This window comes from Nannobrachium achirus, assembly GCF_963921795.1.
Source record: "Nannobrachium achirus genome assembly, chromosome: 24".
NCBI classification, from domain to species: Eukaryota; Metazoa; Chordata; class Actinopteri; order Myctophiformes; family Myctophidae; genus Nannobrachium; species Nannobrachium achirus.
Window position 1 is genome coordinate 41,475,070 of NC_137831.1, and position 209,255 is coordinate 41,684,324.

Genomic DNA, 209,255 nt, shown 5'->3' on the forward strand with positions numbered 1-209,255 from the left:
TTTTGTCTATCTACGCACAATTAAGTAGTAAGTATTATTACTTGTGTTATGATGAGATAGCGGTGAGACACTTGTCTCATAGCATGACTGTTATGGACACTTTATTTGGTTAGGGTCACTTTTCTTGTTTGGCTCTGAAACTAGTTCTGTACTGAAACTAAATGCCACCAACCTGGTTGTGTGGCAATATCAGGCGACATAATTTCCTTCTTGAGATAATAAAGGTAATCTATCTATGCGTCTATCTATCCATCCATCCATTATTATTATTATGGGGGTGGGTCATGTTGGCTGTTATGTGATCGGCATGTCCTGAGGCGGTGCTGTGTGTATATATAGTGTATAAACAGACACACAGGCACGCATATTTTCATATTTCACCATTACGCAAAACCGTTTTCCATATTTATCCCACAACGGCAGGCTCAGCAATGAGGAGCTCTCCAAGACTGGTGGTGCTGGTTCTCCTACTTCTGCAGACTGGAGGAGCTGTGGGGTTTCTTATTTGGGGTAAAGACAGGACACACCAGAACATCACTGAGACGGCTCTCCTAGATGTCACTCTAAAGGTGTGCCAAGAGCTTGGCCTGGCAGCAGGTGGGCCCCCGGTAAGGATGCATCTATGACTTTCTTCTGGCAGGGGTGTCGCACCAAATTCTGTGCCCTGGGTACAAGGATTCACTGCGGGCCCCCCATGAATGTTCTTCATAGGGGGAGAGGGTTTAACCCATTTAGACTGGGAATGCATTATGCATTATTAGTATTATGCAATATTTTGTGCTTTAACTATTGAAAAATAGCAGATATACAAGCTCACAGTCACAGCGCCTCACTCTGTGTTGTGCTGCGAGCTTGCAGATCTGCTATTTTTGAAAAATCGAATCGAATATTTCAAATCCTTCTAAGGTTTTTTGAAAAAAAAAAAAAATATGTTTCTATGTCAGTGTTGCTCCCCAAAATGATATGTATTTGGCCAGGGACCCCCCAGAAGCAACATTTTAGTTACAAAAATACATAATATTCAAAGATTTGCACACATTTTCATGACTTTTCAAAAATAGCAGATCTACAAGCTTGCAGCGCTGTGAACTATCTATCTGCTATTTTTCAATAGCTAAAGCATAAAATAATTAAAGACCCCTCCACCTTGGGCCCTAGTAAATCAGTCCCACTCCCCCCCCCTCTCCCCTCCCCCTTTGTGACATCCCTGCTTGTGGTAATGCGTTCATATCGGCACTTGAATAGTTTTTCCAATACAATAAGTGTGTATGTGTGTGTGTGTGTGTGTGTGTGTGTGTGTGTGTGTGTGTGTGTGTGTGTGTGCGTGCGTGCGTGCGTGCGTGCGTGCGTGCGTGCGTGCGTGCGTGCGTGCGTGCGTGCGTGCGTGCTGTGGCCACAACAGCCTTTCAAGCCTTTGACAGCTGAAGATGTCTATAAGGCCTGTTGCCCAGGCAGCCCAGCGAAGAAGTCATCGAAGACCTTCCGCAAAGTCATTAAATTAATTAAGTGGCGAAACTGGAAAGTGGACCTTCCAATATTTGGACACTTTTTCGACGCAAGATATCATTTTGATAATGAGCTGTTCATTGACGGGAGAAAAATCATCACAGATGGTCTGTCAGCGGTCAAAGCCAACATCAAGAGGAGGAAGTTTGAAGTGGCCAGGGAGAGGCTGGGGTTAATCTTACACCCCTTACAGGTCTGTCTCATATCGCTGCTATCAGTGGTAGAAGAAATACTCAAATGTAGACATTTAGGCCTACTTGTGTAAATGTTTAAAAGGCTTTTGACTATAGCAGTACAAGCTCACATAATGTTTCTTGTCATAAGTACAACATTTGCCTCTGAGATGTAAAAGTAAAATAGGCCTATCCACCTGTTTCCATGAGAATTTACTGTAGCATTATCTGCGGTACACTCCCGGTTAACAGCAGACATACCGGTACAAGCTCATGTCGCGTCGCAGATGCAACCGTTGTGAGCTTGCATGTAGATCACACTCAGCTGCGGCGCCGGAAGCTGCCGCACACCTTCTGCGCAATGCACGATGGGAAGTTGAAAAGTTGTGGATAAACAATTGGAAATACTTCAGTAAAGTACAAATACCCCAAAATAGTGCTTAACTAGAGTACTTAAAGGAGTAGTTCTCCACTTTTCAACCTGATAAAATATCAACATTTTTTCCTACTCAGTCCAAGTCTCCTAGGAGAGCTGTGGGAAGTTCAGAATCCATCGTCTTGTGACATCATCATTTAAAAAAAATTATATATATTTATCAATATTTTTTTTAAATATTTAGATTTTTATTATCGCGAGAACAATGGCTTCCACTTTAAAATTGCAACTTTTCAGGAATAGAAAGCCTGCAGTTTCTATAATCTGGATTGGCAATCGATGATGTCACAAGATGATGGGTTTCTGACCTGCCCACTGCCCTCCTCTGAAAAAAAAGATGAAAAAAAATAAATAAATGAAAAAAAGCTATTTTTGAGTGAGGACCAATTATATGAACATAGGTTGAAAAGTGGTGGAGTGTCCCTTTAAGTATTTAATTACTTTACACTGGTTGCTGTTTAAAACTATTTTATTACTAATAATGTTTTTTTTTTTTTTTTAAATAGAGATCTGCTATTTTCACTATTTGTGCGGCACTCTTGATGAAGTAGGGCGTTTGTTTATGAAAATATATAAAACGACCAATGGAGTGTAAAAAATGGTCTATTTTTTTCACCAAATTTTGCGTAGGGCAACGTGTGCACGGCATTTATCAATGCTTCCTAAACAGACACACCTGGCGTACATTTGATCCCAGCGCTGATAAATGCGCAGGCTGAAATTTAAATAACACACCCTTAATTATTCTCGAAACGCCCCCATTTTACGACCAGAACAACCCGAATACGACCTAACAACCAAAGAAAAGCCATGTCCGCGTCCCACACAGACCACGCACACATGCACGCACGCACGCACGTACACACCTACACACGCAACTAGGCTACTTGGAACAGCAGCATTTTGGTTTACACAGCAGTCTTTGACAGTGGAAACGTGGGATTAACCAACGTTACGGTACAATCTTTGACAAGGAGGCTATAGCAGCGCAGCCGACATGAATGACACAAGTCACTGGTCACTGCCATGAATACTTTTGGATATTAATTTAAACCATTGCCTACCCGCGCCGTGCGTGCGCAGACAGAGCGCGTTCATTTGGTTACAAGCAATCATATTCCCCATGGCCATGATCTCAAGGCTCGCCACGTCAGGTTTCATCATTAACTCCAGCATAGTGTACAGTATCTACTGTATAAATTGAGAGACCCCACGGTTACGTTTTGGATATTAATTTAACCCAATTTCGGTGACGAGCGCAATGCACTTTTGAGCTGAACTAGCGATCATGTACCGTTCCTGCGCGGGCTGGTCTTCTCCCAGGTGGGCCGTGGACCCCCAAATAAATCATCCGCAGCGTGCGTGCGAGGGGCTGGGCACAGCCAGGTTTGGAGCTTCGGGTTTTATCCATATTTAAAAGGACTCGCGTCACTGTATAAATTGGAGGCTCACGCCTCACGGTAGATCACAGCGGCGCCGCGCTGGTCCCGAAAATGCTCTCGCATGCGTTCGTAGGCTATAATGTGCTTGAAAGCACTTAACAGTAGATCGCTTCCATGTTGCTAGATTTTGATTGCTTGTCATTGTAACTTCGGCGTGCATGTCCATGATGTAGCTGGCTATAATATACTTTTATAAAATGTTATATTTTCACAGGATTATTTATTATTGTGTTGGATATACATTTTCGAGTGGATACATGTGTCCATTGCCTGTCAAATAGTTACACAATGCTGCTCCGCACGTCTACAATGGAACAAAGTGGTGTAGGATGATTCCTACACCACCTCAGGACCTGACGTGAGATTTGATCCTACCCTACGCCAACGTCAAAGTCAAGTTGAAATGATAAATGTCGAGACTTCCCTAAATTTCGGTGTACACCCAAATTTTGATCTGCACCACGTTGATAAATGAGGGCCGATATGTGTATACTGTATACAATGATTTTATGTTATTTTATCTGTTGGTGTAATAATCATGTTTGACTCTGTTAATCTGAAGGACTTCTACAGCCACTCCAACTGGGTGGAGCTGGGCGAAATAGTCCCCAACAACAACCTAATCAAAGCTGGTGCCAAAATTGGCAACATTGCAGGTACCAGTATCATTAATTTTAGTTAACCTCACGTCACCAGACGTAAGCCTGGTGAACGTGATCCGGATTAGAACAACAACTCCGGTTCCCCACATAATGCAAATCAATAATTTATTCTCACTAGTCACACTGAGTTAGAATATTGATGAACATACCTAACGATTATTATACCAAAAGAAACAAAACGATTACACCAATTTAAACCAATTTTAAACTATATGTAGGGGAATCATTTTGTGGTTCCTGCCGCCTGATGACTCCCAAGATGACATTGATCCTAGGAATGCATTAGGGAAGAAGGGATAGTATTACAACAAACAACAATATATACAAAGACAGAACTGGGGTGTAACAACTTGACTTTCTATTCTGACAAGTTCTCGCTTGTAATGTTGCACCTTGTAGAACAATAGGCCTATGTGTTCACACATAATGATGGTCAACCAGCCTGATGGTGTTGTACTAGCTTTATTGAGTATTGGATTTTATAAATCAGCATTATTAATAGTTATGATCGAGTGCTTACAATTATACTGTGTTATTTGGGCTTCATAGAAAGCATTACCCAGGAAACAGTATTGTCTGTCTGTCTGTCTGTCTGTCTGTCTGTCTGTCTGTCTGTCTGTCTGTCTGTCTTGAACGGAAAACATCCGATACTTTTGTCATTTGTGCTAAATAATTTGTAAAGTATAATTTGTAAAGTATAATTTTCTACTTTTCTACAGACAAGGGACAAGCAACCTGCCGGGACTGTGTCAGTAAGGGTTGGTTCAGGGGCTGGGACTGTAGAACTGTGAACAATATTTTACCAGGCATCATAAAGAATAAAGTACTGACATCAGGATACTTTGACGTTGTGCCCCTCTTCTCAAGCAAACCAAAAGGTAAAGATACTCAAATACACCTGTATTTGAGGGCATTTTAAAGGGAAATTCCGATCTAGCCGTCTTACCATGTTAATCTGATGTTAATTAACACATCGGGTGCCCACGAGGTGTCTACACGCAAATCTCTTTGATGTCTCTGGATGCCTTGCCCCAGTGCCCACGACGTGTTTGACGCGTTTTACAATACTGTAGTTACTGTACATTGCTGCTACCGCAATGAAGGCTCTACCACGGTGATCAAACGCCAACAATATGGGAAAAACACTACATTTCCCAAAATGCAGCGCGGTACATGTGACCAGGATGTGCAGTCTCCAACACAAGCTTCTGTTCCTATCCTGCACGCATCCTATCGTCCTCCCCTCGCAGTCTCGCACGACCCGTATGTATCTGGATACTAGTATTTTGGTATTTTCCCAGTAACGGAGTCTCGGCGGAGATACACGTAACATGGCGGATTCTTCTCATTAGTCTAGCTTTTTCAATCACCATGTTCAATGCGCGGTCCTTTCTACCTACCGTGACACAAACGCTGTGGCCCAGGTTTGATAAAAAGATGTCCTGACTGAAAGAAAACTTTATCGTAAAAATAAACCGGACATCCGTGGATTACATTTACTCGTATCATGGATACTATTTTCCCAGTGACGCTGCGGAGGACCGGAGGTAACGTAACATGGCGGATTCCTCTCCTGGTCTAGCTTTTTCAGTCACCATGTTCAAAACGCGACCCTTTCTACCGCCCGTGATACACACGCTGTGGCCCAAGATTGGTAAAAAGCTGTCCTGACTGAAAGAAAAGATCATCGTGAAAATAAAATGGACATACTTGGATTACATTTACTCAACGAACGTATTACGGATACTTTTCCCACGACGCGAAGGTACGTAAATGACGTGTTGCCATGGGCACCAGCAACACACACACGTCATACATCCGGGCACTCAGTGTGTTAAGACAGAAGGTACTTTTTTATTAATTTTTTCATCTCGAGTCCTCTGCAGCTCGACCGCATGGGCGGTGGGATTTTACGCTAAATTGCTTATTTATATCATTCGACAATTCCTTGTTCTTGTTTACATCTGTCCTTCATAATGGCGGGTTGTGTCCACGGAGTGCTGTTAATAATCGACTGTGGTAAAGAGGCGAACTGCCTTTAAATCCCACCCCCTCCGGTCAAAGCTAACTCGATTTATGGATGGAATTAATGGATGGAATATCATCAGATTACCATGAGAAAAGCATGTCATAATTTGTCACTTTCTCAACTGTGAACAGGAAAATGCAGCCATGGAGGACTCTTAGACAGGACAAGTTCTATAAAGCCAAAAGGTGGGATCAACAAGGACTCATTGGGCTCCAGCCATGGTCATCTCCATCTTCAAGCAGCAGATCTGGCGCGAGATGCTTCCAAAGAGCTACTGGAGGACGTCCGAGCAGCAGCCGGGGACTGCGTCTTCCTACAGTAAAGAATTTAATAATACACATAATGTAAGGCTTTTGTGAACACCCTGAACTGTTTTTAATTAGCTTGATTCAGTATTTAGATATTTGATGTTATCAGGCCCCCTCCCCATACACACCCATTGTAACTTTGAAACTCCATTTTAACCACGATAGATTCATTAAAAACACCCATTATCTGGTGACTCATAATACCCTCCTAATATGTGAGCTGGCCGTGTTTTGTATGGGGAGGGGGCCTGGAGGAGGAGGACCTGATAACATTTACATCAAATATCTAAATACTGAATCAAGCAAATTAAAAACTGTTCAGGGTGTTCATAAAAGCCTGATTACACGATACAATGACCAAAAGTTTTTTTGTTTTAAATGCCAAGGACCCTCAACCCTCAATACAGTCAACTTGACGGTTGGCTCTGTACTTGGTCTGCTCTTTTACGGCTCTACCACAACTCTCAGAAAATAGCATATCTATTAGAGCTTGTAGATCTGTTATTCCCCATCACACAAAGATTTGGCGGCCCCTCCCTGTAGTTACTCTGCGGACCCCCCCCCCCCAGAATAAACATGCATGGGGTTGAAGTGAAAAATTTAAATTGAGGCAGTGAAGACAGTGCTGTCCCTTAAAATTGCCCGGGTTGGTCCCTGCTGTGACACAACGTACATCCTAATTCTTTTTAGGGTAAAAGGTAAAACTGTCTTCTAAGGTAAAACTGTCTTCTAAGGTAAAACTGTCTTCTAAATCCTATGGGTTTCTGAAAAACTTATGTTTCTATATCAGTGGAGCTCAAACTTTTTCATGTCAAGGACCCCCAGAATGTATGTAATTTGATGATGTATTTGACTATATATTTTGATGACTGCGCATCAAAATATTTTGTTTCCGGGGACCCCGAGAAAGAAAGATTTGAGTTACTAATGTTTGCTTTAAAAATATATATTCAAAGATTTGCACAAAATGTCATGATATCAAAAAAATAGCAGAACTACAAGCTCATTGCTACATGCGCATGGCTGCTGAGGTCGAGTCATCACTGTGATGTCAGAACAGGTCAGCTATATCCATATGGAGTCTGTGAGGTCAGATGTAGAGATATTGACCAGCTCCATATATGGAGATCTAGGTGATCTCCCTGAATATCCACGTATGGGGGTCTGTGACATGAGGTCAGTGTTGTGATCTTCATGTATGGAGATCAAGGTGATGATAGTCACTGTCAGCAGTCTTGATTTGCAAATGAATTCTGTCTTGGCCAAATATGGGCTTAATATTGATGACATCAGGGATCTCCATATATAATTGCCAGAACAGGCTGTCTTGGTCATTGAGTCAACAATGTGATGTCACAGGATGTAGGTCATAGTAAACTGTGACTTACGGTCGCTATGAACTTGTATATCTGCTATTTTTGAACTCGTATATCTGCTAAAGTATAAAATAATGGTAGTAGTGGTTAAAATCTAAGGTGACACAGATGTTTTCCAGGTCTGAATGGGTTAAGCCCTAGTTGGAGCTGTACAGTATACATTGTCTATCTTTGTGGTTGAGAATCCAAGGATTGATTGTGCTGATGAATTCATACAACAGCCTTTCTATGGAATAGTTCAGCTAAAAATAAATGAATTCAGTTTTCTCCAAAACAACTCAAGTCAATGGAGACCAGTTCTTTGGAGTTCCAAAAAGGGTTTGTCTTCAGACTGGAATTATGTTGCACAAGCTCTATGCAGTCATTTTACGATACTTTCACTGTATGATACATTTATGAAAGTCTGAGAGTGGATCACCACCAATTTATGTAGTACCGTGAAATTAGTCTGTGACAGTTTACTCTTAATTCCAGTGTGAATGTTGTTCTGTGCTAAACTATATACTGTGTGTGTTTGTGTGTGTGTGTGTGTGTGTGTGTGTGTGTGTGTGTGTGTGTGTGTGTGTGTGTGTGTGTGTGTGTGTGTGTGTGTGTGTGTGTGTGTGTGTGTGTGTTATATATATATATATGTCACGGTTTGTTAGAGAAACAGGACGGTCGAGAAACGGAGCACTCGTGGTGCCGCACGGGGCGGAGCAAGCGCTCGCCATAACAACGTCCTGTCGTCCTCCAGGCGGAGCCGCTCGATTGTCCACGACATTGCAAGCGGCGCGAAGGCCAGCGGACCTTGGTCCTGCTCTTCGCCCCCGAGCGCCGCAGGCGCGAGTGGCCGCGAAGAGCGGGCCAGGGCCGCACGGCCGGCGGAGCGCCGCGCGAGTTACGAAGCCGTGGTGAATGCAATCGTTATTAGGGATGTTCCTAGCGACTAATTTCACTGACGTGTACACGACAATTTTGTAACCGAATATTCGGTTAAACGAAAATGAATTGATGAATTTATTTATTGACATTAACACGCAAAAAATAGCCAAAATTTTGCACATTTCAATCTATTAGGCTAAACCTCATTTGAACAAGATATCAAGAGTGAGTAAAAGGATTGAGCTAGGGTTCAGGGCTGGTGAGGGTTTCAATACTGCCATGGGGCTTCGGCTAGAAAGCCATTGAAGAGAATGGTGTCCATTTAGTTATGGTTTTTATTTCTACACAGAAAAGATAAATACAATAATTACATTAACAACATACTTTCAATAATATAATTCATCATCATTAATAAACATCATAATCCATCATCATCAGAAAACTAAGGTATTCAACAACATACAACATTTCAGCAGTGAATACATTTAACAAAGATAAGAATGGGTACTTCTCTAGGTCATTGTGCAAATTACTGAATTCCCATTCTCTACAGTTCAACTCCAAGGCACAGGTGAAGATCACATTTACAAGTAACCATAAAACATACAATCAGAAGCAAACTCACTCAATTACGCATAACATTGTATGGTGCAGGTCCAGGCCAGGGCTCAAGGAAGGTGTTTGTCTCTATACTGCTGCTGAACTAAATGAGGAACTCAGGCATTTTATAGCCAGCAGGTAATTACTGAAATGAGTTCAGGTGTGAGTGAGTGGGAGCAGGTGAGGTGGGTGGAGCCGAGTCAGTGATGTGGCCAGAGGGAGGGACTGTCCAGTGTGAACCTTTTATACAGCCGCCCCAAATCTGCAAGATTTAAAACTAAAAAGGTCACACTGGTCATATGGCCGCCCCATGAGGAACAGATGGGTACTGGGGGGGGCTCAGGTGGCGGTTTGGCTGGAGGTGGGGGTCTGGAGGCTGGAGGCGACGGAGGAGGGGAAAGCTTAGCGGCTGGAGGTGACCTGGCTGCAGGATGGGGAGGAGACCTTACTGCAGGAAGAGGAGCCCTGGGTGCTAGCGGCGAGGAAGCAGCAGGAGGAGCCCGGGGCGCCGGGGACGAGGAAGCAGCAGGCTTGGGCGCCGGAGCCTGAGGAGGAGGCAGAGTCTTGGGCGCAGGAGCCTGAGGAGGAGGCGGAGTCTTGGGCGCAGGAGCCTGAGGCGGAGGCGGAGTCTTGGGAGCAGGAGCCTGAGGCGGAGGCGGAGTCTTGGGCGCAGGAGCCTGAGGAGGAGGCGGAGTCTTGGGCGCAGGAGCCTGAGGAGGAGGCGGAGTCTTGGGCGCAGGAGCCTGAGGCGGAGTCTTGGGAGCAGGAGCCTGAGGCGGAGGCGGAGTCTTGGGCGCAGGAGCCTGAGGAGGAGGCGGAGTCTTGGGCGCAGGAGCCTGAGGAGGAGGCGGAGTCTTGGGCGCAGGAGCCTGAGGAGGAGGCGGAGTCTTGGGCGCAGGAGCCTGAAGGGGAGGCGGAGTCTTGGGCACAGGAGCCTGAGGAGGAGGCGGAGTCTTGGACACAGGAGCCTGAGGAGGAGGCGGAGTCTTGGGCACAGGAGCCTGACGAGGAGGCGGAGTCTTGGGCACAGGAGCCTGACGAGGAGGCGGAGTCTTGGGCACAGGAGCCTGACGAGGAGGCGGAGTCTTGGGCAGAGGAGCCTGACGAGGAGGCGGAGTCTTGGGCACAGGAGCCTGAGGAGGAGGCGGAGTCTTGGGCACAGGAGCCTGACGAGGAGGCGGAGTCTTGGGCACAGGAGCCTGACGAGGAGGCGGAGTCTTGGGCACAGGAGCCTGTCGAGGAGGCGGAGTCTTGGGCACAGGAGCCTGACGAGGAGGCGGAGTCTTGGGCACAGGAGTCTGTCGAGGAGGCGGAGTGGCACTGGGCGCTGGATGCAAGGAGGCTGGAGGGGCAGGACGCTTGGCTGCAGGAGGAGGAGGAGACTTTACAGAAGAGGCCTTTGGAGGCCTGGACTGCTGGGAGGAGAATAGGTGCTGCATGTCGCTGTAGCTCTGCAGCATTCTGTCGTAGTTCTCCAGCACCCTTTTGTTGTTCTCCTGCATCCTTTTGTTGTTCTCTAGGAGAGCCCACCAGATGTCTTGCTCTTCCGCCATGACAATGTTAGACTTCTCGGCGTCGAAGGACCATGAATAAAAGGATTGAGCTAGGGTTCAGGGCTAGTGAGGGTTTCAATACTGCCATGGGGCTTCGGCTAGAAAGCCATTGAAGAGAATGGTGTCCATTTAGTTATGGTTTTTATTTCTACACAGAAAAGATAAATACAATAATTACATTAACAACATACTTTCAATAATATAATTCATCATCATTAATAAACATCATAATCCATCATCATCAGAAAACTAAGGTATTCAACAACATACAACATTTCAGCAGTGAATACATTTAACAAAGATAAGAATGGGTACTTCTCTAGGTCATTGTGCAAATTACTGAATTCCCATTCTCTACAGTTCAACTCCAAGGCACAGGTGAAGATCACATTTACAAGTAACCATAAAACATACAATCAGAAGCAAACTCACTCAATTACGCATAACATTGTATGGTGCAGGTCCAGGCCAGGGCTCAAGGAAGGTGTTTGTCTCTATACTGCTGCTGAACTAAATGAGGAACTCAGGCATTTTATAGCCAGCAGGTAATTACTGAAATGAGTTCAGGTGTGAGTGAGTGGGAGCAGGTGAGGTGGGTGGAGCCGAGTCAGTGATGTGGCCAGAGGGAGGGACTGTCCAGTGTGAACCTTTTATACAAAGAGTATATGAAAGCCTTTTAATAATGTTTATACTATTGGAATCTGCTCCAAAATAATTTATTACATCACCAGTGGCAGTGAGTGAGAGACGTAACACTATTTAAGTAGGTCAATTACCAATTAACAGCGCAGCGCACCGCACCGCAGCTGGACTGACTGGCCTCGTCGGGTGAAGCGACCAGTTCATCTCTGTTACGTTAAACCATTATTTATGGCATTCGCAGACTACTTTCTCCATGTTCTCACCTCAAAATGGATTATTCTTCAGATGAGCGGATCACACTGATGCAGCAGGCAATAGCCTACTGGAGCCGAGGTAACGAGCCGAGGTTATAACGAGTGATTCACATCCAGTCGCCTTGGATTTGATTTCTCCATCACAGCACTCAGACAAACTTTACAACGTAGCAAGTTTTAACAGTAATGAATGATGAATGATGCTGCAGCTGCTCAATCATTCAATGTAGGCCTACTCATGTTTAAGCAGCAGAAAGACAGACAGACAGACAGACAGACAGACAGTCAGCTGCTGCTGCCGCTGAATGCTGCTCTCAGCGCGGTGCACCCGCTTGGGTCATCGTGACCACTTATACCAGTGTGACAGTCAAGCTCCGCAAATCACCCATGGTAATTCTTAAGTTGCTTATTTTACTTATTAAAGCAAACTTTTATTATAAAGAAATGACATTAATATGGGTGCAAGATGCACATTTTGAATAAAGTTCATATCTCAGCAATTAAAAATATATTTAATAGATTAAACGAATTTTATTTACAAACCGAATAGTGGGATCAGCCCCGTGTACACGGATAATCGAATAATCGCGCACATCCCTAATCGTTATATTTATGCCCAGGCCGTAAGGCCTGGGCAAGCCCACGATAAACGCCCTGTCCAAGTGACTACAATGGAGCTAATGGCTAAGCTAGGCTAGGCTAGGCTAGGCTAGGCTAGGCTAGTAAATAAAGAAAGAGAGTCGCAAACGAGTGACGTCAGCGCCTTCACTATTGAATGGCTGCGTCGCCATCTGGTGGTGATTAGTGTGTGGTGAACGACAAAACAAGCGCTCTTACTCTTACCGTCCTGAGTTACCCAAACATACTGTAACATATATATATATACTGTATATATATATATATATATATTCCATCAACAGTATTCGATTGTCCTCACAATATACCTCTTCATGCCTCAAAAGCTTAAACAACTTGAATAAAAATGCTCCAACTCTGAACTTTAGGCTTTTGGCTTCAGTTGAGGACAACGGATCTAAATGTCTTCAAAGATCACATTGATGGACTGAAACCACAAGAAGACTACAACCGTAATGGTACAGATTGTCCTTTACCTGCAATGAGTCTCTCAGCGCTTCAGGTAGAGTGGTGTGGATTGCTTCACTGTTTGCACTGCAGCTTTTATCTGTGGTGGCAAAAGTGCTCACATTTTACACTTAAGTAAAGGTATCAATACTGCAATGTAGAGATACTCTGTTACAAGTAAAAGTCCAGAATTCAAAATGTACTTGAAGCACCAAAGTAAAAGTACAAAATGTTTGAAAATAGCATAGCTTGTAGATCGGCTATTTTCAAATAGCCTAGATAAATAATAGGGTTAAAGGGGTTAATGTAGGTTTTATAATATCATAAAGTATGTATGTATATAGTATACTGTATACATACCAGTAAGACTCCCTAATCGGGAGATAAGTGACCGTCACGTCACATACACAAACTTTAGAAGGCAATGGTAGCCAATCAGGAGGGAATATGGGAAATGGGACAGATCCATGTTGATGACATGACTCTAGACATACTGTGTACCGCTTGCTCCTTACTGTACCCTCTATTCTCCATTCTGTTCATCTGTGCACAGCTGGCTTTAACCGAGGCCCCTCCAGATTCTGAGATCTTCCTCTTCACTGATGCCCCTGCTAAGGACAGCCAGCTGAACAGCACTGTGACCGCCTTGATTGAGCACACCAAGACAGTGGTGTGTGTGTGTGTGTGTGTGTGTGTGTGTGTGTGTGTGTGTGTGTGTGTGTGTGTGTGTGTGTGTGTGTGTGTGTGTGTGTGTGTGTGTGTGCCATAGATAGATAGGCCTACAGCATATATTATTGTCATTGGTTTGGTTTGTGCCTCCCTCCCCATCTTTAAGTAGGTATTGTCTTATTTGTAAACATCTGAAGGAATTCAGTCAGCTTTATTTCGGTCATGATCCACGTATAAATGACAATGACATTTCATACAATAAAAATAAAAACAATTCAGCTAGACCGAAAAGGTGGAGGTCAAATTATCTTCAACTCCTCTATCGTAGTTACTTGACTATGGGACAGTTAATCCTCTCCCTGCACAGAATTTAAATCCAACTTCTAGTTCTGCCTGATAAATCAGGATAAAAATTAAACGTGTCCTACTACTATACTAAAAGAGAGCCTATCATGACTTTAAGTTGATTCTTAATCTAGTGCATGAATAATTGTGTGCAGGTGAACTTCATGCTAACCGGCGATTTCGGGCTCGATTGTCAGGATGACAACGACACAGCTCCAACACAGGCTCCAACACAGTCTTCAACACAGGCTCCAACACACTTCAACATTTCAATACAGGCTCCAACACAGTCTTCAACACAGGCTCCAACACAGTCTTCAACACAGGCTCCAACACAGGCTCCAGAAACAGGTGCTCAGATCTACAGAGACCTGGCCCAGGCATCTGGGGGACTCGCTGTTGAAGTCACCAAGAGCGATCTGCCAGAGGCCACCAGCATCATTACGGAGTCCTCTGCTTCCTCTCTGGTACTGTATAATATAACTATCTATACATTAGCCTTGTGGGTGTGGTGTGTCTGTGCCCCTAGCCAATCACAGGCTACATGCCGTGTATGACCGTAGCCAATCAGATAGCCCCATATAGAACCTCACCCGTCGCTGCCTATTGTGCTCTGAGATGAGGTCCTATAAAGGTATGCCTGGGCTGGGGTAGAACACCTCCACGTCTAGTGAGAAAACACTTTTCCCGAAATTGTATCCAAAAAGTAAAGGTAGTTCCACGCTCCCAGACTATGGTTTCCTATCCCAGGGTACATAAAACATGAACCAGGGCATGAAACAACCGCTTAAATTGTTAGTTTTGTAATGTGTTCCCTTTCAACCGGAACTCCCCCGGCAGCAGATGCCAGTACTGTAGTCTCACGTAGGGAGCATTTGCAAATTGCGTTAGGCAACATTCTGGCCACGCGAGACTACGCCGGGGCTTTTCATCATTCATTAAAGGAGAAAATATTTTAAAAAAAGAATTAAGCTTCATTTGTGTTTCTTTTCAAAAATGACCACAAATAGCGTAAAATAATGATAAAATAATCATTTTGGCCGTTGTCTGGCTGACTTTGTTTACATCCCTCTTCTATTCTTTTATATGGATTCCATATCCGCATAATTACCACAGATAAATCAACACTTACAGAAATATAGGTTTTAAAAATCACGCATGGGATTAAAAAACCTCAACCATCAGCCCGAATAAATTGCTCTACAATGCTGTTTTGACCACACAATGAGCTTCAGTCATTTGGGTGTGAGTATCAAAACAGTTACCTCTCACTGCCACTTAGGGTCACCAATGTGGCTTTTAGTACTAGGAATAGATTAATCATTTTTGTTTTTATACCAACTGTACATAGGTGACCCTTCTGCAAGCTGCTAGAACCCCAGCAGGAAGGCCAGATGTTTTCACCTTCTCGGTAGATGAATCAGTTACAAACCTAAAAAATCATGTTCACAGGACGCTCCGCGGGTTTCACTCTCATAAACCCATCAGGTAAAAACACACTTGAAAATGTGATGACAGGTGGTTAGAATGTGAATGTGTAAGGAGGACTTGTATGATGATCGAGTCCTTGTAAGCTTCAGATCAGCGTGCAAGTGGTTCCAGGCTGCAGGGGTGGCACACATGAAGGCCAGTTCATCGTGAGAGCTTTAGGAACAATAACATCTGTGAAGGAAGTAACCCACTGAGCCATAGTCGCCTATTGGATGTACGTCTAAAACTGGGTTATAACCTAAAAATGGTTCTATAGAGACACTTAATTATGCTGCCATAGTTTTGCCATAAAGGTATATTAACTGCCAAGGCTTTTTCCTATTTAATTTACCAGATCGTTGGTGGCGTTGTGCATGCGGATGTTCCCGGCGTCCATAGAAAACAGGTTGATTTGACCAATGGGTGATATGGGAAAAGAAGCCGAGATATATCCATGTTCCTGCAGCCAGGATGAATACAATTCAATGGGCGCCGGATTACCATTTAACCAGTTAACACGTCTCTGAATGTGATAACGGGCCGTGGCACTCCACTGGGTGGAATCGTTAACACGTGTGTGGAAACAGCTAATCAATGTCTTTTCTAAGTTAGCTGTCTAAAAAATCATTCAAAACATAGCACTTGGTTTTTGCCTAGCCGTTTAGACTTAATAGCCCGGTAAGTGCTCAGTGGGAACACTACACGACTATTATATTGTGGTGAAAAGGGTCCGTTCTTTTTCATTGGTTTCTGATGTGTGTGTGTGTGTTCACAGGAGTGTCTCAGACCAGTGCTGACCGGACAGGACCGCTGGGTTCCATCCAGACTGTAGGAAACCTCAGAACCATGCGGATAAACAAGCACGTGGGATCATGGGAAATACGAATGGTCAACACATACAAATGGTCCACAGAGCCCTACACTCTGAAGGTCATAGGTGACGTGCATAGGCTTTGCCTTTTATATTTTAGCCGGGGAGCCAGAGGCCCAAAAGCTCAAAGAATAGGGTTTTACCTGTGACGTCATGACATACTTTTTATTTTAGTTTTTTCTATTCATTTGGTCATCAAGGTACACAGAATGAGAGGCCTGCTCTGCCGGAAACTCTGCAAAAAAAAAGTTATGGCCATTTGCATATTCACTCCATCGACTTCAATATACAGGAAAGAAACACACCAAAAATTGATTCTGAATCCATTGCAAGCATTTATTTTGCAGGAAAAACATTCCTTGGGCTAGCAAACATACCAAAATAACGGTGAAAAGTGATGACTCATCACTTTTCACAGGTTTGAGAGGCTGAAATCTAGCCCAAGGAATGTTTTTCATGGAAAACAAATGCTTGCAATGGATTCAGAATCATGAAGAACCCTTAGTTTGACCCCTCAAATGCTACTTTTTTTGGTGTGTTTTTTTCCAGTATAGTGAAGTCAATGGGAAACTTTTTTTCGCAGTGTTTCCGGCAGAGCAGGCCTCTCATTCTGTGTACCTTATTGACCAAATTAATAGGAAAAACTAAAATTTGCAGTATGTCATGACATCACAGGTCTTCTCTCATTTTGGCACAGTGGCTCCCCGGCTATTTGGTCATCTTGGGGGCGGGCGGGAGTGGCTCAGGGGTAGAGTGGCTGGTAGGGAGGCCGGATGGGAACCGCTGCCCAGACAGTTCGATCCGGGGATCCACCTAGAGTTAGTGTAGAAGAGTCCTTGAGCAAGAAGACTCTGAACCCCTACAATTGCTCCCGATGAGCAGGTTGGTGCCTTGCATGGTTTGGGTGGGTATAACCACACGAGGCGAGGGTGTTAATCAGTTGCTGAAGCGAGTGACTATAAATGTGAAAATGCATTGATGTGAGTGAGAGCGTTAGAGCCTGACTGAGTGACTGACTTTATTACTTTAATAGTTAGATATTAAAAATTAAATTGTGCAGTATGTAATATACTATTTCACTGGCCAATATCTCTTGAATAAATATACATTTAAAAAAATGTAAATGTGTAAATGTAAAAATGTATCAATAAAAATCAATATCAGTCAGTGAAATTATACTATGCAAAACACATCGCATGGATGTTTGCAGGCAGATCTTCTCAAAGGGTTTTTCTACGCAACATTAAAATGAGCATCCATGCTGTATCAGTGTTCTCAAAAGTGTGAAAAGCCTCCCAACACACCGTCTCTATATATGTCTAATGTCTAATTGTCACGAGCAGGTGAGGTGGGTGGAGCCGAGTCAGTGATGTGGCCAGAGGGAGGGACTGTCCAGTGTGAACCTTTTATACAAAGAGTATATGAAAGCCTTTTAATAATGTTTATACTATTGGAATCTGCTCCAAAATAATTTATTACATCACCAGTGGCAGTGAGTGAGAGACGTAACACTATTTAAGTAGGTCAATTACCAATTAACAGCGCAGCGCACCGCACCCCAGCTGGACTGACTGGCCTCGTCGGGTGAAGCGACCAGTTCATCTCTGTTACGTTAAACCATTATTTATGGCATTCGCAGACTACTTTCTCCATGTTCTCACCTCAAAATGGATTATTCTTCAGATGAGCGGATCACACTGATGCAGCAGGCAATAGCCTACTGGAGCCGAGGTAACGAGCCGAGGTTATAACGAGTGATTCACATCCAGTCGCCTTGGATTTGATTTCTCCATCACAGCACTCAGACAAACTTTACAACGTAGCAAGTTTTAACAGTAATGAATGATGAATGATGCTGCAGCTGCTCAATCATTCAATGTAGGCCTACTCATGTTTAAGCAGCAGAAAGACAGACAGACAGACAGACAGACAGACAGTCAGCTGCTGCTGCCGCTGAATGCTGCTCTCAGCGCGGTGCACCCGCTTGGGTCATCGTGACCACTTATACCAGTGTGACAGTCAAGCTCCGCAAATCACCCATGGTAATTCTTAAGTTGCTTATTTTACTTATTAAAGCAAACTTTTATTATAAAGAAATGACATTAATATGGGTGCAAGATGCACATTTTGAATAAAGTTCATATCTCAGCAATTAAAAATATATTTAATAGATTAAACGAATTTTATTTACAAACCGAATAGTGGGATCAGCCCCGTGTACACGGATAATCGAATAATCGCGCACATCCCTAATCGTTATATTTATGCCCAGGCCGTAAGGCCTGGGCAAGCCCACGATAAACGCCCTGTCCAAGTGACTACAATGGAGCTAATGGCTAAGCTAGGCTAGGCTAGGCTAGGCTAGGCTAGGCTAGTAAATAAAGAAAGAGAGTCGCAAACGAGTGACGTCAGCGCCTTCACTATTGAATGGCTGCGTCGCCATCTGGTGGTGATTAGTGTGTGGTGAACGACAAAACAAGCGCTCTTACTCTTACCGTCCTGAGTTACCCAAACATACTGTAACATATATATATATACTGTATATATATATATATATATATTCCATCAACAGTATTCGATTGTCCTCACAATATACCTCTTCATGCCTCAAAAGCTTAAACAACTTGAATAAAAATGCTCCAACTCTGAACTTTAGGCTTTTGGCTTCAGTTGAGGACAACGGATCTAAATGTCTTCAAAGATCACATTGATGGACTGAAACCACAAGAAGACTACAACCGTAATGGTACAGATTGTCCTTTACCTGCAATGAGTCTCTCAGCGCTTCAGGTAGAGTGGTGTGGATTGCTTCACTGTTTGCACTGCAGCTTTTATCTGTGGTGGCAAAAGTGCTCACATTTTACACTTAAGTAAAGGTATCAATACTGCAATGTAGAGATACTCTGTTACAAGTAAAAGTCCAGAATTCAAAATGTACTTGAAGCACCAAAGTAAAAGTACAAAATGTTTGAAAATAGCATAGCTTGTAGATCGGCTATTTTCAAATAGCCTAGATAAATAATAGGGTTAAAGGGGTTAATGTAGGTTTTATAATATCATAAAGTATGTATGTATATAGTATACTGTATACATACCAGTAAGACTCCCTAATCGGGAGATAAGTGACCGTCACGTCACATACACAAACTTTAGAAGGCAATGGTAGCCAATCAGGAGGGAATATGGGAAATGGGACAGATCCATGTTGATGACATGACTCTAGACATACTGTGTACCGCTTGCTCCTTACTGTACCCTCTATTCTCCATTCTGTTCATCTGTGCACAGCTGGCTTTAACCGAGGCCCCTCCAGATTCTGAGATCTTCCTCTTCACTGATGCCCCTGCTAAGGACAGCCAGCTGAACAGCACTGTGACCGCCTTGATTGAGCACACCAAGACAGTGGTGTGTGTGTGTGTGTGTGTGTGTGTGTGTGTGTGTGTGTGTGTGTGTGTGTGTGTGTGTGTGTGTGTGTGTGTGTGTGTGTGTGTGTGTGTGTGTGTGTGTGTGCCATAGATAGATAGGCCTACAGCATATATTATTGTCATTGGTTTGGTTTGTGCCTCCCTCCCCATCTTTAAGTAGGTATTGTCTTATTTGTAAACATCTGAAGGAATTCGGTCAGCTTTATTTCGGTCATGATCCACGTATAAATGACAATGACATTTCATACAATAAAAATAAAAACAATTCAGCTAGACCGAAAAGGTGGAGGTCAAATTATCTTCAACTCCTCTATCGTAGTTACTTGACTATGGGACAGTTAATCCTCTCCCTGCACAGAATTTAAATCCAACTTCTAGTTCTGCCTGATAAATCAGGATAAAAATTAAACGTGTCCTACTACTATACTAAAAGAGAGCCTATCATGACTTTAAGTTGATTCTTAATCTAGTGCATGAATAATTGTGTGCAGGTGAACTTCATGCTAACCGGCGATTTCGGGCTCGATTGTCAGGATGACAACGACACAGCTCCAACACAGGCTCCAACACAGTCTTCAACACAGGCTCCAACACACTTCAACATTTCAATACAGGCTCCAACACAGTCTTCAACACAGGCTCCAACACAGTCTTCAACACAGGCTCCAACACAGGCTCCAGAAACAGGTGCTCAGATCTACAGAGACCTGGCCCAGGCATCTGGGGGACTCGCTGTTGAAGTCACCAAGAGCGATCTGCCAGAGGCCACCAGCATCATTACGGAGTCCTCTGCTTCCTCTCTGGTACTGTATAATATAACTATCTATACATTAGCCTTGTGGGTGTGGTGTGTCTGTGCCCCTAGCCAATCACAGGCTACATGCCGTGTATGACCGTAGCCAATCAGATAGCCCCATATAGAACCTCACCCGTCGCTGCCTATTGTGCTCTGAGATGAGGTCCTATAAAGGTATGCCTGGGCTGGGGTAGAACACCTCCACGTCTAGTGAGAAAACACTTTTCCCGAAATTGTATCCAAAAAGTAAAGGTAGTTCCACGCTCCCAGACTATGGTTTCCTATCCCAGGGTACATAAAACATGAACCAGGGCATGAAACAACCGCTTAAATTGTTAGTTTTGTAATGTGTTCCCTTTCAACCGGAACTCCCCCGGCAGCAGATGCCAGTACTGTAGTCTCACGTAGGGAGCATTTGCAAATTGCGTTAGGCAACATTCTGGCCACGCGAGACTACGCCGGGGCTTTTCATCATTCATTAAAGGAGAAAATATTTTAAAAAAAGAATTAAGCTTCATTTGTGTTTCTTTTCAAAAATGACCACAAATAGCGTAAAATAATGATAAAATAATCATTTTGGCCGTTGTCTGGCTGACTTTGTTTACATCCCTCTTCTATTCTTTTATATGGATTCCATATCCGCATAATTACCACAGATAAATCAACACTTACAGAAATATAGGTTTTAAAAATCACGCATGGGATTAAAAAACCTCAACCATCAGCCCGAATAAATTGCTCTACAATGCTGTTTTGACCACACAATGAGCTTCAGTCATTTGGGTGTGAGTATCAAAACAGTTACCTCTCACTGCCACTTAGGGTCACCAATGTGGCTTTTAGTACTAGGAATAGATTAATCATTTTTGTTTTTATACCAACTGTACATAGGTGACCCTTCTGCAAGCTGCTAGAACCCCAGCAGGAAGGCCAGATGTTTTCACCTTCTCGGTAGATGAATCAGTTACAAACCTAAAAAATCATGTTCACAGGACGCTCCGCGGGTTTCACTCTCATAAACCCATCAGGTAAAAACACACTTGAAAATGTGATGACAGGTGGTTAGAATGTGAATGTGTAAGGAGGACTTGTATGATGATCGAGTCCTTGTAAGCTTCAGATCAGCGTGCAAGTGGTTCCAGGCTGCAGGGGTGGCACACATGAAGGCCAGTTCATCGTGAGAGCTTTAGGAACAATAACATCTGTGAAGGAAGTAACCCACTGAGCCATAGTCGCCTATTGGATGTACGTCTAAAACTGGGTTATAACCTAAAAATGGTTCTATAGAGACACTTAATTATGCTGCCATAGTTTTGCCATAAAGGTATATTAACTGCCAAGGCTTTTTCCTATTTAATTTACCAGATCGTTGGTGGCGTTGTGCATGCGGATGTTCCCGGCGTCCATAGAAAACAGGTTGATTTGACCAATGGGTGATATGGGAAAAGAAGCCGAGATATATCCATGTTCCTGCAGCCAGGATGAATACAATTCAATGGGCGCCGGATTACCATTTAACCAGTTAACACGTCTCTGAATGTGATAACGGGCCGTGGCACTCCACTGGGTGGAATCGTTAACACGTGTGTGGAAACAGCTAATCAATGTCTTTTCTAAGTTAGCTGTCTAAAAAATCATTCAAAACATAGCACTTGGTTTTTGCCTAGCCGTTTAGACTTAATAGCCCGGTAAGTGCTCAGTGGGAACACTACACGACTATTATATTGTGGTGAAAAGGGTCCGTTCTTTTTCATTGGTTTCTGATGTGTGTGTGTGTGTTCACAGGAGTGTCTCAGACCAGTGCTGACCGGACAGGACCGCTGGGTTCCATCCAGACTGTAGGAAACCTCAGAACCATGCGGATAAACAAGCACGTGGGATCATGGGAAATACGAATGGTCAACACATACAAATGGTCCACAGAGCCCTACACTCTGAAGGTCATAGGTGACGTGCATAGGCTTTGCCTTTTATATTTTAGCCGGGGAGCCAGAGGCCCAAAAGCTCAAAGAATAGGGTTTTACCTGTGACGTCATGACATACTTTTTATTTTAGTTTTTTCTATTCATTTGGTCATCAAGGTACACAGAATGAGAGGCCTGCTCTGCCGGAAACTCTGCAAAAAAAAAGTTATGGCCATTTGCATATTCACTCCATCGACTTCAATATACAGGAAAGAAACACACCAAAAATTGATTCTGAATCCATTGCAAGCATTTATTTTGCAGGAAAAACATTCCTTGGGCTAGCAAACATACCAAAATAACGGTGAAAAGTGATGACTCATCACTTTTCACAGGTTTGAGAGGCTGAAATCTAGCCCAAGGAATGTTTTTCATGGAAAACAAATGCTTGCAATGGATTCAGAATCATGAAGAACCCTTAGTTTGACCCCTCAAATGCTACTTTTTTTGGTGTGTTTTTTTCCAGTATAGTGAAGTCAATGGGAAACTTTTTTTCGCAGTGTTTCCGGCAGAGCAGGCCTCTCATTCTGTGTACCTTATTGACCAAATTAATAGGAAAAACTAAAATTTGCAGTATGTCATGACATCACAGGTCTTCTCTCATTTTGGCACAGTGGCTCCCCGGCTATTTGGTCATCTTGGGGGCGGGCGGGAGTGGCTCAGGGGTAGAGTGGCTGGTAGGGAGGCCGGATGGGAACCGCTGCCCAGACAGTTCGATCCGGGGATCCACCTAGAGTTAGTGTAGAAGAGTCCTTGAGCAAGAAGACTCTGAACCCCTACAATTGCTCCCGATGAGCAGGTTGGTGCCTTGCATGGTTTGGGTGGGTATAACCACACGAGGCGAGGGTGTTAATCAGTTGCTGAAGCGAGTGACTATAAATGTGAAAATGCATTGATGTGAGTGAGAGCGTTAGAGCCTGACTGAGTGACTGACTTTATTACTTTAATAGTTAGATATTAAAAATTAAATTGTGCAGTATGTAATATACTATTTCACTGGCCAATATCTCTTGAATAAATATACATTTAAAAAAATGTAAATGTGTAAATGTAAAAATGTATCAATAAAAATCAATATCAGTCAGTGAAATTATACTATGCAAAACACATCGCATGGATGTTTGCAGGCAGATCTTCTCAAAGGGTTTTTCTACGCAACATTAAAATGAGCATCCATGCTGTATCAGTGTTCTCAAAAGTGTGAAAAGCCTCCCAACACACCGTCTCTATATATGTCTAATGTCTAATTGTCACGAGCAGGTGAGGTGGGTGGAGCCGAGTCAGTGATGTGGCCAGAGGGAGGGACTGTCCAGTGTGAACCTTTTATACAAAGAGTATATGAAAGCCTTTTAATAATGTTTATACTATTGGAATCTGCTCCAAAATAATTTATTACATCACCAGTGGCAGTGAGTGAGAGACGTAACACTATTTAAGTAGGTCAATTACCAATTAACAGCGCAGCGCACCGCACCCCAGCTGGACTGACTGGCCTCGTCGGGTGAAGCGACCAGTTCATCTCTGTTACGTTAAACCATTATTTATGGCATTCGCAGACTACTTTCTCCATGTTCTCACCTCAAAATGGATTATTCTTCAGATGAGCGGATCACACTGATGCAGCAGGCAATAGCCTACTGGAGCCGAGGTAACGAGCCGAGGTTATAACGAGTGATTCACATCCAGTCGCCTTGGATTTGATTTCTCCATCACAGCACTCAGACAAACTTTACAACGTAGCAAGTTTTAACAGTAATGAATGATGAATGATGCTGCAGCTGCTCAATCATTCAATGTAGGCCTACTCATGTTTAAGCAGCAGAAAGACAGACAGACAGACAGACAGACAGACAGTCAGCTGCTGCTGCCGCTGAATGCTGCTCTCAGCGCGGTGCACCCGCTTGGGTCATCGTGACCACTTATACCAGTGTGACAGTCAAGCTCCGCAAATCACCCATGGTAATTCTTAAGTTGCTTATTTTACTTATTAAAGCAAACTTTTATTATAAAGAAATGACATTAATATGGGTGCAAGATGCACATTTTGAATAAAGTTCATATCTCAGCAATTAAAAATATATTTAATAGATTAAACGAATTTTATTTACAAACCGAATAGTGGGATCAGCCCCGTGTACACGGATAATCGAATAATCGCGCACATCCCTAATCGTTATATTTATGCCCAGGCCGTAAGGCCTGGGCAAGCCCACGATAAACGCCCTGTCCAAGTGACTACAATGGAGCTAATGGCTAAGCTAGGCTAGGCTAGGCTAGGCTAGGCTAGGCTAGTAAATAAAGAAAGAGAGTCGCAAACGAGTGACGTCAGCGCCTTCACTATTGAATGGCTGCGTCGCCATCTGGTGGTGATTAGTGTGTGGTGAACGACAAAACAAGCGCTCTTACTCTTACCGTCCTGAGTTACCCAAACATACTGTAACATATATATATATACTGTATATATATATATATATATATTCCATCAACAGTATTCGATTGTCCTCACAATATACCTCTTCATGCCTCAAAAGCTTAAACAACTTGAATAAAAATGCTCCAACTCTGAACTTTAGGCTTTTGGCTTCAGTTGAGGACAACGGATCTAAATGTCTTCAAAGATCACATTGATGGACTGAAACCACAAGAAGACTACAACCGTAATGGTACAGATTGTCCTTTACCTGCAATGAGTCTCTCAGCGCTTCAGGTAGAGTGGTGTGGATTGCTTCACTGTTTGCACTGCAGCTTTTATCTGTGGTGGCAAAAGTGCTCACATTTTACACTTAAGTAAAGGTATCAATACTGCAATGTAGAGATACTCTGTTACAAGTAAAAGTCCAGAATTCAAAATGTACTTGAAGCACCAAAGTAAAAGTACAAAATGTTTGAAAATAGCATAGCTTGTAGATCGGCTATTTTCAAATAGCCTAGATAAATAATAGGGTTAAAGGGGTTAATGTAGGTTTTATAATATCATAAAGTATGTATGTATATAGTATACTGTATACATACCAGTAAGACTCCCTAATCGGGAGATAAGTGACCGTCACGTCACATACACAAACTTTAGAAGGCAATGGTAGCCAATCAGGAGGGAATATGGGAAATGGGACAGATCCATGTTGATGACATGACTCTAGACATACTGTGTACCGCTTGCTCCTTACTGTACCCTCTATTCTCCATTCTGTTCATCTGTGCACAGCTGGCTTTAACCGAGGCCCCTCCAGATTCTGAGATCTTCCTCTTCACTGATGCCCCTGCTAAGGACAGCCAGCTGAACAGCACTGTGACCGCCTTGATTGAGCACACCAAGACAGTGGTGTGTGTGTGTGTGTGTGTGTGTGTGTGTGTGTGTGTGTGTGTGTGTGTGTGTGTGTGTGTGTGTGTGTGTGTGTGTGTGTGTGTGTGTGTGTGTGTGCCATAGATAGATAGGCCTACAGCATATATTATTGTCATTGGTTTGGTTTGTGCCTCCCTCCCCATCTTTAAGTAGGTATTGTCTTATTTGTAAACATCTGAAGGAATTCGGTCAGCTTTATTTCGGTCATGATCCACGTATAAATGACAATGACATTTCATACAATAAAAATAAAAACAATTCAGCTAGACCGAAAAGGTGGAGGTCAAATTATCTTCAACTCCTCTATCGTAGTTACTTGACTATGGGACAGTTAATCCTCTCCCTGCACAGAATTTAAATCCAACTTCTAGTTCTGCCTGATAAATCAGGATAAAAATTAAACGTGTCCTACTACTATACTAAAAGAGAGCCTATCATGACTTTAAGTTGATTCTTAATCTAGTGCATGAATAATTGTGTGCAGGTGAACTTCATGCTAACCGGCGATTTCGGGCTCGATTGTCAGGATGACAACGACACAGCTCCAACACAGGCTCCAACACAGTCTTCAACACAGGCTCCAACACACTTCAACATTTCAATACAGGCTCCAACACAGTCTTCAACACAGGCTCCAACACAGTCTTCAACACAGGCTCCAACACAGGCTCCAGAAACAGGTGCTCAGATCTACAGAGACCTGGCCCAGGCATCTGGGGGACTCGCTGTTGAAGTCACCAAGAGCGATCTGCCAGAGGCCACCAGCATCATTACGGAGTCCTCTGCTTCCTCTCTGGTACTGTATAATATAACTATCTATACATTAGCCTTGTGGGTGTGGTGTGTCTGTGCCCCTAGCCAATCACAGGCTACATGCCGTGTATGACCGTAGCCAATCAGATAGCCCCATATAGAACCTCACCCGTCGCTGCCTATTGTGCTCTGAGATGAGGTCCTATAAAGGTATGCCTGGGCTGGGGTAGAACACCTCCACGTCTAGTGAGAAAACACTTTTCCCGAAATTGTATCCAAAAAGTAAAGGTAGTTCCACGCTCCCAGACTATGGTTTCCTATCCCAGGGTACATAAAACATGAACCAGGGCATGAAACAACCGCTTAAATTGTTAGTTTTGTAATGTGTTCCCTTTCAACCGGAACTCCCCCGGCAGCAGATGCCAGTACTGTAGTCTCACGTAGGGAGCATTTGCAAATTGCGTTAGGCAACATTCTGGCCACGCGAGACTACGCCGGGGCTTTTCATCATTCATTAAAGGAGAAAATATTTTAAAAAAAGAATTAAGCTTCATTTGTGTTTCTTTTCAAAAATGACCACAAATAGCGTAAAATAATGATAAAATAATCATTTTGGCCGTTGTCTGGCTGACTTTGTTTACATCCCTCTTCTATTCTTTTATATGGATTCCATATCCGCATAATTACCACAGATAAATCAACACTTACAGAAATATAGGTTTTAAAAATCACGCATGGGATTAAAAAACCTCAACCATCAGCCCGAATAAATTGCTCTACAATGCTGTTTTGACCACACAATGAGCTTCAGTCATTTGGGTGTGAGTATCAAAACAGTTACCTCTCACTGCCACTTAGGGTCACCAATGTGGCTTTTAGTACTAGGAATAGATTAATCATTTTTGTTTTTATACCAACTGTACATAGGTGACCCTTCTGCAAGCTGCTAGAACCCCAGCAGGAAGGCCAGATGTTTTCACCTTCTCGGTAGATGAATCAGTTACAAACCTAAAAAATCATGTTCACAGGACGCTCCGCGGGTTTCACTCTCATAAACCCATCAGGTAAAAACACACTTGAAAATGTGATGACAGGTGGTTAGAATGTGAATGTGTAAGGAGGACTTGTATGATGATCGAGTCCTTGTAAGCTTCAGATCAGCGTGCAAGTGGTTCCAGGCTGCAGGGGTGGCACACATGAAGGCCAGTTCATCGTGAGAGCTTTAGGAACAATAACATCTGTGAAGGAAGTAACCCACTGAGCCATAGTCGCCTATTGGATGTACGTCTAAAACTGGGTTATAACCTAAAAATGGTTCTATAGAGACACTTAATTATGCTGCCATAGTTTTGCCATAAAGGTATATTAACTGCCAAGGCTTTTTCCTATTTAATTTACCAGATCGTTGGTGGCGTTGTGCATGCGGATGTTCCCGGCGTCCATAGAAAACAGGTTGATTTGACCAATGGGTGATATGGGAAAAGAAGCCGAGATATATCCATGTTCCTGCAGCCAGGATGAATACAATTCAATGGGCGCCGGATTACCATTTAACCAGTTAACACGTCTCTGAATGTGATAACGGGCCGTGGCACTCCACTGGGTGGAATCGTTAACACGTGTGTGGAAACAGCTAATCAATGTCTTTTCTAAGTTAGCTGTCTAAAAAATCATTCAAAACATAGCACTTGGTTTTTGCCTAGCCGTTTAGACTTAATAGCCCGGTAAGTGCTCAGTGGGAACACTACACGACTATTATATTGTGGTGAAAAGGGTCCGTTCTTTTTCATTGGTTTCTGATGTGTGTGTGTGTGTTCACAGGAGTGTCTCAGACCAGTGCTGACCGGACAGGACCGCTGGGTTCCATCCAGACTGTAGGAAACCTCAGAACCATGCGGATAAACAAGCACGTGGGATCATGGGAAATACGAATGGTCAACACATACAAATGGTCCACAGAGCCCTACACTCTGAAGGTCATAGGTGACGTGCATAGGCTTTGCCTTTTATATTTTAGCCGGGGAGCCAGAGGCCCAAAAGCTCAAAGAATAGGGTTTTACCTGTGACGTCATGACATACTTTTTATTTTAGTTTTTTCTATTCATTTGGTCATCAAGGTACACAGAATGAGAGGCCTGCTCTGCCGGAAACTCTGCAAAAAAAAAGTTATGGCCATTTGCATATTCACTCCATCGACTTCAATATACAGGAAAGAAACACACCAAAAATTGATTCTGAATCCATTGCAAGCATTTATTTTGCAGGAAAAACATTCCTTGGGCTAGCAAACATACCAAAATAACGGTGAAAAGTGATGACTCATCACTTTTCACAGGTTTGAGAGGCTGAAATCTAGCCCAAGGAATGTTTTTCATGGAAAACAAATGCTTGCAATGGATTCAGAATCATGAAGAACCCTTAGTTTGACCCCTCAAATGCTACTTTTTTTGGTGTGTTTTTTTCCAGTATAGTGAAGTCAATGGGAAACTTTTTTTCGCAGTGTTTCCGGCAGAGCAGGCCTCTCATTCTGTGTACCTTATTGACCAAATTAATAGGAAAAACTAAAATTTGCAGTATGTCATGACATCACAGGTCTTCTCTCATTTTGGCACAGTGGCTCCCCGGCTATTTGGTCATCTTGGGGGCGGGCGGGAGTGGCTCAGGGGTAGAGTGGCTGGTAGGGAGGCCGGATGGGAACCGCTGCCCAGACAGTTCGATCCGGGGATCCACCTAGAGTTAGTGTAGAAGAGTCCTTGAGCAAGAAGACTCTGAACCCCTACAATTGCTCCCGATGAGCAGGTTGGTGCCTTGCATGGTTTGGGTGGGTATAACCACACGAGGCGAGGGTGTTAATCAGTTGCTGAAGCGAGTGACTATAAATGTGAAAATGCATTGATGTGAGTGAGAGCGTTAGAGCCTGACTGAGTGACTGACTTTATTACTTTAATAGTTAGATATTAAAAATTAAATTGTGCAGTATGTAATATACTATTTCACTGGCCAATATCTCTTGAATAAATATACATTTAAAAAAATGTAAATGTGTAGAAGAGTCCTTGAGCAAGAAGACTCTGAACCCCTACAATTGCTCCCGATGAGCAGGTTGGTGCCTTGCATGGTTTGGGTGGGTATAACCACACGAGGCGAGGGTGTTAATCAGTTGCTGAAGCGAGTGACTATAAATGTGAAAATGCATTGATGTGAGTGAGAGCGTTAGAGCCTGACTGAGTGACTGACTTTATTACTTTAATAGTTAGATATTAAAAATTAAATTGTGCAGTATGTAATATACTATTTCACTGGCCAATATCTCTTGAATAAATATACATTTAAAAAAATGTAAATGTGTAAATGTAAAAATGTATCAATAAAAATCAATATCAGTCAGTGAAATTATACTATGCAAAACACATCGCATGGATGTTTGCAGGCAGATCTTCTCAAAGGGTTTTTCTACGCAACATTAAAATGAGCATCCATGCTGTATCAGTGTTCTCAAAAGTGTGAAAAGCCTCCCAACACACCGTCTCTATATATGTCTAATGTCTAATTGTCACAATGCACCTATCAGAAATAAGTGTTTAATGTTTTCATGTATAACCTTTTTATTTATTTTCAGGTCAGAGTGACATTGACTTCCTGTTTGACTTTGTGCAATTCATCCAGAGCCCGTTCCAGTTATATGAAGTTCTAGAGACCCGACCCAGAGCTGGTAAAATGCTTTGTTTATCATAAAAATAAAAATAAAAATACACTTTTTTTCCTCCAAAAAGAGAAAGCTGAGCTGGAATAAAAAGATAGTTTTACTTTATTTTATTTTGTTGGTTTTTGGTGTCAGCTTTTAAAAACTGAATATCACATAACTTGTCTGTCTGTCTGTCTGTCTGTCTGTCTGTCTGTCTGTCTGTCTGTCTGTCTGTCTGTCCGTCGATTTACTCCCAAATTACATCTCACAAAGGACTGTCTAGACTCTAGATTGCCATGGATTTTGCTATAAATCTGACACCCTATCGATTTTGATGACTCCGTGGCCTTTCCTTTAGCACCACCAATAGGCACACACATTTCATAATGTGGATTGCAATGGGGTGGATTTTTCTCACCCTTATAAAAGGTACTGGATGATACTGTAGCTTATCCATATTTATTTAATTTGCCATCGAAGGTGTTAATGGCTCATTGTTGGTGTCGGTCACGGGGAGTGACTCTGCGGCGGTTACGGAGGTGTCTCTGGTGGAGACTTCGGGGGCAGGAGAGGTTAGCGGCAGCGTGACGTTACTGGAGGACGGAGACTACTTGGTCCAGGTGGACAGGGTCCCGTCAGCGGAGTTCGTGGTGCGTGTGAAGGGGAGGCTGGGCAGCAGCAACCAGTCCAGACAGACCAGAGCGTTGGCCGCTGACTTCCAGAGACAGTCTGCCACCACCCTAAAGGCTTCCAGCCTGGCTGTCAGGGTGAGTAAACTGCGTTTTACGTCAATGAGGGATACTGACATGCTACTGACCAATGGTCAGGGACATGCTGGCCATTGGGAAAAGCGGGACAACTCCCTAACGGCCGGTTCATTCCCGGCCGGTCCAGGCCGGGAATGAACATTATCTTATTGGAAAAGAATTTGCTTCAGTTTAAACACATGGTCAACATAAATCTGCAGCATCACCACCTGCACACAAGCATGACCTGCTTCACCACTTAGAGGTATGGTAAGGGACAAGTCGATTTTTAAAGAAGGGCTGGAACCTAAAGAGGTGGTGCCATAGCTTTGTACTTTTTTCCGTTTTGTATGTGTCTATGGAGTTAACATTACTCTAAAAGACCACCAGGTGTGGTTATAATGTGCAAATTTGTCTTCCCTGTGTATTTTTGGTTACTTCCAGAAAGCCTCTGAGTCAAAAGGCCCAACTGAGCATACACCTACTAGTACTGTAACACTGTGGGTGTGGCTAACCTTAGCTGGGTCACAACCCACCATGACAACCAGGCATACTTAATAAACTGGTGGATGTGGCCACATAAAAACATAATTTTAACACTCTCTGTACAGTTTTTTGGAAGAAATCTTCCTCCTAGTATAATCATAATACCTGATCATCATGTTTTAGGGGGGACTCTACCTTACACTACCTTTAACATTCACAAACTGCACACATAATAACGTGAGCTAACTGTGGATAGCTAAAGATTGGTCAGGGAGGCCACACATTTTAAAAGTGCTTGATCACATCACACATTAATTGTTTTTCATAATTCCTCCACACATTTAGGCTGATTCAGATGGCATCATAGAGCCAGGAACTCTGTTCCCGGTCCCTTTCACAGTGGCGACTAGCGGCGCAGGGGGAAACGTCACCATCCGAGCCACCAATGACCGTGGGTTTGACTCCAGCTCACCAACCAGCCTCCTCCTTACAGACGGAGGCAGTGCCAACGGTACAGTGACCCTCATGGTCCCTCTTTCTACACCGTCTGGAAGTGACGTCACCTTAACCATCGAGGCCGAGGCTCCGGGGGGCGCAGATACCAACTACGCTGTGCTGCGTTTTTCCATCATTAACACGGTACGTCTCCCGAAGAGTGGCATTGCAGTAGTTATAAACTATCTCCCTGTGCCGTGCTGTGACCTGTTATTTTTGAAAAATCGTGAAAAAAGACTTGACCCGATTCTATATTGTGTGCCAGCGGTGACGCAATTGTAGTCCTTAGCGGCCATTTCTTGGGTCAAAACACAGGTGTTTCAATTGTTTGATTGCATTGATAGAACTAATGCTATAGTCTAATCAGAACACCTGTGTAAGGCTGTGTTGACCCAAGAAATGGCCGCTCTTAGAACTACATTTGGCACACCCTATAAATGTCTTTTGAAAAACACGTTTCCATGTCAGTGGTTCTCACATGTCAAGGACCCCTAGACTTATATACTTATCATGGAATCTGCTAGCTTAGCATAGTGCTAATTTGCACAGCTGATTTGTTTACATTTTGATTTTGCACGGAAGCACGGTTAGATATAGCTATTTCGACCAATCAGATTTCTTCTACTACCTGTTGTATAATCTGCCGATGGAGCACTAGACTAGAACAACTGACTGATGGTTTCATGCTTCCTTCTCCTCATACCGTAGGTGACAGATTTCACTGGGCCAGTGTGTCAGCTGGCCACCCTGCAGTCTGAATGTTCCGGGTCAAACTGCAGCGCGTCTGAGTGGCGCCTCTCTGCCAGCGTCAGCGACGGCCCTCAGGGCACAGGCGTGGAGCGCGTCGGCCTGAAGCGGGGCGACGGAACCTTGAACGCCAGCGTGGCGTTGAGCACGGAAAACCAGAACGTGACGCTGGTTTCCTACAGCGCCTCCTGCTGTTCACCCGAAGTAGAGCTGCAGGTTGTGGATGGAGTGGGCAACGTGGGCTCCTGTTTTTACACTGCCAGGAGAACGGCCACCACCGAAGCCCCCACTACAACCACCACAACCAAAGCCCCCACTACCACCAAAGCCCCCACTACAACCACCGAAGGCCGTTGTAATGGAGGTCATGAGAGTCATTGCCCTATTAAGGTGAACCTAGGAGCGCTGAGATGCTGTAATGGAGACTATCGGGTTGGCCGGTACTGAGCAAGGTGGTAGTGAGGCTCGGAGGTGGTGGTGGGGTGTGGTGGCAGAAATGTATAGATTGCCAATATAGAGCATCGCAGCGGAAGTGGTTTACTGGTGCCACTTAAAAATCGACATTCATTTTCCCCATAGACTTTTACAAAAATATTTATAACAATTATGTTAAGCCTAGAACCAAGCCATCCAGGATGGCAGTGAAGAACATTTTGAAAATCGCTAAACAAAGGGTAGTTATTAAGTGTAGTATATCAAATAATTTTATATTAAAATATATGTTCACATAGGATCAAAGGTTTTATGGTCATGATTCACTGCCATTGGTTCTAGGCTTAACATAATTGTTATAAATATTTTTGTAAAAGTCTATGGGGAAAATGAATGATGATTTTTAAGTGGCACCACGCACCAGTAAACCACTTCTGCTGCGATGCTCTATATGTATTGTGTGCTGGTTGGCCTTCCATTCAAACTCATTAGCTGTGTTTACATGGATGGACACCTTAATTCCAATCTGATTAAAATAAACCCGATTGAAGGTTTTGAATATAGTGTTTATATGTGCATGTGGTGAGATCAATCCAATCTGGTGTTTGATCGGCTTGTAAAAAGGTCTAGACCACCCCTCTGCACCAGATTAGAATTTAAATCGTGTTAGGCTTAATCAGGTTTATTTAGGTGTATACTGTACAAGCGATAGGCTTATGGGCTCCAATGAGGGCTGCTGGATTCTGCTGGGGAAACTGATAACTGAGAAACTAATAGACCCAATAGACAGTCATTTGGGATCAATATAAGTAGGAAAATGAGCCTTGATGTTATTTAGGGCGGAGTTGTCCTTTAAGTCCGGAGTTGTTACTTTTCACCTCTGAGGTTTGTTCACAGTGACTCCACTACAAGTATTAGAAAACTTTAGCTACTAGTTAATTTGTAAGTATTTATTTGATGAAGTCTGAATCCTTTTGAATCACTACAACTATTTTTGGGTAAAAAAAAGAAAAGAAATTAACACAGAGAAGACTTCAGATTTGAGTAAAATGTAAATTGAATCTGACCTTAATGAATCCTATTCAACTGCCTACTTGGAACTTCAACCAGCCATCAAATTCATCATAAATTCAGGTATTTGGCAGGATTTTAGGTATGCACTGTGGCAGCATTTCGTAAACCACAAATCCAGCGAGTACAGTATGGACCTGTGCTGGCAGACATTTCTTTCCTTCCATTCAAACTCATTGAGTGGTTTGTCAACTAGCTTTCACAGTACATTTGAATGTTTAATTAATTTAAACTCAACTACAGCTGTCAAACAGCCGATGAGTTGTCTCCCCCACAATTACTCTGTTAGCGAATCTGCACTTCTGTATCTATTTGTATGTTGGTCTTATCTTTAGTACATATCAAGAAATGTCTGAGAATGGGGAGAGGAGGCTTGTGCCCCGAGAGGGCGGATAATCTGTAATGCTGGTACTCTGCTCAATTTTGATCTTTAAATAAAACTTTGTCAATCCTTCATCCTTGTGGAACATCATTTTTTTTGGGTTATGGAAATAATTAATGTACGTACTGCAGGGGTCTTCAACAGGGGGTCCAGGAGTTACTACAGGGGGTCCTCCAAAAATGAGTGATAGAACCCTTTCCCCCCTTCTTTATATTCATTCACTGCCAGAGTAAATACATAAATAATCCAGCTCCTGCCAGCAAAATCAGCGTCTTCCTTATAGTCCAGGGGAGTTTTTTCCGCAAAAGATATCTAAAAAATTACTTTTTATATAAAAGTTGATAAAAGTTGATCGGCAGGGAACCCCCTTATTTAAATTGTTGATCAGGCAGTTGACCAGCAGGGACTGTGTTAACCGCTTGAACTCTAGTGTCCATATTCTATAGAGAACTTGAGAAATAAATGTGACGTAAACGCAGACACGTAAATGCAGACACACAGCCTCTAACCACTAGTAAAACCCTAAAGGGCGAGGTCATCTGGCCAGTGATGTATATCGGACCAGTTACCCATATATGGAGATCCATGTACTGCACATCCCTTTTTTGCCCATACATGGAGATCCCTGCAGAACCAGCCGTACAGATATGGGCTATCTTCCTCTTTATATGGACATTCCCATATGAAGTCCTGTTCTTCTTCTTCTTTCGTGTATCATCGACCTTGATGATTGGTTGACAACATTTTATTTCACAAGATCTCTTGTTACTTAGGGGATCTCTTGTTACTTAGGGGACATCAAGGATCTCCATATATGGGCATAAAAGGGATTCTGTTCCCATATGAAGTCCTGTTAGCTATGGGCTTAATATTGATGACATCAGGGATCTTCATATATGGGCATAAAAGGGATTTGGACTTGGACTTGGATACAGTACTACTCCGTCGCACTCACAAGGACTTACCTAAGAACAAACCTTGATGCCAAACGAGTGCCAAACGGGGAGGCATTTGTATAGTCTTAGTATGACTTGGCCAGAGACTGAACCCTGACACCTGCAGTCTCAGTCTAATCTAATCACAAGCCACAAGGCCACTGTGCTGGGATTCATAGGACACTGCAAATACAGTAGGCTACACATGATCATATTGTTCCCTTAATTATTACTCGGGATCAGGGCAGGAATTTCAGGGAGGCCAAGAAGGCCATGGCTGTCATTGCACCTCACTTTGGCCTTGTGCCCCTCCAAAAAATGGCATGCCCTGAGGCAACAGTGGCCTTATTGTCTGTACCACTTTCTCCTCAGTCTCTTTCTTGTCATGTAGACGCCAGCGTCTTTTGTCTACATTTTTAAAACCAATCCAGTATCTTTGCTTGGTGCAGGGCTGAGCATGGATCAAATTGTAAATAGCATCATTTATTTATTTCACAGCAGATAGTCTACATATAAAATGTAAAATCATCCTTATTGGATACTTCTTTCAATGGACCAAAATCTTGTTTCATTTGTTGGCTTTCCTGCCCTGGCATTTGGCCTTTGTTCCCTCAAAAAATGGACAACACCAAAGTTCAAGTGGCCTTGCCCTAAAAGGATGAAATTCCAGGCCTGCTCGGGATACACCCAATAAGATTCAATGAAACCTCTCCTCTATTGGGGTGAAACTAAATTTAGCACTTAGCTGTTCTTCCTGGTACTGAAAGTAATGCTGCCAGAGCAGACATGCAGTCTGCATCATGGCTAATAAACTGTAATGTAATGGGTGGGGTATTTTGCGGAAAGTCACTGAGTCACATACTGTATGTGCCTCTAGGCGGTCTGGTATAATGTCTGGAAAGTCGAATAAGACAGGTATTATCTGCCCATAACTCAACTATCTTTATTTTAGTAAGCAATCGCAATGATATATCTGGCAATGATATATCTGGCAATGATATATCTGGCACATTTACAACATACAATGTTAATGTTAATAAATACATAAATACATTTTGGTGTGTTAAAATGCTAGTGTACTATACTGTATGCTGGATTGGACAAATTAATGATAATTAAATTCAGTATCTACTAGATCATCAAGCCATAACTCTTATTCAGTATTTCTAACTTTTTCTAATCATGTAGCCTACTAGCCTGGCTCCAGCACATGAATCATGAGTGAAGCGAAATGAAACTTCAGGCTTTGATTGATTGAAGACTTTATTAGAAGTTTGCATAGAAAAAAGGTACAGTTTCATGACGGTACAGTTCACTGGTTCAAGGTCAACTAAAAGGAGATCCTAGGAAAGCACTTGGCTTATTTACACAGGAAACCTAGTTGACCTAAGTAACCTACTTGTAAATACATAAGTCTGTAGGATCTGTAGGAGGTCTTGCCCAGACTTATGTTGTCCACTAGAGGGCGTCCAAGGCCCAGTGTAGGTTTGTTCACTTGTTGTCTGCTCACTTTCATTTACTGTAAATCATTGTATTAACATAGGCCTACTGGACAAATGAACCAAAATCTTGGTTTAAAGAAATCCTATGATATGACAGTTAAACCAGGTAATTAGAGGGAACTTGTATAGTTCCTTGCCTGTATTTCAATCCTTCCTTCCTCTTCGCAGGCAGGCACACAGTGTCCTATGAGTGGGGCCTGTGATGCAAGCTTGGCTTTGAAGTTGGATCGAGTTGGATGCATCATGCATGCAAGCTAGGCTTCTGTGCGGGAGATAGATAGGCCTATTGCCTTGGCAATAGGCCTTGTCAAGTTGCGAGGATGAGCAGCGGAGAGGACAAGTTTGAATAGTAAGTAAGGAAATGATAAGGTAACTTTTTAGCATTTTAACTTTTGAGCAGACGCCACGATGAAAACACATTTGAAAAAAGACCAATGCGTTTATGGCTAGGTAAAAGTGGACGTATATTATAATGTCTGTATGTTTTCAGGCCAAGGACCCCTTAGTTTAGAGAGAGAGAGAGAGAGAGAGAGAGAGAGAGAGAGAGAGAGAGAGAGAGAGAGAGAGAGAGAGAGAGAGAGAGAGAGAGAGAGAGAGAGAGAGAGAGAGAGATGAAGCAGGGACCCCCACAACTTTTTCATATGGTTTCATTGTTTGACAGGCTGCACAATCAGTGTATTTTGGATTCATGTCAATTTGTGTTTTCAGATAGCCTACGTAGCCTATTTAAAGACCCAGTGAAATGAAAAATACGTTTTTCACACTTTTAGAGCTTATCCGTGGTAATCATATGGGCATTCCCAACACTAGATCTAGATGCCAAATAAATAGAAAATAAATCATTTTTGTGTATTTTTATATCTAAGGTCCCTAAATAGGCCATTCTTAATCATTTCCTGTGAACAGAAACGTGCTGTGTGATTACATAGACAGGTCCGCTTGCATACAAATTAACCTTTGATTACATTCACCTGTTTGTTTCCCATTGCTGGCATTCCTCCAAACACAGCTGTTTATAATTATAGAGCTACTCTGTTTACTCATTCAAGATGATGTCCAAACTATATTACTCACTGTAAACTTGATGAGCACAATAAAATATGTATCTGTAAACATTATAGGTTAGAATAATAAGCAACTTGGTAACACACATTCTGTACAAGAGGCAGTCTGCCTGGTAGTGTTTCTCTGCCTTGCTACTGAAGGCTACAAACAAAACATTAAGCATCACATGACTTAGATTTTATATCCCTTCACCCTCTGATTGGTTCAGAAACACACAGGCTTACTTTTCAGACTGAAACTTCAAAATAAAATACCCCAAATAGCCATTTCACTTGAACCGTCAATACACTTGACATTCTGTTTCCCCTCTACAACAAACCTCTTTGCCGAAAATAGCAGATCTACAAGCTCACAACTATTGCACTTCGAGGCGTTGTGAGGTTGTAGATCTGCTATTTTTGGCTAAAGTTCTCAGAATATGGACTTTGGCATATCACTTAGGCATTGCCACATACTGTAGGCATGGATGCCTGTATTTTTTGAAAGATTCTGAAAATTTGAATTTTGTGAATATTTCAAATCCTTCTAAGGTTTTTTCATGTGAAGTACCCCCAAAATGATATATATGTGGCCACGGAGCCCCATCTCAAAATATTTAGTTCCAGGGACCCTCCAGAAGCAAACTTTTAGTTACAAATTAGGGCTGGGATGCGATTACAATTTTTAATCGAATTAATTACAGGCTCTGTGATTAATTAATCGCAATTAATCGCACATCGATATTTGACCTGAGAAGCATTTTTTTCAAGTAAAACACATTTTGTTTTTACGAGTGATTCAACGAGTGAGTTTTTTAAATGTAAATTTCGCATCCACTGGGCCAAGCAAAGCGCTCTGATCGGCTACTTCTCCCTTTGCGTTTGTTGTCTCTTCTTGGTTGGTGCATCGCTATGATCTGTATGCCTGAAACTGAAGGTTCTGTGGTGCAAAAACTAAGTGCGATTAAAATGGGTTAATTTTTTTAATCGCGTTAATTTTCTGTAATTAATTAATCGCAATTAATCAGTTAAAGTCCCAGCTTTATTACAAATGTTCGCAAAACTTTGCATAAAAAGTACACATATTTAAAGATTTGCACACAGTTTCACGGCTTTTCAAAAAATAGCAGATCTACAAGCTCGCAGCGCGGCACTCGGTGAGCTTGTATATCTGCTGTTTTTCAATATAATTAAGGCCCCTCCACCTTGTGCCCTAGTAACTCAGTCCCCCCCCCCCCCCCCCCCCCCTCCTTGTGACGCCCCTGTAGCTGCCTACACTGTGTGACGTAGCTGTTGTTGCATTTGTGTTTGCGTGAATCACTCGGCCTATCTGCATTCTTGGGCATCCTTTTTATAGCATCTCCCTCTCTATTGAACACACACACACACACACACACACACACACACACACACACACACACACACACACACACACACACACACACACACACACACGCTCTCTATCTCTTCCCTCACACAGTTAGACAGCCACACACCACACTGATTCTTTTTTTTGTGTTAGATAACATTATCTTAAACGGATGGACTGCATGTGCTAGTTTGAGTGCCTATATGTATCCTTGCGTGTGTGTGTGTGTGTGTGTGTGTGTGTGTGTGTGTGTGTGTGTGTGTGTGTGTGTGTGTGTGTGTGTGTGTGTGTGTGTGTGTGTGTGTGTGTGTGTGTGTGTGTGTGTGTGTGTGTGTGTGTGTGTGTGTGTGTGTGTGTTTGTGGGGCAGCACAGGCAAATGGCAGCCCGAGAAATGTGACCTATCCAGCATGCAGCTGTTAGCCCATGGCTGGGGGGGGTGAGGGGTGCCAATCTCACCGGGGGCATTCATTGAGGGTTGAACAAGCGAAAGAGGTGACTAAACTCAGAACACAAACTAAGAAGTAAAATAATAATACTCATGCATGTTATAGAATATGAATAGTAGCCTATTTTAATTGTTTTTGCTTTAATCTTTGTGCCCCCTTCTCCCCCCTCTTCTCTCTCTCTCTCTCTCTCTCTCTCTCTCTCTCTCTCTCTCTCTCTCTCTCCCTTCCCCCCCCCCTCCCCCTCTCTGACCTGTCTTCAGCAGGACCCCCAGAGCGTTTGAAGGGGGCCGAGGGTGGAGGTTGTTAATTCAACCATGATCCTGGCTGGACTTACACCTACGGCCTGAGTTGCAGGCAGTCGGTAATTGATTTGAGATGAAATACTTGGCTTTGTGGATCTCATTACCTTGACGGGGGGACTTTACGAGGATGTCATACGGAATGCCGTTCAGCCTTCAAGAAGAGAGTGACGTAAGTTTGCCTAATATGTATATCGTCTTTGTCGGGTGGAAACCTTGTATGTCCAAAACCGTTTGTTTTGTATTTATCATTTTTTAAATGATTTAAACTAGTGAAAACAGCCGATCTACAAGCACACAACGCCTCGTGGTGCGAGGCGTTGTGCGCTTGTAGACCTGCTGTTTTCACCACTTTTGTGCGACGGCCTTGTATGATGAAGCAGGGCTTTGCTTTGCGAAAGAACATAATCATTTGAAACTTGGAGATACAAGGTTTCCACCCGACAATGACGATATGCATTTCTTTTTCTTCTTTTTTCAGTGAAAGTACTTAGTCAGCACTTTGAGAATTACTGGGTGTCTTTGAAGAGAAAACTTAAAGTACAGGAAACTGGTGAAACCTTTGAACATGTAACTTGAAAGCTGGCTAAATTTACAGTAGCTGGAATGAAATGGAAACCTATTATTTAAAGTACTTTACATGTGGACAGTAAATACATAATTGTGTAGGTTATAATAACAATAGATATACTTGAATTGTGCTAATAAAATGTTGTTATAATTAGTGCTTAACTTCTTAAACCCTGGCAAAGTTTGAATAGTGTGCTGGGGTCCAATAATAGCAGTTAGGTTCAGGGAGGGTTGTCTGGAATGCAATGTGAAATATGTGACTCGGTTGAAACCGAGGACCTGCCATGTCACTTTATCATCCTAAATGAAACGGAGTAAGTGATCTTTGAAGCTATACTGAACAATGTAAACACTATCTAACAGGGGTCTTCAACGTTTTCAGGCCAAGGACCCCTTAGTTGAGAGACAGATGAAGCAGGGACCCCCACAACCTGTTCATAGATTCCATATAGTTTCATTGTTTGTTCGCAATCATCAGTGCATTTTGGATTCATGTCAATTTGTGTTTTCAGATATTTAACCACTTGAACCGTCAATGCTTAAAACACTTGACCTTTCACTATGCACTTAGTCTGCTCTTTTTCCCCTCTACACCAAAGCTCTTTGCCAAAAATAGCCGATCTACAAGCTCACAACGCCTCGCAGCGCGAGGCGTTGGCGTTGTGAGCTTGTAGATCTGCTATTTTTGGATAAAGTTCTCTGAATATGTACGCTCAAGTGGTTAATATAAAAAAGGAGAGAAAAAAGTTTCTATCACACAAAGAGTCTGAGGCCCCCCTGTAGTAACTCTTAGGACCCCCTGTTGAAGACCCTTGTCCTAAATGAAACTGAGTAAATGATCTTTAAAGGTATACTGAACAATGTAAACGCTATATAACGACGCAAATAATGTATGTTTTTCAGATGCTACTTCTCGTCGCAAAACGGAGTAGCGCACGCTTCAACACCCAAAAGCCATGAAGGATTTCAAACAGGCCGTCAAATAACTGCAGCTCTTCCCCCGGAGGCGGGCGGCCATTTCCAGACTCCTTTACTAGAAGATATGTCAAAAACGTCAAGTTAAGACCCAACGTCCAAACGTAACAAATCATGGCGGAAACCAAAGCAACCAGCCAACCCAACGTCCGCTCTAAGAGGGCCAAAGTCATGCAGGACCAAGCGGCTCCGGTCACCGAACCGACCGCTCCGGTGTTCGTCCGTAAACTCCGCAAGGCGGCAGTGGGCACCGGCTGCGACATCCGCCTGAGGGTGTCGGTGGCCGGCTGTCCCAAACCCGCGCTGGCCTGGTACCATAACGACGAGCCGCTGCCTCCGTCGGAGGCCCAGGACTCGGGGGGCCTATGGATACGCGACTGTCACATGTGCGACGCGGGCCTCTACACCTGCGTGGCGATCAACGACCTGGGAGAGGCCAGGACCAGCGCGCTCCTGGCCATCATGGACCTCGGCGACGGTAAGCTAAGTCTAACTAAATTGAAAGCCCTGTTTACGCGACGGTCTCCAGAGAAAATGGCGAAAACGGAGGAAACTAGGGGTCACCGATACGTCCGTACACGGACAAATGTGTCCGTGGTAAGGACTTTGTCTATGGCACATTAGGAGTCCACTTGTACTTGTACTGTTCTCAAATTATTTTCATTTCAAGGACCCCCATAACTCTGAGAGTGTTCAGATGTATTTGAACACTCTCAGGGGCCTTTTCCATCAGCAAAGAACCGGTTCCAGAACCAGTGCCGGTCCAGCTTTCTTGGAACCTTGGTTTGTTCTTGCGAACCGGCTTGCATTTCCACCAGATTGAACCATGATTGAACCAGAGGAACCAAGGATTTTGTGGTTCTCGTTCGGAAGCAACTTTTTTTTTGAAAGAACCAGAACCCATTCTTTCCCGGTGGAAAAGGCCCCACAGAGTTATAGACCTATCATTCAGGGCTAGCTCTTTATGTGGTTGTTCAAGTGCAGCTAAACTTGGCATGTTAGTAAACGTGCCACAATTAACAATAATGCATTGCACCTGTGCAGCTGACCTGCAGAACCTGGATACCATTTTGTCAAGATGGGGAGAATACAAGTGCAGAATATAATTATAATACTTTGTTAAAGTGACCATTTTGTAAAATGTTTAATTTGTAGCTATTTTACTGTAATTTAACAACATAATAACCAGCACAGATAGACAAAGAGACATTCATGGATTTATATTTAAAAGTAACTGTTATTTTCCCCCAGGGTATGGCCGCTGCATACCCCTGCCATACCCAATCGCCGCACCTGATACTGAAGCTTCATGGCAGAGAACATTGAGTGTAGCAACATTCTCAAAGAAGTGTTTATTTTTTTATTGACACGTCACCCACTTCCACTGTGCTTCGTCCAACAAAATCTACTTCCACCATGGCCCGCGGTGTTTGAACACTTTCCCCTCATGTCTGTGAAGGAGGGATTGGACACAGTTAACTTGTAGATCAGGGGTCTTCGTCAGGGGGTCCGGGACCCCTAGGGGGTCCTCAGAGTTACTACAGGGTGTCCTCCAAATCTTTGAGTGATAGAAGCTTTTTTTCTCTTCTTTTATATTAACAACTTGAACCCATAATCTGATAACTTTAGGCAAAAATAGCAGATCTACAAGCTCATCTTGTAGATCTGCTATTTTTTGGCAAAGAGGTTTGGTATAGAGGGGGAAAAAGAGCAGACTAAGCACAGAGTGAAAGATCAAGTTTATTAAGTATTGATGGTTCAAGTGGTGACATATCTGATAACACAAACTGACATGAATCCAAAATACACTGATGATTGACTGTGCTGTCAAACGATGAATCTATATGGACTCTGGGGGTCCCTGCTTCATCCCTCTCTCAGCTAAGGGGTCCTTGGCCTGAAAACGTTGAAGACCCCTCTTCTAGATGTAAACAGAGAGACAGAAGTTAGGTGTTAGGTTAAGTTAAGATGTGGCTGGCGTGAGAGTGAGCACTGTCGTCTGTCATTGCTTTCTATTAGCTGCACAGCTGAACCCACTTTCACCTCTCCAACCCCCATGGTCGAATGTTGTTGTTGTTGTGTGTGTCCGTTTGAAGAAAGCTGTTTTGGCCAACACCTGGTAAGATCAGGGTATCCGTTTTCCTGTAAGACATCAGTGTAACCGCAGAAGCCTCCATATTCTGACTGCAGAAATCGACACCGTCTTCATTCAAGAATTATAGATCAGAAAATAATTAGGAAAGGCATACCGGCATTCATAGACGCAAATTGTTAGTAGTGGAGTTCTTGGGCCAATTATACTCCAGTTTGCAGTCATAACGATTGGAAACGTTTAAGGTGCCCTGAATACACAGCTACAGTTTGTTGCTGTTTGAAAGTCGCATTTTGGCTATAGCTGAGCAAACTCGTAAGCTGAGAAGTAAGTACGTTTTTTTTTGTTTAAAGGTAAAAGCACTATATTCCAAGCATTATTGCTATTATATCGTCATTGTCCAAAACCGTTGGTTTCGCATTTATCATTTTAGAAATGATTTTAACTAGTGAAAACAGCCGACCTACAAGCACACAACGCCTCGCGGTGCGAGGCGTTGTGTGCTTGTAGATCTGCTGTTTTCACTACTTTTGTGCGACAGCCTTGTGCGATGAAGCAGGGCTTTACTTTGCGAAAGAACGTACACATTTGAAACTTGGAGATACGAGGTTTCCACCCGACAACGACGATATGTTTCTGCAGTAACAGGAGTCTCTCCGTCTCTCCAGCTCTTTGATAAACACGTAGGTTTGCAAAGTCTCAGCCAATCATGAGAGAGTACCCATTCATCAGCTTAATTTGTATAACTAGCCCTTACCCGTTCAAAGATATGAGCTCCGAAATGATGTGCAGTGTGTGGGTTATGGGATGTGCACTGTGCACACAGTATATGAGGGATGGAAAGTAACTTTAACTGGTGCTTGCATGATAATATGTAGGAGCATCAATGTAAGAAATACCCGTTTCAGAGATACTGTGTACCGATCTGCATGATTTTTGGACAAAATCTGTATTGATTGATTGATTGAAGGCTTTATTAGAAGTTTGCATAGGAAAATGTACAGATTCATGACGGTACAGTTCACTGGTACAAGGTCTACTAAAAGGAGATCCATGAAAAGACTAAGCTTATTTCAACAGGAAACCATTTAAGTATCTCATATAACATTGAATGACAGACAAATAGAACACAGTACTATGCAGTAGATATGTAAAGAAAAAGGGGAAAAAAAAGAAAAGAAAACAGTAAATCTAAACAAACAGTAAGTATATACAAGGAATATACAGTAAATCTAAACAGACAGTAACAGGGCCAGACAACCGACCCCCCCCCCCCCCCCCCCCCTCCCGCCCACCCACCCGCCTGCACACACACACACACACACACACACACACACACACACACACACACACACACACACACACACACACACACACACAGAGCTGGTTAAACATGTTGCCTCATGCTAGATGCAGAATAGATATGCCTCATGCTAGATGCAGAATGGATATAGATACACCATAAAAATGCTAATATACAGCATATGATTTGTGAAAGTGACAAACGGGCTTCACAGTCATGTCAGGTGTGTTCATATGCTAATGGTGATGCGATTTCAGATCAATTGCTCCAGCCACTGAGGAGAAACGCTGTGACAGACACTCACTCAGACAGACAGACACTCACTCAGACAGACATTCGGAAAATTATAGTATAGATGTTCCAGTTCCAATTTTGTCTGCTCATTTCTTTGTGTCATCATGAGTATTGTTAATGCTAATGACTATGAGCACTGCCGTGGTTTGAGGCGGTCAAGCAGGGATTAACATCTCGGCTAAAAGTGGTAGATGTTTGGTCTCTCACATGCAGGGGTGTCGCACAACATTCTGGGCCCTGGGTACAAGGATTCACTGCGGGCCCCCCATGAATGTTCTTCATAGGGGGAGGGGCGTTATTTTGTGCTTTAACTAATGAATGTTCTTCATAGGGGGAGGGACATTATTTTGCGCTTTAACTAATGAATGTTCTTCATAGGGGGAGGGGCATTATTTTGTGCTTTAACTAATGAATGTTCTTCATAGGGGGAGGGGCATTATTTTGTGCTTTAACTAATTGTAAAATAGCAGATATACAAGCTCTGAGTGCCACAAGCTCCGAGTGCCACGCTGCGAGCTTGTAGATCTGCTATTTCTTTTAAATTGTGAAAATTTGTCTTTGTCTTTGAATATTTCAAATCCTTCTAAGGTTTTTTGAAAAACCTATGTTTCTATGTCAGTGATGCTTAAACCTTTTCATGTGATGGACCCCCAAAATGATATGTATTTGGCCACGGACCCCCATCTCAAAATATTTCGTTCCAGGGACCCCCAGAATCAAAATTTGAGTTACAAAAGTTCGCTTTTCAAAAATAGCAGATCTACAAGCTCACAGTACAAGCTATTTTTCAATAGCTAAAGTATGAAATAATTAAGGCCCCCCCCACCTTGGGCCCTAGTAACTCAGTCCCACTCCCCTACAAGTTGATATACAAGTTGTGGATTGCAGCTTTAAGAGTCAAAGAGAAAGTAATGCAGTCAGTGATGCCTAAAAAGATGTCCGGGCGGGGGTGTTACCTTGCATCACCAGCACTGCAACGCCTCTAAAATTAGAAGGTTTAGGTGGGGTAGCTGTGCTCACAGCCAGGATGATGCTTCTGTTGGGATCATTCACATTTCAGACAGAGATACGTGAATCTATTCTGCATCTAGCTTAAAGTGATAGTTCACCTATTTTTGACATAAAGCTGTGTGAAATACTTGCCATTAAAACAGTGGTTAAAAATGTATTAATTGATTACCAGAGTCCCGTGGTCAGAGTTCTGGTCAGTTTCTAATGAATATTAAGTAGTTCCAATGGGGTGGGGGCCATTTGGCGTGGCCCAATCATTGAAAATAGATTAATCCACAAAACTAGCGTCATTTGTATTGTTGGCCTATTTCTACCATATAGAGCGAGGTTTCGTTCTGATCAGCTGCCTGCAAAGCACCTTGTTTTGGGGAAATACGTTGCAGCGGCGTAGTGATACTGGACACAATAAATAGTACCATGTGACAGAGGGGTCAAAGTTGAACGAAAGTTGGTCTATTTGGTAGAAATGGGTCAACAATACAAATGAAGCTAGTTTTGTGGATTCATCTATTTTTAATGATTGGGCCATGAGCCCCTGCAAAATCACCGGAACTACTTTATATTCATCTAAAACTGACCAGAACTCTGACCACGGGACTCTGGTAATGAATTAATACATTTGTAACCACTATTTTAATGGCAAGTATTTCACACAGCTTCATGACAAAAATAGGTGAACTATCACTTTAAGGCAAGACCCACATTTTGAGTGAACATTTTGATTGATTGAAGACGTAATTAGAAGTTTGCATAGGAAAAGGTACAGTTTCATGACGGTACAGTTCACTGGTACAAGGTCTACTAAAAGGAGATCCTAGAAAAGACTAAGCTTATTTCCATAGGAAACCATTGAAGTATCTGTATCTCATATAACACTGAATGACAGATGGTAGAACACAGTACTATGCAGTAGATATAGTCAGGGTAAAAAAGGGAAAACGACTCAAAAGTTTTAACTCAAATCTTTGCGTCTGGGGTCCCTGGAACAAAATATTTTGAGATGGGGGTCCGCGGCCAAATACATATCATTTTGGGGGTCCCTGACATGACAAAGTTTGAGAACCACTGATATAGCAACATTCGTTTTTTTCAGATAACTGTTAGGATTTAGAAGACATTTGTAGAATCAGCCAACTTTGTCATGACAAGGACCCCCAAAATGATATGTATTTGGCCGTGGACCCCCATCTCAAAATATTTAGTTCCAAGGACCACCCAGAAGCAAATATTTGAGTTAAAAATGAATGAATTTGGGTCTTGCTTTAAGCTGGATGCAGAATAGATTCATGTGGTAGAGATGAATGATTCTCTAGAACAGTGGTTATCAACCTGAGGGTCCACATGCTCTTGTGGGGGTCCCCAGGTGACAGTGAAGTGACAATTCATGGACTTTTAGGACCTAAAAAAGAAAATACCATTAATGCATCAAAATTAATCAACAAACTATACTGTAAAACTGGTCAAACATTGGCCAAATTGTCAAATTATATAATAATTTTGAAAATAGCCGATCTACAAGCCCACACGAGGCGTTGTGAGCTTGTAAATATGCTATTTTCACAATATTTATCTGTGGAACCGAGTCAAACTAAATGTAATGCCTCAACTCCTACAATTCCAAGTGATGTCAGGGTGGGGGGTCCCCAGTTCAAATATGATGATTTTGGGGGATCACGGCCTGAAAAGGTTGAGAACCACTGCTTTAGAACAACGCTAGTCAAAGTGGGGTCCGGGGACCCCCAAGCGTCCTTGAGAGGGTTCAAGCCTTGAACTTCAAGGGGGTCCTCTGCTAGCTAAATGGTTGATAGTTAGGAACCAAATGGACCAGATCTGTAACTATGAGAGTACAAAATGAGTACAAATGGAACCAAATGAACAAGTAAAGGGTACATTCTCAGTTCAACTAACCTTGAGGATTTTACAGTGAAGAAAAGATTCTATCAAATCGGACTCTGTGGCCTAATGCAGTGGTTCTCAACCTGTGGGTCTGGACCCACAGTGGGATCCAGACATTATTTGGGGGGGGCCCCAGATGAATAGCTTAATCTGCAACATTATTTTCTCACTCAACAGTAAATAAACCAACATTAAGTTTAAGTGTATAGAGGGTATATGCACAAGCACATTAAAGTGAGAATGTAAGGACTTTTTAATATCTGGCCTGAAAAGGTTGAGAACCACTGGCATATCAAACTGTGAGTCCTTGAAATGAAAATGTTTGAGAATCATCACTTTTGAAATGCTTCTCATGCTGACTCAAAAGCCTCAGGACTGTCATACACTGAATGTAGTCACTGCAGTCACTTTTACCCCGTCTTTATCAGCTCTCATTATGTTTTTTTTAGTGCTGTCCAACGATTAAATATTTTAATCGCGATTAATCGCATGATTTAGCTAGTTAATCGCGCGATTAATCGCAAATAAGTCATCAGCTTTTATCAGTTCACAATGTTACTTAGAGGGATATCTTTCAAGTCTTTCGTGGCCCAATTAACTTGGGAGTGGAAAAATATGCTGGCTTTATGCGAAAGTATCTTAATCTTTTATTCAAAATCAATTAAAAACCCAAATAAATCCTAATGGTATTGCATTAAACGGACTGCAGCTGATGGGTATAAGGATCTGCACATTAAGCTAATCACCTGGAGACCTCCCCAAATAATAGTTGAGATAATAATGTTGAGAAACAGTGTCCAAAGGCCAAATGGCTATAATATATAAATATGCGATTAATTGCGATTAAAATAATTAATCGCGATTAACATAACGGTGAGTTAATCGCGATTAATTTAGTTAACTCGAACAGCACTAGTTTTTTTTATTAATTACATTAAATTTGTATTTGACCCTATGCTATTGCAAACCAAACTATGCTATTGCACGTTCTGTCCAATTTCTCTTCTTGATTTGGGTCAGCTGTATTATCTTACATTCTAATTCCTCTTCCTTTCCTCGTCCACCATTACTCCATCAACCCGTGTAACATACCACTGCAGATGATGCTTAAGAGCTTTCTTTCTTTCCAAGTTGTCACTAAGTGCTGACTAACCAGCTTGACTAATGACCGGCTTAAAAGCCTAAAATACACTTTTCAAAACTGAAACCGAGGCATCTTTCGGAGGCAACTTCTCATCAACCCACCTTTCACTGATACCTCTGATCTTTCTCGTGCTCTAAACTCCCACCTGCCATCTCCCGATGTTGAGGCCTAATCCTAACTACTGTAGGTGCTCTTATCTCTAATACATTCCTCGCATAACATCTCTGCTCTTCTGTTTCCCATCTTGTGTCGCCTATTACTTGCTGGGTGTCCCGGAAGTACCAATGGCACCCAGCAACGTCTCTTTTTCTGTATGTTTGTATGTTGTTGTGACTTTTGCGTCTGCCCCAGCCTTAGCACCTGACTGTACTACAGCGACATGCAGTCGCACCGAATTCGGGTCCCTGGGTACTTTAACTATTGAAAAATAGCAGATATACAAGCTCACAGTGAGGCACCGAGTGCCGCGCTGTGAGCTTGTAGATCTGCTATTTTTGAAAAATCGTGAAAGTTTGTGCATTTTTTGAAAATATATCAAATCCTTCCAAGGTTTTTTGAAAAACCTATGTTTCTATGTCAGTGGTGCTCAAACCTTTTCATATGAAGGACCCCCAAATTGATATGTATTTAGCCATGGACCCCCATGTCAAAAAATGTAGTTCCAGGGACCCCCCAGAAGCAAAAGTTTAGGTTACAAACGTTCGCCTAAAAATACATATATTCAAAGATTTGCACACATTTTCACAACGCAGATCTACAGGCTCGCAGTGCGGCACCGATTTTTTCAATATCTTTCAATAGCTTTAAAATAATTAAGGCCCCTCCACCTTGGGCCCTAGTAACTCAGTCCCACTCTAAACCCCCAGCTACACCCCCTGACAGTTCCAACTCTGACCTTTGGCTCGGTAATCGCCTGCCTAAGCAGCTAGTTCTCCCAGCCTCCAGTCAGTAACAGCATTGAGCCCAGTGTCTATGATTGTAGCTTCCAGCCAGTTGGCACTGAACAATGTGTAGCGTCCAGTCAGTAATGACAGCAGCACTGAACCCAGTGTTTATGTTTTGAAAGGATTGTTTTGGTCTGAAACCAAATGTGACACCGCTTATTGAATCTGAATCCTTCCGAGTCCCCTATCCGATGTTTTGAGTTAATTGTTGGTGGACACAGAGTAAGGAAAACCATGTTGGCCATATCTGCTGCAGCTTGAAGTGAACATAGTGAGTGACAATACTCTTTCAGCCTTGTAGACAGGCACGTGCACACAGACATCAAAGGGGGCTTGAGCCCCTGACCTTTTTTCCGTCTCTAAAAAGTGCCCTCCCCAGACCATGAATGCAGTTTTTACTGTGGTGAAAGAAATGTAAATGCCCTCTTTCCATGCCATACCTGATAGAGAACTGCCTTGTCCAAACTCTCCTGAACTTGAATGCAGCATCTTATGTTGAAAGAATTGTCCTCTCTTTGTAGAAATCCATGCTGTTACGCCATATCTCCAGTATAGAGGGTATGCGCGTGACATCATCATCATACCAGGGAGTTATGCGGGAACGCCTACTGGGTGGCAAAAAACTACTTTCTGGTCTTGACAGTCCACACACCAAACAGAAAAGTCCTATCTGATTGCATTAAACAACGTTAATAGGCGTTAAACTCACTTTGCCACTCGATGTGCCACTCGAATTGCCATTCACTTTATGCATGCGCATACCCTCTATTGACTTGATTATGCTTGGTTCAGTGTGGTATCGAGCACCGAGAATAGGTGCGTTGTGAGCTTGGAGGTCGGCTATTTTCGATATTTCCACCAAAAGGCCCTTTTAGAAATGTCAGCCCCATGCCTCTCTAACATTCTCTGCACGTTCCTGCTTGTAGAACTACAGGAATAACTGACTTCAGCTTATCGAATCTGGATTCTGAACCTGTTCCAAAAATGTATCCGGCTGCCAAACCCCCACCCAGATTTATCATTTGGTTAGTGGCTATATTGATTTGTGCAAATGTAGTGATTCCAGGTATAACAGAAGCAAAGGAGAGTTATTATTCACAAATTAGATAATTACATTTGTCTAGAATAACGTCCAAAATAATAACCACAGCTGATCATTTTCATCTCGCAAATCTGAGCTGGGGTATTTGCACTGAGGTACTTAGGTAAAAGTATCAATACTGCGTTAAAAGTATGGAATTCAAAAGAGTAAAAGTACAAAAGTGTTGGTATCAAAATGTACTTAAAGTATGAAAAGTAGAAAGGACTCATTATGCAGAAGGTCCATTTCACAAGTTTTGCATTTTTTTTAAATCGTTTGAAAATAGAAGATCTAGTACAAGCTCACGACGCATTGTGAGCTTGCTGTTTTCAAATGGCCGAAAACTTTAGGGCTGTGTACAGTAGTGTATAGGTGTTTATATACAGGTTGGGAGAGTGTTTTTTGCAGGTCTTTCAGCCCGAGTGTATCAAAAAGGCAACTGGGTTAAGCATTGTTGGTCCGACCAGTTTAATATTCAAGGTATAAGGTTAGCATTCACCAGTGTCGGCAGGTTAGCATTTCACCAGGTTAGCATTCACCAGCGTTAGTTTTACTGAGGTTAGGGAAAGGTTAAGGTTAGGTTTAGGTGCATCTCCTTCCCCCCCGACTTTCGTCACCTCCACTGCCTTAACCCAGTTGCTTTTTTGATACACTCGGACTGAAAGACCTGCAAAAAAAACTCTCCCTATACGGGTTACTATGTGTTTTGTAACTAAAGTTCTCAAATCATTTTAGTGGAGTAAAAGTAAAATATTTGTCTCTGAGATAACAGTTGTAAAATTGGAGGTTACACCTCAAAACTGTACTTGAGTACAGTACTTGAGTAAATGTACTTAGTTACTGTACACCACTGGGTATTTCTTTTCCTTTTTTTCGTTCTTTTTTTTTTTGCGGTGGACTCCGAGGCTACGTCGACCGCAGTATACATAAATACATCAGCGGTTTAGATTGGTCCATGGCCTGGTCCCACGTGACCTGGAGAAAGTTGAGCTGACATGTCACCATGCGCTCACACTGTGTGGCGACGTAAGCATGTTCCAGCTGTCATATCACTCACTAGCTCACCTTCTCCCCGTCTCTGTCCTTTATCTGTCTGTCCGTCTGTCTGTCTGTCAGTCAGTCGATTGATTGATTTATTGATTGATTGATAGGCCAGTCACAATTATTACATAATCGTCTAATTGCAATTCTTTTGACATAATTGTAATCATTTTGTCATAATCGTTTCTGTGTTGAAAAATGTTCTTATATTTTCAAACATTTAAAAGAAAATAGTGGAAATAGCAGATCGGCTATCTCCACTATCAATGTATACCGGTAGCAGTGTCCTGTTGAGATTGGCACATTTCACTCAGGTTTTTTCACCTCACTCATGTCACTTTGTCTGCTAACCTAACCTAACGAAATAAACAGAAAGAAATAATAAATAAAACAATTCACAGGAGGCAAGCAGTGATCACAACATGATGTGAGCACTGCAATGTAGTCTCAAATGCACTACATTGCAGGCGCTCTTTGAGAGTGAAAAAATAAGAAGACACGTGATATGTGTGATCTGGGCAGCTTGCCCCAGGAAATGTGCAAATCTCAATAGGGAACAACGGGTATGTGTCATATCTGCCATGTGCAACTTCAAAGCCTAAAAGCCAATCAGAAATGTAATTGTCAACGACTAAAAACACAATTAAATCGCTAATCGCAATCATTTTACTGACAATTCATCGTCCTGTAAAATGTCATAATCGTGACAGCCCTGTTGATTGATTGATTTATTGATATATTTGGTATATTGGTCCTTCTGTCTTCCGATCGGTCTGTCTGATTGTCTGTTTGTAGGTCAGTCTGTTGGTCTGCCAGTATGTCGGTCAGTCTGTCTCGCCTGACGTCATCTTGTGGATATACAGCATGCATGGGCAACTGGCGGCCCCCACCTTCACTTAATGTGGCCCACAGCCGCAGGTTAATACTGGAATACCAAACATGACCTGCTTTAATTCCGTCAGTCTATGTTAGTAGCTTAATGACTCGTATAGTAGTATTAAAATGTATTTTTTTGATGTCAAATGTTTTTGTATTTAAGTTCATAAAGTTAACATGAGTATATAATTAAATGCTTTTGAAATTCAATCAAAATGTTACATTTCAGGATTCCAATTAAAATATAAAAAAAATAAAATCAGGATTCCAATTCAAAAGATGCAAAAATAGCTGATCTACAAGCTCAAAACGCATCGCGCTGCCATGCGTTTTGAGCTTGTAGATCTGCTATTTTTGCTTATTTTGTATGAGATACTAGAATGACAAAGTAGGACGTAGCAATATGCAATGTGGCCCTCTGGAGTGAAGGTGGAAATATAGTGGCCCTCGCCATCATCAAAGTTGCCCACCCCTGATGTGCAGCATACGTGTCATGTTAGTTTGACAGGGGGAACAAATGTTGTGTTGGCATGAAGTACAATAGCTTTATTGCCTTTGTCCCCCTTTTGCATCAATCTCTCTCTTTCTCTCACGACACCCTTCCCCCCCTCTCCCTCTCTCCCCATTCTCTCTCTCTCTCTATTTTAGCCTTATGATAAGTACATTTTCCACAGGCCCCACACCACACCACACCGCCCACTTGTGTCAGGTTTTCCACTACAAGGAACTGGGTAGAGTGGTGTGAAAGTGGTACTAAACGAGGTACTATTTAGTATCCACTCAAGAGTGGGTCCGGGCTAGGCGAAGCGGTGCCTTAAAAGTGACGTATACGCGCTGCTGATACTGATTGGTCGGAGAATCTGGCTCACTGGCTGAGCTGTGTGTCTTCATAACAACTTTGAGACAGATTTGAGTTTGCAGTCACGGCTGCAAATCAAATATAAAAGCAACGCCTGTTTTTTTATAGGCTATATCTGTTTATAAAGAGGTCGATTATAGGCAGAATACTGTAGTGGAAAACCTACATAATAAAATGCGGTGCGGTGTCGTGTAGTGTCGGGCTAAAAACTGGTATGGAAAACTGGCTTTAGAGAGGCAGGGGCTGACATTTTTAAAAGGGCGTTTTGGTGAGAACATCGAAAATGGCAGACCTCCAAGCTCACAACACGTCGCAGGTGGAGGTCGGCTATTTTCGGTGCTTGATACCACACTGAACCAAGCATAATCAAGTCAATACTGAAGATGTGGCGGACGGCATAGATGTCTACACAGAGGGGGCTATTCTTTTGACATAAGATGATGCATTTAAGTTCAGGAGAGTTTGGACAAGGCAATTCTCTTGAATGCTGCCTTCAGGTATATGGCATGGAAAGAGGTAGGGAGGGGTGTAATGATTTAGTAACTGTATCGAAATATCGTTTTTATCTTAAAAAATCGAAGTATATCGATATGAAAACAGCTAAAATCGAATCGTGTCGTTTTATTTTGTATCGAATCGGCAGTGCAAAGACTCGATTGTATCGATACTACCTACTTGTGCATTGTATTTAGCATTTTTAAGAAGAAACAATTAAAAGGAGGGGTTTAATTACTTTTCCATTCCATATAGTTACACTGGTCTATCGATAAATGTGTGTAATCTCTGGGTTCATGTCAAGGTGCGGGTTTGTCAATATACAATGTCCATGTATTTGGCAGATAATCACTGTGTTTACTTATTTATATCCACATGTTTCCCTTAAAAACCTGAACTATCCACACCTTTCACAAAGATTTAATTTCTTTGCTAAATAGTTACTATATCGATTTTAAATCATTGAATCGAATTTGTATCGTATCGCCATGAATGAACCAATATCGTCCATGTATCGCATCGTCAACCATGTATCGTGATATGTATCGAATCGCTATTAACACATGGGCTGCTAAGGTTTATAACATTTATAGCTGTTGCTGCTGCCACCATTGACTTACGCTTTGTTTTGACGTGCCTCGCAAGCTTCGTGCGTGTGCACGTGCGTGTCCAGAGAAGATTGAGGAGGATAATCCATTTGTTTACAAACGCTCGCGAAACTAAAATCCAAAAATCGTGGTAAAATCGCGGTAAAGTGTCGCCGTGAAAACAATCAGCTCTCTGCTTCCATGGGGCTGTTTTCAACTCATTCTTAGATAAAGCCGTTCTTATGTTTCAAAGTAGAATCTAAAGCAATGTTAAGTCCTTCCGTGATGTCTTCCCCAGAGGGGCTGCCTGCATTGACTGGGTGACGTAATGGACTCAGGTCATGCAAAGGGCAGCTGCAGGCTCAAAAAGTTAACTTTTTGTTGCCTCGTCTGTGAACGAGATAACTTCCTGTGGCAGGGGGACACCTAGTGGCCTTAACTCGTCCCTGAACGAGTTTGGCTCCCCAAGTGTTAAAATGTATCGTTACACCCCTAGAAAGAGGGCATTTGCATTTCTTTCACCATAATAAAAACTGCATTCGTGGTCTGGAGAGGGCACTTTTTACAGACGGATAAAAGCGCAGGGGCTCACGCCCCCTTTGATGTCTGTGTGTGCCCGTGCCTGTCCTTCTCCCACACTGATTGAACTGTAAATACTCGTTAGGAATTAATATTTGCCAGACATGATTCATTATCTCTTATTTCTTGTCTATAACAGCAAGGTTACAGGCACGCCGGGCAGTAGAAAAAGCGAGCACATTTATCTTCTCCATGCTGTGTTTTCTTTTTTTTTTAACTTCCCTGTGCTCTGCGACCTTTGTCTCTCGCTTTCTCTCTCCCACATCTCTCTCTCATCTCTCTCTCTCTCTCTCTCTCTCTCTCTCTCTCTCTCTCTCTCTCTCTCTCTCTCTCTCTCTGCCTGTTTCTCCTTGTGGTTATTTCTGGCCCTGGTATGTGCTGGCTAGTGTTGAAGTTGTGTAGTGTGATGTGTAGATGCCGACAACCCACACTCTCCTGTTACGCACGCACGCACGCACGCACGCACGCACGCACGCACGCACGCACGCACGCACGCACGCACGCACGCACGCACACACACACACACACACACACACACACACACACACACACACACACACACACACACGCACGCACACACACACACACACGCACGGGGGCAGACATCACTGGTAATTATAGCCTCAGCTCGGTCAAGATGCTGCCATGTCACACTCAATCACTATCACCATGAGGAAAGAAGAGAGGAGGTGGGCTCCCCGTGCGTGTGTGTGTGTGCGCGCACGCTTGTGCGTGTGTGTGTGAGTGTGTGACAGGCTGTGAGCCTGTACTGTATAAGGGAGAGACAGAGAGAGAGAGAGAGAGAGAGAGAGAGAGAGAGAGAGAGAGAGAGAGAGAGCGAGCATTTTCTCTTTAATGTAAGCACATTCTAAAGACCAGACGGGTCAGAAATAAGTGCTTAAACATGCAGCGCACGCACGTCTCTTTAAGATATCAACCCCGGAGGGAATCCGACCAATGGGCAGGCAGAGCGGGCGCTGCGTCATTGGTCTAGACTCTCTCGCGTACGTCACGCGGCGTCAGGCGAAGCGGGTTTCACATTAACATGCTGTCACCCAACACACAGTCATCATCCCTGAGATGGATTCTGTGTCCAGTATTGCAGGGGTTCCCAAACTCTTTTGTCTCAGGGCACCCCATAAATATTTTTTTTAATCCGAGGCACCCCTACATTATAATTTTCACTCCCAGCACCTTATATTTATAGCATATCGTCGTTGTCGGGTGGAAACCTTGTATGTCCAAAACCGTTTGTTTTATATTTATCATCTATAAAATGTACTAAACTAGTGAAAACAGCAGATCTACAAGCACACAACGCCTCGCATCGTGAGGCGCTGTGTGCTTGTAGATCGGCTGTTTTCACTAGTTTTGTGCGACAGTCTTGTATGATGAAGCAGGGCTTTGCTTTACCAAAAGACGTACACATTTGAAACTTGGAGATACAAGGTTTCTGCCCGGCAGTGACGATATTTTAGTGATTATGTTGCGAGGAAAACGTTGAGATAATAGCCATTTTGGTTAGAACTGACTGAAAATAACTTTGTACTTCATGTTTAAAATGATACTAAATATTTCTTCAAGTGTCCAAATAAATTCCAAATATTATCAAATTACCTTGCGGCACCCCTGGACTGCTGTCGCGGCACCCCAGGGTGCCCCGTCACCCACTTTGAAAACCCCTGCAGTATTGGACTATACATCGATCATCACATGGAGTTTTGACATACAGGTTTAGGGCAGGGGTCTTCGACGTTTTCAGGCCAAGGACCCCTTAGTTGAGAGAGAGATGAAGCAGGGACCCCCCACCACCTGTTCATAGATTCCATATAGTTTCATCGTTTGACAGCACAATCGCCAGTGTATTTTGGATTCATGTCAGTTTGTGTTTTCAGATATTTAACCACTTGAACTGTCAATACATAATACCTTGACCTTTTACTATGTACTTAGTCTGCTCTTTTTCCCCTCTACACCAAAGCTCTTTGCCGATCTACAAGCGAGGCGTTGTGAGCTTGTAGATCGGCTATTTTTGGCTGAAGTTCTCAGAATATAGACACTAGGGTTCAAGTGGTTAATATAAAAAAGGAGAACAAAGATTTGGAGGACCCCTGTAGTAACTCTGAGGACCCCCTAGGGGTCCCGGACCCCCTGCAAGACCCCTGCTATACATCAATCACATGGAGTTTTGATATACAGGTATAGGGCATGACAGTGGGCGTGGTTTACTGGTGCCACTAAAGAACGTCAATACATTTTTCCCATAGACTTTTGCAAAAATATTTATAGCAATTATTTTAGGCCTTGAATCAAGCCATCCAGGATCCTGGTGAATCATGACCATAAAAACTTTGATTCTGTGAAAACCGCAACAAAGGGTATTTTAGACAGGAACATTCACATCAAGTAGATTTAACCATTTATTGCATACATGGAATACAGTTAATCTTGTCGTTTGAAGGGCTCCGCGTTCGGAGATGCTCCCTGAATTTTGTGCAAGCTTTTCTGAGCATGCTAAGCAAAATCAGGGAACGCTAAGCAATACCACCCATAAGGATACAATAGCAGAACAATAGCAATACATTGACATGTAACTTAGTCAAGATCACAGTATTCTTTAAGTGCTTAAGCCATATTTTAGTTTGTTGTACAACAATTAGGAGCAATTTTCACCTACTATGACATGCCCAAAATGTCGCACCATACATTTGTCATCTTCTTTGACTCAAATATAGCAGCCTGCCTGTATAGATTACAAGGATCCTGCAGCGTTGGTCCTATTTTAAATAAATACTGTATACTTGCTTGAACATGATACTAGTGCCCAATGCCCAGGGTTACTGGGAATATAAAACGGTGAACCTTTTGAAATCCAGGGTATTTGGGTTAACTTTGTTAAGCCATGGACCCCCTTACCCCCTCAGTGGTGTAAAGTAACTTTTACTTTGGTGTAAGTACTTTTACTTAAGTACAGTTCTGAGGTATTTGTACTTTACTTGAGTATTTCCAAATTCCAATTCTTTTACTTCTACTCCACTACATCTGCGATCCAAATGTTGTACTTTTACTCCACTACATTTATTTGAAAACTATAGTTACAAGTTACTTCGCTGATATAAATTATAATATGTTAAAACATATATACATAAAGCACTTCATCCCTCTTTTAGACCTTGGCTTTTTGAAAATAGACGATCTACAAGCTCACAACGTGTTGCATCGCAATGCGTTGTGAGATTGTAGATCTGCTATTTTCAAACATTTCGTACTTTTACTTTTAGTACTTTAAGTACATTTTGATGCCAATAATTTGGTACTTTTACTCAAGTAAATTTAGAATTCGGGACTCTCTACTTGTAACAGAGTACTTCTACAATGCAGTATTGATCAGGGTTCCCACGGTCATGACATTCCTGGAAATATTTTGAAATTAGAAAAATATTTTTCCAGTAGGCCTACTGGAAAAGTTTTGGAATTGATCAAGAGTCCTGGAAAGTCATGGAAAATGGAAAATTTAGCTATGCATAGTTAGTAGAAGTTATATAGCAGGGTTCCCCAATAGGCGGCCCGCGGGCCATTTGCGGCCCGCGGGGGGCTACTGTCTGGCCCCCACCAACCCCAGTAATAATGGTGGTATAAGAGCGGCAACAACACTAGTATATCGTCATTGTCGGGTGGAAAACCCGTATCTCAAAATGTGTACGTTCTTTCGCAAAGTAAAGCTCTAAAACTTCGCACAAAAGTAGTGAAAACAGCCGATCTACAAGCACACAACGCCTCGCACCTTCACTAGTTTAAATCATTTTTAAAATGATAAATGCAAAACGGTTTTGGACATACAAGATTTTCACCCGACAACGACAATATATGAACTGTCACTGGAGTAGCAGGAACGCCACCATCACCCCCTGCAATGTTGTGGCCCTCGGCTTGGTACCCTAGACATAATTTGGCCCTTGGGGAAAACTAATTGGGGAACCCTGTTCTATAGGCTCGCACCCTTCAGGTGCTCGCAGCTGTCGCTTGATGCAAACATGCACGGCCGTCATAACTGTCTGTGCGGGGCCATTTGGTTCCATTCTATGCTTTATTTTAACCATAATACCATTCTATGCTTTATTTTTTCAGCGCGGCACCGAGTGCCGCGCTGCGAGCTTGTAGATCTGCTATTTATGAAAAATCGTGTAAAAAGGTTTTTGAAAAACCTATGTTTCTATGTCAGTGATGCTCAAACCTTTTCATGTCAAGGACCCCCAAAATGATATGTATTTGGCCGCGGACCCCCATCTCAAAATATTTAGTTCCAGGGACCCCCCCAGAAGCAAGATTTGAGTTACAAATGTTCGCTTAAAAATACATATATTCAAAGATTTGCACACATTTTCACGACTTTTCAAAAATAGTTAAAGCACAAAATATTGTGTAATAATGCGTTCCCAGTCTAATGAAATACATTCATGGGGGGCCTGCAGTGAATCCTTGTACCCAGGGCCCAGAATTTGGTGCGACACCCCTGTAGCCATAGCATGGTCAGCATTTGATAGCCTTGCACTCCACATTTAGTATATAACAGCCATAGTGGGCTATAAGCACGTTCACATTTAGACAACCAAGGACACCCCCTCGCTCCAAATATTGAAGTCCTACATTTTCAGCGTTATTTTTAACCCATCAGACAAGGTTGCCGTGTTGTTTTCAAACCCAGTCCTCCAGGATGTATGCGTGCAAAGCATGCATGTAAGAGACTGGTAGTGGCTCTCAAAAAGGTTTTAATTTCAAGGACTCCCATGACTCTGAGAGTGTACAAATGGAACATTCGGTTCCATTTGGACACTTACAGACCTGTAATGTCTTACCATTCATTTTCAATGGAAGATGGAAGATACAACGCAACACCTCACATACTGTATGTAGCTGCTAATACAAAGCCAAATTGAGCTGGCTTCAACTGCACCTACAACTGTGTTGTTTTTGACAGCACATTTTGATTAGTTTTAGTCATAGTCTTTTGAATAAAATGTCTAGTCATAATTTAGTCACCCAACAGTTTTAGTTTTAGTCTAATTTTAGTCGACTAAATATCATAAGATGTATTTTGGCAGGCCTTGATGGCATCATAATTTAAACTTGGTTGTGTGTGTAGATCTGCTATTCATGGGTTGCATTAGTCCTACACCAGCCATTTTGAGGACCAACACAGGTGTTTTGATTAACGTAGAACATTGGTTCTATGCCAATCAGACACATTTAGGACTACAAATGCAACCCATGAATTGTCAGCGCGTCTTCTCCACTAATCCCTCCCTAATGTCTTAGTCTAGTTTTTATTTTGTTGACGAAATTGTCAATATATTTAGTCTAAGTTTTAGTCATCACAGCTTAGTTTTTATTTAGTTTTCGTCAGTAAAAAAAACGTAGTCGACAAACATTTTTCGTCATAGTTTTAGTCTACCGGTACGTAATCAACACTGAACTACAAAGCTATACAAAACGACAAAGTACTGTTTACCATGTCCACTCGTCTTCTCTCTTCACACAATTCCTGCTTGTAATGGGGGGGTTGTTTTTGTAATCCCAGGTTTTCCATTCTATTTCTCTCGCTCAACGGACGCATGCAGTTTTGATGACGTCTTTTGTAGCTGCCAGTTTCACTGAAGGGGACCAGTCAGACTTCAGTCAAGATCACAGTATATATACCACCTGTCCTAGACCTGACTAGAACATATCACGTTCAATGGCCGGTTTTCCCAAAGCGATTTTAGCCCATCGTAGCTCACGCATGGTCGTAAAGACCAAGCCCCGACCGTCATGTTCCCGTGTTTACATGGGTTCGGGCAGAGCGACTTATTTAGCCCCCTACAACTACACCATCATTCAGATTTCACAAACAAAGTGCTTAATAAAGTCTCACACTTGTCTAAATATGGTACGCCGTGTACAGCATTCTATAATTACCCATATCCTCCGTGTTCTTTAATAAGAAGCCTTTTTATCCGATCTCAATGGGGTTGGTGCGCATGGGGAACGCCAGGAAATACACGGGAAAACAGAAAGCGATCGGATGAAAAGGCTTCTTATTAAAGAACACAGAGGATACGGGTAATTATAGAATGCCGTATTTAGACATGAGTGAGACTTTATTAAGCACTTTGTGAAATCTGAATGATGGTGTAGTTGTAGGGGGCTAATTAAGTCGCTCTGCCCGAACCCATGTAAACACGGGAACATGACGGTCGGGGCTTGGTCTCTACGACCAAGCGTGAGCTACGATGTGCTAAAATTGCTTTGGGAAAACCGGACATTAATAGTCTTCACAATCTCTTCCTTTTTTAAAACATAGTTGGAAATGAACATCAAATATAACGTTGTATGTTACATATTACTGTCATAAGTAACAAATATAACACATAATATAAGTATAACACATTCACCGACCAGGTAATATTATTACATTTATCTAGTAACTCATTACTTTTAGAAGATCAGCTGTACTCATTCACTCAGCTTCTAAATTCATCCACACACTGATAATGCATCTACCATTCAATATTTATTGTACTGTATATACCAGGGGTCTTCAACGTTTTCAGGCCAAGGACCCCTTAGCAGAGAGAGAGATGAAGCAGGGACCCCCACGACCTGTTCATAGATAGTTACATCGTTTGACAGCACAATCCTCAGTGTATTTTGGATTCAATTTGTGTTTTCAGATATTTAACCACTTCCAGAAATAGCCGATCTACAAGCTCACAACGCTGAGGCGTTGTGAGCTTGTAGATCTGCTATTTTTGGCTAAAGTTCTCAGAATATGGACACTAGGGTTCAAGTGGTTAATAAAAAAAGTTTCTATCACTCAAAGATTTGGAGGACCCCTTGTAGTAACTCTGAGGACCCCCTAGGGGTCCCGGACCCCCTGTTGAAGACCCATGGTATATACTCTGCACCAGCAGCTTCTGAGTGTTTCATCATGACATTTAAATTGAGGCTGATAAAATATAATTATAATATAATTATAATTTGAATACGAATACCATCACTGTGGCATTAATTCCAATTAGTCCCTCTTCCATTTCATTTCATGTCTTGTCCTTTGTGCTTCATTTGAGGGTGTTTTGTGAAATCACAATCTACTGCTTTGCACAGTAAGTAATTGTAACATAGCCTAATTACATTTTGACAGTAACAACCACATCTGGAAAGTACAGCTAGGTTTCTGACATCACGCTCCGGCTTCACTGTGATGTCACACTAACATTATCCCTTTCATGCCCATATATGGAGTTCCCTGATGTCATCAATGTTAATGATGCCCTGTTTGAGAGATCCCTGTGATGCCAGGGAGAACAACTCCCTTTTATGCCCATATATGAAGATATCGAGGTCCCCGATGTCCACATCACTGTGGCGCGACCTTGCTTGTCGCCCTGAGGTGTCTTATTAGTATCAAGTACCAAAAGTAAAATAACTGAGAATGTCCCATTTCAAGTTTTCAAATGTGTACACACATCTCTTGAAAATAGTAGATCTACAAAATTGGACTTAAAGGGGAAGACCACCCATTTTCAATATTGAACTGTGTCAATAATATACCTTAGAGGAGTTGTGTGGAAATAGAAAAAAAGTTCCCCCTCTTCTGTGTTGCCTAGAACTGGAAGATTGATTTTGGGGTTTGTATTGTAAAGTACAACTTGATGACATCACACATTGTAATTTACAATACAAACCCCAAAATCAATCCTCCAGTTCTAGGAAACACAGAAAGGGGGGAACTTTTTTTCTATTACCACACAACTCTTCTAAGGTATATTAATGACATATTTCAATATTGAAAATGGGTGGTCTTCCCCTTTAAGTACAAGTACTTGAGTAAATGTACTTAGTTACTTTGCACCACTGTGTGCAAGCCAAGAGCCAGGACACCATAGCAGAGTGTCTCAATCAGGACAGCAAAGGTCATTCAGTATGTGCGCAGACGAGGTGTCAGCATGTCTGTGAGTGCGTGCGTGCGTGCGTGAGTGCGTGCGTGCGTGCGTGCGTGTGTGTGCGTGCGTGCGTGTGTGCAAGCATGCAAGCACACTGGTGTGCAACAGTGTGTACAGTTTGTGCAGGGACGTGCAGAGAATGTTAGAGATTTCCAAAGGGGCCTTTTGGTGGAAATATCGAAAATAGCAGACCTCCAAGCTCACAACGCGTCGCAGAGCTTGGAGGTCGGCTATTTTCAGCAGCTTGATACCACACTGAACTAAGCATAATCAAGTCAATACTGTGGCGTAACGGCATGGATTTCTACACAGTTCTACAGTAGAGACAGGGCAATTCTTTCAACATAAGATGCCGCATTCAAGTTCAGGACAGTTTGGAAAAGGCAATTCTCTTGAACGCTGCCTTCAGGTATGGCATGGAAAGAGGGCATTTGCATTTCTTTCACCATAGTAAAAACTGCATTCGTGGTCTGGAGAGGGCACTTTTTACTAGCCTACTTTTTACAGGCGTATAAAAGGGCATGCGTATTGCGTACAGTATGTGCGTTTGTGTTACTAATACCCAGCTCTGCCTGGGGGCCAGGCCCTCTGTGTGGGGGGGCCAGGGGGTACAGCTATGGAGAACAGTGCAACAAGAGGGACCGGATAGGCGGGGGGGCACGGTGGACACAGGGGGGGTTGCACCACTCAAAATAGATCACTGGGGGCTTGGTAGTCAAAAGTTAACAGTGGACAGGGGGGAGAGAGGAAGATGGCGAGGAACAGAGACATCATGGGCTGAGGAAGATGAGTGGGGTGGGGGGATTGGAGGTCCGGGAGCCATCTGCGAGTGCACATCCATGCCTGGACAACAACAACAAGCCTCAAACCGGGGGTATTAACTAGGGGTTAAGTCGTAGCCATGCCGGGGAAAACCCTGGAAGGGAACGTTCCCACTTGAAAGATCTTATTGCAGTTTGGCCGGAGAGAGCCTCGAGGAGAGAACTTTATTTCTTTTTGAAGGGAGTTTCGAACGGGGAACAATTTCGGTCGGGGAAAAACGTCCGCTTGTTGATAAGAGGCAGCCGTCTTATCCCAAGAGAGGCAAACATGATAAGGAAGGAACTACTGGATGCACGCAAGGCTTTGAGGAGTGTCAGAGAGAGAGGGGGTAATGGACCGAGAAGAAAGAAGCTTAGAGGTGAGTGTGATACGCTACGCTCACGCCTAGATAACGCGGCCGATCTTTGTTGGAAGAGATTACCTGATGCAGGTGGACATGAAAGGTTAAGGTACCAAGGTCATGCTGTTGTTGGCGAACTTTCGTAAAAGGCACAGTACAGTCAAATGAGGGATGCATTTAAAGATGGGGTGCCATGATTTCCCCACACCCCCTAAAACATGATTATCAGGTTTTATGATTATACTAGGAGGAAGATTTTTTTTCCCAAAAAAGTGTACAGAAAGAGTTAAAAATAGGTTTTTATGTGGCCACACCCACCAGTTCATTAAGTATGCCTGGTCGTCATCGTGGGTGGTGATCCAGCTGAAGTTAGCCACACCCACAGTGTTGGGTGAATGGTAAAAGGGGAGGGGATGATTATGTGATGTCACTCTATCTGTGTTTTTGGATCGGCACTTTTGACCCACAAGGTTTCAGCCTCCAGGAAGAAACCCCAAATACAAAGGGAATACATAATTGCTCATAACAACCACACCAGGGGGTCTAATGAAGTACTGTCAACCTCCTAGACACATGAAAACCAGAAAAAAGTACAACACTATGGCACCGCCTCTTTAAAGTGCACACTTTGGCATTGTTGTTGTGACCTACGAGTGCGTAACTTTTCGGTACGCAGATGCCCAATCTTACGCCATCACCTGTCCCTCTGACGGGGGAATTTCAGGCGCGTCCAATTTTAGATTTTGCTTCCAGGAAAACCTTGTAGCTGATGATGACATCACTGGCCCATCCTTCTTCCCCTGATGCAAGCCTGGAAGCAGGAGATGCAAACAGGTGTCTGGGGCAAATACCTTACTGATGAGCTGGTCCTGGTCTACTGGTTTTCACTGGTAATCACAATCAGGCATTATGTTCAGGGGGAATTAATAAAGGTGATACACCATGAAAATTCACCTTTTCCTATTGTAAAGGGTCCCACTAGCACCTTCTATCCTCACAAAGTCCCATTTCAGACCGATGTGTCTTTCTCTGGTTTTGGGAAGGTGGAGGTTAAAAGCATCCCACGGGTTCTCAAAACAGGCTGTCCAGATTTGCTGCCTAACCCTAACCCTTTAACAAGATCATGCGTTTTCGGTGAAGAGGTTTGGGGTAGAGGGGAAAAAGGAGTGGGCCAAATACACACCCCTGGGGGTTGCTGCTCTGGTTAAAGTATCAGTGTTCAGTTTTCAAACCGAGGAAGCTTCATTTATTCACTATAACATGACAACAAAACAGAAAATCCAGACTTTTAGGTGCCGGCTACACAGAGCTGGATATTTCTGAAGCTAGACATTTGCTAGACATTTTTTTGTGCGGTTGGGGCTTGCAGCCACACGAAGCTGGATATTTTGTCCGCGAAGCTGGATATTTTTCGAAACCAGATAAATAAGTGGAGACATTGAAAAATATCCGATTCACTGGATCCGTGTAGACATGGAACCCGGATACCTCTGAAGACTTTACTGTGTGTGTGCTTGTCCCCCTAGTGGAGGTCTTATTTTAGACCTAGATATCTTTGTCGTGTGGGACCTAGATATTTTTCTAGGTGGATATCTGAAAAACCTGGATATATGAAATATCCAGCTCCGTCTGGCCTAGGCCTTAGTAAGTCAGGCCAATTTGAAATCACTTTTCATTTCTCTCTCAGCATACGCACGCATACAGGCACAGTTGGTCGTCTGTCCTTGGCACATCAATGCCGATCCGCCTGACCCTGACGCGTTCGACAGCTGTATAAAATCACACCTTTGATGAATAATTGCTTCATCAGAAGCCGCATTCCGCCCTCCAAACATTTCTTATCAGGCCGCCCCTCCTCCCCACGGTCGGGCGTGCGTGAGTTGCTTGGATCTGACGCACAAGGGCAGAGGTATTAGCCTTCAGATGTTTGATTATCTGTCGCTCCCCGCAATATTGTGCTTAACCCATTTAGGCCTACAATTATTGAATGCTTTAACAATTGAAAAATAGCAGATATACAAGCTCACAGCTGCGAGCTCGTAGATCTGCTATTTTTGAAAAATCGTGAAAATGTGTGCAAATCTTTCAATATATATTTTTCAAAGCAGACTTTTGTAACTCAAATCTCTGCTTCTGGGGGGGTCCCTGGAACAACATATTTTGAGATGGGGGTCCGTGGCCGAATAAATGTAATTTTGGGGGTCCTTGACACGAAAAAGTTTGAGAACCACTGATTTAGAAGAAGGATTTAGAAGTCGGGTCAAAGATCGGGTCAAAGATATTGAAAGACTTGCACACATTTTCACGATTTTTCAAAAATCGCAGATCTACAAGCTCGCAGCGCGGCACTCGGTGCCGCGCTGTGAGCTTGTATATCTGCTAGTTTTCAATAGTTAAAGCATAAAATAATGGTTAAAGTGGTTCAAATCTAACGCGACTCGGGCGCGTTCCCGGTATTTGAGAGTTAAGCTGAAGCTAAAGTGCAATTAATTGGATTCCATAACTTTGCCTCGGTTCTGAGGCGCTGCGCGAGGCTCTCTCTGGCATCGCTCCGATAGTGTTTAGCCTGGTAGAAGCAAGGGTGTCACAAAGGGGGGGGGGGGGGGGGAAGTGGGACCGAGTTATTAGGGCCCAAGGTGGAGGGTCCTGAATTATTTTACACTTTAGCTATTGAAAAATAGCAGACATACAAGCTCACAGCGCGGCACCGAGTGCCGCGCTGCGAGCTTGTAGATCTGCTATTTTTGAAAAATCGTGAAAACGTGTGAAAATCGTTGAATATAATGTATTTTTTAAGCGAACATTTGTCGCACAAATTTTGCTTCTGGGGGGGTCCCTGGAACTAAATATTTTGAGATGGGGGAGTCCGTGGCCAAATACATATCTTTTTTGGGGGTCCTTCACATGAAAAGGGTTGAGCACCACTGACATAGAAACATAAAAAACTTTAGTTACCAGTTACTTTGCAGATATACATTTCTAATATTTGAAAACATACATAAACCACTTTAGTCCTATTTTATACCTTGGCTATTTGAAAATAGCCGATCTACAAGGATTTGAAATATTCAAAGACTTGCACACATTTTCACGATAAAAAAAAAAAGCTTGCGGTGAGCTTGTATATCTGCTATTTTTCAACATTTAAACCACAAGCACAATAGTTCTCCCCCTATGGAGAACATTCGTGGGGGGCCCCACAGTGAATCCTTGTACCCAGGGCCCAGAATTTGGTGCGACGCCCCTGCATGGGCAGAGGGTTGTGTTTGTGTTCCGCCCCACATTGGCGTACGGTCGTTCGCAGGGACCCTCGGGGGATTTGGTGTGGATTAGGTGATAGGATCAGGTTGCAGTTTGACCGTCAACACTGCCCACTGCCAGCCATCGGGGCATTTCCAAACCCCTCCCCTAACCCCAGCATGTGAACTGTGAGTCGGCATACCGCTTTTCAAATTAGCCTCGAGTCTAAAGCAAGGGGTCTTCAACAGGGGCTCCGGGACCCCTAGAGTTACTACAGGGGGTCCTCCAAATCTTTGTGTGGTAGAAGCTTTTTTCCCCCATCCTTTTCTATATTAACCACTTGAACCCTATAGCATCCATATTCTGAGAACTTTAGCCAAAAATAGCAGATCTACAAGCTTGTAGATCGGCTATTTTTGGTGTAGAGGGAGAAAAGAGCAAACTGAAAGGTCACATTTATTAAGTATTGACGGTTCAAGTGTTTAAAATATCTGGAAACACAAATTGACATGAACCCAAAATACACTGATGATTGTGCTGTCAAACGATTACACTATATGGAATCTATGGGTTGTGGGGGGTCCCTGCTTCATCTCTCCCTCGACTAAGGGGTCCCTGGCCCGAAAACGTTGAAGACCCCTGGTCTAAAGGGTCTTTCAATGACGCTCGGAGGAGTGAATGGGTTAAAAAAAGAGACACTCTGTTTTGACAGCATCGCAGCAAAGATGTGAATATTCCACACTGTGATGTAGAACAGTTTTATTGCTTTTTTTGACACCCATCAAACAGCCATAAACTGCATTTTTCTCATCCTCTGGTAGGTTGACACTCTCTAGAGCAAACATTCTACTAATGGAGGATTAAACCCATTCAGAACGGCTACACGTTATAGTTTATCATTATTTTATGCTTTAACTATTGAAAAATAGATCTGACCAGCCGTCGTCAAAGAAAAGGTCCTTTTCACTCAACTGGAGCTCAGTTAGTCTGTTCTTGAGAGATTACTAGTGTCAGTGGTGCTCAAACCTTTTCATGTGAAGGACCCCCAAAATGATATTTATTTGGCCACGGACCCGCATCTCAAAATATCTAGTTCCAGGGACCCCCCAGAAGCAAAATTTGAGTTACAAACGTTCGCTTTAAAAATACATATATTCAAAGATTTGCTCAAATTTTCACAACTTATTCAAAAATAGCAGATCTACAAGCTTGCACTGTGAGCTTGTATATCTGCTCTTTTTCACTGGTTAAAGCATTCAATAATTAAAGAAAAGAGAGAACTCATTTTGGGATCATCATACCCACCAAAATGGATATCTCTGCTGTCGGGCCGAAACCTCCTAACTCCAAAATGTAAATTTTCGGGGAAAATAAGCTCAAGTGCAGTTAGAAGGTTTTGACCAAAGAGCGTTTTACTACTTTTCATTGGTTCAATATTATTTTAACCAACACACAGTAAAGGGTGTTCAATAGCACATATTTATGAAAAAAAGAGAGGGCCAGTCGGGTGGAGTTAGCTGGTTTGGCAGAAAGTGTGGAGTTAGGAGGTTTTGTCCCAAGCACTTTTGACTACAATATTAGTTTAACCAACACTCAGCTGTAAAGGATGTTCAATAGCCCTGATTTATGCCAAAAAATCAAGATCAAGGGTCTTCAACAGGGTGTACGGGACCCCTAGGGGGTCCTCAGAGTTACTACAGGGGGTCCTCCAAATCTTTGTGTGATAGAAACTTTTTTCTCCTTTTTTATATGAACCACTTGAACCCTATAGCTAACGTCCATATTTGGTTAACTTTAGCCAAAAATAGCAGATCTACAAGCTCACGCTGCGAGGCGTTGTGATCAGCCATTTTCAGCTATTTTCGGCAAAGAGCTTTGGTGTAGAGGGGGAAAAAGAGCAGACTGAAGGGTAAAAGTACAGAGTGAAGGGTAAGTTTACTAAGTATCGACGGTTCAGTGGGTTAAATATCTGAAAAGACAAATTGACAGGAACCAAAATACACTGATGATTTTGCTGTCAAACGATGAAACTGTGGAATCTATGAAAAGGTTGTGGGGGTCCCTGCTTCATCTCTCTCTCAACGTAATCAGTTTTAGTCTTATGACATCAATCACTTTGCGAAACCCAAAGGCCACAGAGCATTAGAAAACCAGATGAGAAAGACGGCGAGACTCGATCGCCTGCAACTTAAAACAGCAGCTGCATTGTGACTGAGATGCGTGTAGCGGGCAGGCACCGTTTTCTGTTAAGGCACCGTTTTATGTCCATGCCAGCCTATGCTGCTGATAAAGCTGTATGCCCGTGGTCATCCATCTGGGCCTGCTCGGCAGAAAGGAGGGCCTCCTTGTCACAAAATCAATAGGTTTCCGTGAAGTCTGCCTTGGATTCTCCGTTGTTGGAGCTGTGTGGAACACAAGCTCCCTATACGTGGCCGTGTGTGTGGGTCTGTCTCCGTCCGTCCGTCCTTCCGTCCGTGTCTGTAGCCTCAAAGTTTGGCACGCTACTCCTCCCACAGTTTTTGCACCACACACTCGCGCCATATGTCAAATCGACCGGCTTACTCAGGAATCGTGTGCTAGTAACTTGCTAAGAGAAAGGTTCTATAGTTTAATTGATATTAATTTATTAGTGAATTAATTTTCCCCATTGACTTATAATGGGAATTGCAAAAACTCACATTCAAGTATTTTTCTCTCGTAAACCATAGGAGCTACAGTTTCAAACCTCGGAGAGGAGATTCATAATGATTTTAAGAAAGAATCCAAAAATAATTACATCACTCGGCCTCATGGTGGCGCTATAACGGGCCACTTTGCGTTTTGCCCCGTAACTCTTGAACCGTAGATCGGAAAATTAAAATTCTTTTTTCCCTGGATTCCTTGGGTCAAGACGCATCTCCCCATATAGGCCACGCCCATTTGCGCCAGGATAGATTTTCCGCCATCTTGAATTTTCTCCAAAACACACTTTTTGCACCTTTTCCTACATATTTTCTTCAAATGTCACAAAAATCGGTACACATGATCCTGGGTGACCAGAGAGGTGCTACACACACACACACACACACACACACACACACACACACACACACACACACACACACAGCTCCACTTCGAACAGAGGTTCGATTTTTTTAAGCTAATTAAAAGTACGACGCTCTTGGAAATTGGGCTGGTCCAAATTAGCCTGGGTTTCCAGGCCGAATCATCCCCACCCCCGCGACCGCAGTTTTCCCGGTGAACCTGAGCGCAACGGTGGGGGCCGATGGGCAAGGAGGGTCGCGAGCTTATGAGAAACAACTTAAATAAGACCTTTAAAACCTGGCGAAAACAGTTGCGTGCATTAGCGCAAGATGACGATAAAGGAAATCATTAAATGGAAAACTAACTTCTGAAAAGCCTGTAGACCTTAAAACCTGGTGAAAACAGTTGCGTGCATTAGATGAGGATAAAGGAAATCTTTAAATGAAAAACATTAAATTAACTTCTGAAAAGGCTTCTAATCCCACACTAGCCTACTAGTAAAACTACTGTAGTTGAACCGCGATCTTGCCACACATGAATAATTGTGGTTGTAAACAATAACACAGACAATATAAATTAGTCTAGTAGTGGGAAGAAAAGGTTATCATCATGGCCCCAAATAACTTTTAACTATCTTGCAATTGGCGACGAGTCTCTTACGAAATCGGCAAGAGTGCCTCTCATTCTCAATACATAAAAGCTACAGTATATAACCTCTCCATCATCGGCAATAGTCAGTGGTGTGTGTTCCTCACACTCCCCTGCACCGTTGCGCTCAGGTTCACCGGGAAAACTGCGGTCGCCCCACCCCCTGGTAAATGAGTCTGAGCAACACCAGGCTGCGTCCAAATGGGCACACGGAGGTGTGTTAAATCCCCATTCTTCATTTGTAATCTCTGCCTCTCGTCCATTAAGGGGGCTGTTTGTCAGCTGAAAGCATGGAAGCTAGACTAATATGGCCTTTTTGTCTTGTTTGGGTGTGCGAAAACGTAATGTAGACTTTTAAACTTGACACACGACTAGCTCCTTTCGGAACCTCTCCCTCCGCTATTACAGCTCCGAGATGAGGTTCCTGCTCATGACGAGCCCATGTGAGTTTTTTCCCGGGATAGTTTGCCACGTTTTTTCGTGACCATTCTTACCTTCACCAAACATTGTATCCAAAATTTAAAGGTCCTATACCCGTCTCTCACACCCGTCTACTTTTTTAACGGCGGGGGTAATCCAAGCGATGCGTTGAAACAATACTTTTAAATCGTTTTGTCAGCCAGTTTCATGTTTTTGTCAGCCTGTGGTCATTTATCACCCCGACCGCTTGGTGGCTGCAACACAGATTAATGGCGAGTCACGTGTGCACATTACTGCTTCCGTAACATTTCACTGTGGAAAAACATGGAACTGGCTGACAAAACAAAGCCTGCCGTTAAAAAAGTAGACATGTGAGAGACGGGTATAGGACCTTTACTTTTAGGATACAATGTTTTGTGAAGGTAAGAATGGTCAAAAACGATGTGATCCATATTGCTATAGGTTTGTGTAAACCAGTGCGCCGTAAGCACCCCCAGAGGTCCTTGGGGGGGTTCTAGGAGGTCAACAGCTAAATGAGTTAATTAGTTAATATAGCATTAAAATCTGTTCAACCACTTTAACCCTACTTTATGTGTAGCCTATTTTAAAAGAAGACGATCTACAAGCTCATTGCCACCATAGTGGATGAGGTAATTGACACTCACTAGTATTTACAGTGCTGTAGCTAAACAAACTGTAGTGTAGACAGTCAATTACTGTGGCAATATGAGTCTTCTTGCGAGTTTAAAGGAAGGGTAACATAACGGGCACTACTTTGTGTCAATAGAACAGTGACATAGTTGTGAATATATTTGCCAATGCAACTATACCCTGAAAGGGTTAATATTGGGAGCTGTAGGAAGAAGGAGGTCCCAACTCCCGAGGCACCGCCCAGCCGCCTCGGAATGTGACGAGCCAAAACAGCGTGTCATTTATAGAACACGCTCACGTGACCCAATGATAAGTGAATGGGAAAAGGCTGTGGGAATTACGCTATTGTATACTTTAATAATAAAGATAAATACATAACATTGTTAATGACCATGACCAACGATCTGAATTCTGTCCCCTCGTATATTATTTTATTAATTTACGTGACTGATTTCGCTATATTCATATTGAAAACAAGTGCTTGCAGTCGCGAGGGGCGTGTCTTGACTCGCTCCAGGCTTGCTAGAGCGGCTACTGGAGCTCTGCCCGGCCCAGCGGCCGGGCTCATCCGTGGGTAGAACTAACAGAGGAGAGGGGACTCGGTGTTTGGTTATGGAGGTTTTTTCCTGTTTTTGGAGCTGTGTGAAACACAGGCTCCCTATACGTGGCTGTGTGGGTCTGTCTGTGTGTCTGTGTGTATGTAGCCTGAACTTCCTAAACTTCGGCACGCTACTAGTCCCACAGTTTTGCCACCACACACTCGCGCCATATGTCAAATCGACCGGCTTACTCGGGAATCGTGGGCTAGTAACTTGCTAAGAGAAAGGTTCAATAGTTTAATTGATATTAATTTATTAGTGAATTAATTTTCCCCATTGACTTATAATGGGAATCGCAAAAACTCACATTCAATTATTTGTCTCTCGCAAACCATAGGGGCTAGAGTTTCAAGACTTGGAGAGGAGGTTCATAATGATTTCAAGGATTAAATAAAAAATAATTGTGTCATTTGGCCGCATGGTGGCGCCATAACACCCCACTTTACGTTTTGGCCTGTAACTCTTGAACCGTAGGTCGGAAAATTAAAAATATGTTTTCCCTGGATTCCTTGGGTCATGACGCATCTCCCCATATAGGCCACGCCCATTTGCGCCATGATAGATTTTCCGCCATCTTGAATTTTCTCCAAAACACACGTTTTGCTCCTTTTCCTACACATTTTCTTCAAATGTCACAAAAATCGGTACACATGATCCACACACACACACACACACACACACACACACACACACACACACACACACACACACACACACACACAGCTCCACTTCACACGGGTGTGATTTTTTTACGATGACCAACGATATGTATGCTATCACACGTTGTGTTATGTTTCGTAATTGATGGGACTGATTTCGCTGTATTCATGCTGAAGCACATGCAGCTCGCACGAGTCTACAGTCGCGAGGGGGGGGGGGGGGGTCTTGACTTCGCTCCAGGCTTTGTGGATAGCGGCTGCTGTTCGCTGTTCATGCCGCGATGAGAGGTTCATGTGCGGGATGAACAAGCCATTGTGACTCGGTGATTTTTATGGAGCTTTTCTTTCCCGGGCCGTTTCTGGGACAAATCATCATGACAAAATAAGATAAATAGGGGACAGCCGGACAGGGCGACTATTTGTGAGGATAAGTGAATAATAATTAGAAGATAGAGTTAAAATAAAACATTAAACAAAGCACTTTGGCCGAGGCTTGCGCTCGCATCTACGCTCGGGACTCGTGTGTAAAGTATAAGTAGCCAACATTTACTCAAGTACTAAACCAAGCACTTTGTACCGAGGCTTGTCATCATTGTGAGTGGATGAGAGCCGCTCGCCCGCTAAAGTAACTAAGTAGCCTACATTTACTCAAGTATTGATTGTACTTTGAGGTGGAGATAGCCTTCTTCTAATCGGCTCGCCTGCAGTCGGTAACTAAGTACGCTACATTTACTCAGATACTGTACTTACGTAGGGCCCTACACTTTTGAGGTATTTATTTATATACTTTATTGGAGTGTTTTACATTTCAGTACTTTTATTTCTACTCCACTTCATCTCAAAATAAATCATTGTAGGCTACTTTTACTCCTCTGCAGTTATTTAAAAAAAAAGTTATTAAAAATACTTTGTTTAATTATTATTACAAACCATTCATTAATTACTATATATGCATCGGCCATTTGAAATTAGCCGATCTACAAGCTCACAGTGCGTGACAGACATTTTCTTGTAACGGTTTATTTCTACATTGTAGTATCGATACTGTTACTTGTTGATACTTTTACTTGAGTACAAAATATGAGTACTTCTTCCACCGCTGCGCTGTCAGTCCGTGCAGCCGTGCTGACAAGGAAACAGCAAGGGGGGCGTGTCCAGCTTGCATTTCACCGAGACAAGAGGGCAGGAGAGAGTCTCTTGTTTACGTCATTTTCACGCGACAACTTTATTTCCGAAGTTATTTCCCAAAATGGCCCCAGTTGGTCTTATTAATTTATAAACCTCAAATGTAACTATATATTTCCAAACTAATATGACTCAAATATATGTTAAAAATACTTAGGGGGACCTTTAGAGACATGTGTCAACAGTTTTACAAGGCAAATTTCATGGTGCCTACACTTAAAGGCTCAATGTGTTGGTGGCTTTTGTCCAAGTTTGTGTCCTGGTTTTGGCCAGCGTTCTTGTATTCTTTGTTTTCTGATGTCTCACAGCTACGGGCCAGTTTGCAGCATGGTACCGTCTCGAAACCTGGTGTCTGGACTTAGACGGCCAATATGGACGAGCTGTAATTGTTGGAGCCCCGTCCCCTTTACAAGTCTGTTGTTTTCCGCCCGCCCTTGACGGTCGCTTCTCGTATATTCCTCTGAATACATCACCTTGAAGAAGTCCTTGGCTGTGCCATCTTGACCCCGGTTCCTAATCACTAAATACCTGCCTCTTTTGCTCGCTGAGACATGATTAAATATTCTAAATCTAGGCCTCTTCATAATGGCAGCCGCTCCCATGTCCTGTATTAGTGCTTATCTCTTCTATGAACGGTCCAGGAATATTGCCAGGACATTATGGCTTGGGCCATTGTGCCTAATGTAATTAGAGTGTGCTCGCTCGTTCATTGTACGTCTCTTTGGATGGGAGCTTCAGCTAAATGCCCTGCAAGTTAACGGGTGTGTCACAGTGGCGTCAGTTCAGCAAGAGCTGAGGTATGGCAACATGACTGGTGTCTTGCAAGACACCAGTCATGTTGCCATACCTTAGCATCAGGCATGATTATTTTTCCCCCTTTTTTCCCCCCTGTAGCCAAGGTATGGCAGCTGCCATACCCAATTGACGCCTCTGGTGTGTCAGTATATGAAACTAGTGGGGTAAAGTAACGAAGTGCATTTACTTAAGTACTGTACAATTTTGAGGTGTTTGTACTTTACTTGCTCCACTACATCTCGGATCCAAATATTGTATTTTTACTCCACTACAATCATTTGAAAACTTCAGTTACTAGTTACTTTGCGGATCTAAATTATAATATTGTAAAACATTCATGAACCACTTTAGCCTCATTTTATACCTAGACTATTTGATAATAGCCGATCTACAAGCTCACAATGCGTCGCATCGCGGCGCGTTGTGAGCTTGTACATCTGCTATTTTCAAACATTGTGTACTTTTACTTTTGGTACTTCAAGTACATTTTGACGCCAACACTTTCATACTTATTTGTATTTCTATATTGCAGCATTGATACTTCTACTTAAGTAATCAACGTGAGCAATTTTTCCACCATTGCATGGATTCCTAAAAAAAAAATCACACTTGTGTGAACTGAGTGTGCGTGTGTGCGTGCGTGCGTGCGTGCGTGCGTGCGTCGTGTGTGTGTATGTGTGTGTGAATGTGAGTGTGAGTGTGCCTGGCTTGAACAACAGCGCCCCTCCCTTAACATGTGTGGTCAGAAAAGGTATTGCAGGCTACATACAGACAGACAGACAGACAGACAGACACGCACGCATACCCACACACACGGCCACGTATAGGAGACGGTGTGACCACCGCTCAAAAAAAACAAAAAAACGCTCCATTCCCATTGAAATGCACTGGCAGAATCTGCTCTCAGAGATAGAATAAAAGACTGGTGTGCACCATGCCCTAACGGAGTGTTTCTACATTGCAGTATTGATACGTTTTACTTAAACTCATTTAGGGCCTAGAATTATTGAATGCTTTAACCAGTGAAAAATAGCAGATATACAAGCTCACAGCGCGGCACCGAGTGCCGCGCTGCGAGCTTGTAGATCTGCTATTTTTGAAAAAGTCATGAAAATGTGTGCACATCTTTGAATATATGTATTTTCAAAGCGAACGTTTGTAACTCAAGTTTTGCTTCTGGGTGGTCCCTGGAACTAGATATTTTGAGATGGGGGGTCCGTGGCCAAATACATATCATTTTGGGGGTCCTTCACATGAAAAGGTTTGAGAACCACTGACATAGTAGTCTCCTCAAGAACAGACTAACTGAGCTCCAGTTAAGTGAAAAGGACTTTTTCTTTGACGATGGCTGGCCAGATTGCTGACATATAGAAACATAGGTTTTTCAAAAAACCTTAGAAGGATTCAAAAGACACTTATAGAATTGGGTCGAAATTCTAATTTTCACGATTTTTCTAAAATAGCAGATCTACAAGCTCGCAGCGCGGCACTCGCGCTGTGAGCTTGTATATCTGCTATTTTTCAATAGTTAAAGCATAAAATAATAATACTCTATAATGTGTACCCATTCTAAATGGGTTAATTTAAAAGATACATCATTTTTTTGCACCGCTGGTGACTGTCATGGACGCCATTGTTACGCTGGAGATGGTTGATCCCTGTGCAGTGAAATGGTCCTCATAGGGGTGTACCCTGTGTCACGCATGAAGCATTGGTATTGATTAACTCGCTCTGCTGGACCGAATCGCTCTCAGTGGAGATCAGGGGTGTCGCACCCAATTCTGGGCCCTGGGTAGAAAGGATTCACTCACATTTTGTGCTTTAACTATTGAAAAATAGCAGATATACAAAGCTCGCAGCGCGGCACCGAGTGCCGCGCTGCGAGCTTGTAGATCTGCTATTTTTGTGAAAATCGTGAAAATGTGTGCAAGTCTTTGAGAATTTCTCATCCTTCTAAGGTTTTTTTTGAAAAACCTATGTTTCTGTGTCAGTGGTGCTCAAACTTTTTCATGTGATGGACCCCCAAAATGATGTGTATTTGGCCACGGAAACCCCATCTCAAAATATTTAGTTCCAGGGACCCCCCCCCCCCCCCCCAGAAGCAAAATTTGATTTAGAAATGTTAATACATGTATTCAAAGATTTGAACACATTTTCACGACTTTTCAAAAATAGCAGATCTACAAGCTCGCAGCGCGGCACTCGGTGCCGCGCTGTGAGCTTGTATAGCTGCTATTTTTCATAGCTAAAGTATAAAATAATTAAGGCCCCTCCACCTTGGGCCCTAGTAACTCAGTCCCACTCCCCCCCTTGTGACGCCCCTGGTGGAGAAGACAGATGGGGGAGGGACGCCGCGTGGACAGGGAGATGTGTGTGACAATAAGAAAACACCATTATGTGCTCATGGTGATAGAATGTGCATTAGCCGGGGTTGTTTCTACTTAGTTGCGCGCCAGTTTAGTTCGCCGAAATTTGCAGATCTACAAGCTCACAACGTTACAATTCGTGTTCAACGCGATGTGTTGTCAGCTTGTAGATCTGTTTTCAGTGCAAGACACAGCACACAGCCAAGTGTCAATAAGGCATTTTATACATACACTTATATTATACCGGTATTTATATTTATGAGGAGTTTATTCATCATGCTAACCCGGTCAGTCAGCCAAAGTGCAGATGACCTGGTCAGATATTAAGGCTATTTATTTGTATTCTTATTATTAATTTGGTCTTTATCATATATTTTGTTTTATTATTATTAATCTTAGTTAATTTTAATATCTCTCTACTCTTACTGTGTGTCTTTCCTGTGTGATGTCAGGGGAACCACACTAACAGAATCCCTTTTTATGCCCATGTATGGAGTTCCCTGATGTCACCAATATTAAGCCCATATCTAACAGGACTTCATATGGGAATGCCCATATCGGCCACATATCACACTAACAGAATCCATAGATGGCCAAGACAGCCCATCTGTGTGGCTGGTTCTACACATGTATGTGCATTGTAAATGGATTGTATATATGATGATGTCAGATGTCATAGATAGACCTTTCACATAATGAATAACTGAGTAAGCATGTTTGGGCTCTCACAGCATATCTCCATATACAGTACGTGGATCTCCATACTGTATATGGGTACCAGGGGTCTCCATATGGCCAAGACATGGCGCGGGCGAAGTCGCTTGTCGCCCTGAGGCGTCTTCCGAAACTTCCGACATTCGGCTTACAAGCATCCCGCCGCAATTCTAGAGGACTCGTGCCTGAACCGCTTGGGTGATAAAAAGCTCAGAAGAAGCCTGCGAAAATCAAATGTTTATGGTCATGATTCACCAGGATGGCTTGATTCAAGGCTTATCATAATTTATATAAAATATTTTTTGAAATCTCTACGGGAAACTATAATGGGTTTTCATGGTGCCACAGATAAAGAAGTAGGCCCTATAAAGAAAGTAGAAATGGAACAGCTGAGGGTAGCTGTCCAAGTCCAAATGGGTTTAACTTTCCTTGAATTTTCCTTCTTTGAATTATCATACTCCGTATAATATGTCTGCACATCATCATTGGAGTCGAAAGTAGAAATAATGGAAAACGCTAAACATGCCAATTTCGCCGGGCAGCCACCTGTCACTGATTTATAACGGGCAAATGGGTCTCGTCTCACATTGATCCACGCTCATTCACAGGGCCGCGGGACCGTATGTCTCAATTAACGACCGCTAAAAAGCACATCATTGTTGAAGCAGAGCGAGAGAGAGAGCAGCAAACATTCAATGGGACTTCTGGAACGTTCATACGTTTATTTTTAGACACAGTTGATGAAAGAGGTGGGCGTGCGGCGGGGGGAGCTGGTTGGCACTGGGCACAGATGTGTCTGATCAATTAAAGCGTGCGCGTTTGTGTGTGTGTGTCTCAAAACGTGTGCATGTCCGTGACAGACACAGTGTGCGTCACCGTCAGCGCACCAGTCGCTCTCCGTCTCTGTGAGAGCTATATTTGTGTTTGAGTGAGCAGGCCCGTGCACACGTAGACGTCAAAGGGGGCTTGAGCCCCTGCCCTTTTACCAGTGTGTAAAAAAAGTGCCCTCTCCAGACCATGAATGCAGTTTTCACTATGGTGAAAGAAATGCAAATGCCCTCTTTCCATGCCATACCTGAAGGCAGCATTCAAGACAAGAGAATTGCCTTGTTCAAACTCTCCTGAAAGTGAATGCAGCATGAATTGCCTAGCCTAGTAAACTGACTCCTCTCATTCATTCGAATGAGCTGTATGCCACATTACCTTTTTTATGCTTAGTTTAGTGTGGTATCAAGTACTGAAAATAGCCGATCTCCAAGCTCACAACGTGTCGCAGCGCGACGCGTTGTGAGCTTGGAGGTCTGCTATTTTCAATATTTTCACCAAAAGGCCCTTTTTAGAAATGTCAGCCCCTGCCTCTCTAACATTCTCTGCACGTCCCTGTGAGAGTGCATGATTGTGACTCTTTGTCATCAGCGCGGGGTTATCTTTGTGTGCATGTTATGCACGCGTGTGACAGAAGAAAACATGTAAGGGTGGGTTTAAAGCGAGTGACAGATAGATGGGTATAGTTGTACATTCCGCTCACGTTCCCCGCAAACAAAACAGGCTTTTCTTTGAGGGATTATGTTTTATTGGCTGACCTAGATTTTATTCCCACCCCCGGTGAGATAAAATGGACTGTGGAGAGAGACACACATATTCAATGTCAAATGTGTCATATTCCCTGCCTCTGATATATTGGTGTTGTTTTATTTCATGGCGAGGCTGTGAAAGATATGCACATTGAGACGACTTTAATGTTTGTGAAGTTAGCCTGCTATCCATTCGTCTTTGGCGTTCAGTCGGTCGTACACAAAAAGTTTGTCATACATACAGTACATACATCTTCATCTTGCCTGTGGGGCTAATGGGGGCGGCATAGCTCAGGGGTAGAGAAACCGACATTAGAGCGCGAAGGGTTCCCAGTTCGAATCCAGGCTGTGAATTGCAGTGGAGTAAAAGTACAATATTTGAATCCGAGATGTAGTGGAGTAGAAGTGAAAGTATTATAAATATATAAATATTCAACTATAGTACAAATACCAAGTACAGTACTTAAAGGGGTACTGTCACTTTAAAAAGTCATCTTAAAATATGAGTTAATATTTGTATGATGTCATTGTGGTAATGCGCAATTGTAAGCCAATCAAATTAATTGACTGTACTTAGACTACTTATTGCACTGGTCAGCTGTTGTTGGGGGGCGAGGGGCAGATTACACTGTGACATGAGTTTCAGACTGTTTCAGAGAGACCACTCTACTATTATAATTTTGGGGCGTGTCAGCGGGCCTTTAAGTAAACGTACTTTTACACCACTGTGTTTAGTTCAGCGTAGCAAACAGCCCCCGGCAGCAGGCTTATGCTTTGCGTCGCATCCAGCCCTGCACAGTACAGTGGTTCAGGCTGGCTTGACATGGAATCTGGATGTTTTATTGATGGCTGGTGTGGGCCGTGTCTGTGAGCCGGCTGTGTACCGGGGGCTGTGTTCGCCTGGAACTACACTGCCTCTCCTGCCTCCCCCCATCCAGGGAGGGGAGGTAAAAAGTAGGGATGGGACGATATGAAAATGTCATATCACGATTATTGTGACAAAAGAAATCGCGATTTACGATATTATCGCGATAATCTAAATCCATTATCCTGGGGCGGAACAAAAAAATAGCAGATCTACAAGCTCACAACGCGTCGCTTTGCGACGCGTTGTGAGCTTGTAGATCGGCTATTTTTTGGGCAAAGACATTTGATAGAGAGTGAAAAAAAGACGGTATCAAGTATATTATAAGTACGTTTTACCAATAGAGGGTTTAAATGGTACCGGATATGCAGCTCGGCAAATAAAAGGTGAATTGATCCCAGTGCATGATGGAGGACGATATCACGATAAATTAAATCTCCGCAATGCGATTATCGTGAGTGTTTTTTATCACGATAAACGATAATATCGCTTATCGTCCCATCCCTTGTAAAAAGGGAAGTCAGAGAGAGAGAGAGAGAGAGAGAGAGAAACAAAGGAGGAGGGAGAGAGGAAGATGGAGCTCGTGGATTGAGGTTCCTTCTCTTTGTTTTTAGTTTTTTTATTTTTAAGTGGGCGTGAACGGGAGGAGGGCTGAGCTTATATATCCATGTATCGGAGGTAAACAGAACCGACTAAATCTCTAGTTTCTTTCTTTATCTCGCTCTGTATCACATCTGCCCCCCTCCCCACACTTTCTTCCGTTCCTCCCCGTCTCAGCCACTTTCATACAGGCTCTGCTTTTGTCTTCTTTTCTCTCTGCTCATCCTCCCACCCTCCCTCCCTAAATCTATCGCTCTCCCTAGCTCTGTCTCTCTCTCTCTCTCTCTTGATTGCCTCTCATCTCATACACACGCCGCAGCTGCTCAGAGAAGGACAGAAAACACTCCCAACATCTTCTCTTTGGGTTTTTTGGTGTCGTCCCCCCTCCTCCGCCCCCTCCCCCTCCCCCTCCTTTGTGCTCTCATCAACCGCATCATCAGACCCTCTCCGCTCCGCGCCGACAAAGCTGTCGTAACTGGCAGCCTCTCGCGGTCTGAGAGCGCTCTCAGCCGAGGCAAGGAGGGAGGGTGGAGGGGTGGGGTGGGGGGTAGTACCAAATCCACGGAGAAGAGAGTCACCTCACTCTCTCTCTCTCTCAGCTGCTACGTCACACAGACGCTGTTCATATCGGCGGACACACAGGCGCGCATAGCACGCACGCACGCACGCACGCAACACACAGAAACCTGGCTTTCACTTAATTTGCATCCTCTTTGGATCTCTCCTGAGCTCTCTCTTTCTCTCTCTTCTCTCTCTCTCTGTGTCTCTCTGTTTGTGTGTGTGTCTGTGTGGTTCTCTCCCTCTCTCTCTCTCTCTCTCTCTCCCTCTCTCGCGCTCTCTCTCTCGCTCGCTGCCAGACTGGAGGATAAATACACCCACTCACACTCTCGCACAGCCGAATCCCGTTTTTGACCGAGGATTGTGATGCCACACCCGGGGCTTTTATTTTTCGGACGGGGTTCGGGGAAGTGATGTCTTTGTGAGTTTGTCGTGCCACAGGTACGACGCTACTTAACAGTTATGAAGAAAATCTGGTCAAAGAAGCGTTTTCAGGTGAGTTCGGCTTCTTTCGTAAGGTCTGGAATACGTAGTTTTACTGATGTGATTTTCTAAGCGCTATCATGACCAGAAATTGTTGGCTTTGATGGTACGTTTTTAGATAGACGGACAGTTGCAGTGAGACGTCACGCCACACCCTTTCACTTTTAAATTACAATGGTACTGAAGAAGAGGTTTTGTGTTCTCTTTAAATTAAAGAGAAAACGTTTGTGTAAACCCTGGAACGGTAATGTTGTGTGCGACCTACAGCAGATTTAAAATGTCTCTTCCAGTGGATAAAGAGAGGGTCTTGATATAACTCCTTATGCCGCTATACCCTTCTGTTCCTAAATATTCAATGACACAAAGGGTAGTGTTGGGTCACAGCGATAATATTCACATGTAAAACCGTTGTGTTGTTGCCTGGTGGCTACTCGGTAACGAATGGACCCGACCCGTTTGTACTCCCTTCAAAAAGTTCAAAGTTGAATGAACACTTTTTACTGTGTATATTTAGAACAAAATCAATCCTTGGCTTGGCACAGTACAAGCTTTAACAAACTTGAAATACATTCTAAATTCTGTCGGCCTTTTAAGGGCATGTTTGCAGCGACAAAGTCGTTCCGGGTCGTTATGAAGCGTCTCTCCTGAAATATGTACGTACAGTATGTTGTCAGGTCTGTGGCGGCGTCTACCGTTGTTATATAATATGTTTTTCATAGTATAGGTGACACACATCCCGAGCGGATGAATCTGTGTCAGTATATAACATGTTTTTCATAGTATAGGTGACACACATCCCGAGCGGATGAATCTGTGTCAGTATATAATATGTTTTTCATAGTATAGGTGACACACATCCCGAGCGGATGAATCTGTGTCAGTGGGCTGCAGCCTATTGAGACATCAGAAATGGGGCACCCAGTCCACAAAGAAGACCCAGTTTCTAGAAACAGCACAATAACGCTTGTCTTTTATGAGCGATTCACAGGTGATTTCAGCGTCAAAATCTCCTCAGACATATTTGCTGGATTCAAATAATGCCGCGTGAATTCATTTCTAAATGCTTTGCCAAACAGCCTTCTGAAAGAGATGTTCTATATCGTCGTTGTCGGGTGGAAACCTCGTATCTCCAAGTTTTCAAATGTGGACGTTCTTTCGCAAAGCAAAGCCCGGCTTCATCGTACAAGGCCGTCGCACAAAAGTAGTGGAAACAGCAGATCTACAAGCACACAAGATCGGCTGTTTTCACTAGTTTAAATCATTTTCAAAAGGATAAATGCAAAACGAACGGTTTTGGACATAGAAGGTTTTCACCCAACAACGACGCTATGAGAGCTGGAGTGAAGTGATATGATTGCCTCGGGGCCACAACAATGGGACAGTTGACGGAAGCTTCTGCTGGATTTTGTCAGTAGCCATGTAGCAACCATGCAACTCTTGATCCAATTGACGTACAAAAGAGGGTGGGAAATCCTTATACCCAGAGGCAAGGACATGTTGGAGAAAATCTATTGAATTTGTGTCATTTCACTATGGAAACATTTCTGTCCAACCTCTGCAACGCAGTTACTCGTTCTGTGGACCTCTCCTAACTTGTGAGATTGTTCAGTTTAAAGGAGTAGTTCACCCCTCAAAACGACTTTTTTTCTATCGATTACTCACCCCATGGAGACATCAGTTCAATATAATTTTTTGTATTTTTCGCATTCCTAAGACAAAAAATGGATTATAGTAAATGTACCGGATGGGGACCCAAATGCATTCGGGTCCCCTTCCGGAATCAATGGGAGTATTTTTTTTTTGTAATTAAATTATTGTCTTAGGAATGTGACTAAAACAAAAAAATATGATTGAACTCAAGTCTCCATGGCATGAGTAATCAATAGAAAAAATGACATTTTGGGGGTGAACTACTCCTTTAAAGCACTGCTTCAATCACTGGGTTAATTCCTAGCATTCGAGCATACAAGTTCTGACACATTTAAGCTCTGTTGTCTTTCATGACAAGGTACCCAGATTGAACTAATTCATTGCTACTCTACTACTACTACTAAAATGACTGGCAGCGTCGTAGAAGAGCTCAAAAAGTATTTGTTCTCCATAATAAACTTTGAATAAAGCTCCAGTAACATTTTAGAGCAGTGTTTCTCAAAGTGGATTCCAAGGACTCTGTGGGTTCCTTTAGGGGGGCTAAATTGACCCATACAAGTCTGTAACTCTGACAGTGTACAAATGGAACCAAATGAACCCTAACGGGTCCATTTGGTTCCATTTGTACACTGTCAGAGTTAAGAGAAGACCTTGAAATTTGAACGTTTGGGAGACACTGTTTCAGAGGGCTATTTCCCAGTGCAGAAACATACCTGCGGCCAATAATTATGATGATTGTTGTCTACACGGTGACAAATAGCGGTTCGAGTCTCGCACAGCTATTGTTACAGTTCCTAACTTTTTCAGTGCTGGAGTGTAAATATTACTTTGGAGTAAGCCATTATGAGCCAATGGGTTTTTTCGTTCTCTTTTGAATAATACATTACATTGTATCCTGTATCTTGTTTCAGAGAACTGGGCACACCACGCGGACGTTTGGCCGATTTACCCATGGTGTGTTGTCAGGATGAGCTACTTTACACATCTATTCTGTTCTATTCTACTTTGTTATTATGTCAAGTCAGTGTAACCGTTGCCTAGCACTGTGCTCTGTCATTGTCAATTTTGTATCTGCGTAAACTTCCGTCCCAAGCCGTGTCTCATGCTTTTATCATAATGCATAATATTTTAGCCTCCAGCAGCATGCACTGGACGCCATTACTTTATCCTTCTAAAACAGTGTTTCTCAACCTTTTTTCTGCATGGGCACACTTTTCATGTCCCAAGAATCCATGGACACACATAAATACGGGGGTGTAAATATCATCACTGTCGGGAAGAAACCTTGTATCTCCAAGTTTCAAATTTGTACGTTCGCAAAGTAAAGCCCTGCTTCATCATACGAGGCTGTCGCACAACAGTAGTGAAAACAGCAGATCTACAAGCCTCGCGGTGTGCTTGTAGATCGGCTGTTTTCACTAGTTTAAATCATTTTTAAAATGATAAATACAATACTGGCTTTCAAGCAGTTTAAAGGGGCACAATTGACCCTTCTCAGGGGCACACCAAAGGTCCCCAGGCACAGTGGTTGAGAAACACTGCTTTATCCTTCTAAAACACCTTTTATTTCGCATTCAAATTGCTGTTATAGAACATGTACAGTATATTGTTAGTGTATTTAATGGTTGCTGACAAATGTTACCAAATGAACCCTTAAAGGCATATTCCACTTTCAAAAAAACTTTTGGTCGTTTTATCGCCTAATCAGGTTTTTATGAACACCCTGAACAGTTTTTAATTTGCTTCATTCAGTATTTAGATATTTGATGTACATGTTACCAGGCCCTCCTCCTGCAGGAGGCCTCCCCATACACACCCATTGTAACTTCAAACTCCATTTTAACCATGATAGATTCATTAAAAACACCTATTATCTTTTCTGGTGACTCATACCATCCTAATACGTGAGCAGGCTGTGTTTTATCAATAACTTTTCCAATTACCTTTAATATTTTTTTATTGTATTACACTTTTTCCATTTCCCCCCAAAATTATAAAAAATAATTGAAAACAGTTATTGAAAAAACATGGTCTGCTCATGTATTAGGATGGTATTTTGAGTCAGCAGATTATTATTATTTTTTTTGTGTTTTTAATGACTCAATCATGGTTAAAATGGAGTTTGAAGTTACAATTGAATCAAGCAAATTAAAAACTGTTCAGGGTGTTCATAAAAGCCTGATTAGATGATAAAATGACCAAAAGTTCTTTTGAAAGTGAAATATCCCTTTAAAGGTCAGCAACTGGGAGAGCGTACATTCCATACACTCTCTGGGTTAAATGTAACACTGCACAGTGTGCAGATTGTTCCTTATCGTACATCCACCCCCACAAAGCAATTTCTCTGTAATCATATTGTTGCATCCCTGCATAACATCACTGAGTGAATCATTTCTGGCCTCTCTGGTTTATGGTTTTTGGCGTCCCGGCCAAACCAGAAGCTTACATAAGACTTCCAAATCATATTTCCTTTGGAGCAGCAAAGCTAATTCAACTATACACTGTGTGTGTGTGTGTATATATATGTATCGTCGTTGTCAATTGGAAACCTTGTATGTCCAAAACCGTTAGATTTGTATTTATCATTTAAAAAAAACGAACTAAACTAGTGAAAACAGCCGATCTACAAGCACACAACGCCTCGCAGTTGTAGATCTGCTGTTTTCACTACTTTTGTGAGACTGCCTTGTATGATGAAGCAGGGCTTTACTTTGCGAAAAAAATTACACATTTGAAACTTGGAGATACAAGGTTTCTACCTGACAGTGACGATATATCGCAGTTAGTTTGAGATTCAGTTAGATTGAGAACAGGAGCGCTCGTTTTTGGGCAGTTTTAGGGTAGGGTTAGGATTAGGTTTAGGTTTAGGCATAGTTTTACTGTGATTAGGGTTAGGGTTAGGCATAGTAGCATTCACCAGGTTAGCATTCACCAGCGTGGGACTAATGCATGGGCTTCTTCCACATCCAGGTTGAACTAAAACAAGCGCTCCTTTCCCAATCTAACTGGTTTCTCAAACTAACTGTAACATATATATATATATATGTATCGTCACTGTCGGGAAGAAATCTCATATCTCCAAGTTTCAAATTTGTATGTTTTTTCGCTAAGTAGAGCCCTGCTTCATCATACAAGGCCATCGAACAAAGCTAGTGAAAACAGCAAGCACACAGCAAGCACACAACGCATACAGCGCCTAGCACCGCGAGGCGCTGTGTGCTTGTAGATCAGCTGTTTTCACTAGTTTTGTTCATTTTTTAAATCATAAATACAAAACGAACCCTTTTGGACATACAAGGTTTCCACCCGACCACGACGATACATCGCACTTCGAGACGTTTTTTGAAATATTGCCTCTCGTAATTACATTGCTGAGTCGATTGCCTTTGCCTGCTGTGCAAGGCTGTTTGGCATCTGATACGGGCGGGTGGATCTACTGCACCTAACCACGCACACTTACGCACCACTGTAATTCTTCATAATATACACAGGGCTTTCTTTTCATTACGCGCATTTCCTTCGGCAATTATCGTAAAGAGAAAAGCTGACTTGACTTGCCATAGTAGGCGCGCGATGAGGCGCAATCTGTTTTTTTGTGGTTTATAGCAGTGGTCCTCAACCTTTTCAGGAGGGGACCCCCGAAAGAATCATACTTTAACTGGGGACCCCCGAAATAATCATACTTTAACTGGGGACCCCTCGAAATAATCATACTTCATCTGGGGACCCCCCACCCTGACGAGCACTAAGAGTTGAGGCATTACATTTTGTATAACACGGTTCTATTATGAAAATAGCCGATCTACAAGCGCACAACGCCTCGCGTTGCGAGGCGTTGTGAGCATGTAGATCTGCTATTTTCACAACTTCTGCCTGAATTTGTCATGTTAGAGGTATTGAAAAATCCTTAAATTGTCACTTTAGAAATGTGCATAAACCCTCTATACACTTAAACTCTGTCGGTTTGTTTACTGTGAAAACAACGTTGCACATTAAATTAATCATCCGGGGACCCCCCCCAAAATAATTTGGGGACCCCCCCCCCGGGGGTCCCGACATCCCACAGGTTGAGAACCACTGCATGGTTTACATAGGATCACCCTCCTCCTCCTCCCCCAAGCATCTCTAACCGGTAAACATTATCTGTCAGCCACCCGGCAGTTTTGGCTGCCGGTTTTTTAGACTCTAATGGGTACGAAGAGGATTGGTCGTGTGGGTGAGCAGCGAGATGCTGGTTTCCATAGTAACGGTGCTCTCCCGTCTGCCCTCTCTTGCTGCCACTACGGAAGCGAAGTTTTCCGCTCCTGCCGAAAGCAAAGCTATGGTAAAACGTCGCCTGCCTTGTCTTCACACCCCCCTCCCCCTCCCTCCACCACCCCTTTATCTTCCTCTCCCCTTTGCTCATTCCCCGTTACGCTCGCCGATGTCGGTCCGGCATTTGTTTCAGACTCATCCACGGCCACGTGGTTCACAGCCCTTTCGTTTTCTCTGTGTCCTTTTTGAGTTCTCTGTTTCCATTAACCATTAAACCATGGGTGGGCAACTTTGTTGATGGAGAGGGCCACTATATTTCTATATATGTATTTGCCGGTAGTTATACTCATGTTAACTCTATGAACTTAAATACAAATATGTTGGACATAAAAAAGACTAACATTTTAATACTGCTTTACTAGTCATTAAGCTAAAATTTAAGTGGGTCATGTTTGCATGTTTGTAATTGTAACAGCTGAAATCAATAATATATCAGTATTCCAATATTAACCTGCGGGCTGCATTAAGTGATGGTGGGGGCCGCATGTGGCCGCCAGTTGCCCATGTATGATTTAAACCCTTTAGACTAAGTCAACCGGACTCTGTACTTGGACTGCTTTTTTCCCGTCTACGCCAAATCGCTTTGACAAAATTGGCCAATCTTAAAGCTCACAATGTGCCGCGTTGTGACACGTCGTAAGCTTGTAGATCGGCAATGTTCTTAACGCTAATGTTGAGAATTAATGTGCCCGAATTCACCATCCAGAATATGGATATATACTATATGCCCTTTTCATGCTTTGATGTACGACCTTGTTGCTTGACAAAGATCTTTTAGTTTTGTTGAGCAACACGGCTGTATAACAAAATGTTAATTAGCCTTTGCACTTCGGTTTATTTTATTATTATAGTAGTACAAATTAATTAATACAGTATGTCTGCAGTATGTTGAATTCATCCACTTTATCCCTCTGAGAACCAAAGAGCAGATGCCAGGAGAATTTGGAAACTGGAAAGTGTTTTATGTTTCATCATAGCAGTTTACCACCCCCAGTGTTTATGGTTTAGAACAGGGGTCTTCAACGTGTTCAGGCCAAGGACCCCTTAGTTGAGAGAGAGATGAAGCAGGGACCCCCACAACCTGTTAATAGATTCCATATAGTTTCATTGTTTGACAGCACAATCGTCAGTGTATTTTGGATTCATGTCAATGTATGTTTTCAGATATTTAACCACTTGAACCGTCAATACTTTAATACACTTGACCTTTCACTGTACTTAGTCTGCAATTTTCCACCTCCAAAGCTCTTTTGCGCTGCGAGGTGTTGTGAGCTTGCAGATCGGCTATTTTTGGCTAAAGCTCTCAGAATATGGATGCTAGGGTTCAAGTGGTTAATATAAAAAAGGTGAAAAAAAACAAGTGTCTATCACACAAAGATTTGGAGGACCCCATGTAGTAACTCTGAGGACACCCTAGGGGTCCCGGACCCCCTGTTGAAGACCCCTGTTTTATAATAGATCCTACCAGAAGAACTTACAACCAGGGGTGAAATTCCATTTGTCCTTGTCATCCTTTTATGTCCATTTCCGTGGTTGTGTTTCATTTTTCTTTGAGTGAGTATCTGGCTTATCACATTGGATCATTTGCTTAATGGAAGCCACCCGCAATGGAAACATCACTATCCTTCTTTTCCCCTTTTTAACTGATTGTATTAAAAAAGGTTTTATCCATGATCGCCTCCTTTCCATTGAGGCTCTAATCAAAAAGGCTCAAATGGGTGTCGCTAATCGCTATGACTGTCGACTTTGGGAAAGCTCTCGTAAAAGGCTTTATGTTGCTGGATGCCAACCTGATCTGTTTGAGAATCGAGGGCTACATCAAGACCTTAAGTATCGGTCGGCCCTCTTAGAGAAAATGTGTTTCAAATGGGCAGACCTAATGGCTTTCACAACGGGAGACATTTGGACAGTTTCTGAAACTGGCTCACGCTAATGCTTTCAAAATGGATGACGCTAAAACAGTGTTGATTTCGTCGACTAAAACTATGACGAAAAATGATTGTCGACTGCATTTTTTTCACTGACGAAAACTAAATAAAAACAAAATAAAAACTAAGCTGTGATGACTAAGACTAAGACAATATATTGACCATTTCGTCAAAAACAAAATAAAAACTAGACTAAAACGTTAGGGAGGGACTAGTGCTGAAGAGAGACATTTTATGTTTGTTTGCTCTCAGGTGTTGCGTGCTGAAAATAGCAGATCTACAAGCTCACAACGCGTCGCGGCACGTTGTGAGCTTGTAGATCGGCAATTTTCAGCACGCAATCAAGTGTAAAATCAGTCATTACGTTTTAGTTGACTAAATCAACTGTAGATTTAGTCGCCATGAAATCTTATGATATTTAGTCGACTAAAATTAGACTAAAACTAAAACTTTTCAGGTGACTAAATTATGACTAAAACTAAATTACATTTTATTCTAAAGACTATGACTAAAACTAAATACAATTTTGCTGTCAAAAACAACACTGCGCTAAAAGTTAGACACAGAAAGCAAGTGTCAGAGAATCTGAACAGCCACGAGCAGATGTCTTATGGATTCTGGGTGGATAAGAGATCTATGCAGCCCTAGGGCAGATGGGGTTCTGAGTTATCAGCAGTGCTGGGGAATGAGTATTTTTCACTGTCAGTGTAGACAAAATATGGCAGCCTTGTAACTGTGAGTTTAAAGTTGCTATCCATAACTTCTTTCACTGAATAAAACATTATTTTAACCGATCTGTTTGGTATGGCAGTGGTTCTCAACCTTTTCAGGCCGCGACCCCCAAAATAATCATATTTTAACTGGGGACCGCCCACCCTGATAAGCACTAAGAGTTGAGGCATTGCATTTTGTATAACACGGTTCTATTGTGAAAATAGCTGATCTACATGCTCACAACGCCTCGCAGCACAAGGCGTTGTGAGCATGTAGATTGTCTATTTTCACAATTTATGTCTCTAATATTTGACAGTTTGGCCATGGTTAAATTTGTCATTTAAGAGGTATTAAAAAGTCCTCAAATTGTCATTTTAGGATGGGGAGACACCCTCTATGCACTTAAACTTTATGTTGGTTTGTTTACTGTTGAGAGAGAAAACAATGTTGCACATTAAGTTAATCATCTGGGGACCACCCCAAAATAATTTGGGGACCCCCCTGGAGGGTCCAGACCCTTAGTTTGAGAACCACTGTGGTATGGTACAGTATGTTAATACAATTACACAACTACTGTGGGAGATAGTTAGACCTTAATGACCCCACAAGCGAAATTCAGTTATCATGATATGAAACCCAGGACAGATACAGAGAATGAGATACAATACTACATTAATTAATATCAGTAATAATCAGAGTAGGAGTAAAGTACCAAAAGGGCAAAGGAGTAGGGTCTTGCTTGGCTCTCTGCACTAGGATTCCCCTGGATTTGCGTACAATCACATCTAAGAGCATGCTCTTCAACTGATCTAACTGGTAGATTATAGCAGTAGTTCTCAATCTTTTCAGGCCGTGACCCCCAAAATAATCATATTTGAACTGGGGACCCCCCACCCTGACGAGCACTACTTGGAGTTGAGTTGAGGCATTACAATTTGTTTAACACGGTTCTATTGTGAAATTACCAGAGCTACATGCTCACAACGCCTCGCAACGAGAGGCGTTGTGAGCATGTAGTTCTGGTATTTTCACAATTTCTGCCTCTAATATTTGACAATTTGGCCAATGTTTAATTTTTCATTTTAGAGGTATTAAAAAAGGTCTTAAAAGTCCTTAAATTGTCACTTTATAAATGTGCAGATACCCTCTATCTATACACTTAAACTTTATGTTGGTTTGTTTACTGTTGAGTGAGAAAACAATGTTGCACATTAAGTTAATCATCTGGGGACCCCCCCAAAATAATTTGGGGACCCCCTTGGGGGTCCCGACCCACAGGTTGAGAACCACTGGATTATAGGATGAAGGTGTTGAAGAGGTCGTTAGCAAGCGTTTGCCAGAATGAATTGTGTCAGTATAATAGTCAATTGTTTGTCAAAGAAACACCACCTGCTCCGTTAATGCTCCGTTATGTTGGTTTAGCTTATCGTCACTGTCTGGCAGAAACCTCATATCTCCAAGTTTCAAATTTGTAATTTTCTTCGCAAAGTATAAAGCCCTGCTTCATCACACAAGGCCGTCGCACAAAAGTAGTGAAAACGGCCGATCTACAAGCACACGTTGTGTGCTTTTAGATCGGCTGTTTTTTTTTTTCTATTTTGGCAAGACATTTGATAGACAGTGAAAAAAAGACTGTATCAAGTACGTATAATTATAAGTAACTTTTACCAATTATAGTGGGTTTAAGTGGTACCACATATGCAGCTCGGCAAATTAAAGGTGAATTGATCCCAGTGCATGACGGAGGACGATATCACGATATATATAAAATTAAAGTGAGTGTTTTTTTATCACGATAAACGATAATATCGCTTATCATCCCTACTATAGTCTTGTTATAAAGCCTCAGCTGGATCAGTGTCACGGCTCAATTGCAACCCATTTATTTCACTCCGAGGGGGCTCTCCGTGGCTCGGTTCAAGGACACCATCGCGTCCCCGGTGCCTCTAAGCAAATGTGAGATGTCATTTCCCAATGTCAGACACTTTGTCCTTTTCCATATGTGACCCTCTCCCAGTCCCGACCAACCAAACCATCCCCCTTCCACCTCTTCATTTCTCTCCGTTGCAGGGGTGTCACAAGGTGTAGGAAAGTGGGACTGAGTTACTAGGGCCCAAGGTGGTGGAGGGGCCTTAATTATTGTATACTTTAGCTATTGAAAAATAGCAGATATACAAGCTCACAGCGCGGCACCGAGTACCGCGCTGCGAGCTTGTAGATCTGCTATTTTTGAAAAGTCGCGAAAATTTATGCAAATCTTTGAATGCATGTATTTGTTAAGCGAACATTTGTAACTAGAATTTTGCTTCTGGGGGGGTCCCTGGAACTCAATATTTTGAGATGGGGGTCCGTGGCCAAATACATACCATTTTGGGGGTCCTTCACATGAAAAGGTTTGAGCTCCACACTGACATAGAAACATAGGTTTTTCAAAAAAACCTCAGAAGGATTTGAAATAATTCAAAGATTTTCACGATTTTTCAAAAAAATAGCAGATCTACAAGCTCGCGGCGCGGCACTCGGTGCCGCGCTGCGAGCTTGTATATCTGCTGTTTTTCAATAGTTAAAGCACAGGGGCTCCGCAGTGAATCCTTTTGTACCCAGGGCCCAGAATTTGGTGTGACGCCCCTTGCTCCGTTGCACCATCCTCCATGTCTCCTCCTCCTCTTCCTACCCTCACCCCTCTCTCTCTAATCTCCCTGTTGTCTTCCTCATCCCACCTCTCAGACTCTGAAACCACAGAAGACGAGGCGACGGAGTCCCAGGTTCCCATGGAAACCAAAGAGGGGGCCGGGAGGCACCACCAGGACAAGGCCGGCCGTCGAGCGCCTGCAGGTATTTTTTTTTTGCCTTTTTATGATGTGATATTTCACGCTGCGCCGTGTCCATTGATTGATTGATTGAAGAATTTATTAGAAGTTTGCAATAGAAAAAAGTACAGTTTCATGACAGTACAAATCACTGGTACAAGGTCAACTAAAAGGAGATCCTAGAAAGCCGAGGCTTATTTCCACAGGAACCACACTTTAAGTATCTCATATAATAATCTCATTTGCACTGGTGTAAAGTAACTAAGTACATTTACTTGACCCATTTAGGCCTACAATTATTGAATGCCTTAACCAGTGAAAAATAGCAGATATACAAGCTCACAGCGCGGCACCGAGTGCCGCGCTGCGAGCTTGTAGATCTGCTATTTTTTTGAAAAAAGTTGTGAAAATGTGTGCAAATCTTTGAATATATGTATTTTCAAAGCCAACGTTTGTAACTCAAATTTAGCTTCTGGGTGGTCCCTGGAACTAAATATTTAGAGACAGGGTTCCGTGGCCAAATACATATCATCACATGAAAAAGTTTGAGAACCACTGACATCAAGAACAGACTAACTGAGCTCCAGTTAAGTGAAAAGGACCTTTTCTTTGACGATGGCTAGCTGGCCAGATTGCTGACATAGAAAGGAGGATTCAAAAGAAAAAGACACAGAATCGGGTCAAAATTCTAATTTTCAGGATTTTTCTAAAATAGCAGATCTTTGAGCTGGTATATCTGCTATTTTTCAATAGTTAAAGCATACAATAATGTTACACAATAATGTGTACCCGTTCTGAATGGGTTCTTAAGTACTTTTCTTTTTTCTTTTTAAGTATAAATTTGTACTTTACTTGAGTATTTCCAATTTCCAATACTTTTATGCAGTGGTTGGAGGTGGTCACCCTACTCTTCCATTGAGAAATGAAGACACTGGTGTCTACTGGTTGATAAGTAGCGTTGCCTTAAGATCATAAGCAATTAATTGGATCCTCTGGCCGAGTCTTGGAAGAGCATGGCGAGGCGTTGTGTGCTTGTAGATCGGCTGTTTTCACTAGTTTTGTGCAACAGTCTTGTATGATGAAGCAGGGCTTTGCTTTACCAAAAGACGTACATATTTGAAACTTGGAGAAATGAGGTTTCTGCCCGACAGTGACGATATTTTTGTGATTATGTTGCGAGGACAACGTTGAGATAATAGCCATTTTGGATAGAACTGACTGAAAATAACTTTGTACTTCAAGTTTAAAATGTTTTTTTTCAAGTGTCCAAATAAATTCCAAACATTATCAAATGATCTCGCGGCACCCCTGGACTGCCGTCACGGCACCCCAGGGTGCCCCGGCCGTCACCCACTTAGAAAACCCCTGCTCTATAAGCACTCATCACCGCAAATGACACAGACAGATTTTTAATGGATCACTGTTATCGGGTTGGCACAGGCCGACGCGGCAGAAGGTTTTTAGTGCCACGTGGGTTGATGCAACAGAGTGTCACACTGACCTAATTTTCATGAGCAGCCTGTTACCCATGGCTGCGTAGGGGGTCCGCAAAGAACACGCAGCCGTGAAAACCTGTTACCTGGCTGGGTGTGTGTGTACGCCAAGAATATGCAGTCTAGAAAACCTGTTACCTGTATGTGCGGGGGTCCACGATGAACACGCAGCCTAGAAAGCCTATTACTTGGATGGGTGGGGGTCCACCAAGAACACACAGCTGAGAAGAGGGCATTCCAGCAGGAGAAAGTACCATTTCATTCACTTTTAGTTTTTTAGTTGTTTTTTTTTTGGGGGGGGGAGCTTGTAGATCTGCTATTTTCAAAGGATTTGTATGCATTTGAAAACTTTAAATGGGACATTCTGCATCAAGAGTACTTTTACTTTTGGTACTTTAAGTACATTTTGATACCAATACTTGAATTCTGGACTAAGGGTGCCCTCACACCAAAATACCTATGAGAGTGGAATCTGCGTTCTGCCAATGTATTTCAACTAGTAGAGGAGGAAAAAACCCTAAAAAAGAGCCTTAGTTTTTGAGGTACCCCTACCCGGGGTAGAACAAAACGCGACATAGTTTTTTCATATCTTTAGGATGTCCCCTTCATGAAATGGATTGTCCCAAGTTTTACTTTGACTGCAAAAGTCATGAAATTGATCCATGAAGGGACTCATCACATAGGCAAAAAAACGCCTATCCTGAAAGATGGAGTTCCAAGTCAATCCTTTGTCATTTTCTACCTGCAGGTTGTTTTTACCTCATACTTGCACAGATGGTCTACAGGTAGTGTCCTTACATCCCAGAACAATCAGAAGGCCAAAATATGGTTCTGTTTTGAATCTGCAGCCTTTTATATAAGGACTTTCTATAGGCGGAAATTACATTTCTAAGGAATGTTCCCCTGTAAGTCTGGTGATAATCTTCTATAAGGGGTAGAACAAAACGCGACATAGTTCTTTCAAATCTTTAGGATGTCCCCTTCATGAAATGCACTGTCCCGAGTTTTACTTTTACTGCCAAAGTCATGAAATTGATCCATGAATGGACTCACCACATACGCAAAAAACGCCTACCCTGAAAGATGGGGTTCCAATTCAATCCTTTGTCATGTTCTACCTGCAGGTTGCTTTTACCTCATACTTGCACAGATGGTCTACAGGTAGTGTCCTTACATCCCAGAACAATCAGAATGCAAAAATATGGTTCTGTTTTGAATCTGCAGCCTTTAATATAAGGACTTTCTATAGGCGGAAATGACATTCCTAAGGAAGAATCCCCTGTGATCCTGGAGATAATCTTCTATAAGGGGTAGTACAAACCCTGACAGTGTTTTTACTTGTCCTCTTCATGAAATGGATGGTCAGTAGTTTTACTTTTACTGCAGAAGTCATGAAATTGATCCATAAAGGTACTCACCATAAAAAAGCCTATCCTGAAAGATGGAGTTCCAAGTCAATCCTTTGTCATTTTCTACCTGCTGGTTGTTTTTATCTCATATTGCACAGATGGTTTACATGTAGTGTCCCTACATCCCAAGGCCTAATTCTCTTCACCTCAAAAGCAGCAAACATATTGTTCTATAAGCAGTCTATGGTATTCAGACTTAAATGCAGTACAGTATGTATGTAAGCCTATATTCAGTAGAATACACTACACTTTGTGTGCCATTCTTAATGCCAAATAATCAGCAGCCTTTTCTCATTTTCATTTATTTCTTTTTCAATCAACAACTATTTTGAGCAGTGTAAGGGAGACTGACCAATGTTTGATTATTTGGCATGCAGTAAGCCAAAGATTCTCAGATCCTGAAGTTCATGAATGAAAAAAAAAACAAGCTGGCAGCTTGTTGAAAGCTGTATTATTGCTTATTCTGAACAGGCTGCTCGTTGCATTGCATCCAGTCAATGCGTGCCATGCTGGAAGACTCTCACACAAAGCCACTCCCAATGTATTTGTAATATCAGACATTGGGATGTATCGTTGTCTATCCAATGATCAGCATGCATGAAAATGGCAGCTATTCCAAGGAGTTGTGGACTGACATAGTAGACGAGCAACACAAGTATATCCATAGTACTGTACATATAAATTAGGTCAGGGTCTGAGAACCTTTGGCTTGACAGATAGTCTACCAGAGGCTTCAGGATGTTCAAGACAATATGCCCTCACTCTCTATGGCCTAAAAAAGAAGGCAAAAGGCCAGGTGTGTTCTAGTCTTGATGAGCCCCGTTGTATTCTTGCATCGACAACGACAGACATGCCAGTCTCACATCTGCCTCCCACTGAGGATATTTTTGAATGCTCAACAGGCTATGTACCAAACTGGTACAGTATATGGTGCCACAATCATGTCCCCAAACCCCTTCTGTGGAATCCAGTTGGGAAGGGTTGGATGCTAAAGGATACATCACTAAAGCCTGTCCTGTTCAAAAAATAGCCTGCACCAAGCAGTAAGAGACTTCACCCAACTCTACTGCTATGATAAGGATTGTTGCAGTCAAAGTAGTACGTGCCTCAATGTCTCTCTGTGGGATTGTGTTGTACATAATATTGCTCCTGTATTTACAGTACATTGCCTGTAAACTAAAATAAACAAGAAATGACACAATCCTTTTATACCAGCTTGTGCCTTGTGGACCAGCCTTGACTGTAGAGCATTGTAGTGGCCCTTGGTTGTAATCCACTGGGAACTGAATTCCTTCTTACCGTTTATATTATAATAATATATACCATCATACCATATTTATTACTATAACATAAATAGTAAGACGGAATTCAATGAATCCATTGACCAGCCATTGACCAATAGATACACAGCCGATTACGTCACGAAATCTCCTGACAAAATTATGTCAGAATTTGGGAGATCACAGCTTTGTATCCATTGGCCAGCTTTGCAAATTGGTCAGTCCCCCTCACACTCAAATTAGTTGTTGATATGAAAATATTGAAAAAGAAATAAACAAAATAAATTAAAATGAGAAAAAGCTGCTGTTTGATTATTTGGCATGCAGTAAGAATGGCACACATACAGTAGGTCTATATAGAAAAACTCCTGATTCACAATACAAGCATATTATGACATATTCTTCTGGTTTCTTCTGGTTGTTGGTGTATTCCCTATTGACAATCTGAATGGAGTTCGTTAATTTGTATTGATAATGAGCACCTTATCCTGCTTATTGACCCATGGGCTTTTATCGAGCCCACTGTTGAGCGCTTTATAATATTTTGTGGGAAGATGTGAGATGTGAGATTCTGAACAGAACTGGTATCTTTTTGTATTGGCCAGTTGTTGTGAGTCTGAGTTTGTCTATGAGGATGAGAATTGACAAAAGTAAAAAATATTGTCATTTAATATCTTTAGAAAATCATTCATTAGTGTGCAGTAAGTGTTAAATTGCTATATATTATGATTAGTACTGTAACAATGTATTGATCGCCTCTTGTCTTGATTATTTAAACATGATGTCATGGGCCGCTATGCTTAATAACAAGCTTGATAAGCCCAAAGCTTATTGATACCGGGATATCAAGTTTGTAGTAGGCCCTTGTTTCCAGCTCCTTCCCTACCAGTAAGTGGAAATGGTGTATGATTAACTTGTGGGGATATTTCTGCCCTTTCTTGGTAAATCACTTTTTTGCATTCTGATTATTTTGGGATTTAAGGACGCTACCTGTAGACCATCTGTGCAAGAATGAGGTAAAAACAACCAGCAATAGAAAATTACAAAGGATTGACTTGGAACTCCAGCTTTCAGGGTAGGCGTATTTTTTGCCTATATGGTGAGTCCCTTCATGGATCAATTTCATGACTTTTGCAGTAAAAGCAAAACTACTGACCATCCATTTCATGAAGAGGACAAGTAAAAGTTATGAAAAAACTTTGTCATAGTTTGTACTACCCCTTATAGAAGGATTACAGGGGAATTTTCCTTAGGAATGTCATTTCCGCCTATAGAAGGTCCTTATATAAAAGGCAGCAGATTCAAAACAGAACCATATTTTTGCATTCTGATTGTTCTGGGATGTAAGGACACTACCTGTAGACCTTCTGTGCAAGTATGAGGTGAAAACTACCTGCAGGTAGAAAATGACAAAGGTTTGACTTGGAACTCCATCTTTCAGGATAGGCGTTTTTTTGCTTATGTGGTGAGTCCCTTCATGGATCAATTTCATGACTTTTGCAGTAAAAGCAAAACTCGGGACAATCCATTTCATGAAAGGGACATCCTAAAGATATGAAAAAACTATGTCGCGTTTTGTTCTACCCCGGGTAGGGGTATGGTCAACTTCTGGCCTATTTTTTCCTCTACTATAGAGGTTCGCGGGCCTACGGCCCGCTCACATCTAGAGTCCACGCCCGCTTCTTTACTAAAAAAAAGTAAAAAAAAAAAATAGTTCCGCCACAATAGTTCCCCCCCCCCCCAAAATTTTGTTTTTATTTATTATTATTTTTTTATTACTTTTTTTTTTTAACTTTTTTTTTTTTTTCCTTTTTAAAAAAAAAAAAAAAAACTTTTTTTTTTCTAAGAGAGTGGAATCCGCGTTCCGCCAATGCATTTCAATGAGAAGGGGGTGGTTTCATGTCAGTGGAGGATATCTGCGCTCCGTGCAGACCTTGCGTTTATGCTGGAGCAAAGAAACTCTCCACGCAGATTCTGGTTTCCCCCCTCTGTCCAATCGGGTGAGTCGAAGGCGTAACATTCCGCGAATCAGGAAGGGACTGGGAGCTGTTTTGTTTTGAAGAGTCTCATTCACCCAAACTCTTCTCTTTTGATGATAATAAAGCCTATTAAATTGATAACCTCGCAAGTCGCAACGTAACCTGGCTAACGTACCTCTGCAGACAAAGGATCGCTACGCTAGTCTACAGGCTACAGGGAGGGAGGGCAGTGCGGGAAGTGAGTGACAGGCGCGTCACTGGCTTTGGGACAGAATACGCTCTCTGCGTTTTTAGCCAGCCGCGCACCAGAAGAGTTTATCCACTGCCGATTATATTTTGGTCTGAGGGCACCCTAACAGAATATTTCTACATTGCAGTATTGGTACTTTTACTTAAGTAAAGAATTTTTGAGTACTTTTTCCACCACTGCTTAAAAGCCTAGATATTTAATTAACTGGAGTCCCCCAGGGGTCTGTACCAGGCCTGCCTCCTCGCACCCTTGTCCCTAACGCGACACGTTGTGAGCTTTTCGCCAAATATTCGCCCCCAGAATAGGGATGCTAGGCTTCAGGTGCAAATGAACAAATGAATGGCTTTTACCGTGTAGTTTTTACGTTGTCTTCTTAGCAGTTATGTCTTTGCCTTTCACTTCTGATTCACACATGGTCCTATACAAATACACTACAATATGTTTCTTTTACATTGATTCTCTTGAGATCAATACTGCTTGTCATGATCGATTGTTTGACCCTTGTATCTTTGACCCTTTCCAATGAGTACTCAAAGTAAACATTGTGTACGGGATGGAGGTGCAAAACCAGCCACGCCAGTCCCGTCGTTGTCGGGTGGAAACCTTGTATGTCCACAACCGTTTGTTTTGTATCTATCATTTTAAAATGATTTAAACTAGTGAAAACAGCCGATCTGCAAGCACACAACGCCTCGCACCGTTGTGTGCTTGCAGATCACCTGTTTTCACTACTTTTGTTTTGTGTGATGGCCTTGTATGATGAAGCAGTGCTTTACTTAGCTAAAGAATTTACAAATTTGAAACTTGGAGATATGAGGTTTCTGCCCGACAGTGACGATACAGAATCCACACTCTTCCTACACAAATCTACTTTATTTCACATTCCTCCTTCACCTGTTAAGAAGGTCTTCGCACACACATCAGTTTCATGCTTTCCTCCCTGTTTTATAGTGCGTTTGGATTTTCTAAGCGTCATTGTCTCTTAGAGCCTCTGTGATTTCTCTGGGGATTAAGCAGCATTTCTCTCTGGGACAAAGAAAACCAGACCGACCTAATAAAGGTTTGACTTCCATTTGGATCTCTGATGTCTTGCTTAGGGAAGGGACGATCATTGTGACAAAAGATTCACGATATCGTGATAATCAAAATATCTGCAACATCCCTTATCCTGGGGTGGAATATTTGCCAAAACAAGCTTGTAGATCAGCTATTTTTTGGCAAAGAGATTTGGTTGAGAGTCAAAAAAAGGATGTTATTTACAGGTGCATTTTTACCAATTATAGAGGGTTTTTGCAGTGCACTGGGTTCAATTCACCTTTTATTTGCCGAGCTGCATATCCGGTATACTGGATATGCAGCTGTTTGTATTGTAAATCACAACGGTGCGATGTCATCTCTGTGTGATTTACAATACAAACCGCAAAATCAATCCTCCAGTTCTAGGCAACACAGAAGGGGGGGACTTTTTTCTTGTTTCCACACAACTCCTCTAAGGTATATTAATGACATAGTTCAATATTGAAAATGGGTGGTCTTCCCCTTTAATGATCAGTCCTAGAACTTTGTTAGATATGTTACTAGACGCCTTTACGAGCACATTGGTGAGGAAATCGTTTGGTAAGGAATTTATTCCCAGCTTTGACAGGTATTCTGATAACATTCCGTGACGAAAATCCATTTCACATTCTTGCCTCACTGTTCAGAACATTCTTGCTCCCGGATCATTTTCACATTCACTCTTGGCTTGTTTATAGTTTTGGGAGTTTCTAAGCATCTTTGTCTTTTAGTGCCATTGTGTAATTTCTCTGGGGAAGAGCAGCATTTCTCTCAAGTAAAAGAATAAAAAAAGGTATTAAAAAAAAGAAAAGTCTGTGAATCTCAGATGTTGTTTGGTGAAGTCACCTATGGCAGGGGTCTTCAACAGGGGGTCCGGGACCCCTAGGGGGTCCTTAGAGTTACTACAGGGGAGACGCCAAATCCTTGTGTGATAGGATATATATTTTTTAAATTAACAACATGAACCCTCGCATCGCTATCCCGAGGAGAACTCGGGATACCAAACCAAAAATAGCAGATCTACAAGCTCTCAACGCCTCGACATTTAAGTCGTTAAATGTCTGAAAATACACATTAACTCTCCTACTGCCAGATTATTTATTTATTTATTGGGTCTGGCGCCATCAAAAAGCGGCTTACCTTTGCGACGTTATAGTAGATAGACAGACAGACATTTATTTTTATTTTTTTATTTTTTTTGGTTGTGCAATAGTGCACTTTGGTCTGCCAGGCAGCAGAGGGCGGCGTCATGCGAGAATGAATGTGAATTGTCCTGCTATGTGTTGCCGTACATTCAGAGCAGTCACTGGCTACAGAGCCTCCGGGCCAGAGGAAATCAACAAGGAAGTGAATTGTTCTCCGTTGATCTAACGCATAATGGATTTTTTACACCATCACAGCGGAAAATGTGTTTACAGTAAACGGCCGCGCGACCCCTCATCAGCTTACAGTCATCAGACGAACGAACCGAACGAGCGCCGTATTGGCATCGAGGTTCTGTAAAAAATGGGGCGAGCGTTATCGTTCAAAGCGTGGGGAGAGTTAACATGAATCCAACATAGACTGATGACAGTGCTGTCAAACAAGTCTATGAATCTATCTATGAAATCGATGAAAATCTGCATCACACATTTATACAACATCTAGAGCGGGTCCCTGCTTCATCTCTCTCTCAGCTAAGGGGTCCTTGGCCTGAAAACGTTGAAGACCCCTGACCTATGGCATATCTATGACATAGGACCCCATAATACCTGGGCAAGGTTTCAGCTCGATCTAGCATGTGGAAACCACACCATGCCAAAGTGTGTGGGACATGAAATCAGTCCCTGAACACAACAAAGCATCAGCTGCCTCACCTGTCTGCACTGAATGCATTCATTATTAATCCTCAACAGCTCGGCTTTTCTCTCCCCTTCACACTTGGCAAAGATAAGCTTCACGCTCCACAATGACACTCAACATGTTCTTGATTCTTGAGCAAAAGAAGACACTGTTAAGTCTCTTTGTGTGAACAACATTTCCTAGCATACTTCGTTAATCAAGAGTCCCCTCAGTGGCGTCAGTTCAGAAAAAGCTAAGGTATGGCAACATGAGTGGTGTCTTGCACGTGCGCCTTCGCACACGTGCAAGCTTAGCAACAGGCATGATACATTTATTTTAAGAAGTACATTCTATTTTTTTTCCCCATTTCTATGGTTTCTTGGGCTGGATATGGCAGCCTGGAATGGTTGGTCAAGTGCAGCTAAACTTGACTGACCTGCGGAACCTGGGAATATACCATTTTGTCAAGATGGGGAGAATACAAGTGTGGAGAATATAATTATAATACCTTGTTAAAGTGACCATTTTGTTACATTTTGCATTTGTAGTTATTTTACTGTAATTTAACAACATAATAACCAGAACAGATAGACGAAGAGACATTCATGGATTTATATTTAAAAGTAACTTCCCCCCTGGACCCAGGGTATGGCAGCTCTACACCAAATCTTCGCCGAAAAGCAGTGTTGTAAAGTAACTAAGTACATTTACTTAAAGGGGTACTGTCACTTTAAAAAGTCATCTTAAAATACGAGTTAATATTTTTATGATGTCATTGTGGGAATGCGCAATTATAAGCCAATCAAATTAATTGACTCTACTTAGACTACTTACTGTACTGGTCAGCTGTTGTTGGGGGGCGAGGGGCAGATTACACTGTGACATGAGTTTCAGACTATTTCAGAGCGTTTTCAGAAAGACCATGTGACCTACTGCTGTATCATACTATTATAATTTCGGGGCGTGTCAGCGGGCCTTTAAGTATAGTTTTGAGGTATTTGTACTTTACCTGAGTATTTCCAATTTCCAATACTTTACTTCTGCTCCACTACATCTCGGATCCAAATATTGTACTTTTACTCCACTACATTTGTTTGAAAACTTTAGTTACTACGGTAGTTGCTTTGCAAATCAATTATAATATTATAAAACATACATAAACCACATTAGCCCTATTTTATACCTTGCAGCTATTTATGCAACGTGTTGTGAGCTTGTAGATCTGCTATTTTCAAACATTTTGTACTTTTGGTGTTCAAGCACATTTTGATGCCAACACTTTCATACTTTTACTCAAGTACCTTTTGAATTCCAGACTTTTACTTGTAGGCTGCCCTCACACCAAAATACCTATTAGAGTGGAATCCACGTTCCGCCAATGCATTTCAATGATAAGGGAGCGTTTTTTGCTGAAATCCTCTACTGGCATGAAACCGCTTCACTCTCAGTACTTTTTCCACCACTGCTGAAAAGAGCCGATCTAGAATAGGGACGCTAGGGTTGAAATGGGATGAATTCTTTTAAATCATCAACTTGAACCCTCGCCCTATTCCGAGGAGAACTTTAGCCAAACAATAGCAGATCTACAAGCTCTCAACGCCTCGCGCTGCGAGGCGTTGAGAGCTTGTAGATTGGCTATTTTTGCCATCTAGAATAGGGACTCTAGGGTTCAAATGGGATTAAAACGAAGATACATTTTCTATGGTGCACTTCTGTAGTTTCCATGCTATGACCCAGGGCCGTTTTTAGCTATAGGCGGACTAGGCGGTCGCCTAGAGCGCCAGCCTAGAGGGGGCGCCGAGGGGGCGCCGAAATGGAGGGAGTGGACCCAAACCAGCCCAAAACCGACCCAAATCCGACTAAATTCACGGCAAAACCCGCAAAAATCGTGCGCGCGCTTTGCGCGCGCGGGAGTGGGGGGGCGCAATCGAGAGAGCTCGCCTAGAGCGCCGATTAGGCGCGCTACGGCCCTGCTATGACCTCAGGTGCTACTGAGAATAAACTGCTTTACAAAGAAAGGAAAACTCAGAGGGAGAAGAGAGAAAGAAGGGATTATAAAGTCCACTGTGCCAAAGCTTTTGAAGTGTGTCATCTTTATTCCTCGGTTCTCCTTCGCAGCCGTAATCCTTCACTTTTGTTTATTTCGGGGCAGGGACATGCTGGGCCCCTGATTCAGCCCGGGAAAAAGAGTTGTAGAGGCCCTCATTGCGCGCTATAGAGAGATCTCTCTCTATAGCGCTGGCTGCTACTCAAAGATTTGCCATTTCAGATCGTGACATGTGACAAGCCAGTGGGCCAATTACATGAGTTATATTTCGTCGTTGTCGGGTGGAAACCTTGTATGTCCAAAACCGTTTGTTTTGTATTTATCATTTTAAAAATGATTTAAACTAGTGAAAACAGCTGATCTACAAGCACACAATGCCTGGTGCGAGGCGTTGTGTGCTTGTAGATCTGCTGTTTTCACTACTTTTGTTTGACGGCCTTGTATGATGAAGCAGGGCTTTGCTTTGAGAAAAAAATTACACATTTGAACCTTGAGATACGAGGTTTCTGCCCGACAGTGACGATTTACTTGTCACTGTCGGGCGGGGGGCCGCCCGCCCCCAAAATGGAACGAAGGCCGACATTTATTTCTATTTCATTTCTTAATGGCCGGCCTTGACTGGCCCGGGAATGAACCGGCCATTCGGGAGTTGTCCCGCTTTTCCCAATGGCCAGCACGTCCCTGTATTCGGGGGGATTTGGGGGTGGTGGCAGGTTGATGTGATTTGGCGCTGAGTCAGAGCCACGGGGTGATCGCGCTAAGCATTCTTAACCTCCTCCGCTCCACGGGTATACCCGCCTTTTTAAGGTTGGAAGTCGTTAGCGGAAGATGCTGAGGGGGGCTCTTTTCTTTTCGCTACCAAAGCGTTCCTGTCTCCCCCGTGCCTCGCGTCACTAAAACGTCAATCAAGCGGCCCTGATTTGTGACGTGGGAGGATCTCTTTTTCGACGGTGGGGGGGGGGGGGGGGGGGGGGGGGGGGGTTGCTGCATCTATGCGAATGGCTTCTTTTCTTTTTTTTGCTTTTTTTTGCTCCTGCCCCCGCTTTCTGTTTTCCAACCTTCCTCTTCTTCGGCTTATATATTTCCGTTTTGGTCGGTTAACTTTGCATTTAATCTTCTACCTACACAAGAAAAAAGTTTATTGAGTACCAGTAAGACTCCCTAATCGGGAGATAAGTATTTTTCTTTTTTCTTTTTTTTTTTAGGCCAAAATGTGTAGGAGCAGTGTCCAAAAATGTGTTTGAAAAAATCAGCCTGACAGTGGGGCTATATGGGACAGATCCATGTTGATGAGATGAGTGTAGACATACTGTGTACCGATTTGCGTGATTTTGCAAGAATCGGCCTCATGGTGGCGCTGCATGTGAGAATTGAGGTTGTGGTTTGGCAGGCGTGTGCGTGCAAAATTTGGCATGGATCGGGGCAACGGTTGCGGGGATATGAGCAGGGAAAAAGTGTGACGTGTGACTGACTGACGGACGGACTGACAGATGGACAGCTGGTCGAGGTTTTGACAGTAACTGCGACCTGACGGTCGCAATTAACCAGGCGAGATATTCAGCTTTTATGAGCTTCGGGCCCCTACGACTTGCCCGACACCAAGGTCTGCATTTCTCAATGGAAGAGTAGGGAGACCGCCACCAACCACTTCAGATGGGCTAGTTTTATTGTGTTAACATACTCATATTCATATTGGGTAAAATAGTGCTTCATTCATTAAAATGAAAATCTGGATTGCCGCTTTAAAGGAGTAGTTCACCTCCAAAATGACTTTTTTTCTATTGATTACTCACTCCATAGAGACTATAGGTGACCTATGCTGTACACTAATATTTTTAGTTTTTTGTTGCATTCCTTTCTTTTTTTTAACTCATTCTGTGCCTATCCCGAACATGTTCGGCTTTATTTCAATCCAATACAATTTTTTTTTAATTAATTGACTTACCCTGAGCTGCTTGTAGAGTCGTGGGTGGTCCTGGCTCGTCCTACGCTAGCCAGTTAGCCATTTTACATGGTCCGACGATATATTCCATTAAAAATGGTTTAAAATACATTTTTGAGCCCCCCAATGTTCACCAAATGTTCAGCGCCGCTTCCGGAACGTAGTCCAGTGTGCCTATCCCGAACATGTTTGGCTTTTTTAATGAAATGAATAAAATGATCCGAGGCCTTCTGAAGCCTGAGCCTAAATTTAAAATCCAGTGTTCCAAATCCGGGGGCCGCCATGCCGGCCGCTACCCGCGAACGGCGCCGCGAATCGCCGCCGAATCCAATGAAAAACCACATCTTTGGAGGCCCATATCTCTGGATTGTGTTTTTAGGGATGCGCGCCGAGGTTTATTTACGGCGAAATCGCCGAAAAATGATCTTTAAAATGACAAAATGGGAATAGCTATTCTGTTAGCATTATCATCCGGGACCTTTCCATGACGTGCACGAACGTGAGCACGCGCGTCACTGCAACGTGAGTCCCCGGATGCTAATGCGCTCGCCTATGGGACAAACCCTGGCATTCTTTGGTGCCCTCTAGGGGCTGGCACTGGAAGCGTTAATTTTCATCCCACGATTTTGTAACATTTTTTTCACCCAGTGCCAATTGCCTATGTAATCCTGGGCACTGCTCTTCCTCTGCCGCGCCTGGGGAGACAACGGACTGACCTCATGCTTCCTTCTATGTATGAGGAGTCCAAGTTGCTTCTTTTCACCTGACAGTGGGGATTTCCCCAGTTTGGACGTAGCATGTGGAAGGAACACGTTATTCCAACCAGTTCCTTTCCCCTCCATCAGGCGCCCCGGCTGGCCTGGGGGAGGCATTATAGAGACCAGGATTACTGCATGTTTTTGTGAGGGTATCTACCCTTGGAGACTCGCATTCCTAAAACAATATCTTGATTACAATAGGTTTACCCCCATTGATTGGGTCCCCATCCGGAATCAAAGGGGGTACATTTACAATTATACTTTTGTTTTGTCTTAGGAAAGCGACTAATACAAAAACACAATCATTGAACTAAAGTGTCCAGGGCAAGAGAAATCAAAAGAAAAGAAAATCAAACCTCGGTTCGAAGTGAAGCAGTGAATTTCTATTCTATGTGTTCTAGAGCTATGAGCTGCCTAAGATCTATACTTTCTATGTGCTTTAGTTCTATATTTTTACGAATTAATGGTTTTATCTGGAGGGCCAAATTGTCATGTGAAGCTTGACCAGTCATCACATCGGGACGCACGAGACGGACGAAGCCACTTCTTGGAAGCGGTTTTCACCGCTTCAAAAATCGAACCTCGGTTCGAAGTGAAGCGGTGAATTCTTATTCTATGTGTTCTAGAGCTATAGATCTATACATTCTATCTTCTAGATCTATACTATCTATGTGCTTTAGTTCTATATTTTCATGAATTCTGAATGAATGAATGATTTTGTCTGGAGGGCCAAATTGTCATGTGAAGCTTGACCAATCCTCAATTCTGCATGCACGGGACAGACATGGGACAGACATGGGACATTGGGACAGACAAAGCCACACCTTGGAAGCGGCTTTCACCGCTTCAAAAAGTCATTTTGGGGGTGAACTACTCCTTTAAACGAACACTTCTCTGCTCTGCATTCTGTCTCGTCCTCTCCTCCTTCATCCTTCAATCATCATTACGTTCGGTCTTAACTGCAGCGGAGCTTACACAGCTGTTCTCCTCTTACTGTAATGTTTGCTCTGCCAACTCCCTTTGGTAGCACTCTCTATCTGCTTTAACACTGACTCATTTCCAGGGGTGTCGCACCAAAATTCTGGGCCCTGGCTGCAAGGATTCACTCACATTTTGTGCTTTAACTATTGAAAAATAGCAGATATACACAAGCTCACAGCGCGGCACCAAGGGGCGCGCTGCGAGCAAGTCTTTGAATCCTTCTAAGGTTTTTTGAAAAACCTATATTTCTATGTCAGTGGTGCTCAAATCTTTTCATGTCAAGGACCCCCAAAATGATATATATGTATTTGGCCACAGACCCTCATCTAAAAATATTTAGTTCCAGGGACCCCCCAGAAGCAAAATTTGAGTTACAAATGTTCGCTTAAAAAAATACATATATTCTGTATATTTTTTGTTTTGTTTTGTTTTCTTGTCATGTGGATTTGTTTTGTGTTTTATGTAGGTGAAGGTATGCACAAAAAGAAAAAAAAAGAAAAATGGGTCAAAATGTACATGTCAAATGAAATGAAATGAAAAGGCATTCAAAGAGAATGTTACACTCGTGACTCAATAAAGTATATAAAACAAAAAATACATATATTCAAAGATTTGCACACATTTTCACAACGTTTCAAGAATAGCAGAACTACAAGCCGCGCTGTGAGCTTGTATATCTGCTATTTTTCAATAGCTAAAGTATAAAATAATGAAGGCCCCTCCACCTTGGGCCCTAGTAACTCAGTCCCACTTTTCCCCCCCTTGTGACGCCCCTGACTGACTCATCTCTGTCTGTCTGTCTCTCTCTCCGTCCCACCAGGCGAAGGAGGAAGGACGACGGACGTGAACCCGGGCGGCGGCTTCGACCGCCGTGCCACCCTCCCGGGAGGCGGCAGCAGCGGCGGCTACGATCCCGTCATCGAGCGGGAGCTCATGGCGCTGGGCTCGCGCCCTCCGGGGTCCTCCTACCCGGACCCCAACAACCCCTCCTCCTCGGCCATCAGGCAAGCCCTGGGCGGCCCTGGGGGCCTCCCCTCCTCCGAGGGGGGCCCCGGCGCCGTCCGCCACCTGGGGGTGGAGCCCCTGATCCGGGCGTCGCACGCTAACCTAGCCCGGCCGCTGCAGCAGGGGTCAGAGGAAAGTGTGTCCGTAGGCAGCGACTACTACGGCAGCATGTTCAGCCTCTACCGAGGGAGAACATTTTCTATGCCTTTGTAACCCGCGGCCGTTCCCCTTTTTTATTTTTTATTTGATGAATTCCCACTGGAAAACCAACAGACGAAAAAAGAGACTTGGCCAAAAAAAATAAACAAAAAAAAAAACAATTTGCAAACAGACTCTTGATACAAGACGCACGTACATCCCCCCACATAGAACTGACGCTCCAAAAATATTCCATTCCATACATGTACCTGTTATTTTACATACATGTGATTTATTTATTATTATTTATTAGCATTTTTAGTTCATACTTTCCTTTGGCTCTCTGGCTGCGATTCACTCGATGCCCTGAGAGTGGTTTGGTTTCAAACTAACATTGAAAACCTTGTCTTGTCTTGTTTGTCGTTTTCTGTTTCTTTCTAACGTGTTATTTCCCGTTGCTACTACAGAAGACAATCTGAATCTGTGATATTACAGTACATCCTGTCGAATCACTTCTGAAAACTGTGATTGCACTTTCTACCGCTGCATGCATAGCGAGCCCTTGGTTTTGGAATATCTTCATACATTTGCTGTGATGTGCATGAGTTGCGAGCTTTGATTCAAGCTAACACTAGCATGGGTTTTCTACGTTTCGATACGATCGACGATTTCTTCACACCAACGAACAGTATTGTATTGTTCTTTTTAGGAGCCATTTTCGTATGAAGTTATAAATGTGGCCTTTTGCGTTTTCATTGATTTTTATTTTATAATCACATAAGTTATTGAATTCCAACGACTTTCTATTCTTTCGGGCCAACCACAACAATACCATCGAATTAGCCCCACCAAAACCACAATGCGATTAAATCAACGTTATAGGGACGCACATCTCGGTCCAAGTATTGATTTATATTTTGTCTTCCATTTCATTTCATTTCACATCATTTATCCCCCCCTCCCCCCCCCCGCTGAAAAAACACACTCGGAAACCACTGGTGAATACAAAAACACACACAGACGTGTAAGACGAACGAGAGAAGCTCAAAGAAATGGACACTGACAGGCATGCTTATCCAGCCGCCCACGGAACATTAGTCATCGTTACTGCTTACCTAACGCTCCATTCTCCCCCCCCCGATTCCCACCCCTCTAGGATTCAAACCGCTGACGAATCAAAGACACCATCATCCCCGTCCTCTGTCCCTGCTCCTTCCCCCTCCCACCACCACACATCTCCCAGTGCACACAACAACAATGGCATTCACACACAAACCCCGGGACCGTCCCCGCTGCCGGGTGCTGGAGGCACATCGGGGGCCAAATCCAAAGTGTCGGATGCCCGCCTCGACCAGTCCCCGGCGTCTAGCTTGAGCGATAAAAGCGGCGCCTCCATGACGCCCAAACTGGCCCGCGCCGCGCCCAAGATCTTCGACAAGGTCGTCGCGTTCGAGGAGCGGAGGTCCAGTCTGGAATTGCCCGGAGGAGGAGGGGGCAATTCCCGGGCCAGGATAGGTATATATTTTTTTATTTATTTTTTAAATTTTATTTATTGAAACGAAAGGCTTTTGCACACCTACAGCGACAGGTTTGCCTGATGAAGGTTTAAATACCGAAACGTTGCATTACTTTATTAAATTCCCCTTTTTGCATTGGAAGACAGTGTGCGTGGAGTTTTTGTCTTTAAATTTTATTTATTAGCACATGCCACATAGTTGAAATTAGGGCTGTCACAATTATTACATAATCGTCTAATCGCAATTATTTTACATAATCGCAATTATTTTTCATAATCGTCATAATCGTGAATGTTGAAAATGTTTCATATATATATTTTTTTAAAGTAAAACATTTTGGAAATAGCAGGTCTACAAGCTCACAACACGTCGCATCGCGACGCGTTGTGAGCTTGTAGATCGGTTATTTCCACTATCAATGTTATTTTTTTAAGTAGAAAGTTGTCAATTATGTCCATCATTTCTTTGTATATTTAGGTCATGTGTCTTATCTGCCACGTGCAACTTCAAAGCCTAAAAGCCAAACAGAAATGTAATTATCAACGACAAAAACACAATTAAATCGCAATTATTTGAGTGACAATTAATCGTCATGTAAAATGTCATATCGTGACAGCCCTAGTTGAAATACAAGAAGCAATACATTTGTGTGACATATTGTGCAGGAGAAGTTAAGAAGCCTGGTGGCTTATGAAGAACTTCCCCTAATTTATAAAATCAGACATAAGTATAGATATTATAACAAATAAAAATAAAACATCATACAATAATACGTACAATAAACATGCTTAAAAGGCCACTTCACCTCTGGGACAACCCTATCTTATTTTATTGTTGTTTGGGACACGATCAACACAATCCTGAGTTATTTTTTGTGTAAAATCTGTGTTTTTAGATATTTAATATTTCAGCATGACTAGTGATGCATTTTGCATCACTAGTACATGCTGAAATACTAAAATATCTCAAAAACTGATTGAACACAAAAAATAACTCAGGATTGTGTTGATCGTGTCCCAAACAACAGTAAAATAAGATTGGGTTGTGGCCCTTTAAGTATTGTTTGCATACAATGGAGTACATGCATACAACAAACTACCTACAGACCTGTACACATATAATCAACAATATCTACTACTTTTTAGCTATGAGCATTTTTTTGTAGTTGGCTAGTTGTAGACTGGTAATGAAGATTCTTTTATCCTTGGATCGGCGGCATTCCATAAATTAGCACCTCTATATCTTATTGCAAACTGCCTGAGGGAAGTACGACAATAAGGTACATGAAGGTCCTTTGATTGTCGTGTGACATATCGTCACTGTCGGGCAGAAACCTCGTATCTCCAAGGTTCAAATTTGTATGTTTTTTTTTCGCAAAGTAAAGCCCTCCTTCATCAGACAAGGCCGTCACACAAAAGTAGTGAAAACGGCAGATCTACAAGCACACAACGCCTCGCGTTGTGTGCTTGTAGATCGTCTGTTTTCACTAGTTTAGTTCATTATTTTAATGATAAATACAAAACGAATGGTTTTGGACATACAAGGTTTCCACCCGACAACGACGATATGAATGAATATCAGAATTGAATGAAAAGAAGCTATTACACCCATTTGGTAGATTGTGTTGATCATAAATACATTCCCACTAAACAATTTATACTACTACTACTTTATATTAGTAGTAGTATACGTATAATTTATACGTATAAAAAATGGTCTACCAGAGGTATAGATATGCAAGTTTTTTAGACGTCTAAACTTAGACTAGACGTCTAATATACGTCTAATAGACGTCTAAGTTTATACCTGGGTCTAAATTTAGACGTCTAATAGACGTCTATATTTAGACGGCCGTCAAAAGTAGTGAAAAACTGATTGTCTCGCTGCCTCTGGTGCTTGAGTTCTGTTCTGATGCTCTGCATTTTTTCACTACTTTTGTCTATTAGAAGTCTAAATTTAGACCCAGGTATAAACTTAGATGTCTATTAGACGTATATTAGACGTCTAGTCTAAGTTTAGACGTCTAAAGAACTTGCATATCCATACCTCTGGTAGACCATTTTTTATACGTATAAACGTAGACGTCTATTATACGTTTAGACGTATATTAGACGTCTAATATACCTAAAAATGTTGGCTGGGTTTATACATAGGACGGGCGGCTTCCTACGACTCGGCGGACGGCGGACAGAGACAGGACGACGACGGCCGGGTCCTTCAGGACGCGGCGGCTCAACGGCGGTCGTCGTTCAAGCAGCAGCGCGCCTCGTCTCTGGAGGACAAGGTCACCTCCGCCCAGCGGAGCTTCCAGAGCAAGTTCACGGAGGAGCTGCAGAGGATCAAGAGGCTGGTGGGGAGGCCCGCCATGAAGAAGGCCCACTCCACCGAGCAGGTGAACCAGGCGGACGGTCCGTCCGCGGGCAGGAAGCTGGAGCCCATCCCCCAGCAGGTGAGTACAAAGTAGGGCTGTCACAATTATTACATAATCGTCTAATCGTGATTATTTGACATTATCGCAATTATTTGGTCATAATCGTCATAATCGTGAATGTTGAAAGATGTCCGAAATAGTGAAAATAGCAGATCTACAAGCTCACAACGCGTGAGCTTGTAGATCGGCTACTATCAAAGTTATTTTCAAGTAGTAAGTTGTCAAATATGTCAGTAACTTCTTTGTTTATTTAGGTTATGTGTCATATCTACCATGTACAACTTCAACGCCTAAAAGCCAAACAGAAATGTAGTTATCAACGACAAAAACACAATTAAATCGTTAATCGCCAATTATTTGAGTGACAATTAATAGTCATGTAAAATGTCATATCGTGACAGCTCTAGTACGAAGTAGGGATAGACCGATTCATCAAAACGGGCGATTATCGAATTCGATATTCATACAATTTATTAATATCGAAAAATATCGATATCGACAACATTTTTTCCTTTTTTTATTTTTTTACTATTTGTGCATCTTATACAAACAGCACAATCCATGACAAATGCAAATTTTCAGGATTCAAATTTAAAAATAGCTAAAAAACTATTCAACATTCCAATTAAAAAATAGCAGATCTACAAGCTCAAAATGTGGCGCACTGTGACACGTTTTGAGCTTGTAGATCGGCTATTTTTGCTATGTTTAACTGTATATGCAATGTGGCCCTCTGGAGTGAGTGTGAAAATATAGTGGCCTCTCCATCATCTAAGTTGCCCACCCCTGTTCTAGGGTGATGCGGCGACTAGATGTGAGCCTCTAGAACATTTAGGATGGGAACAATATATAAATGAATTAACCACTTAACCACCATTTAAAATTGGGGGATTTTTTTTTCTTTCTTTTTTTTTACTTAAAATACATATCGGTTCTTAATATCGGTTATCGGCCTCTTTGATCACAACAAATCGATATCGAAATCGAACATGAAAATCCCAGAGCCTATCGGTCGACCCCTAGTACAAAGAGAGTGGTGTAGAGCAGGGGTCTTCAATGTTTTTTGTGAGCATGTAAATCGTCTATTTTCTCATTGTTTGCCTCTTGCTTACTTAATATTTGACAGTTTGGCCAGTCCTGTCGAATATTCGACTACTCGAATACTTTGAGGTCGAATAATTCGAATACTAAAAATCACTATTCGTGAATGCTCTATACTCTACTAATTGTTTTTATTGTATTGACTATACTTTGTACCGTTCTCCACTTTTGTCTAACAAAACATTCAATCAATCTTTTTTCTTCAATCAGGTGGTGAAGAAGCTGGAGGCGAGGGAGCGAGCCCTGGAGGCAGAAGAAGAAGAGAAGAGAGAGGTTCGTGGCCTGCAGGCTCGCAGCACCCCAGAGGGCCAGAGGAACGGACACCCGCCAGAAACAATGCCGCGGTCACACCTCCTCCAGGAGGAGAAGGCAGCGGAGGAGAGCTCCTCACCGCCGCACCCCTCCTCTGGGAAAGCCAGCGTAACCATGGAGACCGCCCCTGTTCGCCAGTTACCACGGCAACCGTTGCCAACAGTCGCACGGAGAAGAAGCCCCACCAGGTTGGAGCGGATATGGTTGATGAATTATTTTTTTGTTGTTGTCTTGAATCTCTTAAAACCCATTTAGGCCTAGAATTATTGAAAGCTTTAGCTATTGAAAAATAGCAGATCTACAAGCTCCCAGCCGTGCTGTGAGCTTGTATATCTGCTATTTTTCAATAGTTAAAGCATAAAATAATGATACACAATACTGTGTACCCGTTCTAAATGGACAACTTTAGTTTAGAATGTTTTCATTTACTTCTTTCTATCTATTTTTGTGATTTTAACGATTTTGATTTGCATGCATGCATGCAAGTGGCTAAATATGTCTTTTTAGACACAATAAGCCCATTCCCAAGATGCACCGCAATCTTTCATGGGCAGATGTGACATATGGGGGCTGGTGTAAATAGTAACAAAGAAATTGCCGGCTTATTGTGTCTAAAAATACATTATTTAGCCACTTGTACGCATGCCCCCACCCACTGAAATCAAACTACTAAAATCGCTAAAATCGCTAAAACGAAAGCTGTAAATGAAAACCTTTTAACACCCATCTTTTCTTTTCTCTAATTACAATCTAAAATGTGAACCCTTGTTGTAAAAAAACAAAGTTGTCCTTTAAACACGTACCATTTGAAATCCAATTCCTGTTCATTTGTTTTTGTGACAGAATTACGTCACTTTTTTAACAATGTGTATTTGACACACAGGGAAATCGCCCAGAGCTCTTCGGCCGCCAAGCCATCCTCCGCGCCGACGACCGCCAAGGATCCCCCCGTCGCCGCCGCCGCCTCGTCCCCCAAACCTCCATCTCCGTCCCAGGACCACCGGGAGAAGACCCAGCTCAGACCGCACCCGGAGAGGGACTCCTCCATCACGGAGGACGCCAGGGTGGACCGCAGCCGGTCTCCCAGCCCGACGGCGAAGAGGACGTCGCCCCCCGCCGGGTCCAGGGACCCGTCCAAGCCCCCCCGGCTCACCCCGTCGCCCACCCCGCCCATCAGCCCCCTGCAGAAGAGGAGGAGGGGAGCCGAGGCGGGGCGTTCGTCGTCTCCGGCCTTGAAGCTTACGATCCCCACCATCGTGGTGGAGGACGAGAGCGCGGAGGCGGAGGAGGAGGAGGCCGGCAACGAGGAGAGCCGCCGCGAGGAAGGGGGGAAGCGCAAGGGCAAGAAGAAAGGGCGTTCCGGGCAACCCCGCTCTCCTGAGGAAGGTACGGGAGACCCCCCCATCTCGAAATATGTTGTTCCAGGGACCCCAAACCCCCCAGAAGCAAACATAAACATCACAGTTACAAATGTTCGCTTTAAAAATACGTACATTAAAAGATTTGTTTTCACAACTTTTCAAAAATAGCAGATCTACAAGCTCGCAGCGCAGCACTCAGTGCCGCTCTGTGAGCTTGTGGATCTGCTATTTTTCACTGAAAATGTATTCTTGTTTAGTATAATGTAGTAGTAGTAGTAGTAGTAGTAGTAGTAGTAGTAGTAGTAGTAGTAGTAGTACTGTAGGAGTAATAGCGGACAATTTAAGTACCGAATGGTTGACAGTTTGCTCCAAGTTCTGTTTGTAAAACACAAGCAAATACTCCATGTATTGTTTTAAAAACTGTATAACGGTAGATATAGTGTAGTGTGTGTGTGTGTGTGTGTGTGTGTGTGTGTGTGTGTGTGTGGGCGTGGGCGTGTGCGTGTGCATGGGGGTCCGTTCATTGTTCCGCCGGTCCGTTGTTCCGTTGTTGCCCATGGAGCCATTGAAATATATACTCAAGTCATGTTGTGACAAAAACAGACCAGAGTAATATTCTCGTTTATATTCTCATTCGCTATACTTTTATTCACCTCATCTCACCGTATGGTTGTTATTTTCGACTTGTCTGGGAGCAATGCACCAAATCAAATTCCCTGTTTGTGAACATACTGTGTTTGCAAAGACAAACAGAGTCTGATTCGGATTCTAAGAAAGTAAGCCCTAGAGAGTGAAATGATCTTGAGCTTTTTCCTTCGCAGGGGGCTCATCCGATGACTCGTACATGTCCGCCGACGAGGGCCCCGAAGAGGGCCCCCCGCAGTTCAAGAGGCCCCTGGAGGACACCACGGCGCGCGCCGGCTCAGAGGTCACCCTGACCTGCACCGTCACCGGCAGTCCGCCCCCTACGGGTAGGGAGGAATATCAGCAATTTGGAACGCATTATTACTTAAACCATTATTTTATCTTCGTCTTTGAATATTTCTTTGACCCGATTATATTTGTCTTCTAAATCAGTGGTTCTCAAACCTTTTCATGTCAAGGACCCCCCAAACTACATGTGTTTGTCCACGGACCCCCATCTAAAAATATGCACCGAGTGCCGCGCTGCAAGCTTGTAGATATCCTATTTTTGAAGAATCGTGAAAAAAGGTCTTTGAATATTTTTTACCCGTGTCTTAGGGTTAGACTAAACCCTTCTTCTAAATCAGTAGTTCTCAAACCTTTTCATGTCTAGGACCCCCAAAATGTGACATGTATTTGTCCGCGGACCCCCATCTCAAAATATGTTGTTCCATGGACTCCCCAGAAGCAAATATTTGAGTTACAAGAATGTTTGCTTTATCTGAAAGTACATTTTCATAAACCCTTTTTTGTGCAATCTGACAGTGGTGTAAAGTAACTAAGTACATGTACTTAAGTACTGTACTTAAGTACACTTTTGAAGTATTTGTACTTTACTTGAGTATTTCCAATTTCCAATACTTTTACTACTACTCCACATCTCGGATCCAAATATTGTACTTTTACTCCACTACAATTATTTGAAAACTTTAGTTACTTTGCGGACATAAATTATAATATTATAAAACATACATAAACCACTTTAGCCCTATTTCATACCTAGGCTGTTTGAAAATGTTCAAACATTTTGTACTTTGTACTTTTGGTACTTTAAATACATTTTGATGACAATACTTTCATACTTTCACTCAAGTACATTTTGAATTCTGGACTTTTCCTTGTAACGGAGTACATCTATAGTGCAGTATTGATTAGGGGTCGACCGATATGGGATTTTCATCTTCGATTTCGATATCGATAAGTTGTGATCAAAGAGGCCGATAACCGATATTATGAACCGATATGCATTTTAAGTAAAAAAAATAAAATACAAAAGTATCCTCAATTTGAAATAGTGGTTAATTAATTTATATATTTTTCCCATCCTAAATGTCTAGTCGCCACATACTAGAGTAGCGTTAAAAACGCATTCCGCAGCAGGAAATCGGTGAAAATCTGTAACCAATATGTAAAAAATAAATAAATAATAAAAAAGATATATCGACAAATTCGACATCTTTTTTTTCCAATATCGATATTTTGCGATATTAATAAATGTTATGAATATCGACTTCGATTATCGCCCGTTTCGATAATCGGTCGATCCTTAGTATTGATACTTTCACTTAAGCACAACATGTGAGTATTTTTTCCTGACTCTGAGTGACTCCCACCTGGGCCAACAACAGACACTGATGTTCATAACTTCCATATCGCTCCAGTGTCTTGGCATAAGGGTAACGTGGAGATAAGGAGCGACGCGCTCCGCGATGTGAGGTCCCAGGGGAAGACTCACAGCCTGGCCATAAGACAGCTGCGGCCGGGCGACGCGGGGACGTACCGCGTGACAGCTGTCAGCGCCGCCGGGAACGCGTCCTGCAGTGCCACTCTCTACATCCAATCAGGTGAGACCAGATGGGGGTGCAGATGTCCTGGGCCGACGTGCGCGCGAACGCGCACGTTCCTTCTAAGGTTAAATCCTTCTAAGGTTTTTTTTTTTTTTTTTTTTTTTTTTTAAACCTGTGTTTCTGTCAGGTATTCAAATATTTGCACACATTTTTCACGACTTTTCAAAAATAGCAGATCTACAAGCTCGCAGCGCGGCACTCGGTGCCGCGCTGTGAGCTTGTATATCTGCTATTTTTCAATAGCTAAAGTATCAAATAACTAGTAAGACACCTCAGGGTGACTTGCGACATCAGGGTCGTTTCTCTGACGATTCTAGTTGTTGTCATTCTGGGGGGAGTTTGTTCATGTTTTTGTGAGGGTATCAACCCTAGGAGACACGGGGAGAACATGCAAACACCACACAGAAAGGCCCTATCGCCAACCCCACCTAGGGTGTGGGCACTGATGACGCGGATTATAGGAATCTCCATTTATGGGCATAGAATGTACGTAAGTAATGCCAAGTAGGGCCTTGGTGAGTTAGGGCCTTGGTTTGCCTGTGGATCTCCATATATGGGCCATGTATGGTCCCCTAATTAAGGTTCTCATTTTCGACCTGGAATTTATGACATCAGAAATCTCCATGTATGAACATAAAAGGTTTTTTCTTTTTCTGGGAATGACCATATATGGACTTTTATATGGAAATCTCGTAGCTTGTCTGACTGTCAGTACAGGAAGTGATGTCACGTGACATCCTTTTTATGCCCATATATGAGTCTTTCTGGACCACATCACTGTGACTCACTGACATCAGACTGACATCACTTCCTGTACAGACAGACAGACAGACAGACAGACAGACAGACAGACAGACAGACAGACAGACAGACAGACAGACAGACAGACAGACAGACAGACAAGCTACAAGGTTTTTCAGGGTATAATGCGACCTTCGGTCGCAATTAAGGCCCCTCCACCTTGGGCCCTGGTAACTCAGTCCCACTTCCCCCCCCCCCCTTGTGACGCCCCTGTGCGGATGACACCAAACACACACAGCAGTGGTTCTCAACCTTTTCAGGCCGTGACCCCCAAAAGAATCAGATTTTAACTCTGCCCCCCCCCCCCCTCCCCCCGTTTTGGGGGGTTGGAAGAGACTCTAGGAAGACCAAAAAAAAATTAATCGCTTTAAAGAATGCTGAGCAGGGTTTTGTATCCCGATGGCCAGAGTAAACACTCTAAGTGACTGGAAGAGGGTTCATTACCGGAGCCCAGATGGCAGCAGCCTCAGCCACAAAGGCCGATCAAGTGGCTGAGCTAGCGTTTCCATAGGAACGGTGACTCAAGTGGCATCTGCCAAAATCTACGGGAATCTGTGGGAAATAAGATCAGTAAACTGGGGTGGGAAGTTGTAAATCCCTCATTACAAGAACGGATGCCCATTAGGGAGTTCAACTTCACTTTGTCACGTCATCTTCATTTTACAGGTGTAAAAGAGTGAAAATAGATGTTGTACAAGCTAGCTACCCACAAATTGCAGTCACATGAATAATAATCTCCATTTATGGGCATAAAAGGGATTGTTCCCCTTGGCATCACAGGGATCTCTCTAACAGGGCATCATTAATATTGATGACATCAGGGAACTCCACAAATGGGCATAAAAGGGATTCTGTTAGTGTGACATCACAGTGAAGCCAGAGCGTGATGTCAGAGCGGCAAACCCATTCTGGTAGAGTTGTTCCCCTGACATCACAGTGACATCAGAGCATGATGTCAGAGCAGCAAACCCATAGACCGTAAAAATGTGTACACGTCTACTCGGACGGACGGACGGATGCGGACAAGCTGTGACGTTTCTCATAGTAAGCTGCGACCTTCGGGTGCAATAATAATAGAGGTAAAGAATATTTATCATCCGACATCAAAACAATATCAAATAGAAACATAAAGCGTGTTCTCAACAGACTAAATCATATAAATAAAGGCAGAGTACCTCAGTACAGGTTGCAACTTGCAACAGATATTAAATAATGAGTTGTGTGGGAATGGCGTGTATATGTATTCACACTCACAGTCATAAAGTTATCCATAAATGATTATGAAATGAAGTATGATTAAGCTCAGTGTCTGTTCAGCAGACCGATGCCCTGTCTGTCTGTTCGTTCGTTCATTTCATGTTGTGGTATCGCCTGCCTGCTAGCGGTGCGAACAGATTGTGGCTGGGGTGGTGAGTGTCTTTGATGATCCACTCAGCTAGGCCTGTCACGATTAGTACGTAATCGTCTGTCATAATCTCCATAATCGGTCCATGTTGAAAATGTTTCTTATATTTTCAAACATATTCAAAAATAGTGGAAATAGCAGATCTGCATGCTCATCGTGACGCGTCGTGAGCCTGTAGCTCGGCTATTTCCACTATCAATGTTCTCTTTGAAATATAACGTTGTCATTCGTTTCTTTGTATATTTAGGTAATACGTGTCATATCTGCCATGTGCAATTTCAAAGCCTAGACAGAGGCTTAGCCTTACAGAAACGTAATTGTCAACGACAAAAACACAATTAAATTGGTAATCACAATTATTTGAGTGACAATAGAGGGTATGCGCATGCATAAAGTGAATGGCAAATCGAGTGGCAAAGTGAGTTTAACGTTGTTTAACATTGTTTAAAGCAATCAGATAGGACTTTTCTGTTTGGATGTATGGGCTTTCAAGTCCAGAAAGTAGTTTTTTGCCACTCATTAGGTGTTTCCGCTTAACTTCCTGGTATGATGATGATGTCATGCGCATACCCTCTATTAATCGTCATGTAAAATGTCATAATCGTGACAGCCCTAGGTTATCGCGTGCCTGACGGTTTGCGGTGCGAACAGATCGTGGCTGGGGTGGCGAGTGTCTTCGACGATCGGCTCAGCCTCCTTGGTTATACGCACCGCCAGGCGTGTATGTCTGCCCTCGAGGGAGACAATGATGTGCCGGGCCATCCGTGGCCCCCTCTGTAGCGCTCTGTTGATCCGGGGCGGTGCACTTCCCATAACAATGCCGCTCGCCGGGGCGCTCTCGGTGGTTGTGAAACGTCCTCGCTGTGGGGGCTCGTATGCTCATGAATTTCTTCAGCCGCCTGTGGCATGCCGAGGAATGTGAAGTCACCGACCCTCTCTTCTGCTCCGCCTTCCATGTAGATGTCAGATGAGTGGGCCGTGTGCATTTTATTTTAATTCTCTTTTTCTTTTTCTTTTTCTCTTTAATTTTTTTCACCCAGTGCCAATTGCCTAAGCTGTAATCCTGGGCTTTGCTCTCCCTCTGCTGCGCCTGGGGAGACAACGGACTGATCTCATGCTTCCTTCTATGCTATGCATGAGTAGTGGGCGGCATAGCTCAGGGGTAGAGAAATCGTTATTAGAGCACGAAGGGTTCCCGAAAGGGTTCCCAGTTCGAATCCGGGCTCCCCCTGAGTTAATGTCGAAGGGTCCTTGGGAAAGACTCTGAACCCCACATTGCTCCCGGTGAGCAGGTTGGTGCCTTGCATGGTTTCCTCCGCCACCGGTGTATGAATGTGTGCGTGAATGGGTGAATGTAATGCGCAATCTCTGTAAAGCGCTTTGGATAAAAGCGCTATATAAATGCACCATTTACCATTTAGTCCAAGTTGTTTCTTTTCACCCGACAGGGGGGATTTCCCCGGTTTGGACGTAGTGCTTGGAAGGAACACCTTATTCTAAACAGTTCCTTTCCCCTCCATCAAGCCCCCCGGCTGGCCAGGGGGAGGCATTATAGAGACCAGGATTGCTGCATGTTTTTGTGAGGGTATCTACCCTAGGAGACACGGGGAGAACATGCAAACATTTTAATTCTCTTTTTGATCGATAATCAATCAATCGATTGCGTTCCGGGCTTTGATCAATGGAGCTAACACAGTATTCCTATTTATCGGTATCGGTACATTTTCAATGTTAAAGTAAAAATATATTTTTTGAGCGGTGCTAACTGCTCCTACATCTGGCTTTGTCTGTTTGTATGTACAGTATGTACGGTATGTCCCACACTCTTGGCAAGCTTCGCAGGACGCTTAAAGGAGTGGCGACACCGGCTGAAATTTAACATTATGATACAGTAGGTCACGTGGTGTTTCTTCAAACAGTCTGAAAAGGAGGCGGGCCGTATCAGTTAGTAGTGAATGTATACTTCGTCCGTCGTGCGGTGCCGCGCAATGTATACTTCGTCTGTCGTGCGGTGCCGCTCACAACGTGATGGCTTGTTGTTAACGTGTAGCCCGGCTAACGCTGCACCGCACGGCTATTTGCGAGAGCTATTGTGTGTGTACACACACACACACACACACACACACACACACACACACACACACACACACACACACACACAGGCTACACACACACAGAGTGTATGATATGAGCCACGCACGGACCTCAGTCCGGCCGCTGTGCCCCGGTGAGCACAGCGCACAGACCGGAGCAGGACATGGCTTGCTCCGGTCGGTCTGGTGCTCCAGTCAGGTTAGGGCAAGAGACAGCAGGGTATGGCCGACAAAACCGTCTCATAGACGGGGAGAAGCGTGTTGACCCTCGTACACCTTTTTTGACACCTTTTTTGAAGAAGACATGTACTTTTTTATCGGTCTAACCATTGATTTTATAGTGAATGCTATATATTTTTTACCCCTAGAACTGATAGTTTTATAGTTGGTTTAGAAAGTCGGAAACACACCTCGGACAGCTTTTTTTGGGGCATAAGATAATGATATGGATAATCGACTCCGCCCCTCCCCCCAAATTAGCCCAATCAAATTAATTTATTTCAGTTACTGTACAGAAAGTACTACTTTCAGTACAGTAACTACAATAAATTAATTTGATTGGGTCATTTAACATGGGGGTACATGACATCATTAAAAAAATTGGCTAATTTGATAGCCTTAATTAGCTGTTTTGGCTGTGTCACGCCCCTTTAATGACATTTCAAGACTGCCAGCTGCCTACTTCCGGGTTTGGTCATCAACTTGATTCAATGATTCAACTAAATTCACTGATGGATGAATTGCAACTGTCAGATGTGCAAATCGGTGTTATTATGAATGATGTCAACGGTATGTGTTGTGTGACGTCAGACCAGAGCTCTGGTTGACCTGAATAAGATGTGACAGGGTTTTTAAACATCACATTTAGTCTGAGTACGACCAAGGGAAAGTCTTTACAGATAGAGTTTACTGTGAGAGTCAGATAGGCAGGGATATATACTGTCAAATGATGAGCAATAGACAGCTGCCCTCATATTTCTGTCGGACAATCACCAGCTGTGTAACCAGCCAGAAACACGGAGTCACAGACCAACCAAGATCTTGCGAGGACTTCAACACAGCCAGGAGAAGTAAAGAAACATTTGATGACTTACACTGGAAAGAAAACCTCTTATGTGATAAGAGTTTCATTGAGGTATCGAGTCTATCGACACAGCATGTCCACACCAAAGAAAAACCTTACCAGTGTAAACAATGTGACAAGGGTTTCAGTCTGTTATGTAACCTGAAGGCACATCAGCGTGTCCACAGTGGAGAAAAACCCTTTGTGTGTAAACAGTGTGACAAGGGTTTCAGTCGGTTAGGTAACCTGAAGGCACACCAGCGTGTCCACACCAAAGAAAAACCTTTCTGGTGTAATCAGTGTGACAAGGGTTTCAGTCAGTTAAGTAACCTGAAGGCACACCTGCATGTCCACACAGGAGAAAGACCCTACGTCTGTAAACAGTGTGACAAGAGTTTCAGTCTGTTGGGTTCTCTGGAGAAGCACCAGCGTGTCCATACTGGAGAAAAACCCTTTGTCTGTAAACAGTGTGACAAGGGTTTCAGTGAGTTAAGTAACCTGAAGACACACCAGCGTTTCCATACTGGAGAAAAACCCTTCGTGTGTAAACATTGTGACAAGGGTTTCAGTGAGTTCCATTCTCTGAAGAAGCACCAGCGTATCCACAGTGGAGAAAAACCTTACTGTTGTAAACAGTGTGACCTCTGTTTCAGTGTGTTAAGTAGCCTGAAGACACACCAACGTATCCACACTGGGGAAAAACCCTTTGTGTGTAGAGAGTGTGACAAGAGTTTCAGTCACCAAGGTACCCTGAAGTCACACCAGTGTATCCACACTAGAGAAAACCCCTTTGTGTGTAAACAGTGTGACAAGGGTTTCCGTCTGTTAGGTTCTCTGAAGAACCACCAGCGTGTCCACAGTGGAGAAAAACCCTTTGTGTGTAAGCAGTGTGACAAGGGTTTCAGTGTGTTAAGTAACCTGAAGAGGCACCAGCATGTCCACACCACATAAGAGCTTCAAACACATTCCGAAGACAAACCATCATCTCCACACTTCACCAACTGAGTTGTCCAGCAGATGCTGCTGACCACTCAGGCCATGCTTAAGCGGAACGAAACCCGACGATCCAGGCGGCTCAACTCATGCACAACTCCTACACATTCTGTTACAAATTAAGTTTCAAATGGAAAAATGATCTGCTTGTCATTTCTAAAATCTTTAGATTTTATATTGTTTGAATTGCCATTTAGGCTATGAAGCAAGCTCGATTGGTTTCTACTACTTTAATTGACAGCAAGACTTATTTACGCCACGTAAAAAAATTAATTATGTTGTGGGGGAGTTTTTTCCAGCTCTACGTCGCAGAGACTTTGAGGAGGAAGCATTTGAAAGGAAGTCAATGAAAGCTTATAGAAGATTCTCATCACTAACTACCTCCACGACCGAGCCCGTCAAGTCATGACATTTCTTTCTGGCATGGTTCCAAGCTTTTTTTTCTTTTTCTTTTTCTTTTTTTTGAAGAATATGTTTATAAACATTTTTAAACATACAATATATAAACAACATAAACATAATATATGAGATATGAGAAATAAGAAGACAAACTGGAAAACAAAATACAACAACAAAAACAGCTCAGACACAACACCATGAAGTAAAATAGAAAAGTCTAAACATAGATGAGAAATGGAATCAATCCCCTGCCCCCCGCAACCCCCTCATCATGGAGAAATGAGGGTGGTTAGTTTGGCATGGATAGGGGCAACGGGGCAAAAGTGTGCCGTGAAATTTCAAGACTGCCAGCTGCCTACTTCCGGGTTTGGTCATCAACTTGATTCAATGATTCAACTAAATTCACATTCATGGATGAATTGCAACTGTCAGATGTGCAAATCGGTGTTATTATGAATGATGTCAACGGTTTGTGTTGTGTGACGTCAGACCAGAGCTCTGGCCGACCTGAATAAGATGTGACAGGGTTTTTAAACATCACATTTAGTCTGAGTACAACCAAGGGAACGTCTTTACGGATAGAGCTTACTGTGAGAGTCAGATAGGCAGGGATATATATTCTGTCAAACGATGAGCAATGGACAGCTGCCCTCATCTTCCTGTCTTTTCCAGGACTTATCCAAGGACTACAATTCAATTCAACAGAGCCAGTTCCGATGTTGCGCTGCTCAGCTGTTCTTACAGGCTGCATAAAGACCAGCCACCACCTGCCTCTGATTGGCTTACCGACTGTGTATGTGTGACGCACACAGAAGCAATGAACACGGAAGCGATGAAGATTCCCTTAGTTGCTCAATGCATACGCCCCCTAGCCGAAGGAGGCGTCTACCTTTCTATGTCTATGGTCCACACCACATAAGAGCTTCAAACCTATTCCGATGATAAACCATCATCTCCACATGCAGATGGCACTGACCTGGCACTCAGGCCATGCTTAAGCAGAACGAAACAATAAATAAATGGTAAATGGTGCATTTATATAGCGTTTTTATCCAAGGCGCTTTACATAGATTGTGCATTACATTCACCCATTCACACACACATTCATACACCGGTGGCGGAGGAACCAACCAACCTACTCACCGGGAGCAACAAGGGGTTCAGAGTCTTGCTCAAGGACTCTTCGACATTAACTCAGGGGGAGCCCGGATTCGAACTGGGAACCCTTCGGGAACCCTTTGTGCTCTAATAACGGTTTCTCTACCCCTTAGCTATGCCGCCTTCGAAGGCTACACATTCTGTTACTTCACCTCCTGTGAAGTTTCAAACAGAAAATGAAAGGTATCTATCTATCTATCTATCTGCTTGTCATTTCTAGAATCTTTAGATTTTATATTGTTTGAATTGCCATTTAGGCTATGAAGCAAGCTCAGCATGACTTATTTACACCACGTAAAAATGGGGGAGTTTTTCCAGCTCTACGTCGCAGAGACTTTGAGGAGGAAGAATTTGAAAGGAAGTCAATGAAAGTTTCTCATCGTACTTCTGGCTTGGGTCATCAACTTGATGACAATAGAAAATTCTCATCACTAACTACCTCCACGACCGAGCCCGTCAAGTCATGACATTTCTTTCTGGCCTGGGCCCAAGCTTTTTTTTTTTGGAAGAATATATTTATAAAGATTTTAAAACATACAATATATAAACAACATAAATATAATAAGAAGACAAACAGGAAAACGGAACACGACAACAAAAACAGCTCAGACACAACACCATGAAGTAAAAATGGAAAAGTCTAAACATAGATGAGAGGTGGAATCAATCCCCAGCCCCCCACAAGCCCCTCAGCATGGAGAGGGCAGACACCCAACCCAGATCGGAACGACATTCACCGGAGCACCATTCAGCAGCAGTCCAGAAACAGCAAGACAAAACAAAACACTGAGAAACAGAGGTCAGGGCTGACAAGGGAATCCCCTATAAGCACAGCAGCAGACAGCATGGGTCCAATAAACCTTAAATACGGGTCCCAGGTTTTATAAAAGGAGTCTATCTTAGAATGTTCTGTTTTGCATTTGAAACAAAGTGGGGACGCACTAGGATCCATTTTGTTTTTAAGGGCAGGAGTTATATGCATTCGGTGTAGTATATGGAACTGTATGGATTTACAGACGGAAATCTCTTTTGCTGCTTCCGATTGGTCTGTGGTGCGGGACGGGACCATGGTGTATTGGCTGGCTGATGACGTAGCTACCCTACTCTGATTCATTGGAACAACATCCAATCAGCGACGACGTGACAAAAGTGACAAAACCAATTCATGGAACGTGGCGTAGCAGGCTGGCACCCAGGCTATGAGAATATAGCTCTTAGTGTGCGGGCCCACGAGTGATCCACGGCCCACAGGTTGAGAACCACTGCTGTTGTCTACGATCAGCTTCTTGGTCTTCATCAGTGGCGTCAGTTCAGAAAAAGCTAAGGTGTGGCAACATGACTGGTGTCTGGCACGCGCGCCTTCGCGCACGTGCAAGACATGAGTCATGTTGCCATACCTTAGCAACATGCATGATACATTTATTGCCAGACCCATGAAATGGGTAGGCCTACATAAGCAAATGTCGGTCTGTCCGGGTTTTCTATATAAAGGGTATATATGATGATGACATGATGATGACATGCCTACAAAAGGCATGATGTCATAAATGATGATGACAGACAGGGGGTCTGGCACAACCAGGTTGACCTGGTCTAGTTTTATGAAGTACATTACATTTTTCCCCCCGTTTCTACAGTTTCTTGGGCTGGATATGGCAGCCGGAACGGTTGTTCAAGTGCAGCTAAACTTGACATAGGCTATAAACGTGCCACAATTAACAATAATGAATTGCACCTGTACCATTTGTCAAGATGAGGAGAATACAAGTGTGGAGAATATCATTATAATACCTTGTTAAAGTGACTATTTTGTAACATTTTGCATTTGTAGTTATTTTACTGTAATTTAACAACATAATAACCAGAACAGATAGACAAAGAGACATTCATGGATTTATATTTAAAAGTTACTTTTATGTTACCCCCCTATTCAGTGGTGCAAAACCACAGGCACTGGTCTGCGGAGAAGAACGTAATGGCGGTCAGATGAGTTATCCTTCATCATCATTCTCCACAAGTGGGCAAGTGCATGTGTGGCATGCCACCCATAGATGGGGGTCACGCATTTAGAGGGGGCCCGGACGGGGGTCCGGTGGCTCAGAAATGCTGCGGGGGGGACATTTTCCTGGCAGGACTTTCTCATTTAAACTCATTTAGGCCTGAACACATTATTACGCAATATTTTATGCTTTAAATATTAAAAAAATAGCAGATCTACAAGCTCACAGCACGTCTATTTTTGAAAAATCTTGAAAATTTGTGCAAATCTTTGAATATTTTGACCCGATTCTATAAGGGTCTTCTAAATCCTTCTAAGGTTTTTTTTTTTTTTTTTTTTTAACTATGTTTCTGTCAGTGGTTCTCAAAATGTTTCATGCCAAGGACCCCCAAAACTGCATGTATTTGGCCACAGACCCCATCTCAAAATATGTTGTTCCAGGGACCCCCCCCCCCCCATCTCAAAATATTGTATCAGGGACCCCCAGAAGCAAATATTTGAGTTACAAATGTTCGCTTTCAAAAAGATTTATTCAAAGACTAAAAAAAAAATTATAATTATATATATATATATATATATATATATATATATACAGTATATATCACGTTTTTTCAAAAATAGCAGATCTACAAGCTTGCAGCGCGGCACTCGGTGCCGCGCTGTGAGCTTGTATATCTGCTATTTTTCACTGGTTAAAGCATTCCATAATTCTAGGCTTAAATGGGTTAAAGGGAAGGGTCACCGCGAAGTAATAGGTTATTCTGAGTGATCGCCTCACCTTTGTCCTATGATGAAACATATGGCTGATGTCACGGTCTCTTCTGGAATGGGAACGATCCCCGTCCACACACACAGTGCACGAGGCGTCCCTGAAGGGCTTGACGAGCGTGGAAATGATGTGAATCACTTGCTATGGCCGTCACAGACAGGCACGTGCACGCATAGACATCAAAGGGGGCTCGAGCCCCTGCCCCTTTTATCTGTCTGTAAAAAGTGCCCTGTACAGACCATGAATGCAGTTTTTGAGCGATGCGAACCGCTCCTATAAGTGGCTGTGCGTGTGTCTGTAGCCTTTTTCCTCAGCGTTTTGCCATAGTAAAATGTGAGTGCATAGCATCATGTTTGTCTAGTGATGTCATATGTCGTATGTCTGTAGCCTTTTTCCTCAGCGTTTTGCCACAGCAAAACGTGTGTGTGTGGCATAGCCTGTACATCCTAGACTTAAATCCTAGTCTGCTTATTCAAGCACGACCACCGCTCACTTCACATTGGGTGTGATTTTTACTTATGGTGTATGAAATGCAAATGCCCTCTTCCCATGCCATACCTGAAGGCAGCATTCAAGAGAATTGCCTTGTCCAAACTCTCCTGAACTTGAATGCAGCGTCTTATGTTGAAAGAATTGCCCTCTCCGTGTAGAAATCCATGCCGTTACGCCACATCTCCTGTATTGACTTGATTATACTTAGCTCAGTGTGGTATTACGCACCGAAAATAGCCAAATTTCAAAGCTCACAATGTGTCGCAAGCACGACGCATTGTGAGCTTGGAGGTCTGCTATTTTCGATATTTCAACCAAAAGGCCCTTTTAGAAATTTCACTTCAGCCCCTGCCTCTCTAACATTCTCCGCACGTCCCTGGTCACAGACACCAAATCTCAACCCAGTTTGGGGGATGTCGGACCAACCACGTTGGACAGCTCTCTCCAGTGGCGTCAGTTCAGCAAAAGCTAGGGTATGGCAAAGATGGGAGTCCTCATGGCATTACATTTTGTATAACATAGTTCTATTGTGAAAATAGCCGATCTACATGCTCACAACGCCTCGCGCACAATGTCTAAACAAAAACTAGTTTTGTCAGTTTTTTTTACACAGGTTTCTACAGTTTCTTGGGCTGGATATGGCAGCCTGGAACGGTTGTTCAAGTGCTGATAACTTAGCATGTTAGTAAACGCGCCACAATTAACAGTAATGCATTGCACCTGTGCAGCTGACCTGCGGAACCTGGGAATATACCATGTTGTCATGATGCATGGGGAGAATACAAGTATGGAGAATATAATTATAATGCCTTGTCAAAGTGACCATCCATACTATAATTTTAGAGAGAGGTCAGTAGTACTGTCAGTCACAAAATGCATTTCCACCTTTATCTCTTCAGCAACTGATCCCAATTTTCACATGACATTGGCCATTAGCATTATACTGACGGTGACCGAGCCCGATTTCCATTTTTACCAAATTCAAGATATTTATTTGCGTTTCTTCACCACTTCTGTACAGCACAGCCTGTTCAGCTCAGCCTGTTGTCAGGGTTACGGTCCGTTCCTCCAGGCCATGGGATCCCATAGCCCCACACACACCTCTCTCACAGTTAGGAATGTTGCAGTGAAGAGACACACTCTCTCTCTCTCTCTCTCTCTCTCTCTCTCTCTCTCTCTCTCTCTCTCTCTCTCTCTCTCTCTCTCTCTCTCTGCATGCATGGGTCATGCATGCACCGGGTCATCTTTCAACGGGTATGGAAAAACTATGTGGAGTAAGTGCATACATCCCCATACCTCTATTCACCTAATTTTGCTGTTAAATTATTTGTATCCATCATAAATATACACTCCTCCATGGGCTGCTCCTTACATTATGATGCTCCCACATATTCTCACGCACGCACCAGTTACAGTAACTTTCCCCACAACCCACACATATTTTGGAGCACATATCTTTGAACGGGTAAGGTCTATTTTGTTAAATGTTGCATTTGTAGTTATTTTACTGTAATCTAACAACATAATAACCATCACAGATACACAAAGAGACATTCATGGATTTATATTTAAAAGTAACTTGTATTTATGCATACCCCTGCCATGCCCAATTGACGCCCCTGGCTCTCTCCCACACACGAGGGAATATCTTTTGTTAGAATGGTGTTCCATCCATCCAATAGGAGTTCCAGAGATTTGTGCAATCTGTGCCAAGGTGCATTGAAGCTGTGCTGTCAGCTGGTGGAACCAGCACATTGCTAAGACACTTTATGATATTAATTCTGTGTGTGTGTGTGTGTGTGTGTGTGTGTGTGTGTGTGTGTGTGTGTGTGTGTGTGTGTGTGTGTGTGTGTGTGTGTGTGTGTGTGTGTGTGTGTGTGTGTGTGTGCGCGCGCGCGCGCGTGTGTGTGTGTGTACAGCAGTGTTTCTCAAATTGGGGTAGGTGTACCCCTAAGGGTATGCGGAGCTACTGCAGGGGGTACTCAAGAAAATGCCCCCAAAAAGGACATGATATTATTCATAGTTAAATAATTAAAAACATTGAATTAGGAAGGGACAAAAAACATTTACTGTTATGTTTAATGATGACACATGGAGACATTGGTGTGAGCCTATAGTTGCTACTTACATTACATAAAGTACCAGGCACTTGGGATGTGCTTGAAAGTTTTATAGTTATTGACTGGACTGAAATGTTTTGGCCACAGTGTTCAGGAGGCACCTTTTGAAACTCTTTCACTCCATTTCTTATTTGTGATTTTATATTCTTGTAATGGGGGGGTTTATCATAGCTTCATATAGGCATACCACTATTTTTTGAAGCGGTGAAAAGCCGCTTCCAAGGAGTGGCTTTGTGTGTCCCGTACATGTCCATATATGGTAATTCCAGTCCAGAATGAACAGGCTTTGTCTGTCCCGTACATGTCCCGTGCATGCAGAATTGAGGATTGGTCAAGCTTGGCCCTCCAGATAAAAACATTCATTCATTCAGAATTCATAAAAATATAGAACTAAAGCACATAGAAAGTATAGATCTAGAACACAGAATGTATAGATCTAGAACACAGAATGTATAGATCTAGAACACAGATTTCATAGCTTTAGAGCACATAGAATAAAAATTCACCGCTTCACTTCGAACCGAGGTTTGATTTTTTAAAGGGGGTACTTGGATTCAGAAATCAGGGAAAGGAGGTACTCAAGCCAAAAACGATTGAGAAACACTGGTGTACAGTAGGCTATACATACCGTATACATATTGTACACACATGTATGTGAGACATTTTGTCTTGTTTCTTTCTTTAATCCTCTGCCAGGCTTTTCCCCTGCATGACATTTTGTCTTAACTCATTGACTGCCAAAGCCTGAGTTTCCCAAGTTATTACAGTAGTAACAGGGTGCCACAGCCCGAGTTTCCCGAGTTGGAAGCCATTTTGAAAAAAAAAATAAAAAATGTTTTTTTCTTTTTTTTAAACATTTTTTTTATAAAAAAAAATCTAAAAATGCCTCAAATGTATTAGGCATGATCGCAATTGCCAAATTGCATGTTTAGCCCCATAACAAACACATCTTTCAAAATGTCAAAAATGGCTGTTTTGTCTGACTTTGAAGGCTTGTATCTTATGAATGCCTGAACGGATTTCCAAGCGGATTTTTTTGTTTGAAAGCTGTTAAAAAGTACTACACATATGGTGCATGATCTAGGCATGGGCGTGCACGATCCGTGCACTAAAAATTGATCCGTGCACTAGACATTTAGGAAGGTGGCAGTGTTTGTTTTGTCTGACTTTGAAGGCTTCTATCTCATGAATGCCTGAACGGATTTCCAAGCGGATTTTTTTGTTTGAAAGCTGTTAAAAAGTACTACACATATGGTGCATATATGGTGCATGGGCGTGCACGATCCGTGCACTAAAAATTGATCCGTGCACTAGAAATTTAGGAACGTGGCATCCTGGTACTTGGCGGCCATCTTGAAAAGGGCATTCAATGAGTTAATGACTACAAAGGCTGCAAGGCATATATACTGGAACTCAGCATCATCCCTGGCCGGGGCGCCTCACAGTCACTGTTGTCATGGCAACCCATTAATTCTTAAAGGCGTTCGGCTCCCCCTTTGATGTGTTCTAAAAACCCAGACACTTTGCTCCCGATCCCCCCCCCCCTTCCCCCCTTCCCCTGAGCCATGAAAGCAGACAGGGCACGCAGCATTGAGAATAAACTCTGAAATGATTTGTAATTATAGTAACTTATATCTTCGTCGTTGTCGGTTGAAAACCTTGTATGTCCAAAACTCTTCGTTTTTGCATTTATCATTTTAAAAATGATTTAAACTAGTGAAAACAGCCGATCTACAAGCACACAACGCCTCGCGGTGCAAGGCGTTGTGTGCTTGTAGATCTGCTGTTTTCACTACCTTTTGTGCGACGGCCTTGTATGATGAAGCAGGGCTTTGCCTTGTGAAGAAAAAAACGTACAAATTTGGAGATACGAGGTTTCTGCCCGACAGTGGCGATATGGTGGTATATATTTGCATTTGTGTACATTATTATTAGAGAGAGGGTTTGTGTGAGCGCGCACGTGTGTGTGTGTGTGTGTGTGTGTGTGTGTGTGTGTAGGAATGCGGGGACATGACATTGTCACTGCTGCTTCCTCAAGAGTGGGGATTTAGCCTGTGCCCAACTGGGCACGAGCTAAATCCCTGCACTTCCCCAATTTGTGTGTGTGTGCGTGTGTGTGTGTGCGTGTGTGCGTGGCGTGCGTGTGTGTGTGTGTGTGCGTACACTGTAGTAGCGCACGGCTAGCCGCTAGCTCTGTCTGGCCATATTAGGCCACCGCACTCTAACTTAAGGAGGAGTATTTTTAGCCATGCTGTTGTTCTTCACACTGGTAATTGCAGTCTGCTTTATGTCCCAGTGAGGAAATGTTGCAATAAAGTTCATTTTTTTTGTTTCACCCTGCAGTGCTCTGGAGTCAGATGCTGTCATGTTCTGGAGACGAATGCGAGTCATAATAGCTGGTACTGAGAAGTAGAGTACATTTTTGGCTCACTAAACCAAAATAAACTCGAGAGAAAGATTTAAAGGGGGCGTAAGTGATATTTCTTGTTCAATACAATTGTTCAATATCTTTATATTATATTAGCAATCATTGCTATACTAGAGTGTTCCGTAATAGGGGTCTCCCTGTCAGGGATGTGCAGAGCATATTAGAGAGGCAGGGGCTGACATTTCTAAAAGGGCCTTTTGGTGAAAATAGCAGACCTCCAAGCTCACAACGCGTCGTGCTGCGACGCGTTGTGAGCTTGGAGGTATTTTCACTACTTGCATTTATGGTCTGGAGAGGGCGCTTTTTTGCGGACGATTACAGGGCAGGGGCTCAAGCCCCCTTTGATGTCTATGTGTGCATGTGCCTGCTACCTCCAGCTCTTCAGGTTGTCCGTTTTATGCCCATATATGGAGATCCCTGTCCCGATTTCATCAATATCAAGGGCATATCTGGGAATGCCCATATTTGGTAATGCCCATATGGGCATGTTCTGACATCACATTGTTGACTATCATGCAGGAATCTCCACATATGGGTAACTGGTCCGATATACATATATCACTGGCCAGATGGTCAAGAATTGGCGCAACCTCGCCCTTTAGGGCGGAGTCGCATGTCACCCTGAGGTGTCTTACTAGTTACTGTCAGAATGTAGAGCTTTAACCTTATAGCTTTTAACATGAAAACTCTTGTAGAAAACTTGTAGGATAGGAATTACACCCTTTTTAAAGACAAATCTAATGTGCAGATTAGCGACAGCTTTAAATTCCTGCTTAAAGTTAATCGCTGATTCTTTGGTCTATACATGGTCCCCCTCTTTTTTCCCTCTACAGCAAATCTCTTTGACTGAAATATCAAATCTACAAGCTCACATTGCAAGCTTGAAGATCTTCTTTTTTCACAGAATGTACTCCCCAGAATAGGGATGCTTGGGTTCAGGTGGTTAAACTGTCGCTTTATCCTGGTTCATCTGTGTTGGTTAATAAATGATTTATGCACAAACGAAGATTAACAAAGCTTGCAGTATCTGTTCCTGGTCAGAATGTTCGGCAGAGATGCAATCAGGAAAAACGGAGTACGGTGAGGCCTATAGAATTATTGAATGCTTTAACCAGTGAAAAATAGCAGATATACAAGCTTGTAGATCTGCTATTTTTGAAATAGTCGTGAAAATGTGTGCAAATCTTTGAATATATGTATTTTCAAAGCGAAGCAAATTTTGCTTCTGGGTGGTCCCTGGAACTAGATATTTTGAGATGCGGGTCCGTGGCCAAATACATATAATTTTGGGGGTCCTTCACATGAAAAGGTTTGAGAACCAGTGACATAGTCTCTCAAGAACAGACTAACTGAGCTCCAGTTAAGTGAAAAGGACCTTTTCTTTGACGATGGCTGGCCAGATTGCTGACATAGAAACATAGGTTTTTAAAAAAAAAACGTAGAAGGATTCAAAAGACACTTATAGAATCGGATCAAAATTCAATTTTTTCACGATTTTTCAAAAATAGCAGATCTACAAGCTCGCAGCGCGGCACTCGGTGCTGCGCTGTGAGCTTGTATATCTGCTATTTTTCAATAGTTAAAGCATAAAATGATGATACACAATAATGTGTACCCGTTCTAAATGGGTTAAGAACGAACCGAAAGAGATTGAGGACGATACTGAGTTGTCAGAATAGCCGGGCTATAGTTCTGTGAAACGGTTGTGTAAGAGTTGGCAGGTTGACGTAAATACTCCCAGGAGTCAGCGCTTGGTGAACAGCCGCTGCACAGAGATGTGACTCTAGCCTCTAGGTACGTTTCTCACTGCTTATAGCGACATTTCAACATACGAACACTTTAACGCATTGCTTCGGTGTGAATTGAAATGATTACCTTGTGTTATGGGGGTTTTCGGTGAGGTCTGTTGTTCTTATATGCACTCAAGTCGAGTCCTACGTTTAGGAACATGTTCCCGCTATTGCCCACTTTCATCTGGGCTTGTCAGCGTGTCTGCCTGAACCTCACAGCACAGCGCACCTCACAGAACATACGACCTCGGATCAGTAGAAGTCAGCGGTGGAACAAGCACGCACATGTTTTACTTAAGTAAAAGCATCATTACTGCACTGTAGATGTACTCTGTTAGGGTGCCCTCACACCAAAATACCTAGAGTGGAATCCTCCAAACGCTCCATTCTCATTGAAATGCATTGGCGGATTCCACTATAGGTATTTTGGTGTGAGGGCACCCTTACAAGTAAAAGTCCAGAATTCCAAATGTACTTGCGTAAAAGTATGAAAGAATTGACATCAAAATGTACTTAAAGTACCAAAAGTAAAAGTACAAAATGTTTGAAAATAGCAGATCTACAAGCTCACAACGCGTCGCATCGCGACGCGTTGTGATCTTGTAGATCTGCTATTTTCAAACAGCCTAGGTATGAAATAGGGCTAAAGTGGTTCATGCATGTTTTATAATATTATAATTTATGTCTGCAAAGAAACTAATAACTAAAGTTTCCAAATAAATGTAGTGGAGTAAAAGTACAATATTTGGATCCGAGATGTAGTGGAGTATAAATACAATTATTGGAAATTGGAAATACTCAAGTAAAGTACAAAATCAAATACTTCAAAAGTGTACTACAGTACTTAAGTAAATGTACTTAGTTACTTTACACCACTGGTAAAAGTATTACTAAGGGTGCACACACACCAAAATACCTATGAGAGTGGAATCCGCGTTCCGCCAATGCATTTCAATGAGAGGAGAGTGTTTTTTGCAGAAATCCTCTGCTGGCATGAAACCGCTTCACTCTCATTGAAATGCATTGGAGGAACGCAGATTCCACTCTCATAGGTATTTTGATGTGAGGGCACCCTAACAGTGCATCTCAGTTGGAAAAATACCACATGAAAAGTGGTTGAAAACGTCCACGGCGATTAGCTTCATTGTGTTTATATATAATATTTGGATCCGAGATGTAGTGGAGTATAAATACAATTATTGGAAATTGGAAATACTCAAGTAAAGTACAAAATCAAATACTTCAAAAGTGTACTACAGTACTTAAGTAAATGTACTTAGTTACTTTACACCACTGGTAAAAGTATTACTAAGGGTGCACACACACCAAAATACCTATGAGAGTGGAATCCGCGTTCCGCCAATGCATTTCAATGAGAGGAGAGTGTTTTTTGCAGAAATCCTCTGCTGGCATGAAACCGCTTCACTCTCATTGAAATGCATTGGAGGAACGCAGATTCCACTCTCATAGGTATTTTGATGTGAGGGCACCCTAACAGTGCATCTCAGTTGGAAAAATACCACATGAAAAGTGGTTGAAAACGTCCACGGCGATTAGCTTCATTGTGTTTTCCTTTAGTCTTTCAGTCTCACACGAGGGAGTGTAGTGGTCTTTGTGCTATATATAGATTTTATCAGTCAAAGAAGGAGACACAGAGACAACGGATAAAGAGCCTGAGGCAGACGCAGACAATGAAGGAGACAGACATAAAGAGAGAGAGAGACTGCACTGTAGCACAGCCAGAGAGGAGTTATCAATCCTGCTGTGAATTAATTAGGGTTTTTGGAGCGTCTGGTTGGAGTCAGGGACGTGCTGGCCATTGGGAAAAGCGGGACAACTCCCGAACGGCCGGTTCATTCCCGGGCGGTCCAGGCCAGCCATTAGGAAAAAATGTAACTGTTTGCACAAAAGTAAAAATGTAACTGTTTGCACAAAAGTAGCGAAAACAGCCGATCTACAAGCACACAACGCCTCACACCGCGAGGCGTTGTGTGCTTGTAGATCTGCTGTTTTCACTAGTTGAAATCATTTTTTAAATGATAAATACAAAACAAACGGTTTTGGACATACAAGTTTTCCACCCGACAACGACGAAATATAACTAATGTAATTGGCCCACTGGCTTGTCACTTGTCATGATCTGAAATGGCAAATCTTTGAGTAGCAGCAGCTACTATATCTCTCTCTATAGCGCGCAATGAGGGCCTCTCCAACTCTTTTTCCCGGGCTGAATCAGGGGCCCAGCACGTCCCTGGTTGGAGTCCAGCAGACACTCTGCCTGCTCTGGAACTCCGAGGGAATAAGGGAGTGATTGGGTCAGGGATTAAAAGATTAATTCATTATCTGTTCAGTTACGGTCACTTTCTGTCGATTCCCCGGGGCGCTTTCTCTCTCTCTCTCTCTCTCTCTCTCTCTCTCTCTCTCTCTCTCTCTCTCTCTCTCTCTCTCTCGGAGAGACTCGAGAGTGTGTGTGCAGGGACGTGCAGAGAATGTTTGAGAGGCAGGGGGCTGAAATTTCTAAAATGGTCTTTTGGTGAAAATATCGAAAATAGCAGACCTCCAAGCTCACAACGCGTCGCGCTGCGACGCGTTGTGAGCTTGGAGGTCGGCTATTTTCGATGCTTGATACCACACAGAGAGGGAAATTCTTTCAATACAAGATGCTGCATTCAAGTTCAGGAGAGTTTGGACGAGGCAGTTCTCTTGAAAGCTGCCTTCAGGTATGGCATGGAAAGAGGGCATTTGCATTGTTTTCACCATAGTAAAAACTGCATTCACGGTCTGGAGAGGGCACTTTTTTTACAGATGGGTAAAAGGGCAGGGGCTCAAGCCCCCTTTGATGTCTATGTGCGCACGTGCCTGTGTGTGTGCGCGTGCGTGCGTGCGTGCGTGCGTGCGTGCGTGTGTGCGTGCGTGTGTGTATACCGTACCACTCACCTATAACTCTCATCTCCTTGCTGCCAAGCGTTCATCTTGGCAGAGAGATTCATCTGCAGAGAGGCGAGCACATAAACAGACCAGCTCCAGTGCTCTGCTGGCATCCGCCAGCTCCAACAAAAGCCACCATCTTGCCCTCTCTCTCGCTGTGACATCATTCTCTGAGATTAACACTAAATAACCCTGGTGCAGGGGTGTCACATGGGGGGGGGGGGAGTGGGACTGAGTTATAGGGCCCAAGGTGGAGGGGCCTTAAAGGGGAAGACCACCCATTTTCAATATTGAACTATGTCATTAATATACCTTTGAGGAGTTGTGTGGAAATAAAAAAAAAGTTCCCCCTCTTCTGTGTTGCCTAGAACTGGAGGATTGATTTGGGGGTTTGAATGTTAAAGTACAATTTGTGATGTCATCAAGTTGTAATTTGCAATACAAACCCCAAAATCAATCCTCCAGTTCTAGGCAACACAGAAGAGGGTGAACTTTTTTTTTATTTCCACACTCCTCTAAGTTATATTAATGACATAGTTCAATATTGAAAATGAGTGATCTTCCCCTTTAATTATGTTATACTTTAGCTATTGAAAAATAGCAGATATACGAGCTCACAGCAGCTCTGCTATTTTTGAAAAGTCGTGAAAATGTGTGCTTTGAATATATGTTGTTGTTTTAAGTGAATATTTCTAACTCAAATTTTGCTTCTGGGGGGTCCCTGGAACTAAATATTTTGAGATGGAGGTCCGTGGCCAAATACATATCATTTTGGGGGTCCTTCACATGAAAACGTTTGAGCACCACTGACATAGAAACATTAATGATGGACGCGTTTCGACCTGTTGGCCTTAGTCAGCGTTTCGTGGCTGGTTGAGCACACAACAGGCATGACATTAGTTTTCTTTAAATCAGGGGTCTTCAACAGGGAGTCTGGGACCCCTAGGGGGTCCTCAGAGTTATTACAGGGGGTCCCCCAAATCTTTGTGTGATAGAAACTTTTTTTTCTCCTTTTTTATATCAACCACTTGAACCCTGGCGTCCATATTCTGAGCACTTTCGCCAAAAATAGCAGATCTACAAGCTCGCTTGTAGATCGGCTATTTTCAGCAAAGTGGTTTGGTGTAGAGGGGAAAAAGAGCAGACTAAGTACAGAGTGAAAGGTCAGGTTTATTAAGTATTGACGGTTCAAGTGGTTAAATATCTGAAAACACAAATTGACATGAATCCAAAATACACTGATGATCGTGCTGTCAAACGATGAAACAACTATATGAAATCTTTGAACAGGTGGTGGGGGTCCCTGCTTCATCTCTCTCTCAACTAAGGGGTCCTTGGCCTGAAAACGTTAAAAAAAACCCTGCCTTAAAGTTATACTATGTAACTTTTTTTATAAAACAAATCTTAAAATTGTCCTAACTGTTAAATCGCTAAAGTTTTAGAACCCCCACTCTGTTATTTTCAGCTTCTGAAGCCTTCTCTTTATATGTTTTCTATGAGTTGTGAGGGGGGGAGAATTTCCCGGCAAAATGATGTCATCTCCCACATGATACACTACCGGCCAATCACAGCGCCGATCATACACCACCGGCCAATCACAGCGAGTCTTGCTGTCTCTTCAGAAAATAGCTTCCCTTAGCAACTGTGTTTACATTGGTGAAGGAATCTTGCATGCTACTCCCTCAATCCTGGTCTAAAAATGACGGGAGACGGCTCTATGGATTCGTATCGGCGAGGCGGAGGCGGTCGCGGGGGTCGCGGTGGTCCGCGGACCCCCGTTCCGGTGGTCCGCGGCGAAAAACGGCCGAAAAAAGCAATACCGCTACTGACCACTAGTTGAGCAGCTTCCACAGTACAGCTTTAAATATGGTTTTTTTTGTCTCTTCTAGAGCCATCTGGTGCACCGTGTGGGAAACCGGCCTTGTCCCCGGAGGTCGGCAGCCCCATCCAATCAGACGAAGAGTACCTCAGCCCCCAGGAGGACGCCATGGAGGTCGGGGAGGCGCCCGCCGCCGTCAGACACGTCCACTTCAGAGACCCTCCATCCTTTCAGGTTAGGATCCTTCTTAGGCCTGTCACAATTATGAAACAATCGTCTAATCGCAACTGTTTTGTCATAATCGTCTTCATCATTTTCATGTTGAAAATGTCTTCATATATTTTCAAATATTTTCAAAAATAGTGGAAATACAATAGTGGATCTACAATAGTGGATCTACAAGCTCGTAGAGCTTGTAGATCGGCTATTTCCACTATCTGTAAGCCATTTACCATGAGAGGGAGTGGGTTGTTGGCTGATTTACCACTGTTTCATTCGCCTCGTGCCACAACCCTGAAACAGTGGTAAATCTGCCAACAACCCACGACCCTCGAATGGTAAATTGCTTTTCTACCACTTCTACCATATAAACGAAAGAAAACACAGTTGTAACTTGCAATGTTACAACTGCAACACAACAGTGGGCGGGGTCCATGAGCCAACTCAAGGTTGTTGACTGATTTACCACTGTTTTAAGCCAATCAGAATCCAGTATTTGAACATGTGGCCACAAAAAGTGGTAGAAATGTTAATTTTTAAGTATAAAGTTGTTCAATATGTGAGTAATTTCTTTGTATATTTAGGTTATGTGTCATATCTACCATGTGCAAATTCAAAGCCTACAAGCCAAACAGAAATGTAATTGTCAACGACAAAAACACAATTAAATCATTAATCGCAATTATTTGAGTGACAATTAATCGTCATGTAAAATGTCATAATCGTGACAGCCTTATGCGTCCGGACCTTATAGAGCCGTCTCAACGCCCGTTTCCGATCTTTTTTTGTTACAAAAGGTGGCGCTGGGAGACCAAAGCGTGACGGAGGGCCACGAGGTGGTCTTTTGTGCGAAGGTGCTAGGACACCCCAAACCTGTGGTTTACTGGTAAGTAAAGCACACATAGACGTCAAAGGGGGCTTGAGCCCCTGCCCTTTTATCCGTCTGCAAAAACTGCAACTTGAATGCAGCATCTTATGTTGAAAGAATTGCCCTCTCTGTGTAGGAAATCCATGCCGTACGCCACATCTCCAGTATTCACTTGATTATGCTTAGTTTAGTGAGGTATCAACCACCGAAAATAGCCGACCTCCAAGCTCACTGCGACGCGTTGCGAGCTTAGAGGTCTGTTCAATATTTTCACCAAAAGGCCCCTTTTAGAAATTTCAGACCCTGCCTCTCTAACATTCTCTGCACTTCCCTGGGTAAGACCCGCACCCAGAAACGTATCCCCCCCAAATTCCTGTTTGTTTTGTTTACTTGCATAGCGAGAAGTTCTTGGTGAGACAGAAACAAAGCTGGAAACAGAGTTGGAAACAAACTGAAAACATGATAAAGAATTCAGAGACAGAATCTCATTTAAATTAGAAGGCTGTCTCCCCTCACAGTGTGCAACTCATTGCAATCCAGTGAATAAACAAGAAACCCAGTACCCAAGGTCACTGGCGGCGAGTTCTGTTTAGCATTCTTTTCACACACATACTAGTAGACATGTGTGTAAACTTTGTTATATATTGTCGTTGTCGGGTGGAAACCTTGTATCTCCAAGTTTTAAATATGTACGTTCTTTCGCAAAGTAAAGCCCTGCTTCATCGCACAAGGCCGTCGCACAAAAGTAGTGAAAACAGCCGATCTACAAGCACGCAACGCCTCGCACCGCGAGGCGTTGTGTGCTTTGTAGATCGGCTGTTTTCACTAGTTTAAATCATTTTTAAAACGATGAATGCAAAACGAACGGTTTTGGACATACAAGGTTTTCACCCGACAACGACGATATATTCTTTCATCTTTATGGCCGTAAAAGTCAAACTGTAATATCCTTCTTGGAAGAACAGTACTTTGAATTCATGTTTCCAATATGCAATGTGTACAGGTGTACTACAGAATAACGAGCAATGCAATCTAAGTCACCAGGGACATGAATGATGTTTGGCAAGAAAACGTATAATAATTTGATTGTGTCAGCAGCCAATGTTCATCTAAGACTAGGGCTCCACCAAAATGACGGCGTCGTGTCGGCGTCGGACGCCGTAAAAAATGAACCGGGGCGAATTTGAGCGTCCGACGTTGACGTCGGCAGTGGAGCACCCTTCATTGATTAAAACGGGAGCGTTCCCAGCGTTGACGTTGACGCGACGCTGGACGCGCCCGGTGGAGCCGGGGGATAATGCGTGCTATATTGCATGTTACTGTAATGGACATCCCGAGCTACGTCATCACCAATGTGCTTCCTTTCTCGGTCTGGTGGTCCTCCCATAGAGTCTCCTTATGAGAACTTACTTTGTAATTTCCAATCAAATGGCTGCATTTGGAGCGACCCGCCTCACACCGCTCCTGATTGGTCGAGCGGCTGCTACAGCTCTCGCATTTTGTAAACAAACATGGCGGACCCTGTGTCCGACGTGAGTTCAAAAATCGCGAATAAAAGCTGCATTAAGCGAAGTTTTATCTGAAATCAACGGCATCTCATCACTTAAAAACGAACAACGGTTTGCACCTTTGGAATTTCTGTCTGGAAAAGACGTATTTGCTGTTTTGCCGACGATGTTTTGATGCGCTAGTGGCTACTGACTGGACCTGTCAGTCAAAGTAACAGGGTTCCCACGGTCATGAAATTCCTGGAAATATTTTGAAATTTGAAAAATATTTTTCCAGTACTGAACATTTTTGGAATTGATCAGTGGTCCTGGAAGGTCCTGGAAAAAATAGCTATGCATTGTCTTTGGTTATTGATTTTGTTAATACCTCTGAAATGACAAATTAAACATTGGCCAAATTGTCAAATATTAGAGGCAGAAATTGTGAAAATAGCAGATCTACATGCTCACCACGCCTCGCAACGCGAGGCGTTGTGAGCATGTAGATCGGCTGTTTTCACAATAAAACCGTGTTATACAAAATTCTTCAACTCTCGTCAGGGTGCCGGGGTCCCCAGTTAAAATATGATTATTTCGGGGGTCATGGCCTGAAAAGGTTGAGACCCACTGGCATACACTACCTGTCTTTGGGCATTGCGCGACTTGTTATTGAGCTGAATTATTGTTATATAGTCCTGGAAATTGGGTTAAATATTCTGGAAAAGTTTTGGAAATTAATTGGTAAAAATGTGTGGAAACCCTGAAGTAAGTAACAACTCCCAGACTCTCTGGCTGTTGCGAGGCTAATGCAGACGGGCCATATTGGACTTTTAAACCCGCCCGGTGGACCGATAAACACAATCATGTCAGGTGGAGTCCAGGCCTTCACCTCACATCGGGGCCAGACGTGAGGTGTCTAAATCTCGGAAGGAGGAGGGGAACCCCCCAAACGTCTGAGCAGGGGTGTCGCAGCAAATTCTGGGCCCTGGGTACAAGGATTCACTGTGGGCCCCCCATGAATGTTCTTCATATGAGGAAGGGGTTTAACCCATTTAGACAGAGAACGCATTATTACGCGTTATTTTGTGCTTTAAAGGAGTAGTTCACCCCGAAAAGCCTTTTTTTCTATTGATTACTCACGCCATGGACACTTGAGTTCAATAATATTTTTAGTTTTTTGTCACATTCCTAAGACAAAAATGTGATTACAATAAATGTACCCCCATTCGTTCCGGATGGGGACCCAAATCGATTCGGGTCCCCATCCGGAATCAATACATTTACTATAATCACATTTTTGTCTTAGGAATGCGACAAAAAACAAAAAATATTATTGAACTCAAGTCTCGATAGTGTGAGTAATCAATAGAAAAAAAGTCATTTTGGGGGTGAACTACTCCTTTAACTATTGACAAATAGTATATATACAAGTTCACATTCACTGCGAGCTTGTAGATCTGCTATTTTTGAAAAAGCTTGAACATTTTGTGCAAGTCTTTGAATATTTCAAATCCTTCTAAGGTTTATTGAAAAACCTATGTTTCTATGTCAGTGGTGCTCAAACCTTTTCATGTGAACGACCCCCAAAATGATATGTACTTGGCCACGGAGCCCCATCTCAAAATATTTAGTTCCAGGGACCCCCCCAGAAGCAAAATTTGAGTTACAAAATGTTCTCTTAAAAAATACATATATTCAAAGATTAGCACACATTTCCACGACTTTTCAAAAATAGCAGATCTACAAGCTCGCAGCGCGGCACTCGGTGCCGCGCTGTGAGCTTGTATATCTGCTATTTTTCCATAGCTAAAGTACAAAATATATAAGGCCCCTTCCACTTTGGGCCCTAGTAACTCAGTCCCACTCCCTCCCCCGCTTGTGACGCCCTTGCCGCCCCACGCGTCTGAGCGTAACCAGTTGTGACAGCTGCTTTATCGATATTCAGGTCGAAGGAGCGAGCGGCGGTGAGGAGCGGCGGGCGCTTCATCGTGCGCGAGACAGACGACGACACCAGTGAAATGAGAATCGCCTCGGCCCAGAGGGCCGACGCCGGGGTGTACGTCTGCAAGCTGATCAACGAGTACGGAACCAAGCAGAGCGAATGCAGACTGGAGGTCAGAGGTACGGAGTGGTGTAAAGCAGTGTTTCTCAATCTTTTTTTGGCTTCAGTACCCCCTTTCCCAGATTTTTGAATTCAAGTACCCCCTTTACACGACAAAAATCGTTTTCCTTAAAGGTGATACACCATGCATTTAAAAAGTATTTATGTCATATTGTTTATGTCCCAAAAACGTTTTTCAAAAGGTTTGAGGCTAAATTACCACTCCTGAATAGAGAGCCTCTCATTTTTGAATGGCTCTCAGAGCATTTTCAGCTGCAGTACCACCTTTGGCCTGAACTGCCCTGAGCTTGTAGATCAGCTATTTTTTGGCACAGAGGATTGGTGTAGAGGGAAAAGAAGAGTATGTGTTGACAGTTCAAGTGGTTAAATGTATGAAAATACACATTAATCCAACCCACACATGATACTGTGCTGTCAAATCTGAGCTGTATAAGAAATCGATGAACATCTGCAACACAATTTTATACGATATGTAGTGGGGGGTCCCTGCTTCATCTCTCTCTCAGCTAAGTACAATTTTGATGTATTTGTACTTACTTACTCAATTTCCAATACTTTTACTTCTACTCCACTACATCTCGGAGGCAAATATTGTACTTTTACTCCACTACATTTATTTGAAAACTTTATACTAGTTGCTTTAAGTATAAAGACAAATATGTCAGTAATTTCTTTGTATATTTAGGTTATGTCATATCTACCATGTGCTGATGTGCAACTTCAAAGCCTACAAGCCAAACAGAAATGTAATTTTCAACGACAAATGCACAATTAAATCGTCAATTATTTGAGTGACAATTAATCGTCATGTAAAAATGTCATAATCGTGACAGCACTATTCATGTGATTAAGTCAGGCTATGCTAATTTCTTTTAACCATCTTCCCAGCGGTACCAGTAGCGACAAAGCTGACCATCACCAGGAACGTACGGGACGTGGCAGTGAAGGCGGGAGAGACGGCCATGTTTGAGTGTCACATGACCGGGCCCCCGGACGTGGAAGTTGATTGGCTTTCCAATGGGAAGCTGGTTCAGCCGGCGCTACTCAACTGCAAGATGCACTTTGATGGCAAAAGGTGAATATATGCGTCATTTAAACAAGACAATTCATCGTGTGCTGTACAGCTGTACAGCTGTAAAACAAGGTTACGAAATGCTTTATATAAAGCTGAATAAATAAAACAAAAAGCATAACATATATATATATATATATATATATATATATATGTGTGTCCCAATCTCACTGAGAGCCAGTCATCTCGGAAAGTACAGCTTTAGACAGGGACTGAAAATACCTTTTTTTTTTTTTTTCACTAAAATGTGATAAAGCCACTAAAGCATTTCATAAATTTCAGGCTACATTTCACTTAAACGCCAGAGCTTAACTCTGCATGTAAATAAGACTTTTTTTAATTAATGTGAGAGATCGTCAGGTCATTTGCAGGTTAGACATTTATTTAGAACTTGAATATCTCAAAAGTAGTATTTCAGCATGGCATCATTCTATAAGCCATATCTTCAAAACCCAGCTTTCAAATGAAATGAAGAAATGAAAATGAATAAAAATCCAATGACTGGCTCCCAGCCAAATTGGGACACATATATATATATATATATATATATATATATATATATATATATATATATATATATTTTTTTTTTTTTTTTTGAAAAAACAAGAAAGTACAGTATATGTAAAAAAAAGTAAAATATAAAACTAAGATGCTCAGACCCTGTCTTGTGTCCATTTTAAAGGCCTCTCGTATAAAAGTATCTTCTTAAGAAGTAAAGAATTATACACCTGAGCTCCTCAGTCAGGTCGTCACAGAGCAAAGGCACGGTCACCCTTACTTGAAGATAACTGCTGGCGATTTTCATTGTTTTGTGTTACAGGTGCCGTCTCCTGCTAAATTCAGTGCATGAGGACGACAGTGGGAAATACACCTGCAAGCTAAGCACTGCCAAAGGTGAACGAGACCTCCAAATACACCCACCCCCCAGACACTCACTCACTCACACACACACACACACACACACACACACACACACACACACACACACACACACACACACACACACACACACACACACACACACACACACACACACACACACACACACACACACACACACACACACACACACACACACGCACCCCTATTATAGAAGCGACCTTTCGTTTGCCAGCGGGTCTGAGCTGCGTGTATCTATTCTGCATCCAGCTTAAGGCAAGACCCAAATTCGGAGCGAACATTTTTAACGCAAATATTTGCTTCAGGGGTCCCTGGAACAAAATATTTTGAGATGGGGGGGTCCGCGGCCAAATACATATATCACTGTGGGGGTCCTTAAACACTGATATAGGCTGATGCTACAAATGTCTTCTAAATCAGTTTTCAGTTTTCTAAACAGTTTTCTGAAAAAAACATAAAAACCTATGTTGCTATATCAATGGTTCTCAAACTTTGTCATGTCAAGGACCCCCAAAATGATAGGTATTTTGATCCCCATGGATGGATCCCCATCTCAAAATACTTTTTTTCCGGGGACCCCCAGAAGCGAATTTAAGTTTAAATGTTCACTCTGAATTTGGGTCTATTCTGCATCTAGCTTAAAGGAGTAGTTCACCCCCAAAATGACTTTTTTCCTATTGATTACTCAGGCCATGGAGAGTAGAGTTCAATAATATTTTTAGTTTTTTGTCACATTCCTAAGACAAAAATGTGATAACAATAAATTTACCCCCATTGATTCCGGATGGTGACCCGTTTCAAAACGGGTCACCATCCGGAATCAATGGGGGTAAATTTACTCGAATCAAAATTTTGTCTTAGGATTGTGACAAAAACCAAAAAATATTATTGAACTCTACTCTCCATGGCCTGAGTAATCAATAGGAAAAAAGTCATTTTGGGGGTGAACTACTCCTTTAAGGTCCAAGACCAGTTGGGAAACCCGCACACGCATTATAGAAAGTGGGAAGCGGGCAGCCATGTAGATTTTTTCTTTTTGTCTTTATTGTAGATTGCACTTTTATATAACAAACATAAATACAGTTAAACCAGAAAGAAAAAAGTACAATAGTACAGGGGTTCACATTATATACCTTCACATTTGCATCTCTCCTTTTTTGAATTTGTACATTAACCATTTTTCCCATCTTTTATTAAAGAGTTCTTCTTTTATTTTCAACTTAAACGTTAATTGTTCCATGTCCTGAATATTGTCCAAGATTGTCCTCCATTGTTTGTAGTCCGGGATAATATCCTTGAGCCAGTTCCTGGTAATTGCCTTTTTCGCAGCAACCAGGAGGATCTTTGTTAAATATTTGTTCCCCGCTTGATAGACTCCTCCATGTGACCCATGTATAGTATCAGACATGAATGAGGAAGCCATATGGAATTTTGTTCAAGTGATCCCTAATACGACAAATATGCCTTAATACATTATAATTGTCCTCTATAATTACAATGTAAAATTAAAAACACCTTAAATATTTTATTTCTTCTAGAAATAGCTAATCTTTCACTCAATAGGGGAAATGCCTGTCGCAAGTTGATGATGTCATACATGTCATGTCATGTGTGATCTATCCCTATGGAATTTATGGCATGCATGTGCAAATACAAACAAACATAATACTTCCTATGGTTAATATGAGCATCAAATCAATATTTCAAATGTGTTTGTGGTTTATTTTGCACATGCATGCCATAAATTAGACCACACATAACATTTATGACATCATCAACTTGCGACAGGCATTTCCCCTATTGACTGAAAGATTAGCTATTTCTAGAAGAAATAAAATATTTGAGATGTTTTTAATTTTACATTGTAGTTATAGAGGACAATTATAATGTATTAAGGCATATTTGTCGTATTAGCCAGGGATCACTTTCATAGAAAATTGGTCTGCTCGCTACATAGAATCCTCTCTCTCTCTCTCTCGTTGCAGAGGAGTTGACCTCCAGTGCCGGCCTGAAGGTCACGCCCTCCAAGGAGCCCCTGTTCACCCGCAAGCTGGACATCCTGGAGGTCATTGAAGGTCGCACTGCCCGGTTTAACTGCAAGGTCAGCGGGTCGCCGCCCCTCAGCGTCACCTGGATGCACTTTGGTAAACATTTTGAACAACATATTTTAGGGCCTAGAATTATTGAATGCTTTAACCAGTGAAAAATAGCAGATATACAAGCTCACAGCGCGGCACCGAGTGCCGCGCTGCGAGCTTTAGATCTGCTATTTTTGAAAAAGTTGTGAAAATGTGTGCAAATCTTTGAATATATGTATTTTCAAAGCGAACGTTTGTAACTCAAATTTTGCTTCTCAGTGGTACCCGGAACTAAATATTTTGAGATGGGGGTCCGTGGCCAAATACATATCATTTTGGGGGTCTTTCACATGAAAAGGTTTGAGAACCACTGACATAGTAGTCTCTCAAGAACAGACTAACTGAGCTCCAGTTAAGTGAAAAGGACCTTTTCTTTGACGATGGCTATAGCCAGATTGCTGACATAGAAACATAGGCTTTTCAAAAAATCTTAGAAGGATTCAAAAGACATTTATAGAATCGGGTCAAAATTCAAGTTTCACGATTTTTCAAAAATAGCAGATCTACAAGCTCGCAGCGCGGCACTCGGCGCCTCGCTGTGAATTTGTATATCTGCTATTTTTCAATAGTTAAAGCATAAAATAATGATACACAATAATGTGTACCCGTTCTTAATCCATATCTGGCTGCCCTACAGTAATTGTGTTGCTGTTAAAGATGAACGTTTTGCCTCAAACCTCTTCCAGAGACGCCGGTGGAGGAGAGCGATGACGTGCGGATCCTCCGGGAAGGCGGTCGCTACTCTCTGGTCATCGGCCACGTCAGCAGCGACACGGAGGGCTTCTACACGGCCGTGGCGCAGAACTTTCACGGCAAGGCTGAGAGCACCGCGGAACTCTACATGCAAGAACCCCGCGCCGCCATCTCCTCTCACATGTAGGAACACTTGTTACTGTATTATCTCTTTACTTTGTTTCAAGGATCTAGAACAGGGGTTCCCAAACTTTTTTGTCTCAGGGCACCCCATAAATATATATATATTTTTTAATCCGAGGCACCCCTACATTATAATTTTCAGTCCCAACACCTTATATTTATAGCATATCGTCGTTGTCGGGTGGAAACCTTGTATGTCCAAAACCTTTGGCTTTTGTTTTGTGTTTATCGTCTATAAAATGTACTAAACTAGTGAAAACAGCAGATCTACAAGCACACAACGCCACACTGCGAGGCGTTGTGTGCTTGTAGATCAGCTGTTTTCACTAGTTTTGTGCAACAGTCTTGTATGATGAAGCAGGGCTTTGCTTTACCAAAAAACGTACACATTTGAAACTTGGAGATACGAGGTTTCTGCCCGACAGTGACGATATTTTAGTGATTATGTTGCGAAGAAAACGTTGAGATAATAGCAATTTTGGTTGGAACTGACTGAAAATAACTTTGTACTTCAAGTTTAAAATGATACTAAATATGTTTTTGTCCAAATAAATTCCAAATATTATCAAATTATCTCGCGGCACCCCTGGACTGCCGTCACGGCACCCCAGGGTGCCCCGTCACCCACTTTGAAAACCCCTCCTTTCTTACTTCTATACCAAATCTCTTTGCTGATAATAGCCGATCTATAAGCTCACAGCGTGTCATCTTGGGCCATTGTGATAAACCCAGAAGACGGATGCTAGCGGGTTCATGTGGTTAAACTTGGAAAATGCATCATATCCTCAAACCTCATTTTCATCTCTCTCTCTCTCTCTCTCTCTCTCTCTCTCTCTCTCTCTCTCTCTCTCTTCTCTTTCTCTGTCTAGGGCCAAGCTGGAGAAGATGCCCTCCATCCCGGAGGAGCCTGAGGTCTTGGAGAGCGAGGTGGAGAAGAGAACCATGCCAGACTTCGTGAAGCCCCTGGCCGACGTGGAGGTGATCGAGGGGAAAGAGGCCGTGCTAAAGTGCAAGGTCACGGGTCTGCCTTACCCGACCATCGCCTGGTATCACAACGGGAAGCGCATCGATAGCACCGAAGAGCGCAAAATGACCCACCGTAAGCATCATGCAGCATCCTAAGCAACAAGCCTAATGTGCAAGACTGCAGGTCAATGATACAAAGGAAACCTGAGTTTAGGATCTGCTCTGATATGGAATGTGAAAGGTAGAATAATATATGAGATCATAAGAGATGAGATGTGCAAAGAGGTGCAACAGTTAATCAAGCTAGTGGATTTAATTAATTTATTAAAAAAAGTTCCACAAGTCTTCAAAAAATACAGAAAATTTAAAATTGCAGCTCTATAAGCTCACACTAGTTGCGTTTCCATAAACATATTAGAAAATAGGATGCGAATTATCAGAAATGCGCATTAAGACAAAGCAAATTTAGCCTGTTTCCATTTGCGGGTGTCATTCAAATGAGTGTAGCGCTCCCTACCTCCTTGCCCCCACCGTTGTGCTTAGGGTCCTTGGGAAACGCCAGGTCGCAGAAGAGCGACACAAACAAACAACACATAAACAGAGACTGAACGTGATACTGAGACAGTTTGTTATAAGTTTAGCTTGACCAAATCTTCGTTTTACGTTCCGTCGGAGGTTGTCTTTGCAAAACAGTCTGTAAAGAGCTACAGCTGAGCTGGCACGTTGCGAAAACGGGAGGAATTTACACAGACGGTTTGTTTTGTGGGCTAATGCTAATACAATGGACCAGAACGACATAATTTATTCGCATTTATTGGCTGACCCGTTTCCATTCACTAATGTGCATTTAGTTTATTCGATAAAGCCTCAAAATCCACCTCCTCCAAGCGGATAAAGGTTTTTGCGGATAATGAAAGTTTATTCGAATTTTGAAGTGTTTCCATAAAAAGATTTTTGCGCAAAACCCTTAATGCGCAATAACAGGCTTTATGGAAACGCAACTATTGACACCTCTTTTTGGTATGTTGGAGCAACAATGTTGCTAAAAATGTTGATAAAAATATAGTACCGGAAACCCCACGTTTCTTGATTGTTCGATTAATTGCCACAGTCATCGATAGAATGATAAATGAATCATTAGTTGTTAGGGATGGGACGATATGAAAATGTCATATCACGATTATTGTAATAAAAGAAATCGCGATTTACGATATTATCGCGATAATCAAAATCCATTATCCTGGGGTGGAACATTTGCCAAAAAATAGCCGATCTACAAGCTCACAACGCGTCGCTTTGCGACGCGTTGTGAGCTTGTAGATCTGCTATTTTTTGGATATACCGGATACCGGGGGACTGCCCATAAGTCCGAAGGTTCATTAGTCCGAAGGTTCATTAGTCCGAATTTAGTTAGGGTTACTGAGGTTAAGTTTAGGGTTAAGGTTAGAGTTATATGCAGCTCAGCAAATAAAAGGTGAATTGATCCCAGTGCATGATGGAGGACGATATCACGATAAATGTAATCTCCACGATACGATTATCGTGAGTGGTTTTTATCACAATATACGATAATATTGCATATTAGTTGTAGCACTAGAGATGATCTGTGAGATAGGAGGAGGGTGTTTGGACCCCAGCTGACTCTGTGTCTCTGCCCCCCAGACAGGGATGTCCACAGTCTGCTCATCAAGAGCGTCTGTCATGCTCACGGGGGCGTCTACAAGGCCGTCATCTCCAACAAGGTGGGGAAGGCGGCCTGCTACGCGCACCTATACATCACAGGTGGGTCTGTGCGAGTGTGTGTGTGTGCGAATCGGAACGCAAACTGCATGCTTGCAGTTAGGGCTGTCACGATTATGACATTTTACATGACGATTCATTGTCACTCAAATAATTAACGATTAACGATTTAATTGTGTTTTTTGTTGTTGACAATTACATTTCTGTTTGGCTTTTAGGCTTTGAAGTTGCACATGGTAGATATGACACACCAAATATACAAAGAAATTACTGACATATTTGACAACTTTATAGACCTACTTAAAAAAGAACATTGATAGTGGAAATAGCCGATCTACAAGCTCACAAGAGCTTGTAGATCTGCTATTTCCACTATTTGTTACATAAAAAAAATATATGAACATTTTTCATGGAAACGATTATGACGATTATGACAAATAATCGCGATTATGTCAAATAATTGCGATTAGACGATTATGTAATAATTGCGACAGCCCTACTTGCAGTCAAATTTCACGAAAAATAAGAATTTCCATTGCAGATTAAATTCTTAGCTAAACGTTCAGCTCTCTTTTCCTCGTGACAGATATTGTTCCTGAACCCCCCGACGGTCCTCCAGTGGTAGAGGCCATCACAGGGAAGACCATAACGCTCAGCTGGAAGAAACCAAAGCGTCTGGACACCTCTTTAGGTAGGGCCATTCAGGGGTGTCGCACCAAATTCTGGGCCCTGGGTACTATTGATAAATAGCAGATATACAAGCTCACAGCGCGGCACCGAGTGCCGTGCTGTGAGCTTGTAGATCTGCTATTTAAAAAAAAAAAAAAAAAAGTGTTTCTATGTCAGTGGTGCTCAAACTTTTTCATGTCAAGACCCCCAAAATGATACAGTATGTATTTGGCTGCGGACCCCCGTCTCAAAATATGTATTTCCAGGGAAACCCCCAGAAGCAAAATTTATTTTACAAATGTTTACTTTAAAAATACATATATATTCAAAGATTTGCACACATTTTCAAAAAACTTTTCAAAAAACTTTTCAAAAAATAGATCTATAAGCTTGTGCGCAGCACTCGGTGCCGTGCTGTGAGCTTGTATATCTGCTATTTTTCAATAGCTAAAGTATAAAATAAAATAGGCCCCTCCACCTTGAGCCCTAGTAACTCACTTTTTTTTTTTAAATTACTATCAGATTTTAGCTTTAATAATGTGGTGCCTTAAATACAAAAAGAACCGCACTTCAACAGACCAAACCCTGCATATTTTTCAAAGATGGACTTGGACTTAAGCACTTGAACCCCATAGCCTCTCAGTTCTGTGCATGTCATAATAGGTGAGCATTCTGAGGAAATAGCAGATCTACGAGTTTGTTCTGTAGATGGACTATGTTCGTTGTTCACCAAAGAGATTGTTGAAGGAAAAGTATAGAACCCTGGGCGATTCGGATCAACGAAACACATAGGGTTTAAGTCAAGGGTCTTCAACAGGGGGTCCGGGACCCTTAAGGGGTCCTCAGAGTTACTACAGGGGGTCCTCCAAGTCTTTGTGTGATAGAAAACTTTTTTTCTCTCCTTTTTTATATTAACCACTTGAACCCTAGCGTCCATATTCTGCAAACTTTGGCCAAAAATAGCAGATCTACAAGCTCACAACGCCTCACAGCGCGAGGCGTTGTGAGCTTGTAGATCGGCTATTTTTTTGGCAAAGAGCTTTGGTGTAGAGGGGAAAAAGAGACAACTAATTACAGAGTGAAAGGTCAAGTTCATTAAGTATTGACGGTTCAAGTGGTTAAATATCTGAAAACACAAATTGACATGAATCCAAAATACACTGACGATTGTGCTGTCAAACAATCTCTGTAAAGGTTGTGGGGGTCCCTGCTTCATCTCTCTCTCAACTAAGGGGTCCTTGGCCTGAAAACGTTGAAGACCCCTGGTTTAAGTGGTTAATGCACTTGAGATAATTCTTTTTGTGTGTGTGTGTGTGTGTAGATGCCAGCTCCTTGCTGTACGCGGTGCAGCAGCAGCCCCTGGGCTCTATCCAGTGGACCATCGTGGCCTCCAGCCTGAAGGAGACCCACTACACGGTCACCTCTCTGTCCAAGGGCGTCCGCTACGCCTTCAGGGTCCTGGCGTCCACCGGCAAGACCCTCAGCAAGCCCTCGCACTCCACCGACCTGGTCCAGCTCCTAGACAGAGGTACGGAGGAGAGCTCACGTCTGTAACGTCAGTGAGGGCAAACAGTGTCCACTGGGGAGGAAAATAGATAGTTAACAACAATGATAACAGATACAGACACAATTGACTGATATTTATAAAATATGTAAATATTACAACAATAACTTGAGCAGCAATTGTTTTGTTTTTTGTTTTGTTCAGGAAAGCTAGAACTAAATTAGCTTGAGCTTGAAAGTCTGAGACTTTACCGTCTTTAGACTTTACTGTCAGACGTTAAAGCATGTTGGACACAATCTGGGTTTCAAAATAGTTTTAAAATGTAAAATGTAATATATTTTTTTCTGCGTGGTGTAAATGTATTAGCTCTCTTTGTGCCAAACATTACACGAGTTTCCCGAGTTTGGGCCGTACATGTCGCTGTGTCCCTTTTTGCTCTCCCTATTTCCTACTTCTGGTTTCGGTATGATCGCGATCGCGAAATGCATGTTTGACTCTCAGAACAGCTCTATCTTTCAAACATGGATGAACGGATTTCCAAGCGGATTTTAGGGGCATTAGTCGATTTTAATTCTTAGCAACAAGCAGGTTAGGATGTGTGTCAGATAAAGAACTGGAAACATTATTAACAACTCTTTGCTGAAAACACAAGACAGACAAAGTACTGTTGTTTTCATCCTACATTGATTTTGTTTCAAAATGTTTATTTTCTAGGTCCATATTTGAGGAAAGCCCCAGTTATCCTGGACAAGCCAGATGCTGTGTATGTGGTGGAGAGCCAGCCTGCTAACATCACCATCACGCTCAACCATGTCCACGCTGTCGTCACCTGGAAAAGGTTTGTGCCGCTCTCACTAGTCTCGCGTAGCCAGACAACTATTCCACAATCTCTGAATGCTATATCTGGAACTACAGCGCCCGGAAGGCGAGTAACGGAAGTAGTCACTGCTGCACGGAACTGTAGTCCCATTGGAAACATAACAGAATCACACTAGCACAGACAGAGTCATTATAATGAACTGTAGTCCCATTGGAAACATAACAGAAGCACACTAGCACAGACAGAGTCATTATAATGAACTGTAGTCCCATTGGAAACATAACAGAAGCACACTAGCACAGAGTCATTATAATGAACTGTAGTCCCATTGGAAACATAACAGAAGCACACTAGCACAGACAGAGTCATTATAATGAACTGTAGTCCCATTGGAAACATAACAGAAGCACACTAGCACAGACAGAGTCATTATAATGAACTGTAGTCCCATTGGAAACATAACAGAAGCACACTAGCACAGACAGAGTCATTATAATGAATGTAGTCCCATTGGAAACATAACAGAAGCACACTAGCACAGACAGAGTCATTATAATGAACTGTAGTTCCATTGGAAACATAACAGAAGCACACTAGCACAGACAGAGTCATTATAATGAACTGTAGTCCCATTGGAAACATAACAGAAGCACACTAGCACAGAGTCATTCGAGCGGCATATTCCTGTTATGCGTGTATAGTTTAAGAAAACATTTGAAAACATCATGGAAGTAACACCAACAACCCCAGAGAAAGATGGAATAACGCCCCAAAAAATATTAATTTATTGTGAAAGTGGTTAAATGTGGGTGTGGGAATTATAAATATGACAAAGTATTAACGAGAGCCTGTGACCAAATAATAACTATGTAGTATTTCATAGGAACACAGGTTAACTTTTTTCTTTTCCTGAAAAGTCACGGTTTTGGACATACACGAGGTTTCCACCCGATAGCGACGATATATTTAAATGTCATGTTAAAAATGGCATTTGAACATGGCTATAATATATGGATTTATCCATTGGCACGCTAGTTAGGATTCTAAAGGGTTGCTCTTCTCCCTGTCATCTACCAAGTCGTCAGAGTGTATAGAATGCGATAAACACCCGCTGAAAGACATTCACACCTACTCTTGCAGAATAATTGCTGGCATTTCCCTAAAGCACATCCCTGCTGTCTAGAACAGCTCTGAGTCATCTGCTCACAGCATAAGCTGCCTTTATAAAGGGCATAATCCCGTTTTACAAATACTGAGCGGTGAACTTCCGATGGCAATTACATTTCTAATGGATCCAGAGCCTTATGGAATATACTCCTACATACTAGTTTGGAATAAGACACATTTGAGTGTGAGTTTTCACACACTGACATTCCTTTGGCATGTAGCGTGAAAATAAATGTAATATAAAATGATTAACACGGGTCTATGCAACTCAACGTGACGAGTTGTGAGGTTGTAGATATTTCTATTTTAAATAGCTATTTTTGCCAAAGAGATATAGTTTTAGAAGGAAAAACGTTTTCCCAGCTTTTAGTTTACTAATTATAGTATAGATCAGGGTTCTTCAACGTTTTCAGGCCAAGGACCCCTTAGTTGAGAGAGATGAAGCAGGGACCCCCACAACCTGTTCATAGATTCCATATAGTTTCATTGTTTGACAGCACAATCATCAGTGTATTTTGGATTCATGTCAATTTGTGTTTTCAGATATTTAACCACTTGAACCATCAATACTTAATAAACTTGACCTTTCGCTATGTACTTGGTGTGCTCTTCTCCCCCTCTACTCCAAACCTCTTTGCCGAAAATAGCCGATCTACAAGCTCACAACGCCTCGCAGCGCGAGGCGTTGTGAGCTTGTAGATCTGCTATTTTTGGCTACAGTTCTCAGAATATGGACACTAGCTGGGTTTAAGTTGTGAATATAAAAAGGATTTTAATTTTTGGAGGACCCCCTGTAGTAACTCTGAGGACCCCCTAGGGTTCCCGGACCCCCTGTTGAAGACCCCTGGAATAGATGGACTTCACAGATAACTGTGACTCTACTGTTTTTCTTCTCAGGAGGGGTGTAGTTTTGCTCAACAGACCGGGGATGTATGAGATGAGCATGCCGGATGACGACCAGCACAACCTGAAGTTCCAGCGGGTTCGGGCAACAGATGTCGGGCAGCTGGTGGTGACGGCGAACAACCCGCTTGGCAGTGACCTGTGCACCATTCTCGTGGCTATGGCAGGTCAGTTCTAGGACAGGACGAAAGGCACAAGGTGCCCTGGTGCTTGTAGAGAGGCTATTTTTGGTGAGCAACACCGTCGTATGAAAAACTATGAATCAGGCTTAGTCATACGGTGTAAATTTATCAAAAAAGGTGTTTTCACTTTTACTATCCACGTAAATGTGTTCTTCTCTAAACAAAATTTAACACAATTTTTATTAGCGAGTGTCTGCCTGGATGTGACTTTAATTCTTTCAAGTCAAGTTCAACTTCAAGTTTATTGTCACATTACAAGTTTACTGTTGTAAAAGATTGGGTGAAATGATTTATGATACAAGCTCCCTTAAGAGTGGAGGTGGTGGAGAAAAAAAAAGGAAAATGACAGATAACAAAACAACAATATAAAATATACATAGGGTGTGTACCTGAATGAATAAATAATAATACAAAAAGAGTGTCTATGAAATATGAATGAAGTATTTTAGCATGTTTACTTTTCTGAAAAAAATATTTCCTCCATACAGTATATAATAATGATACCCAGTGGCACTCCCACTAAAAATAAATACATTCGATAAAAAAAGAAGGAAATATGAAAAAAATTGCAGATTTATGAGATCACCAAGTGTTGGGATGTGTGTTTGTTTATGGTTATATCTGAGTAATAGTGGCATGCCTATAATATATGGCCATATCGAGTTTGTTTATACCGGTATATCTGAATCATAGTGACATGCGCATGCCTATATATGGGCGTATCAGCTTTGGTTAAGGTCATGAGTCAGAGTAGTCTCACGTAGCCAGACAACTATTCCACAATCTCCGAATGCTATATAGAGTCTGGAATGGCAGCTCCCGAACAGCGAGTATCGGAAGTAGCCACTGCTTTACTGAACTGTAGTCTCACAGGAAAAATAACAGAAACACACTCGCACAGACAGAGGCATTCAAGCGGCATATTCTTGTTATGGGTGTATAGTTTAAGAAAACGCTTGAAAACATCATGGAAGTAACACCAACAACACCAGAGAAAGATGAAATAACACCCCCAACAATATTGAAAGGAGACATAACGCTTCCAGTAGGACATGTTATCGCTGCTGCACCAAGGGAGTGGTTGCGTCACATCCGCTCTATCTCGCACTCATCATTTCTATTTCCGTGCCCCAGACTGTATGCCGGGAGCATTTGCAAATCGCGTTAGGCAACAGTCTGGCCACGCGAGACTAGAGTCAGAGTGACTTGGCTGTGGTCCGCCGGCCAGCCCTCCCATTAGCCAGTTTTAATATAGATACAAACAAATAGATACAAACCTTATTTGTAAAACCTTGACTACTTATCTTTTTCTTTTCCCAAAAGGTCACACCGACCAATGAACAAATGGGGCCAGAAAGTGCGTTTGTCTAGCCTGATTTCAGACTCACACTTTAGTCTGAAACTGTGCCCTATTCTGAGCGATTCACGGGGGAGGGACTTTTTTGCGAGCGTGCACGCGTGCGACCGCGCACGGTGAACGCGGCGCACGGTCGCCGCGTGTGTGTGTGATTGTGTGTGTCTCTCTGTCTGTGCCAGTGACTGCTTCCACACAGAACTGCGACCAGAAACATGTAATCAACATGAACAGCTTGGTGAAATCAGCGCGCGCGTGTGTGTGTGCCTGCCTCGCCTGCCTGTGTGTGTGAACTTCGTTTGAATCGTTTCAACTGCTGCGCGGTTCATGTACTCGGCTCCAGACCAGAGAAAACAGTCCACTCTGAGAGTGGGCGGAGTCTATGGTCTGGCGTTTGTCATCAGCAGTGCAAATTGGTCCTAATTTAAGAAAAACAACAGGGTCATTAAAAGTCCTTTGTATTGTGCGTGTGAGCACTAACCATGTCCAAGCAGAGGTTAATAATGAATGGCCTAATTAATGATTTACTAAACATTTTTATGTTAAACAGAGCTGGAGGACATGCAACTTCCTCTTAATGAAATGAGTCACACTCATACATATTCTATTTGGATATAGCCTAGGAGCTCCAGTTAATTAGTGGCATTTATTCAGTTTAGGTTTTTTCTACATTTTCTGCACTACAGCCAGACCAGTTCTAATGTTGAATCTATTTGAATTAAACCATTGTATCAAGCAGCTGTTTCGTCCTTCTCTCGTTATATCGTTTTCACAATACCCATGATTCATTGCATTATGAACAACCAGAGACTTTTGAGTTTAGGCATTCATTTGTGCTTCGTAACTAAATGATCAGAGGTCGGCTATTTTCGGTGCTTGATACCACACAGAACTAATAATCAAGTCAATACGGGAGATGCATTCAAGTTCAGGAGAGTTTGGAGGCAATTCTCTTGAATGCTGCCTTCAGGCCATTTGCATTTCTTTCACCATAGTGAAAACTGCATTCATGATCTGGAGAGGGCACTTTTTTTACAGACGGATAAAAGGGCAGGGGCTCAAGCCCCCTTTGACGTCAATGCGTGCACATGCCTGCTAACCAATGCATTGTAATGTCTACCCTTGTTAGAGCCGCCCAAGTTTGAGTCCATCATGGAGGACTTGGACGTGGATGTCGGGGACACGTCCCGCTTCGCTGTGGTGGTTATGGGGAAACCAGATCCGGATATTCTGTGGTATAAGGTAGGTTATGAAACAAGCGTTTTATGTCCGCAACCCCCAAAATAATCATATTTTAACTGGGGACGACCCATCACCCGGACGAACCCTGAAGAGTTGAGGCATTACATTTTTAGGGTGTTAACCAGATCCAGATATTCTCTTGTAGGGTGTGAGAGATTGCAAGAACTGGCAATAACTAGATGTTCTTTGCAATGTTATATTTTATTATGTTATGTTAAATATACAGTGGACATGTATTTGTAAATGTTTCAAATACATCACAGTATTTCTACTAATGTCATTTTATCCTAATGTCAGTTTCGTAATGTGTTTACTTTGCTTGATGTTTTGCGTAAAAAGCAAGCACATTGACTTGCCTTGTTGTTGAAATGTGCTCTAGAAAAATGTATCTATCACCAGTATTTAAGTTATTTTATACTTACTCGGTGCCGCACTGTAAGCTTGTAGATCTGCTATTTTTGAAAAATCATGAAGATTTGTTCAAATCTTTGAATATATATTTTTTTAAAGTGAACATTTGTAACTAAAATATTTGCTTCTGGGGGGGCCCTGATACACAATATTTTGAGACGGGGTCCACGTCCAAATACATTTAATTCTAGGGGTCCTTGACAAGAAAAAGTTTGAGAACCACTGACGTAGAAACGTGGGTCTTTCAAAAAACGAAAGGAAAAAGAAAAGGATTTAGAAGACACTTAGGCCTATAGAATCGGGTCAAACTATTCAATTCGATTAAAACAAATAGCAGATCTAAGCTCATAGCACGGCTGCGAGGTTGTATATCTGCTATTTTTTCACACAAGTTAAAGCATAAAATAATGCGTAGTTAATGCATTTCCGGTCCTAATGGGTTTAAATGGACATTTTCCATAGCAATGTATTTGAATGAAATCTCCCGTTGGAGAGCGAGCTGAATGTTATGTTGTTCCGCCGGTCATTTCCAGGACGACGTCCTCCTGTCAGAGAGCAGCCATTTCACCTTCGTCTACGACGACCCAGAATGCTCTCTGGTGGTCCTCAACGCCAGTCAGGGGGACTCTGGAGTGTACACCTGCACCGCCAAGAACCAGGCCGGAGCCGTGTCCTGCAAGGCCGAGCTCACCGTGCACACCGGTGAGCAACCTGACACCCACCTTAACCCATTCAGGCCTAGAATTATTGAATGCTTTAACCAGTGAAAAATAGCAGATATACAAGCTCACAGCGCGGCACCGAGTGCCGCGCTGCGAGCTTGTAGATCTGCTATTTTTGAAAAAGTTGTGAAAATGTGTGCAAATCTTTTGAATATGTGTTTTTAAAGCGAACGTTTGTAACTCAAATTTTGCTTTTGGGTGGTTCCTGGAACTAAATATTTTGAGATGGGGGTTCGTGGCCAAATACATATCATTTTGGGGGTCCTTGACATGAAAACCACTGACATAGTAGTCTCTCAAGAACAGACTAACCGACTCCGAGCTCCAGTTAAGCGGAAAAGGACCTTTTCTTTGACGATGGCTGGCCAGATTGCTGACATAGAAACAAAAAAATCTTAGAAGGATTCAAAAGACACTTATAGAATCGGGTCAAAATTCTAATTTTCACGCTTTTTCAAAAATCTGCTATTTTTCAATAGTTAAAGCATAAAATAATGATACACAATAATGTGTACCCGTTCTAAATGGGAATGGGAGTAGTTCACCCCCAAAATGACTTTCTTTCTATTGATTACTCACACCATGGAGACTTGAGTTCAATAATATTTCTTTGTATGTGTCGCATTCCTAAGACAAACATTTGATTATAGTAAAAGTTCCCCCATTGATTCCGGATGGGGAGCCAAATGCATTTGGGTCCAGTAGTCCAGGGGTGCCGCGAGATAATTTGATAATATTTGGAATTTAAAACACTTAAGAAATATATTTAGTATAATTTTAAACTTGAAGTACAAACATATTTTCAGTCAGTTCTAACCAAAATGGCTATTATCTCAACATTTTACTCGCAACATAATCGCTACAATATGCTATAAATATAAGGTGCTGGGAGTGAAAATAATGAATATAATGTAGGGGTGCCTCAGATGAAAAATAATCTTTATAGGGGTGCCCTGAGCCAAAAAAATGGGAACCCCTGCATTAGGCTATAGGTGATTTTCCCTAGGTCTATTTTCTGAAATGTTTTAATAGGGCTTACGTGATTAACAGTTTAAATAGATTTCATAAATAACCACAACCTGGCCATAGGAAAAAGATTGGATTGCAAGTCTATTTATTCAATAATCATCTGTGATGATGGATAGGCTTTGCTTCCATTTGTGGGGAATTATCGTCATTATTCCTCGGATTATTGGATTACTTTAAGTGGGTTTTGCGTGTGTAATTAAAACGAGCGCAGAAGATGATTTGTAACCGAAACTCCCGGCATGCAATCTGCGGGCATATGGAGTGTAGAGGCACAAGGTGTGACATGAATCAACATGACACCATCTGTCACTGCACACACACTGCATGCATGCACACGCACAGCAGCACGCACACAGAGACACGCACTGTCTCTGTTCCACACACGCACACACACACACGCACGCGCACGCACACACACGCATGCACACACACAGAAGCACGTACACAGAGACATGCACTGTCTCCGCAGGGGCATCACAAGGGGGGGAAAAGTGGGACTGAGTTACTAGGGCCCAAGGTGGAGGTAGCTATTGAAAGCTGCGAGCTTGTAGATCTGCTATTTTTGAAAAGTCGTGAAAATGTGTGAAAACCTTTGAATATATATGTATTTTTTAAGCAAACATTTGTAACCAAAATTTTGCTTCTAGGGGGTCCCTGGAACAAAATATTTTGACATGGGGGTCTGTGGCCAAATAAATATCATTTTGGGGGTCCTTCACATGAAAAGGTGCCGCGCTGTGAGCTTGTTTATCTGCTATTTTTGAAAAATCATTCAGTGGTGCTCAAACTTTGCTTTTTTCCCCCAATAGTTAAAGCACAAAGTAACGCGTAATAATGCGTTCCCAGTCTAAATGGGTTAACCCCCCCCCCCCCCCCCCATGAAGAACGTTCATGGGGGGCCCGCAGTGAATCCTTGTACCCAGGGCTCCGAATTTGGTGCGACACCCCTGTGTTTCTGTTTCACACACGCAAGCACATGCACATGTACACACACACCCACACCACGCAGTCTCTGATCTCTCACACATCATACAGTAGGCACAATTAGAGACATGAACTTGCCAATGTTCCCTGTTTCCTACAGAGCGTAAACAACTGGTTCAGCCGGTGGAGGACGAGGCAACCATTTTGAGGAAGATGAGACACCTGGCTGATTATTATGACATTCACAAGGAGATAGGGAGGTGAGTGCATTTGTGTGTCAGGAAATAAAATACACAGGTGTGTGCGTGCGTGCGTGCGCGCGCGCGTGTGTGTGTGTGTGTGCGCGCGTGCATGCATGTGTGCCTGTGCATGCGTGCGTGCCTGAGAAGAGTAATTGTATTACTATATTTGTGAGGGCCACTTGTTCCTACAAGGGTAGTATAATTTGAGAAATAAATATTGTGAGGACTGTGTTCCTGGCCCTCACAAGATAGATGTTTGTTTCGTGGTTAAAATAGATTCAGGTAGCTGGGTTTATAAACTTAGCACAAAAAGAAAGGAAACTTGATTTGGTCCATTATATCTCCCCTTTAATAATACCAATTCGTATTGTGTTTTATATCATTTTTATCGTTGATTCGTCACCGTTACAACGAGGTACAGCTCGTAAGCATCGGGCATTCATGGAATGAGCACCACAGCCAAACGTGTGGGTAGCGCCGACCCAAGATTTGCCAACATTCGGTCCATTATATCTCCACTTTAATTATGCCAAATGCTATTGTGTTTGATATCATTTTTATCGTTGTCTTGTCACCTTTACGACTGGTGACAAATGTAACTGTAAGGATCTGGCATTCGCACCAACACAGCCAAACGTTTGGGTAGCTCCCCTCCAAAAATGGTCAAAATTGCCTGGCAGGCCTGCAATACTGTTCTTTTGGTGTTCACCTTTGTTGCTTGGTGCATTGAATGATTGCACTCTCCCACGGTAATAAGGAAAAGAAAAAACTACATATTGGCCTTTTTTACACTTTGTTAATTTTAAGCTCAGTGTCAGGGAAGCCCAAAACGAGAGTAAATGCCAGCAGAACAGTATATTGCAAGCCATTTTGGCAAAATATTGGCTGCACCTTGTTGTAAAGGAGATGAATCATCGATAAAAATGATATAAAACACAATACAAATTGCTATTATTAAAGGGGAGATATAATGTACAGAAGCCAAGTTTCCTTTCTTTTTGTGCTGAGTTTAATTATGAAAAGATTCAAGTTGGTTTAGGATTTGGCAATTCAATGATTTAGGTTTAGGGGTTGGGGTTGTAGTTGCGCCTGATTTATTCTTGTTTGCACACCGGTGTCTTGCACATAAAATAGCGGATCTACAAGCTCTCAACAACAGGGACGTGCAGAGAATGTTAGAGAGGCAGGGGCTGACATTTTTAAAAGGGCACTTTTGGTGAACATATCGAAAATAGCAGACCTCCAAGCTCCCAGGAGCTTGGAGGTCGGCTATTTTCGGTGCTTGATACCACACTGAACTAAGCATAATCATGGCAATACTGGAGATGTGGCGTAACGGCATGGATTTCTACACAGAGAGGGCAATTCTTTCAACATAAGATGCTGTATTTAAGTTCAGGAGAGTTTGGACAAGGCAATTCTCTTGAATGCTGCCTTCAGGTATGGCATGGAAAGAGGGCATTTCCATTTCTTTCACCATAGTAAAAAAAAAACTGCATTCATGGTCTGGTGAGGGCGCTTTTTACAGATGGATAAAAGGGCAGGGGCTCAAGCCCCCTTTGATGTCTATGTGTGCACGTGCCTGCTCAACACGTTGCAGGCATGACACGTTATGAGCTTGTAGATCTGATATTTTCGGCTATAGGTTTAGGGTTACAAATGGCCAAATGTTAAAATAAATAAATAAATAAATGCTGTCCTAAAATGTCCTCTCTGGCATAGTAATACAAACGTATGTGTGTGCGTGCGTGTGACGTGTGCGTGCATGCGCGCGTGTGTGTGTGTGTGTGTGTGTGTGTGTGTGTGTGTGTGTGTGTGTGTGTGTGTGTGTGTGTGTGTGTGTGTGTGTGTTTGTAAGAATAACATGTTTTATTACCTTTGTGTTGAGTTGGAACTTGGAACTCAGTCATGACTCCAGAAGGTATCTTTGTGCAAGGTATCACTCTTGCACAAAAGCAGTATATTTTATTTGGTCATTGAGATGCCGATGGTGTTTCTGAACACAACCTTGGGAGGAATCCCAAGCGCTGGGAGTCTATAAATCAACTAGATTGGTTCTCACATTTATGGGCAAGAAAATACTCAGGCATTTTTTTGATACTGTCAAATGTCATGCCCCCCGGCATCATAAGCGACTTATCCAGCATCTAATTAATCTCTGAATTCACATAGTATTTCAAAAATGTTATAGGTTTGTGTATTTCCACCTGTTTATTATTGTTTAATTCGAATTTGCCGTTCATGAATAATGGCTAATTTGAAAAAAAATAAAATAAATGCGTCGCGTTGTGACGCATTGTGAGCTTGTAGATCTGCTACTTTCAAAAGATTTTTCGACATTTTATTCATCGGGAAAACTTGTGAAATGGGACATTCTACATAATGAGTACTTTAGTTTCTACTATTGGTACTTTAAGTACATTTTTATACCAATACACTTGTACTTTTTTTAAGTAGCCTACATTTTAATTCCAAACTTCTACTTGTGGCAAAGTATTTCTGTATTGATACTTTAACATAAGTAAAGAATGTTTGTACTTTTTCCACAACTGTTCATTTAGAAAGGAACGGCTCCCTACTGCGAAGAGCCTTTCAATTAAAGACTCAATTCGTTCACGAACGTCCCATCTCTAATGTCCTCATTGTGTGACCATGGCTGCAGGGGGGCGTTCTCCTACGTGAAACGGGTGACCCAGAAGAAGAGCAAGAAGGAGTTTGCGGCCAAGTTCGTGTCGGCCCGGGGAAAGCGGAAGGCCGTGGCCCTGAGAGAGATGAGCCTGCTGTCCGAGCTGGACAACGAGAGGATCCTCTACTTCCACGACGCCTTCGAGAAGAAGAACATGGTGGTCGTCATCACGGATCTGTATCCTCTTTTATTCCGACCCCTGATATTCCTTCATTTCTTTGTATTGTGGTGGAATTCAGATCAATCAATAATCAATGAGAAAGGTGGTGGTGGTCAAGTTTATGTAACGTGATATCATGAACAGAAGAACAGTTTAAAGGACAACTTTGTTTTTTTTTACAACAAGGGTTTCATATTTTAGATTGTAATTAGGGAAATGAAAAAGTGAGTGTTAAAATGTTTTTTGTTTGCTTCGTTCTATTGTTTTATCGTGTTTACCATGCTAAAATGTGGGGCATGCGTACGCATGGGGGCATGCGTACAAGTGGCTAAATATGTCTTTTTAGACACAATAAGCCAGCAGTTTCTTTATTGATATTTACAGTAAGGCGCTCTACAGACGGACAGCGGTTGCCGCCGGGGCTCCCGATTGGATCTGCGAGGACCGCGCCGCGGTGATACACAAACACACTCGCTCTTTGAGTAAACACTGCGCTGTATTTCACAAAGATGAACACAATCCATCTCTCACCGCCCGCGTACGCATGCACAAACGAGCACGCTCGCGGGGATTTTCACGGGACTGCGCCCGCTCGCCTCGCCGCCTCTAAACTTCGCTGCGCGGACGAAATAGCCGCCCGCCTCTCATTGAAAATGAATTACTAGCAGGCGGTGACCGCGTACCGTCTGGAATCCCCTTAACACTTCTAGTCACATCCAACCATGAAAGGTTGCGTTGTATCTTGTTCTGGGTAAAATTACATATTTAGCCACTTGTACGCATGCCCCCAACCACTGAAATAAGAATCTCTAAAATAATAGAAAGAAGTAAATGAAATATTTTTTACACTAATCTTTCATATTCTTTAATTACAATCTAAAATATGAATCCTTGTTTTAAAAAAACAAAGTTGTCCTTTAACACTCTGGTCAGTGGTAAAGTAGTTCTGCCAAGAAGAATGGCAAGAAGAGTGACTGATGTCACGGCACCCCAGGGTGCCCCCGTCACCCACTTTGAAAACCCCTGATCTAATCTACTACAGTACAGTATTGCTCTTTTTGTTTTACCCTTCTATTGAACATTTTATGCTATTTTATTTTATATGTTTTGGGGGTATTTGCCATATACACCCACCCTAATGGCAACTTCTTAACAGTACCCGGGGAGCATTTGCGTTTCACCAAGCCTGGAAGAAAGAAAACATTTTAAAGCTCCACATTTTTGCACGATGTTAATGTGCACAGGATGAGAACAAATCACTCTTCTGCGTCCCAAGGACACAGGAAATGTAATATAGGCTCCACTCCAATCTGTCCATTATGTCTGAGTTTGAGAGAAGCGAGCGAATCCACCCACCCTCCCCCAGAAGGAACCGAGACAGCTGACTCATCACTGATCCATGGATCTGTTGGAGACCATGACAAATCAGTGGATCTGTCACAGGCAGATTGTGAAAAAAAATCAGTGGCTCTGTCACAGACCTTCACAGATGTCTGGATGTGTCACCAGTGGTGTAAAGTAACTAAGTACATTTACTTAAGTACAGTTTTGAGGTATTTGTACTTTACTTGAGTATTTACAGTTTTCAGTACTTTTACTTCTATTCCACTACATCTCAGAGGCAAATATTGTACTATATTGTAATATTGTTATACCTAGGCTATTTGAAAATAGCCGATAGCCGATAGCCGATAGCCGCTAACAACGCGTCACGATGCGACGCGTTGTGAGCTTGTAGATCTGCTATTTTCAAACATTTTGAACTTTTACTTTTGGTACTTAAAATAAATTTTGATGCCAACACTTTCATATAAGTACATTTTGAATTCAGGACTTCTACTTGTAAGGGTGCCCTCACACCAAAATACCTAGAGTGGAATCCGCCAATGCATTTCAATTAGAATGGAGTGTTTTTTGCAGAAATCCTCTATTTTGGTGTGAGGGCACCCTATAGTGGGTTGGCTTAACAAAATTATCGAAACGAAGTGGATAAAAGCGCCAAACCTTTTTTGAGGCTTCTTTAGGACCTAACGATGGATTTTAGCCTTGGGTGCCAAACTTTATTTTGATGTTTGCCCATAGAATTATCCATATCAAGTTGGGCTCCCATCGACCCAGAAAAAAAAATCTGCTTTAAGTATGACCCCTAGTTAGACCCCTCACATCATACTTAAAGCAGGTTTTTTTCTGGGTATTTTCCTCCTGTATAGAAAGTCGATACACTTTTATCCGCTTCGTTTTGATAATGTCAAAAACCAGGGTTAAGCCAACACACTACTAGAAGTATGTCTGTCTATGCTGCAGTATTGATACTTTTACTTAAACAAATGAGTAAAACAAATGTCGGTACTTTTTCCACCACTGTGTCACAGAATAACACAGATCAGTGGAGTTGGCAGGGGGTCGGGTTGGGTGCGAATGACGTTCCGACCACTTGGACTGTGAGCTTATGTCTTTCTTTTAGCCATCTGCTTTGTACTTTCCTTAACTGCCTTTTTCCAAGATGTCACGAGGAGCTACTGGAGAGAATGGCTCGGAAAACAACAGTTATGGAGTCAGAGGTTTGTTTACCAGCTGCCCTGGCCCTATGCATATGGCAGTGGTTCTCAACCTTTTCAAGCAGCGACCCCCCAAAATAATCATATTTTAACCGGGGACCACCCCACCCTACGAGCACTAAGGGTTGAGGTATTACATTTTGTATAACTTGGTTCTATTGTGAAAATAGCCGATCTACATGCTCACAACGCCTCGCAACGCAACGCGTTGTGAGCATGTAGATCGGCTATTTTCACAATTTCTGCCTCTAATAATATTTGACAATTTCACCAATTTGTCATTTTAGAGGTACTAAAAAGTCCTTAAATTGTCACTTTGGAAATGTGCAGATACCCCCAATACACTTCAACTTTATGTTGGTTTGTTTACTGCTGAGTGAGAAACCAACGTTGCACATTAAGTTAATCATCTGTGGACCCTCCAAAATAATTTGGGGACCGCCTGGGGGTCCAGACCCACAGGTTGAGAACCACTGGCGTATGGCATGGTGACTTCCAAAGGTGATTCTGATTAAAGTCAGATTAAAGTCTGATTAAAACAGAATGATTTCCCCTTTGCAGATCCGGTCCAGTGTTCGGCAGGTCCTGGAGGGCCTCAGCTATCTCCACCAAAAGGACATTGCCCACCTCGATATCAAGGTACATCCTTATCGAATTCGTGCCTCACATTTCAGATATCAGATTTCCAGTGTTGGGGAAGTTGAAGTTACATGTAACTGAGTTACGTAACTAAGTTACATTTTGCTGTAACTTGCTGTTAACTGAGTTACATTCATATTTCTGTAACTCGTCAAGTAACTACCCAAAAAGATACTTTTTGGGTAATTTTTGGCTCAGTTACAAGAAGTTACAAGCGAAGTTATAATTTTACATTTAAGTTTTGTTAAGATTTTTGCTAAGATTGACGATTAATGTCCTCAACAGATGTTTACTAAAGAAAATGTCAACCTTTTTGACATAAAACATAAAACTCAGTTGAGAGGCATATTTCTGCTGGCATGTGACTTTTTTTGTAGGATATTATATTCTGTTTCATGTACACCACATGTACATTCTCAATTTAATGCTGAAAAAATAAAGTAACTCAAGTTACTTTTTCTATGTAACTTGAAAGTTTATAAGTTACATTTCTCCAGGGGTATAACTTTAACTCGATCAAGTTACTGCCATGGTGAGTTACTTGTAACTGTACAAGTTTACGCTTTCAAAGTAACTTCCCCCAACACTGACCTTATCAAATTCGTGCCTCACATTTTCAGATATCAGATTTCATTTATTAGAAATCACGAACCCAGTTTCCTCCTTTCTCAAGAAATGTAATTGTGCCGTCATCGCTCCGTATCTCCTTTTTCCCCAGCCGGAAAACATTTTAATGGCGAGCTCCGGCAGCGATCAGATCCGCATCTGCGACTTCGGCAACGCCACGAAGCTGGAAGCTTCCGAGGAGCGATACTGCAAATACGGCACTCCGGAATACGTAGCGCCCGAGATTGTCAACCAGAACCCGGTCTCCAAGGCAACAGACATCTGGTAAGACACCTGTTTCCTGCCTTTGAGGGAACAGCAATAGACTAGCTGCACCCTTTTCTCTGTGACCAGGGGCGTCACAAGGGCGGGGGGGGGGAGGGGAGTGAGACTGAGTTACTAGGGCCCAAGGTGGAGGGGCCTTAATTATTTTATACTTTAGCTATTGAAAAATAGCAGATGTACAAGCTCGCAGCGCGGCACTCTTGTACATCTGCTATTTTTGAAAAGTAGTGAAAATGTGTGCAAATCTTTTGAATATATGTATTTTTTTTTAAGCAAACATTATTTTACAACACAAATTTTGCTTCTGGGGGGTCCCTGGAACTAAATATTTTGAGATGGGGTTCCGTGGCCAAATCATTTCACAGAGAGGTTCGCTCTACTTTTTAGTAGTTCTTCTGGCCAGCTTCCGGCAGGGTTCTTGGGTGCGGGATCAGGTAAGTCATAGAAGAAGGGTATAAACCGCACTCGCTTAGAGTTCTTTCAGAGTCTTTTTTATTAAAGAATGCAGCAGCAGCAGTTAGTATGCAGACGCGTTTCGGCTCTAGGCCATCATCAGTGTTACTCAATGTTATTCAATCAGTGCGGTTTATACCCTTCTTCTATGTTCCGTGGCCAAAGACATATCATTTTGGGGGTCCTTCACATGAAAACGTTTGAGCACCACTGACGTAGAAACATTGGTTTTTCAAAAAACCTTAGAAGGATTCGAAATATTCAAAGACTTCACGATTAAAAAAAATAGCAGATCTATAAGCTCGCAGCGTGGCACTCGGTGCCACGCTGTGAGCTTGTAGATCTGCTATTTTTCAATAGTTAAAAGCACCCAGGGCTCAGAATTGGGTGCGACACCCCTGACTGTGACAAAATGAAACCGTGGCTCTCGATGGCCTCTGTTCTTCTGTACCCAAATTCATGTGTGATTCATCATCTTTCAATGCTGTCTCCCAAACAGGCCTGTTGGTGTCATTACTTACCTCTGGTAAGTGTCTTCATATTCCCTTACTGTGCATGAACCATTCGCAATATCGTCGTCGTCGGGTGGGAACCTTGTATCTCCAAAACCGTTCGTTTTGTATTTATCAAACATATAATTTGCCGAATGTCTGAGTGAGTGAGTGAGTGAGTGTCTGTCTGTCTGTCTGTCTGTCTGTCTGTCTGTCTGTCTGTCTGTCTGTCTGTCTGTCTGTCTGTCTGTCTGAAACAATGTTTCTCCTCAGTGGCTGGAGCAGTGGCTGGATGAATGATATGAACACACCTGACATAACTGTGAAGCCTGTTTGTCACTTTCACAAATCGTATGCTGTATATTAGCATTTTTATGGTGTATCTATATCTATTCTGCATCTAGCATGAGGCATATCTAATCTGCATCTAGCATGAGGCAACATGTTTAAACGAAACAGGTATTTCTTACATTGATGCTCCTACATATTATCATGCAAGCACCAGTTAAAGTTACTTTACATCCCTCATATACTGTGTGCACAGTGCACATCCCATAACCCACAAACTGCACATAATTTCGGAGCTCATATCTTTGAACGGGTAAGGGCTAGTCATTTTAAAAACGATTTAAACTAGTGAAAACACCCGATCTACAAGCACACAACGCCTCGCGGTGCGAGGCGTTGTGTGCTTGTAGGTCTGCTGTTTTCACTAGTCTTGTGGGACAGTCTTGTATGATGAAGCAGGGCTTTACTTTATGAAAAAACATAAACATTTGAAACTTGGAGATACAAGGTTTCTGCCCGACAGTGACGACATGTAACAACACATCATTTGTGGTTTGGGGTAATTGGGTGCATTTAAATACCGGACATAAAAGGCAAATTATACATTTGGTGTTTTCTTCTGATGAAGAAATGGCATCATTGTTTTTGTATCTAGAACTTGAATACTTTGAATAAAAAATAAAGAAGATCATGGTACTGCGTTGCCTGGTGGCTCAGCCAGTTAGTGCACAGATCTTTGACCTTGTGAGCATGAGACCAGGGTTCGAATCCTACGCCTGTCTCGTCTTGCATGTCTTCCTGTCTTCCTGTCCTTCTCTACTCTGACCTATCTGAAATAAAAAATGTTACCCACATGAACCCCTGCATCCTTAGGGTCAATTCATAGTCCACTTTTAGAGCCTAATTTATTTCGTTTCGCTCTGTCTAAACTATGATATGGCGTCATTCATTGGATCGGAGGCCGGTAACGTCATTAATTCGGCTCCGCCGAATTAATGACGTATGAATCGACCCTTATTCTGGGTCAAACATTCTGTGAAAATGCTATTTTCAGCAAAGATATTTAGTGTAGAGGAAAAACAAATCAGACGAATCCACCGGTGCATAACACAATTGCCCTTGGCCGGTTTGGCATATCCAATCGGACTTCATATCCATGCAGTGATATAATCTGGCTACGTGAGGCTAAAAACAAGAGGGGACATAGTATATGCTCCGGTCAAATAAGTATAATAACAGAGTCTGAGTGGTTAAAATGTGAATGTTTGTTTCTTGTTTATCGGTGATGATATTTTTTTCATTTCAGCCTCACCGGCGTGTCTCCGTTTGCCGGCGAGAACGACAGGGTCACCGCGTTAAACATCCGCAACGCCAACGTAGCGTTCGAGGAGAGCATGTTCTCTGACCTCTGCAAAGAGGCCAGGGGATTCATCATCAAGCTCCTGGTGGTGGACAGGCTGTAAGTAACCTGGTGCAGGGGCGTCACAAGGAGGGGGGGGAGTGGGACTGAGTTACTAGGGCCCAAGGTGGAGGGGCCTTAATTATTTTATACTTTAGCTATTGGAAAATAGCAGATATACAAGCTCACAGCACGGCTCCGAGTGCCGTGCTGCGAGCTTGTACATCTGCTATTTTTGAAAAGTCGTGAAAATGTGTGCAAACTTCGAATACCAGTATATGGATTTTTTTAAGCGAACATTTGTAACTCAAATTTCGCGTCTGGGACTCTGGGGGGTCCCCGGAACTAAATATATTGAGATCCGTGGCCAAATACATATCATTTTGGGGGTCCTTCACATGAAAAGGTTTGAGCACCACTGACATAGAAACATAGGTTTTTCAGAAAACCTTAGAAGGATTTGAAATATTCACGATTTTTCAAAAATAGCAGATCTACAAGCTCGCAGCGTGGCACTCGGTGCCGCACTGTGAGCTTGTATATCTGCTATTTTTCAATAGTTAAATCACAAAATAATGCGTTACAATGTGTTCCCAGTCTAAATGGGTTATGAAGACCATTCATGGGGGGCCCGCAGTGAATCCTTGTACCCAGGGCCCGGAATTTGGTGCGACACCCCTGAGGTTTAGTTTCACCGCTCTGACACAGGGCCATTTTCACAAACGGTTGCATGCCATTTAAGAACAATCTCAATTTTAGCGCAGCCTAAGTGGTACCTAATGGAGGTAGATCTTAATTTTATGTTTGCCATCTCCCAGGAGGCCCAGTGCAGTTGAGTGCCTTCGCCATCCTTGGTTCAAGGTAAGCTATGTTTTGAGAAATGTGTCTTATGTACAAGCTCTCCATATATTGTGATGTTAGGCCAAGGATTTTGAAATTGTTATTTTTATTGATTTGGGAAAATGGTTGTAGAGTTTAAAGGGGTCATGACCATTTGTGTCTTTTTTTCATGTTTTTTCTGCTTTTTTTCATGCTTTTTTCTGTAATCTGTAGTTTTTTGAATAATAAGGCTCAGAAAAGTGAGTTCATTTTCCTCTGGATGTACGCATCATCATCCAGGGGAGGATGTGGTTGTAGGGGAGGGTGTATCGCCTTTGATGTTACTTTCCACTAAGTTTGTATCTTACCATTTACCAGTTCAGTTGTTGGGTTCACCCTCACCTAGAACCACCTCCTCCCCTGGATGATGATGTGTTAGTCCAGAGGAAAATTAATCCACTTTTCTGAGCCTATATTCCAAAAACTACAGATTACAGAAAAGAAAAACACTGAATGTTGAATGTAAATTTCTTTGAGCGGTGGTAAACCGCTCCATAGAGTGGATGTGCGTGTGTCTGTAGCCTTTTTCCTCAGCGTTTTGCCATAGTAAAATGTGTGTGTGTAGCATAGCCTGTACATCCTAGACTCAAATCCTAGTCTGAAGACGTTATGCAAGCACGACCACCGCTCACTTCACATTGGGTGGGATCTTTGGGTGTAATTGAGGCCATGAAACATGAAGATGTCATGACCCCTTTAAGTTCTCTATTAGTACCCGGGTCTTGTTATGTGAACGCACCACTTCTTTTGTATGTTGCAGTCGTCAGCAAACAAGAGCATCAGCACGGCGATGCTGAAGCAAGTTCTGTCCAGAAGACGGTGGCAGGTATGGCATTTTCAATCGCAAAGGTAGCAACGTATTAATGTTGTCATGAAAGGACTCAGATTCAATACGTCTACACTTTAGGTGTGGGACCCCCAAGGTGGTCCTCAGAATTACTACAGGGGGGCAGCCACAGCCAAAACAGACTCCACCTAAACCCATAGCACTACTGTAACACTCCCCTTCCCTCAATGACCACACATGAAGCTAGATAGCATTTTTAGGTTTTAGAAACGTTTTTTACTGATTAGGTGCGTGGTCTACCTATTGTTTTTCTAGATTGATATTCCTATGCCTATATTGTTGTTGATGTACTGACATATTATCTTGCTTATTAAATTGATGTATTACCTTCTTATTGTAAGTCGCTTTGGATTAAAAGCATCTGCTAAATGCCTAAATTGTAAATTGTAAACCTCCCTCTTATCATGTCCTAACCTGTCTTTTCTGACGACAGCGCTCCCTCATCAGCTACAAATCCAAGATGGTACTGAGGACCATTCCAGAGCTCCTTAATGACTCGACCAACCACATCTCCATCGCCGTGGCGCGGCACCTGAAAGAAGGCTCTCCGCCGCCCTCCTCGTCCTCGGACTCGGACGAAGACGTGGACGAGCTGCCTTTCATTCCCATGCCGTTGTCCATGGTCTTCTCTGGCTCGAGGGTGTCCCTCAACGAGATCCCTGGGGACGAAGATGCCTTCGGGCGGTCAAACGGGGCCATCGAAGGAACAAGTGAAAAAGGGGACCGAGAGGACGCGGGGGGAAGGGGAGGGACCAATGAGACGATGACGGAGGAAGAGATGCGCGTCGACGACGAGGAGAAAGCCGCGACGACTAAACGAGTTCCCCTTAAAAAAGGAGCCAGCGTGGAATCGGACGAGGACTCAGGGACAAAAGCCAGGAGGGCAACCATGAGGAGGGGCAGCTCTGCCGATTCGGCCCTGCTTCTACACGTCGACGATGCCGAAGAGGGCGACGCCAACAAGGACTCGGAGGCGAGCAAAAACAGCCTGAAAAAGGCCGTTTCCATGGAGCTGCCGAATCGCAGCCCAAGCCCAGGCGGGGTCAAGTTGAGCCAGGAGGACTACGCTCTGAAACTGGAGCTCATGAGACAGCGGCTACTCCGGGGAGGAAGCGCCGACAAGAAGATGAGTGGTCTGCGAGGCCCCTTGTTTGAAACCCTGGGCATGGACGACGAGAGGAACACGGGGTCCCTCGATCGGAATTTGAGGAGGTCCAGAGTGGGTCCACCGTCTCTCACCAGAGCTGCTTCTGAAACTGCAGACGATACGCCAAAGACCAAGGTTTTCAAAAAGAGTGCCTCCTTCAGTCAAGGGGATTCCGAGCCCATGCCCCTACACAGAAGGTTCGGAGCCCCATTGGAGATCCCATCGGCAAGCCATCAGGGCAGCATGGAAGGGACGAAGCTCCAAGAAGCCACATCAATGTCAGCGCTAACAGAGCAAACCACGGTCGAATCAATGCCCGCCTCGCCCACAGACCGCAATTCCTTCGTTCTTCCCTCCCGGGGAACAGCGGACCAACGGTTTGAGCAGAAAGACAATCAACTGGAAGAGATGGAGATTAGTGAAGAGAATGACGCGAAAAGAGACGAGAGAGAGATGCCGTTATCAACAAAGGACAGCTCAAAAATGGCAAATAAGCCAAAATCGGCTACTTACTATTCACGAGCTCCGACGATTGTCATAGAGGAACATGATGATGAAAAACAGGCAGAGGAAAAGGAGGAAATAAATACTAATCAAGAAGAAGTAGAAAAAGACCAGCATTCTCCCAGAGATGCGCCTCCACCAAGCAAACCATCATCTGCATACGCAAGTGTTATTCAGAGCATTGTGATGCCGCCTGTAAAGTCTGACCAAAACCACTCCCCAACGACTCCTGTTACCACCACAGCCACGCTTGAGAAAACCAAACCCGGCAGTGCCACTTCATTACCCAAATCTGGCAGTACCACTTCATTACCCAAACCCGGCAGTGCCACTTCATTACCCAAATCTGGCAGTACCACTTCATTACCCAAATCCGGCAGTACCACTTCATTACCCAAATCCGACAGTGCCACTTCACTACCCAAATCCGGCAGTGCCACTTCACTACCCAAATCCGGCAGTGCCACGTCATTACCTGAACATCCTGCTGTTTATGCCAAGGTGGCCAATTCTGACCGCCCTGGGAGTGTTGCATCCACATCCTCTGCCTCTGAGCGTCCCACCACCCCTCATCAACCTGTTATCCGATCCGACATCAAAGACATCGAGTCAGAGGAGGTCTTTGAAGCGAAGTTTAAGAAACGGGAGTCCTCTTTGACCCGTGGCCTGCGGAGACTGACAGGAAACAAATCGGAGGAGAAATCGCCCGTGCTAAGCCGGAAGGCCGGTGAGGGTGGCGAGGAGGTTTACCGACCGGGGCCACTGGGATCTCCTCTTGAGATGGTAACCAGAGGACTTCAAGAGAAATCCAAATCTGTACAAGATCTTAGGCAAGAGGAGAAGGAGTCGGGGTTGGGGCGGATCGGACGATTCTCTCTGAGGACCAAGAGGTCGTCTTCAGTTGACAAAAAAGCCGAGAAACCAAAAGAAGAGAAAGTAAAGGAGGTAAAGGAGGACAAGCCTCAGAAGGGATCGAGCGAAGCTTCTCCCGGCAAGCGAAGAGTCACTTGGGCCATTGGTCGAAGCAAGTCCCTGGATACGAAAGAGCTGGACGGTGCAGTGGCACAGGGGCACTCGGATGAGAAAGAACAACGAAAAATGGAAGAGTCGTCTGTTTTTGCCATGCGGCGAAAGTTTGAGTCCAAAGTAGCAGGCATCTCTGCCAAAATAAGGACCCAGTCAGAAGAGAGGAAGGAGAAAGAGGCTAAGAAGAGTGCTGAAGAGGGCATACAGAAAGATCCAGAACAAAGGGAGAGGGAGAAGAAGGTGAGCGACTCTCCAGTCCTGGCAATGCGGCAGAAGTTTGAGAACAAGGTGGCGGGAATATCCACAAAACTCCGGAGTCAGTCTGAGGAGAGAACAACCGAAACAGAAGCAAAATCGGAGGGGAAACGAACCCCTCTGTTCACCCGTCATCGTCATTCCCAGTCGGAGGGACGTGGACTCAAAGGAATGGGCATTCCCGAGAACCAGCTGGCCAAACAGACGGACGCCGGCGCCTCGAAGGAGTCGATCGAGTCCACTGCCAGCACCGAAAAGGTCTCCCAGGCTGCAGAGGGTGACAGGCGATCGCGCTGGGACAGGTGGGGCTTGGGCAGGAGCAAGAGAGACAAAACCCCCTCCCGAACGGATCCGCCTTCGTCCGTCCCCAAAGAAGACGACGCCAAAGCCTCAGAAAGCCAACAGTTCGGCCGCTCTTCGTCGGATTTCCCTCCCGTGTTCCACATCAAGCTGAGAGATCACGTCTTATTGGAAGGAGATCCCGTCACCCTCAGCTGTCTCCCAGCCGGCAGTCCGCATCCACAAATTTCATGGCTGAAAGGTATGATAAGAGTTTATTTACATCCCCAAATCTAGCAGTTATTTTTGTTCAGATACAATGGAACCACTGCAGGGAGAAAACAAATACACAAAATCCTTAATTGTATTCTTGAAATAGATAGATAGATAGATACCTTTATAAAGCCACTTCCAAGGAGTGGCTTTGTCTGTCCCGTACATGTTTTTTTGAGGATTCCCATAGATTCCCAAGGAGTGGCTTTGTCTGTCCCGTACATGTCCCGTGCATGCAGAACTGAGGATTGGTCAAGCTTCACATGACAATTTGGCCCTCCAGACAAAATCATTCGTTCATTCAGAATTCATAAAAATATAGAACTAAAGCACATAGAAAGTATAGATCTAGAACACAATGTATAGATCTAGAACACAGATTTCATATAGCTCTAGAACACATAGAATAAAAAATTCACCGCTTCAATTCGAACCGAGGTTTGATTTTTAATTATGCTTCAACATTCATTGTGGCCTGATGTTATGTTTTCCAGATAAGAAACCACTGGAAGTGGAGGCCAGAATGAACCTGATCTCCCATCCAGATGGCAGGCAGCTTCTTATGATCATGAGAACAAGTCGGCTGGATGCTGGGCTATACGAGTGTGTGGCCGTCAACGCACTAGGCACCATCAACAGCTCCTGCACGTTGTCCCTAGCTTGTAAGTAGCTTGTCACCGGGTGTAACAAAGATTGTTAACCCATTTAGAACATTATTGTATCATTATTTTATGCTTTAACTATTGAAAAACAGCAGATATACAAGCTCACAGCGCGGCACCGAGTGCCGCGCTGCGAGCTTGTAGATCTGCTATTTTTGAAAAATCGCGAAAATTTGAATTTTGACCCGATTTAAGTGTCTTTTGAATCCTTCTAAGATTTTTTGGAAAAACCTGTGTGTCAGCAACCTGGCCAGCCATCGTCAAAGAAAAGGTCCTTTTCACTTAAATGGAGCTCAGTTAGTCTGTTCTTGAGAGACTACTATGTCAGTGGTTCTCAAACCTTTTCATGTGAAGGACCCCCAAAATTATATTCATTTGGCCATGGACCCCCATCTCAAAATATTTAGTTCCAGGGACCACCCATAAACAAAATTTGAGTTACAAACGTTCGATTTGAAAATACATATATTCAAAGATTTGCACACATTTTCACGACTTTTTCAAAAAATAGCAGATCTACAAGCTCGCAGCGCGGCACTCGGTGCCGCGCTGTGAGCTTGGATATCTGCTATTTTTCACTGGTTAAAGCATTCAATAATTCTAGGCCTAAATGGGTTTTAAATTCCATTTTACATTTCAAATTTCTGCTACCATTTCGCAAAGTGGGCACAGTCTCTGCTTTGTCTTTGTGTTAAATTGAGACAAAGCTCATTCCTTCATGAATTCAAAGATTAATGAGTCTACGGTACGTGGAGCCAGTCAGTACAAATCTGTCTTGAGAGATTAGTCGGTACCAAATGAGCAAATACTCATTGCCTTTTGAAGGAAATATTTGTCTTCATAATGTGACGTATCATTGAGGATTTCACCTAATTGAATTTAAATTAGAGTGTGTATAATATGACTGTTAATGCCGTCAATATGAATATTAATGTCTGTGTCTAATGGCTGTTCCCGCATTGATTGAATGGCTGCAAGTATGCTGTTGTGACTTGAGTGATCTCTGGTGCATTGCCCTGTACAAACAACAGCAAAAAAATAGATTAGAACAGATTAGATCAGGGGTCTTCAACAGGGGGTCCGGGACCCCTAGGGGGTCCTCAGAGTTACTACAGGGGGTCCTCCAAATCTTTGTGTGATAGGAAGAAAAAGCCAGATTCTTAACCAGATTCTGATAGCTTTAGCCAAAAACAGCAGATCTACAAGCTCACAACGCCTCGCAGCTATTTTTGGCAAAGAGCTTTGGTGTAGAGGAAAAAGAGCAGACTAAGCACAGAGTGAAAGGTCAAGTTTTGACGGTTCAAGTGGTTAAATATCTGAAAACACAAATTGACATGAATACAAAAAACACTGATGATCGAGCTGTCAAACACTGAAACTATAATCTATGAAAAGGTGGAGGGGGTCCCTGCTTCATCTCTCTCTCAGCTAAGGGGTCCTTGGCCTGAAAACGTTGAAGACCCCTGGATTAGATTATTACCAGGCAGAAGAGCAAGGTGAATTTCAAGGCTCCAGCGGCGAACACCGCCTTTCAGGGGCGTCACACAAGGGGGAGAAAAGTGGGACTGAGTTACCAGGGCCCAAGGTGGAGGGGCCTTAATCCAATACCTATATAGGAGCAATTGGAGGCAAACCTAAACCAGAATGTTTAGCTACATATTCTCACAACACCTCTCACAAACATAGCCACCACGTCGAACAAACGTGAAAATTTCCCACTGTCCACATTTTAAACATGCCACTCTTTGAACCGCATTTATTTCAATTTAACAAAATCTCGCCTCACGCAGAGCAGCCAGTCCTGACAGAGTATTCTGACCATTCTGGCCAGTGCTGAAACGTCAAAATGATCATCAGAGTATCAAGTTACAGAGGGAGGGGGGGGAGGGAGGGGGGAGAGGAGCTGAGCAGAGTAGAGTATCGAATTACAACAGAGGGGTGTGTGTGTGTGCGTGTGTGTGTGTGTGTGTGTGTGTTTGTGTGTGTGTGTGTGTGTGTGTGTGCGTGCGCGCACACGTTTTTTATTTTTCCAAAACATTTTTTTCTCAAAAAACTTTTTTTTTTTTCAAAAAACTTTTTTTTTTCTCAAAAAAAGAACTACCCATATTTGGCCATTACACACACCACACTGCCGCAACATGGCGGTGAAGGCCGCACAGCGGCCTGAACTCAAGACTTTTGCGGTGGGGTCCGTGGTCAAATACATATCCTTTTGGGGGTCCTTGACATGAAAACATTTGAGCACCACTGACATATAACTGCTCAAAGAAATAAAGGCAACAAAATGTTCCCTTAATTTATTTGAATTTATTTGATTATAGTATACTGTAGTACTGCTCAAAGAAAGCTCAAAGAATTAAGGGAACCTTTTGTTCCCTTCATTTCTTTTAAGTAGTATATAGAAACATAGGTTTTTCAAAAACCTTAGAAGCATTTGAAATATTCAAAGACTTGCTCAAAATGCACTCGGTGCCATGCTGTGAGCTATTTTTGGTCCCATCCTAATTTACAGTACACTTTAAGACAGAATAAGATAATAAAGCCATAATAAGAAATAATGTGTTGGTAATTAGAACAAATATGTTTTATTAGACAGAAACAAAGACAGAATAGCAGAAAGAGCAGATACATTCTCTGGCACCGGCAGGTCCCGTCGCGGTAAACTGCCGGTCCGTGCGGTGGTGGCTGCCACGACAGTTACCAGTGATGCCGGTCCTATACCTACAGTTCCGTGCGGCGGCCGCCGGTCCTATCGCCAGCGATGCTGCACGACTGACGGTCGAACTGCCGGTCGGCAGGTGCCGGTGCCAGAGAATGCATTTGCTCTTTCTGCTATGCTAGTCTTTGTTTCTGTCTAATAAAACATATTAGTTCTAATTACCGACACATTATTTCTTATTATGGCTTTATTATGTCTTATTCTGTCTTAAAGTGTACTGTAAATTAGGATGGGACCCTATTTTTCAATAGTTAAAGGACAACTTTAGTTTTTTACAACAAGGGTTCATATTTTAGATTGTAATTAAAGAATATAAAAGATGAGTGTTAAAATGTTTTCATTTACTGCTTTCTATTGTTTTAGAGATTCTTATTTCAGTGGTTGGGGGCATGCGTACAAGTGGCTAAATATGTCATTCCCAAGATACAATGCAACCTTTCATGGTTGGATGTGACTTATGGAGGCTAGTAGTGTTACTGTAAATAGCAATAAAGAAACTGCTGGCTTATTGTGTCTAAAAATACATATTTAGCCACTTCTACGCATGCCCCCATGTGTACGCATGCCCCACATTTTAGCATGGTAAACGCAATAAAACAAATGAAAACATTTTAACACTCACTTTTTCATTTCTCTAATTACAATCTAAAATATGAACCCTTGTTGTAAAAAATGAATGAAACAAATGAAAACATTTTAACACTCACTTTTTCATTTCTCTAATTACAATCTAAAATATGAACCCTTGTTGTAAAAAAACAAAGTTGTCCTTTAAAGCACAAAATAATTGTGCAGTGAATCCTCCAGAATTTGGTGCGACACCCCTGACGTCAGGTGTTGTGTTTGACCTTGGGGTTGAAGGGGATACGAGCCGCGGGGAGTTATTAATCTGGGGCACCGGCGCTGTTTGCTGCCTGCTTGATATTCTGACAGTGAATCCAGCAGATCGTTACCCCTTCAAGGCCCTGGCCCACTTGTTAACCACAGCAAGCCACCTTCATTCAGCACACGTACAATCAGGCGCCGATGATGTTCGTGTCAGGTTTGATTTGGCATAACGGAGAAAACATCGCTATGGCTTGTGTTTTGTATCGCCCTCTCTTAAAATGAACATCATGTCATCAGAATTCATTTGTAGGTGATGAATAATATATCGTCACTGTCGGGCAGAAACCTCGTATCTCCAAGTTTCAAATTTGTGAATTATTTTGCAAAGTAAAGCACTGCTTCATTATACAAGGCCATCGCACAAAAGTAGTGAAAACAGCTGATCTACAAGCACACAATGCCTCGCAGTGCGAGGCGTTGTGTGCTTGTAGATCGGCTGTTCTCACTAGTTTAAATCATTTAAAAAAATTATGAATACAAAACAAACGTTTTTGGACATACAAGGTTTCCACCCGACACGACGATATGTATTACATTTTCTTTAGCAGTTAAGGCTTCTCGTTGGTTCTCACATTAATAGGCAGTTGCTCCTGTAACATCTTGTTTATTGACAGTCTTTTAAGGGTGGTGAATTATGTATTATTTCGCTCAGAGCTATTTGACCGCTTGAATCTGTCTGTCTGAAGTACTGTACGTATGTACAGTAATGGTTCTTTCCCCCTGCGTGAATTCAAGTTGATGTGAATCTGGTGCAGGATTACTGAGGGAATGCACAGATGAGGTGACATTTATGCTTGAGGATGAATCTGGATTATTACCAGTAAGACGCCTCAGGGTGACAAGCGACCTCGGGTCGCGCCATGTCTTGGCCATCTGGCCAAAGGGATTTTGGTTTCCCTGGCATCACAGTGATTATATATTGGCATTCACAGATATGGCTTAATATTGTCATCAGGGATATCAGGGATCTCCATATATGGGCAATTGCGCATAAAGGTGATTTTGTTCCCCTGGCATCACAGGGATCTCCATATATGGGCATAAAAGGGGGATCTCCATATATGGAAATAAAAGGGATTTGGTTACCATGAAATCACAGTGATGTCAGAGCGTGATGTCCACATCACTGTGACATCACCGTGACTCTTTCCCTTTTATGCCTATATATCGACAACCCTGATGTCCACATCACTGTGACATCACTTTGACTCTGTGCAACACTGGCCAGATGGCCAAGACATTGATGTGTCAGGGGAACCACAGTGTCAGGCTAATGTCCGTTTACGGACACAATGTGCCAAATGCGACCTACGGTCGCAATTATCATCTGTCCTTTTCTATCATTATGATCTATTGTAATATCCTGTTCTTCTGCAGCAGACGGAACACATTTCCCCTTATTACGAGGCATTCTGTTCTACCTCGTAAAGTGCATTTATATAGTGATTTTATCAAAAGCTTTTTACAATGTGCATTACGTTGATACGTTCACTCGTTGAATACAGCTATGCATCACAAGCAGGAGTTACAGTATTGTTTAAACACAGTGAATTGCCACCAGACTTTAACCACATGATCCCTAGCGTCCCTGTTATGAGGCAAACATTCATCAAAAAAAGAACATTCTACAAGCTCACACAAGTTGTGCGCTTGTAAAGATTGTAGAGATTTGGTATAGAGAAGAAAAAGCATCGGGGGCCTACGGCCTAGTAGGGCTGTCCCTGACTAAAGATTTATATAGTATCTCAATCTCAATTTATATAGTATCTCAATGTTATATGAGATACTTCAGTGGTTTCCTATGGAAATAAGCCTGAGTCTTTTCTAGGATCTCCTTTTAGTAGACCTTGTACCAGTGAACAGTACCGTCATGAAACTTTTCCTATGCAAACTTCTAATAAAGTCTTCAATCAATCAATCAATCAATAGTCAAATCTAATTGGCCGAATATTGGCAATTGCAAAAAAAAATCATCACTAGTGTGATGTAGGTAGGCTAGGTTCTAAAGAATAAATCATCTATAGGCCTACTGTTGCACAGAAAAGCACGTGTACATGAAAGGTGTGTATTAGATTAATAGGATACAAATCGTGATATATATCCTATGTTTCCCCTATTGTTCCCAAACAAATTAGGACAATCTCTCAGTTGAATCATGCAGAAAAAAAGAAAGAAAATACATTATTCGACTAAGAGATTGTTAGTCGACTAAGACCCATTTCGATCGATTAGTCGACTAATCAAGGTCAGCCCTGTGGCCTAGTATAGATACAGCAAGCAACAAAGTATATAGGGTTCAAGTGGTTAATTTGTTTCCCTCACTTCTCACCTCATATGCCCTCCTTCCACCCATCCCATCCCCATATATCGCTCTCTCTCTCTCCAAGGTGTCCCTAAACGTCCAGGAACCCCTGAGATTCCCCAGACATACAACAACACCGCCCTGGTGCTCTGGAAGCCTGCGGACACCAAGGCACCGTGCACATACGCCCTGGAGAGGAGGACAGAGGGTGAGTTGTCATCAACCAGTATACTGTGCAGGGTTCCCACGGTCATGACATTCCTGGAAATATTTTTAAATTAGAAAATAATTTTTCCAGTACTGGAAAAGTTTTGGAATTTATCAATGGTCCTGGAAGGTCCTGGAAAAAATAGCTATGCATTGTCTTTGGTTATTGATTTTGTTAATACCTAGAAATGACAAATTAAACTTGGGCCAAATTGTCAAATATTAGAGGCAGACATTGTGAAAATAGCCAATCTACATGCTCACAACGCCTCGCGTTGCGAGGCGTTGTGAGCATGTAGATCTGCTATTTTCACAATAGAACAGTGTTATACAAAATTCGTCAACTCTTAGTGCTCATCAGGGTGCCGGGTCTCCAGTTAAAACATGATTATTTCGGGGGTCACGGCCTGAAAAGGTTGAGACCCACTGGCATACACTACCTGTCTTTGGGCATTGCGCATAGGAGTAAGCGACTCGTTATTGAGCTGAATTATTGTTATATAGTCCTGGAAATCGGGTTAAATATTCTGGAAAAGTTTTGGAAATTAATTGGTAAAGATGTGTGGGAACCCTGCCTGTGACACTGTGGGGCCTTTTCCACCGGCAAAGAACCGGTTCCAGAACCAGTGCTGGTTCAACTTTCTTGGAACCTTGGTTCGTTCTTGCAAACCGGCTTGCGTTTCCACCAGATTGAACCAGAGCTAAGGATTTGGCTCTGGAAACCACAAAAACCAAGGATTTTGTGGTTCCAGTTCTGAACCAACTTTTACGGTTCGGAACAAACTCCGGTTCTCAGTGGAAAAGCACACCTCTGGTTCATCCCATAGGCGAGAGGAAGAACCAGAACCGGTGCCGGTTCAACTTTCTTGGGAACCTTGGTTCGTTCTTGGGAACCGGCTTGCGTTTCCACCAGATTGAACCATGATTGAACCAGAGGAACCAAGGATTTTGTGGTTCCCTGTTCGGAACCAACTTTTACGGTTCGGAAAACCAACTCCGGTTCTCGGTGGAAAAGCTCACCTCTGGTTCATCCCATAGGCGGGAGAAAGAACCAGAACCGGTTCTTTGCCGGTGGAAAAGGCCCTTGTGTAGCATAGTGGCTCCGGCCTAGCCTAGCGTTAGGGCTCTGATCTCTGTTGTTGCTCAAGGGGTAGTACAGGGTGTAAAACGTGGGTGGTAAGTATATATCAAATTGTGTATGTTCTTTTAAACTTTGGAAGTTTACCTTGATTATGTTCCATGACATTTCAACGTTTAGAATTAATTCAGCAACGTCCTACACAGAAGTGTGTGATATCCAAAGAACGAGTGCTTCGGTGGCTTTATTCAGTGTAGTCTGTTAAAAAATAAATAAAAAGAAGAAAAAAACGAAATCAATATCTCTGATTGATTGGAAGTAGTGAAGATTAGCTCGGAACATTTAGAGATTAGAGGATTTGTCAGTATAGATATCAAATTACAAATGGCAGATAGGTTGTATAGCAGGGCATGACATTTGTAATTGTCACCAGGTGGTTGTGCGATAAAATCGCTCTGACAGAAGTAATTTCATCACAGCTATTTTTCCCTTCTTTTGTGCAACAAAGTCATACGTCAAAGTATAAAATAGGCAATTCATTGATGAATGGAGTTGCAAGGTTTCTGCCTGACACAGACTATATGGTCGTTGTCGGGTGGAAACCTTGTATGTCCAAAACCGTTCATTTTTAATTTTTAATTTTAAAAATGATTTAAACTAGTGAAAACAGCCGATCTACAAGCACACAACGCATCGCACCGCGAGGCGTTGTGTGCTTGTAGATCTGCTGTTTTCACTACTTTTGTGCGACGGCCTCGTATGATGAAGCAGGGCTTTAGTTTGCGAAAGAACGTACACATTTGAAACATGGAGATACGAGGTTTCCACCTGACAACAACGATATACTATTTGCTAAAATAAAAGTATGTTCATCAAAACTAGTAACACTAGAAAGCTCAGAAGGACAGATTATTGTACAGTACTTATTTGCTTATTACAAAGTCATTCATTGTTTTCTAATCCAAATTCAATTACACAGAGATCGATGGTTCAGTGCAACATGAGAATACTGTTATTACGCACAATGAACCATCTTCAAACACATTTCATGATATGGTGAGGTAGAATGACTGTACAGTTTGTGTTCAAGAGTAAATAGTTCCAATATTTATTAGGTTTTTAAGGCAGATTGTTTTAGTTTTTAGATGTTGTGTCTCAAATTGCCCCTCTCACCACATTCCAGTCATAGCTGGTAGCTCTGTTCCATCTGTTTCACAACACTGCCCTCTAGGTTTTAATGTGAGAACTGCAGCGAATAAATTGCCATTCATGTTGAAAATTCCCCATTTATCTACCATAAAGTAGTAAAGAAAAGTAAAACTACCTCAAAAGTGTACTCATATTTCTCTCCCATATCTCCTCTCAACAGGAGATGTGACCTGGCTGATCGTGGCCACTGGAGTGGTAGACTGCTACTACAACGTCACAGACCTGCCACAAGGGGGCACCTTTAGGTTCCGAGTGGCTTGCGTCAACAAGGCTGGACAGGGACCTTACAGCAACCTGTCTCCTAAAGTCAGCTTAAACCCAACAGGTATCATATACTGTATACATCCACCAAGAGACAGCATATTGTACAGACATGTAAAGTACATAATTGTACTATTAGAGTTATGTGAAAACTATGAAATAAACATTTTATTCAAACTTAAAGGGATATTTCACTTTCAAAAAAACTTTTGGTCATTGTATTGTCTAATGAGGTTTTATGAACACCCTGGACAGTTTTTAATTAGCTTGATTCATTATTTAGATATTTGATGTAAATGTTACCAGGCCCTCCTCCGGGGCTTCTCCCCATACGCACATCGTAAATTCAAATTTTAACCATGATAGATTCATCAAAAACACCCATTATTCTTTCTGGTGACTCATACTACCCTCCTAATTTGTGAGCAGGCCGTGTTTTTTCGATACCATTTTATTTTTATTTTTAATAATTCTTTGGGAAAATGGGAAAATAATTATACAATATACATTTTTTTTTAAATACATGAAAAAAAAGAAACACGGCCTGCTCACGTATTAGGAGGGTAGTATGAGTCAACAGAAAAAATAATGGGTGTTTTTAATGAATCTATCATGGTTAAAATGGAGTTTGAAGTTACAACAATGGGTGTGTATGGGGAGGCGTCCTGCAGGAGGAGGGCATGATAACATTTACATAAAATATCTAAATATTGAATCAAGCAAATTAAAAACTGTTCAGGGTGTTCATAAAAGCCTGAGTAGACGATGAAATTACCAAAAGTGTTTGTGAAAGTGAAATATCCCTTTAAATAACGATAACTAGGTAGCAGATGAGCAACATCACACAGTTTCAAAAGTGGATTTTGAACATGATAGTGTGACTTTTATTTCATATTACACACAACCTCTCCCTGTGATTGTGTTATTTAACCCATTTAGGCCTAGAATTATTTAATGCTTTAACTATTGAAAAATAGCAGATATACAAGCTCACATCGCGGCACCGAGTGCCACGCTGTGAGCTTGTAGATCTGCTATTTTTGAAAAATCGTGAAAATGCGTGCACATTTTTCAATATATATTTTTCAAAGCAAACTTTTCTAACTCAAATCTCTGCTTCTGGGGGGTCCCTGGAACAACATATTTTGAGATGGGGGTCTGCGGCCAAATAAATGTAATTTTGGGGGTCCTTGACATGAAAGAAGTTTGAGAACCGCTGATTTAGAGGAAGGATTTAGAAGTTGGGTCAAAGATCGGGTCAAAGATATTCAAAGAACTTCTCCCTGTGTTTGTGTTATTTAACCTTGTTTGTTATTTGCAGTGGAAGGGGCCTCCTCACCTCCAGTGGCCGTTGTCCAGACGGTCCCTAACCCTCCCGTGGCCGTCGTACAGACGGTCCCAACACCTCCAGTGGCCGTCGTACAGACAGTCCCGACCCCGCCGCTGGTCACCTCGTCCATGACCATTCCTCCGCTCAAAGTCAAACCGGTCCAGACCCACGTCTCCACCAAATCCGTCACCGTCGTCTCCTGGTCCTCTGCCTCTTCCCCCAAAGAACCCCCTGCTCCCTCCCCTGCACCTCCGACTGCCACCCTCCCTTCGTCCCAAACGGCGACAACCGCACCCACCCCTCCGTCCTCGGCATCCTCCACCCCCGCGACGCCGGCGGCAGCTCAGGACGCTCACGCCGGCGGCAGCTCAAACCAAGGTTGTAATAGTTTTGGATTTTTCCATTAGTTTTTGTTTTTATTCGATTTGAGGTTTTGTTTTCAATTACAGTTTAGTTTTAATTCGTTTTTAAAGTGAGGTTGCTAGTTTCGTTTCGTTTTTATTTTTTTGAAAATGCTTAGTTTTAGTTTAGTTTTTATTCGTTTTAGTGTTAGTTTTAGTCTTTCACGTAATATGGGGTATTTGTCAGGGGTGAGATTAAAAAAGCCTCGGAAAAAGTATTGTCTAATAAAGAAAATCAACAAAACATCATATTGTGGAGAGTGGCACCAACTGGTGTTTTTAATTTTGTATTTCCACAAAAGACAAAAGACGAAAACTAAGGAGATTTTCTCTAATTTTAGTTTATTTTAGTTGGTTTTGTAAACACAATACCGTTTCAGTTAGTTTTCTTTTTTTTTTTTTTTATTCCCGCGGACTTCCTACTGGGTCCCATCAGCCAATCGTCTATTCCCGTACTTCGCCGTAATTTATGAAATTAATCATAATTTTTTGAAAAATACAGTCGCAGGTCGTGCTCTGTCTCTTTAAGAGATGTTGTGCAATCGGATCACGTCAGAAACGTGATGACGTCATCGGCTGGCTCTGCCACTGGCTCCACGAGCGGCCATTACGTTCCCCTTCACTGTGTGTGCTGCAGCCTGGTTTAGCCCATCCCCTCTCTCTCTTCGACCAGACGACAGGCGAAATCAAGGCTTCGGAATGAGTGGAATACATGGAATTAGATCGATGTGCGTGCGACGAGGACGTAATGTACTTTCGAACGCTGTTTTTTCTCGCGGATTACCCCATCTCGCTCCATGCAAATGAACGGCAGAAATACAGCCAGCAGCAGCTTCTAAGTAAGTGGCCGCCCAAACACGTAGTGTGTGCACGTCCTGCTGGCTTGCACTGAACGACCCGCGCGCGTTGTTTATCATTTGGTGTGTTTGTTTTTTAAAATATGTTTATAAATAAAACGCTGATTGCACGGCAGTACCGGGGTTCAGGGGGTTCTGCCGCGGCTTAGAAGGTGTTAAAGTGTCGTTTTCATTTTTATTTGTTATCTGTTATCTGTTAACTAAAATGTTTTTCCATTCTAGTCGGCCTCCCCTCCCCTCCGTCGGTCAAGCCGCCTCCTCCCTTGGTCCTCCCGAAGCCCCAGAAACCCAACATCAACGTGGTGTCGCCCATGACCCAGAGCCCGCCTCTGTCGCAGCCTCCTCCCGCGCTTCTCGCCACCCCGCCGTCCTCGCCCACCAAACCCACCCCGGCGGCGTCCGCGGTGCCTTCTTCGTACGCTGCCCCCATGGCCGCCACCGCTCGCGTGGCGCCCACGCAGCAGGTGTCGGCTCCCACCTTCTCCCCCCACGTGCTCCAGATGTCCAGCCTCAGCCCCCTCGCCGAGGGCATGAGCACCCCCACCAGAGGGACCCCCTCCAGGGGGACCCCCTCCAGAGGGACCCCCTCGGGACGCGCCACCACACCTTCCAATGCTCTCCGACAAGGGGTGCCCCAGAAGCCCTACACCTTCCTGGACGAGAGAGCGAGGTGAGACTAGCCAAACAGGAAAATGTCATCTCTGCTATAGGAATTCTTAAGCCCCTATCAGAGTTGGTGAAGAGCTATCCACCGCGGTGTAGTCTTTTTGAGTCATAAAACTACAACGTTATGACATTCCTCGCGGTGAAGAGCTTTCCACCGCGAGTCCCGACACATCTCTCTGTTTTTACTTTCAGACAGATAGGCTCTTCACCCCGTTCACTGATTGGTCGATCTAGACCAGTCAGTCACAGTGATAGGACTTCACCGTGACTGACTATGATGGCCTTCACTTATTTTCTGAGTTGAGGTGGAAAGCTTTCCACCTGAGATTTGCGGTGGATAGCTCTTCACCTTGGACTATGATAGGGACTTTAGCGTTCCTTCTACTCTCTGTGGGTTTTCTATGTATGGATACGTTTACATTCATTATTTCACGCGTGCAGATGTAGAATATCTCTGCTGTCGGGCCGAAACCTCCTAACTCCAAAACAGTGGCGTAACAACATTGTGATAGGCCCTGGTGCAGATATTTGTTGTGGGCCCCCCAACCCACCCCACCCACCCCTATATACACAAGCGCAAGTGACATTTGAAATGTTTATTTATGTCCACATAAGCAGAAGTACAAGAATGTACAAAGGACATAAACAATATCATTGCAGTAAGCACTGGCGCCTAACTCTGTCCCCACTAGGGGGAGCACAAAGCTAGGAGACATTTGGCGCCGCATAGCGGCGCCGTGAAAAATTGTGTATTTCCGGTTATAAGGTCGGCCAAAATGGGTATTTTTGGGTATAAAGTCAACTAAAACGGGTTTCCTTTATTAAGTCATTTTCGGGTGTCTTTGGGGCTTCAGGGGAGGACCTGGATATGTTGCTTGGTGCGCACCTTTTTTTTTAAATAGGCCTATAAACATTACCAGGGCTCTGACATGACCAAATAAATAGAACACTAGGTCTACAATGCAAGCCTTTCAGTGCTGCACATTAAATAGACACGACCCATCCTGACTGATTGACACACAGCTGACAGGTCTCAAAGGATGATTGGACAAATTATCATTCACTCGGCACTCCACCAGCTAGGGCCTAGCCTAGGCAGCTACTCAGCACCTAAACCCATTACCGTAATACTTGTTGCGGCCGCGCAGATGCATTCCACCGCCGAACGTCATTACCGTATTACCAAGTGTGGTCGCGCAGACAGATTTTTTTTTTCTTTTTTTTTTCCTCTTCCTTCATGGGCCCCTGTGTGTGTGGGCCCTGGTGCGGCTGTACCAGCTGCACCTCCATATTTACGCCACTGCTCCAAAATGTTCATTTTCGGGAAAATGAGCTCAAGTGGAGTTAGGAGGTTTTGACCGAAGGGCTTTTTAATACTTTTCATTGGTTCAATATTATTTTAACCAACACAAAGACATAAAGGGTGATAAAAAGAGAGAGCCAATCGGGTGGAGTTAGCTGGTTTGGCAGAAAGTGTGGAGTTAGGAGGTTTTGTCCCAAGCACTTTTTACTACTTTCCATTGGTTCAATATTATTTTAACCAACACTCAGATGTAAAGGGTGTTCAATAGCCCTGATTTATGCCAAAAAATCTAAAACCTCAAAAATGGAGTTAACTCATACAGTGCCAGGCGACTTTTAGAGCAACTTTCTCACTATGGGCTTCCCTGCCAAGCGACTTTGGGCGACTTTTACTTAGAAAAAAAACAAAAAAAATTTTTTTTCAAAGTTTTTTTTTTTGGACCCCAAAAAATGTAGTAGGCATGATAGAAATCGCGAAATTGCATGTTTAACCCCCATAGCAACCCCATCTATCAAACATGGCAGCCATCTTTGTTTACATTTTAGGAAAACATAATGGCTATTATCTCAAGAATGCCTGAACGGAATTCCAATCTTTTTTTTTTGTTTGAAAGCTGTGAACAGCCTGCACAAACATGGTGCATGATCTGTGCATGGGTGTGCATGATCTGTGCACTACAAATTACATGGAAGTCTATGGAGAGGGCTGGCACTAATGCCACTCGAGGGCATTTTTAATTGGCAGTAAGTGAGTTTTAAGAGGTTTTGGCCAGACATCTCTCTCTCTCTCTCTCTCTCTCTCTCTCTCTCTCTCTCTCTCTCTCTCTCTCTCTTTTTCTCTCTCTCTCTCTCTCTCTCTCTCTCTCTCTCTCTCTCTCTCTCTCTCTCTCTCTCTCTCTCTCTCTCTCTCTCTCATATATATATATATATACTGTATATACCGTATATATATTCAGTGCACCAGCTTTGCAGAGAGGAAGCACCTGCCCCTTAAATTGATTATTGGCACCTCCATCAATTACATTTACCCCTCTGTGCTGGTGGCGTGGTGACTCATCACACATTTGCTCAAAAGCTCTAACAGTGGCCCAAAACAAAAATCTATTCGGCTGAAGTTTAACAGAGCTTCACTGTCTATCTTCAGGGGTCGGTTTGGCGTCATCCGCGACTGCCGGGAAAACGCGACGGGCAAAGTGTACATGGCGAAGATCGTCCCTTACGACCAGCAGAGCAAGGCAGCGATACTGAAGGAGTACGAGATCCTCAAGAGTCTTCACAACGACAAGGTGATCAGTGGTTGTAAAGTAACTAAGTGACATTTACTCAAGTACTGTATTTAAGTGACATTTTGAGGTATTTGTACTTTACTTGAGTATTTCCAATTTGCAATACTTTCAATTCTACTCATTCTACTACATTTTGGATCCAAATATTGTACTTTTTACTCCACCACGTTTATTTGAGAACTTTAGTTACTACAGTAGTTGAGTAGATTTGATTATTATTACAAAACATGCATTAACTCATTCTACTACATCTCGGATCCAAATATTGTACTTTTTATATAGTACTTTTTACTCCACCACGTTTATTTCAGAACTTTAGTTACTACAGTAGTTGAGTAGATAGCCGATCTACAAGCTCACAATGCGTCGACGCATTGTGAGCTTCAAACCATTTTTTATACAATTTACACTTTTGTATGTCCCGTTTGTGAAACGGGACATTGTGCACAATGAGTACTTTCTACCTTTGGTACTTAGAGTACATTTTGATGCCGATACTTCTGTACTTTTACGCAAGTACATTTTGAATTCCGTACCTCTACTTGTAACAGAGTCCCTCTACATTGACAGTATTGATGCTTAAATGAGCATGAGTACTTTTTCCACCACTTCAGGTCAGGCACGTGCACACATAAACATCAAAGGGGGCTTGAGCCCCTGCCCTTGGCTTTTACCTACCTAAAAAAAAGCCCTCTCCAGACCTTGAATGCAGTTTTTGAAATGGTGAAAGAAATGCAAATGCCTTCTTTCCATGCCATATCTCAAGGCGGTATTCAAGAGAATTGTCTTGTTCATATGAATTTGAATGCAGCATCTTATGTTGCCCTCTCTATGTAGAAATCCATGCCGTACGCCTTATCTCCAGTATTGACTTGATAATGCTTAGTTCAGTGTGGTATCACGCACCGAAAATAGCAGACCTCCAAGCTCACAACGCGTCGCAGCTTGGAGGTCTGCCAAAAGGCGCTTTTAGAAATTTCATACCCTGCCTCTCTAACATTCTCTGCACGTCCCTGCTTCAGGTGATGGCTCTGCACGAGGCCTACGTCACGCCTCGCTACCTGGTGCTGGTGGCTGAATACTGCACCGGCAAAGAGCTCCTCTACAGCCTCGTAGACAGGTAGGATGGAACTCAGTCACGTTAAAGATGCAGTTTTCCCCCCCCAAAACATGGTTATCAGGTATTATGATTATAGTAGGAGGAAGATTTCTTTCCAAAAAAGTGTACAGAAAGAGTTAAACTTGTGTTTTTATGTGGCCACACCCACCCGTTCATTAGGTATGCCTGGTTATCATTGTGGGTGGTGACCCAGCTGAAGTTAGCCACTCCCACACTGTTGGGTGAATGGTAAAAGTGGAGGGGATGATTATATGATGTCATTTTATCTGTGTTTTTGGATCGGCACTTTTGACCCACAAGGTGTCAGCCTCCAGGAAGAAAACCCAAATACAAAGGGAATACATAATTGCTCATAACAACCACACCAGGGGGTCTAATGAAGTACTGTCAACCTCCTAGACACATGAAAACCAGAAAAAGTACAAAACTATGGCACCGCCTCTTTAAAGAGGTGGTGCCATAGTGTTGTACTTTTTATGTTTTGTATGTGTCTATGCCTGGAGCTAACATTACTAATAGACTGGTTCCCGTGGTCTGTGGGTCACGGACCAATTCCATTCCAAGTAAAAATCCCATTTTCTTTTACTACAAAAAATAAAATATATATTTCAAAAGATGGTAAATCTTTTGAAATATATCTTTTTATTTTTAGAAATACGAGGGGGAAAAAAACGAATTCCATACATATTCAAACAAACACATCTAAGTAATTCCATAAACAAATTATAATCTTATAATAAACACTTTGCTAGCCGAAATAGAATGGCTTGTTGTAGATTAGCCGTGAAATTTCTATTATTATATTATGATCTGAACCGCATTCATTTTACCAGACATCCAGCACTATATCACGTGGTCTTCATCCCCCATTACTATACCGCGATCCCCGTTGTATACTCACCACAGTTCCCAATGAAATTCTTCAATCTGCATTGGCAATAGAGTGGGGGTTTCGGCCGACGCATCTTATCCCCGTGCGTTTCGCGTGCGCGATCCGTTCACATAAATGTCGGCTCAAATAATCGACGGATGACTCAAGAGTAGATATGAACGTTTCGCTCGCATAGCCCGCAGCACTCCTGCTGTACTAGCACTCGTGTATAAACAGTAAATGGGTGGCTGCTAGGAGGCCTCTGGAAGGAATGGACCTGACGTCACTTCTGCTTCATGTCAGACGAGCCATGCGCTATCGATGGACGAGTGGTGACTAGGGAAGGTTAGACTTTCGGATAAAAATCATTTATTTTGGCGCAAAGGGTCCGATTTCAAAAGAAAACCGTTCAGAAAATCACTGAAATCAAAGGCAAGGCTTAGAGTTAATGAATGTTTTTTGGGGGGGTTGAAGAGACACTGGGAAGACCAAAAAACAAGAAAGAAATGAAAAATGTGAAATTCATGGTGGGGCCCTTTTAAAACAGGAGTCATCATTAACTAGTTATTTCACATCAGGAAATTGCTAAATACTCTTACTGCAATGTGGATTAATGGAAATGGTACGGAGATGGTAGCCAGATAGCACAGTAAGCAGCTACTGTCTTTAAATCCTATCGCTGCTGAATTATGGGAATATATATTTAAGAAAGACAACTCTATCTAGAAATGATAAATTCACCACCTATATGGTTCCATTATTCGAATGAGGTCGCTGGCTAGCCAACCTCTATACTTAAATACGCATCCTCATCCTCACACAAAGTGGACAGGTTTTTGCTCAGCATAGCTTAACTCGACATAACTCATATTCATTAGTCAACATCAATGTCTTAATATGGGTTAATGGAAATGGTATGAGAATTGGGAATGGTGGCCAGTTTTGGGCTGAGGTCCCATGTCTTTAAATCCAGCCACCTGCACACCAAGAATATCTTTTATCAGCAAATATTAGGTCATTGGACTTCTACCATTACAGCTTAATTAATTTGAACCCTATATACTTATTAAACTAATACTTGGTCGACCGGAGTATGTGACTCGACCCGCTCTTTCCCCAGTACTGTACCTGTACCTGTGCGCAGGGGCGTCACAAGGGGGGGAAAAGTGGGACTGAGTTACTAGGGCCCAAGGTGGAGGGGCCTTAACTATTTTATACTTTGCTATTTTATACTTAGCTATTGAAAAATAGCAGATATACAAGCTCACAGCGCGGCAACGAGTGTCGCGCTGTGAGCTTGTAGATCTGCTATTGTGAAAAGTCGTGAAAAGTCTTGAAAATGTGTGCAAATCTTTGAGTATGTATTTTTAAGCGAACATTTGCAACTCAAATTTTGCTTCTGGGGGGGGGGGTCCCTGGAACCAAATACTTTGAGATGGGGTTCTGTGGCGAAACGCCTTTCATTGTGGGGTTCCTTCACATGAAAAGACAAATTTACATTACACTTTTCAAAAAATAGCAGATATACAAGCTCACAACGCGGCACCGAGTTAAAACACATGAGGGGCCCCGCAGTGAATCCTTGTACCCACAGGGCCCAGAATTTGGCGCGACACCCCTGCCTGTGCGATTGTTACTTTACTTTACTTTATGTGTTTATTTGGACAGGACAGTACCAGTTCATGGACACAGTGATATTGACATATTGCATAATACAACATACAAAAATCTTAGTGTAAACCAGCCGGAGTTAGCTTAAAGCTAAATTTCATCCGTTGTCCTCAGGACATAAAACAAGAAACAAAACAAGACTAACAATAACAAGAACAGAACAGTACAGGGCAAACTTAACACAACAAGAACAAGGTGCTTGGCGCAACAGAGTGCTTTATCTTGTAAATTGACGTTTTCCCCCCGCGTCAGGTTCCGTTACTCGGAGGACGACGTGGTGGGCTACCTGGTCCAGATCCTCCAGGGCCTGGAGTATCTCCACAACCGACGCGTCCTGCACCTGGACCTCCGGCCGGACAACGTCATGGTGACCAACCTCAACGTCATCAAGATAGTGGACTTTGGGAGCGCTCAGACCTTCAACCCTCTCAGCCTCAAGCCGTACGAGTCCTCGTCGGGAACGCTGGAGTACATGGGTGAGGATGCAATGAAGTCACAAAAGTTATTCACTTTTCCCCTGTGACCACACAGCAGTCTGGTTTTACAATAAGTCTGGGCTTTTTTTTGGAGCTGTGGAACACAAGCTCCCAATAGACAGGTATGTCCGTGGGTATGTGGGTGGGTGGGTGGCTGGCTGGGTGGCTGGCTGGCTGGCCGTGTCCGTAGTCTGGCAATACCTTGAGTGGCCACACACAACACACTAGTTAAAGGAGGGGCGCTGTTTTGTGCAGGCCAGGCACACTCACCACTCACTCATAGGAACAGTTTACAGTTCACACACACACACACACACACACACACACACACACACACACACACACACACACACACACACACACACACACACACACACACACACACACACACACACACACACACACACACACACACACACACATAATTTATAGATCTAGAACACATAGAATTTATATATAGAACACTTAGAATTCATAGATCTAAAACACATAGAATCAAAAGCATAGATCTGGAACTGCTCAAATTCACAGCTCCACTTCGAACGAGGTTTGATTTTTTTAGTTTAGATTAGTTTATTTGATCATCATATTTTCATACAGGTCATACATTCATATAATCATTGTTACAGGTGATCAAAAGGAATAGGCTGAAGCTGAAAGCTTGTGAATGCCTATCCTACATGTTCATGAATTAAGACATTGATTAGTTATAAGAGTGTTCAGATTATTATTATTTTTTTCCCAAAAAAAAAGAGAAAGAAAAGAAAAAAGAAAAAGAAAAGAAAGAAGAAAAAAGAGAAAAAAATAAAAAAATTGAAAAACTAAAAACAAAATGTAATCGGAAATAGACTTGATACATTCCATAATAATAACAATTCAAGAAACAGAGATATGTTACAAAGTAATAGTAAGCTTCATAGCTTAATAATAGCTTCATCAGATTTGATTACAGTAGAGCAGGCAACCGATGATGGCACAGGACTTGAATTAAGCAATATTACACGAGAGGGTGTGCATTAACACGGTTATCCTGCACGACAGCCTTGCCGCAGGAACGAGCCGACAGGCGAGTTCCGTAGGCAGGGCTGGAGTGCCATAATGCAGACCCTCGAGTGTAATATTGCGATTATACAACTGTTGCCCTTAAAAAAAACACGTCAACTTCATTTCATTGTAATTAATATATTCGATAGGAATTTGTGATTTTTTAATGCCACATTTAGCTACTATGTCCCTGAACGTCACATGAAAAACGCTAGCCTAGCCGCCTAGCATAGTGTGCGGAGAGAGGAGCGCTTGCCGTCTTTCGTGACAAACGAGGCTGATTTCTTTACTTGATGAGAGACAGTGCAGTAGTGCTCGTTATATGCACGGTTGGAGAGCCTGTTTTCCATTGAGCCCGACTACCTGTTGTATAATGATGGTTAGGTTGAACCTTGAACCGTGAAAGAGGTGATTCTTATTATAGTGCAGGCGTCAGCAACCTTTTTGAAGTGCCATGTTTTTATTCTCTAGATAGTCAGAGGGCCATGTCAACATAAAATGTAACGACACCCCATCAAAATTAGGACATATCTTGATTGTCAGGACATTGTTATAACAATCATCAGTCTCAGAGCAATAACCCACCTATATCCCTCCCTCCCCAGTCAAAGTTCTGAATTTTAATGAATGTAGATTATGTGCAGGACTTAATTTAATTGACCACGTTTAAAACAATATTTGATTTTAAAATATACGTAGATCCTCTTTCTCAAACTTCTGCCAGTGTGCCAATGATCACCCTCCCCTGTGCCAATGTTGGAACCTGTGCCTAAGGTTGCCTACCCCTGTTATAGACCAAATACCAATCAATAAATCCGATTTACAAAGAAATATATTTGATATATATCCCATTTGCCACATCTCCAAACTTAAATATTGTATAGGTGTAAAGAAATATTATTTTGATAACGATGTGTTTCTTTGATTTATATTGCGTTTAGTTATTCTTCCAGAAACCTTGAATAATAATAGGCAGATATTCTCTACCTACCTACAGTATGCAACTGGTTTGATCGCAGAGAATAGAATAGTTTCATTAATGATTGACCGAATTCACGTTACGCAACTTCCTGGTGCTGACGTCACCGTTGAAGGGGAAAACCCTACTAAAAGCCCATATAGAGTTAACACAGAAATCGCAAATTTAATGCAATTTCCGAATAGTAACGTATAAAATACGGATAGCATGATCAAGAACACAAAATAGTAAAAGGCACAAAGTGTTATAATTTACTTTACCGTTCGAAATAATGATTCGTTGGCTTTAAGTCCAGCAATTTCTGTGTTAATTTACCCTTCAAAGCTGACGTCAGCACTAGGAAGTTGCTGAGAAATTTGCTGAGTGCGCGTGTGGGCGGGCCGTGAATAGGGTCTATTAGGACACAATAGAATCGAAGCGAACTGAATGGATTATTTGGAACAGAACAGAACGTTGTTCCCTGTTGAGATTGGCACATTTCCTGAGGCAAGCTGTCCAGATCACACATGTCACACGCGTCTTCTTATTTTTTCACTCTCAAAAAGCGCCCGCAGTGTAGTGCATTTGAAACTACATTGCAGTGCACATCATGGGGTGATCACTGCTTGCCTCCCGTGAATTGTTTTATTTTTATTTGTGTTTATTTTATGTTCATTTCGTTGCTGAGTAAGGTCAGCAGACAAAGTGACTTGAGTGAGATGAAAAAACCTGGGTGAAATGTGCCAATCTCAACAGGAAACAACGGTACTTTATTGGTTGCGGCGTTTATTTAATCTCGGCTCCTACTTATTTGATCCAGCTCCTGAGATGCTGAAAGGTGACCTGGTGGGACCCCCTGCAGATGTTTGGACCTTGGGAGTTGTCGCCTTTATTATGTGAGTACTGTAGAAGCCGTCCCAGATTGCAATGGGCTGGGCTCTTGAAATAAGCTGGGGATACCTCATTTATATTGTTAAAAGAAATGCACTCGAGATATCAGAGAATGCATCATGTGTTTAAAAAGACTTATTTTATTTGATTCTATATTTTATTTGGAAGGATCCAAACTTGTGATAAAACTCTGATTTGCTGTGTTGTTTTGATGACTAGGCTTAGTGGTAGACTGCCTTTTCAAGAAAGGGACCCGCAGCAGACGGAAGCCAAAATCCACATGGCGAAGTTTGAGCCGACCAAACTGTACCCGAATGTGTCCCAAAGTGCCTCTGCCTTTCTCAAGAAGATGTTGAGTAGCTACCCTTGGTAAGTGATCATTTCGTTTTTAGGGATAAACTCTCAGGGCTCTATTTTGATTGTCTATTTTGAGCCTCTAGTTGAGCGAGGTTTCGCGGCGACGTCCATAGAGGTAAATGGCCATGTCCCGCCCCCCCCCCCCCCCCCAAACACTTTATATTATTATTAATTTATTTGATTGGTTCAGGCTACGTCGCAACACAATGGCCGATGCTCCATACGCGGACAGTATTTCGCAGGACATCGCGTCGCTAGCTCGCGTGAGTCGCGTGCGGTGCCGATGAGGTGTTACCCCGAATTAGAGTCCGGAGTAAAGCCCTTTGCACACAGGCGCGTTTATCTGCACGGATAAAACGGCCAATTTCATTTTTTTAAAAGAAAACAATGATTCTCTACGACCTCATGCACACCGGATCCGAATTAGAGTGGCTGCGGCCGTGCGTTTTTTTTCTCGATCGAGCCCAGTTCAATTTGTGCGTCTTGTCGCATGCGGTAAAAAACTCATCACTCCTTTTATGACTCCTTTTGGGATCCACAGCGCCGATTCCGCACAGCATTGCACACCAAATCCAATGCGTTTTATTCATGCAGCAAACGAAAAAGACGCAACTGTCCTGTGTGCAAATGGCTTAAGAGTCTGTCAGTCAGTCAGTCAGGCCCTCAGTCAGTCAGTCTGTCCGTCACGTCACGTCACACTTTTGGCCCTACTCTTATCTCCGGCACCGTTGCCCTTATCCATGCCAAACTTTGCACACACACTCCTTGGCTGTCAAACCACAACCTCCGCCCCTAATTTCTCACATGCCCCTGTTCGAGCGCCACCATGAGGCTGCGTGTATACATGTGACCTGACGGTTGCATAATTTAAAGCTATACTATGTAACTTTTTTAATAAAACATCTTAAAATTGTCCTAATTATTAAATCTCTAAAGTTTTAGAACACCCACTCTGTTCATTTCAGCTCCCAAAGCCTTTTCTTTATATGTGTTCTACTGAGCCCTGGTGGCCGTGACCGGGGCTGTTTTTTCCGGCAAAATTACGTCATATGCATCATTCTGTACACGTGTCTCCCTACCGGCCAATCAAAGCCCAGATCATACACTGCCGAGCTCTTCAGGAAATACACTGCAGTGTTTACAATGGGCTAGGAGTCTAGCATGTATCTCCCCAAACGAGGCTCGTAGAGGGACACGAAAGACCTCTATGGATAGGTTTCGGCGAGGCGAGGCGGACGCGGTGGTCTGAAGGCCCGGTCCGCGGCGAAAAACGGCCAAAAAACGGCCGAAAAAAGCAGACGCGACCGCGGTTTGCTATAACACTACTGACCACTAGTTGAGCAACTTACACAGTATAGCTTTAAGTTAAGATTTGTTCAGCTGAAGTTTAGGCAATGTTGTTGCCAATTAGCCCTAGTCACGGCCCGCCCACTCAGCAAATTTCTCAGCAACTTCCTGGTGCTGACGTCAGTTTAGAAGGGAAAACTATAACAGAAATTGCTGGACTTAAAGCCAACAAATCCTTATTTCGAACGGTAAAGTAAATTATAATGCTTTGTGCCTTTTACTATCTTGTGTTCTTGATCATGCTAGCCGTATTTTATACTTTACTATTCGGAAATTGCATTCAATTTGCGATTTCTGTGTTAACTCTATAGGCTTATAGTAGGGTTTTCCCCTTCAAAACGTGACTTCAGCACCAGGGGGATGCTGAGTGGGCGGGCCGTGAATAGGGCTAATGCTCAGTCTGCCATTCTGTCAACTCCACGTTTACTTGTGTGTCCAGGGCTCGTCCGACCACGAAGGACTGCTTCACCCACGCTTGGCTCCAGGACTCCTACCTGATGAAGCTGAGGAGGCAGACCCTCACCTTCACCACCAGCCGCCTCAAAGAGTTCCTGGTGGAGCAGCACAGCCGCCGCACCGACGGCGCCACCAAACACAAGGTCCTCCTGCGGACCTACCAGAGCTCGCCCCAAACCCAGACCTCTGACACCTCGCCCTCGCACTGCCCCGACCCTAAATGAAGTGTCGTCGGTGTCAGTTAGAACCATACGTAGAAGGCAGAACCACTGCGGTTATTGTTGCAGATGTACCAGGGGGTTTACAAGGGGGGTGACGGGGAACTGCAAGGCTCAAGGAGGTGGAGGGGCCTTAATTATTTTATACTTTAGCTATTGAAAAATAGCAGATATACAAGCTCGCAGCGTGGCACCGAGTGCCACGCTGCGAGCTTGTAGATCTGCTATTTTTGAAAAGTCGTGAAAATGTGGTGCAAATCTTTGAATATGTGTATTTTATAAGCGAACGTTTGTAACTCAAATGTTGCTTCCGGGGAGGTCCCTGGAACTAATAATTTTGAGATGGCGGTCCGTGGCCAAATACATATCATTTTGGGGGTCCTTCACGTGAAAACGTTTGAGCACCACTGACATAGAAACATGGGTTTTTCAAAACATTTCACGATTTTTCAAAAATAGCAGATCTACAAGCTCGCAGCGCGGCACCAACTCGGTGCCGCGCTGTGAGCTTGTAGATCTTCTATTTTTCAATAGTTAAAGCACAAAATAACGCGTAATAATGCGCTCCCAGTCTAAATGGGTTAAACCCCCTCCCCCTATGAAGAACATTCAAGGGGGCCCCGCAGTGAATGCTTGCTTGTACCCAGGGCCCAGACTTTGGTGCGACACCCCTGGATCAGCAAAACCAAGTGACATCTTCTTGCAGCTCCTGTCCAGAAACCGTTCTGAAATCCCACTGCAGCGTGGCGAAATGTCTACGAAAGCTCCCGGAGGGAATGGCACCGCAGATGGACATGTGGTTCAGTCATAGAGTTATAGACAGTACAACCCTATGGATTCATTACCTAAAGGACCCTCTCATATGGGAGATTGTGGCAGGATCATTTCAGCTCTAGTAGGATTCCACGGTTAAATGAAAAACATACCCAGGGGGGAACCAAGTAGACTCTCATTTGAAGTGGGTATGGAAGCGAGAATGTCACCAGGATTAAAGAATTTTGTCTTTTTTTGATTGGCTGCACGATTTTTTTGTGTCTTTTAATTCACAGAATTCTGTCGCATTGTGAATTCTGAAATTGCATATTGATAGTTGGTTTTAAAATGAACATTGCTCCCCACTTTGCACGATCAGCCTAAAAACATGTATATCAATCCTTTTTTTTTTTGTGCACAGTCTTGTTCATATCTCCAAAATTGGTATTAAACTACTCTCGTGAAGGTACCATGATTTAAGCTGCTAATTTATTTTGCATTTACTTACACGTTTTAAAACCGCCAAAACAAAACAAAAATATTCAGTTTTTCAAAATTGTTTACTCTTTTTTTCCATGTTAATTTATTTGCATGAGTGTGCGTGCCAGCATTTTTGATCCATTTTCCAAATGCGTTATCATGTCATCAGAACAAGGTGAACATGGGGACTGTTTTCGTGGTCGGTGTTCATATGATTCACGCAATAAAGATGAAACTTCATATAGAGTAACCTAGCAATTACAGTTGTGGTTAAAAATATCGTTCTGTGGTTAATAACTGAAGTTAACTGTCAATAGGGCCGTACGAGAAACAGTCAATAATGTAGATAGAGGTTTACTAGGAAAAGTCACACACACTGTTAAATTACTGTGGTTTCTCAGTATTATCCATTGGTTGGTCAAGTTGCTCCAAGCGTGATCACCCGATCAGTGCCTCAAATGGATAAATATCCACAATGATTTATCTTGTATATGTGTTGCCGTACCAGTTCACAATATATCTGTTAATTGGTTTAAACGAAGCAAAGGTTTCATTATATTGAGCTATTTGGACATCATACTGACATACATGTAGATTCTTAAATACATACATGCATACATACATGTACAGATACATACACATGCATTATACACTAACATACTTGCATACATAGTACATGCACAGTTCTTGTAAGAATAGAATGTCTTGTGAATTGCTCTGTTGAATTTTGTATGAATTTGAACGGTTGAGGATTTGTAAATGTAACAATTTGCGGTGTTTATATGTGGGGAAATAAAGTTTAAAATGTTTTTATGATATAGAATGTAATAAACTTGATACAATTGGAAATTCGTTGTTTCTGTTTTTTTATGACACTCGAGTGACGCTTCCCACAGAAGTCAGTTTCAGGGGAACCCGTTGTTACTCTTAAAGTTGTATATGAGAAAATGAACCTTAATGATGTGTGACAATCATAATGCACTGTATTAATTAATAAAACAAATTCAGTACATTCATGACAAGTAGCTCTATCTCATAGACATGCATCTAATCCATACTTTCTCTCTCTCTCACACACACACAGGGACGTGCAGAGAATGTTAGAGAGGCAGGGGCTGAAATTTCTAATAGGGCCTTTTGGTGAAAATATAGGAAATAGCAGACCTCCAAGGTCAGCTTGGAGGTTGTGGCTATTTTCGGTGCTGAACTAAGCGTAAGCAAGTGAATACTGGAGATGTGGTATAATGGCATGGATGGGAGGCTCTCTCCATTCCGACATGTCGCCACTCCGAAATTGACTTCTTATTGTCGGAGTGGCGACACTCCCATGGGCATAAGGTTTAGGGTTAGGGTTAGAGATAGGGTTAGTGTCGGAATGGAGACATGTCGGAAAGGAGACATGTCGGAGTGGAGAGATGCACTCGGCATGGATTTATACAGTAACACAGCTCAGGGCAATCCTTTCAACATAAGAGGCATTCAAGTTCAGGAGAGTTTGGACAAGGCAATTCTCTTGAATGCTGCCTTCAAGTATGACATGGAAAGAGTGCATAATTTGCATTTTTTAACCACAGCAAAAAACTGCATTCATGGTCTGGACTGGAGAGGGCACTTTTTACGGACAGATAAAAGGGTAGAGGCTTGCTCAATCCCCCTTTGATGTCAGTGCACACAGGCCTACACACATGACATAATCATGTAGCCATAAATCACAACTCTTGTAGAGTGCTTTTATTTTGAAGACGTTTTCTCTCTAAGCACTCTACAAGAGTTATGATGTATGCCATTGTATGGCTAAGCCTACTGTATGAAACAATAATACACTGTCAATATACAATAAGATAAAAGCTATGATGTGTAGATAAAGCCTTCTTAAGGAACTTTGTTCTAACTGCTACTAGGCCATTGTAATGCTGTGTTCTCTGTTCTGCCTTTAAGTGAAATGGGAGGCCTTGAAACGTCCCACACACAGTCCCATGTTTGTATCTTGAAAATGGTAGAGCGTATATCCCATAGCCCGAAGCGCCATTCGCTCGCACTTTGATTGGCTAGTTGGTTCTCAAGGCAACCGCTGCCTTTAGTGAATGGTGGCGTATTAGCATATACAAAGTCATTTTTAGTTTGTATTATATAATATAATATAAGACATATCCTCGCACCGCTAGAAGATTGCAGTATATTAATTAAAACAAATATATATGTAATATGATAATGTTTTCTCCTCACGTCAACAACGGTTGCCGGTTAACTTAAGTCAGTGGTTGTTCCCAAACTTTTAGCTCCAAAAGAGAGATTAGACGTCCAGTATTTTAACTACTTCTTAAGCGTTTGTGGAAAAAAATGAAATAATAATTATTACTATTAAAAAAACTAAAAAAAGTTAAGAAACCAAAAATTAAGGGACCCATTATAGTCACGTCAGTTCAGAAGTATCTCTCCCGGGAGAAAGCCTGGTAGGCGAGGTTAGTTCAGAAGAAGCTAAGGTATGGCAACATGACTCGTGTCTTGCACGCGCGCCCTCGTACAAGACACCTGTCATGTTGCCATGCAACAGGC

At 42.7% G+C, this 209,255-nt stretch overlaps 1 protein-coding gene across 1 annotated transcript; it reads left to right on the forward strand.

Annotated features, from left to right (window-relative positions):
* Positions 1-41,859: 41,859 nt before the first annotated feature.
* LOC308280309 (striated muscle preferentially expressed protein kinase-like) lies at positions 41,860-205,472 on the forward strand (the record flags this gene model as incomplete). Its single annotated transcript, XM_080720571.1, has 45 exons — positions 41,860-42,223; positions 94,806-94,913; positions 110,725-111,118; positions 112,204-112,562; positions 114,718-115,013; positions 116,307-116,596; positions 117,292-117,794; positions 118,591-118,740; positions 120,115-120,297; positions 142,628-142,791; positions 143,574-143,662; positions 147,077-147,264; positions 148,154-148,328; positions 149,146-149,219; positions 151,211-151,369; positions 152,050-152,239; positions 153,109-153,338; positions 154,868-154,987; positions 155,532-155,636; positions 156,936-157,142; positions 157,833-157,956; positions 160,003-160,175; positions 162,674-162,786; positions 163,731-163,899; positions 166,033-166,132; positions 168,777-168,977; positions 171,464-171,521; positions 172,080-172,157; positions 172,876-173,048; positions 174,001-174,027; positions 175,587-175,739; positions 176,498-176,540; positions 177,319-177,384; positions 177,839-180,878; positions 181,384-181,551; positions 187,546-187,668; positions 190,115-190,279; positions 191,537-191,923; positions 193,026-193,473; positions 195,916-196,057; positions 197,080-197,177; positions 199,972-200,195; positions 203,018-203,093; positions 203,308-203,457; positions 205,232-205,472. 45 exons carry the CDS (start codon positions 41,860-41,862, stop codon positions 205,470-205,472), a joined length of 11,088 nt encoding a protein of 3,695 aa, XP_080576697.1.
* Between the last annotated feature and the right edge of the window lie 3,783 nt (positions 205,473-209,255).